A 288358-nucleotide genomic window follows, 5' to 3' on the forward strand; every position below is an offset into this window, starting at 1 on the left:
GCTTCTCGGGACTTCTACAGTGTTCTAAAGCTTCTTCCAGGGTCTTTCATATTTCACCAGTGTTGTATACATGTCTGATGGACGGTTATGTACTTGAAGACAGGTGTCTTGCCCTGTTCATGTGATGTAGCAAGTACAGGGGCACATTTATCACAAGTTAATACAAATGCCCGATAAACATATATAGATAGGGGAGTGTTTCCTCAAGAAATGCAAATCAAAGCAACAATACAATGTTATTTGCTTAGCTCCCAGAATGTTCAATAAGAGAATATTTTCTAACACTGTGTTTTACAGGATGGGGGGGCGGGGAGTACAAACAAGGACTCTAAGATTTGGATGGTTGGTGTAAAACTTAACACCATTTTGGACAGTTCTGTGGCAACAGCCACCGAAATGTGAAGTGTATCCTCATCTTCTAGACATTCGTCCTTCAGACATACCCACAAAGGGGAACAAGCAGAAGCTTACGAGAACCTGTATCACATTTTTGTTTATAATGGAGGCAAAAAAGAAAATGTACTTAATGTCTTTAAAAGGAAACTTTCGATTGTGTGATACGTTCACATATCAGAATATCATACATGTGAAGGAGTTGTAACTGCTTAAAAAAAAAAAAAGTTTATCTTTGTATATTGCAGCAGAAAGAAACCCACATGTTTGGAAATCCCTAAAATGTGATATAAGAAAACTGGGAGCAGTAGTCGCCTCTGGGAAGTGGGGAGATCAGGGACTGTAAAACTTTGCCTTTTCATCTTAAATTCACCACTATGTGAATGATTTCATCACCATCACATATTTTTTCATAATAATTATACAGAAGTATGTGGAATTCAATGAATGACATTATTTTTAAAAATCACTAAAATGTCTGGCTCCCTCAAGCTCCGTCCACTCTCCAGCTAAATTAAGGGGAGCAAATCATTCTCAGCTAGGGTGACCAGCTCCCTGTGCTTTGAGCACTGGAAGTCCCCAACCACAGGGAACTCCTCAGGTTCCAGGCAAAGCCAGACAGCCGGCCAGTCACCTTCTAAGGTGCTGATTTGCCTAATAGTCACCTGCTTTCCCCCCAAGATCCGGCTTCACCAAGGCTAATTCAGGTTCTTCTCTAGGCTCTTCCCCAAGTCAGGCCTGGCCCAATTAGGCGCTATCCAGTCAAGCGGCCTTTCCCAGTGGTGCCAGCAGGCTTTTCTGAAGCCAAGCATGGTGCCCCAGGCCTCGTTTGCATGCTGGGCTGATCTTGGTGCTCTGGGAACAACCCAGCAAGGTATGTCCTGGCCTAAGAACACATGCCATCCCCGGCTTTTCTCTGCTCTCTGTCACCTCGAATGGTATTAGGTGGATGGCCCCTTGAACGGTTTGAAGAAAAACAACCCCTGCCTAAACAGCGGGATCTGGACTCTCTTGTCTGGGGGAGAATGGTAAAGACATTGGATGTGGGCCTGTGCCTATGGGGAGGCTGAACAGGAATTCACTTCTCCTTAAAAGTGGCCACCAAATTCAGAGGAGAACGGGCTCGGTTTAGACTGGAGATCCTTGTCCAACCCCTCCAAGCCTTGCTGTCCTGCTGTCTGGCTCGTCCTTGTCGGCAACCAGAAAGCGCCTCACTCACACATCTGCTGCAGACCTGGCTTTTCTGGCGCAATCATGGCCCACACGTCATCCCATCCCCAACATCAGTCGGCATTCATGACAGACAATTGGCTCTTTGACAATCCACTGGAACTTCTAGCATTCCTGTGCCTCCAGGGGGGCACAGGAAGGGGATGGGAAGGCAAGGAAGGCAATTTTTAGGCTGTTCAAACATCCATTATACAGTCCCTCTCTTGTAATGGGCACCTCACAGGAAAGCAAAGCAACCAAAGCCAAGGGTGTAAACAGCTCCTACTTGCTCAAGGTTCTGCAGCATCTCTAAAAACTCTGGCTCCTGCAGGGTGGAAATGAAGTGTCCTGTGCATCCACGTTGTTCCTCCTGATTCCCATTCTTCTCTCATTGGAACAGGAATATTTACACGCCCCAGTGCAAAAATCGCACTTTACTTAAAAAGATGTGTCGGGCAGGCAGGCTGTCATGACTAGCAGCCACAGTTTACTAGGAATGCGGGCCTGTTGTTTTTATTAAAAGAGTTGTCAGGATGTGAAATTCACATGTCATTAACTGCTTCATTAAGACAGCAGCCCTGTGGGTCCTAGAATTGCAGCAGTTTGAAGACCATGCAAGTCAACGCTAGCCTTGCCCGCACTGGGAAGGCAGCCTCCGGTCCAGCAGGAGTATCTCCAGAAGGGCTCTTTTCTAGGAAACCTCTTTTGCTAACTCTGGAGCATAAATGTGTAAAACATATTCACTTAAAACTGATTGAAGTTAAAAGCATTACTTTGCAATGAGCTGTGCATCCTCCCATGCCATTCATCAAAATCCAGCCGTCACAGGCCGCAGTGTGGAGATGCTTAAGCATTTTCATATGCCAGAGCCTTTTTACTGGGAGAAAGAGCAAGACCATGAAACACACAGAAGGGAAAACATCCAACAATCTGTACACAGTCCGTGACACTGGCACTCCTCTAACAAAGGTTTTTCTGGTTTCAGTGGAGCCCAATCCTGCACGTTTGCCCAGCAGCCTTCAGCAGATCTTGAAACGCAAGATGAGGGCTCTGGTTTCCCTGTGAAATCACCCACTGGGTCTGTTTCCTCAAAATAAATGGGCCATATGGAACCAGCCCCAGACCAGGCTCAGATCAAACAGAGCAGGAACTCCAGACCTCTGTGGACCAGCCAGCACGGCCCATGTATAGACCACTGTTTTTCAAACTCAGCTCTGTCTGGTTCCTCAGATCGTTTCCAATTGGTTTTACAAATGGGGATTCCTCTGAACTGTTTGTTTAAAGAAAGCATTCTGGGACTCAAGTTTAAGTGGGAAACACTGTGACCAGACATTCTTAAATTTTCTGGACAACATTAGAACTTTCCTTACTGCTATTTTCCTTGGAACTCCGCTAGATAACAGAGCTCACACGTAAGAGATGACAATATTTATACTTGCTGGATCCATTTCCATTTTCACTCAAGTCTTCAATCTCCTAATCAAAAGGAGTTAAAGTTGAAGTTCTGATTCCATGCAGGGCTACTTGGCAGATGTTTTTGCCGGGAGAAAGGGGGCACGGCAGATGCCTGTCCAGTGCTTAAAATCAGACCACCTTAACAACTGGCTCAATAATAATTCTTAAGCTGTGGTGCCCAGACCAGGTACATCAGCATCACCCAGGAATCTGTTAGAAATGCAAATTCTCAGGCCCCACCCCTACCCACTGAATTGGAAATTCTGAGATTGGGGCCCAGTAATCTGGGTTTTAACTAGCACTCCTGGTGATCTGGATATGTGCAAAAGTCCGAGAACCACTGACCTAGACTAGCAATCTAGGTGGGAATATCTAAAACCAGAGCCTGAGATGGGGATTCTGATGAAAGTCAGACTAAAGACATGCTCTCAGGAGGAACTTATAAGAAGGAAGTGGAGTGAGATGAGGAAGAGAGAGAAGCCAGGAAAGCCAGTGGGCTCCAGAAGAAGTTGGCCCTTAGCTAGATTCACAGAAATAGGCTCTGGAACATGAACCACAGAGCAGAGTTAATGCCTCTCCTGGCAAGGGGCTGATCTGTTTTACCATTAGCTTAGTCACTGACAGTGGGGAAGAGGGTTGCTTCCCATTAGCTGAGAACAGTCCCCTAGAAAGGGGAAGCTGGCTGTCACTAGAAGCCAACAGTAGCAGTAGCAGTAGCCAGAGAATGGGTAGTCTGGGTGAGACACCAAGAGTCGTCTACTACTACCACCAATGTATACAATCAGCCTCAGAAATGGCCAAGCTCTACCACTTTCACTGTGGATCAGACAGAGAAGAACTTGGCCTCCTTACTCTCAGTAGCCAAGACCAGAGTGGGCCTGCAAATAGGAAGCAGGAAAGACCTTAGACTTGGTCCAGCCGTTAAGAGCCACCAGAAACTTCATTCACCTCAGTCAGCATGAGTAATACTAATGTTGAAATCAAGTTGGTCAGAACATGAAGGCAGGAGCCTCTAGGTTATATCACGGAATCACTGCTTCCATACAGAGTGGTTTTGAGGACCCCAAATAAGGCACTCTGGTATCCCTTGGGGTACGTATTCCTTCCATTGTTGTTCTGGTCTTGGAGAAGCTATAGATCACCATGCCTGTCGTCTGCAAGACAAGGTGTGGACAAGTTGCCCGGTCTGAATTACTGGTTGCTTTCCTTGGAATTAAAATCTTAGAGGCATTGACTATGGTCAGGGCATATTTATAGAAGTGACTGAATCTTGAAGCCAGCCTTTATCAGTTTCTGCTACCAAGGCCCCAAGAGGGTGTCTGTGAGTGGAATTATTCAGGATTCCTTTGGATCCTTCCAGCTCCATATTGTACCAATAAATTCTCTTTCACTTGAGTCAGAGTTGAATTTGTTTCTTGCAACCAAAGAACCCTGACATGGGTTCCTCAAATACTATGAGTTTGAAGGTCCATTAAAAAATATACATATATGGTTTCTATTCAGTTATTCAATCTTTTTATACCACTTTTGGCCACTTTGAATTTTTTCATTCCATCTCAGAACTCAGTGGTGTAAAACAGCCATTTTAATATCCTTATAGGTCTGTGGGTCAGGACACAGCAGGGATGGTTTGTCTCCACTCCAAAATGTCTGGGAGTTCAGCTCAGAAGACCTAAATGTCTGGGGTAGAGGGGCAAGGGTCACTCAAGAGTTGGAGGCTGGAATCATCCCAGAAGCATCTTCTCTGATATGTCAGGGGCCTGAACTTGGATGACTCAAAGGCTTCATTCATCAGAGATATTGACTTGATTACCTACACATGGCCTTTCCACATACCCTGGGCTTCCTTACAAAATGGCGGCCTCAGCATGGTTGAACTTGTTACAGAATAAGGACACCAAGGCAATCATCCCAGCCATCAAAATGGAAGCTGCCTTTTTTTTTTTTTTTTAAGATTTTATTTATTTATTTGACAGACAGAGATCCCAAGTAGGCAAAGAGGCAGGCAGAGAGAGAGAGAGGAGGAAGCAGGCTCCCCACTGAGCAGAGAGCCCGATGTGGGACTCGATCCCAAGACCCTGAGATCATGACCTGAGCCGAAGGCAGAGGCTCAACCCACTGAGCCACCCAGGTGCCCTGGAAGCTGCCTTTTATGACTGGGTCTCAGAAATTACACAACTTCAAATTTGAAGCATTCTACTAATTGTAAGTGAACTTTACGCTAGTCCACATTCAGGAGGATAAAATTTAGATCCTACCTCTTGATGGGACAGAATATACAAACTTGACATATCTTAAAACAGCATAAATAGATAAGGTACATAAAATCCATCAGTCCTAAGTATACAGCTGGGTAAAATTTTATAAATGTACCCACTCATCCAACACTACCAGAATATTCCTCAGCACCCAAGAGGTTTGCCTCATGTCCCTTCCCACAGCCCCTGTAAGGAGTAATCATTACTCTGACTTCTATGGCCATCAATTCTGCCTATATTTAACTTACATCTGAATCTTACAATATACTCCTGACTCTTTTTTTTTTTTTTTTAGCTCAGCATGTCTGTGAAATTCATCCATGTTGTATGTATCACTTATTCATTTTTACTACTGTGTAATTAATATTCCCCTATATGACTATACCACATTGTTTTGTTGGTGGACATGTCAACTGTTTCCAGTTTGGGGGCAGTTATGAATAAAGCCATTATCCTTGCATGCTTGAAGGCCCATTTTCACTAACAAAAAATGTTAACAAACTGCCTCTGTGTTCTAGTAGTTACTGATCTTGAAAGTACGTAATGCTAAAAGGTAACTTTTAAAAGCATTTCTACCATACTGTTTAAAAAGTATATACATGCATTTCAAGTAAGACCTGTGTCTGCGACTTTATTCATACTAATAACATATAGAGTCACATAGATTCACGGACCCCTTTGCAACAACCTATGCTCTCCACCCCTACCCCAAAGGGTATGTGGTTCTCAAATCAGGAACAACTGCCATAGGGGATTCACCTTTGGGATCTTTTAAGTAAGAAATGTGCTAAAATTTGAAAGCCCATCTTCACTGGGGTCACAAGCTCTCACTATCACACCAGAAAGCAGAGTTTGTACTCATCACCATTCTGGCAAGCGTTCTCACTCCCAGATGAATACAAGTTTCTACCCCAGTGGGTCCTCTAAGACCAAGCTCTTCCCTGCCCAACAGAATTGTACTTGGTGAAAATGGCAACTTGTGGAATTAGGATAATGAGACCGGCTTATTTTGAATGAAATTGGAATGTAACACATTTGAGCTGAAGTAAACTAAATTAGGAATAAATAAAATCCAACTCCATAGGAATCCATGTGGGAATTATTTTCTTAGAATGACTTTCCAGCTTTCAGAAAGATGACCACATCTTCCTCCCATGCTATCTTCTGTTGACATCAAATCCCACCAAACTACTGGGGTCGAAGTTGAGTCTTCTGGGCTGTTGACTCTCTCTCTCCGACATTTTCCCCCACCCTTCCATTTCCATTTCTGTCTTTCAGGCTTTCATCCTTAAATTGGGTTGTTTAGAAGGCACTCACCTTTCACCGAGGGACCAAAAAAAGCTGTAGGAACAATCCCTGGTCACATCTCCTCAGGTTTTGCTCCATCGTTGTGATAGTGGTCTGCAAAGGAGATCTCAGGAAAACTGTATACAATATTTTATGGGATGGCACACAAAGAATGCTAAAGAAGATAGATGATGTTGTATTGTATACTTTGATATTAACCTAAGAGCACCAGGAAGAACTTAATTGATTGATGATATGCCAAAGATCCATTTGAATTGTGCTAAGCTCATTCATTTTAGTTTTGCTGACAATTTAAACACCGTATTTGTTAGCATAAAGTCAGTCTCTGGGTAAATGTACTGTCAGCAGTGATATTGTACAGTCTTTTGAGGTGAGATGTGATGACTTCCATCAATAATTTTTGAAGTAAATAAATCTAAACTGAAAAAATTTTAAAGCCCTCCCCCTCGGCTCCTATCGAAACATGTAGATCACTGGTCCAGAGATCTCTTTCTCTTTAATCATGGGTGGCCAGTCAATGATACCATGGTCTCTGAGGGAACCATTACTCTGAATTTTTTTAAGTCTAGTGACTTCCTGGGGGCGGGGCGACAGGGCTTTAATCAAGGGGAAAAAATCTCTTGCTGACAATAAAATGCAGATAACTACCTCACTTTGACTCTTTTACATACAAGTCACAAATTATGATACAGTCTAGCCATAATTCATCACAATATGCACACTACAAATTTATAACTGGGACAAAGCTATGATTAACCTTCATTTACAAACAATGCCTGTGTTCCCCTCTGCCTGAATCACCTCAAGTCATTCTATTTTCTTTTCATGATTTAGCCCTTCATCTTCCAGAATACATTTATGTGATGTAAGTTCTGACAAGATGAGATTGCTGAAAATCTTCTTATTTTTCTTTTAAAGAACCTCCTGGATGATTATTATATTTGCTCATCAGAAAATGAAGTATGAGGACATTCTAATGTCTGCCACTATAAGGGACTCATACAAAAGATTGGGCTGTTCTCCAACTCCCTAACTGCCGCCTCCTCCTCCTCCTCCTCCTCCTCCTCCACTACCACCACCACCACACACACACACACACACACACACACACACACACACACACACCATCTCCCCACTGCCCTCAGGTTCAACCCACACAGATCATCCCTGGAAGAAAGATGCCAAAGCTCTTATTGACATTAGTTTGGCAGCTCTTGACCTAGAAGGACTATCCAGCAAGCACATTAACTCTGTTTACTAAAAGAATACTGATTCACCCATTTTTATGTCGTTAACCAGAGCTTGGACACTTTTCTATAGTGTGGAAGATGTGACTTGATATCCCTGAACATGAGATCGCAGCTCTGGGCTTAATTGCTGCAGCTTTCATGCTCATTCAGAATATCTAGTTCTGTTGATGATGAAGGTATTCAATTTGCTCAGCAACTGCACAAAGATACTTGATTATAAAAATCAAGGAAATTACCAAAAATAGTAAAATAGACCATCTTTGCCTTGTACCAGTGAGGTAGAGATTACCTGAGACAAGTTTGCACATTTCAAAGACTGATAGATCTTGATACTCCAAAGGTTTGTCCTTTCAGTGGGGTTATTTTAATACTTATTGTAATATAACTTTACAAGGCTTAGAAGAAGATTGTAAGAAAACTATATTAAGCAGAGAATATGAATACCTCTATCTTCTTCCTACGTATCAGCTCTACTCTGAAACTGGAGAGTTCCTTGGCATCTTGAAGTTTCAATCTTAATATGCATTTTTATGTCACATGAAATGTTTGGCCCAATGTTATATTCAAAATGAGCTCTCCTTCAGAAGTTCTTGACTGAGTGGAGGCTGGTTCTGATGCTTGTGATGCCAGATGGCATTTAGACCTTTCCTATTACTTGACCTCCTTTCTTGATCTCCTTTCCTAGTTATTTTCAAATTCTTCTTGATACACCCATAAGTAATATAGGTCACCAGCAATATTTTCAAGTGATTGGACACAAAATTTCAACAACTTAAAAGAAATTCTCATAAAAAAGCATTGATCAGTAACATCATAATGAAATCAAGAACATAAAACTATTTCCTAGATGAGTCCCATAAAACTATTTCATTTGCAAACCAGTCCCACTTTCTACCCCAGTGTTACTGCCCCATCAAAACCCAGGGAATCAGCTCAGAGCTCCCCTTGCTGAGGTACCACTGATCAGCCCAAGGCTGGAGTCTGACTTAAGGGAGTCAATTATATTTTCTCTCTCACTAAATTCTTTTTTCTATTTCTTTCTTTTCTTTTCTTTTCTTTTTAAGATTTTATTTATTTGACCGACAGAGATCACAGGTAGGCAGAGAGAGAGGAGGAAGCAGGCTCCCCGCCGAGCAGAGAGCCTGATGCAGGGCTCGATCCTAGGACCTGGAGATCATGACTTGAGCCAAAGACAGAGGCTTAAGCCACTGAGCCACCCAGGCGCCCCATCTTTTTTCTATTTCTATTGTTTAAAAATTGTGATGTTTTTATCACAGGAGCACCTGGATGGCTCAGTTGGTTCAACGTCCCACTCTTTGATTTCAGCTCAGGTCATGATCTTCCGGGGTGAAATCGAGCCCTGCATCGGGCTCCAAGCTCAGCGGGGAGTCTACTTAAGATTCTCCCTCTCTCCTTCCACTGCTCCCCTTGTTCTCATGCTCACTCTCTCTCTCAAATAAATAAATAATTCCTTTTAAAAATGTTATGTTAAAAATCTTTTTTTAATGTGCAATTCTATAAATGTTGACAAATGCACACAGCCTTATCACTACAACCACAATCAGTACACAGAACATTTTCCCCATGCTCTATAAATTTTGTAATGCTACCCTTTGTAGCCAAACAATGTCTTCACCCCAACCTCCTGGCAACCAGTCCTGTTTTTCATTCCTATAGCTTCACCTTTCTGAACATGCTGTAATAACTGAAATCATATACTACGTCACTTTTGACTCTGGCTTATTTTACTTAGCTTAATGCATTCAAGATGTACTCACCTTGCTGTATGCATCAGTAGTTCATTCCTTTTTATTACTAAGTAGTATTCCATTGTATGGATATACCATAATTTGTTCATGCATTCCCAGTTGAAGGACACTTGGGTTGCTTCCAGTTTGGGGAAATTATGAATAAAGCTGCTATAAACATTTTAGTGGAGGTTTGTTTTGTTTTTTAAATTTCACTTGGGTAATAAATATGTAGAATTTCTGCATCATATGGGAAGCATATATTTAACTTCATAAGAAACTGACCAACTGTTTTCCAAAGTAACTGTGTCTTCAAAACTTTCGTCCATGCTTTAATTGTTTGTTTTCTTACTACTGAGTTTTGGGAAGTGGTTGTATAGTCTGGATACAAGTCTTTGTTGGTTTGCATTTTGCAGATATTTTCTTCTGGTGTATGGCTTGTCTTTTCAATCTCTTAAGAGTATCTTTTTTAGAGCAAGTGTTTTTCATATTGATGGAAGTTCCAATTTATCATTTTCTTTTATGGATTGTGCTTCTGGCATCATACCTAAGAGATGTTTCCCTAAGCCAAGATCAAAAAGATTTTCTCCCTGTCGGCTCCACAATTTTGCCAAAGGCACCCTACCCCAACTGTTGTCACCTTGTGTAACACTCTCCACAATCCAAGGTACTTCTGGGTCATGTTTGCCATGGATAACCAAGGACTGCTCCAGAGAGAACAACCTTAGGACCCCTCCTTGGCCTGAGCATTCTGTACCACCATGATTATTTTTCTGTGGCTTCCCTTCTGATGGGTAGGAAGTAGCCAGCCTGGCCACCTTCTCCCACCCCCACAAAATGAGCCTCAGAAGGAGGAGGTGGGCCATAACCTCAATGTTGCTAACTTCACTTCTATAACTCATCCCAGGGCACAGTCTGATCCCTTCTCTGTCCTGTTTCTCCTTCCCTCTCCTTTCCCCTAAACCATGTAGGGCTGGAAAAGAGCCATGCTCTCATGTGGTCCTCCACTGAGCAACTCCCTTTGACCTTTACTTGCAGCAAAATCCTATTTTTGAAGGTCAAAAGCTCAGTATGTTCTTTTTTCTGTCTGCTTTTATGGCAGATGGCTAGGTGGATGCCTCCATGCAAGACCAAGGTCAAACAAAGAATCAAGAGAAACCACATCAAACTGTTGTAAACAATTATCACCCCACACCCTCCTTGACCCTTGCCCTTCCCCACACATTCATGAACAAACACAGTTTGAACAGACCCATCCATTCTTATGCCCAGCTAAAAGCCTATCGCAGCACAGACTTCCATCCAAAACCACAAATCCACTCCTACCAAGGCCTAGAAATTTTATGTCTTCATTGAAAGAACCATGAAAAGCAGACAAAGGGAGAATTATATTCCATGACACAAAAGAAAACCTCTTCCATCTCTTCATGGGCTGGTCTCTCAAGATTTGGCCACTCTCTCCTATCTCCCTTGTTCCTCAAATTATAGCCAATGCTATGTTGCTTCAGGGTTTTCCTCTCACTTTTACCCCCATCACTCTTCTCAATGTCAGACCTCCCCTCCTCCACCCCCACAGCTGTTTTGAAAGTGTTTAAAGGATAACTCTGAATGGTCTCTCTCTTGCAAATCCACACTGCCATTCTTGGCTCCTCCCCATCCTCTTCTCCCACTAAGACAATTAGCACATTTACCGCCAAGAGCCCAACACAGAAGTCTTCTTTAGACAGTTGAGGAAGGACAAGAAGCTCATGTGTTTACATGTTAAAATATCAGCCCACCTACACACTTGTAGACTCAGAAGCAAATACACATGTGGAAAATGCCTAAAGAAAATACATGGAGGGGTGCCTGGATGGCTCAGTGGGTTAAAGCCTCTGCTTTCAGCTCGGGTAATGATTTCAGGGTCCTGAGATTGAGCCCCACATCGGGCTCTGCTTGGCAGGGAGCCTGCTTCCCCCTTTCTCTCTGCCTGCCTCTGTCTACTTGTGATCTCTGTCAAATAAATAAAAATAAACAAAATCTTTAAATAAAAAAAAAAAGAAAATACACAGAGATATCGATTGTAGTCTTCTCTGGATGGCAGGATTATAGTTGATTATTTTCTTCTTCATACTTTCTGGAATTTTCATAAAATTCAGTTTTGTGTATTTATTCCTTTCCAACAAGAACAAAATCATCAAAATTAATATCTCTAAAACTTGGCTGAAGTCTTATTTCCTTCCACAAACCCTCATCTATTTAATTCCCCAACCAGGACCCCCAAAATTAATTTATTAAACATTCAACTACTATTTAATGAGTACTAGTTATATAGCAGTCTCTGGGCTACGTACATGGATACCATGCCCAACGAGTTCAATACATAGCATATTTTAAATATTTAAATATTTAGGGGGCACTTGGGCTCAGTCATTAAGCATCTGCCTTTGGCTCAGGTCATGATCCCACAGTCCTGGGATTGAGCCCCACCCTGGGCTCCCTACTCAACGGGAAGCCTGTTTCTCCCTCTGCCATTCCCCTGTTTGTGTTCCCTCTCTCACTGTCTGTCAAATAAATAAATAAAATCTTTAAAAATAATTAAATATAAAATAAAATATTTAGGAATCTTTACAGCCCAGGTAATAACTACTGTTGACCCTTGAGTAACACAGGTTTGAAATGCACATCTCTTCTCAGACACGGAGTTGTTCCCTTTTTTACAGTCTAGTATTGTCAATGTATCCTCTTCCTTTTAATTTTCTGAATATTCTTTCCTCGAGCTCAGTTATTGTAAGAATACAGCAAATAATACACATAAAATACAGACCCTGTGTTAATGCAGTGTTTATGTTACTGGTAAGACACGGGTCAATGGTAAGCCATGGCAGGGTGGGAGAGATGCCTCTAACTCCCCCATTGTTCGAGGATTAACTGTACACAGAAGGGACCCATCCAAGCTGCTATATCATGGCTAGAGGTCTCTTCTCTGCCTTTAGTTGCTGCTGCTGTGAGGAAAGCCTGAGGTATCTGAGGCAGAATGGCCATTCTGAGGTCATTCAACAAGTGGGACAGAAGTAGAAGAACTGGAACAATTGTCCCAGTGTGTTCCCACTGCACTTCAACCCCTGTTCCCACGGCCTGTTCTCACAATAGGTAGTGAAGACTGTATGGGGTGGCCATGATGACAAAAGGATAGTGATGGAGATGTAAGAAGCCTTCACATTGTGATGCCACCTTCCTTTATTCCCAGAGATACCTATGAGTAGATGTACAAACAGTCCTTATTCTAGCATAAAGTAGTCATCAATTAACTTGCATGGCTCTTCCCACCAAATCCCAATATTCCTAAGAGTGCTAAATATGCATTTTTCATTTATAAATAAATAAATTTATCAATAATGTATACTTAATATGCAAATACTTATTTACTAATATTCATATATTATAATTATTTATAAGTTACTATATTTAATAAACACAAATAACTTACTATATTTAATATAAATAATTTTTTCTAAAATTTATTTTATTATAAATAATACATAAATTCCTTTTTTAGGTATCTACCTTGCACAATGAGGCATTCAAACATTTGTTGAATAAATGAATGAACATTTAAGGTTAGGATTCCCCAACCGTGAAAAGGGAAACAGTTCTGCCCAGTGGGGTCCTCTGAGGAATAACCCAAAGGGTTCTGGAGAAAAATTTGCTGGGGCACTTGGATGTCTCAGTTTAAGCATCCAACTCTTGATTTCGGCTCAGGTCATAATTCCAGGATCCTGAGATGGAGCTCCGCATCAGGATCCATGCTCAGTGTGGAGTCTGCTTCTCCCTCTCATGTTGCTCCTTTTCCCACTCTCTCTCTCTCAAATAAATAAACAGATAAAATCTTAAAAAAAAAAAAAAAAAAAAACACTTACTAACATACAATATTCTGTTTGGTACTTGCTTGGGAATGAGAAATGGTGCTAAGATATATGGTCTATTAGAAGATCACAAGTACTGAGGAGAGAGAATCAGGGAAGAAGTCAGGGGAGCAGGAAAGTGACCTTTCAACTTCACTTCAGGCACGGTGGGAGCCAACTGCACAAAGGAGCTAACACAGCCCCACACTCCTGGCCTTGGTGCAAGAGCTCCCTATCTCTCCGTGTGCTCCCTGTCCTCAAAGTCCTGTACAGCCCAGGACAGCCATACCTCCAAGTGCTCTGAAATGTCTGTGTATGTTTCCTGCTTCCTGGAACCTTCCTCCTGGGCGGGGAGCACACCCATTAAAATGGATGAAAACTGCTGGATTTCATGATGAAAGCCCTTCCCACTAAGGTCCTGGCATTTCTCAGTGTGTACTTAAGAAGTATTCTTCAGAAAGTCTGCCTATTCTGGTTTCCAATTTGGATGGCTATGTTCCATCCATTAGAAGGCTAATGTTGCGATCAAGCTTGGATCACAACCTCCCTGAAATGAGTTGAAACCAGTCGATGGATCACTCTTATGAGCCACTTGGCACCCCTTCACACACATGGATTTTCATTCAGAGCACTTTGAAGTTTCAAAAGAAAATCAACATATTTTGTTTCTTAACAGGGGTGGGTGGGTGGGAGGCAGAAAGACCAGTCACATCTCTAAATCTAGTGCCACTTTACTGTCAAAGATCACCAAGTACAATTAAGCGGGCACTCCTTCATTGTTTTAATCAATATCTAATTCCCTAAAGGATTTGCAGCAGAAAAAAATATAACTACGAATAAAAACTAGATGGTAAGACACAGGAGGAAAGTGCCTCCTTGAAATTCTCTAACAGCTTGACTAATGGTTCCCGCCTTCTCTTCCTCTCTTTTGGACTCTCCTTTTGTCCTCTGTTCTTCTTCTTCATCCTAATTCCATGCCTGCATCCTTAAGACCCTGGAATCTTGGATTTATCTATTTATTTATTTATTCTGTATGGGCTCTGTATCACCTTTGTCCAAAATCTGTGTGGATCTTCCACACCACACAGCATGGAGAGTGTGAGTCTGGTCAATGTTATCATTTTTCCTCCCTATTCCTTTCCTCCCTATATACTGAGGAAGTGAGAAGTTTCTTTCTTCAATATTTACCTTTATACAGAAAGGAGATTTACATTTCTGGCTTTCCACAGGAAGGCCAAAACTAACTTTAGCTGTCTTCAGCTAAAATTGAACATAACCCTTAAACCCACACTTGAACGACAATACAAAAAAATCTCCTCTCTTCTCTAAAGAGACCTCTTTGCCCCAGGCCTCAAGAGGTGAAGTCTTGGGACACCTGGGTCGCTCAGTCTGTTAAGTGGCTGCTTTCAGCTCAGGTCATGATCTCGGAGTCCTGGGATGGAGATCCACATCAGGCTCCGTGCTCAGCAGGGAGCCTGCTTCTCCCTCTCTCTGCTGCTCTCCCGGCTTCTGTTCTCTCTGACAAATAAATAAAATCTTTAAAAAAAAGAGAGAGAGAGAGAGAGAAAGGTGAAGTTTTATTTCACTTTCCAATCTCCTTGAGGCCTCCCCAACCCCCAACAACTACATTCAACACCCCAAATGTGGAAAGTCACATGAAATTCTATCTCTTCGCTGCTCTATGACCATCGTACGCCTTTGAGTGCTACCTGTTTCCCAGACCCAAGTGCCAGGTACATCTTCCTCACACCTCAGACAGGCTGAGAGCAGCTCAGGCGCCGGAAACGTCTCCCTCCTACTTGTAACATCAAATCCCAATCCAGCTTTTACAGCTGTCTTTTGTCACCAGTCTTGTGCCATTTTCGACATCCCAACATCTACCCAGGGCTCTATGGGTCCAATGCTTAACCCCACAGTAAAGCTTGATCTTACCTCCATCTCTCTGGGAGCATCCTCCTCCGCTTGCCTATCCATCAGAACATCTCTGTTCTTCAAGGACCTCATTCTCATGAAGCTTTCTGAGGCAACCCCATCTCTAACTAGTTCTTATCTTCTGAATCCCTTGATGCTCATCACCTGTGTCACACGCCACCCTTGTTCATATTACGTCAATGTAGTCCTAGGCTCAAATCACAAATTATTAGAGATGCAAGCACGCACGTATTATATAGGTCCTTTAAGCCCAATTCAGAGTCCCTATTGGGCCTGCACAAGTGATACACTTGGAACTGACTCTGAGTCCACTGCCAGCTCCTACCGGGTCCAGATATTAATTAAAAACAATGCTTCTCAACACCTGAGACTCGTCCTATTGAAGGTGTATGAGATGAAATAGTTCACCAACCTGGCATTAAACAACACTAATTCACATAATAGGGATGTTATTTCATTTTCAATGGTCTCTCAATCCTTCCAAATTAATCAAAGAGAAATTTTTAGTTTGGTTCCAGAAAACCCTTCCCACTTTTCCAACCTCTCCCTTTTAAGAAAGAAAGAGGCCTCACACTCAGATCCTTTTTAGCCCTGAGAATCTAAAAAACCATGTGTTGTCTTCAGTTTTTGGATTAGGTCTCCTACCTAAGTTATGTGATAGCCTGTTTCCTTTTATAATACATTTATTCAAATTTTAAAAATCAATCAACTCCCCTTTCTTTTTTTTAAGTTAGCAAATTTTGGAAAGGTGAATCCACAGATGACTCAAGTATGGGAAACACTGCTCTAAGAGATACTCTGGCTAAAATTCTTTATCTCTAAACCCTGGTGATCACCTTTGGCCCAGAGCATCATCATCAGTGGCTCAAGGGTGGGCAGTTTAGTACCAGCTCTGGAGGGAATGGGGGAGCAGAAAGGAAATGGTCTGGGCAGTGAACCCGAAAAAGTGATCTGACCATCATCAGTATACAAGTCCTTCATCAACCCCCTCCAGTACCAAGGCAAGCTTTCCATGTGGTAGCTTCAGTGACTGCCCTCCTCTGACTTCCCTCCAAACACTACCCCAATTTCCCCCATGACACTCAGTAGCAGAAGGGGCAGGCCGTGATTCATTCCAGACCCAACAGCATCAGCCCCGAACCTCCTTTTTCCCAAACGTGACTCAACTTATCCAGTCTCCTTATTTCCATTTATCTTTGAGCTATCTAGAAGATGGACATGGCAGCCACGATCTGACACACTGAAGTATTAGCTGCAACTCAGGTGCATTCCTGGTCTGAGGAATTCCTGAGGAATTCAGACCAGGGACATCCCATCACACAGTAACAAGAATGTACTTAAGAAATAATTACACTGAAATTCCTTTGTTATCTATTAATAAATCTCCAGGCACGCTATCAGCATGGGGATAAACAAGGGAGCCCGCTCTTTCACTTCTCGCTCATTAAAAGAGATAAGATAAAACAAAAGATGCCCATTTGGGCAGAAGCAGGCTCCCGTGTTTGGGGTCAACGAAACCGTGCACTGGGCAAGTCCTGTTACCAATCAACCAGGATCTAGTAGAGATTAATGGCTGAAGTTAGAATTCCAAGAGATTGATTCCAACCAGAACTGGTAGGGGGAAAACATAACAGAAGCAGAGTGAAAGGCTATTCCAAATGTGAGGAATGGCATCCACAAGGGCGAAAGGTGAAATCCCGACGTTAATGAGGAGGATTATGGCCACAAGGCCAGGAAGGAAGCCATCTACCCTAAGTGCCTTCAGGTCAAGATTAGAGGAGCTGAGACAAAATACCATGAATCATTTAAACAACTGCAAAAGACAGTGATTATATAATGCATCTCTGATGATCTAATAAATACGTACAGATTTACCAAAATCAGTACAGACTAAATTCTTCAAACTGACCCCTTAGACTTTGCATTAGTGTAAGACTCCAGCTGGTCCCTAAGATGTTAGGGCCAGGAGATTCCATGGCTGTAATCCTGTCTGGTGTGGTCTCCGAAAGGCCTGGGTAACCCCAGTGACATGAGCAAACAACTAGGAGAGAAGTGGACTAACTAACCAACTACCATGACAGTTTTAATATTTTCAATAAAAACTGGGCACTCATGTCTTTAAGGAAAAAAAATAGTCACGGGGGCGCCTGGGTGGCTCAGTGGGTTAAGCCCCTGCCTTCGGCTAAGGTCATGATCTCAGGGTCCTGGGGTCGAGCCCCACATCCGGCTCTCTGCTCGGTGGGGAGCCTGCTTCCCTCTCTCTCTCTGCCTGCCTCTCTGCCTACTTGTGATCTCTCTCTCTGTCAAATAAATTTAATAAATAAAATCTTTTAAAAAAAATAGTCACATACCACATGTGAATATGTTACAGATATATCAAAAATCTAACTTATTTAAGGCAATGGAAACTTTTCTTCCTTACCCATAAGGCGGCATTACAGTAACTTCTAAATTCAGACTGACTGCACTCAGATATGACACGTATTAGGGAAGAAAGTACGTATTAAGAGTAATGAGTACAACGAAGAGGTAGATTGGCAGTTGCTCATCACGACTTACCAAGTACATCCCAAATCTTAAAATATGCCCTCTATTTTGAACGTCCTCTTTCATAAAGTCAGAATACTACACACCAGAATTCTAAACTCTCAAGATCCGATGTAGCAAATACGACCTAAATGAGGCTGTTCTCTATTTCCATAAAGTTTATAATAAAGAACTCTACAATCATATTGATGGCAATGACCGTGCCTCCGGGTAAAAGACAAAAAACATCCACGCGTAGCCGTGATTACGACCCACCAAGGCTGAGCCTTTGTCTTTTTTAATGTATTTTGCAGACCTATTTAACACAACGTTGATGCGCTCAGATTCCACGATCGCCAGTTTCACAGCTGGAGGTTACCTTGAAGACGCTGGTGGTGGCCCGGGAAAGCCAAGATCCAGTGAAGTTTGGGTTCACACCTCCCAGCCCGGTAGGCTATGTATTAACCAATACGTAGCATATATATATATATGTATATATATACATATATATATATATATAAATAATAACTTTGAACAAAGTCTTTAGCTTCCCTGAGCTTCCGTAGAAAACTGAACAGCTTAGCTGGGGCTGCCCCGCCAGGCTCTTACAAGGAGGGGAGATCGCCGGCGCCTAGCACAGCACGTGGGCACCACCTGCATCCGCGTCGCCCTCATCGGCGTCGCTCACGTCGCTCACGTCGCTCACGTCGCTCACGTCGCTCACGTCGCTCACGTCGCTCACGTCGCTCACGTCGCTCACGTCGCTCACGTCGCTCACGTCGCTCACGTCGCTCACGTCGCTCACGTCGCTCACGTCGCTCACGTCGGTGTTGCCCCACCCCCGACGTCGCCTACGGCAGCAACCTTGCGTACAACATTTGCATTTACGGCCGGAAGTGGGGGGGGGGGCGATTGGACCGACTTCGAACAACTAGTTAGTACGTGGGAGAATCAGGGCTTGGATCAGGTTTCTTGCGTTTTCATCTGACGCAGTGGCCACTTATCCACTGCTGCCCCTGAGGCGTCGTCTCGTTTTCTGAGATCACGTTTGCAAGATTCAGACGAACGGGCTAACCCTCCCAGCTTCTGCTCGCCGCCTTCTCGACTTCGCGGGGAAGCCACGGGAACCGCGTGTGATGGGAGATGAAATCACATTGGAACGGGGTCTTCAGAGAAATTCCTCTTGGGTTCCGTTCCTTTAATGGTGACACAGCTGAAGAGACTCCCGAGAAATTTCGGGCCTGGGAACACCTGCCCTCCCAGACACGCAGGGCGTGAACGTGGCTCCGAATCACACCCGTGGTCAGGGGGTCAGGCAGGGGCCGGGGCACCGGGCGCACAAGCCACTTTTGTTCCGGGTCCCTCAAAAAGCCAGCCAAGTGGCAAATGTGGACATCTGTGCGAGGCTGCGGCTGTCCTGTTTTTTCAGTCTAATCTGTCAAGATAACCATTTCCCCATTCTCTTAAACAAACACAGACTTCCTTGTTTAAACACTGTAACAGTTCTAACAGAACACACAGCTTTTAATCATTCTGTGCTAAGTACACTGGCAAGAGCCTGAGAAAAGAATCAAAACATCTTAAATGTAAACGGGCTGATTTTGCTGCTTTGCAAATCCCAGGAAACAGGAGAGAGAAACCTGAAGTTGCAGATAAAAGGAGAGAAGCCGAGGAGGAGAAGCAGGAGAAGCCAGAGCGAGTTGTTAAATGATAATGGAATTAGAAATGCAATCCTGAATCCACTTCAGCTTCTGAAGTAAAAAAAAAAAAAAGAAAAAGATATGGGGGCAGGTCTTAGTTTCTCTTCTGCAAAAAGCTTTAACTTCAGCAAATGTAAGGTCATGGCTCCAACTGTTTTGTATATACATGTATGAAGGCAACAGTGTACACTTGAGGAGGATGCTGTTGGGGGGGGGGTCTATTTAAAGGGGAGTAAGGTTGCCTCACCACCGACTCAGCTCCCTCTTGAAAGCCTGTTAGTCAAAAGCCCTGTTCATAGCACGGGGCCTGTTCTTCTCGCTGATGGGGTGTTCTAAGTCATTTCCTAATATTTGAGAACAGAAACGTGAAGGGTGAGGGGAGACCTTCATGGTGGACTGAACAAGAATATTGACAGTGCTCAAGTTTAGGATGTGCTTCATTTTCAGCCTCACTACTCCTCAGCATTTCCCTTGCAAAATATCCAGATTCACTCTGAAGTGAGAAGATAAAACTTGAAACAGAAGGCTGACTGGCTTCCATGAAAAAAAAAAGGGCAGCCAAATAACCCAACCCTCCATTGTCCAAGCTTACATGTGTGTGGTTCAGGGACAAGTGTGGAGATTTGGGGTCCCCGTTCTGGTTCAGTGACAATCTTATGACCTTAAACGAGTTAATAAATCCCTCGTTTCCTTAGGTGGTTTTTGTTGTTGTTGTTCTTTTGTTGTTGTTAACCTGTGAAATGGGGATAAAAATAGCTTATAGAGTACTTTAGAAGAGGAAAGGAGCTAGGTTTGCAGCGGTAAGTGCTTAATAAAGTTAGCAATTGTTAAGTCAAGTGTCCACTAATACCTGCCATAATTGGATAATGTTCTGACTGCCATAAAATTCAAGTTAATACAGCTCACACATAATATCTGGATTTCCAACTTTACAAAATGAGAAAATAATTTAACAGTGAAACACTAAGCATGTTTTAGAAACAGAATGTTCGGGACACTTGGGTGTCTCAGTTGGTTGGACGACTGCCTTTGGCTCAGGTCACGATCCCGGAGTCCCGGGATGGAGTCCCGCATCGGGCTCCCAGCTCCACGGGGAGTCTGCTTCTCTCTCTGACCTTCTCCTCGCTCATGCTCTCTCTCACTGTCTCTCTCTCAAATAAATAAATAAAATCTTAAAAAAGAAAGAAAGAAACAATGCACTGGCTATCGATACCATGGACAATTCCTTATGGTGAAAGCAGCCAACAGAAGCTGACTGACTGATGGTTATTTGACCATGATGGAAAAATCCCGAACTTGGGGAGCAACAGAGACCTGGGCTGAGGACACAAACAGATTAAGCCATCAGAGACAAAAGTTCTGGTTCTCCACCAGCCCTGATTGTGCCTAAGGAGGTTTTTTAAATCCTTCTGCATTTTGTCATGAATCCTTACAATACCCTAATTGAAATAACCTGAAATATATTGGTTACTTTTCAACCTGAAAGAGTCTTAACTGCATCATTTTATCTTTGATGATTCAGGAGGCACCTAAAGATCTCAAAACAATTGAGGGTCACGAGGATTCACATCAGTTCCCATATAGGAGTATAAATATCAGGTTACTTCCTCTTGGGGTTTCATTTCTGTATTCTGATAGCTGCTATTACATGGTGGATGACAATAATTAGGGCCTCTTAAGCTCAACCTCCATAGCTTAATTAAACAAATATGAACACTAAATGCAATGCTATAGACCTACTACATATAAGACACACTGCTAAATGTTATAAGCAACTAACAAGTGAGTAAGTTTTCCTGTCCTCAAAAATGTTAGACCTTCATGGGATTTCACAAGTTCATAAGTACTACAGGAGAGAATACGATAAATGCTGTAAGAGAAAAGAAAAAATTTAACCGTGATCCAGAAAACTCTGTAAGGTGTTCATTCATTTGGCTGGAGGAGGTAACCATTTCACCATGGACATGAATATCAAATCATCACATTGTACACTTCAAACATACACAATTTTTATTTGTTGATTATATCTCAAGAAAGCTGAAAAATGCAATTGAATAGGTAAGGTAAATCATTTGCTGAAATAAACTTTTTTAAACATTCCTTTATTTGGGGGTGGGGAGTTGGGCAGAAGGAGAGAATCTCAAGCTGACTCCCAACTGAGCACAGAGCCTGATCTGGCGCTTGATCCCACAGCTCTGAGATCATAACCTTTGCTGAAATCAAGAGTCAGATGCTTAACCAACCCCATCACCCAGGCTCCCCTCACTGAAATAAATTTTTAAGAACAGTAAAACAGCAGAAGTTTGACAATGGTTGAGCTGGAAGAAATAACAGACTCAGGAGGAGAAGGATTCCAGGAATTGGGGAAACACTGAGGGAGGGCAAGACTACAAACACCTTGAAATCCAAGTATGATTTTGATGGGATGCGGAAGCCATGATGGGAACACGAACGGGACAGAGTGTGAACAAGGACAGTGAAGATTATTTGGGGAACAGCAAGTATCACTGAGTGAATGATGTGGCGAGAACTCCTCATAAGAGAGAAACACAGAGGTAAGTTAGGGGCCTGGGAAGGAAGGCCTTGAAATGTCAGGATAAAGCATTCAGAATTTATTTTGTAAGTAATGCCGTCTAGAGAGGGTTTTGAGCAGGGAGCGATATAATCAGTCTGACACATGTTTCCACACCTGAATAACTTTCCTCTAAAAATATGACTTTATCAAAATATCTTTATGAATAAAATAGTGCATACCTATATAACATGAATAAGCAACAGAAATACAATAAAGACTAAGAATTTAAATGGTATAACATCTAGGCATAATGGAGTCTTCAGTTTACCTTATCAGACAGAGAGATGTTAATTTTCTCTCCTAATAATCACTTCAAGCTGATTCCTGCAACCAATATTCTTTTTCTTCACAGAGTATACAACAGACTGGTACTGTGTGTCAGGCTCTTTCCTGAGGCTGCAGCACGAGGCAGACGTACAGAATGTGAGCTGGTCTGCACAGAAACTGAAATTTTCATCCACAATTGCTGTAGTATGCATTGGCATGGCCCTCTTGGAGAGCAATTTGGCACGTATATCAAGAGCTATGGTATGTTCGTTTCCATTGACCTAGTCTACTCACTTCTGGGTCTCTAGTCTAAAAACATTTTTTAAAAAATAAAGAGAAAGTGGGATGGATTAATAGGATTATCATTGTGTTTCTTATACTTGTGAAAGAAAATAAAGAGACATTTAAATTTTTTTTAAAGTAGAAAGATTTCTTGGGGTGCCTGGGTGGCTCAGTCAGTTAAGTATCTGCCTATGGCTCAGGTCATGAGTCCAGGGTCCTGGGATTGATGCCCTGAGTCAGACTCGCTAATCAGTGGAGGGCCTGCTTCTCCCTCTCCCTCTGCCTCTTCCCGCAACTCAGGCACTCACATACTCTCTGTCTCCTTTGCTCTATCTAAAATAAATAAAATCTTAAAAATAAAAAGTAGGAAGAATTCTTAAATAAACAATAGACCATGTGCTTCAAGAACTATTATACAGCTGTTTTAAACCATAGTTATAAAGACTAGGTAGGAACATGCAACAATGTTTCTGGGTTTAAAAAAATAAAAATCAGACCTAAAACATACACCACAATGTCGAATAATGTAAAAACAAACAAACAAAAAAAACCCACACACAAAAACAAAAAAAAAGCAAAACAAAACACTTCCTATAAGAGAGACTGGACAATAGGTAATAATAACAGTAATAATAATAATAATAATAATACCAGTTGTGTTAGGATAAGCTTATGAAAGGAGATGTGTGTTATTTCTCTGTTTTGTCTTCCAAAATGCCCACATGTTGTTATAATTATCAAACAGTAAAAGAAGGAAAGGATTAAAAACAGAGCTCTAGGGGCACCTGGGTGGCTCAGCAGGTTAAGCCTCTGCCTTCGGCTTAAGGTCATGGTCTCAGGGTCCTGGGATTGAGCCACACGTCGGGCTCTCTGCTCAGCGGGGAGCCTGCTACTCAGCCCCCACCTGCCTCTCTGCCTACTTGTGATTTCTTTCTCTGTCAAATTAAAAAAAAAAAAAAAAAAAATCTTTAAAAAAGAAAAAAAAAAAAAAAACAGAGCTCTAAAAGGGCTCTAAAAGGAAGCTAGTGGTACCTTTAAGACAGCATGGGAAGAAAGAAGCAATTGGCCCTGAGTGGTTCCCTCCCTGACAGATCCTATGGGGGCTCTGAGTGCTGGCCTACGGCAGGGTTTCCAGAAGAACTTAAGTTTCTACAATGGCAGAAAACAAGAAATGGATTCCTTGATGAATTTGTCCTCTTGGGTTCCTGCATGAGGGAGCAGTAAGAAGGGAAGAGACAACGGGAAGACGGATGTATGACATTTCCCTGAGCTGTAGCTCTAACATACAGATCATCAAAGAACACCCTCCACCTTCTGGTCTTGAATGCTTATCGAGAGAACCGTTTCCTTCTTCTTCCTCCCTTGGGAATGAGAAAGGTGAGGTTCAGAAATAGAATATTGTGAATACAATCAGTGCTTACCAGCAGATATAAGCACCATCCATTAAGAAACAGAGCTATTTCTTTCTCTTTTTAAGCAAACCAGTAAAAATAAAATGGTTTTGATCACAACTGAGACCACAATAAAGACCTTCTCGAATGTCTTGTGAGTAGAATAGAATGTGTATTTAATTGTTAGTTACAAATAGTCCAATCATTGTCTCTATGTTTCTCAGAATAACCTAATCTGTAGAATAATTCACAATTCTACAATATGTATAGCAACGAAGAGAAGAGGAAAACAAAGCATTATCACATAAAATGTACCCAATTAAATTATGACTTCACAAGCATATAAATATTACTTAATAATTAAAGTGCTGCTTGGATTAAAACTGTTTTAAAACGAAGGACTGATTCAAAGGCAATTAGTACCATGAAATGAAAGTTTTGCTTTGGGGACTTTTATTATTTACAAGATAGCTTTATCATTAATGTAAATTAGACAACATTTAACTAGGTATCTACAATGCGTGTGGCAAAGAGCAGAAACCCCCATTTCTCTCTGAACCCATTTCTACATGGAACCTCTTCCCCTGGGAGGTGGCTGTTCAGATCTGGTCCCATGTACTGGAGTTATTTGCTGGCTGTACGAACCTCTTTGACCCTGCCCCTCCCGACCATTGTGAAGAAGATTCGCAGGAAGAATGCAGAATCCTGGCAGTATGGTCACACTTGGTTCCAAGAAGGAGGTGAAGGCTAAGAATGAATAAAATTAAGCAGACAACCATGTATGGCTCACTATTCTGCAAAGGCGGATTCCTCTGGCACAAATAGAAGAAAGACCCATGAATGAGATCATGTCAACTTCCTCTGCTTACATAGTCATGTCGCCCCCCTTTCCTTACAGAAAAACAAACCATGCATGCACCAGAGTTCAGGGCTGCATTGTAAAATGTTTCCAAAGTCCCCGTGAGAGCGCACTCACACAGGTCCAGGGGACTGACCCAGGCTGGCTTTTCCAGGCCTGGTCTAAGGGCCCTGCAAGGATTCAGCATCCACTTGCTGCATGTCCATGAAATCTGAACCTCTCCGTGCCCACGAGTCCACGAACCTCTGGAAACACATGTTAAATGAACGGGCTTGACTTTGGAAGGAGAACATTTTTTCAAGAATTTCAAGGTAGTGGTGTTGGGCTGGCTGTGGGCTTGGTGATAAATTTTTGAATGCTAAAGGGAAGTGATTCTGGTTTTTGGCAGAGCCGGGCTCATAGAGGACGAGACTTGGTGAAATCGTTTCACTGATGAACTCTAAGTCAGAAAGAGTTTTCTAAATTATATTTTAATCCACGGATTAGTTCACTCGATTTCTTTTATGATTTTCTTTTCTCGCTAAATTATTTTTGCTCTCCAGGAGTGATTCCAGTTAGGAAATATGACATCAATTCCCAGAGTAGGCATTAACTCATGGTAGAGGAAAGGCTCAAGATCATCATGTTTTATATACGAATGAGGTTCCTATAATCTAAATCTGAACATTACCCAATTGTTTTATGGGTATGTCGGCCTCTAAGTTACTGTACATTAAACAATGAGTAATATGTTGCTATGGAAATTCTATATTAAAATCAGATGTGTATCAATGTCTTCATTTTGATTTTTTTTTTTTTTTGGTAGCTGCATACGTGAATATTTTTAAAGTCACTATGGGGGAAAAACAATTGTAAAGATCCTCTAGCTGATGTCAGACTAGTAGCCATCCCAGCCAAAGCAGAAGGTAAAAGGGACTCCAATGATACTGGACCTCCTCAAAGTAATGTTTGCTTGAGGGCAGTGGTCTCTACAGACTGTAGTAGTATTCCTTACGATTTCAGAAACAAAGCTGTCTCATGCCAGATAATTTGGCAGTACAGTAGATGCTCTATTATCTGACCCCCAAATCTCCAAATCCCAGGCCAGCTGATCTTTTCTAGCCATAGGTCCTGTCCGCCCCCCACACAACTAGCTCCTATCATCACTGATGGGCTCCTCCTAGACGAGCTGTCTGAGCACCTCTGCTCCCCTCGGTTATACTGTCTACCTGCTAAGAGGAAGTTGTGTTTGCTTCTAACCCTGTCTATACAAACTGTGTGTCACTATGATCAGGCAATTTATATACTATTTAAAATAAACTGATAAAGGGTCCAGAAGAAAGATTTGTACTTTCTCTGAAAGAGTTTTTCAAGAAAATATCAAATCAGGAGTGGGTGAGAAAAATCATAAATGATTGGGGAGATGATGTAAATTCAGAAGAATTTTCTTTTCAGAATGATTCAAGAATTTCTTTAACTTCCTGGTCTGTTAGGAAAAAAAAAAAAAAAAAACCCAAAACCAAAGAAACCATGCAGTTGGGATGCTCATGCGAAAAAGGGTAAGGCAGAACATGAATCAGTGGCCCAGAACATGTTAAATTAATCCACATTGATATGCTTTAAGTTAAAAGAAAATGTTTAAGGTATGTGTCTGTCACTACTCATGATTTCCTCTTTTAATTGAAATTCTTTTTATTAACTCATAAGCTACTGATATATATTATACACACATATACACAGTATATAAATAAACTGTAGCAGATTTCTACCATACTATACAGATTTTCTACAATAGTATATAGATTTCTATTGTAGTATACAGATTTCTTCTGTAGTACGTAGATTAATATGGCGGTATGTAGAATACCCAGGTGTCAATGAAATAGAAAGGATGATCCAGGAAGCTATTTGAGTAAAAACAAGAAGGAAAAAGAATCTGAACTACGACAAGGAAGAAAGAGGTGTGTATCAGAGAAACTGCAAAGTGAAAGTAACAGATTCCTGAATATTTACAAGTCAACATGATTCCAAGGCTTGAGTGTGGGTGGTACGTAGCACCCTGGAAAGACACATGGAGTCCAGGAAAAGAAGCTAACCTAGTAGGAGGAAAGAATTTGGGTTTCTGATTTACTAAGTTTAGAACTGACAATGACAGCCAGGGGGAGATGCCCAAATACCATTGGAAGGTAATTGGGAGGTAAAAACAGATAACCAAGTCAAAAAGTGGGCAGAAAACATGCATAGACACTTCTCTAAAGAAGACATTCAAATGGCTGACCTTTAAAAAAATTTGAACATCATTGGCCATCAGGGAAACTCAAATCAAAAGCACATTGAGGGTCACCTGGGTGGCTCAGTGGGTTAAGCCTCTGCCTTCGGCTCAGGTCATGATCTCAGGGTCCTGGGATCAAGCCCCACATTGGGCTCCCTGCTCAGCAGGGAGGAGATAGACCCCACTATGCCTCAGTAGATAAGATGGTTGAGCCATTGAGATTCTTTAGGAGAATGAAATCCTGAACAGATCATATTGATGAGAGAAGGGAAGGCAGCATTACAGAAGACAGAACTGGCAGTAAAAAGTAAAAAAGACTGTAAGGGATCCAAGAAAGTAGGAGAGAGGCAAGCCAAGGGAACAAGAAAGAGTAAGTTGGACAATAAGGAAAGGACCTTCTTTCTTAAACATGGGAGTAAGGAAAAAGAGAGGGTAAAGACAAGAGGAAAACTCAAACTGTTGACCTCCACTAGCCTACATTTTCCTTCTCAAGTCTTCCGCAGTGTGGCCAAATCCATGCTCAGTGTTTAAGAGACTCTAACACCACGTACTTGTAATTATTAAGCATAGAGTTGGGGCCCAGAGTGGAGGCCCACCATGTAGGGGACACTCACCAAGGGAGAAACCGTTCACTGCATTCGGTGAAAGGAGCATTCTCCACAGAAAGAAAATACAACAAAAACCTTTCTTGTTGCTCTGTTTTCCAACCTGAATGAACAAGACCCAGACAATCACATCATCTGGGAGAATGAAGAAAAGACCGCATTCACAATTTCTAAAATTTTTCTTCATGTCTTCCAGTCACAACTGGGCAGAAAAGACACCCAAAGGCTTGCACTGAGGTATCACACAATCCCTCTGGGAGTCCCCTTTCCTGAGTAATTGCCCTGTCTACTTCTCACGGCATCGGCTTGAACTCTTCCGCACACAGATTTTCTATGGCTGGGGTTGGTATTTCTAAATGAGGCCCCATCGCTCTACTCAGGTTTGCTTCTCGTATAGCAAGACCTCGCACTGACAAGGATGACAATTCCCAGCTCTCCCTGTCAGAGAGCCTCACCCAGCCGACCTTCCCTTCCCTACCTGTTCACGGCCACTTAAAAAGGTGCCAGATTTACACAGGAAGCAGTTGAACTGGCTTTTTCATGTTAGAAAAACCCCGACAGATAAGGCATTCAGAAGTTAATGTGATAGGAATCAGCCTCTTCTGGGTTATTTCAAGTTTACGCTAGAGCGATTCAATTGTATCGAGTAAATGGTGTAAGTGGAAAGGGGCATTCTCTGTTCCCAGTGCTCACAACCTCCAGTCTTCAAGACTTCTTCAAGAGGCAGAAGGTAACTACCTTTTACTGTTCCGAGTGGGGTCCTCTCAGTGTCTCTCTGTCCCAATATATTCCTACAGTGAGGTTGCTCAAATCCCAGACAGCCCTATTTCATTCCTGCTGCTGAGGCCACAAGTCACCTTTAGGATGAAAATAATCCCAAGAAAGGAGATAATCAACTCCTTAGAAATTTGGTGTGAACAAGTTTGTCAGTCTATCTAGAACAATGAGGAACAGAAAGGCAAGGACAGCAAATAGTCTAGACTCTAGATAGGCCAAGGAGAACAGGCCTGGTCAGGAAGCTACCCCAGGCTAAGGAGCCTAAGCTGCCAGCCTGGTCCCCTGGAGTAAATACAGAAATAATTAACGCGGTTGCAAGTCAAGGATGGCTTCCATAACTTACTGTGAGACTCCGAAGCCTTACAGATCAGGCTCATTCCAGAACAAACATATCTAACAAGGTCATCTGAGTTGCAAACCACCGTTCGGCTCCAAGGATAAAATTCCAGTCCATTATTAATCTCCTCCTGGCCCAACCCCCAGGGACAGTCTCTGCTTTGGTTCACAAGGGGCTATGTTACAAAGCAAGAGCGATCAGAACACTAGTTGAGGGGCGCCTGGGTGGCTCAGTGGGTTAAGCCTCTGCCTTCGGATCAGGTCACAATCCCGGAGTCCTGGGATTGAGCCCCGCATCGGGCTCTCTGCTCAGCAGGGAGTCCGCTTCTCTTCCTCTCTCTCTCTCTCTCTGTCTGCCTCTCTGCCTACTTGTGATCTCAGTCTGTCAAATAAATAAATAAAATTTTTTAAAAAAGAATTTTATAAATAGATTTCATCTACGTCATGCACCTCTTACACTGAGATAGGAGAGAAAATGAAAAAGAGACAAATACGTGGACTGAGCAACGATTACGTACTTGGAAATTCATCCTCTTATTTTCTCTTTTATACCCATTTTGCTTTGTTGTCCCCACTTCATTGATGAGAGATCCGATACTTACCGAAGTTAAGTAACTTGTCCAGGGACATAAAACCAAATGGCACAGATTCAAGGTATAACCTACCAAATCTCATGCTTCTGCTACCACGCATGATGGCCTCATACTTTGACAGATTCCAGCAAATCACCCTGCATTCAACAGAGAAAGTCACATGAGTTTGAAATGTAGCTATAGGGACACCTGGGTGGCTCAGTTGGTTAAGCACCTGCCTTCGGCTCAGGTCGTGATCCCAGGGTCCTGGGATAGAATCCTGGCGTCAGGCTCCCTGCTCAGTGGGGAGCCTGCTTCTCTCCCTGCCTGCTGCTCCCCCTGCTTGTGCGCTCTCTCTCCCTCTCTGACAAATAAATAAATAAAGTCTTAAAAAAAAGAAAAGAAAAGAAAAGAAAAGAAATGTAGCTATAACCCTAAGAACATTCTCGGTCCAAGTACAACCTTTCCTAAATAATCTCTTATCAAATAAGGAAATTGTATGCCCATTCGATTCCTAAGAAGAATTTCAATTGAATTGTGGTAAATCATTAAAGCATTTTAAGTACCAAGTATGGAAATACAGTATTGTGTGTTTTATAACACATGTTAAAGCAAAGATTCAAAGGCAAAAATACAAAGGGATCCTTTAGAAAAGAATCTGATACTCTACATTATGCCCCATACGACTAATCTTGCATATCCAAATAGGATGTCTGAAAGAAATAATAGCTCTGGAATAGTTTAAATTCCTTCTCATGTCACGGTTGTACATCTTATTTTACTCTGGTGTTTAATTTAAATGTTTACTAAAGTCATAAATAGCTTCCCTTGAAATATGGTGACAGACTTGCTAGCAATTATATGAGAACACATATATTCTTAAATCATAATTCTCTGACACAGAGCAAACTAAGCAGGTCACCTCTTTCCTTTAAAATGAGCAAGAAAAAGAAAAGTAGCTTGTACCCCCACACGATTTGAAATTATTTCTAGGAAATCCATGGGGAAAAACTGATCTTCATGAAGCGAAGGATTTGGCTATTTGTTCCATGAGATTTGAGCACGCTTCTCCAAACATACGATTCTTCCTAGAAGAAGAATCAAGCGAAGACTGATTATGTATGAGCTACTTGAGGCTTTAACTGCTAAGCATAAGAAGGTTCTGACCTTGCATTAGTTCTTGGACCACATGCTGCTGCGGGACCTCGCCCTCCATGAGCTCCCTGGACAGTAATGGTGGCATCTGGACAAAACCACCTAAGGTGCCACACTGGGAGGTGTTCATCTCCACCTAGCCTCTTACTAAGCTCATTATGCTGAATTCTTAGATTAAGAAAGGGATAAAGCCCCAAATTCTTTGATTTTCTACTCTCTCCTCCAAAATTTAAGGAGCTGAAGTATTTACCATGCTAGACTATACCATCTATTAGCAACACTCATGATTACAGCTCAGGTCCACAGACTTCGCAGATATCTAGACCGGAGTTGAGAAGGGGAGCTTAGTTCCAAGAGCATTTTTAAGGATCCTTTTTAGTTAGTTTAGAGCCTTTTCTGCAAAGATAGGTTCCAGATGAATCCCAGAATCGGGAACATCGTGCCAAATACTTCAAAATTCTGAACACACTTCAAAGTAACTGCCGCTGTCCTCTAACCATTTTTGACTTAGTATCTTGGGAAATTCTTTTCCACGGATATATATCTGATTTTATAATAGACATCAATAGAGAAATGGGATTTGCTTTGCAGAAATTCACTTTATAGCCAAATTTGCTAGCGTGCCTCTATTTCATAAACTGAGAGATGAATTTATTTATGTTCATAGCTATCATCTCTAGAACCGCCAACCTCTCCAGGGCTTCCTTCATGCAGAATCTGACAGGAGAAAATTGAGTCAAAGGAGAACGTGGCTAATTCAACAAATACGACAGAACGTAGCGGGGAGAGCTCAAGGTAACATTTACAACCATGTCAGCGAACCCTTTCTTATGGAATGCCTCATTGCACTGCCTCTTGCTCTCAACCCCCTTCACCGGAGGTTTTTAAAAAAACAAAACAAAACAAAACAAAACCTACCTCAAAGTAGTGTCCTCACTGTGTTATTCCCATCCCTGTTTTACAGATTAGCAGGTAAAGGATCGGGGATGTTATCTGATTTCCCCAAGATCACAGAGTTAAGGTACATGACCCTCATCTCAAGACAGAGTGCTTTCATGCATTCGATCCCCAAACCATTTTTTTCACTACACCACACTCATCTGCTTGCTCCATCTGTCAGGGTGCTGACCATGCTTTCTCCTTTTGGCTCTATTTTCCTCTCTTCCTATTGGATTTCTTTTCTCCCTTCTTCCCCCGCCTGAAAAGAAACAGGTGAACGAATACGAAATTTTCAAAAATCGTAATGCCTCTTCCATAACTGTCTCTTAAACTCTCTGATGAGAAACAAGATGCCGACCAACCTTCATTTCAGGTCGGGGCAGTCTTTAAGCCAAACTGCAAAAGGAAGACTGTGTGTGGGGGTGGGGAGGCAAGGGAGCGAGGAGGAGGGGACCATCCAGGACCCAAGTGGAATCTTTAAGCAGGATTCAGGAATACCTCGCAAGAGGCAGGAAGGGGCTCCTGGAGCAGGAAAGTCATTTATTTGAGCTTCAGATTATTCACTTTCCCAACTAATCAATAATTGTTATAATTAAAATTGATAGCTGCAAATAACATGACGGAGGGCCGCTGCCAGAATACTGATTGTGTCTTTGGCTTGGAAAGATAGGCAGCAGCGTGGGACACTTACTTTCCAATTTGCTTTTAGCTGTGTGCAAATTGCTTTAGCTGTATCCAGCTGATTTAGACCTTGCCTAGAGGTGCACGAGATTAATTGGGAGCCACACATTCATTGCTTACAGAATGGACTCTGTAATTGGCGAAATTTGTTAGTGCCAGTTATAAAATAACTATATAGTTCTGCTTTTAGCTGTCCTCTCATTATTCTTGCTGTTGAGAGGGGAGGGGAAACAATTAGGACCCGGCGGACGATTAAGATGGGCGTTTTTACATAAGGACTAAAAGCAATGCATCTGCGGTCAATATTTTATGCAAGCAACCAGGAGAGTGAAGATGGTATTGATTTTTCTCAGAAGCTGAAAGAGTACTTGAGCGTCTTGCAGAATTTTTCCATCTTTGTTGTGACCGACCGTACCTTTGATAGGAGAACCCACGATGTCAGCACCATGAGCAGATTTTTCAAAACGATTCTTTGTTTTCTCTGCTAACTTCACAGAGTCAACGATGACAAGCACCCTTTCTTGTTGCCCAAATGAAAGAGTAAGAAGGATCCCGAGGCCACAGTTGGGTGCCCTTTGATTTGTCTGATTTCTTCCACTCCCTTCTTGGGGTCTCAGGGTATGGGGGAGGGGGCATCCACTGTGCCTCAAGGAAATATCCGATGAAGCTCGATGAACATGAAAGTCATTTTTGGCAGGAAAACCATTTTTTTTTTTTTCCAGGAGCAAAACCTTATAGACCAAGAAGAAAATACAAGCTACGGTACATGCTAGAAAAACAGACAGCTGTCTTCTTTGCTTTTAAAAAGCTCAACAGAGGGGCGCCTGAGAGGCTCAGTGGTTTAGGCCACTGCCTTTGGCTCAGGTCATGGTTTCAGGGTCCTGGGATCGAGTCCTGCATCGGGCTCTCTCCTTGGTGGGGAGCCTGCTTCCCTCTTGCTCTCTCTGCCTGCCTCTCTGCCTACTTGTGATCTTTCTCTGTCAAATAAATAAATAAAATCTTTTTAAAAATTTAAAAAAAAAAAAAAAAGCTCAACAGAGGGATGCCTGGGTGGCTCAGTCAGTTAAGCATCTGCCTTTGGTTCAGGTCAGAATCCCAGGGTCCTGGGTTCGAGTTCTGCATTTGGGCTCCTTGCTCAGTGGAAAGCCTGCTTCTCCCTCTCCCTCCATCTCTTCCTGTGCTTGTGCTCTCTCTCTGATAAATAAATAAAATCTTAAAAAAAAAAAAAAGCACAACAGACTTAAATATGCAAAATGGTCAATGATATTCATTACATGAATCTTGGTATATTGCCATGCGCAGCAACTTGTACAAAGGCTATTCCCAGACATTTCAGAAACAAAGTATAAATACGTATATACACAAGGAGGAGAGATGTCAGGAACAACTCTTTGTCACTCAAGTGACAAATTCCCAACTCAAACTCATTTCAGTTCACAAACAAATTGAAGAGTGGGGGAGGGGTGTTTCTTGCCTCAGACAGCTGAAAAAATCCGGAAGGAGGACCACTTTAGACACGCTTCTGGGCTCTGAAAGGTATCACGAAGTTCTGCTGCTATCGTTTTGCTCAACTTTATTTCCTGTAAAGTTCGCTTTGGGGAAAGCCCTCACCCCATGGAGGGTCCATCAGACCCAGAGTTAAAGTCTATCTGCTCAGCAACTTCCCTGTAGTTCCAGCAAATTCTCTGACAGAAATTTCGAGGGCCTGTAGTGAGTCACCAGCGCACCCCTGAGCCCCTCCCTGTGGCCAAGAGGGCAGAATATGCTGACCTACCACACAGGAGCCTGAGTACCCCCAGAGCAGGGGCGGGGGACCCTGCCTGCAGTCTCTGGACTGAGAGCCAAGGACAGAGTCCCCCATGGGACATGGGAAGACCATTAGAAAGCAAGGAAATGGATGCCACGCGGGAACAACAAAGGACCACAAGACGGACAAACAAAATGCTAGGAAACTATTGGTATTACTTAATAGTATTTCTTGAACCTCATTCATTTCTACCCTTGGAATCTAATTAAAACGAAAGGTCTTTTGTTCCAGAAGAATCCTTATGTAATCCTGTTCTGCAAAATGCTGCCATTTACTTCAGGACGGTTCATGGACCCGACCCCCAGAGCCTAGATGATACTGTGGAAAGGAAAAAAATCTTTTTTGCAGTATAGACGCGTTTAGAAGCATCTGCTTCTCCTAAGGGCAATGATTTTAGGTTTTCATTTTCTTTCTTTCTTTTTTTTCCCCAAGCAATTCCGTTGGTGAAGAATTCCCCTTATGTAGCTATTCTTTATCCCTGTTGTGGATGAGTAAACTCTGAAAACCCAAACTGTACCAAATGACTATTTTGTCCAAATGATAGATTGTCCAGGATCAGCCTTTCTATCGGGTGACTAACAGAGTGGCCACAAGAGTGATGTCTGCCCTTCTTTATCTGGCACAAGAGAATGAAAGTTCTGAGGTTAGGCAGTGTCTGTGATTCTAACTTAGTGTCTCAACATGAAGTTAAAGACTGCCAAGAATAGACCCTTTCTTTAATCTTACTTCATACAGGAAAAACGACACATAATAAGGCAAACTTTTTCATGGTTGGGATCAGGAAGAGAAACTGTTTGACATTACAGTGAACAATCAAAACAAAACATTTCATCAAGTCTTACCTCCAAAACATGAATTTGGATACTTAAATTCATTCTCATAATTTAAAAAAAAAAAAAAAAAGTTAACTGCACATCAGGGGACAGAAAAGACACTGTTAGAAAAAAAAAAAATGTAGTATTGCTCCAGAATCATATTCCCAGAAAGAGGTCTTGTCCTGTGATGAGAAACAATCTCAGAATTTGCTAGAAATACAGAAGGATGGAGAGAGAGAAAGGGTATGGGGGAGGAGCAGAACATCAGGTGTTGCTTTCAGATTTTGGAAAGGAGTTTAAATGAAAGCTTGGATGAAAGAAATGGCAAAATCACCACCATCGTAATGGTTAACATTTGCTGAATATTCTGTCTTGGAGGAAGAAGGGATTCTATGTCAAGACCAATAAATAATTCTTTTAACAATTTATCAACAAGTTCTGTAGCCAGGGAATAAGAACAAAGTTAATGGCAGAATGAGATAAGGCAACAGAAACCAGGAAAAAAAAAAAAAAAGCATTAACAAAGGTCAAGGTCAAAGGTATGACTTTCTTTTTTTTTTTTTAAGAGATGAAGAGAGAGAGGATGTGCAAACAGGTGCATGCGCAGGAGGGGCGTAGGGACACAGAAAGAGGGAGAAAGAGAATCTCAACCAGGATCCACCCACAACAAGGAGCCTGACACAGGGCTTGATCTCACGACCCTAACCTCATGACCTGAGGCAAAAGTCAACAGTCAGATGCTTTACTGACTGAGCCACAGAGGTGCTCCTATATGTATGAATTTCAAAATATCTCATATCAATTTCACACACACACAGAAATATCTAGAAAGACCTATACTAACCGGTGACACAGATTTGCTTTTTTTAGCTTGAGAAGACATATTAAGGGAGACTTTATTTCCTTTATTCTCCTGTTTGGCTTAAAATAATTCTTAAAACAATCATTTAGTTCTCTATGATTTGCGCAAAAAAAAAAAAAAAAGACAGAACTAAGACTGTTTAAAATATGAGAATAATATATGTTTCTGATGTAGACAAAGAGAATTTGGTTCAGGTTTTCACTTCTCTTCCTAGAAACTGGACTGAACAAACAGGACTATGAGTAAAACATTTGTGACAAACTTGGATACCAAGCACACTACAGACTTCTTATTGCTCACGCTGCCTGCCACAGCTGAGACCAAGCAGAGCCCCCAAAGGAGCTATTCTGGAATTAGCAGAGAACCGTCCAGGAAGGGGTGAAGGGAACTGGTGAGTAGCAACTGAAAGGGAGCCACAGCAAAGTAAAAGACTGCATAGAAGGTTGGCTCCGAGATGACTGAGACTTAACAGTGCTGAGATCACACCACGAAGCTCAGAGAGAATCAGGAAGTGGTGAGGGCAGAACCCAGAGATGCCACGTGGAAGCAAAATGTCTCTCAGGCAGCGAAGGAAAGACTCTTAAGTTACAAACCATAGAATTTCATCTTGCCCTACTTCCCACCCTTAACAACAGAGCCTCTAAGTAAATAGATGGTCCAGGAAAATCTAACCCAATCAATCATGCGAAGCATAATTGGCATGAGGCTGAAAAAAAATTAAAACATCAAAATTGAACAAGAGATTTTAAAAAACACTCAAAAACATTGCCATAGGGACGCTTGGGTGGCTCAGTCGGTTAAGCGTCCACCTTTGGCTCAGGTCATGACCTTGGGGTCCAGGGATGGAGCTTCACATGGGGCTCTCTGCTCAGCAGGGCATCTGCTTCTCCCTTTCCTGCTCCCCCTGCCTGTGCTCTCGCTCTGTCAAGTAAATAAATAAAACCTTTAAAAATATATATATATATAGGGGCACCTGGGTGGCTCAGTGGGTTAAGCCGCTGCCTTCGGCTCAGGTCATGATCTCAGGGTCCTGGGATCGAGTCCCGCATCGGGCTCTCTGCTCAGCAGGGAGCCTGCTTCCTCCTCTCTCTCTCTCTGCCTGCTTCTTTGCCTACTCGTGATCTCTCTCTGTCAAATAAATAAATAAAGTCTTAAAAATATATATATATATATATATATATATATATATATATATTGCCATAGGGTAGATGAAATCTGTAGTCACAAATTTTACCAGGATATGTTAAAGTTAATAATAAAACAATTATCTCCATAGAAGAAGTCTTAAAAAATAAAAATATAAGAACACAGAGCTGGGAAGACCAAACACTAAGCAGGATAAAATATATGTGGCAGAACTTGGGGAAGAAATACAAAAGAAAGAAATTAGGGAAATTAATTGTTTTTTTAATGAACAAGCCAAGGGGAAAACAGATACTACAAAAAAACCAAAAAGGAATATTAAAGCTAGAAATGAAATCAGCTAATAAAATGAGATAGATAGAAAGAAAAAAAAATTAAAAGAATTAGAAAAACAATAACAATTATAAAAGATAAAATGTATCTGATAGATACAAAGTGAAAGGTATCCCACATACCCACAACTGGAATCTTCAAGAAGGGAAAGTAAAGCAGAGCAAGTATTTTTAAATAACCAGTAAGAAAGCTTTCCTGAAATAAATGAAGACTTGTATCCACACATTCAAACGGCATATCGTGTATTAGGGAAAACAACCAACACTGAGATACGCTCTAATAAATCCATGGGAATTTTAAGATAAAAAATAATCCTCTGGATAGCTAGGCCAAAGAGCAAATCACGTACAATTCTTTTTAAGTACGGAAAATATTTTTCTATAACATGTTTTTAGAAGCCAATAAAATAAAAACTGAGGGGTGCCTGGGTGGCTCAGTGGGTTAAGCCGCTGCCTTCGGCTCAGGTCATGATCCCAGGGTCCTGGGATCGAGTCCTGCATCGGGCTCTCTGCTCAGCGGGGAGCCTGCTTCCTCCTCTCTCTGTGCCTGCCTCTCTGACTGCTTGTCATCTCTCTCTGTCAAATAAATAAATAAAATCTTTAAAAAAAAAAAAATAAATAAAAACTGAGAGGAGAAGATAGAGGTAGAAATTCAATGAGCACAGAAGAATGTTATTTAATATTGGCAAAATGAGGGGCAGAAGTGAAAACATAATTAGCACTACAAAAATGACAATAAAAAAGACAATAAAGTTGAAGCAAGGCGTATATTTATGGAGAAAGAAGAGAACATAAGCTAATTTTATCACTGATGATAGTATTTGAGGTTATTATGCCATATATACCCTTATATGAGGTAATTATATACTTTCTATACTACAGAAGAGTTGGAGAAAATGTTTACACAAAAATACAAAATACAGGTACAGAAATACAAACCTTCTCAAATGTCAAAAGAATTACAATGTTAAAATAAGCAAAAAGAAAACATAAAATAATATGACATTGCAGAAACAAACAAATCTTTCATAGCCAAAAATGAAAAGTGCTGAACTTGACTGTGAAAAGAAAGAGATTTTCAGATCAGATTTTATAGGGTAATTTATCTCTATTCTGCATAAAAGAGACACATCTAAAACAAATGATTCAGAAAGCTTGAAATCAAAGGATAGGCAAAGATTTCTCCGGGCATATGCAAAATTTTAAAAATGGAGGCTTGCCTCTAGTGACAAAGGAATACATATATATAAGTGTACGAGTATATGCTAAACATGCTTACAGCTCCTAGTCCTATTGGGTACTGCCTGTCCGAAGATGCTAAACAAGGGGGTAAAAAAAGGAAGACTGTTACTTTGGGCATTAACTAAGCTTAACTACTCACTATACCTCATTCTTGCTAAGCATCTAAACTACTACCTGTACCCTGACTCCAAGGTCTCCAAAGTGCCCTTTAAAAATGGCAGCCATTACTCAGAGGAGTCCACCACCCACTCCTCAACTCCCCTCACAACCAGTTTTTTAAAATGATGAAACTCTATTGTTTCAAAATGAAATTAACCTCTATCCAAAGAATTTTAGATAGACTTCTTCCCAATGCGTATATTCTATTTTTAGCTCCAAAATGTTGAGCACTGTTAAGAGGGTTACTGAATCTGTTTGTTTGTTTTTTTTTTAAGACTTATTCATTTATTTGGGGGCAGGGACTGGAGGAAGGAAGGGGCAGACAGAGAGGGAGAGAAACTCTCAAGCCAACTCCCCGCTGAGTGCAGAGTCACCTTATCTCACCCCCCAGAGATCATGACCTGAGCTAAAACCAAGAGTCCAGTGTTTAACCGACTGAGCCACCCAGGCACCCCCAAACTATTCTTTTTTTTTTTTTTTTTAAAGATTTTTATTTATTTATCTCATAGAGAGATCCCAAGTAGGCAGAGAGGCAGGCCAGAGAGAGGACAAAGCAGGCTCCCCACTGAGCAGAGAGCCTGATGCGGGGCTCGATCCCAGGACCCTGAGATCATGACGTGAGCAGAAGGCAGAGGCTTAACCCACTGAGCCACCCAGGCGCCCCCCAACCTATTCTTAATAAAGACCTTTATTTGTTTGCTACTCCATTTGAGTGCTTTCCTCATTAAGCGCGTAAGAGTATGCAAATGATGTTATGCTAAAATAAAATACCATACACAAATAGCCAAGGACAAACTTTGCATAATAAATTTCACGGCAGCTAACATCATGGTGAAAGATACTAGACCTGGCTAATAAACATTCTCCCTTAATGTAAGTATATATATATTAATTAAATAGAGATGAATTTCATAGAGATGGTGAAGCGATAGCAAGAGAAATAATAGAGATAAGCTAGACACACAGACAGATACCACGCTACATATTCATGGGGAGGGAAATGACAGTTCACTCAGAAACTGATTTATGTCCATCATTGTAAAAATCGAACAGTTCACAATGACATTCAAGAGAAAGCCCCTTCCTCCTCTAGGCTACTCCCTGATCCCCATTCATGACAGGTAACCACTGAAAACAACTTGAGAACCTGGCTTTCCGAGTGTCTATCCAAACGCAAATATAGAGCATAAACACACACGTACACACGGCAAGCCACACCTTGTAGCCACCATGTCCTATGCGTACATAAACATTTAACCTTCCAAGGTAGCATACTGTGGCTCTGCCTTGGCGAGACAATAGTCAAGGACATTTTAGTAGTTCTGGGCTGCTCCAAATGATGCAATGAACATTTTCATACAATTTTTGTGTAATTGAGAATAGGTGGTAGGCTACACTAAAAGGAAATGCCTATGTATGTTTATATATATTTTTAAGGTTTTATTTATTTAAAAGAGAGAAAGGGAGAGAGCAAGCATGAATAGGGGAGAAGCAGGCTCCCTACTGAGCAGGGAGCCCAATGCAGGGCTCTATCCCAGGATCCTGAGATCACGTCCTGAGCCGAAAGCAGATGCTTAACCAACTGAGCCACCCAGGTGCTCCTGTATGTTTATATTTTTGACAAACAGTGCCAAGTGTAGGAACTTTGAGCCACACTTTCAATCAACATTTACCCTTGGTTGTACTAAGAGGTGAAAAGAAATCAGTTGTCCTTTTCATATATTCTATGACCACCTTTTTATATTCTTATCTTTCACTGTGTTCCTTTTCTGTTCCTGGTACCCTTCATCTCTCTCTCTTTTTTAAAAAAGATTTTATTTATTTATTTGACAGAGATAGATCAAAAGTAGGCAGAGAGGCAGGCAGAGAGAGAGGGGGAAGCAGGCTCCCCACTGAGCAGAGAGCCCTATGTGGGGCTCAATCCCAGGACCCTGAGATCATGACCTCAGCCAAAGGCAGAGGCTTAACCCACTGAGCCACCCAGAGACTCCTCATGTCTCTTTTCTATGAGAGATGAGACCACTAAATGATCGAAACACATTTCTATCTCAGGACCTTTGCACTTGCTCTTCTCTCTGCCTGAGACAATATTCTTTTGGACATCTATATGACATGTTCCTCCAACTCCTTCAGCTGTCTGTTTCCTGAACCCCCTCTATAAAATGACATCATTTTCCAGCAACAATTCTCCAGTTCTCTCTTTTCTATGCTGGCTCAATGCTTGTAAAAAATAATGTCAGTATCCAAAATGGCCCTTTGCCTGCGGTAAATTTCGCAAATATTTCCCCCAGTTTCTTGTCCGTTATCTGACTTTTTTTTTTTTTTTTTTTAAAGATTTTATTTATTTATTTGTCAGAGAGAGCGAGCGAGAGCGAGCACAGGCAGACAGAGTGGAAAGCAGAGTCAGAGGGAGAAGCAGGCTCCCTGCGGAGCAAGGAGTCCGATGTGGGACTCGATCCCAGGACGCTGGGATCATGACCTGAGCCGAAGGCAGCCGCCCAACCAACTGAGCCACCCAGGCGTCCCCCGTTATCTGACTTTATTGATGAGGTCTCAAAAGCAACTTTAAATTCTTTCATTTAAATTCTTTAAATTCTTTAATGTGGTCAAATTATCCATCTTTTCCTCTGTGATTTCTGAATCCAATGCTATGTCCAGAATCATCACTCCCATCCCAGAAATAAAAACAGATCACCAGTGTTTTCTTCTACTGCTATGATACTTCCACTAAATGGTTGATTATAGAAGAATCAATTTCTCTGGCTTTTAAGGAGTTATGGAGTCATGTTAAATTCCAAGCTATTTGCTCCCATATGCCCAATCAGTATGTCAAAACATGTTTAAGATACACACATTTGCTGATCAAGCAATGTTTCACTAGAAATAAAGATAAAATCACTCATATGTTTTCATGCATTAATTTTGTTTTTCAGAAATATTAATAGTAGACTGTAGCCATTTCAGATGTTTTATAAAATATCTTTAAGAAACATAATCTGCAGCTTAAATAACATCAAATTGTTAGTTCTGTGTTACAGAGACATGAGAAAGGAATACCCCCAAATTCTTTCTCAATAAGACAGACTCTTAAAAAAGTAAAGTCAATGATATTCCACAAAGGCATTTTTAAATCATTTCTTTGGTAGAGCTTAAATGGATTTTTAAGGGTTATATATCCACTGAAATTGCTATATCTTTTTGCTTTATAAACAAACAGCACCAAACTTTTATCAAAGAAGTTAAATGCATTACTTCTTTGCCCCAATGAGCCCAAATCACAGAAATGGAATGATTAACATAATTCTGGACCATTTATAATTCATTCCAATGGGAATAAATATAGAAGCAATAACCAGAATAGGGCATCTTAGGGAGGCACGTCAAGCTTCTGGCAAGGATCGAATGATGGCCTAAGAACAGCAGTGCCTCTCAACCTTACTAAAGGTATAATGGTACCTTCCACCTTGCAAAATTCCCCCATTAACTTCCTTCCAGAGCTGGCTGCACCTGTTCCCGAGGCTGACTCCCATCCATTCCGTGCTCAGCCCTGCCTTCCACATCGTGAGGTGACTGCCTCCTCCTCCACATGGCTGTTTCCTCGCCACCAGGACAAGACTGAAACAGCTGGTAGGCAAATGAGTAAAATCAATAGCTCTTCCTCAGTCCGGAGAACCCACATTCTCAGCACCTTTTTATAAGTACGTCCCTCTGCAAAGAATCTCCTGACATCGGCTTCCATAATTGTTCCAACCTCCTGCCTTTCCTAAAATTGCCCATGCGGGTGATGAAATTTTTAGGCTCATCCAAATAGACTGCTCCTACTTCCCCTTCAGAGTAAAAATTAGGTCCTTACAATGGCTTGTAAGACTCTGCTTCCTTGCCACCATTCTCTATCCAATTCCTAGGTCTTGTGCAGTGTACACTGGTCACAGTGAGAATATCCAACTCGGCTACACAAGACAAAACAAGGGGGACTGATGCAAATCATTAGATGTGTCAAGCACAGATAATTAAATTATTTACCTGGGAGACAGGTGAAGACAGATAAAGCAAATAGAGCATATATGTGTGAACCTAGATAGAAGGGAAGTGGAAAAAGCAAGTAAATACTACATATTCATGACCACTAAATATAAACGAGACACACAAAGCACTGAATATTCATGATCTCCTAAATATAGATGAGGACTACTCACTGTTGACACTCACTCAAAGCCCCATCTGCCTCCTATCCCGGACAAAAACCTACGTACAACATAGCACTCAGGGGGTGTGCCCTTCCATGGACTGTGTCCTAGCCTAAATGTACTAGTCCACTCCATTTTTTCCCACTGGCTTCAAACTGTATGCTTGAGGTTACATTGCTTCAGTTAACTGTGTGATTTCCATATCTTTAGTCCATGAGCTTTCTGTGCCACAACTATGGGACAGGTTGCCTGGCTGGGTACATGGAGGCTCCTTTTGTAAGACTATGTCAACACATACTTTATCTGTCAGTGGACTCCTCATCTGTGCTCTAGCTACATTTCTCTTCCTCAACCTTAAATAGTGCAAACACATTCCTACCTCAGGACCTTTGCACTTGCTCTTCCCTTTGCCTAAAACACTATTCTTGCAGACATCTTTATGACATGTTCCCTCAACTCCTTCAGTTGTCTGTTTCCTGAACCCCCTCTATAAAATGAAATTATTTTCCAGTAACAATTTTCCAGTAACATTTTTCCAGTTCTCCAACATCAACTCAGAGAGGTGTCCTATGAGTCAATTCAATTCTGACACTGCCTTGTGTGAGCACAGACCCTACAGGTTAAGGATTTAGTCTCTTAAATGAAGACTGCCTCCCCTTCAGACACCAGCCACAAATGGGTTCCCAGGCTACCTGCACCCGTGCACAGCCAACAATAAATCAGGGGTTCCCACGACGCCCCTCAGTTTTGATAATTTGTTGGAACAACTCCTAGAACCTAGGAAAGCATACTTAGGATTATTGTTCTATCATCAGGATTAAGTTTTTATCAAAATTTCATTGTACAGTCATGCTTTTATAAGTCATTAGCCATTGGTGATTGAACTCCATCTCCAGGCCTTCTCTCTCTAAAAGTTCCAAGCCTCTCATCACGTGGTTACCTCCTCTGCAACCAGTCCCCAACCCAGGCCTTAGAGAGGCATGCCAAAAGTCACCTCATTACCATACATTTGGGTATGGCTGGAGAGGCCCCTTATGCATGACAAAACAGACTCCTATTACTTAGGTGAATCCAAGGGTATTGTTTGTTCGTTTTAAAGATTTAGAGTTGGGGAGGGGCAGAAAGAGAGGGAATCCTCAAGCAGACTCCCAGCTAAGCGCAGAGTCCCAGGCGGGATTTGATCTCACAACCCTGAGCGGAAATCAAGACTCAGATGTTAAACCAACTGAGCCACCCAGGTGCCCCAGCAATTCCAAGGGCTTCAGGAGCTTTAATTACATGTCTAGATTACCACAAAAATGGGAATTTCCTCTTCTGCATGTGAGGTGCTCCCTACCCTCTCGGCTCTATGTTGCCTGTCTCTATGTGGTTTGCTACCACCTGACCTGGTATATGTTTCCTAGCATGATTCTTTGGGGTCACCTTCTCCCAGGAGAAGGTAAACTCCATGAGGGCAGAGTAGGGTGTCTTTTCTTAGTGTTTCATCTCCAGCATCCCCAACAGCTTTTAGCCTAAAACCGGCACTCAATAATTACGTGAATGAGTGAGGGAATGTCATGTCAGGGTACAGGAGAAATGCCACCCACTCACCTCCACTCTTGGAGAAGCTGCCGTACTGAGCCTTCTAGGAGGGACAGTCCTGAGTTCTAGGATTTTGTCCCACCTCTCCCAAATCCGGCCAACCACATCAGGTTATGACAGGGACGGAAATCCATTACACCCAGCGTAGGAATCTGGAGTGTGAACTGAAAGGCTGAGGCTGTTAAATAATGCTGAGAAATGGGCCAGAGGGCAGTCCGTAAGCATCCCAAGCTGTATTTAATAACAGCAGCCCAGAAGCTATGAGGGTAGCACGAGTCTGTCCGTCAGCAGAAGTAGGAGAAAGGGACACTTGCATCAAAAGACTCAGGGGTAAGAGACCATGGGCCACTCCAGTGAGACTGAGGGGTTTTCTAGAAACCACCACTGTGACCTGCTAATTCCTTGCCTATCACTGGACACGAGGAGATTGACTCATAAGCTTTCAACAGACCCTCTCTGTAACTAAGCTGGTTTGAATGGGCTTCTGTTCCCGGCACTCAGCGCTCCTCGGACACAGGGCCTGGATGGCAGGGGTGCAGGGGTGGCCCAAGGAAGCTAAACTCGGAACGGAGATGCTAGGAATACTGCTGGTCAAGTCAGGCCACATGTTCAGAGAATCAGAGAAAGCCAGTGAGCGGAGAGAGAGCAAGCAAAGAGGCCACGATGAGAAGGAGAGGGGAGGGAGAGAAAAAGGAGGAAGATGAGGCTGCCAAGGTGCTTTTGCTTCCCCTTTGGAGCTTATCCGCACTTCCTGCCCTTGTTCCTGGAGGACCTCTCCGCCCTACACTGAATCCGCCATTTTGTTTACTTTAGTTTGAATACATTTCTGCTCTGGACAGTGGAAAAGCCCTCTTCTAAGCCAAGGCAGCATGAGGAAGCTGGCAGTACCCAGGTGAGCCTGCGGGGCATTCGGAAGACCCAGAGGACCCCAGAGTTGCCAACATGGAGGGGAGCAAGGCTAGAGACACTTGGCCTTCCAACAGAGTACTTCACTCCTATTATTAGGAAGTCCATCTTGGCTGATCTGGGGGGACGCTCCTTGGTCGTCTGTATGCTGTCAACCCACCTCAGCCTCCAGAGTCAGTCACGGCAATGTGCCTGGGCTCCCTGGACTGCGGGGAGGCTTCCAGAAGCTGCTCTGCCCCCAGCAAGAGGACTATCAAGATAGAAACCATGTTCAGGCTGCCCTCTGACAGGCACTGGAAAACCCCGGCCGTGTGCCATGTTTTTGGTGAGATTCCGCTCAACGACGACAACAGAATCCAAGCAAGGGGCAGCAATGAGTCACGAAGCTTCCTACCTCTGGGCCCGTCTGCCATTTACCGGTGGCCTGGGGACTGAGTTCACGGTGCCATCGGACAGAGGGCCTCCCGGAGCTGCCTGCTGGGGGCTTTTCCATGATGAATCCTGCTTCAGCCCCCAGACAGTCTGGTCACCAAACTGTTGCCATAAAATACACTGCGTGTCTCTGTGTATCCTGCCACTGAGGGGAGGGGAAAAGGTTGAGGGTGGCAGACGACCAGGTACCTGCAGATTTCTGAGGCTGAGCACATCCGGTCTAAAGCTTTCTGAGCTGGGGGCAGAGTCCCTGGGTTGAACAAAGACATCCGTCTTCCCAGTCAACTGTTAAGTCTGCAGGGCTCTGGTCCACCCAGCTCTGCAGACACAGGTGGCTGATCCACAGAGAGGAGAGCCGTGCCCTCTGTCTAGAAGGGCTGTGAGCACAAGGTTTGGGCATTGTGACCCGAGGTTTGGGCACTGTGACCCTAGGAAACCCGAGGTTTGGGCACTGTGACCCTAGGAAACCTGAGGCCCTTTTGGTGGGCAATTGGGAAATACTTCCTAAAAGGATTCTGTCTCCTGTCCTGTTCACCCACTTTCAAAATTCCTTCTTTGGAAGGAACTGAAGCCTCCCCGAATGTTCCCAGTCACTAGACCTGCTGCGTGGCACCCTGGGCCACCCCTCACCACCTCAGGGACCTCCTCATGGAACCACTGAGCTCGCCATCCAGCCCAGTAAACACCCTCTCCACATCAGAACCAGAACCCCGAGAGACTGAGAAAAGGGCAGGAAATTGGGGCCGTTCCTTTACCTTCTTCCTACCAACCTCTGTGATCTCTGAGAGGGCAGAGGAGGTCAAAGGTGGAGAGGATTAAGCCTTCCCCACCCAACCCCCCACCATTGGGACTACCTAGGAACTACCTACCTACTTTTCTTCTTCAGTGACAGCAAGGCTGCTTTGCAAGAACCACTCTAGGCTCTTTCTCAACTGAAAGCTTTTGATCATTCTGTCAATGACCACAAGCGGAAGCCTGGATTCTCTTTCCCTCAAGGAATCTTCCTTGTTTATGATAAGATTCTCCCTGCCTGTGGGCTAATTTGTTTTTTCTCTTGGTACACCAGTGCCTGACGAGTCCCCTTCCTAACACTCCAGTCCCCTTACCACAACCCCACCCCCCCCCGACCCCCAACGACCTCACAGTTGTACCTCTAATACAGTAAGGAATGGACCCGAGCTCCTCTTTTTCTCTTCAGAGTTTGGGCTACTTGCTTGGGGGAAATGGTAACAGGCTGTAAATTCTAGGGAGCTTCTGCAGGGGAAAAGAGCACATAACTCTGTGTGTGTGTGTGTGTGTGTGTGTGTGTGTGTGTGTGTTTTGTGTGTGTGTGTCTGTCTTTGTGCATACAGTAGAGACTGGTATCTTTCTTCCAGATACCTGCTTGGTAGGCTTATGAATAGAGTCCTGCTTGGTAGGCTTATGAATTCCTTTGTAATTTTTTTTGGAGGTTCAGTGTAGCCCATGACATGAGTGCTTCACTACACTAATTCTGCCCCATCACTGATTCTCTACAGGAGAACCAGGTAAAAGGTGAAGGTCTTGGGACGCCTGGGTGGCTCAGTTGGTTAAGCGTCTGCCTTCAGCTCAGGTCATGATCCCAGAGTCCTGGGATCGAGTCTCACATCGGGCTCCTTCCTCAGCAGGGAGCCTGCTTCTCTCTCTGCCTCTGCCTGCCTCTCTGCTTACTTGTGCTCGCTCTCTCTCTCTCTCTCGCTCTCTCTCTCTCCTTCTAACAAATAAATAAATAAATAAAATCTTTAAAAAAAAAATAAAAGGTGAAGGTCTCCCTGAGTTCTGCTTACGTGCCAAGAACTGCCTACTTCATACCCAGACCCCATCCTGGACACAGACAATAACCTCAAGAGAACCAGAGGACGTCAGGAGAATCTACCAAGTGCCACTGGGCTCAGACAACAAAACACTCATCTCCTTCAGCTTCCTCCCTAACGGAACCTTGGTTCTAAGCCATCAGGCACCTCTCCCATGCATGATCCGGGGGCGATTCTCACCCTTCTCAACCCAGGGACGTCACAGCCATCTCTTCCTCTCATCCGGGACGGTTCAGGAGTGAGCATGTGCCCTGACTGTGGTCAGGGAGACTTGAGTGGATGTCTGCCAGCTGTCTGGGAAAGACTTCTTCCCTCCTAAGACAGAGACACAGAGAGACGTGGATGCCTGTGGCCGGGGCCCGTGGAACTCCCATGGCCACTCACATGAAGGATACAGAGGAGGCTGAGCAAAGAGTGTTCTAGAGAAACAGGCCCACGGATGTGCAGGACTGCTCTGGAGCTCACTCCGCTTTCAGCCTCAGGCTATGGAACAGAATATATTTCCTAGGGGCTGAAGGTAGTTGGAGACAAGGTTTCCATTATGTGCGTTGGAAAACATCACGCCCTACCACCAACCCTGCTGGAGATGCCCTCCCTCTCCATGATCTCATTGAAAAGCCACCCCCCACCAGGCTGGGGATAATTGTACCTCTTTTCCCTGCCTGCTAATCATCGCCCTACAAATAAACCCTGGAAAATTCGGCATCTGATCTAGGAGGACGGGGTGGGTGATGGAGGGACCTTCCCTGGAGGGTGATGAGAAGACAGGACCGCCTTTCTCTTTCCAACCTGGTTCTCTGATGATTGCACGAGGCTCAGGAAGCCTTTGAGCCACAGCCTTCTGCCACCCCTTTTAGGAGGAATTTTTTAAGTAAATAGTATATCCTTCCCACAGCAAATGCTTTCTGGAACCAAGTCCTCTCAGAGGCCCAGAAAAATCTAGGCCAGGGGCACCTGGGTGACTCAGCCGCTTAAGTGCCTGCTTTCTGCTCAGGTTATGATCCCAGAGTCCTGGGACTGAGACCAGCCTTGGGCTCCCTGCTCAGCAGTGAGTCTGCTTCTCCCTTTCCCTTTGCTTCTCCTTCTGCTTGTGTTCTCTCTCTCTTACTCTCAAATAAATAAAATCTTAAGGGGAAAAAAAAAAAAAAAAAAGAAAAATCCAGGCCATTCTTTTTTTTTTTTTTTTTTTTTAAGGCTTCCCCTAAATTAACATAAAGAAGCCATTCTAATACAACTTTATAAAAGTTTGGGTATGGTTTAAACGTCTACATCTTGCCAATAAATGTTTCCCAGATCTCCCTCTGCACACAAAATGCCCTAGAAAAGGATCTGGTTACAGGAAATGAATTGAGAGTTGTGGTTTGAACGTCTTCCTTTGACAGTCTTCTTTATTTTTCCCCCTCAGTAGTAATGTGAGGCTTGAACTCCTAACCCCTGAGATCAAGGGCTACACGCCCCACCCACTGAGCCAGCCAGGTGCCCAGAGCTTGCTTCACTTTGTTTTTAACTTACCAGAATCCAGTTTTCCCCACCAGCCTCTGACACACGAGCATCCTTCCCACCAAACCTAACTCATGTTCTGGGTTTCTAGTTCCCAGCTGCATGTGGCAGATGACTAAAGGCGGCAAGGACCACCTTGACCACCAGGAAAAAAGGAAAACTTCCGGCAATGAGCTCCAGGCTCTCAGGATCCCAGGCCTGGGTGGCTACCCAGCTCCGGGAAAACCTGTACCAGGGTTTTGTCTCACAGAAGACTAGAGATGTGGGCTGGAGTTCTCTCATTTGCCCCTCTGAAAGTAACAGACTTTAGCAAAGAAAATGGGCTCGGTCTGGTTACTTCCTGAGTTTGGGATCCCTTCTCTGAAGCAGAAGAGCGTGGGGGTCATAAAGCTTGCCCTGGGACTGATAGCCGTGTGACCTCAAATCACTTTAGCTCTGGGCCTCAGTGTCCTCCGCCCGGCAACGGGAACCATAACTGGATTTTACAAGTATCAGGTGTCGAGGCTGGGAAGCCCTGCATTAAAGAGTGCTTTTGTTAAGAAAAAACCCAGATTCTGCACCAGAGGCCCTGCCCATCGTGGGCTTCGCTCCTCCAAGTAAACAACACTCGTGACTCATGCTTCTGCAGGAAGCAAGGAATGGATGACTGTGTTTGGTGACAAAAACAATAATAAATGGCTTTGCCTGTCTCGTCTCTTTTTCAGAGTCAGGGAGGGAATGAAATGACCAGTAATTATCACTTAAACTGCTGTTTTATCCCGTATCAATCAGAACTATTCATTCTGGGGGCTCTCAGACCCTCGGGCCGAAACCCCAGTAAATCAGGGTCAGTGCCAGTGGGAACAGATAAGGCCAGCTTTTAACTCTGTGAGTGTTCACGTTCACGGCCGGCGATGAACACCAGTGGCAAGTTCCCAAGAAGAAGCCAGCTGCGCTCCGTGTCCAGGAACCCACGGTTCTACGTGGGGCCTATTACCTTGTTTTTAATATTCTGCCTTCGATGGGACCACAGCTGTAAACAAGTCTTGGCTCCCATCTCTCTGTGAAGTTAATTTGCACTGTGTCAGCACTGCGGGCTCTTTGCATATGTTCAGGACAAGCTGATAGGAGCCGGCCTGGAATGAATAATGTTTAGGAAAATCAATAAACCCTATTATTAGTCACTAAGGGGACTGATTTTATGTCTATAAAAGTAAAACAATTAGAACCGTATTAATGGCAGATTCATCATAGTAATATAATGGAGCCAAGTAGGCTTGTCTTTTGGGAATCTTTAATTTACCATTTGGTCCTGACTATGTACTCAGCCAGAGAACCCGCACACATAATATAAACAAGCCCTGCCCTTTGGCAATTTCATGTTGTCATAAGCAAAGACAACACTCTAACAGTTCAGGCGAAGAAACAAAACTTCATTTAGTGATTAATGTAAACCAGTCATGAATAACGTTCCCGTAAAAGCTTGGGGGGCGGGGAGAGACCATTCATGTCGCACTGTGGGTCTGGTCATATATTTCTCTGCATTTCCCGGCACTCCTGTTTATTACAGCAGCAGAGCGAAGCACGGCTGGGTCCATCTGTTTAGACTAACCAGTCAGGCCCCTAACTAGTAGTGATCAAAAGGCTGGTGTGGCATAAGGACTCACCCAGTCATTCTGCAGTGGAAAGGCGAGACTGGCTTTCACAGAATTTTAACAAAATGCTTCTTGCTAAAAGCAGAAAAATCACCCCGGAATCCGTAGCTTCGGCATGCCGCCACGGGAACGCAGCGATTCAGCGGAAGACGGGAGCAGACCACCTTAGCCCTGCTCCGGCGTCTGGAACAACTGAATTGTTTGGTCCGTTCTAGAGCTACAGCAGCAGGGAGGCAATCAACAGACACACCTGACACCATATTTGGAACAGAGAAAATATACTTGCTGAAATGGCTTCAGCAAAGGTACATCGACTCGGCAAGGACACATTGAACTGAAAACATGCGGTAACTTTACGACGATGGTGAGAAATGTGAAATGTTCACACGTGGGGAAAAACCACCACCACCAAGGTCTTTAGAAACACTCACATGGATGAAATTCAAAAGACAATCGAAGCGAAAATATGGAGAAAAATAACCTTCTAGAGAAATCTATCAGGAACGCAGACAAACCTGCAAGGCTTTTCCGAAAGCAGAAGAAACACTTGGGAGTGTAGGAATCTCATCGGTTTGCAAGGCAAAGCCACCCCCAACCCCCCCCCCCCGCCCCGCCAGGAGGAGAGCTAACCACATTATATCAAGACAATGTCTGACAACAACAAGAACTTTGTAGACAAACACGGAGGAGGGCAACTGCCATTAGCAGATACAGGAGCTTACCACACCTACTAGAAAATGCAGTTGCTAGGAAGATAGGAATTTTAATCTACTATGTTCACGGCTATATCCCAGTCCCTGTACAGTGCCTAGGATAAAGCAGATGCTCAGTAAGTGTTTGTTGGAAGGGAGGGAGGATGGAAGGGAGGCAAAGACAGAGGCAGTTAATTCTCTATGTGGGATGGATAATACACTAGCAAAACAACTCAATGACAAGTCAAATAAATGGTTGACTTTCCTACTGCCCACATGTCCCGAGACGGATACCTTTACAGCATCATTCCCTATTAGAGAAACCCAGATGTACCAATTTGTACTGATGCGATGCTCCGAGTAAATTTGCACACGTCCACGGAATTAAATACACCACTGGGGTGTTACACCGGCGTCTCAACACAAGAAAACTCAGTATGCGTGTACTTTCTCTTTCAAAGTGAACGTTCGTAATATTAAGCAACCTTTCTTTGGAAACGAGAATCACTCCCAGCCATCGAGAAATAACACGAGACAGAAAAGAGGCCGTTATAAAAAAAAAAAAATTTTTAATTCTGATTGCCAAATTATTTAAGGCAGGTATAAAAAAGGAAAGCATTCAATATACATTTTACATAAAATAAACTAGATTACAGCATAAAACAAGTAACCAGGCAATGGCGTTAAAGTCTCTCTCTTCTAAAACTGGATAATTGTAAACATTAAAAAAAAAAAAAAAAAAAAAGGGACTGCAAGACTATTCAAGTAATAGAACAATCACAGATGTCTCTGGTACGCAGGCTATTGGGTTATTTGCCATTCAAGATTATCAAAAAAATGACATCTCATTATTCACAGATGCTCATTATTTCCCCATTTTAACCTTTACATTATATACAACACAGTTTTTGTGGTACTGGCAACCCCATGCCTTTCCATAAGTCTTTTTTTTTTTTTTTTTTTTCCCCACAACACACAAGTACAAACAGTGACTACAGGAGCATTTCACACTGATGTGTCTTTAACGGGAGCCACCGAATAGACATCTAAATTGTACCCAAGCGTCATCATCACAGCCAGCCTTTCTGAGGGCCTCACGGGGTATCGAGGAAGGATATGCAAGGTTCGGGCACACGGATACGGAACGTCCTTTATTTACAAGTGGAAAGGAAAAGAAAGTAAGCAGCCTTCTGCGGCCAACACTTTTCAACATGACAGATACACTTTTTTTATTTCTTTTTACTGAGTGGTTTGCGACTTGGCAGCAGACCCTGTGTGTGCGAGCCTGGTTACTGATACAAAAAAGTAAAGAATATATATATATATATATATGTATATATACATATATGTATACGTATATATATATAAAACAGAAGTTTAATTACAGCAACATTTGTTACTCTGTGATAAAATCTGTAATTTACAAAAATGAAATGACTGGTTTTTGCCTGCCATTAAAGGCATTTCAAATTAACACCATGGAACTGATGTTTGTATAAAACGCTCTCCCATGTGATCCAGTCACATGACAACGTACGTTTCCAATCTTGTTATTCTCTGCAAGAGAAAAGAAGACCTTAGCACGAGGTTCTTGCCACAAGTGACACCGAAAATACAAAAACCCCACAACTGACAGACTTATTTATCTCAATTCTACTCTGTTCACAGGATTCCCCTCTACAGAGAGGGAATGAACAGGAGGGTAAGGATACACACCACGGAAGAAGAAATTATTTTCCTTTCTCAAACAATGGGAGAAACGTAATTCAAAGTATCGAAGAACAAACATGACCTTTAGCATTATGAAAGTAAGTATCTCCCTTCATGACTTTGTTTTTTACACAGGCTAAAACAAAGGGAGTCATGGCCAATTATTCTAACAAAGCTGTGTGAGAGACTCTCAACTGTTAAAAAAAAACATCCATCTGTTGATTGCTAACCCATGTTACAACTAAAGAAAGGAGTGTCCTGGAAGGTAAGCTCACAGGGGAAGCACAGGGATGTAAAAACACATTACAATAATATAAAACACCGAGGAGCCAAGTTTTGGATCTAAAAAGCCTGTACTATATCCACTCCCCTACCCCCATTATGCTGTCTCTACTAGAAGGTGGATTCGAAATGCACAGGATATTTACCTTCTTTGTGCAGGAAACATTCCTGATGCAGATGCCTGGGCGGCCACCTGCTGAGAGGCAACGAGGGCAGCGGAGGTCAAGCCTGATGGGGAAAAAATGCAGGTTTTCTGTGACATTCGGAAAGATAAGAGCAGGTACAGGTCCCCAGGTGAAATACTACAGCCATCGGACCTTTCCTAAACATACACGACACGTTTCACGCAGCAAGGACGAGCCCAAGCCGCGTGGTCTAACCAAGTCTACCATTTATCCAAGAGTCCAGTTTTTTAATAGCTATTCCAAGACATTCCATCTCCCGGACTCTGCACGGAGCTAGATGGTTTGTGCGCATTCCTGAACGGGGGGACGCTCAGCAGAATTAATAGGCAGCGGGTCACAACACGAAGGAAAAGTCACAGTGAACAACAGCAGCAACACGCTAAGTGCTTCGAACACGATACTTTCACAGTAACTTGGGCCACACTTGAACATTTCCCCAGCGAAGGAACATAAGGCAGCACCCCGTCAGGAATTAGTCAGGAATTCACACGGAATCAGCGAATCAAACTTAGAAACAGCCTGCACTTCTACTCCGCAAGAAGAGAGACAGCGGTGGCGAGAACGGCATAGCCTCAGGTGGCATAAAGTTGCCTAGCGGGAAGCGATTTTTCATTCTACAGCAAAAACAAAAAACAAAAAACAAAAAAACAAACCCCAGAAAAATAAGAAAACAGAAGTGCCAACCTGGGGAAGAGTACTCTCCCTCTGTGTCCTTTCTTTCTTTCTTTTTTTTTTTTTTTTTTTTAATTTTATTTACTTATTTGACAGATGGAGAGCACAAGTAGGCAGAGAAACAGGCAGAGAGAGGACAGAGCAGGCCCCCTACTGAGCAGAGAGCCCGATGTGGGGCTCGATCCCAGGACCCTGAGATCATGACCTGGGCTGAAGGCAGAGGCTTAACCCACTGAGCCACCCAGGTGCCCCCTTTCTGTTTTTTCTTAACACCACTAGCTGACAGCAAGCAACACGAGATGAATAAACAAACAGAAACGAGTCTTGGCGCCTGCAGAGCACTTCCCACTTCGGGAGATAACATCACACGTGTTCTCTTGTGTTCACACAGCCAAAGAAGGGGTGATGTGGTCCGTGTTAGGGGCTAAAAGTGTCTCCCCCCGCTCAAATTCCTAGGTGGGCGCCCTCACCCCCAAAGTAACTATCTTAGGATAGGACCTAAACAATTAAGGTTAAATGAGGTCATAAGGATGGCACTGTAATCCACCAAGATCCGTGTCCTTATAGACGAGACCTCAGAGCTCTCAGCATGCGCTGTCACAGAGAAGAGGTCATACAGGTACAGAGCAAGATGGCAGCTTGCTTCAAGCCAGACACAGAGCACTCACCACCGAGCAACCGTGCTCGTACCCTGATCTCAGACCCCCCGCCTCCAGAACTATGGGAAGTTATGCCTGCTGTTGAAAGCCATGGAGGCTGCGACATTTCATCTTGGCCATTTGAGCTGAGACAGCAAGAACCTGGCCAGTGGATCTGTGGGCAGCAATGGGGCCTGGCACCCCTGCCCCCCGGGAGGTCACAGAGCTGAGACAAACGGCATAAGCTCAGCTAATAACACCGCAAATCAAAGGCTCTCTCTCGTCGATGCTATGGCTTCTTCAAAATGTTTCTCCATCTTGGGGGCGCCTGGGTGGCTCAGAGGGTTAAAGCCTCTGCCTTCGGCTCAGGTCATGATCTCAGGGTCCTGGGATCGAGTCCCGCATCGGGCTCTCTGCTCGGCAGGGAGCCTGCTTCCTTCCCTTCCTCTCTCTCTGCCTGGTCTCTGCCTACTTGTGATCTCTCGCTGTCAAATAAATAAATAAAATCTTAAAAAAAAAAAAAAAAAAAGTTTCTCCATCTTGAAAGTCACAGCCATAAATGGCTACAAACAGTCCCTGCATTAGAGGTGATTGAAAGTGGTCAACTGGGGGTGCCTGGGTGGCTCAGTGGGTTAAGCCTCTGCCTTTGGCTCAGGTCATGATCTCAGGGTCCTGGGATCGAGTCCCACATCGGGCTCTCTGCTCAGTGGGGAGCCTGCTTCCCCCCACCCCCACCTACTTGTGAACGCTGTCAAAATAAATAAATAAAATTAAAAAAAAAAAGAAAGAAAGAAAGAAAGAAAGTGTTAAACTGGATCGTGTTGCTCCTATTACTTCGGTGAGGCAGGAAAGCTATGGGAAAGATCTGAAGAAATCACTGCAATGTCACCAAAGCCTCTCGCCATCCCTTCCTTTTCTCCCCAGCAATTTCCCTCAAGGAGCTATCAGCTCTTCTGATTGTTATATTCAGGTGCCCCAGACCGTGGCCGCCACCCTCGGTCCATCAGATAACAGCAAGCCGCCGATACCATCAACCAGCAACAATTATCAAGTGGGAGCCATCTCCTATCTCAGCAGAACACAAAAGAGGGGGCCAATCACCTCTACTGTGTCACTAGGAAATAAGAATTAAGAAACTTACTTACTCCCTGGAGTTAATGTGAACCCAAAGCTCAATATATTTACTTTGTGATATGACAGATACTTTGGGCAACAGTTTTCCCGAGCAGAATGACCCACGCGCTTAACGACGGAGCTGCTGACCTTGGAAAGGGTCATATTGACCGGGGATTAGTGGGTAGCCCATGCCAACGTGGGTGTGGTGGTGCGTGTGCAAGTGCCGCTGGCCGAAGGGGGAGTGGCGGTCCCTCTCCCTCTCTGCCTCCCGCTCCCGCTCTGCGGTCGCCTTTTCCACGGGCTGCAACAGAAAAGAGAGATGGGCTCCTCTTAAGATTCTGAAAAGGAGTGCTAAAACCACCTCTGCCCCTTGAGCAGTATTTGTCAATGATTAAAAACAAATGCAGACATACTTAACATTCCTGATCAACGGGAAGACAATTTCAAAGGGTGTGCATGAGTTTCAGCGGGCATTAGGCCAACACTTTTAAAGAAATGCTCCCACCTAAGAGTAAACCAAAGGGATCAAGGTTTTCCTAAATGCTGGAAGTAAGAGGATTTTTTTTTTATGCCTGCTCATAACCTCAAGATTACAATCTACCCAATTTCTTCCCAGAAACAACTTTCGTACTTTGATCAAGGGGCGAAAAAAGTAGTTGTGGAGATTTACGTCAAGCTTTCTAATTATCCTTGTATTTTGTTTACACTGGGTAGGGAGAATCTATCTCGTAACTTTAAACTTTAAACATGCCCGTCTCTAGTTTAGTCCATTGAAAATACGCATCTCAACACTGTATGTCAGTACTGAGCACAGGCAATCGTTGCCCTATGCCTCTGGAAGCATTCCAGAATCCACCCATTTCTGAAGGCGCGGAGAGAAGCTCTCAGTTCCCCCAAATCATGATGAAGGACTCTCTCCTACACATTTCCACTTGCCAGAACTGAGCCCACTTAAAGTTCTTTGTTCTCACTGGGAAAAAAAAAATCTTTGCAGTAGAAGGAGGACCCAGAGAAAGAGACTCAGAAATCATCTTTTCTCACTTCCAGAGTCTCTGGTGGACACATCCACATCATAGATCCTACATTTTATCCCCAACTTCTCTTCTCTAGGCAAGAACTGCCATGTCCTTTGTCTCTCTTCACGACAGCCTCTAGAACGAGCAGATGCCCTTTTTCTTGGGGTGTGGAGAGGGGGTAGCAAGGGGGGAGCCATCTTTCACAAAGACACCTACTCTCAAGGCTTTGGGATGTTACAGGGACAGGACCAGGGGTCCAAGCCAAAACACAGCACATGCAGCCACCAGCATCGGATCAGGCATCCCAAATACTTTGCCCCCAAAGTTGGCTCCTACGAACGTCCACCTTCCCCTCACAGGCACCCTCCTGGTAGTCGAAGTAGTGCATTCTGCCACAGAAAAGCCCACCAGCACCACACACGCTCACTCTGGCCACTTTTCCCCCCTGTGCGAAAGCAGCTTACGTTTGAACATTCCACGCTTTATGTGTGAAGATAAAACAGCATCTTGAAATCACGGCTGGGCTCGAAAGCCATTTATATTTCAAGACCGTTTCCTAGCTTGTCCCCTTCTTCCCCCACCAAAGCACAGTACTTTTAAAGTGACAACAAAAGACGGCTTACAGCGGGAGACTTGCTGCGGTACTGGTTGGCGTGCTGCTGGAGCAAGTCCAGGGCTTTCGATTCCGTCGATGTTTTCGTGTTGATGCTAGGGCTGCTACTGACTTTCTCTGCCTCTTCTCTCCCTGACATCTTCCCATAAACGGGATAATGAAATCCCGGAGAGAGATAGGCCCCTGCAGATACACAACAAATGCCACATCAAGTTATGGGCTCCATCTTAAAAAAAAAAAAAAAAAAAAGGAAGGAAAAAACGTCATCTGGGTTACATGAATTTGGGATAAGAGTCAGAGAGCTTAAAATAGGGGTTGACATTAAGCACGGGCTACATCATCGTTAAACCGTGCGAAAGCCCTCCGATTTTCTTCTCCCAGTTAATTCATCCTGATGAACGGAGGTTATAAGCAGAATGGAGCTTATAGCCGTTTCATACATTTATGTGTCCGCTTAAGTGAAAGGAACAGTAACTATCATGATTATGACAGTAAGTGCTTAGAATATTTCCACAGGCAATAAAGTATGTGTCGGTCTAACAGCTCGAGCAGACCATCAGAGTCAACGCAAACGAGCGCTCAGGACGCCTGATATTTGATCTTAAAAACAAACAAGGAAACCAACCAAAAAACCAACCCCTGCCCCCCCACCAAACCCTCATATTAAGTTTCACCTTGGGGACTTGACGCAGCCTAAAAGTCAGCAAAACAAAGGTTACTGGCGAAGCGTCTCGTTTATCCTGAGTTTTTTAAACCGCTAAAATTTGCACGTAGCCTGTTCCCTCCAAGAGAGTGAGAACCCACAACACGTACCAGGGTAACTGTGCATTAGGACGGGAGAGACAGCCCGGTATGCAGGGTGGCTGGGGTCATACATCTGTGGGTAAGGATAAGCATGCAAGTACTGTATGTACGACTGATGCTGACTTATGGGCGAGGACACCGCCACTCGCGCTCCCCGAGAGTCCTTCCAGTTCACAGGCGTTTTTCCATCGTCGCTTTTCAGCTTGCTCTCCTCCAGGGACTGAGAATCAGGACGCTTGGCCTCTTTGGGCTCCTCTTTAATGCTCGTTAGTGATACGGGAAGGCTGGGCACAACCCCGTCCTTGGTGGGGGTCTTCCTGGGGCTATCCTCTTTCAATTTCTTGTCCCTATCAAGCTCTTCTGACTTTTGCTGATCCAGGTATTTGGGCTGGTATACGTAATGATGCCATGTCCTTGAATCTGGATCCTGATTTAAAAGAAAAAAAAAGAAAAGAAAAAGAAGAGGGAAAAAAAATTTAATTTCAATTTTGGAAGCAAAACCCATTAATCACCATGATAGCATTATTATTCTTACTTCTAATACTAAGTGAACACATGTCTGCCCTTGCCCTGCACAAGGAGCTTCAAGCCTCCCTCTCTGACGAAGTCATGACGTCTAAGATAGGCAGCATTATTGATCTCTTTCACACAAGACAAATTCAGAGCTTTTCAAGCTCCAGGAACACTGGGGTCACACTGTTGCCCAGGGTGGAGCTGGGCCACAAACTTAGGTCTGCGGGAATCCAGAGCTGGGCCCTTTGTGGGATCCTTCGACATTTAAAACAGCACACTCAGACATCATTTAATCAAAAACTCATTTTCCCTTTACTATCTCATGCAGGCAAAAAGAATTTAAAAAAAACTCCCAACTCGGGCTAGTTCGTAGTAAATTTAAATCATCTTCATATCAATTAACATCATTTAGTGGGGGAAACTTTTGGTTTCCTAACATATTTTTTTCACCTATAGCAGCTGAGGCTTAGTATACAGGCTCCCATCTCCTGTGCAGATATCTTACTCAAAACACAAAACTTCAAATTAATAGTATGCATTACGGTTTTTCTATTAGAAAACAAAGGCACCTCTAAACCCCTTCAAAACCGTATGGCTCTAATGTAGCCTTGTGAAGCCAGAACCTGGTTCAGGCCTCCAGAAGTGGGGAAGGGAGGACTGCAAAAGGCCTCTGTGACTTCCATCCCATTCAGGACAAAAACCCACTGGGAATTTAGGTCCCCAAAGAACAATCGGCCTTGGGCCTCAGTCTCAACTTCTAGAGTGAGTGAGCATGAAGACAGGGTTCTGTTGGTCTGATTCCCCAGGGACAAGAAGTGTGGGAGTGGAGAGGGGGACAGGACACTGGGAAACCCCAGAGTTAACTCTCAGAGGTCCACAGTGAGGATGCACATGCCATGACAGAAAGTGTCGGGATGTGTGTGATTTCGTGGTGGCTGGTTTTCAGGTGCCTACCCGTGGAACCTCAGACTGGCTGACTAGGGGTTCCCAGGAGGACTGCGGGAGGCCCACACACCCAGATACTCCCCATCCCTTCATCTCACAGGCTATGGACATTGAGCCCTGAGCCCTGCTTTGGGACAGGCATCTCGGACACCATGTGAAAGACATCTAGGCCCCAAGTGTTATGAAAGAGATGAGTGGGAAATGTGGATTGAAGGGGCCCAGGCTTAATATTCCTTGAAGGTGCCAGGAGAAATTTGGAAATATGACAGAGAACACTGTAGAGACCAGACTCAGGATCTCAGTGGCCATGTGGTAGTACTCCCTCACTCTGGACTCAGTAAGAAATCAGGGGACCTTGCACAGTGAGTGAACGGCAGGGAACACCAGTCTGCAAAGCGCTGGTCTGAAGTTCCTTCCACTACACAACACAAGGCAATTGTGGGCAACGCAACGCTTGCAAGGTAGGCAGTAACTCCCGAGGGAACCTTTTCAAGTATTTTTCAGGAGGAGAGGGACCAACCCTAATGAACCCTTGGCTTATTTCCTTTGAAGACGTCTAACCAGATCAAGCCCAGACACGTCCAAGTCTCAGACTCGCTCTCTCCCTGTGGGGGCCACGCTCCACAATCTTACTTGTTTAAATCTCGAGGTTGGGTCTACACCTGTCTGCTTCATAGAGTCCATGACAGATTTCATTTCTACAGCCTCCTTAATAAGCTGGTGGTTTTCCATCTGCTTAGCTTTGAAGCTGTCGGCCTGAAGGTGCTGCTGGTGACCGGGGAGAAGCTGTGATTTACCTGTCTCCTCAGTTTTATTAGGCACTGGCGGCCCTAGTTTAGAATGGGTTTTGTTAGGCTCCGGGGTAGAGGGAGCTTTTGAGATTGTGGCAGACGGCAGGATTTTCTGTTTACTGTCCTCCTTGCCCAGCTCTTTCAAGGGGAGCTCATTTTTCCTGTCGCAATCTCCTCGGCCAGCTTGGGCCATTTTCTGCTCTGCCAGCCTCTGGTCCTCATAGTACTTCTCGTACTGCTGCCTGTAGGCAGGGCTGGTGGCCATCAGGGACTTCTGGTCCATATAGAGCCCATAGGCATACTGGCCATAGTAAAGGGACTGCGCTAGGGCTGGGTGTCTCTGTGTGATCACCGACTGGTGCTGGGGCTGTAAGGGTGCTGAGGTATGGTCCATCTTCTTGGCGTCAAGCTGCTCTGCCTTGTCTTTCTTTTCTGCGTCCTCCTCGGACTCCTTCTTGATCTTCATGGCCTGCGCGCTCCCGCCGTTCCCAACGGCTGGGGCTCCAACCTGCCCGGGGTGCATGTAACTTGGAGAATAGTAAGGGTCATAGCCATGGTAGTAGGGAGAATGGGACTCTTTCATCTGAGATGATTGTGCTGTAGCCGAAGGATGCCCTTTGACAACACCCTCCTTACTGGAAATGATGTCTGATGGGGAACTGGCCTTGGACCGCATGCCCTCCGACCGGCTGTCGGAACCACCGTCGTCCGCAGCATCAGAAATGTCCGAATAGGCAGGGCTGCTGGTCTTGGCCGCCGACGTCTCTGCGCCGTTTTGGGTGAGCACGTGCAGTGGGGCCATGGGAGCCTGGCCGTTCACCAAAGTGCTGCATTCCATCCTCGAGGCACTGCCTATGGACGGGCTGGGGGCGTTGTCCGTGAAAGTGTAAACCTTATCCGCCTCCGCTTTGATGCTGGCCATCCGGCTCTCCTGAGACTCCGACAGTCCGTTGGCCAGCCCTTCACTCTTGCTGAGGTGGTCCTTTAAAAAATGCCCAGATAAATCTTTCCCCGCCCCTTTGGCATCCTCGAGTTTGCCCAGCTTGGCATCCAGCTTGGGGCTCCCCGACTCCTTCCCTTCTTTGTCCTTAAGCTTCCGCTTCTCCTTCTTCTTTTTGTCTTTGAGGGACACGAGAGCTGGGTTCACGGTGATGGGCTCCCCCATAATCGTGGGCTTTGGCTGAATGGGTTTCAACGGAGGGCTCTTTGGTGTGGCCTGCACGACAGTCGTGGTGAGGGAGGGCAGTCCGGGGATGGTCCCCGTGGTGGTGCTCGTAAAGGCTGCAGTGGGTATGGCGATGAGCTGTGGGGGCGCGGGCGCGGGTGCAGGGGCAGGGGCGATGGGCCGGGCAGTTTTAAGTTTGGAGAGATTTTTGTCCATTTTGCAGTTGTTGGCTTTCTTGCCCTTTTCCTTGTCTCCCGCAGTCTTCTTATCGATCAAGCCTTCCGCTTCCAGTTTGGGCATCTCCGTGGCCAAGCTGCCATCTGCCGCCGAGCAACTGTCCAGGGCGGCCGTCATATTGGAGATCACCGGGAGGTTGTTCAGCTCACTGTGAAGGCCCTTCTTTTTGCCAGAGTTCTTGCCCGCTTTAGAGCCAATGACAGAACCCGGACCGTTGCTCATCAGCTCTCTCTTTCCCTTGGGGGTGCCAGGGGGGTGCCCGGAGCCCGGTGAGGCGGGCGCCTTCACCTGCTCGTAAGCCGAGAGGCTCGCGCTGGGCTCACTGCACTCGAGCGCCACGTGACTCAAGGCCTCCTCGCAGTCCGAGATCTTGTCCTCGCTGTCGGGCTCGAACTCCAGCTTGTTCTCCGGGTCCAAGTGTGCATGAGCCTGGTGGTACCTCAGGCCGTTAATGTGCTTGTACTTTTTGTTGCAGTTGGGGTGGGGGCAGTCGATTAACACCGGAGACGAGCAGCCTTGGTCCAAAAAAGTAGTCTCTGGTTTCCCTTGAGGAGTGGTTGGAGTGCTTCTGGAATTCGTGCGGACACGCTTCCCGGGCTTGTTGTCCTCAGAGCTGGAATTCAGGTCCAGCTCCATTGGGGGCTTGTTTTTCCTTTTGTTGGTGGAGGAGGGGCTGGCTTTGATGTCCTCCGCGGCGCAATTTGGGGGTGTCCTTCGCCCGCTGGCATTGAGGCTGCCTCGTCTCCCCTTCCCATTGGCCCCCCCTCTGTTCTTGTTCTGCAACCCTCTGGACTCCGTGAAGCTGGCCTCCGAGCCCGGAGCCGCTGCGGCAGACCTGGCTCTCTTCCCTCGGCCCCGGCCCCCTCTCATCTCCAGGTCGCTGGTCGGGGACTCACAGAACCTAGGGAAGCAAGCAACAGAGGTCAAAATGAGCACTCCCAGAAGAGCCAGGTGAAAACACGAGGCACACAATGCAGGCAAGAGCAGCCAACAGCCCCCCAGCCCAAGGGCTGGGCCCAGAGAAGGAAAACACACCCTAGCCTTCCGCTGAGAATTTCACTCCCTGCAAAAGAACCAGCTAGGGAGGATGTATGTTCTTTAGAACACCAAAGAAAAACGACTGGGATATCTTGCTTCAAATCCAGTTCCAATTCCCATTTTAAGTAGAGAAGGAAACAAAGGAGAGAGGGAGCAGGGGGGCAGGGAGGAGAGCTCTCCGTGACTGAAAAGAAATCCCGCATCTGCATTTCACCGTGTGCAATCCTGAACTGCTCCCTTCTCTTTTGCCTGGTTTCAATTACGGGCAGACTTGTATGCATTATTAATCTATCTCTCGGGTTTCTTTGCAAAGAGAGGATGGGGGAAGGTGAGGGGAAGAGGAAGGAGGAGAGAAAACAGCCTGAAATAAAAGGCCCCGTGCATACCTGGGAGGGGCCCAGTCGTGCTTGGTGCAGTCCAGCAGGGTCCCTACGTAAGTTTTGTTCCTCCACGTGACATTGACCACTAGAACACCTGCAGGAACGGGCAATGAAGGAGGACCACGGTTAGCATGGATTCCTCTATTTCCAGATGATGATGATGATGGTGGTGATGATGAGGATTTTACCAGCAAAGTTCTATTCTCATCCGCTTTCAAAAGCTGTGGTTTGCATTCTTCCTCTTTCTAGTTTCAGTGACCTCAAGTGAAAACCCACAGGAAACTGTGTGTGTGTGTGTGTGTGCGTGCGCGCGCATGTGTGTGTGTATGTTTGTGTGTGTGTGTGTGTGATCATGCCCATGCGGTACAAAAGGGTAATACTGTGTGTGAGAGTGTAATCAAGATACTGCTGACAGAAGGAAATGGTTTTTGCCATGTCCTGCTGTAAAACACCAACACTCACCTCTTAATTTTTCTATTATTACACATAATTGCTTTCGTTTGGCAAGCGGCCAACAAAAACTAAGCACCAGTTACCAGTGCTTAAACCAGAAGGTGACTGAAAGGCATCGGCTTTGTTTCCAATTCAACAGTATAGAATCGTGGTGATTTTGTATTTAGAAAAAGATTATAGGGGTGCACAAAAATAGGTGCCGAGGGGGAGAGCAGGGGGGGCCACAGAGTCCAGAGAGCAGACAATCTGCTATGATTTCTCTCTTTCCTACTCCTCCCCTCTCTGGCTCTGTGAGACAAGCATCAGCCAGGGTATGGTATCTGTTTCACTGTTCGGTCTTGTTTCATATTAAGGACTCCGAAAATAGCCCTCTTAAGAAAATAAATGTGCACAATAGGTTTGCTCTTGGGGTTATCTTTAGAATCAACTTTAGAAAGCATTTGCCACAGAGGATTAGAAGAAAAATCTCAAAACCAACACACTTGTTTCCTGCAAGCCGTTCTGCTTTTCCCAACTGCTTTGCAGGCAGACAATTTAATTTAGCACTGCATCTGTGAATTACTAAACTTAAGTGCACTTAGTATACCAAATGTCACAGGAAAACAAAATAGAACATCCTCTTTATTTCTCTAGAGGACAAGCGCCGTATATATTTTTTTAATCACTCGTTAAAAACGTACAATAAAAGGGCCTAATCTTGAGACATACCTAAAATACTAGGGTAAATAAATGAAACGCTTAAGTGAGGCTTTGTTTTGTTTTCTGTACCTACAATCCATCCTATCTTGGAAGCACCAAGGGACAGTCCTCAAGGTCGGCTTCTAGTTGGTTTGCTCCCTCGCTCACTGCCATTTTGAATTGTATAGAAAGCCTGTATTGCACTCCTTTACAGTACGGGACAACTCACAAGGTAAGACTAATTTCCTTGGGAACATTTTCACAGCAGGTAAAAATATTTGAATGGTTGGAACTCAGTAGTGGGGAAGGAAGGATTTCTTTCAAAAGTCTCCGAAAGAGATTTAAAAAATGCTTTCCCATATGGTCTCTGTTGCTATTAGGTGACAGCTGAATTTACTCACTGTAGCGATGGGGGGAGGTGGGAGGGGGACAGGAATGAAGCAAAGCAAGCATTTCCTCAAATCACGGTTGATTCCATTCTAATTCCCTGGGGAAATTTTTTTTTTTTAAACCACTGAATATAAAAATTCATACTGAGATGAGAATCAATGGTAATTAGGCATTTGGTCAAAATTTGCACAAGACAGAACAATTGGAGGAAAGGATTCTTTATGAGCACATCCCTCCAGGAAAAGGGAGGCGGTGGGAGGGGAGGCGAAGGGGAAGACGGAGCTGGTTTTCTCATCATGTGCTCTCTGGGGCCCTGTGTGTGGTGTCAAAGACCTTTGCAGCTGCTTAAAATTCTTTAGCATGTCAGCTATATTTACAGTGCAGGAATATATCTGTATTGCCAGAAGGTTACCGCATTTTAGCTTTAGACGCACTAGGCTGAATCACTGCGTTCCAGAGTCCCTGATGTAGCACAAATGTATAATTAAAATTGCTTGAAAGGAAACATGAAAGAAACAACAAACCCTCCATTCTTGCAGTAATAAAATTAAAAACAGGAAAAGTCTGCACAGACACTTAACATTTGTCTGCAGTGAAAGGCTTTTGTTATTGCTTTTCCCCTAAGGGTTTCGCGTTTCCAGCAAACGCGGGCCGCGGATTGGCCGGCGCCTGCTGGGAACGCGCGCGTCTGATTGGCTGGGCCGAGGGCGGCCGCCCCGGAGCCGCGAGGCGGCGGCCGGGGATAAAGGCGCTGGGCGGAGGGCAGGGGCCGCGGCGGTGGCGCTCGGGGCGCGGAGCGAGCACGCCCGCCCGCGGCCCCCGGGACCCGGTCGGCGGTTCCCCAGCCGGGACCCGGGGGGCACCGTGGGGACCCCGAAGCGGCAGCCGAGGTGCTACCGTGGCCAGCTGCCGCCAAGGCTGAGCCCACACTGCGGCTTGCACAGCGTGAAACCATTCCCACGGCCGGAGGCTGTTTCTAGAAGCCACACCCGCACACCTCGTGGGGAAGCACTAGCGAGACTGCTAGGACCGTCGTTATTACCGGCCGGCCCTGGGGGTGGGGGACGGAGGGTGGGGAATCCCGGTCAAGCCCATTCTCCGCTTCAATAGGGCCTCCATGCGCCAGCCTGATTTTCCTGGAAGCCCTCGGTATCTGAAACGCTCAAAAACAAATGCTCTGCTCTCGGGGAGATTTTGAAGAGTCTCCATCAATCGGGGCTAATGAAAAACGTGTGCCTGTGTCTGTTTTTCTTTCTGCCACAGAGGAGGTCTCTCTGCCTAGCATTCACGTGCGAGGGTACACACGCACATGTTGACATGGCCAAACTGGAAAGAAGGCTTAAGGAATGCTTCTCGTATAAACTACAAAGTGTCCTGTTGCTTTGTAAGAAAGTCTGCGTGTAGACAACCCCGGCCCCACCTCCATTGTGAGGGGCCAAGTGGGAAGGTGGTGTTTCAGCTCTCAGACGTGCAAATGGTTTGTCGGTTTCTTGCTGAAGTCTCCAACAGCTTGCGTACGTTGGTAACCCATGGGCATGTAAAGTGGGACTCTTCTTTCGAAATAACCAAAATGAAAATTAGTCTTTTTCAAGTTCTACTTCGAATTTCATAAATCTGGGCACAGCTGTATTTCTCATTTATCTTACATACACTGGAAATAAATATACATGTATGCCAAACAGAGCTTTATTTCTTTTAATGCACATTTACTCTTCCAAATGCCTTGCCTGTGACCCAGGTGCTGGGGACACACTACAACCAGCCTCTTTCATCTTCACATTCTCCAGTATCCTTTGAGGTTTACTGTCCTCCTCTCCTACCCAGGACAATGGTCTTTGTCAAAGTTCTAATAATGCCTGCCCCTCAATGTTTTATATCTGAGAAAGATCTGAAGCTCACGGCCAATGAAGTAAGAATACAGCTAAAGACAGCAATGGATAGTTTGAGTGTGCTCACCGCACAGGGTTTTCATATTTTTTTAATGCTTTGTCTTGGATACTGATACAGAATCCAAGCTATGGCCCCATAAAGCATGTACTATCTACAGGACACTTAGAAGAACGTGCTCCGCCCTCTATAACCTAAGCCTGTGACCTCTGCAAGTCCAAAGAGCCCTGACGTCTCCTAAGAATTCCAGTCACAGGGTTCTAACTCTAATGTGCTCTTGTCAATACTTAGCAGTGAAGTGCTCCCAGAGAGATGATCAAGCCCGCAGACCATTTAGTGTGCATCTCCAGGGTATACATTAGGTACTTATTTGGTGCTATGGAATCAGCCACGGTCTAGCCAGACCTCCATCCAAACTCTGTTCTGCAAGAGCTTACAAACTTACCATAAAACCAACACAGGCACACCCTGTCACCCAGAAAGGGAAGGAGAGCTTAGGGGTGACCTATACCTAGAGAACAGTTCCCTTAACCCATCACATTAAAGTAGACCCTGGATAAGATGTTCCTAGGACTTACCCTGCCTACAGTCCCTGCTCAGAGGGTTGTCTTAGGCTACTAGGCTCCTAAAACAGTGATCCTAACTCTGGCCTCCTTGGATGGTTGCAACAAAGGGCGCCTAAGCTGAGGCAGCCAAACAGGGACTTATTTTGGGAAACGGAATTTGTCACAAGGAAAGGTGATAACATAAGTAGAAATCTCAAGGTCACAAGGTACTAGAGGCTGAGAGGTCGACAGTGGGCCAGACCTATACAAGGGCTAGGATATGAAGCCAATGGGCACAAGGCCCTCAGTACCAGTGTGTACGTGTCCCTTCTTCCTCCTCTTCATCAGTGACAAGGGCTCACCAAGCACCCAGGACTGCCCCATTATTCTCCAGCCATCCTGTTAAAAAGTCGTTCCTGGTTCTCAATTTAAATCTGTCTTTGACTCCCTTGCTCCCAGAGGGACATTCTGATAACCAGCAGGGAAAGTCTACCCACTGTCCCGTGGACAGCCGTTCATCCAGGCAAGGACAACAACCACTGCAACATTCTCACCTCCATGCAGCTCACTTTCTTTCCCCCCCCCTCCAGCCTAATGGAGTTTCTTCTGCAAGCACCATTTATATCACAGTTTTAATCCCTCTAAGACGTTCTAGTCCAAATCTCCAAGGAAAGCTCCTAATGAATCAGCACCAAAGAGGGACAAAGTCCAATGTTCCCTCTTCTCTGAATGTTCTCCACTCCCACACTGACAGTGCACGCCATGGAAACACAGCCGCCCCCTCCCGAGGCCCCCACAGCACTTCCCTTCACAGCCCTCTGACCAACGGACGCTCCCCAGAATCCAGGCTTGCCTCTGAGTCCCCAGCTAGACCCTTCTTAGCCTCCCGCCCAGGTCAATGCGCAGGTGTGTGGCTCACTTAGGTCTGTGACAGCCAAGTGAGAGACTGGACGTGCGCCACTTACAGGCCTGGCCCACACTATCCCCGGTGCATGTCCTTTTCACTTCCTCCTCTTTCTGGCTGGCTGGCATGGAGACAGCAGTGACCTTGAAGGCCACCGGCGGATGGCAGGGTCTCCTTCATCTGGGACCCCTGAATGACCAGGGAAACCCAACAAAGGAATCCCAAACTCACTCCATCAGGGAAGCAGCAGATCAATTCCTCCCATGTTTGAACACTGCGGAGACTGTCTTAACCTAATACCCTGTCCCTCCCATGCTGCTAGTCCTTAGAGACAGAGGATGCCTCTCCCTCAACCAGAAGACAGGAGCAGCGCCTACACCTGCCCCACCGGCGATCACAGGGCCCGGCGCGCACACAGAGCCAGCGCACTCGACCCCTGGGAACTCTGACACGGTGACAGAAGGGAATCTAGATCTGAAGCCTTCTTCTCACCATTCTTTTTCAATAAGCATAATCTCCCAGAGCGCAGAGATGACAGAAATTCTCTGTGGAGAGACTGTACTCCAAAGATGTGATAAATATGGTGTATGAATTACTGCTTCTTCTATTCGTGAAGATGTTTCCTCAAGAACTGGGCAATTGCCTGATTTCCCAGCGGATCTAACTCTGTTTGTATTACAGTTTAAAGAGTGTTCCAGAGTCTTTAAAGTGCCTCGTCTCTGGGACAGAAGTCTCTGCCAAGCGTTGCAAATGCTGAATTTGGAATCACGTCGGTCTTTTTTTTTTTTTTTCCCTTTCTTTTTTGGACTCCTATTCAGACTACCACATCTGGATGGACTTGGCGTGCACTCAAGCAGAAAACAGAAACCTCACTCTAATAACACCAAAATGTAACCCTGTTGTGCCACAACCCTTTTTTTTTTTTTTTGAAGTTTACACATTTCTTTCCTTTTATATATTTTTTCTAGTGGAATCATTTGTGACAATAAAAGGCCACAATATGCTGGTTTCATGCACCCAGGATGAAGTTCATACATTTAGAGTATCCTATTACTCTACATTTTTATACAATATGACCATTGTACAAGGTATGATTTATCATCACTCCTTCCTACTCCAACTCCCTCCCCTCCCACACCTTACTGTTGTGGTTTTGCTGTAACCAAGGCTAGGACTTGCTTAAAAAGGTTGAGCTTTGCATAGTACACTTATTCGATTTTCCTGGCTTTATAGCATCTAACCTTCGGAAAGATCTTTCTTCAAAGGACAAAGTTGGGTTTCTAACTCTTTGGGGCAAATGTTTCACTGACAACGAAGGCTGCCAATGAAATCCCCCACAGTCAGAATGCAGAGGGACTTGCCTATTTCCCTATGCCAAGTATCTCTGGAGCATGAGGATAAGAAACGTGTCATCGCATGACCAGAAAATGCAGTATTTTTTTTTTTTTTTTTTTTAAAGAGCTCTACTGCTGAGCTGAATGTTTGAAGAGTCACTTTAACCACATCCTGTAATCAAACCATCTGGAACACAGTGCTGCGATTAGTCACCCTGAACACTGGGCTTTATCTGAACAAATAGCGTACGGCAATGGAGCTTGGGAGATAGGGCAGCACTAACAAAGGGGAGTGTAATGAAACACTTTATGCCCTAGTGTGCCACCACCCCACTCATAAACCCCAGACACGCTCTGCTCTGGTGTTAATGTACTACTTTATGAAAGCACAGTGAGCTTAAAGATTAAAGGACTGACGGGCTAAAAATTGCTGGTTTGGATAGATGTTCCCTGTTGGCGGCTGGACGATGTTGGCACCGCTCTATCTACGTTAATTATAAGCTCTCAGACGACAATTCAGCATTTCTTTTAGGGTTCGCTGTTATTTTCAGGGCATCAGGAACAAGGTTCATTTATGGGAGGATCGTTAATGATTCTGGATTGGCCAGAAGTTCATCTGAACATCGAGATACTGCTTTTTGGTTCCTCCAAACCCTACCCATCAATCTCAAGAGAAAAAAAAAAAAAATCCACAAGAAATCCAAGCAAATGGACTAAGCCAACACCAGAGAGCAAAAGGCAATGGCAGAATGATGTTCTAATCTCCATTTTAAAAGACGGTATTCTTCCTGGACTGAGCTTATCTCTTTCAAAAGTACATTTGATCACTGGGATACTATCTATGGAAATCTTATTTAAAAAAAAAAAAAAAAACCTGAAAGGCTTTCTCCCCACCCCCAACTACCTTGAATAAGCTCTAAGGGGAGGGGGGGACCATAGCTAAAGAAACCTTGTTTCCCCATGGGCCTTATGGTTTAATACACAAAAGAACACACAGCTACTTCCATCACTGTCACCTCCCCCGCAGCCTTTGTTCTGAGGCCTGATGAGCTGTATTGATTTGGGAAAATCATTGAGCTTCTTGGAAAACTAGACTCTCGCTTATTCACTGCCATCTATTTCTTTCCCATGAAGACAGGTGGCCAATACGCAGTTGACTGGTCAGCTAAAAGAGGCTCTTGCTGCTTTTCTTCTCTTCGCTTCCCTAGTAACATTACCCTTTCCCACTTCTAGAAAACACAATGGCCTGTTAAAAAGTCTTGTGGGGAAGAAGAGGGAGCAGAAATCATCAGGCTTTTGTAAGGCACCTCCGGGAACACTCAGCGGCTGTCCCGGACATCTGTATGGGAGCCTGCTTGGCGTCTCTGGCTGGTGACAGGATTTTCACTGACCAAGCGTCACCCTAGTGGAAGCGTTCGTGAAAACTTCGATAGCCTAAGACACAACTTTCAAAAATCAGATCCAAACAGATCACGAGAACTTAATGTTAATTTCAGAAAGAGATGCTTTCCTTTAAAAAAAAAAAAAATCAGTACATAAGTTTCAGTAAGTTTCATCATTATAAGATCCTAAGTGTGTCATTACGGATATTTCAGGGAACAAAGAGCATAACGGGAAAAAAAAATCATGGGGAGATCTTGACAAAGCAACTTTAAACATGATGAGAACAAAAACCACTTGATTTTAAGTAAGGCAGACATATGCACGCTAAAGAAACATTATCCTTGATGGCTCAAGGCTACTTGTGAAACAAAGAGATAATGTAACCACCCATACCACAATACCGCTTAGGGGTCAGGAGGCCCCCCAACCTGGGGATAGACAGGACAAGTTTCAGGGAATGCAGAGCAGGGGGAACCAACCCCAAGCTTGCTCCGACAGGGCAGCAAGTGACATGCAGGGAGGCTGCATGCCTCCCCAAGGGGAGGCTCTCCATCCTGTGCTCTATCAAGGCTCAGCCATCACACAGGAAAATGAACTGATACGCTCAAGGAAAAGATAAAAGATGAAGGTGGGAAGCATAGTGAGGGGAGAAAGGTGTGGGGGGGGAACACAACACAAAGTCTTCTGAGACATTTGGAAGAATTTCAATGCACAGAGTGACCCTGTGTACAGACAAAGTCTATGCATGTAGGTACACACTCATATGAAGAGGTTTCATTTCTGGTCTTTGATCAAACTGTCCAGTAAGTAATGCCTTGAGGCTGGCTGACACAGACATATGCTAACAAACCACACTGATTTCTGGTGCAAAGTTCCAAGCCCGAATTTTTTCCTGCTCCTCTGCATTCATAGCTCTGTAAGTGGGTGAGTATCGATGAATGATTTCTAGTTCCTCAAACCCTCTCTTTTGTAATAAAGATTTTTTTTTTAAATTTATTTGACAGAGATCACAAGTAGGCAGAGAGGCAGGCAGAGAGACAGAAGGAAGCAGGCTCCCCACGGAGCAGAGAGCCCCATGTGGGGCTCGATCCCAGGACCCTGGGATCATGACCTGAGCTGAAGGCAGAGGCTTTAACCCACTGAGCCACCGGGGTGCCCCAAACCCTCTCTTTTTTGAAGGTACCAACTGGAATAGAAGGGTTTCTCATTCCCTCTCCTCCCTATCTTCATGGGGAAACCAGGGTTCAGTGCCAGCTATAGGAGAACAGACTCATCTTCCCCCCTCAGGTCTCCCAAGCTTTAATTATTAGCTCATTAGGAGATCACTTTTTTCCTTCCTTAATATAAAAGCACTCACAAGTTGGGGAAAGGTATCTAGTAAGTACTTACTGAAGCAGGCTTACTCTGAGCCACAATCATGATTTGGTTCTTACTCTGGGACCTCCCAGCATGTTCCTAACACACATCCATGTGTTATTTTAGGAGGCAGCGGCGTATAAGGGGCCCAGGCCCATAGCGCATAACCAGGATCCCCACCCCCCCGCCCCCCAGAACGGAAGGGACACAGCCTCAACACAACCTCACGTTCGGACCCGCCTGCCACGGAAGATGAGCAGCTGAGAGAAGGCAGGCCTTCGGTTTCCCGCACTCAGTATTACCCACAGCATCTTTTCCGCTTACAACCCCTCAGCCAGGATCTCTATGATGTCATCAGTCCAACTTCAAAAATAGGTAAGGAGAACAACAGGCGCAAAACCCCTGGCTCCAGGCCAAGGCACCTAGAAGAGAGCATTCTGAGGCCAAAGGCGGGAAGAAGGGTGTGAGATGCTATGAATTTGGAAAGCCGCTTCCGAGATACCTGCAACTCCCCCAGTTCCAGGTGCAGAGAGAAGTCTGTTTCTGGCTTCCCCTTCCTGCCAACCCAAGGAAGTGCAGGGGAGGGAGCAACAGGCAGGGCTGCTCACCCATCACTGGGATGAATGAAATTGCAAGATGCCAGGGGACATAAAACCTACGCATGAACTAACGCCTATACTTTGGGGAAGGGGAGCAGACTCAGGAAAAAAACAAAGAGGGAGGGATCTTCCTCCTCTCCTTACTCGCAAACCTCTTGCGCATCCATTGAGGTCGGTGATGAGCAGAGTTTCAGGTTTCAGTGCTAGTGAACTGCTCGTCAAAATACGGATAATCCCAGGACAGATTATAGGACTGCGTTTTCCAGTCATTTCTTACCCTCCCCGGGTCCTTGAGATACAGGGAGACAGTGAGAACCAATTGACAATTATGCTCACATCAAAAAGCTGCTACTGATGCGTGCATCTCACTGGGACCCAAGAGCCTGGCTTCATAGAAATTATGATGCTTTTTTGAAAGTCAGAGCGCTTATTTGCTTTCGTGCCAGCTCTGGGCCCTTTTCATCTCCAGCTCTCCCCGGCCCAGGAGAGCACACATTCCTACGGCTCTGCTGGCCACCAGCTGGGTCCCCCATAAATCATAAATCCTCTGAACAAGCCATTCTTTACAAAGACCAACAGCATTTACTGGAGATGATCACTCTGCTATTATTCCACTTGCTGAAATTTAAAATAGCAATTTACAACAGCAGCTGAAGACCGGGGAACTCTGTGTGTGTGTGTGTGTGTGTGTGTGTGTGTGTGTGTGTCCATCCCCAGCAAGGCTCTGCATGTCTAGGACACGCAGAGGCACACATTTTATGTGTCACCTGAAAGTCAGCAACTCTGCCAATCTAAAAAGGAAACAAGGGAGTGCCTCTCAGAGGAACCAGAGTCAGCACCCTCAAAATTAAAGGCAATGGGGCAAATGAGGTCCGTGTCGTTGGTAAATCTCCCTGTTCTTACCGGGAGGCAGCCGAGCCCTGCGGGCAGCGTGGGAGGGAGCTCCCACACTCCCATAGTGAGGCCACACCATGGTGGCTCGGGCTCAGAATGTAATAAGGAAAGCCGAAGGAATTAACTCCAATCAAGCTCAGCCTGCAGCCAATTTTACTCTGAAGACTGGGAGGAAGACGGAATGAGAGAGTTTGGTAATCCTACACAGCATCCCAAGCGCCCGAGAAGATGGTCTCGGGAGACAGACCCACCTGGCCCCCGGCACACTCTGCAGCTGGGGCTTCACCCTTAATGAAGCCTCTCTGCCCCTCAGTTTTCTCATCTATAAAACAGGGACAATACGGATGCCGGGTAAGGTATGGTTTCTATAAAGCATCAAACACAGGGGCGTGGGCATCCAAGAGTCGCTTGGCAAACGGACTCAGGCTTCCTCATCGTGAAACTCCCCTGGGACCCACATCACAGCTGGAAACAGAGGGAGACCCCAAGATACAAGGAGTTGCACACTGAGAAAATCAGCCGGCAGCTGGCCTCACTGTGCTTCTGGCAGGCAAAGCACCCTCAGACGGGGCCGCCGGGCAAATTATCCCGGATTCCCGGGGTCCGGGCTGTTGGACGCACGATCTCTTAAGCACATCTCATGAGCTGCAAATTCCAACAGGAGGGACTTAGGTTCTTCCTACGCCTGGCCCCAACTGCAACCCCCAGGAAGGTCTCCTTCCTGGCATACCCACTGTGGCAAGCCCATATCCCCACCTCCTCCTCCTCACCACTCTGGACATGCAGTTCTAAATCCCTGCGGGCTCCTCTAGGGATGTGGGGTTCGGGGACCGCACATCCGGTCCGCAGGAACAGGAACTGAATGCCTGGCATCTGTCACAGCAACAAAAGGCAAAATTAAAGGTCCCCGGGACCTTGCCGAGAGAGGAGCCCCTGCAGCAGGGCTCTGGGGACGCAGAGAGCATTAAAGGCAAACTCATCCTTCCAATTACCATCTGAACAGACTAGATGTCTCGACAATGGTCCGAGGCCCCCTCCCCCCCCCCCCCCGCCCCCTTCCCAAGTCCCTATCTTTTCAGCGAAGAAAAAAGCCCAGCAGAGTTACAAGTATTTCAATAATGTGCTTAGAGACCAGCTCTTTTCTGTAAACAAGCCTAATGAAGCGTGACTAATAGTGCTCTCTGCGAGCAGAGCAAGGGAAAAGGGCCTTTGTTAGCACTTACTGGAGCAAGTCATCGTTTTGCTGGAGCAGAACAAAACTTAGCTGGTTATTGATTGACCAGCCTCGCTTGGTGTCACCCCGTTGCTGCCCATTTCTGCATACTGTGTGTATAATACATGTGTTTATGTAGACGCAGAGATGTTCATTCACACACACACACACACACACACACACACACACACACACACGGTCACGTGCAGCCACCAAGCTAACTTGGGGTGACACTGCCCTGCAGAAGGGATCAAGTCTTCGAGGCTCTGCTCTCTGACACTCACGTCTCTTCCAGTCTTTGATAGCTCCTAACATTGCTCTCCCACCAGCGGTCCGTACTGGGAAGCTGAGTTTCAGGACCTGTGTATACCGACGCTCCCCATGGATGCTTACCGAAGTCACTATGATTTCATCTGACCTACGTATTACATTTGAAGGGTGATTCACTTTGGTTTTTAAATAAATGCCAAAGGGCTGGTGTTTCTTTCCCCTCGTTTTACTTCTCAATTCTGAAACTCCTGAAATCTGGCTCGGTGTGTCTACTAAATACGCCTTCCGGAATGGCTCTCGTCCTCTTCTGCAATGAGAGCGTGTCTGAAACGTGACTAACACTGCCAGCAGGGAGATCCGAAGCGGACCTGGACTTCTCCTCGGAACACACAGGAATTCGAGTCAAGATGTGGCCTTCCTTGGTGACTCGAAGCACAGAATTTCCGTATCAATTATTGACTGCACTCTGGCCTCATCTGAAACATTAGCCCTGCAGGCTAGTAAGTTCTGACCCCAGGTGGCACAACCACCCACTCCAAAGAGGCTGGAACATTAGTGCTTTGCACTGGGGACTGAGGCGTGAGAGCCCATCAATCAGGCTCCTGACAGCTTTCACAGCCTCTGAGCATTAGGCCCAAGTCAACCTCTGAGATGCCTATTGTTTGCACGAGCCTCTTCTTCTCTGGTCTGATGAAGTTAGGGTTAAGTCCAAGGCTTCGGGAGAGAGAAAGGCTATTGTTAGTAACTCAGTCTTTATTGACTCTGACCTGCAGGGCAGCCAGCGTGAAGTCTCCTCCAGAAAGTAATGCACTGTTAATTGGTGCTCATCATCACCGTGTGTTTTATACACCCCTTTCCAACGAGAGAAGACCTGACTAAACATTTCAGCATCTTTCCCAGGTTGCCTTGTAATTCTCTCAAGAGCTACACACACACACACACACACACACACACGACAAAACTCTGATTTGTACCCATCATGGTCCCTGGGTTGCTACATTGAATACCAATGTGAACACGGAATGCTGGGCTGGACAATGGGAACATTTGGGAGTTGGCAGACGGAAGATTAGTTTATTTATTTATTTATTTATTTTTTAAAGGCAAATATCTGTGGGGAAGAGTCCATGGGGCAGGAGAGCACCTGCTGGAGAGATGACGTAGAGATACCGTATTTCCTACTGAAATCCTATGCCTGAAATAACTAAAGAAATTCTTCCACTGAAACTGGTAGCTGGGCATGCTAGAGGCCAGCCACCCCCTGCGTGGCGAAGGCAGGGACCGTGCACAGTGGCCTGTGGGCTTCGTGTGAGGGATACAGCGCTCGGAAGGGTTGCAGAGTGACTGGGTCCAAAGGCTTTCTGGTTTCCTTTGAAAGAAACACCAAGCCATTCTCTCTTCTTACCCAAACAGGCCTCCCAGGAGAGAAAAGGCGGGGTGGGGTGGCCTGGCAGAGGTGAGTCATCAGAGCACCTCGTCTGCTTCTCCATGGGCCGGGGCAGCAGGTGACCGGACAGGACAGCCCCACAGCAAAGGACCCACAACACTTGTTGAAAGTACTGAACAAGTGTCTTTACAAAACTGAACTCTTGGAAGGAAAGATCACATGGTGACTTTTCGGAAGTCCTAGTTTGTGGTAACAAGGGGAAAAAAACACAAAAACCAAATGGCTTAGTTTCTCACTGAGCTTTCTTTGCTTAAGAAATTTCAACCATGGGAAGCCTAGGTGGCTCAGTGGGTTAAGCCTCTGCCTTCAGCTCAGGTCATGATCTCAGGGTCCTGGGATCAAGTCCCGCATCGGGCTCCCCACTCAGCAGGGAATCTGCTTCTCTCTCTGCCCCTCTCCCTGCTTGTACACACACACACTCTCTCTCTGACAAATAGATAAAATCTTTAAAAATAACAAATACATTTTTTAGCCACAAAATCCTAGCACATTTAGCCAAGAGACTGATTACGTTGTTTTATTTATTATATCCCCATATCTAAATTAGTACCTATAAATTAATACATACTTTCCCTAATGAGTGACTAGAAAGCCATTTTCCAATTAAACCCTGCTCCATTTGTGGGTTTGACGGTATACTAACTCCGAGATCTATGAATGTAATACTCGATCTGATCAGCTTTCTGAAAAGATGGTGGGCAAGAGAGCAAACCGTGCTTTCAGTCCTGATAAAGTGTCTCGCTGCAAAGGACTACATTTTCTGGTTTCCTTCAGTTCAACTCAACTTGAATAGTAAGGAAAATCAGAAATTCCTAATTCACTAGGAACACACCGCCAGAGCAGATTAAACTCATAAATGTCATGGGCTATCAAGGCCAAAAAAAAAAAGTTGAGTGGACTCTTCAGGACAAAAGTGAACGTGTAGCCTGGTCTTAGAGAAAAAGAACTTCCTTGGCTATTCCTACTTCGTACAGCCCAGAAATGAGTTCGGAAAGGACACAGAGAAAACCACCCAGTATTCAAGCCACTAAGAGCTGTACATAAAGACTTATCCTTATGAAGGGTAAGTCTCAAGTCAGTGAAGATGGAGAGAGTCAGAGAGCAGAGACAGGGAGGAAGGGCCGAAGGACAGAGAGAAGCAGACTCTGAGCAGGGAGCCTGATGCAGGGCTCGATCCTGAGACCCCCAGGATCATGACCGGAGCCGACTGAGCCTCCGGTTCCTGATGATTACTATTTTACTGATGAGCAAAGTAATTCCAAGATGGCTTAACCGGCGGACTTGGCCAGGGTTGGAAAGTCAGAGATGTGAACACAGGCAGTCTGACTTCTGATCCCATGCTCCAAAATGCATTGTGTAAGGTTACCTAAACCTAACTTTATAAGTAACACAATTTCATGAAAGCACCGTATGTGTGTGGATGTGGGCCCCTGGGGTACGCAAGGCTACCTAGGTGAAGACCAGTGGTGTGCTTGGAGTTACGTGCCATGGATGGGCACACACCTCTTCCTAGAACCATCTTCAGACACCTCATGTTGGAAGCTTGGAACAGACCATAGTTGAGAATATACACCACAAAACAGCAAACACTACCAATCAGGGTTCCTGAGTCCTCCAATCCAAAACTGGGTGTTCATTTACCAGCGCAGGGGCGCCTGGATGGCTCAATGGGTTAAGCCACTGCCTTCGGCTCAGGTTATGATCTCAGGGTCCTGAGATCGAGTCCCACATCGGGCTCCTTGCTTGGCAGAGAGCCTGCTTCTCCCTCTGCCTGCTCTGTCTGCCGCTCCCCCTGCTTGTACGCACTCCTTCTCTCTCTGACAAATACATAAATAAAATCTTAAAAAAAATTTTTTTTTTTTTTTTAACCAGCACACCAATGGCTACAGACCTTAATTTGTGGAAATGCTATTCTTCTTTCATAATGCGACATATCAGACAAAACAGGGGTCTGGGGATAGCAGGGAACCCGGAATCCCTTCCCTATCTATGTTTCACTCCTTAGAAAGGATCTGAAGTACGAAGCGGAGGGCTCATTCTAGAATTCACCACGGACTACAGTTCTGACTTACCATTTTTGCTGTCGTTTCGAGGGAGTCAAAATTCACAATCCCAGACCTCTCCCTTCCATTTAAGCACTCACACCTAACTGGTCACGTAGGTGTGGCTCTTCTGACACCCACTAAAATTCTTGGCTCCATCCCCTCCTCTTCATCCGGACCACTGTCCACACTCAGGCCTCGGTTACCTTTCCACCGCCACCACTCACCCCTCCCCCACCCTCACGACACCTCAAAGTGACGTTCAGCGTACCCTGCACACAACAGGTCACCTCAGGCTTCACGCTTTCCTACTACCTTCTGCAGGGAGAACCGGGCCTGCCTTTACGCACTGGCGTCTGAGGCCGGGGGCACAGAGCTCTGGGAAGCCCTGAAAATGCCTGACCGCTCCTGTGGGTATTTCTACTGTAGGACGTACGTGATGTTCAGGAAACTGAATTTTTATCTGCCAACTCTGGAGGAGACTCAGCACTGTCTCTCACTCAGAGTGCCCTGCAAAAAGCAGGTGCTCAATAAATGTCTTTCTTTCTTCTTTTTTAAAGGCAGATGAAATATCGAAATGAACAAAGTGTAAAAGAGTCCCTGCGTTATTATCATGACACAAATCCAAAGGCCGAAGTGAAATTGCGATGGTGACGATCTGTCCCCTGATTCTGATCCCTCCCAAGCGAAGGAGCCCATCTCCATCGATTCTTGCCATTTTCAAAATAACGGGTAATAATATGAATGCGAACCATTGGGTTTTGAGTTACCTTCTATTTTTTTATTGGAAATTTTTGTGAAGTAAGCACTCTTACGAGGTAAAGAAACCCGGAACCTTCCTCAAGGATTTCAAAAGCCATCCACTTTTATTGAACTATTATGAAAGCGACTGATGAGGTCCATTTGTCGCTCACCTGATGGCAGAAGCTCCAAACAGAGACCATAACCGCCCAGCCACGGTAGATGCGGACCACTGGCCTCTCCCACTGCTGCTTACAATTTAATGAACAGTCATAGCCCACAAATCTCCTCCCAATGGGCCACCAGGTGGGGATTCTCCCAGAGTCTGGGGCCCCAAAGACAGATCTGTCATGGCTTAAATAAATTTTACAGATGTACTAGATAAAGGCCATAAAGAAAACAGAGCTTTTATAAAACAAAGTTGACAGAGCAGAAAGCCATCTCTCCATAATGGGCGCGTCCATGTGTGTGTCCCACGCTGCGTGTGTGTCCCAAAGGGAGATAGACAACGAAGGTTAGCAAGCATGAAATGACAGTCTTTGCCTTTCAGGGGACGTCAATTTTATTTGCTGAGTGTAAATCTTCAAGCCATGGTTTTCCATCTGCATGTGTGATCACCAGAAATGGATTTCAAGGAGACAGAAAATTATTTCACTGATTACTCAGTAACGCAGATCCCATGTTACGCGTTCATGACAATAAATGGGGGAAAACCCTGGTGAGGTGCAAAGCAGTGTCTTCCCGTTGTGATCCTTGCTGGCGCGGATTATTCCGCCTGCCTTCTGGGGATGCACCATGTGGCTGGAAGCAGTGCTGGGACTGGGAACTAGTACTAACTAGAAGCTGGCATTACCAGAAGCGTGCACATGCGTCACTGGTCCTCAACACGTGGCCCGTGACTTTTTTTTTTTTTAAAGATTTTATTTATTCATTTGACACAGAGAGATCACAAGTAGGCAGAGAGGCAGGCAGAGAGAGAGGAGGAAGCAGGCTCCCCGCGGAGCAGAGAACCCGATGCGGGACTCGATCCCAGGACCCTGAGATCATGACCCGAGCCGAAGGCAGCGGCTTAACCCACTGAGCCACCCAGGCGCCCTGGCCCGTGACTTTTAATAGGGCCTCTCCGGTGCCGGACACAGAACTGTCTTTGCCACTGTGCTTTTCGGTATCTCATCTCTCCCCATAAAATAAATAGATTAGTTTACTTCAGGCTACTGGGCTCCTAATCCAGGGGAAAGACAGGAGAAGGACACTATTTCAACATGGTTGCCTTCACGATGTAGTCAAGAGGCACTTTTTTTTTTTCCTCCCAGAAGACTCGTAACTTGTTTTGACTTGTTTCTTCACAACTCAAATGATCCAAGTCTATATCGGAGAGCTGCATGCATCCTTTTTTTTTTTTTTAAGACATTACTTATTTTTTTGACAGAAAGAGAGAGCGCGAGAACAAGCAAGGGGAGCGGCAAAGGGAGAAGCAGGCTCCCTGATGAGCAGGGAGCCCAACATGGGACTCAATCCCAGGACCCTGGGATCATGACCTGAGCTGAAGGCAGATGCCTAACTGAATGAGCCACCCAGGCGCCCCGTGTCATATGCGTTTTAATCTGTACAACAAACTGCAATGCTTCATGTTTAATTCCAGTGAATTATGTTAGTCTAGTTTTACGTTAAGGCACTCGTTACAAAGAAACTTGGTAAATATGTGTAAGTCACAGTTTGCATGTAAATATTCCACAAAATAAAACAAAAGGACACATAAAAAATTTTTGAAATAGTCATGCTTTAAGAAAAACAAAAACAAAAACAGAAACAACTAGGCCATAGCAGCAACCGTGTAAACGCCGGCCATCCATACACGGGTAAATGTGGTTACAGATGCAGCGTAGTGTCCTCTGGAACAGGAGATTATAAAGATGCAAATTTCCACTCACTTATTATAAATTAGCAATTCAATTGAAAGCAAAAATGAAATGCCTGATCCCTGAATGCATGAGGTACAGAGGATCAATCCTTCAAAATAACTTCTACTTAAAATGCACTTATAACCGCAGTCATTACACGAAGGAAATAGAAGAAAGAAATCTACAAAGATGGGGCTGGGGGGCTAAGGAGGATGCAGTAAATATTTTTCACCGAGCATTTATATACGAAGCATGGTTCCCGATCACCTCTTCCTGTTGTTTACATTCTAGGTGACCCCAGAGGAAAGCTGCTTTGGACCAGCAGGGAAACTGGGCTCCCAGGAGGAGGAGGGTTTGTTCACTGCAGATCCCGAGACATGGCCACTGTCTGACCATGGCTCCCCTCTCCCCTCACATCGCCTTTGTTGGAAGGACCTGTAGTCCAGACACCTGCTAGCTTGATGTGGCTGTCAGAAAGCAGGACCATGACAGTGTTAATGTGCTGCGGAGGAATACCTACTAGGAGGACAGTCTGCCCGTCTTGTAAGGCTGGAATCCCAAATTACAAAGAACATACATGTTGGCGGGCTAACGAAGGGCATTCCTATCTTTGCCTCGAAGAAATACTGCAACGCTGGGAGTGGGTATGTGTGTCCACTGAGAAGTGCATGGAGTGCTGTGTGTTAGGCACTATTTCAAATGTCTTTCTAACACCCCAATGAGGAGGATACTCTATTCTCCTCATTTTACAAATGATGGGCTGATGCATAAAAGGCAGTGAGTTACATCCCAAGGTCACAAGGGCAGGAAGCTGTGACCCTATGGAGGAACCCAAGGGACCTGGCTCCAGTCTGTAACAATTACCCAGTGTCCCCATGTAGAAGCCACCAGAGCATACACAGCTGGCCCTCACTGCAAGGAATTCTCCTCTTGCACTAATCAGTGAGGGCGCCAAATTTAAATGACAAGGTGCACAACTGACACAATAAACTTCATCACATCATGTCCTGAGTTCCCTCCAAAACAAACAAATCATGTTATTTTCAAGCACAAAAGAACCTTGGCAATCACTTATGCAAAACTTCCCCTCTTCAGGAAGAAGTAACCAGGCCTGGAGATTAAATGGTGGATCCCAGGTCCCCTGACTAGGGAGAAGAGAGCCAAAAGTACAACTAGGTCTCTCCCTTTCTTCTCTTCCAGGGATCCTGGGGGCCCAGAGAGCAGCACCCAGCATAAGGTAGGTAGCAACTGGGACGGCCGTTGTGATGGGCTCTCAAGGCTTCTCCAGGGGGTAAGAGGTTCCTTTAAAGCTGAGGCCCTTGAGGGAGCCCTAGGGCCACTGCAGAATTTTGCTTCAGTGAGACTAACACACACCCAAGTGATAAAAAGTGGCTCTGGAGAAGCGGGGGGTGGGGGGGGGGGGGTGGGGGGGGGGGTGGTCAAGAAAAGGCTTCTTTGGTCTGGATAAGGAAGGAATCAGAGCTCCAAGCAATAGCCAAGGTCCTGTGGTAGGTAACACATGCACCAGGGACTCATCTTTTCATTTAATCAATCCTAAACTCCCTGGCCTAATTAGGAAGGCAGCTGAAGAGGAGTGTCTTAAATTTATGCCACAGAAAAGGATTAAAAAGAATCAGAAGACTCCTTGTTGCTGCAAAGGCCAGAGTGGTAAAACACAATCCACTTAGTGCCACATTTAGTGCACTGAGGAGGAGGACGAGAGAAGTCAGATAAAGCTCTACCCATTTGCCTTCAGTGAACCTGACCACAGGCTTCCTGGGATAGCACCGTGCTAAGGAGAGAAGTGCCAGAGACGTCTTCTGACTCCTACACGTTTCCCTGCCCCCTCCCCCACCACGGCCACCAACACCCACCGCCTGCCAGCGAACTGCCAATGGAGCACATCTCTGCGCGGTGGGAAGTCACAGGACAAAATGAGATCTAAACTCATACCGAGAGCCTCTCGTACTTGCTTCCTTCTATCACCAAGCTCAAGAAGTAGCTGCTGACTCAGCCTGGAAGGCAGGGGGCTGCCTCCCCAGGCGCTCGCTGTCTTCGCTTTGGAAGAGGAGGCGTTCTCAGAACGGCAGTGGGTCATCACAGTCCTCTGGCGGGGTGGACAGGGTCCACGGCCAAGGGGCCTGGCAGGAGGGAGTGGGTCATGAGCCATACTCAATCCCAATGCAGCATTACTGACAGCAAAAATCCACAGGCCTCGAGGCTCTGGCGTTCTCTACATGTTAAGAATCAGGGTGCCATTTTGGAAAATAGAGAGGTTTCCAGATGTGGGTTCCTGGCTGAACTACAGAGAAATCTGTGAATCTCTTCTCTCACTCAAACACACACACACACACACACACGCGTGCGCACGCACACAGAGAGGCACGCACACACTCCTAGATGATGGCACATATGGGTTTCAAACCCAGGCTTATCCAACGCTAATGTTTTCCCAAACTCCCTGGGTGATTAAAAAAAAAAAAAAAATCCTCTTGAGTGCTTATTAAAAATACCAATTCTGGGCGCCTGGGTGGCTCAGTGGGTTGGGCTGCTGCCTTCGGCTCAGGTCATGATCTCAGGGTCCTGGGATCGAGTCCCGCATCGGGCTCTCTGCTTAGCAGGGAGCCTGCTTCCTCCTCTCTCTCTCTCTGCCTGCCTCCCTGCCTACTTGTGATCTCTGTCTGTCAAACAGGTCAATAAAATAAAAAATAAATAAATAAAAAAACACGATTCTTAGCTCTCCTCCAAACATCTAAGGTGATTCTTAGAGCAACGAGGCTCCCAGACTTGAGAGGAAAATACGCACCACACAAAGTAAGATATACATAAAACTATGTGGCGTTTTTGAAGGACAGAAATGGGGGGGGGTTGGATTAATGACTTTCCTACATTCTGGGGGATGGGGCTGCACGTGGTGACAGGAATATTTGGCGACTCCTTTAGGAAAAGTCACCAAGGAGCCTGGAGTGACGCGGAGCACTTTTCATCTGCCTGAGCCCTTGGACAGTAGTATTAATACAACAGCTTAACTTGGTTTAAAGAAAGAATTATTCCACCACCCGCACTAATCTCTTCTGGCAAGAGGCAGGACTCTTGCCATGGCGACTCACAAAAGATGACGGAGCCTGGCAATCCTTTCTTCACAGAGGGGAATTGGGGCCTTTTCAACATATTAATATAACCTCACTTATTAAGATAAAGCGATGTGCTATATAGCACTGGAAATTCTCACACTGGAGGCCGCTATATATTTTCCTCGCCTTTTCTTTTTCTCCCTTCTTTTAACGGAATGGTTCTATAAATAAGAGTGTCCAATTTTACATCCCAGCCTAAAATATTAACATCTTGATATGCTACGTAATTGTGTGCTCTTTTACCAGAAGTCAAATAATTGGATGGGTCACTGGGCAAGATAAAATAAATTGTAGCTCAGAGCCAAGACTAACGGCGAGGCCAGCTTTTCCACTATTCTAGGCAGGATTCTCCCGCCAGGGACACGGGCATGGGTGAGGGCGGGTGTGTGCCTGAGGGTAATTTCTAACAGCACCTCATCACCTTACAGTAGAGATAGAGGTACCCTGTGCATTTCATGAGGTTTATCGAAGGCCTTTTAAAAGGGTAACAGAAAGAAAGACGGAAAGACAGAGAAGCCAAGAAGCCGGCCTTTTTCCACACTGCTCTACCATAAAACCCTCTTGTGAGGTCTGCAAAAATAACAATTCAGCAGAAAGCTGACAGCGGAGCAACCACTGAGTCAGCCCTTATAGGCCCTCTTCAAAAAGCTGCTTTCAGTGAATCAATTTTCAGTGTTGTTTTGGTTATTCTTCGAGAGAAAACTTCCTACCCCCTCGTCCTTCTCCTTTGGAAATTTGGTAAGCGTAGTTTCTGTACCCTGCTGAGACCTGATATGGAGAGCTGTATTCTACCTGCTATTAAGCTGCTGATAGCAGTGTTTCTGTTGCAATTTATGAGCAATGTCAGCTGAAGGCAGAGAGTATTGTACACACTATATTTTCCCAGCTGGAGATCTCCGTGAACGGAAAGCAAAAACATGAATACACATGCACTGTGGGCTTGAAGGAATAAAAAGGCAGGGGAAAAAGTCAGCAGGCTAAAATCAGGTGGGTGGTCTTGATTATAAACCAGTAGATAATAAAATATTCAAAGGAAGCTCTAAGTAAAAGGGCTTGTGGGGGTGGGGCGGGGTGGGGAGCGCACAGAATTCGTAATGGTCTTCCCAGGGACCCAATTCTATAGAGAAAGGACGGATCAGATGACCAGTCAAGAAACCACCCAGCAAAATTACCAAAGAGCCAAAAGACACTTTCTCTCCCTAGAAAACTCTACAGAGAAATACAACATAAAATATTAATAGGTACCTCATTAGATAAATTCGTTGATTTACTTCTTTCTCACCGAAATAAAATGCAGAATGGGTCTGTGTCTGTGGTTCCCAATCCCGGTGCACATCAGAAATATGGAAAGGTTTTTTATTTTTATTTATTTATTTTTAAAAAACCGTGCCATGCTCTGACCTCTAAATATTGTGATTCGGTTTCCTAGCACTTTTTTAAAAACAGGATTTTACTACTCTTCCTCCATGAAAATAGTAACTCGCTGAAGAATGAATCAAACTGAGCTCAATTATATCGGTAGGCTCTATTCACTGGGAAAATGGTCTCTAAGTACAGGAAAGGAAACATGTGTGCAAAACAGACAATAACAGAAAACCAAAGGACCATTCACTTATTTAAAATGCAGCATAGTTTATGATTTTTCCCAAGTAACACTGGAACAGATGCTCAATCTAGGAACTGACTGTCCTCCTAATCAGAATTGAGTGAGCACTTTTTTTATTCAGACCCTCGTCTCATAGTACCAACAATATAAAATAAAAATACTTGAGCCTGCTAAATTTACCAAGCCGGGAGCTAACCCAGGAGAAAAGTAATTACCATTTAAATAGCAACATGAAGTTCTTTGAAGGAACAGCCTTTTGATGTTAGCATCTCCAATGCTAAAAGGAAAAAAAAACAAAAAACAAAAATCTATCCCAGAGAAAACAAACACGTTTCCTAAAAGTTCTTTCATCAGAAAGAAGTGGGAACCCCAGTCGTATTATCATGGGCGTACATTCGTACCTGGTGACAGCAATAAGGTCCTACTAGCTTTCGGTGATTCTCTAAGAAGAAACTAAGAAAGGGTAAGTGTAATGAACCGCCTCCTCACACATGGGAGAAAAACAGAACACGAGAGAGTGGGCATATGCAACAAATAAATTTTTGGAGCCACCCTCCAGGGATGGGGACCTGACCACCACCCCAGGAAGTCACGAAAACCCCCACTGTGCTCCCCAGGCAACCTAAGCACACCTCGTTCACCCTTCCAAGCTCTTTCCAGCAGATTCGGCTGGAGGTTGGCCTCATTAAACTCCCAACTCTTAACTCACAGGAGGGGAGGGGACAGGGATCTTTTGCCTACAAATGATGGAAAACTCTCTCATAAATGACTAGAAACACCAGAGAGTACAATGTAGCAAATTATACTCAGCTGCTACTCTTCAGGATGGCAAGTGATGAACCAGTCGGTAGATTACACAGGTTGTACATTATTCAGACACTGCAAAACAGGCCTATTTATCCACAAAGCACAAGGCATGATCTTGTACTTTTAATCTCTTCCCGAGTGGCTCACACAACGCAAGGCGCATAATTGAGTCCAATCAGTACTGTCCAATAGGTCTTGTCTTTTCACTTTTGCTCATTTATCTATGTGTTTTTAATAGGACACTACATTTGAGCATCTCCACAAGACTAAAATCATGGAAATAAGAGTGAAATGCAAATCAGATTATAGGCTCAAATTTTAAAAGGCCTGGGTGCAGGGAAGGGGGGAAGGTTTCCGAGGACGAGAACACTTTTTTCCCACTGGTTTTGGCTTTTAATTACCTACGCTATCTCTTCACATTATAATAAACAGATGAGGCTCTGCCATACCCCCCATTATCAAATGTTTATCTCTGAACAGGCTTTGTATTTCAAGGATTTATGCAGCTTGTACTTTATTATCATTTAACTACAGAAAAAAAAAGCAATTATAACTGTCCCCTGAAATGTCATTAACTGATACATTTTGCTCCTTGTATATATTCTCCTAAATCTGAAAGGCTTTTGTTTTAACTCACTTCTTTGCTCAGAGGCAAGCCAAGCACATTATGAGAAAATTCACCCACAACAAATAACATAGGAAAAAGCAATACTGACGGGGCTCGGGCCAGGTCCCCCAAACGTGCACGATCCTAAAAATCACTGGAGGGGTATGTGGCACCCCAACATATTCCCCTGGAGATTCAGGAGTGGGGTCCAGGAATCTGCATTTTAGGAAGCATTCCAGGTAAGTTGTACCAACATGCAAAATGATGGAGGCCTTTCTGTGTGGGCTCTAGGTTTAAGCAGCACATAGTTGAGAGCAGTGGTTCAAAGACTGGGACAAATTAGCATCACAGGAGAAATCTTTTTAAAAATCCTGAGGCCAATCCTCCTTCAAAACTCCAACCACTGAGAGTGGGGCCCCAAGCATCAGTATGTCCTCACTTACCAGGGTGATTCCTGGAGGAAGCGATATTTGCTGTTTTTTTTTTTTTTTTAAAGATTTCATTTATTTATTTGACGGCCACAAGCAGGGGGAGCAGCAGGCAGAGGGAGAAGCAGGCTCCCCACTGCGCAGAAAGCCTGACGCAGGGCTTAATCCCGGGACTCTGGGATCTGGACCTGAGCCGAAGGCACCTTAGCCAACTGAGCCACCCAGGTGTCCAGACAGCCATGTCTGTAAACAAATCATCTCTTCAAGTGGTTCTCGACGCTCCCTGCTGATCAGAATAACCTCAAGAGTCACAGAGAAACTCACACACATAAAAACAATGCTAGACTCCATCCTAAACCAAACAAATTGGCGTATGTAGATGTGCAGCCTGAGCCATGGCATTTTCCCCAAGTTCCTAAGATGATTTTAACGTGCAGTCTGGATTGAGAAGAAAGGGTCTAGTAGATTCTGAGGTTAATACAAAGTATTTAAACAACTTAGGAAGCTTTTATCCAAACACCCTTTCCCTGCCTGGCACACGACTCTGTTTGTCCAATAGAATCACAAATCACAAAAAAAAATAGCCCCTCCTCTGAACGGTCAGATGATTAATAGGCCTCGATAAAAGAACATTACCAAGTATTAGCCGATGTAAAATTTACAAAACGGAATACCTACCAGGAGAGAGGAAAATAAAAATGTTTTTATTAAGTTTCCAGTGTGTGTCAGCTAGGTGCGCAGACATTCAAAAGTGTACAGATTCTGCATGTGCAATTACCGTGGGAGAGAAATAAAGTCTCCCGGAGCTTTCCAATCTGGCTGCCACTTTTATCTTCGAAGACTGTTGTTTTCCTACAGGGAAATTTCTGAAAGGTTTTCTTTCTTTTTCTTTTTTAAAAAGATTTTATTTATTTATTTATTTATTTGACAAGTAGAGATCACAAGTAGGCAGAGAGGCAGGCAGAGAGAGAGAGAGAGGAAAGCAGGCTCCCCACTGAGCAGAAAGCCTGATGCGGGGCTTGATCCCAGGACCCCGAGATCATGACCTGAGCTGAAGGCAGCGGCTTAACCCACTGAGCCACCCAGGCGCCCCCTGAAAGGCTTTCAAACCTAGTTCCCTTCAACCACCTTTGGGCCAGTCCACAGTCAGGAGCAGTTTACATAATGTCAGCAACACATCTTTCCCCCTGCTTAAAAAGCAATTTTATGTCTACTATTGTTTCCTACTTATTACATCCATAACCCCATTTCACAGGATCAGAAAAACAACAAAGCCTAAAGTCTGATGACTTACTTAGAAGACTCTAGCAGCCTACATATAAAGACTACAGCCATCTTTCACTTAGAAATATCCTTAATCTGGGGCGCCTAGGTGACTCATTCAGTTAAGCATCTGTCTTTGGCTCAGATCATGATCCCAGGGTCCTGGGATAGAGTCCTGCACTGGGCTCCCTGCTCAGCGGGGAGTCTGCTTCTCCCTCTCCCTCTGTCCCTCCTCCTGGCTCATGCTCTTGCTCTCTCTCAAATAAATAGATAAATCTTAAAAAAAAAAAAAAAAAAAAAGGAAATATCCTTAATCTAGTCATTATTATTAAAAAAAAACAAAACAAAACCCTTTCCTCAACCCATTTTTCCCCCTTTCTGTGCACTAGGCACTACAGACAGACTCTGGCCCCATATGACATATGGGATAAGACAGGTAACAGCCAGGTACCTGGGTGGCTCAGCCAGTTAAGCAATCATGGCTCAGGTCGTGATCCCAGGGTCCCAGGATTAAGTCCCGCATTGCGCTCCCTGCTCAGAGGGGAGTCTGCTTCTCCCTCTGCCTGCTGCTCCCCTACTTATGCTTACTCTCTTAATCAAAAAATATAAATAAAATCTTTAAAAAAGGGACGCCTGGGTGGCTCAGTTGGTTGGACGACTGCCTTCGGCTCAGGTCATGATCCTGGAGTCCCGGGATCGAGTCCCGCATCAGGCTCCCAGCTCCACGGGGAGTCTGCTTCTCCCTCTGACCTTCTCCTCGCTCATGCTCTCTCTCACTGTCTCTCTCTCAAATAAATAAATAAAATCTTTAAAAAAAAAAAAATCTTTAAAAAAAAATTAAAAAGGCGGGTAACAGCCAAGGAAACAACTATAATTTTAGGTACCAAGTCCTTGAAAAAATAAATTAATAAAGCAGTATAAGGGCTGGGGAAGGGAGTCTGGGTATGGGAGTCCAAGAATGTCCTCCTGGGAAGGTAAGCTCTGAGCCCAAACTGCAAAAACGTGAACATATGGGAGCTCTGGGAGAAGAGGGCTCTGGCACAGAGAGAAAAGCAATGCAAAGGCCGGGGGCAGCAAGACAAGGATACAGAAGACACGTTCGGTTCTACTTATTCAACACGCCTTCTCCCAGGAGACACGTTTAAAGACGGGTACTCCGCTCTGGAGAACCAAGTGTTGTTCTCGACTTCACATGAAGTCGAAGAGATGTCGTGCGAGGCTGCTGGGGAATGCCACAGGAGAAGCAACCAGAACACCTAGCAGCAAGCGCCAACAAGCAACACGCCATCGGCTCAGGGAGGAGAGGTGAAGGCAGCCCGTGGAGACAAAGAGGCACTTCTCACTTATCTTTTCAATCTTAAAATTCCATTTGACTCTTGAAGCTGTCCTTTTAACAAACATTAATGAATCGCATTTCGCAGCAGCCGGCACTTTTATCTGGACCCGGAGTAAGAACGGAGACACAAATCTATGGTTCCTTCGCATTGCTGGGTAAATACATGCCTTTCTTTGAAGTGGGTAATAAATGGTTACCTTACAATCAATTGATACCTGAAATATCTTGCGGCATGCCCTCTTGGCAAAATAAATCTTTAAAAAAAATATGCCAGCGTAGTGTTTAAAGTAGATTGGTTTGTTTAAACACTGCCTTAGATAGCAAGAGACCGGTTACAAGAATGTTCACAGGGACAGTGTTTGAAATTGCAAAGAGCTGGCTGCAATCCGAAAGTCCACGGGCGCAAGAATGGATAAATCATCACGGTATATTCAAACATTCCGACCCAGCAGTGGAAATGAACCAGAGCTCAGGGCTGAGGGAAAACACCGAGCCAAGAGAAGCACCCTATAGGACCCCGTTTATATGATGTTCAAACTATGCAAAATAAACGAGGTGCTGACGTAGAAACTCAGAGGGACACAGTAACACACAGAAACGAGAAACCCCACAAAACGCAAGTTAGTGGTTTCACAGAGAATGTTAGCAACAGAGTGGGAGAAAGGCAGGGGCACACAGGGGTTTTCAAAGGTCCTGAAATGGACATGTTCCATTTCTTCATGAAGGTGGTAGGAAATATGTGTTTGCTTTCACACTGTCCTTTCTACCATACACTCATCTGAAACAGCATTTTTGCACATGGGGTGTGTGTGTGTGTGTGTGTGTGTGTGTGTGTGTGTGTTCATCTTACATATATTTAACAAAACAAGTTTTTGGAATGGCCTCTGAGGAGGAACTGTGACCTTCTTCACTCAAATGCTGCTCTGGCTTCTTTCACATTTGTATACAAATGCCATTTTCGAAACAGAAGCTGAACACACTTTCTTCCGTGTGGTTCAGTATGTTGGGGACCACAGCCTGGACAAAAGAGAAGCGCCTGAAAAAAATGCAAGGCAGAGCGCAGGTGAAATCTGTTTTCGCTAAAGAGCTCGTGCTCTGCTCTTGCACTAACATGCAGTCTATGCGACACCGATTTGACGCACACCACACAGGGTCCATGGGACACCCTGCAGTAACATTTGCTTACAAGGGAGCATTCTACAGGAAACCAAGGATTCCTTTCCTCAGACCCATAGGCTAGAACTTCCAAACGAGGGGGGAGGTAGAGGGGAAACTAGTACAGATCCGTGAAAATCACAATTCATGGAAGAGTGGCAGGCAGCCAACCCAACTAGCCCAGGTCTGCTCCCCCATCTGCTTGGCCTGTTAACTGTCGGAAAATACAAGCAAATCACTTCTTCTGCAACTAATTCTCAACGGGGCTCCCAAAAACCAGACTCCATGATGCAACTTTAATAAGACAGAACAGCTTATTATGATCAATAAAGCAAAGCCTTCCAGCAGTTGCAGAACCAAAAGCTAGCTCACATACCTCTTCAATGGACATGGAGCGTGAACCCCATCCTTCTCCACCCCCACCACCCACCCGCACTGTGGAAGGCCCCAGGGCCAGGAAACGCTCGGATACCAGGAATCAGCTCTGTCCTCATTCCCTCTACAGATGAGCCCAAAGGCGTTCTCATCGTGCTAGACTTTATTAGCCCCAATATATGGTAATTAATTTACTGCAGGCTCTTTATTCATAAATGGATCAAATAAAGCCTTACATGGCTTTTGGCAGCCACCCCTTACTAAACTGCGGTGACTAGAAGTTTGTTCAAATGCTGCACAGAAGTCAGCCCCTTCAGCTTGTAAAGTTCAATTAGAGAGTTCTTAGCCTATTGTGTGCCTTAAAGCTTCAAAGAAGGCATTCTTCATGCATTCGCCATTGCCAAAAAGGAGAAAAGCTGGCAAAGAGGCAATTCCTAGAGTGTTGATTCAGGCATTACCAAGAAATTTTAAAACTCCAGCACTCAGTACCCAAAGGCCTCCGCTTGGGGACAAAAATCTCAGTGAACTGTAAAAGACGAAAATTAATCTGATTAACCGTGGAAATCTACATAATAATGCAAGTTCTGACCCAGAGCACACAAACAACCACCTACTCGAGTTTCTTTTTCTATATTCCCCCTACAAGTGGCCACTGGCAAGTTCCCATTAATGTGGCCTCAACAGATGGGGGCTTAACCAGAGTCCAGAAAGGACTTCTAGGACCGCCATCCCGCCACAGTGGGCCGCCATCTTGGTTCCCGCGGTCCTGTCCCGAACTGGTGGGCAGACCCAGGGCTAGGGCCTGCTACAGGTGTGAATCCGACATTTGGGGAGGCTCCGACTTAGGTGCCAAGTGCATTTTCTGTGTATGCAGTCTGCCTCAGGGAGGGCTTTGCCAAGAGAGCAGACGAGAACTTTCGCTCTGATGCTCCCCTTCCCGGCATGGTTGAGTGACTGGACTCCAGGTCACCTTCCCACAGGAAGTTCTGTGGTTGCCCTCAGCTATGAGATGGGGTTGGTGTGTTTTCCCAAGAGCATGCCATTAAGGCAGAAAAAGTCCCCGGCCACCAATCTCCACACCTGTCCACGAAAGAAGAATCTTGGTGCTCCCAGGTTCTGCAAACCTCCAGCTTCTCCCACTGCGGGGCAGGAGACTCGGAGGAAAGAGCAGGGAAACAATTCCACGGTGAGCGACCGCCGGGGAGGCCGAGGCTCTAAATCTCCTCGAGGCTGACAACAAATTAGCAGCTTTGCCTGCATCAAGCCAGCCATCTGAGAGAGGCTTCTTTTCACTCTGGTGCTACAAACTGCTCCTCACAGATAACACTTTTAAGGATATAAAAACGTTTCCTTCAGCTCACTGCCTGTCACCTATTGACTCGTCTGAGAGAACGGCACAAAACCCACACCCGCTCCCTCTGAGCGCCAACATGGGCTTGAGCCACACGGGGAGAGGGAATGAAGGAGCGCGGCTGGCTTCCAAAGTCATGCCTGACCTGACCACCTTCCTCCTCACCAAGCATTCATTTACTAGTTCATTCAGACAACCCTGAGGGGCTGGTGGCTGCCCAGGTGCTGGGTACCAGGGACACGTGCGTGAACTGGACAAATAAGAATGCCTTCTATGATAGCAATGTGATATTTGCAATCATCTTTCATAGCCGTTCCCCTCAACAAGGACCCTATATTATGCGAAAGTGTGGGGGCTGGGGTGCCTGGGTGACTTGACTCAGTCAGTTAAGCGTCTGCCTTCAGCTCAGGTCATGATCCCAGGGTCCTGGGACTCAGTCCCACCTCCGGCTTCCTGCTCAGCAAGGAGCCTGCTTCTCCCTCTCCCTCTGCCCCTGCCCCTGCTAGTGCTCTCGCTCTCTCTCGATAAAAAAATAAAATCTGGGTGGCTTAGTGGTTTAAGCGTCTGCCTTCAGCTCAGGTCATGATCCCAGAGTTCTGGGATCAAGCCCCGCATCGGGCTCTCTGCTCAGCAGGGAGCCTGCTTCCTCCTCTCTCTCGGCCTGCCTCTCTTGCCTACTTGTGATCTGTCTGTCAAATAAATAAATAAATAAAATCTTTACAAAAAAAAAAATGAAATAAAATCTCTATAAAAAATAAAAGTAAAGTAGGGGCACTAAATGAATAAAGCCCCTTCTCGGCTGAGGAGAGAAACTTGAGAACACAAGTAATGGAAGGTGCTTCGGGTAAGTGAGCAGAGTGTTTCCAGATACAGCCTGTCCCTGGGGCCTGGGTCCACCACAGAAGTCCACCAAGAAAGGGACCTTGGTTTTTATGAGGTGTCTTCAGTGAACCTGTCTTTTGTCGGAGGAACAGTTTAGGAGACCTCTCTCAACTCGGTGTCTTAGAGGTGGAAGTGTTAAAGTTTTGGTCAACAAACAAGGGAATGAGACGTTTGCTAAACCATCTCAAGGAATCTGTGGCAGAGCAGTTTGGAGAACAAGTTGTGTTGCTATATACAGATAAAAAGAGCAGAAATCAAGCCTGAAGTCATGATCTGGCCAGGACTGATGAGGGCAGCAGGCAGGGATGGCATTGGGAGACTCTATTTCAAAAAGCTACTACATTGTTTTGTTTAGATCACCAAAAGCAGTTTAAAAAGGCAATTTGTTGTTTCATTTATATGCCTCTGTTTTAAGTTCCCAAACATATAGTCTATCTGGAAACGGAGCCTAACTAAAGCCACACTGGGGGGTAGGGGCGTGGGCAAGTAATAAAATGAAGGACTTGTTCTCTCTTTAGAAGTTAAGAGATCATAGGACTCCTGGGTGGCTCAGTTGGTTGGGCGGCTGCCTTCGGCTCAGGTCACGATCCGGGAGTCCCGGGATCCAGTCTCATGTGGGGCTCCCATCTCCACGGGGAGTCTGCTTCTTCCTCTGACCTTCTCACCTCTCATGCTCTCTCTCACTGTCTCTCTCTCTCAAATAAAGAAAATCCTTTAAAAAATTTAAAAAAAAAAAAAAAAAGGAAGTTAAGCAATCACTATGATGGCACATTCTAAGTTGACTAAAACTATCTCAATTTCAGGTCATGAAATAAATGGTGGCTACCAAGAAAACTCAACAAAGGAACTTAAGGTTCTTTCAGAGTTTTCTTATCCGTATAATGCGGATAATACTATAGTTACGGAACAAACAAACCAACAGAAACAGTAAGGTTCAGTTCTTACACAATGCCGAGTAAAATCTTCACCCTCTTTCCCAAAATTGACACCTAAAAAGTTGGTAACCAGGAAATCAGAGAAGGCTTTTCTGGAGAAACTGATCAAAGCCTGGAAACCCCCAGCTGGGAGATCCCCTAGACAGACAATCCACTCAGATCTTCCTATACCATCAAAACACCCTCCCAACACATGTGGGACTTCAAACCAACTTCTGAGCCCACCATCCCCAAGCACACAGTCAAGGATCATGAGGTGCTTGAGGAAAATCTCCAACAGGAAAGACTGAGGACAAAGGAGGACAAAAACACAAAGGAACTTGGAAATGAGGCTGGCCGATGGAAGGAAGGAAGGAAGGAGAGAAGGAAGAAGGAAGGTCGATCCTCATGTAACTGAGACACTGCATTCATGAAACTAGAACAGGAAGCTTTTAATCCCTGTAACAACAAAAATGAAAAATGTATGACAGCAGATGCTTTTTTCCAATGAAAATATTTAAAGATACAGAATGATAGAACTCCCCAAATTAGAAAATATGTTAAAAACTATGTCAGGGTGCCTGGGTGGCTCAGCTGGTTAAGCGACAGCCTTCGGCTTAGGTCTGAGTTCTGGAGTCCGGGATTGAGTCCCACATCAGGCTCCCAGCTCCATGGAGAGTCTGATTCTCCCTCTGACCTTCTCCCCTCTCATGCCCTCTCTCACTCTCTCTCTCAAATAAATAAATAAAATATTTACAAAAACAAACAAACAAAAAACACAAAACACTGTATGTCAGAGACTGAAAAAGGAGAGAAAAGATCAGAGAAGTAAGGGGTGCCTGGGTGCCTCAGTCAGTTAAGTCCGTTTCTTGATTTCAGCTCCAGTTCTGATTTCAGAGTTGTAGGATCTCGGGCTCCAGGCTCACTGGGGAGTCTGCTTGAGATTCTCTCTCTCTCTCTCTCTCTGCCCCTCCACCCACTCTAATAAATAAAATCTTTACCAAAAAAAAAAAAAAAAAAGAGGAAGTAGAACTGATACAAAAGGTTCAACATCTAACTAAAAGCAGCTCCAGAGAGAACATGGAAATGGAAATTGCATCCCCACCCAAGAAAGACATCTACAAAATTTCTAACACGATACAGCCTGAGTTTCTAACGAGAGGACCAAGAGAGATTAAAAAAAGACTCATGCCAAAGGATGTTACTGAGATGTATCAGAATGCTGGGGACAAAGAAGAGATGAAGGCTTGGTGGGGAGGGGGACACCCAACACACTCATGGTCTCAAATAGGGATGGTATTGAACTTCTCAAGGACAACACTGGGGAGAGCTCAGAGCAGTGGAACAAAGCCTTCAAGTATGACAGAAAATTACTGTCACCCATTCCTCACCTAGCCCCTTCATGTGTCCAGTTATGAGGGGTAAAGAAAAACCTACGCAAACATCCAGGATTTCAAAACGTTTACTCCCCGTGGACCCTTTTTTAGAAAGCTACTTGAAGACAGGCTTCACCAAAATGAAAGAAACAAGGGTGATGCATTCATCAATGTAGCAAACAGGATATCCAACCTAAGAATGGAATCTTCAGGATGGTGTACAGAGAGCTCAGTTTTTGTAACTCTTTCAGGAGCCTCTGCCTAACCCCTAAAATACCAGATTGGAGCAGATGGGAAGACTCTGAGAGACTAGTCCAAAAGATACAATGTATAGAATGCTGGGTGTGTTTCAACAAAATGAGAAGCAATTTATAATTCTTGCATGACGGTTCATGGTGAATTAGTGAGGGGTGCACAGAACACTAAGCAAATCAAAAAGAAGGCAACTAATAACTCCAGGGAGAAAGTCAGGTGAGAAAAGAAATGCGATCATAGTACACAGCTGTGCTGCGCATACATATATATATATATATATATATATATATATATATGTATTTTTTTTTAACATTACTGTGACTATATATAGTTGCAGTAATGTAAACACTGAATACTGACCTGAGGAAAAACTACTTTCGATAGGCAGCCTCCAAGAGGGTCCCAAATAATTCCTGCTTCTTGATATTGACACACTTAAAAGACATGCTCCCCTCCTTGAGCCCGGGCTGAACTTAAGGAGTTCTAACGAACAGACTAGGTGGCAAAAACAATGGGTTTTCTCTCTCATAGGAAGTTATACAAACATGTGGGTTCAGAGTCCCTTGGATCTTGCTGGGGAGGTAATGTACTATGTTATGAGAAGCCCAGTGGAGAAGTTCCTCTGATTCCTGACCCACAAACTGCGGGATAATCCGTGTTTGCCACTCTGAGGTACTCTGCTTTAGAGTTACTTGCTACACAGCAATGGGTAACTCGAAACTATATTGAGAGGATGGGCCGCAGTCAAATACAGTTCTGTTGGGGGAGGGGAGTATGCACTGAATCACCGCCTTCCACCTTTAAAAAGCCTGAAACTTACAAAATTACATCACGGAATAGCTACAGAAAGATGTGTTTCAAAATACAAAGAAAATACCAGCTACAAAAGTTTGAAGTACTTAGTGGCCTCTGGCAAGCAGGACTGGGTGAAAGGAAAGATGGGGTTTTTCTTGTGGTTACAGCCCTAGAAGAACTCTGGCTTTTTAGACCATAAAAGACATGTGTAAACTGAATAAAAGAGAAAAATTATACCACATTCAATGTTCACGCTCATGCAACCAGTAAAATTTCTATTTTGCACCCATCTTTTGGACACTATAAGAATTCTTTTTTTTTTTTTTAATTTTTAAAGATTTTCTTTTTACATAATATCGCCACCCAATGTGGGGCTCGAACTTAAAAACCCAAGATCAGGAGTCTCATCCTCCACCAGCAGAGCCAGTCAGGCACCCTGGGACACAAGGTGTAGATAGAGTAACACAGAAGGAGGTGGCGCTCGTGCAGGCATTTTAGGGCAGGGGTTTGAAATGGTACGTTTTAGGAATCTTTTCAGATAATGTCTTCCATGTGCTCCTTCTTTCGTGGAATGTTCCAGAGCGTAAAATAAAGGTCAGCCTACTCAGACCAGACTCCCCTTTACCTACACAATGGCTAATAGTTCAATATAAATGATTTCTGTAAATAAAGCGTTCCAGAAATAGATCCACTTTGGGACACTCATGGGATGGCTACCTGCTGTTCAGCAGGACTTGGTACGAACCCAGAGGGTGACTTAAGCGTAACGCCATCGAGGCTGACTGTTGGCTTGGAATTTTTCTCAGAAAATTCTCTACGTCTGAAATGATTCTGGCAAGAACATTCTATGGGATTCACACCCCCTTGTGCCCCAAAACTCAGGTATCATTAAGGAATTAGGTATTCTAAACCCTCCCATTTTACAGATGAGGAAAGTGAGGCCCAGAGTCCTTTCCTGGTGGGCAAGGGACAGTATCGGCAAAAGCTGAGGGCAGCCGTAGGAACACTCTCACAGAACCTCATCATCGGTCACCATACGTACATGTATTTTTAAGACACATGGGGTTGGTGGGAAGCAGGAGGGATCAACATTAGGCAACAGGCCACCTTTGTCCGTTTTCCTTTCAACTGGCCTCCCTCTTCCCTGGAGACCAATCTGCTCTCGTATCCACAAAGTTGGAGCAATCACATCATTTTGTCTTCGTTTGGTTTTGGTCCTGCTTTAGCCACTGGTCTTCTCTCAGTTTTGCTAGCAGCAGTTACAACTGCAGTACTGAGGACACTGGACGGATCTGCAAGTCTGTCCAGAGGGTTTTTTTGGGGGGTGGGGGAGTGTGTGTGTGTGTGTGTGTGTGTGTGTGTGTGTGTGTGTTTAATCTGCTAAATGGATAGATTTAGACCACTGCAGCCAAAAAGATAAAGAATTTTTAATCCAAAAATTATAGGTGCTCCTTGCTGTATGGACTCATGCCCTTCCAGAAGATCTGAATCAACACAGGATTTTGTATGAAATAACTGAATGCTCCCGTTGCCAGCTTCTCATGGGAGATGACCAAGGCATGTAGCTTTTCGTGTGCTTTCTTAAGTCAAGTGCTATCACTCAAGAGGCTTTTCACTAATCAAGGAACCATCATGTGCGCAGAAAGCTTCAGCTGCCTCCAAGCAATTTTAATGTTCTGGGTTCTAATCAAGCATATACTGCTTACCTACTTACCTACTGGCCTAGCATTTCTACTACTCTCAGTGTCATTTTTCAGTAATTACCAGGATGAAATAAATAGGGCAATGACACCAAACACTGACCCATACAAGCCAACGCTGTTGAGAATTTGCAGTTAGAACACTAACTTAGACTCCCTGACAATCCCCTAACACTCCCTTGTAAACACGGGATGACTTTTCCTACTTTCCAAAACAGAGAACAATTTACCCCGAGCAAAAGCCTGGATCTACAGATCAGGAGTGGTTGGGCGGGAGTCAGGCAGGATCGGGGGAATGCAGGGGAGCTTATCAGTGAGTCAGAACCCAGACTCGAAGCGATATGGGTTAGCTGCCAGGCCTGAATTATTCTCCAGAAGAGGAACCCAGTGTGGTCCAGCCCACCTTCTTCTGAAACCTTGACGTAAGCCTTTCATGGCTCACTAGATCCTTCTCAAGGCATCACTGAAGCTACTGGAACTCTGTGGTCCTTGATTCTCCTTCAGACCCTGCCTTGATTTCCACTCGAGTCATAAATTCCCCACACTTTATTTTCCTCCCTTTGACAAAATGAAGATACGGACACTAACCACGGCCTCCGATACTTAATAGTAACACTCAACAAGTCATGCTTGGTTGAAATTCCACACTTGGAAATGAGCTACTGCAAGAAACTGCAGTCTCAGGAGGACTGGTTGGACAGATGATATTTATTTCAAGATGTTTAATTCAAAAGTCAGATATAAAGGGAGATGTCCTGGGGCACCTGGGTGGCTCAGTGGGTTAAGCCGCTGCCTTCGGCTCAGGTCATGATCTCAGGGTCCTGGGATCGAGTCCCGCATCGGGCTCTCTGCTCAGCAGGGAGCCTGCTTCCTCCTCTCTCTCTCTCTGCCTGCCTCTATGCCTACTTGTGATCTCTCTCTCTCTGTCAAATAAATAAATAAATAAATCTTTAAAAAAAAAAAAAAGGGAGATGTCCTAGAGGCCATGTGCTTTGGATTCTCTAGTAAGTGACATAGGACTTTGTGGTCAGCGCTCTCCTTCTCAATCACTCAAGATGAATGTTCAGTCAATACAACAGTAAGTACTGGGGTGCCTGGGTGGCTCAGTGGATTAAGCCTCTGCCTTTGGCTCAGGTCATGATCCCAAGTTCCTGGGATCGAGTCCCGCATCAGGCTCTCTGCTCAAGCAGGGAGCCTGCTTCCCCCTCTCTCTCTACCTGCCTCTCTGCCTACTTGTGATCTCTGTCTGTCAAATAAATAAATAAAATTAAAAACAAACAAACAAACAAAAAAACAAACAACAGTAAGTACCTCACTGCATTCTGCTTCTTTGAAAGTTGACCCTCCTGGGGTCATCTGTTGCATTATCACCTTAGACCTTACCCTCTTTTCTTTTTAGAACTCCTCAGGAATGTGAGACAGCCTTCTGGTCACCCTACTGAGTAGAGATTTTACAGAAGAGAAAAGCTCTTCCTTATGGAAGACGGTCATCATTCCAGGCTATGGTCTTCCTAACTTGTATACAGTTGGGTATTAAGACTCACTGGACTCAAAGCCCCTCGCAGGGCCAGACGACTGCAGCCAGCCCGGTTTCAGGCTCAGAGCACAAAGCCAACGCCTCCAACCCAATTTACGGTTCTTCTGTGCTTCCAGTACATTTGGGTAAGAAATCACGTTAGAGGTGTCCGCTCGAGGTGCTGGTCAGAAGCAGCTCACCGCTGGGACTGGCTTGGCTTCTCGTATTCTGAAAAGCTACAACGTATTCTCCAGAAGCCGAGGAATGTGGTGGAAAGCAGTCTTGGTTGGTTCTCTCTCAACAAATCGGCCTTTGCTGCTCCTCAAGTGAAGTAAGACACGTTCAATGTTCTCAGTCAGCTCTTTCAACGTGACTTACTTCGAAAGTTGTCTGTCAACATGAGTATCAAGAAGACAGCAACATGACAACACAGACAGTGTGCAGATGTCCAAGTGAGTCCGTGAAGAGCTGGCGGGAGCCCAACGGTCCACAGAGCCAGAGGAACATGTGGCATTGCCTCTGACGGATGGGAAGGGCTTGGCTATTTCTTCTCTTGTGATGAAATATGCAGTCAAAAACAGCATTTTGGGTACTTTTGTAAAAATATTTGGTGAATATTAAATTTAAAAGACATCTCACTCTATAAGCCGAATTAAGTTCCCACATCGCAGTCAAAACCTCAAACTGACAAGCAAATGTTTATTTGCCTTTTAGCATATTTTTTAAATAATTGGTTATATTCTCTCTCACACACACACACATACACACAGAGAGAGAGAGAGACTTAAAAACTAGGAAAGGCTGATCATGGGAGGTACACACCAGAAATCCAGAAAGGACACACAACCATTTTATTCAGGCCGCCTGTGCCTCGACTTCTCCGCGAGAGTCACAGGGCTCATGATGGGAGTCTTGAACATAAAGCAAAGATGCTAATCAGATGGCGTTGGCAGAGCCCTGTAGAGCTCCCCAAGCAGAAGTGCTCTGCTGTTCAGACACACCCAATGTGTCATGTGTCGTGTAAAGAAAGCAGCCGGACTTCTAACGTCCAAGGAATGAAAATACTACCCGACATACCCAAGTCAGAAGGCTTCCTGTGAAACGGAGGCCAAGTAGGGTGTGGGATGCTTATAACCATCCCATTTCCTATGCAGATGCAAGCAGTTACCAAATGGGCGGAGAGGGGCTTGCCTAACTCCCATCGCTTTGAATCCTGCCCTTCTCAGGTCTTGGCTGCATACTCTGCCACTTGCCCATGAGCCTCATTCCTGCAACCTTCTTTGCTGAGAATGCTTTTTGCAACCTCTGATAGGACGTCCCCATAGCATAGCTTCCTTTCCTTTCGCCAGAAGACTATTAGCCAGTCTTATTTGAGGACAGAAGGGCTGAGGAAGGGTACATGTGAGAATACTGTAGTAGATACCATTTTTTTAAGATGACCTGGAAAATTCCTGCTGCTGTAGCTACACAGGGCAGCAGCCGAGGGAAGAGGCTAGGGGAAAAGGGAAATGAATGTTGGAAGCGGGGGCGGGAGAGATGGTGGACAAGTCAGGGCTAAGTAGTGCCGGCTTGAGTAAGTCGAGTGACAAATGATGTATTATCAACAAATCACAAGGTGCAAAGTTTTCCTGTAAAGATCCCTCCTTACTCCATCCACCCTTATTCCAAAGGAGCAGAACCCTAAAGAAGATGTCTGCAAAGACAGAAACAGGAGTGGCTGAGATGGCTTCCAGTTCAGAATGGATATTTGACAGACCAATTTTTGCCCCTGCGTGTTTCAATGTCTCCGAGGAGGTCTTTTTAAAATTCTTTCCCTTGGGGGGGCAGAGGGAGGGGCGCAGAAAATGTAAAACATCCAGACACAAGCAGAAGTGATATGTGAACCTCTGTTTTACCCAGAGCAATGCCCTCCCAGGACAGGGCGCTGGCCGCACACTGGCCAGGGCCCCTCGGCAGCACACCTGCTGTTCCTGGCTGGTCCACTGTGATTTTTACACAAGGGGGAAGACGGTTGCATTCCCTCTCCCATCTACGGTAGGACCCTGGATGTGGGCATTGGAGGCTGTGCTTATGACTTATAACTCCATCCTCTGGTCATGAAAATGTCAGTGAGGCCAAAGTTGTCGGGAAGGTTGAGAGAGAAAAGCGTTTTTCAACCAGGGCAATGGGAACTGGTACAGTTTACCAGGACTGCCTTTTGGGAAAGCAGTGAAGCCATCAAACGTTGAAAATGTTTGTGTCCTTTGACTGGGTGATTGTTTCTTGAAACCTGATCCTAGAAGAGTAACTGCAAATTCATAAAACAGAACAAATACTTCAGCAAAAAGACAGACTCTGTAGTATGATATTATTGAAGAAGCTGAAGGCAGTGTAAATATCCAGACTTAGAGGAATTTGAATCAAATTTTGTGTCCATTTCATAAAATGCTTTGTATCAGCAGAAAACACATCTTAGAAAATGTTTCAACATCAGAAACGTTTATGGGGGCTCAGTGGGTTAAGCGTCTGCCTTCGGCTCAGGTCATGATCCCAGGGTCCTAGCATCAAGCCCTACATATGGCTCCCTGCTCAGTGGGGAACCTGCTTCTCCCTCTCCCACTCCCCCTGCTTGTGTTCCCTCTCTCACTGTCTCTCTCTGTCAAATAAATAAATAAAATCTAAAAAATAATGTTTATGCTTTAATGTTATAATTAAAAGGGAAAGCAGTATTTATCTACCAAATGATCCCAACTTGTTTAAAAAAAAAAAAAAAGTGTATTTAAAAAGCAAAAAAAGGGCACCTGGGTGGCTCAGCTGGTTGAGCGACTGCCTTCAGCTCAGGTCATGATCCCAGAGTCCCAGGATCAAGTCCCACATGAGGCTCCAGCTCCACAGGGAGTCTGCTTCCCCCTCTGACCTTCTCCCCTCTCATGCGCTCGCTCTCTCTCTCTCTCTCAAATAAATAAATAAATAAATAAATAAATAATTAAAAAAAGCAGAAAGGGGGGGTAAACCAACAAATTATAGCAGATGCCTGAATAGTGAGATTACAGATTTTTTTTTTTTTCTTCTACCTTTTGGGTGTTTTCCACTCTGTGGATATCCTCAAATGGCCTTCTATAATCAGAAAATTAAAACCATACTGAGGATATGAATGGCAGAAGGGAAAAAAGCAAACCAAATTATTTTGTTTCCCCCCTTTTTTGGAGACTGGTCTAGGAAGAGCAAGGTTGCGAGGTGAATTTTAATATGCTGTAATCAGATTTTATAATGGCTCCCCCCCCCACCCGTACACACACACACACACACACACAAAAATCAGTGAAAAAGTAGATTTCTGGAGCAATATTGTCCAGATTGTCTAGGCCAAACTTAATTCAAAAGTAACATATTCTTGACTAGAAAGCTATACTACACACACTGAAACAGGTATCAAGACCATATCACTTTGTTCCGCAAATGTATTCAACATTCAACAAATATGTATGGCATACTGACTCTGTGCCAGGCGCTGGGGATCCAACAGTGAACAAAACAGATGGGATCTGTGGACTAAAGAAGCTTCCAGCTTAGTGGGGCAGAAAGGGATGGTGTGTATACATCAACCCAGCTGAAACGGATTCAGTTACTCCTGCCAAAATCAGATGCGAGCACTATAAAGAATTTCCTATCATTCTGTGCTTAAAAATAAAATAAAATAAAAACTCCGATTACTGTGTCATATGGGACTGACTGCCTCCTTCCAAAGCACGCTTTGGGAGATACATGGGAGCTTGCTAGAGCGGAACTCCCAGGACAAGGTGGGACGCACAAAGGGTTCTGCACGTCCAAGGAGGTAGGTGTGCGGTCTTGCAGAGGTAAATCCCTTTCTAAGTCTCTCCTTCGTTAAAAGTATGGACAAAACCGGTTTACTCTGGACTGTGTTCTAAGGATTAAAGGAAATCATTACCTGGCAAGCATGTCCAGCACAATGAATGCCTGGTACAAACACTCAACAAATCCACCCTTTCTCTCATCCATAAAACACACATAAAATCAAGGAAGAATCAAAGACAAGGATGCATTTAGTCAATGAAATGGGGATTGCGCTAAGGAAGCAGTAGTGACTACTAAGGGCGCCAGGGTTTCCTTTGGATCATAAAAATGTTCTCAAATTAATGGTGGCGACGGTTGGAGGACTCTTCATACATTAAAAAAATACCCACTGATGGGGCGCCTGGGTGGCTCAGTTGGTTGGACGACTGCCTTCGGCTCAGGTCACGATCCCGGAGTCCCGGGATCGAGTCCCGCATCGGGCTCCCAGCTCCACGGGGAGTCTGCTTCTCCCTCTGAGCTTCTCCTCGCTCATGCTCTCTCTCACTGTCTCTCTCTCTCAAATAAATAAATAAAATCTTAAAAAAAAAAAAAAACCACTGAAATATACACTTTAAATGGGTGGACTGGGGACGCTTGGGTGGCTCAGTGGGTTAAGCCTCTGCCTTTAGCTCAGATCATGATCTCAGGGTCCTGCGATTGAGCCCCGCATTGGGCTCTCTGCTCAGCAGGGAGCCTGCTTCCCCTTCTCCCTCTGCCTGCTTCTCTGCCTATTTGTGATCTCTCTCTCTCTCTCTCTCTCTCTCAAATAAATAAATAAATAAATAAATGGGTGGGCTGTATGCTGTGTGAATTGTATCTCAAGAAAGCTGCTATAAGGGCGCCTGGGTGGCTCAGTGGGTTAAGCCGCTGCCTTCGGCTCAGGTCATGATTTCGGGGTCCTGGGATCAAGTCCCGCATCGGGCTCTCTGCTCAGCAGGGAGCCTGTTTCCCTCTCTCTCTCTCTCTGCCTGCCTCTTCATCTACTTGTGATTTCTCTCTGTCAAAATAAATACATAAAAAAAAAATCTAAAAAAAAAAAGAAAGCTGCTATAAAAATTCTATTTAACAAGTCAAAGAAATACTTTTAATCAATATGCCCAGGTAGGCCAAAAGCTATTTCTTTCAACAATGAGAATACTCCATTTCATAATTAGAATATATATCTTCATTTCAAGGTCACTGTAATATTAAGACACTTTCAAGATTTTTTTTTAACCAACTTCTATATAGGGAAAAGACAAGCAAGGGAGGACACTACTATCCACACACATCTTGTAAGACAACTTCTTAGATCTTTTATTATACTCCAGTCTGAAGAAAAGTTTAGTTTGACATGCCTCACATTCTGTATTCACAGAGAAGTTCAGCTACAGTATTGACCAACCCAAAGGGTTAACAAGAAAAGGCCTTTACACAGGGAGTTTAATGAAGCTGACTGCTTCATTCCCTAACACCCAAGGTCACCACCAAAATACACACACAAATGACACAAAAGAAAAATGTTTGGTCTAAAAACATGAAGCTGAACCCTACCTAAGAGCAGCTTATTTATTTCACCGTGACTAGCAGTGATGTGATTATGGTATCACTTTCCAGCAAAACACACCATCACTCATCCATATGCAAACGGTGGCCCCATCAGAAAAGCCTACAGCTGGTAGCTGCAGGAGGAAAGCAAACCCAGCAAGGCAGCCCAGACTAGCCCGCCCTTGGTCCCTTCCTTAGACCTCCCCTTCATTCACAGATCTTTACGGACAACACACTATGAACACCTGAAACTGGTAACGTGAGTTTCTATAATCTTAAAAAACCAAATACTTTGATATGTTTTATAATTATGTATAACATGTATCTTTAAACCAAGTTTATTTTACTTAAAAAAAAGAAAGAAAGAAAAACCTTTACCATTGTACCCAGAATAATGAGAGGTAACCAAGATGGCATGTGGTCCAGCAAATATACAAATATGGTTTTCTACTTGGGTTGACTTCTGCATGTAAAAATAGGTGGTTCTTGGGACGCCTGGGTGGCTCAGTGGGTTAAAGCCTCTGCCTTCTGCCGGGGGCATGATCCCAGGGTCCTGGGATCGAGCCCCACGCCGGGTTCTCTGCTCAGCAGGGAACTTGCTTCCTCCACTTTCTCTGCCTGCCTCTCTGCCTACTTGTGATCTCTGTGAAATAAATAGAATATTTTTTTTAAAAAATAGGTGGTTCTTGTACGCTTTGGAAGGCCCATCCTTCGAGCTGCTCTGCCACCAGTGGTAATGAATCTCAACTCTTCACGGCCAACCACCACTGTAAGAATGCCTGGGGTGGGAGTGGGGGGTCAAGTTTATGGCCAAGACACCAAATGGCACTAACCAGCAGTTCTTCTGGCTTTCTGAATCCCTTTGAGTTCATGGTGAAGATCAAGGCCCGATGCTCTTTCTTACCAGCACACTGATTAACTGACTGTGTGCACCTGCCAATCCCCATACCAGGAGCTGATTTACCTCCACTTAGCCCATTCCTGATAGGAGGGAGCATGCTCCCTAGCAGTCTTCAAGTCCCCTCCCCCCACCCCCACCACGGCTGAGTTAACAATCATCACTGGCATGGCGGGTAATGAAATGCAGAAGCGAAAGTGGACATCTTACTCGCCTTATGAGTCAAAGCTGAATTTATAAAATCACTGGGAAATACCTCAGTAAGTAAGAACATTTCACTTAGTTAAAAAAAAAAAAAAAGTATGGCACCTATTCCACACTCAGACACCAAAAACACAAAGTGAGCCTGGATTTCGTATGTAATCTCTTCTCAAATCAAAACTCAAAATGAAAGTTCTATCTCCAGTAATAAGTTCGGCAAGTCAACACCACAGCACAGGAGTAACGACAACGTATGTCAGCCCTGTCGTCAGTTTATAGAGGATCGTTTGCCTCTTAATGAATGAACCTGAAACCCCCGATACTGCACGCTGAAACACTGTCCTCTCTATGACTCTGGAGACACAGGAGAAGCAGAAGCACTGACGAGCATCTCCGGTGGTTTAAAGAGAGTCATTTACTTCCCCCGATTAATTACCTTTAAAACATTAATTCCCAAGATCACTGTTCTTGGAAAACACATAGAACCTCAGATGAAGAACCTCATACAAAGAACCATTCTGCCTCTTACACCAGGTGGCACGTCTTCTCTAAAACACCACACTTACGTTCAGAAGCTGCCATTTGCATTTTCACCGTCCCCTCTCAAAGCTAATAGGAAGGCTGCCAAGTCTTAACTTTAATACTCTGGATTTCTGAACTATTTCAAAAATAATTCAGCAGAGAGAAGCCTGGGTGGCTAGGTCAGTTAAGTGGCTGCCTTCAGCTCAAGTCATGATCCCGGGGTCCTGGGCTCAAGCCCTGCATTGGGCTCCATTTCTCCCTCTCCCTCTGCCCCTGCTCCTGTGCACACGCTCTCTCTTTCTCTGTCAAATAAATAAATAAAATCTTTCTTTAAAAAAAAAAAAAAAATCAGCAGACACCACGGGGAAAGGAAATGAAGCTACCACTTCTGGCTCACTGAAGGGACAGACAGTAAGGTCCACCCCACCATATTAACAAGTCAGAAGAGTGGTACCGATTAGTTGTTCATTAAGTCCCAGACACCCTGTCAAGTCCAAGTTCAAAATCAAACGCTGGACCCTCTTTCTTTCTGGGATGGTGTTTCAACGACACTCACCTGCCACACTATAGCTTTTAGGCAAACACTATCCAGGGAGGTAAATAGGGCAGGGGTGTCTGTCCATTTTATACCCAAGAAAATGAGGTAACAACACATGGACTTCCTTAAAGGGAAAAGGTCGAGCAGCTTGCAGGGGTTAGGACATCCCCTCTTTCCCCCGAGACTGTGTTTCTCAATCTTGTTTGCACATCAGAATCCCCTAGGGAGCTCTGGAAAAAAACACCAACACCAGGTCACCCAACCAGCCCAAACTGCCATCCCTGACCAAGGAAATGCCCGGAAGTGGTGCCTCGACATGTTTTTAAAAATCTCCGGGTGACTCAAAGGCACAGAGCTGAGAACCTCAGTGTTGTAACCTTACATGTTTGAAAGGCCAAAGTAAATTAGAGTTATAACAACAAAGTGTGTTCTCGGATAGAGCCCCCCCCCCCAAAAAGGCGGGGGGTGAGCCCAGTTAGAAATATGCTTTAGTAAAAATCCAAAGGAAAACACGTTCATAAGAGCGAAAAAGCCAAGTTCAGTATGTATGTATTTACACGCTCTGCGTACACACCATGTTTCTTCCAGTTTGGTCTCCCCTACCCTCACCCTCCCCAAAAGAGCCAATTTCCAAACAAATAACTATACAAAGGCATGTGCATCCCAAACATCAGGAATGAAATGCCCAGGAAATTCTTTCCAACATCTGAGAGCAATTCTGCACGAGACGTCACTGCTCCCATGCACTCACCTTCAAGAAGAGAGATCAGAGCCGAGTAACTAAACATCCAAATGCAGTTAATAGTTTTTCTCTCCTCTGGAGCACGCTCTGAAACCCACTAATTATTTCCAGAGGGAACTTCTCTCACCACACGTTACTCCTGAGGACACTCTGGTCCTCAGGCAACCAGGACTCCACATCCTGGCAGCAACACTAAAAGCAAAGCCTGTGACTCAAAGAACCCTCCTCAAATGAGGAATTCCAAGCACAAGAAGCAATTAGTATTTAGTGGGGATTTCATATTGTTGTCTTGCTGGTGCACATTATCCTTCAAAACAGATCTTGAGAACACTCCATATTCCCTCCAAAGACGGCAGATAGGAGCTCCAGAAATTTCTAGGATCTCAATACACACACACACACACACACACACACACAGGATCTCAATACACACACACACCCCTCCCCCTATGAATGCACCTAACAAATTAGGTGTGTGAAAACCACTCCGGGGTATAAAAATCACCTCAAATGAAAACACCAGGGAAGAGTTTTTGTTTTTTGTTTTTTTTTTTTCAACTCCATCTCCAGGAGGTTAATCAGAGGCAACCGGCACTTTCCGAAGTGCCTGACTTAAAGCTTGTCGTTAATGCGACCCCACAGCAGTAAACGATTGTGGCTTCCCGTCCCCTCCCGTTCTTCCCAAACCCATCCCTTTTAGCTCTGCCAACTAACTGGCTCCAAATGCGTTTGTTCTGTTTCTCTCTTTGTTTTTCCCCAAAGGGAAAAATTAATGGTCAAGTGGATTTAATTTTTAAATTGGTACAAGAGCTTTAAACACACTGTACAGGGGGGCAGAGGGGGGTTGCAAATGGAGCACTCTTAAGAAGGGTTGCACATTAAACACACATTTTACGACCCGCGTCTTTACCAAGTCGGGTTCTCGAGTTCTGTGGAGGTCGGGAGTTGAGTTTATTCAGCAAGAATAACTGTGTTAAGGAGCTCTGGCTCCTTCTTGTCACCACAGTCGACATCCACACGTCCCAAATCCTGGAAAATGTGAGACAGTAACAAGAAGGCTAGAGCTGCAGAAGGTTCCAGTCCTGGGTCTGCAGAGCCCGGAAAGCTGTCAGTGTGCAACAAGAGGGGGGAGGGGCACACCCACAGGATGGGGGGACCGCAGCACACGGACTCAGGAGGCGGACCACTCAGAGAACACTGTGCAACTCGTGAGACTGTACGTGCACCGCGACCAAACAGAAGGAAGAAAAGAATGTCACAGTAATCTTGACAATAGCATAGAGCTCTTTAACGGTTTGCCCAGAGTTCCTACAGTTTCTGAATACAACATTTGTTTCCCCTAAGTAAACCCATCTTTTATTAGAAGCTCAGGTTCAAGTCAAAACCAAGCCAACGTCCAAGCGAAGTGAAAAATAACCCAAGACTTACAGGCGTTCCAGAAAGGCTGTAGCTAATTTTACAGCATCTGCCACCCAGTGAGGTCATGCTGCAGGAACATGGTCCTGTTCCACACAGGACTAAGTAAAGTCAAGACGCGCAATAAACCGACAGTCACTAAGTCGCAGCTGGGACAGAAGTGCAAGGCGCTACTTCACCCTAACAAGCACGTGGATTCAAGTGCCAGAAAATCTTTCTTTCGAGTCAATGGAAGATCAACCTTGGCCTTTCCAAATCTTTTTCTGTGTCCAAATCATCAGTACCCAAGCTAATGAACTACGACCTTATTAATGTCTTGATGCTGTCTCTTTCTATACTTTTCTCCCCCAAGATACCAGCCGGGACACCCTCAGCCCCCGCTTCCGCTCTTGGGAAAGTCTGAGAAGGCCAAGTATGTACACAACCCAAGGGGAAGCAGGAGGACAGAAGCTGGCTGCCCACAGGGGACCTACCCTGTGCCCTGGAGGGCGTCTCAATGGACAAGCAAGAGATGAAAATGTGAACTCTAGCTCCTCTTCCCCCAACTCCCCCCAATCTGGCTGCAGAGCTCTACTAAAAGTACAAAGAGGACACACCCCCTCCACCCCCCCACCCCAAACACCAGACATTTCTAAAGCCGAAAACAAACGTGAACTATCACTTTTGGTTGCGCACACAAGAGAGCTCTTCCCATCTGCCGCTTTTATTCACTTTTCCGGGTTCCTTCATCGTAAAGACTTTTCCTTACCGATGCTATCTACGAAATTCTGTAACCAAACACAAAATAGATCCTTTAACAGCGTATCTGACACAAGACGCAGAATTCCAAGACTCTCCTAAGGTTTTTTGCTTTTCTACCTGGAGACAGTGTGTGCTGCTTTCCACCTTCTGACAATTACGCTGGGACAACCTGTCATCTGATTTTCATTCTTTTTTATATATTTTACTTTCTTTCCTAGGAGTTGCAACCCTCAACTTTTCCCCTTGATGCAGAGGGACCTAAACAATGATTCTGAGTCTCGTTACCCTCCTCCCTGTCCCTACTCCTCTCAGACCAACGGGTCATGATACAGACACCTGTCCTCTCCCTTATCCTTGACCAACCTAGCTTAGAGGGAAGAAGGGGTTGTTCACTCTCCTTTGCTCGCCTGGGGCTTGTTTCTTCCTCATTTTTCTCTATTCCTCTCATTCCCCAGGGGAGCAATGCAGTGCTGTCCTTGGTATTTCGTTTTTCATTGCTTAAGGGCCTCTAAGGTCAATGACATCTGAAACACACCAGACCAGGGGATCACGTGCTATGAGATGTGTCCAGTCAGGGTTCGATCCATGGTAGGTATGGTAGAGGCCACACTTATACATTTCTAAGAGCAGTGATAGGTTAATCCTAATCCCCTGGTCTCATGACTACTGGATTCCCCTTGCCAGTTGGCCCGGGGAGCTAAGGGGCAGGGAAGGTGCCATGTCTCCAGTCACAGAAGAGAAATGACTGGCTCAGCTGGGGCTTAAAAGCCTCTGAGCCTGGGCTTTGTGAGCTCAGACCACCAACCAGCCACAGCCACATCACGGGCACGGCTCTCGCTAAACACAAGAACCCGAGCTCAATTCAGCAGGTCAATTTAAGCCTTAATACCCCACGTCAAGATAAACGAAACCACCGTGTCCAGACAGACTGGTTGGCACCAAAGAAGAAAGTGAACTTGAGATCCATCTGTCTCCCTAATTTCCACAATCCCTCTTGGGGCAAAGGGGAACCCTCATCCTGCTTCCCAGTCTCCCTGTGCTAGCGCCTAAAGTACAGATCCCTTTCACGGACCTCTCATTCACCTTGAACACAAGAGCCTCCGTGCTTATTTCGACAGCCATCTCCAGACAGCATGAAAACCCCTCTTCCCACCTCGCCGCCTACCACCAGACCACGTCCCCTCACCGGTGGGCATAAACACAGAACGTCATGGGGAAGAGGGCACAGGGAAATAGAGAAAAGTAAAGTGTATTTACCTTCTTCTGTTTCATGCCACACGATCCCTTCCAAATTCACACTGGTCCCAGGTTCACAGGGCCCCAGACACTCGGGCTCTGTCACTACTCCAACTTCACACGTATTGACACCCACGGAACGAGTCCGAACCAAAAGCTGCTCGACCGGTGCTGCAATATTGGGTGAAGATGGGGGAAAGTAGGAGGGCAGAATCTGAGGCGTGAGGCTGCTGGAAATCGGTGGTGGCGGCGCTGGCACTGTAAACAGGGGGTCAACCTGAAAGACAGACAGGCTTACTGCAGTGGTGCTGTATTCTCGGAGCTGTTTGCAATGCAATCTGTTTACATCACTTCTAGAATACATCACCGTTCCAAATTCCATTTGCAATTATAATACGCTTTGAGGGTTTGCATGGTGCCAAAAGACACAGTCAAAGGGAAATGAGCATCTGATTTCTTTTTTTCCCACATGCCGAACAAGGTCAGCATTGGGGCTCTCGCTTCCAGAAGGAGAGGCAGGACTTCAATGTCCTGATGTCACCGATGGACAACCGGTCAGCCTCGGTCAGGGTGCGAGATATACGCTCTGCAAAATTCAGGCTCCTTCCCTCCTGTAATAAAATCGTACTTCCAAAACTGCAGTGTTTTCCAAAAGAGGAACTCCAATAAACACCGCAGATGCATCATTTGGACAGTTAAGCACAGGAGATGGACTGAAATTGTTTTCAAAGTACTTTATAAACCATAATGAATTAAATCACTACGAAAATACATTAACTTACTCTGCTGAATATATAAAATACATAAACTTGATTATACACACTCAAACACATAAACTGGATATTATTAGCATGTATTAAGCATCAACTCCTAATTAAGTTTTCTACTGCAAAGTTTAACAAAATTCATACAAATGGGGAAATAAATGTGTGCCCAACATCAAAAGAACTGGAGTTTCTCCAATGCACCCATCCGTCAGTGGCTCGGCTTGGAGAGATCCCTGATGAATCTGACCAAGACCCAGGATCCCTCCCTCTAAATCCCAGGAAACAGACAAGACAGCCAATGTAAGAGCTTACATTGTAAGAGCAACGGTATCTCCTTTGCACCCCTATCTTAGAGAACAGGCAAGGAGATCGTCCCCACAAAACGTCCAGGACCCCGGCCGTAATGAAACCAAAGGCTGTGCACATACCAAATAGGTCAATCACCAGACACCCCACTCATTCATCAGACCCATTTTAACCACTGTTAGGACTGTTAAGAGAATTAGTTAGGGCCCTGCTCAAACAGGTGGTCAAAGGCAGATAAGCCCAATGTAAAGCCCATCTGCACCGGGACTCCACATTCCTCATGCCCTCGTGTGACACCGCCCACCTATAAGGGATGACTCCTTGCACACACGATCAGTCGAGCTAACGAGTCATATGTGTAAAAAAGGGCACACAGAAGGTTTTTCCGGCAAAACGCCATCTTAGTCTGCGGTTCCTATGTTCCCAATTAACCTTTGTGAGAAATCAACACTTGGCTACAAATGTACTAGAACATAGTCTTTGTTGTTTAAATACACACACACACACACACACACACCGCGCATGCATTTCAAGATAAATTATATGAGGAAGTGTGCTCCTAGTTCAACAGCTGAAGCAGTCATCTGTGTGGGCTCCTTGTTCATATGATAGTAGGAACTATTTCTACAGTTTGCCTCTCACTGAAATGATAAACTGACGTTCACTTGCCTGACTGATCCAAGTCGTGAGAGAACAGCCCTCCACCCATCTGCATGGGGAAGAAACTTAATTTCCTGCTCTCAGAGCTGCCATAAAACTTTAGCTCCATGCTTTGTATTGTTCTGCGTTCTTGATCACAGACCCCAAGAAAGAAAGCACGTAGCAGCCCCGAGACCCCAGGTCTGGTGATTTACGCTTTCACATAAATGCAGCTTAATGCGGATCAGAGTTCCTACTGATAGTTTCTATTTTAAGACTGAGCTGACAGATGAAGAGAGGGGTACTGAGGGAGGAAATTCAAGTGAGGGGTTAAAAAAAAAAAACCCAATGCTACATTGTAATCTTTTCAGCTAAAAGATTGTGTGAGATAAGAACTGCTTTCCAGGGATGCCTGAGTGGCTCAGTGGGCTAAGCCACTGCTTTCGGCTCAGGTCATGATCCCGGGGTCCTGGGATGGGGTCCTGGGATGGAGTCCTGCATCAGGCTCCTTGCTCAGTGCGGAGCCTGCTTCCCTTTCTGCATCTGCCTGCCTCTCTGCTTGCTTGTGCATGCTCACTCGCTCTCTGACAAATAAATAAATAAAATCTTAAAAAAAGAACCACTTACCAGAATTTAAAGGGGGGGGGGGCGGGGCTGAGGGAAATGATAAACTGGCTCCTTGTAAGTTTTTTTCTTTCACATTTGCCAACAACTTCTTAATTTGTATAGTTAGCTGTAAACTGACAATGATTGGTTGCTACATATATAAACTGAAAAGACAAAACGGAACAATATTCTCGAAATACCCTTTACATCCCTTGATCAAAAGCCTACATTAATTCCAAGAAAACGAACATGGCTTCAATTAGATATACAAGAAAAGGGGATGAAATAAAAGGAAGTAAGGCATACAAGAGGGCATTAATTCCCCAAAATGGGACACTGGGATACAACGAGGCAAAGCCTATAACACCAAGTTATAAGGACAGGGTGTTGGACACTAGGATTTTGGCCCCTACTCTGACACTAATTAGCTTGCCCCTTTGGGGAGGCACTTAAGTTCTGCTGAACACCGTTTTCCTCAACTGGAAAATGTAATCTCCAGCCTTCTACTGATGGCAACTCCTATCACAACAGGATTTCTGGACAAAATCTCTATTTCGATGTAAACTCCAACTACGAATATTCACACACACACACACACACACACACACCTCTACTATTTGGGATATTTAAGAGAAGTCAAACATCAAATTTCTAAAGAATCTAGAAGGCTTGAGGGGAGAGGCCACGGTATGCGGGGCCTCTCAGCGAGTGAACTGTGTTTATTTCCATCCACACAATCCAAAATGCAATGGTAAGAGCCTGGCTGACAGCATTTACAGAGGGGACCTTGGAGCCCTGTCCCCACATGTTTCAAAATGAGAAACTAAGCTTTATAGGGTTTGACCAGAAAATATGAACTCATCATAAGCAATTCCATGCGATAATAGGCTAAAACTGTTAAACTTCATAGGAAGACTCAACAGGTAATACAGTGAAGACCTTCAACTCCTTGACTCACACAGTCAGCTTCTCGGTTTTTCTACAACACTGGCTTCCTCAAGAGAAATCACAGCTGCCATTCCTATAGGTAGGTACCAGAGCCTCACTACCAGTGAGAGAAGAAAGGGGAACTCTTCTCCCTTGGGATTGCAGAATGTGGAGTGAAGAACAAAGACCACCCTTCCGGTCTATTAGAAGCTCCACTTCCCCAGAAGTCACCAACCACAGAGGAGGATGGGGAATTACTGCGGCCCCAGGCATGGTTTCTATCTGGTAGGTATGCTGCTTCCTAAAACATGGCAGGTTTTTGCCAACAAAAAAAATGAGGTAAGAGACTGAATGTCTACTATCTCTTAAAATAATAATTAGATAATATGCTAGGCTGGGCCCACACATCTGGTGGCATCAACCTACAGGGCTGAGTTTCCCTTCGGCCTGGCGGTGACCTGCCCAGCTCCAGGAAGCTGACTCTGCATTTCCAGATTTCCCCCAAGACAATCACACAACGTTCTATACCTCAAAGACCACCCAGCCCAACCTCCGCCTGTTAGAGAGAAACATAGCCCGTATTTGCACAAACGCAAGAAGCTATCTCCGGGGGTAGCCCAAGTGGGTAGAAAGCAGCAGCATCCTAGAAGCAGAAACGGGACAGCAGGAGTTCAAATACACACACTGGGAGACAAAAGAGGTAGAAGGGAGCAAATTCAGTGTCACTAGCTCTTTCTGCCAGCGAATGTCCCCCTACAGGTTTCAGTTCTCTTATCGGGTCTAACACAAAGCCACACGCACCATATGCAAAGCAGGGACCTGGAGGGATTTTCAGTAGTGTTTTTACCTCATACAAAAGATCAACTCCACTGCACCCTGAGTTCCAGGTCACTGATCCATAGACAGAACCGTACCTTCTTCAACCAATGAGGCTCGCGGGGGGCAGAGGGCGGCAACAGTCCCTAGGAGGACTCCCTCCAAGTGGCACACACTTTTACTTGGCCATGGTGGATCTCGGGTTTTAATCCTGACCTGGCTGGTACTTGCTGTGGGGGCCCCCTGAGCAAGTTACTTGGTTACTCTGAGGCTCAATGTCTGGACCTAAGCACGGGTCCACGTGAGTTATCCTAAGATAACTCACGCCAAGTGATGGCTCAGCAAAGTGCTTAGCTCAGTAAATGCTGGCTGTGAGGAAGGAAAGGAGAGGGGGAAAAAATAAATAAGTCCCTGGTCTGATATTACAGTTCTCTAACCCTGCCTCAACCTTACAAAGCTCCTTTTTATATCCTACTATATTTAACATAAATCTATAATCCCCTCCAAATGCATGGTTAAGTGCAGTTAAAGTGTGTTCAAAGTATAAGAAAAGGGGCTTAACCCTGAGCAGCTCAGCCCAGGGAAATTCTCCTTTCATGCAGGGGCTTCATCTGCCCCTCAACTCACCCCCCCTTCCCCCCGCAATTTTATAGCACGTCCTGATGAGTCCGACACATCTACAAAATCTCCTCCTAATCTCTAGTTGCACCCCCTTTTTCACGCAACTCCCCCCAAAGCCACCTCTGAGTTGCCCCAACTTGAGCACGTATCCCCCCAATAAACAGTAATTACACACCTGCTGTGTGCCAGGCACTGGGTACCCTGCTAGCACACCAGAAGTAGGTCAAAGCCAAGCAGGTCCCTGTTCTCCTGGACATCCTACCTCATCAAGCAAGACTGGGGCACTCCTCAAACATTTCTACAAATGCAGCCAAATTGTCCAAAGGGGCTGACCACAGGGCCTGAGTTCAAAACACAGCATGCAGTGCCAGACACTGGGGTACGGGGCGCCAGTCCTCAAAACTGGAATCCCAGTGTAGTCTACCTTCAGCTACACGACCTGGGGACAAGTGCCCTGACCTGTCTGGGACTCCATGTCTTCATCTGTAAAATGGAAATAATGAAATCAGACAAACAACCCGAGCTCAGCTCCTGGGACAGAGCAGCACTCAACCCATAAAAGCTGTTGCCATTGTCAATATGTCACTGTGGTTACAAATACACAGGACACCTTGACGAAAAAGACATCAGTAGGTGGTTTGGCCCTTCAAGACCAAATACCAAGATCTGCTGCATCTAAAGGCAATTCATGGGAGACAATTACGAATACCTGGGGGGGGAGGGGGCGGTGGTGGTAAGCGGAGAATGCTAAAATAGTACTCATCAGATATTCCATGTTAAAAAAAAAAATTAGTGGGGAATCATCAGTCTAATACTACTAACATCTAGAATACAAGATTGTAATAGAGAACCAGCCAGTCTGAGCACCGGTTCCTTTGTCAAAGCTCTTTTCTGTCATCTTGATGGGACACTGATGTAACCTATTACAGCCCCAAAAAAAGAAAAGCAGGAAAGCAGCCATCTCCAGTTGGGGCGGGGATGGGGGGGGACCCATAAGTCTAACAGCTGGTGGTGGCAGCCTGTCAAACCGAGGAAAGTTAATGTCAAGAACAGACGCGCGGCAGTCTCTCACTGTTATTTTTGCATGATTATTCCCAGGTGTTGGTGCACGCTGAGCAGTAGCCTGGCTATTTATCACTCGAGAGAGCCTAAGAGCATGGGAGTGGGGGAGGAGAGGGGTAGAGAGAGGTGGGGAAGAAAAGGTTATTTACACAGATAGCGGCACTTAGTGTATGTAATCAGAGGGGGTTGGGGGGAAAAGTCTGCAGAGAGACTCTGGCAATATTTTCTCAGTTCACCTTATTTCAAGGGCTTCCTGAGGGCTGATGAGCAAGGAAGGCTCCAGAGCTGACAGGGCGGGTAGCAGCCTCTTTGCTTCCCTCCAACACTGACTCTGTCAGCCCTGGATGGGATCCAGGACAGGAAAACGACAGCCAAAGGGGCAGGGTCGACAGGGCAGGGGTTGGGGGGTGGGGGAAGACACCCTGGTGGGCACCTGACTGCACCGCTCAGATCCAGCAAAGAGACAGGCAGGTGATGTGCAGGCAGAGGGAAAAGGGCCAGCCAGGGCCAGAGATGGACCAGCGTCAAGGGAAGATGGCCCTCCCACACCCTGGGACCAGTCCACACACCCCGAGGGGAGCTTGCCCTGGGGTTTCCTCCAACCAGTGCAATGATCTTCACACTCATCCGACTATTAACCCCCGCCCCCCAATCCTGGATTCTCAGATCAACAACCACCAGAGTGGCCACCGTGTTTTATTTTGCTCAGAAAATATTTTTACGTTCTTGCGAGCACTCAGGGGCACAATGACTTAATGCTCACGACGTTCTCTCCATATCATGGTATTTGGCTGTTTTTACGATATCGCCCACAGACACCTCTTTCATGTAAAACAAGTTAGACAGAAAGACTGCACTTCATGTATGGGGAAATCACAGCTCTTTGACGGTGACCACTGCCACAGTCCGTCCCCTTGCATTTTCACCGCCCTTGGTGCCTGACATCACGGCTGCTTTGTTAGCAAAGCGAGGGAAACTTACAAAACCATTTGCTTTCCGCACGGATCTGGTCTCCAAAGTGAAGTGTCAAGGTTCAACTCCTATCCCTGACACAGAAACCTGAAGAGATGTACATTGGTCACTCCCAATACTGGCTTTCCTGAATGTGGCAGAGACTTTTCCTTTTGGAGCCAAGATAGAAGCAAGTTCTCCCTTACACCTTGTTTCTTAAGCATCGTGGGTGAGTTCTTGGTTAAGGGTCTGCTGGGTACAAGGCATCAGATACTCTCCATCTCCTTGATGGCTCGACATCCCCATTTTATGGAGGTGATCAGTGAAGATCTCAGAGGATAGACAATTTACTCAAGGCCAAACCTCTCTGATTTCAAAGTTCATGTAAAACTATGAAAAGGGACAGCCACTGTTTAGCTCCTATCACATAAGAGGGACATAATACTGTAGGTTCTCTCAGTCCATCTTCGCATGACTGTGAAGACAAGTATTTCCAGAATGAAGAAAAGGAAATCGGGAAAGTCAGTGACTATAAAAGGTCACTGGGCGTGGTGGCCAGGCCCACACTTGAACCCACAGTAGGGTAAGAAGAAAAGCAAACTCTTCCAAACAACACAAGATGGGAAAAGGCTTTCCTCTTAAGGTAATTTCGGACCCTCCTCTGTATATTGGAAGCCACACGCCTGATTCACCTTTCAATGAAGCACGTTGTTCGGAACACTGCTTCTCGGGGCATCTAGGCAAATCACGGCAATCCCTCCCAGAAAACTAGTCGGAAAGCTCAGGTTTGGTGGTGTTATTATTTGAAATCATCCAATTCTAAATGCTACAACCACATAACAATGGTTGGGAATTACACCATGGCTTTCACGTTCTCATTTCCAGGTGTGAAGACCAGAGGCTGCCCTAAATAAAAGGCCCCAAGGAGGACACTGGGTGACTCGGTAGTTAAGTGTCTGCCTTCGGCTCAGGTCATGATCCCGGAGTCCTGGGATCAAGTCCCGCATCCAGCTCCCAGCTCAGCGGGAAGCCTGCTTTTCCCTCTCCCACTCTCCCTGCTAGTGTTGCTTCTCTCGCTGTGCCTCTATCAAATAAATAAATCAAATCTTTTATAAATAAATAAATAAAAGGCTCCACGGTTCACCTGCTAAAGTGCTTTTCAAAGACTCAGCCATGGACCCGGTAGGGTCTGACTGGGGGGATGGACCACGGCTCTGGCCCCCAGCCGCTTCCATTTCCGACTATGCCAAAATCACAGAATGCCAAGCCCACAGTGTCTCTCTATGGTGGGGCCCAGGTGGTGGGGGGAGGGGATAGCAAGCAGCACCAGGAGGAGAAGACTGGGAGGGTGTCACTCCAGAAGTGGCCCCTCTGAGCAGATTGCAAAGCAGAGACACCTAAAGGCCAGCAACATATATAAAACTGCCTTTACACAAGAGCAAGTATCTTTAACTTCATCCTGTAGACATGACAGCTTTCCAAGCCAAACAGAAGGTACCGTAGTACGCAAAGATAGAGTATAATTAAACTACTTGAGTCAGTGTCTGAAATTTGTTTTTGTTTTGAAGCCAGATAGAATTCTCTGCCAGAAGGCCCTCAACTGTGTAGAGCTCCAGGACTGTGGTGCCGGGGGGGGGGGGGGGGGGGGGGGCAGGGGACACAAGGACTCCGTCCTGGGACAAACAGACTCCACCAGACCAGGTCAACTGTCACACACTTAACTTCCTCTGTGTTCTCTGGAAAAAAACCTGTCCAACTGCTGAGCCACAAATTCTTCTGCTTAAAAGTGCCACAGACACTTCCCCCTGCTCAGAGGGCAGGCTGTGCTTACAGAATGGCACGAAGGTGCTGACGCCTCGTCCGTCTCGGTTCTCTGGTTGTCTCCCATCCTGCTCACTTTCAGAGTTACTAAGACCACAAAAATAAGCCGCAAACAAAGGAGACCATCATGAAAGTGCTAAGAAAAAAAGAGAACATCTATTTTCTTTTGTTAATTCTTTGCACGAGTTCCTTGACTTTGTAAAAAGCTGCATGACTGAAAATTTCCATACAAATCCCACGTACGCCAATTAGACCTGGCTCCCAATCCCCTGTGAGTGAAAAAAGCAGTTCAGTGATAAAACTCCGGATTTTTAACTCTGGATTTGGCTTAGCAGGGGGACACCTACAGTACTAAACCAATCAATTTCCAAACAGCTGGATAAGGACTATCTTAGTACATGCACGGATCAGCCTGCCAGTGCCCGTCTTTGCATGACTCTAATTTCTCCTTGAAACTGGGTTGAAATTAGGGAAAGGTCACAGGCCTTTCATCCTACTTTTCTTTTTTTTAAGATTTATTTATTTATTTATTTGAGAGAAAAGAGAGAGAAACAACGTGAGTATGAAAGGCAGAGGGAGAGGGAGAAAGAATCTCAAGCAGACTCCTCACAGAGCAGAGTCCACATGGGGCTCGATCTCACAACCCTGAGATCATGACCTGACCTGAAACCAAGAGTCAGACCCTTAATCGACTGAGCTACCCAGGCGTCCCGCCTTTCATCCTGCTTGACACAGACATAATTTAAAGGGAAAAAGGTTTTAAAAAAAAGGAAAGAAAGGCCTATTTGGAGGGAAAAAACACCTTATTCGTCTTTTCTTTTTTTTTTTTTTTTTAAAGATTTTATTTATTTATTTGACAGAGAGAGATCACAAGTAGGCAGAGAGGCAGGCAGAGAGAGAGGGGGAAGCAGGCTCTCTGCTGAGCAGAGAGTCCAATGCGGGGCTCGATCCCAGGACCCTGAGATCATGACCTGAGCTGAAGGCAGAGGCTTTAACCCACTGAGTCACCCAGGCGCCCCCCTTATTTGTCTTTTTAATAGCAATTCTTTTCTTTGCCTTGTGTTAGGGAATCTCACCTGCCTAGCAGAGTGTTTTCAATGAAAATTCTAGACATTTGAATTATAAATGCAACGTGCTCATCATAACAAACTCAGTAAGAAAGTGCCTGAGTCACACTGCAGAGGTGAGATGAAAGACAGTGCCTCAGCATGGGTCAAAACCCTGCTTCTCCAAAGCATGGCACGTCAGCCACAGAAGGTGACAATTTTGACTCACTGCCCAGGACACCGCCCCAGTACCATTCACTCTCCTCCCTGCAAAATCAAAAACTGCTCACTTATATTCTTTTCTTTTTTCTTAAAGATTTTATTTATTATTTGACAAAGAGGGAGTGAGAGCATGAGCCAGGCGGGGGTTGGGGGGGGAGGGAGAGAGGGAGAAAGAAGCAGGCTCCCAGGCTCCCCACTGACCAGGGAGCACGATGGATGGGGGACTTCATCCCAGACCCTCAGAACCATGACCTGAGCAGAAAGCGGACATTTAATGGACTGAGCCAAGCAGGTGACCTACTCACGTAAATTCTTTATCACATACCTAAGACGCACAGCATGAACCTCTTGACTCCCTTTCCTCCATTATCTCCCAAATGCTGATCCAAAATAATGATCGACTTCAATAAATGAAAGATTTGAGATTTTAATTTCATACTGAATCAAAATAAAGGACTCAGGAAAGCTTTCCATGCTCTATCAGAGAGATGGAATGGTGAGAGACAGAAAGAATCACCTTCATCTACGCTCCCACTCTCAAGGACCTCCGAGACATTCATATTCATTCCATGGGCTCTCCAGGGAACGCCACCATGGCCTCTCCCAAGTTCTGTACCCAAACTACAACTTTTGAAAGATTCTTGTCACAAATCCTTACACAAAAAGAGCTGCTCCTAGACCGGAATTCTGTTTTCCCTCCTGAGAACAAAGATTCTAGAAGTCAACAGGTCACTCTCTAGGAACACTCTTTCTTCTAACAGTTTCTTATGCATGCTTCCAGAAATGTTAACCACATAAAAACCCAGGGGGTGGGGGAGGGGGGAATCACTTTTTATTTTATAGCCTGAGGCATGAATTTTAACATGAACGGGTACAATGTTCATAAATTTCTTTAAAAAACCAAGCTTTTAATAAAAAGATGTTTAGGATAAAAGTAAGCAAATGCCAGTGCAGAAGGGAGAGAGCATATGATTAAGGCTATTATTTCAAGTCCTTGTGCAGAGGTCCTGAGATCAACAAGACAAGGGTAGTATAAGGTCTTCATTTTGTGACAAGAGGACCATGTACTGACTGTACACTAAGCCCATGTAAGCTGCTGCTTACTAAACCCACCTCCTTCTCAGGGAAGTCATTTCTTCATGCGACAAATTTTTACCAGGGAACTATAATGCAACCAGCATGGCTGCAGGAGCCCTGGAGGGGCACCGAGGCCATGGGGGAGACCAGCAGCCAGTGGGCAGGGCTGAGGTGGCACACTGGGGCAGCCCCGCAGGACGGGGTAGAGCATGTGGAAGATGGATCTGAAGAAGGGCAGGGTGGAGCCTGGGGGACAGGAGATAGGGACAGAGCTGGGCCACTCTAGACACGACCATCAGCAAAGGGGTTTGAAGCACAGGGGGTCAGAAAGACAAGAGTCCAAAAGGGAAAAGCAGGGAGCTCATGATAACCCTCCATCAGGCTCAGAATTTGGGGGGGTTCCACGAAATTGGAAGCCAGTTCCAAGGCTGTAAATTAGGGGAGTGGGAGGCTCAGACCGTTCCTCTGATAAAGAGCACATGGGACAATGTGCAGGAACAGAGGAGAGGGGAAGCTGGAGGAAGAAGGGCAGTTAGGAAGCCATGACAGTAGTCCAGGGAAGAGGTGATGGCCGCTGTGGGGAGGGGAGGACAGGACAGGCAGCGCCCCCCCATGGTGGGAGCAGAGCGCTAATAAGATCAGAGGAGTGGGGAGGTTTGGTGTCCAACACCAGGGAGCAGTCAAGAGAAATCCATGCCCACCCCTGAGGAGGTGGCCCCGGCGCTACCCCGCCCCTCCCAGAAGAGCAAGACTGACAGCTTTTTAAAGCCTCCTAATTCTTAACAGATTCCTTAATTTCAACACCAACTGGCCTCCACATAGTACGGCCCCACTGCCTCATTGGAACCTTCTGTTTCAATCCAGCTGAAGAAACTGAAAATTAAACAAAGGGAAGTAGGGAAATTCAGCAGGGGTAGGTTCTCGGGCACTGTCACTTGTCATCAACCGCTAACCCATCAGGAAGAGAGGCCCTTGCAGGTGGATACTACTTTACAACCCGAGAACGAAGAAAGGCTTTCCTTCTGCCCTAGCAACAGCCCAGCCAATCAGAAGGCACGACTCAGCCAATGAGAAGGCACCATGCTTCTAGCTCCCAGCGTACTCCAATGGACTCTTTGTTTACAACAGCCCTCCCACTCCCCACTATCTTCCATATAACCTTCTCCAGACTCGCCTGTGGGTTTTGCTGTAGTTCGCTTGTCCTAGATGGCAATTCGCTGCTATTCCCAAATAATCGCATCTTTTGCTGGTAAAATAACTGGCAGTTTTAGTTTTAAGGTTAAGAAAATAATGATTCAACCCCATGGCTGCAGCCACCTCTTTTCCATTAGACAATTCCTGACCTTTGAGAACTCAGACTCCACCCCCAAATTCCATCTCCCTCCATCTTTCCACGTCCCCGGCAGCCAAGAAGATGATGAGACCTTCACTTCAGGGGGCTTTATTACAAAACCAATGTACGTCCTGAATATACTTTTTCAAAGTGCCCTCACCTGATCCTGCGGCTCCCTGATGCCTTGAAGTATCCAAGGAACCTCCCCTTGAGAATTATTGCCCTTCCCAAGACAGAAACTCTCTTCCAATTCTCGGTGCCTTATTAAAAATATGTTCCCTCATTTCCTATGTTCCCATCCTGCAGCTACAAATCCTGTTTTCTCCAATGCAAACACATCTTCCCTTCTTGAAGCAAGGAACCTGTGCCATCAGTCCACTGTCTATACAATGGTCAGCAAATGAAGTCCCGAGGGTCAAACACCACCCGCTAATCCATTTTAGTATTTCCTCTTTAGAGTCAAAAAGGAAAAAGGGCTAATGGGGGGGCAGGAGGCAGGGTCACACTATCTTAGCATTTGTACTTCCAGAATACTTAATCTTACCTGTGTCTTATTTCAGAACAAATTTTAGATGACTATAAGAAACTACTAAGACCAATTTTAGGGTAGGAGCACCTGGGTGGCTTAGTGGATTAAAGCCTCTGCCTTCAGCTCAAGTCATGATCCCAGGGTCCTGGGATCAAGCCCTGCATCGGGCTCTTTGTTCAGCAGGGACCCTGCTTCCTCCTCTCTCTCTGCCTGCTTCTCTGCCTACTTGTGATCTCTGTCAAATAAATAAATAAAATCTTAAAAAAAAAAAAAAAAGACCGATTTTAGGGTCAATGACCCAAACTCATATCTATCAAATGATACCTGCTCTAAATCTTGGTCATATAAAATCTTAAGATGATCATGTCCAAAATAAATGAATAACCACAACTTTTAAGGTAGACACTATAATCTGTCCAAGATTTCTTAACCAATGAATAGAACATTTTATATAATGGTAGCTTCCCCTGCCCCACAAAAGAGCAGAAAACAGTGGACAGACTCCATATACTAATCTCAAATCCTGTGGGCAACTGAGCCTCTCATATTTATGTTAAAATGTATATTTCTATTATACTCTCCCTTAATATTACCACATTTCCAGTTAGTCGATAAACACCTGCAGACAGTGTTAGCAGGAGACCAAGCTAAATTTAAATCAAGTTAATTTGAGTCATGATTTAAATTATCAGTCAAGAAGAACTGGTATCTTTTTAAAATTAAAGAATGCATACTTATTTTTGCCATAATCGTAATATACTTCATAAAACTCACAAATATAAATAAACAAATATAAGAAATATTATTTAAAGATGGCAAAAAAAACCTTTAAAATACTCCAATTATCTTTACTACCACCACACAGCCCTTACATATGAGTACATATTTTATACAACCAAAACCATATTCAATCTTTCAACAGATTTTTTTTTCCTATTTTACAGCTGTATCAGGAACTCCAATACAGCTGCTTTATGTATCAAAACTCAATGAAGAACCCATTTACATCACTAAGACACTATCTTCTCCAAGTTAATCATGAATATTTTTCCACAGTGTGTTAAAATCAAACAACCATAACCCAAACAAACTTATATTTACATCGCTTTCTTTAATAAAAAAGGGAGGGTAGGGGTAATTTCCCTCAACTACAAATCAGTTTAAGATAAGAAGCCTAGTTAAGCATCTTTATTTTTCAGTGCTAATCAATAAACAGTATTCTCTGATGACACTGCTTATTTTAATTACAGGCCTAAAATTTACTAGGGCCAAGGAGTGCTCAGGTCAAAGCCACTCCCAGGCATTGAAGGCTTAAATGTGGCACCTAGAACTGAGTACACAGGTAGAAACAAAATTGGAGAAAACAGTTTCATCTACATACAAATGCCAAATATGAAAGACACATCTGTCAAGCATTTACCTAAAATTTTAAGTATCTTTAATAATAACTCTGAAGAACTTGGAGATCTTATCAAACTTCTCTTCTGTTCTGTTCTGTTTTTTTTTGTTTGGGTGAGCTATGGGTAATGTATTTCAGGGAGCTCTGGTGTTAAGTGCACTCTCTTGCATTCTCACTGTTCTAGAGCTCTAGTAGCTCTTTAAACTGTGAACAACTTACTAAAAAAACCCTTACTCCCAATCTCTGTCACATTATTTTATTCTGAGTAAGAGTTAGACATTTTGATGAAATATTTAACTTTCACCACACCTTAAGCCAGTACAGACAGCTCTTAAATGCAACAGGCCTTTAAACTCTGTAAACAGAATTCTGTTTGTTAAGATCAAATAATTATGACAGCACTACTGCTTTGAAGTCTAATATCTGGTCTAAAAAAAATAATAAGTGAAGATGAATTCACTAATGTTAGCAAAAAGAGTCTGAGGGGCTCTGGAGTAACACAGCCCAAGGGTCTGTAGAAGTACAGAAGGAGAAGAGCAAAACAAGTTTGGCCCATTACTTAGTTGCTTTTTCTTTTAAGTTTTATAGATAAAGAAAGTTGTCTCAAAGACACATGAGTCTATGGTAGGATCAGGGCCAAGGTTCCTCTGAGGTTCCCAGTCAAAGCCCACCATGGGCAATGTGCAACCCGGTTGCATTCTGCAGTGCCCAGACCTCTGGGCAGATGGGGGGCTCTGGGTGTGTCTGTGCCAAGCCAAGTAGCTCCACCTGGACAGCGAAGCAGAGCAACAGAATGATTTCTGTGGCTGTTACCTCTTCCTCTCATAACACCTCCTCGCTTTCTCCTGCTTTCTCCAAACAGCAGAGTCCTATGTGGACGCCCAGGTTCAGTACATAATATGATTCAACAGTGAGGACAATCTAGATTGTCACAATTCTAGATGGCCCTACCCCAGCCATGTCACCCTCTGAGGAGGAGCCCACATTCTGAGAACTGCCTCCCCCGGGGGGCATCTTTCTCTTCTGCCAGAGAGACATGGCCCCAAGAGGCCAAAAAGGGACCCTGCCACCCCTACCTGTGCACCTTCCCAGGGAGAGCAGGTTATCTTTCTCTGCCTATCATTCTCCACGTGCCTTGTTGGAGGAACAAAAAAGTCTCTTTCACATGCATAAGGAAGTCTAATATTTTGTCAAACAGGAATGAAAAATAAACCTAATCTAAGCTGTCATAGAATCATGAAATGCCTCTGGCAGTTCTATCAAAGTATGTAGACATGTACAGACTCTTTGAAGAAATGAAACTGCAGTTTATCAAGTGTGATTTATAAGCAACACTGATGTAGCTGGGAGATAACACTGCTGTCTAATCATTAGTAGTCAGACAACAGCCATGTGAACACATCAATTATGGGCCACTGCCAAAAGCCCTTGAGATCTTGGAGATTAACAGCCAATCCTCTGTTTTACAAGCTCACATCAAAAAGAATATTAATAAGAGGAGGGGCAATGTGAAAGCTTGTCAGAGTAATTCAGCCACTAACACAAGGCATTTTCCCCCCTCTTCTCTCTGTTGAATTGGCCCAAGGAGGAAGCTGGCATCAGCTACAAAGTGCGACGCTGCCAATTTCTTGGAAAATGTTTTTCACTAACATATGGGAACTTGTAAGGGTCTGCAAAACTGCTATTTGGTGAAGAAAGACAGGCAAGCCTTCTCCGTGTCCCTTTTTTCATGCTGAAATGAAACGAGTAGAATCATTATCGACTCATTCCTAAATTAATATGCATGGCAGAAACACCCACAAGCTTTTCCTCTGCCCTCAAAATCAAAGAATGTTGGGAAACCTCGAGTTTGCAATACTGCCACCCTCCACCAAAATCTAATTCACTACCAGAAACAACCAGTATCAACCTGCACATTTCTGAGTTCCTTCAAATGAACACAGTTCTTCCCCAAGTAGGACAAAAATTAAAATGTGCAGCCTCCAATTTTGAGGACTTAAATGTCTTCTAACTATCTCAAGAAGACAGATACAAATCCCACCGAAACTTCTGCAATTAGCATCAAACCGGCTCTCCCAACGCAGACACCGAAAGCATTTGCAAAAATGTATGCCACAGGCATAGCGCTTATTACTGTTATATCAGTATTTAACATATGCACCAGTGAGGCTGGCTGTATTTTTGTAAATGATCAGATTAAACCAAACAGCTGGCAACTCACAGTTTAGTGGGGTTCCAGCAGGCTCCCTAATATATGAACATAAGCCACACTACAAAATGCATGGCCTGGGTCTCCCTTGCCACAACGAAATCGGTTTGCTGTTTTTATTTGTAGAACAGTCTGCATTCACGGAGCGTTTTCCTAATATTTCAATTGTCGTTCATCATTTCAAAATCAGCATGGCGTAGTGGGAAACACATTAGGGGAGGAAAAAGAAGCATGGGGTTTCTGTTGCTTCTCGGTAGTCAAGCTGTTTGGCCCCTAACTAAGTCATTTAATTCAAGGACTTGCTGACAAGCAACTGTTAAATCAAAGACTCTTTACCTGGGGTTCGAACACTTGGTAGAGTCTGAGACACCACGCAATTACAGAAGCAAAGGTCTGTGTTTACACACACTGGTGCACTTGCTGTTTCCTTCCCCCAGCAGAGAGAGCACATAGGTGCTCAATAAAACTGTAACCGAAAATAGACTTAAGAAGCACTGAGCTAGTGTCTGTAAAGTCAGGGTCAAGAACAGCGCTTCCCTTTTCATAATACACACACTCTGCACATGTCTGCTCAAGTTGACCAGTCATCAGCCTGGCTTCCTCACCTCCTAAACCAGAGCACTAACAAGCTGTCTAACAACCTTTAAGACCATCATGAAAACCAACAGGAAATGACTTTAGAAGTACTTAAACATCATTTAAGGGATTACTGAACTCAACAAACATTCCCGGGGCACCCAGATGCTAGTGGCTGTCCAAAGATAATTATTGATTGTATTTTTTTGATATTAGAAAGGATAGAGTCTTCTGAGTAAATAATTTATCTGGGGAGCTTACTTACTTGGGGGAAGGGGTCTCAAAAGGAGATAGACTATCCCGAGGTTTTGCTGATGGCTATACTAGAAACTCACTCCAAGGGCACCTGGCTGGCTCAGAGGGTTAGTCATCTGCCTTTGGCTCAGGTCATGACCTGAGCCAGGGGTCCTGGGATGGAGCAGTCCCACCATCCCCCACCCTGGCATTGGGCTGCCTCATCGGCGGGGAGTCTGCTTCTCCCTCTCTCTCTGCTACTCCCTGCTTGTGCTCACTCTCTCTCAAATAAACAAATTTTTTAAAAACAAATTTTTAAAAAACAAAGAAAGAAACTCACTCCAAAAAATGCTGAGTTCTCACTAATGGGCATCATCATCGCCATCTTATAATTATAAGATTTCTTGTCTCACCCCTTTGCCAGCAAGAGCGCTCTTGCCATCAGAAAAGCACACGACTCAGTGGGCACCAGAAAAAGAACCACAGACGCACCCTGGCCAAGGAACACAGCAACATCAGAACTCATTCAGGTGAAAAACACTCTCACAATAAACATGGGTAGTTTCAATCTATTAAATTATATGGGCTAGTGGGGTTTTTTGAAAAATATCTTTTAATAACATGTTGAGTTTACATGGCCAACTTCAAGGTGAAAACCAAACCACTGTTCCACTTAACAAGTTATGACTATTAATGACCCATCATTGTAATCAATGATTACACACCAGAACTGTCCAAACGGGCCATGATCCAAGTTCTTATACAAATTTCACCAAAGGTAAAGGGGCCAAATTCATCCCTGAGCTCCTAAGATCTTATTATGCTCCAAACTCCTGGGCTGGCCTTCTTGTTGTTGTTGTTCCCCAAATTAGATTGTTAACTTGTTTAAATTTTCCCATGGTCACACCTAAACTTTTAGCTATAACTGGCACTTCTCTCTAACTTGAATAATGACTTTTTTTTCCCCTAAGAGTAGCCTTCCATTGTAGCCCCGAGGGTTTTATGGGTGACAAAAAAAAAAAAAAAAAAAAAAAAAAAATCGTTGAAAGTTAGCCAGCCAACAGGATACCACTGCAATCTGTTCTTCTGACACAGCATAACCCTTAGAGGTCCACAGACATGCTCGACCAGATCCAGAAAACCAGGTGCAATACAACCAACTTTGCAGATGGCGGTGCATTAAAGAATTAAAAATGCCACATGAACGTGAGATTCGAAAAGATCCAGATAACTCCCAGCAAGGGCTTTTGCCTACGATCTCTCCTTGGAAGAAAGACAAAAGGTATGGGCCCACTGGAGCCAGCCCCCAGGTCCTCCTATGTCTGCAACCCTACCAAAAGCAGACCCCGTTGAGCCAACATTAACGAAGCACTCCCTACAACCAGGCACAGGGCTCCGTGCTGCAGAGATCTAGAAAGTAAGATGCCATCCATCCGCTCACAGGTCTCAGGTGGGCAAGGGAAATGTACACACATACACAACAGTGACAGACTGAGCGAGACTCAAGTCAGAGACACGCACAGTTGTCTGGTCCAATAGCTAGGAGTGGGGGACATGATGATTCTCTTTGGAACTGGAAGGACACTCAGAAGACTACGGAATCCAAGAAGCTAAGGCCCAGGGATATATACAGGGACATTTACCCAGGATCCTAAAAATCAAAGCCAACGCATCAAGTGGGACCCAGTCTCACAACTCCCGTTCCACAGCTTCTCCCCTTGGATCCGGACCGAAGCAGAAATGGGAGCCCCGCTGCAGAGAACACCCTTCCCGAAGGTCACCACCAGCAGGATTTCCTGGCTCTGCTCTGCTGACCAAGAGGGCAAGAAAGCAAACTCTGGCAGTTTTCTGAAGCTCAGCTGACCAGAAGAGATGACCCCCACAGATCAGACCTACAGCAGGAGTATCACGGCAGGCTTTATACACTCCCCAAACATTTCCTCCGGCCTGCGGGGCAATTATCTAAATGCTACTAAACCAAAAGGGCTAACTAAGCAAAACCAGGGTTTGTCTTTACTGCTAAAGCACACCGGGGAGGATATTTACCTGGCTGTGAATATTCCTAGGGCTGGTGCTGAAAATCCTTTGTCCCTTCTCCTCCACCTCCCCTCTGACCAAGTACACTAATTAACCACCTGCAAAACACTTAGTGACATTGTATTTAAAGCAATAGTGTGGGGATTTTTTAAATAAAGAACTATAAAAGAAAGGGGAAAAAAAACCAGAAACGGGAGATTCTAACAACCATTCTTAACATTTGCTTTTTGGGGCTGGGGAAGCACCCTCCAATAAGCTATCTGCAGCTTTTTCTAAATGCACACAAAGAACCCCCCTGTAGAGCTGAAGAGTCAGAACAGCCATACGGGACCTAGAACTGCAGGTTTGGGAACAGGAAAAAAATTAAGCATTTTTTGGGTGATTCAGATGCAGAGCTCTGATTAAGAAACAGTGATTTAAATTAAAGGTATAAGGATTCTAGATATTTGATCAAATACTATTTATCTCTTACAATAGAGGATTAATAAACAATATTTATTATAAAAGTCATATGATCCCAAAAGCCAGTAAGATAAAAGTCATGCTCACAGGGCGCCTGGGTGGCTCAGTTAAGCGTCTGCCTTTGGCTCAGGTCATGATTCCAAGGTCCTGGGGCTGAGTCCCAAATAGAGCTCCCTGCTCAGTGGGGAGCCTGCTTCTCCCTATTCCTCTGCCCCTCACCCCAGCTCATGCTCGTGCTCTCTCAAATAAATAAAACCTTAAAAAAAAGAAAAACCATGCTCAACTTCCAGTTGAAGACTACAAAGATAGTCAACTACCTCCAGAGCAGTTATCAGAAAAAATTTTAATAGTCTCAAAGAAAAAAAAGGTCTTCTCAGGACACCTGGGTGGCTCAGTTGGTTAAGCAGCTGCCTTCGGCTCAGGTCATGATCCCAGCGTCCTGGGATCGAGTCCCACATCGGGCTCCTTGCTCAGCAGGAAGCCTGCTTCTCCCTCTGCCTCTGCCTGCCACTCTGTCTGCCTGTGCTCACTCTCTCTTCAGAGAGAGAGGTCTTCTCATACTGGTACAAAATCCAGAAGCCACAAAAGGAAATGAATAACCTGACAATTCAAGACAGTTACACAGAGGGAAAAGAAAGGGCGGGGGGGGGACAACACTAACTAACATAAACAGAATCAAAAGGCAAATGAAGAGATGGGGGAACAAATCTGCAAGCACAAGAGAAAATTCGCAAAACGTAAAAAAAAAAAAGGTATATTTATACATACATTTAATTAACATACACTGAAATACTTTAATAAAAATGTATATTTATATTTATACATACATTTAACTAATATACAATGAAATACTTTAAATTAATTTAAAAAACAGCCAACTCCCTAGGAAATTGAGTCAGAGATTATACACTGTCAATATATAGGAAAACAAAGCGATACAATGACTTGTAAACATGAAAAGGAGAAATTAAAATTAAATTAACGTAACGGGTTGCCATCAGACTACCACAAATGAAAGCCAAATAATTATAATTCACCATATTTGTTAACTTGTAGAAATACAGACACTTCACATCCTGCTTCACATGCTGGTAGGAACACAACTCCAGCCATCAAGTTAGAAGACAAACTTTGAAATATATTTGTATTAAGATGTCTACTAGAGCATTCTGAAAAATGTAACTGAAAAAGACTGTCAACACCCACAGGCTATTAGTAGAGAATCAGCTAAATTATGGAATTAAAGTTGGATGGCTCAGTGGGTTGGGCCTCTGCCTTCCACTCAGGTCATGATCTCAGGGTCCTGGGATCGAGCCCCAAGTCAGGCTCTGTGCTCAGCGGGAAGCCTGCTTCCCCACCCCCGCTGCCTGCCTCTCTGCCTACTTGTGATCTCTGCCAAACAAAAAAATAAGATCTTAAAAAAAAACCAAAAAGGTGGAAAATGAACACAGGATATCCAAGATATCCTTAGTTATACAAAAAGAGCAAGGTGCAGATCCATTTCTTAAATGTGCTTGGAATCTGTATAAGGAGACAAGAAATATAAATATATATGTTTGAACATATGGAGACTATTTCAGGAATGACACACAAAACTGTTCAAAGTAGTTGGCTCTGCAGAGCAGGTCTGCGGGGAAAGGGAGTAAAACCTACTTTCCATTATATAATATTATTTTAGTACAGCTTAAACTTTTATAGATTCAGGTACTGCTTTCTTAATTTAAAAAATAAAAAAAGTCAACTAAAAGACATTTGAAGGGGCGGCGTCTGGGTGGCTCAGTGGTTAAGCCTCTGCCTTCTGCTTGGGTCATGATCTCAGGGTCCTGGGACCAAGCCCTGCATTTGGGCTCTCTGCTCAGTGGGGAGCCTGCTTCCTACTCTCTCAGCCTGCCTCTCTGCCTACTTGTGATCTCTGTCACATAAATAAATAAAATCTTTAAATAAATAAATAGATAGACAGATAGATAAATAAATAAATAAAAGACATTTGAATAGGTGAGCCTGAGTGGCTCAGTGGGTTAAGGCCCCTGCCTTTGGCTTGGGTCATGGTCCCAGGGTCCTGGGATCGAGCCCCGCATCAAGCTCTCTGCTTGGCGGGGAGCCTGCTTCCCCCCCCTCTCTGCCTGCCTCTCTGCCTATTTGTGATCTCTGTCAGGTGAATAAGTAAAATCTTTAACAACAACAAAAAAAAGACATTTGAATAAATTTAACTAGTGTCTCAAGGCTCTAGACCAGTCTCCCAAATCAGAGGCACATTAAATACCCAGCAGGGATACAAGAGGTATCCACTGGAGGGCAAGAAAAAAACATGAGGATTTTTATTTATGTACTTACCCCATCATTTTGGAATTTTATTGTTTGTAATTTTAGTAATGATTGACTATATTAGTACAGTGACACATGGAGGGGAGACTCTGTATGTAGGGGGGGGTATATGGGTGTACACACCCAACAGGAGACACCTAGAAAACATTCATTCTGAGGAAAGTTTAGTGGCTGCTTTTTAATGAGGAAGGCACCATTCTGTCCACTTTCTGAAAAAGCAACAACAAAAAACCAACTTAGTATTCATCATCTTGCCTGAGGAACAGAGGCATAAATCAAGCTTAGTGTAGCTTCCCAAATCCTGAGAACTTTCCAGAACACCCATGACAGTGCAACCCCTCCCCCGCACGGTGTTCAAAAAGCCTCACCCCTCATCCTCTGAGTCTTACTTGGTTCCTCAGGGCTCCCTGGAGCCTGGCCTCAGACTCCTTCTGGAACTTCATCAACAAGCAGGTAGGTTCCTCTTAGCCTCATTCAGCTCCAACCATGCTTGGAATCTCCTAGAACCACACAGACACACACACACACACACACACACACACACACACACACACTCTCCTCCAGGGCTTGTGAACAGTTTTCTTGCCTAAAAGTTCTCTCCCCAGGGGGTCAAATGGCTCCTCCTCACTGTCTACCAGGTCTCTACTCAAACACAAAAAAACAAAAACTCTCCTTTCCCACCATCCCTCTCCACCACCTCCTCCCTCTCAATTCCTTCCTGAAGCACCTAACACCTCCGGAAATACATGTATTTGTCCAGAATTAACTAGAATAGAAGCTTCATGAAAGCAGGAACTTTGCTTGTTCAATACTCTATCTCCAGGGCCCAGACTGGGTTCGGCATACAAACAACAGGCAGAAAGTGTTTGCTGAGTGAAGGAATGAATGAAGGAAAGAATGAAAGAATAAACAAATCTGCATGGACACTTCCGCCCTTCCTAACATTTCTACCATCAGAACACAAAACGGACAAAGCTGCCAGATTATTGGAGGAAGCAGGACATGAAAATTCACTAATTCAGCTGTTGTCCACGACCCCTGCATTTAAAAGAATTTCTTAAGAGAGCAACCATATCCTGTACAAATGATAAAAATGCAACCTAATTTTCACACCACGAAAACCAAATGCCCTTGCACCACTGTCCGTATTTTCTGACTTCTGTCCTTTTGGAGTGGAAGACGCGTCCAGGCTCCGAGAGGCCACAGAAGCACCCAGGAACCAGATCTCCCCTACTGCCATCCCACCCCGATTCCAGGGCACCCGGTGCCCGCTCTCTCCAGGAGATCAGCTCTCCTAGTTCCCTGTGTCATCTCCATCAGCACGCAAACAAGCTATTTAACAGCTATTTAATATTTAACATTTAAATATTCCCTGACCCCATGCTGTCCCTTACAGAAAAGTGTGCTCTACTCACTTTTTCTGTGTTCTATTTCTTCACCTCATACCCAAAATCCCAGCCCTCTGATCAAACTTAGATTTCCTCCATGACCACCCCCACCTCTCACCCAGGACCACTTGGATTAAAGATCACCAACGACAGTCATCTTTCCAAAGGCAGCCCTCACTTCCGAGTCTCATCTTAACCTGACTGCTTGGCTGTCTCTGACACATGGGAGTACATCCTTCTTGCTAGAAAGTCTTCACTGGCTCTCAGGAAGCACCAGACTGGATGGTTCTCTTCCTCCTCAATGGATGCACTGCTAGGCCCTGCTGATGCTCCGTGGCTCGGCCCTGGCCTCATCCTTCCCAGCTGGACTAGCAAGGTGACCTCTTCCAGGCCATGCCTCCAGCACTGGCCAGCCCATTGTGTATCATCACTTGAAAGCCATGCGGGTACATCCAACGTGTGTCCCAACTCTTGACCCCGCCCACTCCGCAAATTCTAGATGTTAGCCTTAAGTGTCATCCTTTCACACTCACGTCTGAGTCTTTCCTCAATACCTTCAACAACAGGAGCGCTTCTCATCACCTCCATGACCAGGTCTATGCCCTCCTGTCTCTCCAGGACCTCTGAAAAAAGCCTTGCAGTGGAATCCCCCATTTCTCTTCTCCACACCACAGTCAAACTAAGTTTTCAGCAACAACCAAGTCATGTGTCTTTCCCTTGCTCAAAATCCTCATCATATTCAAACGAAAATCCTAACTCTTCGCCACGACCTACAAAGTCCTGCCTGATCTGGCCTGCACCCAACTCCCAATCCAGTCTGGGCACGGTGTGCCTGGAACACGCTCCGTGTGTTATTATCCAGGTGGTTTTCAGAGCACACGCAGTCAGCCAAGAGCGAGATCAGGAAGCACATCCAGAAAAAAAATGAAAGAAAGAAAAGTGCAAACATCCAATCACTGGGAGGAGAGGCCTTGGTTCCCCTCAAGTCATCATCAGGTGCTCAGTCTGTTCCTTCTCTTCCACCTCGAGTTTGTACTTGACATAGCATTCTACCCGGTTCATCTCCTAAATACACGGTGCCCATCATCAAAGTCAAAGACCATAAAGAAATGTCAACAGAAGAGGTTCTCTGTAAGAAAGCAAATCTCCTCCTTGCTTTTTCCAGTGAATCTCTTCTCCGCGGTGTCCTACAGGATTTCAATGGTAAGGATACATAACTGTGTGTTTCCAAGTCAAAGCTTCAGAGAAAATAAGTACTGCTCACTGCCTGAACAAACCTAGGAGGACCTCTTCTGTGGCAAATCGAGAGGAGCTGAGAGATACACTGGTGAGTTTATGTCTCATTACCTTTCTGACCTGCATCCCAAGAACTCCAGTATCCTTGACCATGTACAGCTGCCCTCACAGATGTCTTCAAGTTACGCACATTATTTCTGTTCCTCAAATCAAATTCATCATATACATTAGAAAGACACATACTAAGAAAATACAGCTTATAAAAAACTGTGTATCTATAAAATATATTAATATAGAAAATAGAAATACATGACATTTATCTTACTCTCAGGTCTATGACTTGCTCCATAACTTAACAGCAGTATCAATCTTCCTATGCCTATCAGGTCCCTATTGCAAACACCCTCCTTACACGACTTATAAAACTCCCCCTAAAAATATCCATTGTGAAATCAAGGGTGGGGAGGCGTGGATCCAGGTCAGACCCTGTTTCAACTTCATCACTTACACCTTGCTGTCAGCTCCACACATACTAAGAAACATCTACAGATGAGGCTCTGTCCAAAACCAGCTTTGGGGACAGAAAGATGACTGTCCGAAAGGCATCAAGCGATGGACACCAGGAAAGCTCTCCTGACTCTCCTCCTACCAGATAGTCCCTACAGAATTTCATCTCTTGGGCCTTCAAAAAGTCCACTCACAATGAGGGAGTGGCACCATCTGAAAATCACCTGAAGGGTCATTCCAATGGATTGCTAGCGGAGGGCAAAACTATTGATAAATGGAGAAAAATCAGGCTCTAAGTAAATACGTAGATAGGAGAAGATAAAAGCATAGTTGTATTTTTTTTTTTTTAAGATTTTATTTGACAGAGAGAGAGAACATGAGCTGGGGGTGGGCATAAAGAGTAGAGGGAGCAAGAGAAGCAGTCTCCCCCCTGAGCAGAGAGCCCAGTGTGGGGCTTGATCCCAGGACTCTGGGATCCTAACCTGAGCCAATGGCAGATACTTAACACAGAGGAGCCACCCAGGCACCCCAAAAAGAAGGATATTTTTAGAAGGAGCTTTGCCATGGCATCAAGGCAAAGACCACTTCGGCTCTGGGCCGGCCGACCTTTTGATCTTGTTCTCCATGCCACCGATGATAAGAGCCTCCAAGATCTACACTCACTCCTCCGTGGGATACACCTTCTCTTGGCCTCTATTTTGTAGCCATTCCAAAATCAAAATCACTGACCCCATACAGATGGTCTTCTGCTTATCTTCCTCACCGTGAAAGACAACCTCGTGCTCATTAAACACTTTGGGCTCAATCATTAAAGGTTAAAACAAAAGATAATATGCTAACTGTAACACATATAAATTTGCCTCATTTCTCCACGTTTTCTGAATATTTTGAAATCCTAGTTTATCTATAAATATGTGGGCAAATGTCCATTCCTGTGACAGAAATGTGTCCAACTGCTTGCCTTTGAGGCCACCATCCATAAACCCTAGGCATTCCACTGGAACAAAGGAGAACTTAGCAGCAGCCCAATGGTCTAAACTTATCTCCGTGATATGTTTATTCTTCTCGCCTCTCTCTCTCCTTACAAGGCCAGGTAATATAAATAAGTTCTCCATGGAGCCCCAGCAACCTACCAACTTCAAATCTACTTTACTGACCCAAGAGGAAAGGGCCAACTTCCATCCTTTAAGCTCAGATCTGAAGCAACCAGAAAGAAGGTCTTGAGACGCTTTTCCACTCCAATTCTTGGACTTACTCAGTCATGGCAACCAACAGTGAAGGACAAATGGATGCAGACAAGGAGACCCATCTTTCCACAGCACTGGGCTACCTCTGTGAGGGAGTTCATGAGGGCAGTCTGGAAGAGCAGGCAAGCCCAGGCCTCAGGGAGCACCTCAGCGAGGAGACACCCGCCAGGCGAGAGCACCATTTCCCTCAGGTTTCGTGAGGTTAACTGCCAACGCTCTTTAACCAAGAATCGAGGGTTACAGGGAAGCCACATCTTCTCCACACACTTAAGAGGAAACCTATTTTGAGGCCAGGAAAGGCCAAACATAGACATATGAACAAACACCTGACACAGAACATCCTACGCCATTAAACGTTAGAAACCCCTTCCCGATCCTCTCTGTGCATACCGACCACTATACTAAATCCTTCAAGCTTGTCTTAGACTGTAGGCCCGTAGGTATGCATGTATGTTTAAAAATCTAAAATACACCAATATGCTTTATTTAGTGAGTCCCAGTCACTCTTCATTCTTTTTTGTTGTTCGGTTGTTGTTTCCTGCGCTCCCCCAAAGGGTACTTTGAAATCTTTCCAGTTTTTACAATTAAACCTAACCATCTGGACTAAAATCTTCACATTCACTAAATTAGTCACAGATTTTGTGGGTAAGCTGAGAAAGTAAATGCTGCGCTCAGTGCTAGGATTTAAACCACATCTACCACAGCAAAACAGTTTGCAATAATCTCTCCAATTATGCACGCACATTCAGGCTCAAATAGCACGGAGGCAACCACACCTCATTGCACAGAATATTCGCACAGTCAGGATTACCCCTCAGCTCACGAAGTGAGTTACAACACGTCCAAAATGCAAGTCTCTAAAAACCTGTCAGAGTTTATTTTACAGACAAAAGGTACAACAGGGCCCATTTCTCCGCCACCTCTGAATTCCCTCCTGCTACCAGCGGGTGCGGACAAGCTGCTCACCCAACTCAGGGATCCTCTGAAAAGATCTGGAGAGCTAAAGAGGAGAACACCACCAAAAATAGGACCTGAAGACTCTGGGCATTTTCTGGATTTTTTTTTTCTAAGAATGAAAATCTTTGAACCTCTTCAGGTTTCACTGAAAGTGTCAGATAAAATCTCGACGGGTTTAAGATTCCAGGTACTTAGAGGCACCTGGGTGGCTCAGTGGGTTAAGCCTCTATCTTCGGCTCAGGTCATGATCTCAGGGTCCTGGGATCAAGCCCTGCATCGGGCTCTCTGCTCAGCGGAGGGCCTGCCTTCCCCCTCTCTCTCTGCCTACCTCTCTGCCTACCTGTGATCTCTGTCAAATAAATAAATAAAATCTTAAATTTAAAAAAAAAGAGATTCCAGGGATCTGGAATATTTTTTGGGATCCAAAAAATACAAGGAATTTCGGGTTGTCATTCCATCCCTGGTAAAGAGCCGTAGGTCTGACAGAACCCCCCCAGTCCATCTCACCCTGCACGGACCTGACTGCTGGAAGGAACTCTGCAGACATCCTAGCTCCAGGAAAGTGGAAAATACCTTACACGGAAAGAAGGTACATGAATTTAGAGTGGGCTTCTGGAGTCCTATGCTAGCCTTTCAAGGGAGACTTGAAGTGAGCTTTTAATATGAGTTGAGACAGAAAGGACTAGACTTAGGCAGCAAAATCAATTTCAGAGCATCTTAGAGTCTTAAAAAGGTTAGCATTCTTCCTTTCACATTGCAATGGGCAACAAAAGCATCCCCTTCCAGAGTACCCAGAACACGTCAGCAAGCAGGAAGCAGAAAAGAGACAAGGGGAACTCTGACTACCAGGCAGGAAGCTGAGCACCGCACCCGGTTCTTTCTGTTCCTTATGTCTATGTTAATGTGAGCTGAACTCCCTGAAATACCCAGGATGTTCAGGTGGCTTTTAAAACCCTCACAAAGCATTCCCATGGGCTAGGCCCTGACAATTTGGTTAAAGTCTTTCTTTCCAGGAGGGATTAAAGCTATAAAGAGACTTCAAGTGTGCAAATCCTCTAGGCTGATGGTAACAGGAGCGATTTTTTTTTTTAATCTTTGCACTTTTGGTTTGGTTTGCTAAGTAAACTCGGGTTGAACACATATTAACAGTCAAACAACACCCAAAGAAATCAAATTCAAGTGAGTGAGTGTGGGGATTTACCGCTTTAGTAAAACGTAATTTTTTATTTTTGCATGATGGCTTAAAAAACATCTTTTACACAAATGTTATCCATTGGGTGACTAGCACCACAGTGCTAACTTTCATCATTTCAAAGTTTAAAGTTTTAAAAATTGTGCCGGATGCTCACAGAAGTAAAATCCAGGCTCGCTAGTATAGAAAATATTAATAGAAAACCATCCGGAATGAACAACAGCACAATGAGGTCACCAGCTTGACAAGACTGAAACCACTTTGACCTTTTACCCTCTTTTCCTCCTGCTGCTCACCACCCCCCAAAGGAGAAAGATTTGTAAAATGAAACCATCAGCCATGATTTTGACTCAAAAATCAAGCCTTTTTTAAACTGACCATGACCAGATGCCTGGGTGGCTCGGTTGGTTCAACTTCTGCCTTCGGCTCAGGTTATGATCCCAGAGTCATGGGATCAAGTCCCGCATCAGGCTTCCCTGCTCAGAGGAGAGTCTGCTTCTACCTCTCCGTCTCCCAGCTCTCGCTCTCACTCTCTATCTCAAATAAATAAAAATCTTTAAAAAATAAAAATTCTTTTTTAAAAAGTGATCATGATACCAAAATAGTAGGACCAGAACTTATTAAGGAGAAAAATGAAACAAAACAAACCTCAAGAGTACATGAAGCCAATTTGGTGTGTTTAAAGTTCAATTTTTCATATATGCTTCGAATAACAAATAACTTTCATGACGTTCCAGAAGGAAAGCAGTTCTTCATGGCCAAACAGAACACAAAGACATCATGTAGCAACAATACTTGTAAGTATCCTGTTTACACACAAAAGAGCACTTCGAGATAAAAGGGTTTCACTCCCAAGAAAATGAATGCAAAAATAAAAACAGTGAACTAAGGAGCTGAGCATTCAAAATGATACTTTTAGAAAATAACACTTTACTAGTATTTCCTTAAGCCTATTATTCATAAAAGGATTAGGAGAACAATCTGCAACCATGATGGGAACTAACGCTATGATTTCTGGTCTTCTACTGTTGAATATCATCTAGTCCTAGAAACGGAATGAGACATTCTGAAATTCTGGCGCCAGGCAAACAGCGTGTCCCCCCAAAATTCCTTTACCACTTCACTGCCATTGCTGGAGAGTTCCCCTCTACTGAGTACCAAGGCCACTAACTAAAGAAATAGTGAGGAATTTCTGTTGCCGGTCCCAATTATTCAAGAGAATGCATTGTCTAGGGCTGTTTTCACAAAGGCTTTCCAATCACCACCTGCTTTCCCACATACCTTTCTTTCCACTTTACACTCCCTGTCTCCTCCACCACCACCAAGACCACCACCATTCTCCCCTCATCGGAACAAACAGGGAAATTCACCAAGAGCCATTGTCCCTCTCTCTCGGTTGGAAGAGCCTTAAGATTTTAATTTTAGCTTCTGAACAAGACAGCAAAGAAATAACCCGCCTCTCCCTGCCTCCCCTCTCTCTATAGCTGAAAAGTACACTTGGCCAGGCAGTTCTCCCCATTCAACAATTCATTCTTCTTTTGAGAAAAACAGGAGTAAAAACAGCTGAGCAGGATCACAATACAGAACACTGGGCATTCAAGCCCTATACCTTACAGCCTCATTCTTCTACCTCCTGGTCCACAGGATTTGGTGACCTAATAAATCTTAATCTGTAAACAAATGGTTTGCTCTACAATTAAACCATTCATTCCTTTTCTTTTTTCTTTTTTTTTTTAACTGTTTGGCGGCTACCCAATCCAGAGACTTTTAGGTTCCTCCATTATTTAGTGCTCCCAATGGTTAAAAGGCAATAAGCTCATTTGGAGTTTATAAACCTATGCACTATCAACAAAAGCATGTAATGCTTCCAAGATGCACAGTGGCCTCTCTCTATATGCACAATGGGGAGCTGTGTGTAGTCTCCCCCAAAGCAAAAATGCCCAGCCCCAATTAAGCGCCCTGGGGGCCTTCAAAGCATTTATGCTAAGTTGCAAATACAGCAAGATCCACTTGAACTCCAACTGTCTTGTGTGCTTTTCCTCCCAAGGTAGGGAAAAAGCCGGGGCAGACTGACCTCATTAATGGGTAATTAGTGAACCCCGGGACTTGAGGGGCTAGCACAATTGTGCCTATTGTGAGCATTTCACTATGGGTCCACTAATTTCTTTTCTTTTCTTTTTTTAACCCAGGAGGTTTCTACAGCCTGAAAGGCCCACTTTTTAAATTTTTAAGCATTTCAATCTGGCTATGTTTTCTAATACCAGTCAGAGAGAAGAAAGAAAAGAAGCAATACAAAGAGCGATCCTACTTCTTTTGTGCAATTCTGCCACAGCTAAAAGTTTTCAAATAAAATAAGTTACGTATACTCCATATATAGTAAATATTAAAATAAATTTTGTTCCAAAGTGAAATTAATGCCCCACCACCTGATTACCGAGACTGAAAAGAGTATGTACCCAAATGATATGATAAATTAATTCACGGCTTCTATGATCATATTTGATGATGGCATTGGGGGGAGAAAACCTGATTTGCATGTGACGGTGTTATTTAAAACTAACACAAAGTAATGTGATCAACATAACCACTTTCCCATCAATAAAATTATTCACACTTCAAAAATCATTATTATCCTTGACATCAATCTGCCAAGACGCCAAGGACTGTAAAATACACCCGTCTACCCTGCTTAAGAGTACCAGCTTTCTGTAAATACGAAGCCAGAGACCCACTGCCTTGGTCCAAATTCGCTGGAAGATGCGAAAATAGTTTGTAAGGCAAGTAATAAATAAAGGTAAACTTGACCTCCCAGCAACCAAGATCTAAACACCTCTAATATTTACATATAATCAGGTGAGTCAACATCTTTCTTTAAAAAAAAAAAAAAAAAAAACCACTGAAAAGAAGTAAATGGTCTTAAAAGTAATGATCTTCCTCCCTCACAAACTTCCAGGGTAACTGTTACCGCCACAGTGACATCATCAATGCCGGCCCTGTACTTGCTAAGCCAATTAATCAATCACCTAATTCGTTTATCTGGCGTTCTGAGCTTTTGAATATCGAATGAAAGCAAGTCAGAGGTGTCTAACAAGTCTTTAGTGTTTTGGCCAAATAGACTTAAGCTACATTTAGAAGTGAATTTGTGCCTGTGTTGTATTAAGACACCACACCAGGACCCCCTCCCACTACACTTTGGCCAACAACTCTTGTTTTGTTTATTTTAGAAAGGCTACAAAATTTATCTGCATAACAAACATATGTAATACATTTGGAGAAATCTTGAAAAGATGGAAAAGGCTTATTAAAAGGTGGGGAGACCCCACCATAGTAGTTGTGCTTTTTCTTTTTTTTTTTTTCTTTCTTTTTTATATAAACCCAATACAGGGGGCTTGAGGGAGGGGAGCATGCAAATCCTGGAAGCCATTCCAAACAGTTGGAAACTCTCCCTCTTCGAGTAAATCCAAGGGCTCAAAAAATAAATATTCAAGAGCATTAATTTGTTTCTAGATGTGTGCGTGCAAGTAAAACAGCAGTCATAATGTGGAAATTTCAGTCACATTTTGCAACTAATTGGAAGCAGATTAGAATTCCGCCTCGGGGGAACGTTGTCAAACTAGAAGCTGGAGCAAATGAAGAAAGAGGTGAGGGCGTCGCGAAGAGCTGACAGATTTACAACGCTCAGGGCTATAAACGGGTGCCGGGCGGGAAGGAGGGCGCGCCTCCGGCGGCGCGTCCCCGCCACACACACCCCCCAGCGGGAGCGCGCGAACGGCCACGCCCCCGGGCCCGGGCGCTCCCATCTGCCGCAGCCCAGAACAATAAAGCGGCCTTCCGAGCAAGGCAGCGGTCGGATCCGATAGAAAACCTGCAGCCTGATAAACTGGAGCATGCAGAAGTCCGCGGGAGAGAAGGTTTCTTTCTTTTAAAGGTGGGGGGGGTGGGGTGGCGGGGGGAGAGAAATCAAACAGCTGCTCGCTTTCGACTTCAGTGTCTGGCATCTGCTGCGGCATCATGGAAAGGCTGGTGAAGGATTTGGGCAAGGAATGTAAATGGAGACAAGTGGCCAAATGGAGTCTGATGCGGAAAAGCTCGATGGCTGTTTTAAAATCATGTTGTTCCCTTTGGGGGAACTGAAGCAAACAATATTACTTAGCTCAGATTCCACCTTCAAAGGGGTGTGAAGGTTTGGGAATGTGAATCGCTTTCCAATCAGTTACTGTGGATGGAAAACAGCAAAAAGCGGGGGAAGCCCTCCATCTGTCAAAGGGCTGGGCTCCCTGGCCAGAGATCTTCACGGAAAAGTGAAAATGAAGTACTTTCTTATACAGTTCACTTACTTTAAATATATATAAATATATATATTTATATATTTTACATATACACATATATGCATATTTTATATTATATATACACATATATACATATTTTATATATTATATATACACACCATCACCACTACTTACTACTTCTAAACTGGCTCACGGGACAGTTTCTATTTGTTGTGCCTATTTTCTCCTTGGTTGCAAAGATTCGGTTCTAATTTCATTTCCATCACAAAAGAATTGGCAAGGAACGCAAACACAGAAAACAGAACTGAAGGGCTGCTGTGCGAGTCCTAAGCCTATAATAAAGCACAGATTTGATAGCATTATCCATGTACTGTGGTGAACCACACACAAATAAACAGTTCTCCATGAAGAATGAAAACCCAAGGCTTCAAGCCTTCCAATTCAAACATTATTGTTGCTTTTAACATGAGCCATCCATAAAAATCAGCCAAGGAGGTGACAGGAAATCCAAAAGTCATCTGGTCTGGCTTGGTGCACTTTGCAAAACAAAAGTGAGGAGATGCTTTCCAACTCATCCTGATGATGTCCTACAAGAGGAATGGGTCAAACTGTAAAAACTAGGGAGAGAAATCAATGGTATTTTTAGGCCAAGTTGAATTCCAACCCATGGTGGGTGTAGGAACCCAAAAAAGTACAACCCTCCAGAAAGGGGAAAGCTTGCTGACCTAACTAGGAATGACTCAGACATGACCTTTGAACCTTCCGTGACTAAAGGCAAAAGAAAAGACAAAACGTTGTACCTAAAGGAAGCAGAGGGCCAGATGTGCTTTTTCCTAAGAAACCAAACCAGTTTTCTTTATCAAAAGGACGAACTGTGACTTCTAGAAGTTTATGAAAGTGTGACCAACTGGAACTTCGTCGTCTGTTGCTAATTGAAGCATATAAAAGAGTCCATTTCTTAGAACATTCTACAAACACTTTTTTTTTTTTTTAATTCACTGCCACATGACAAAAACCAGAATCTAGTTGACTAGTGGAAGATCAGTGCAACCAAAGACCATGCTATTATTTCAAACTGTCAGGGGAAGGCAGTAAAATTGCTACCAGGTCTCCTTAAGTTACCCTTCAATAAAAAGAAGCCATCAGGGAAATAAGAGGAAAAGAAAACACATCAAAACCTTAAAAGTCCCTTTAAGTAAAATTATACGTCTGTGGCACTATGCCATCTGCTTTCTGGTTAACGTAATAAGCCAATTCCACCACCGAAATATCTGCCTTCTAAAATCATTATATACAACACAAAATACAATCAATACGTTTTGAAACGGTAAAAGCCACATTCATAAGGCATTATTGGAAGAGGCCTACATGTGCCCTTCAGGCACATTCTTCTTACTGTGCTAGCGGACCCTGAGGATTCCCAGGAGGCAAAAAAGCTCAGTGGTTGAGCTAGAAGAATAATCAGAGGAGGATGGTAGGGATGAAAAAAGGAGAACGCCTCTGAAAAATCAGCAGTCCTACTTATCCATCCGTTCAAACTCTTATTTGTTCTAACCAACACACCCCTCCCTTTGAGTTCTCTCTTACAGCTCTAATGCGAATTTTTAAAATCTTCATTTAGCTTCATTGTGGGGGTGCAAAGGGGGAGGTCTTCTGAATACCAAATGCCATCCAGGTCTTTCCAAGGTCCACTGTCCTATCAAAACATATTTGCTTTGTGATCATTTCAGCTTTTCAGGTGAAACCCATCATCTCCTTTAATACGTGACCAAAGGTATCTAACCAAACGGTAGCACATATGCAGAATTCAGCAAGTGCGGTAATGGGCCAATCCCACCCTCTTGAAGATCCTTTGAGTTCTCAAAAAACAAAAACAAAACAAACAAAAAAAAAAACACACACATTACAAACAGCCCAACTGCTGGTCAACAGACTATGAACAGTTTAACAACCTTCCCATTCAGTTGCAAAAGCTTTGTTCCGAATGCCAAAAACCTTTAGTTTAAATTAAAAAGAACTTGCAACAGACAGCAAGGAGGCACTTAGGGAAACTTCAGTGGGGAGAGAGAATTGAGCACAGGAGGAGTCTGGGCACTGGGGGCCCCATTTACCCTGCTGCTGAGTGGAACATAAAAATCAATGGTAATACTTCTTTTAAAAGAAATAAAGCCCATACCAACTAGAAAGTACTAGTCGACTCCCAACCCAACATCTATTTATGCAATTATAACATAACATATATAACACAAATAAAAGACAACAGACCCCAAATGGAGTCACTTATGCCAAGCCCCACATCAGCAAAAAAAAACACTTCACGCATCATCTAAGTGCAATTTTAGCCTCTTCCAGGAATGTAATCTTTAACTAGGCGATCTGGGATTACCTGATCAGCCCAAGTGAGAAAATCTGTCTGAGACCCCTTCCCTTAGGAAGGGAACACTGCCTGAAACAAAGCCTAATAAACTTCCTCTTCCTGCAACCTGTCTGCCTTGAAAAACCTTTCCTTCCCTATGGCTCTCCAGAGCTCCTTTCTATTTTCTAGACAGCATGCTGCCTGATGCACAAATCCTTCAATAAAGCCAATTTGATTTTTAAAGTTACTCAGTGGAGATTTGCTGGTTCACGGATCGGTGGCAGTGGCAGTACCAGAAGGAGACTACTAAGGGTACTGGGGATGGGGAAGCAGAAAGGCAGGCACGTCCTCTGAGAAAACTTTTTTGAGCTGTCTTTTTCACCACTGCCAGGGGGAAGACTGTGAATGAGTTCCTGTCGGTTCTGAGGTTCACTCTCTTGGCATAGAGCTTTTGACCTAACTAAGTTTCCAAAGCTCCTCATTTGACTGGAATCCCTCCCCAAAATCTTTTCCCAGTGCTCCCAGATTCCACACTGGGTAATGCTACTACTGGTCATTAGACTTGGGTCCAACTTTAAAAAAAACCTGGGGAACATTCATTCTGAGGAAAGTAACGGTTGGTTTTTTAATGAGGAAGGTACCATTTAGTCCACTCTCGGTGGGACTGGACAGGGTCAGATTTAACCCAGACTTGGCTTGGCTTAAGCTATCCTGGGTCCAGTGTGAGGCCTTGGGCAAATAAAATTTTGTTTTAGGTAAAGGCTACATTGTTCATGGGAATCTTGAGAGACAAACAAAACAACAACAACAAAAAACACAGAAAAAATACAAAAAGCCACAGAACTGATGGGATGGGTCAAACACTGACCAGCTGATACAGCACTCACCTCCTAACCCAGAGACTTCCATGTTATGGTAAGTTGATGGAAGAGGGTAAGATCGACATTAGTTCACCTGCCAACCTCCAGAAAATTTCCATGCAACAAGGTACAATGTAAACCACCACCAAGATACCCAACCAAGTGATACATCCCTCCTCTTAGGTATTAGTTTGGCTCTAAGACAGCCAAAGACTGGGGGGGGGGGGGGGGGGGGGGGTGTGTCTTAAAACCCAAAGAGTTAAATGTACCACCGTCTGGCATACCTACTTATTTGGTGTCCAAACACTATGGCCCCCAGAAGTTATAGATCAATTAAAAAAATAATAATAATAATGGGAAAAACCTTACTGAGCTTGTTTCTGTCCTAAGCACTTGGCTAGGTTAACTATAAAGTTTGGAGGCTCCAAAATATGGCAAGACGCAAATGTGGGTTTACTCTCCATTTGTACCTAGGGTCCTACCAAACTGTTGCCCACCCTCACGGGAATTACAATGACCATTACTGGAATGCTCCCATTGACATGATCATCGAAGAAGTGGGCTTAAGAAGCAAGCGTTCCCAAAATCAAACAAACAGAATGGGTTATCTAGTTTAAGCCTCTAAAGTCCTCAAAATTCCAAAACAGCTACATTGAAACATTCATTGCAGTGAGTCAATGAAAAATTCAAAGTACAAAACTACCTAAAACAAGAACCTGAAGCCAGACACAACTCCCACCGCTCTCCGTCACCCTTTGACTACTCAATCTATTGATCCTTTTTCTAAAGCCACTTTTCACTCTGAAAAGACTAGTAAATAGTTTTAAAATAAGACCACCCAAGGCTCCAGGTGACCCTCTTCAGGTATCTTTCACTCCTTGGCGAAAGGCCAAACTAAGGGCCATAGTTTCAAAATGTCCTAAACCCAAGGGGACAGCCTCAAAAGTTTCCGCAGACAGATGATCTTCTAAGACTAAAGGATTAATAAAAAGGCAGGAAACAGAATGAGGTCATGACAAGAGGTGAACACTTTGAGAAGACTGTGGAACATGACAGTAAACCAAATCTACCAAACTGTCTTACAGACAATCCTTTATCTACTCTTGGGGGACACCACAGGGTGCCCTCCCAGAGTTGAGGAGACTCAGGAATTTTCTGGTAGTCTGCTGTGTTTTCCCTTTAAAAGCCAAGGGGAAACCAACATTAAAATTAATGCAAAGCTGTGCCAAATTGTGGTGCATACTTTCACCCAACTAGAAGCCTACAGATGGGATCCTGGGAAAACTAACAAAAGCCAGCTAAGGAAGAAAATTGTTACCAGAGTCAGCTCTCCCAAATCTCTGTAGCACCCAGTAGAGAGAGAAGAATCAAATATCTTTTGCACCCTCTTTGGGGACCCCTCCTGTGTCCACGCGCTTGTTGAAGATTGTCAAAAATCTTTAGTGTTTGTCCCAGGTGAAAAATGACAAAATATTTTATAGGATTTTTTTAAATAGATGACCAAATTGGACGTTACTATTCACAGCACAACAGGATGTTTTTAGGCCTTCCCCCTCAAAGTAAAATAAAATTGTACCGAGAGGGAAAAAGAAGAGCCTTCAAAAGTCGTTGTGGAAGCATTCCTAAAATTCTCAAAAAATATAAAAACCCCAACTCTTCTTTCAAGTTCATGTGATCTAAAATAATCTTTTGTAACAACTACATTGACGTTGTTGGTTTAATTAACATAGGCATGTCTTTAGAACTATCAGCATTGAATATAATGCAGCCAGATGTACAACTTTTCTTCTACCTGGGTTTACTAATCAGCTAAGTTCATGTTATCTCTGTTGTATTTGTCAACCAGAAAAATGACTTGGGATGCTGACTGCCTTTGTCTAGTATCTAATGAAATTTTCATAGGTAATTACACTAAGTGTGAAGGACAAATGACTCAAATAGAGGAAAAGGAGATAGTTTTCTCTGTCGACTTCTCAGCAACCTGTCTCCAAATCTTTTTAGCTAAATTAAATGATAAAGCAAGTCAAGGCCACTGAAGAACTATCTAAATCATCTCCAAACAAAACCAAACACGGATACATTGGTCAAAATCGGTTTATCTACTCTGGGTTCCTTTTACAGAGGCACTATGGATATTTGGGTCCAATGGTAAACTTGTAATGTGCCACACTGCATTTACTATGAGGAAACATTTACTTCTAGAAATTCTGATAAGTATTTATAAACTCTCCAAGCCACAGAATGCTACTATAACAGACACTGCACAACTGTTTACTTCTTAACTTTCAGGAGAAGGGGAAGTGTTGAAGGGTTAAAAATTCTAATGTATGGGGGCGCCTGGGTGGCTCAGAGGGTCGAGGCCTCTGCCTTCGGTTCGGGTCGTGATCTCAGGGTCCTGGGATCGAGCCCCGCATCGGGCTCTCTGCTCAGTGGGGGGCCTGCTTCCTCCTCTCTCTCTGTGCCTGACTCTCTGCCTATGTATGATCTCTGTCTGTCAAATAAATAAATAAATAATCTTTTAAAAAAAAATTCTAATGTATGTAACTGAAATGACTAGAAACAATAAGGGACACATCTCCTATCCAAAGAAAAGTAGGATGTGGTTTAAAAAAAAAAAGGGGGGGTATGAAGAATGGAGATACATTTTGTTGAGAGAAAAGTGCTTTTGTCCTAAAGCAAAGGTGGCTATATCAGGATGAAAAAGAAAAAACAGATGACAAACTCTGAATGGAAAAAAAGAAAGTTTCTGAAATAAAAATTAAAAATTGAGGGAGAAGATTTTTATGCATGACCAAGCTTAGTAAGATTAAAATTTGTTATAAGGGTTTTACAAATGGGCTTTAATATCCACAGTATATTTATACAGAACTGAACCTTAATATTCTTTCATCTGCTGAGTTTTCTTGGATTACTGGACTCTAAGATATTGTACAACTTTTAAACTTTCTATATTTGTCTGTGAAGTCTTTATTTTACTCATTTTTTTTTTAAAGAGTGTGAGCTCTATGCCCAAAATGAGGCTTGAACTCAAGACCCTGAGATCAAGAGTCACATATTCTACTAACTGAGCCAGCAAGGCACCCCTGCCTGGAACTCTTTATCTGACCCTTTGGTTAAATAGATGTTTAACCATATTGTTTCACAGTGACCTAAAATCTTAACTGACCAAGTATTTTAAAACCTTTGATATTTCTGACAAACTTCCCAAAACTAAATCCTAAATGAAGTCTTTTTGACTAAAAACTAACTTTGAGATTTTTCAGAGAGTCCCTGAAACATCTGAAAAGATTTGTTTTCTCTGCTTGTAGAAAGGGAGATGTGAAACTAAGTAGGCTTATTTGTTATGCTGAATTACACGGGAAGCATTGTCAAAAAATAATACTAACACTCCTTTTTTTCCCCCTTCCTCCCTCCTCAAAACCAGGACTTCTTTATATTGTTATTTGTATAGGTATATAAGTGTTCCAGAAAGTGTATAAAATTCCTAAAGCCCAATATTACAGGATAATTGTCATCATAATTGCAGGTATCATCTTAAAACATGTGTGACAGAAATAACCAAATTTCCTTTTCAATTCCCTTCTAATGAACTCTCATCTGATCTTTAACAATGGACATCTTTTTAATAAGTCTTTTCACTTTCAGATAGTTACTGTTTCACCCAGATGTTTTCACAAACGTGTTCCTGCAAAAGTACATCATCTTCAAGGCTTCAAAACAAGGACTCTGGCAAACATAGGTTTCTCATAACTTTAAGATCATGATAATGAACCAGTTAAGAATTTTCAGAACTAATGGAAAATGTGGATTCAAGCAGAACAAAAATTAGTAACATGGGAATGAATTAACTAAGGAGGATGATTATATTTTTATGACTTCTTACGTGAAGTACCACTTTAATGTTGTTTTTTCCAGATTTAGGGAAACTTTTTCCCTTAAGCTCTTTATGACCTACAATAATTTGGTAAAGTATACCTTCATGAACAAAGATGAAACATTTACTTTTTTCCTCTGATGTCTTCAGAATGTGGAAACTCTTGAGTATTCTTTTTATGGCAAAATAGTTATTCACATAAGTTCAATGAGAATCCATTCTCTTTGTAACAGGACACAACTGGGAACACTGGTAATATTGCCAAGACTTTTACTGGAACTTTGTATTTGAGAGACATGTGCATAGACTCAGGATCCGTGTGTGTTTTTAAAAACTGAGGTTGACTTTATGGAGCAAATAAAGACCCTTGGAAAAACTGGCATGGTACTTTGCTTACAGGGTTCCAGTAAAGCCGGCTTAAAAAGAGCATTTTTGATCAATCACTATTCTTCCTGCACTTATGCAAATAATCAGGCCAAGCTTAAAGCAAACAAATTACTTTTACTGTGACTCTTTTGAGTATAAAATGGAAATAACTGTAGAGAGAAAAAAATGTTGCATTTATCTTTATATTAGATTTATCTCTATATTAGATTCTAATCATATTAATTGCCGCCGAGATTTTGTTATTTACCTGTAAAGGACTGGGCGCTGAATTCTTCTGGTTTCTTAAACTATCTGGCTATAACTCCAACTAATGTTTCCAGTTTTCTCCCAGCCCTACTGAATTCGAATCACGAAGAACAAAGACTGCCCATCGGTTTATCTGGGAGGATGTGCCAGGTTTCTTTCACTATCTGGATGGCACCAAACCTCGGAGACTTGAACCTCGGTTACACAATGTATCTCATAGCTGAAGAAGTCTCCATCTGACAGTTCCTTAACTCCAGGTGGAAACCTCAAAATCAAACTGACTAGGAAGACAAAGAGCCAACAATGAGGTTCACTGTTTCTTTGCAAAATGTCTGACCAAGACTTCATACTTTAAACCTAAAACTTTCTTCTTGTCTTTCCATCCTTGATTCTGGTACTGGCCTGAAAAGATAAAACACCATCATCCATATCTCCCAGGTCAATGCAAAGGAGGATAACCCACCTCCAAACACAGCTGGACTTGCCACTATGCTCCTGTCTCAGTTTCCCTCAAACAAACTCAGCCCCCCCTCCCATTTCATCTGACACCCTAACCATAAGAGTCCGTTTCCACGTCTCTGGTTAATACCCAAAAATCAGGGAACTCTGCAATCTAGTTGGGTGCAAAGACACCAGATCAAGAGTGACCAAGAAGTCTAGAACTCCTGGCACCTGGGTGGCTCAGTGGGTTAAGCCTCTGCCTTCAGCTCAGGTCATGATCTCAGGGTCCTGGAATGGAGACCCGCATGGGGCTCTGCTCAGCAGGGAGCCTGCTTTCCCCTGTCTCTCTGCCTACTTGTGACCTCTCTCTCTGCGTCAAATAAATAAATAAATAAATAAATAAATAAAATCTTTAAAAAAAAAAAAAAAAAGTAGGTACATTTCACTGGAAAAAACAAAAAAGAGTAACCATGTGTATGGTCCAGAAACTTTTTATTTTATTGGCCTCCATGGCTATACCAGCACACCTTCATGATTAAAATTAGTTCCCTTTGGCAGGTCTCAATTTCTGGGGTTAGGAATAAACATGAGGCTATGACCAGGAATCCATCCTGAATTCTTGAAAATATTACAAAACCCACTGCTAATGCAGAAGCTGTCTCCAGAACATCCTAGACTCTCTGACCAAAGTCATTCTTGATAAGAGGACAGCCCTTGTGTATCTTTTAGCCAACAAGGAGGGGTCTGCACTCTAACCAACACCACCAGCCACACCTGGATTCACGTTTCTTGGGATGTTACTGACAATCACTGAGCAAGCCACTGAACTTATAAGAGTGACTCCTTCAGCGGAGTCTTACTCTGACTGACTTGACTTTGATTGGTCTGGGTGCTGGGAGCGTGGCTTCCAAGTACACTCCTGGCACTGGGCACTATGGTACTTATAACCATCACAGTCCTCTCCCTGGCACGCTGTATTCTCTCAGAACCTTTAAAGGTATGTTCCCAACTGCGAACCCCCAAGCAAATGAGCTCCCTAAGACTGGAACGCCAGAAAAGGAAGGATGAAAATGACCAACTAAACACTGGTGAGCCTGAGGTCATCACCTGTGAATCCCACCCAAAGGGAACAAGAACTGGGAGAACTTCACGCCTTAAAGTTTGACCATATCTCCCGGTTCAGCTAGGTCTGATCAAAGGTGGGGGGAACTGTTACAAAAAGAAACAACAGGTTCAAAATGGAGTCACTTGTGCTAAGCCCCACGTCAGCAAACCAAGACTTCAATCTAACTGCAGTTTCAGCCTCCCCCAGGAATATGGGCTTTTACCCATTATTACGGGATTACCTGGTCAGCACAGAAAGAAACCCAGTAGGTCCCACCTGGCCCCCTTAGGAAGGCGCTCTGCTAATAAATTTCCTTCTCCAGGCCCCTTTCTACCTTTCAAAACCTTTCCTCTTTCCTACAGCTCCTCAGAGCTCCTTTCTGCTTGCAAGATGAGCTACTGATCCATTCATGAATCCGTGATTGAAGCCAATCTGATCTACTAATTTACTCAGCTGAATGTCCCCATTTAATAATCATTCACACACCTATGAAACAGGAGTTACCGGGCACCAACGTGATCCGTGTATTAGCCTCCAATGACAACCTACGTCATTCCGAAGGCAAAGAATTCCCCTGTTCTCCTCTCCCAAACTCTTACCTTAGCTGTACAGATTAAGAGAGTATTATTTATTGGGCAACAATCCTAGGGAAGATGGGTGATTTCCACTGCGATACTGCTAGAGACTGCTCAGTGTTTCCTTAGTTTCTGGCTTCCATGTTCTACAAGAATGCTCTACAAGTAACTTAAGGAATAAACTGTTTAGTATTCAAGCAAAACCCTTGATGTTCGGATCACTGGCAAGTTCAGAGTGCTGGCAATCAAAACTATGTTGTGCTACAGTAATTACTATGAAAAACTTTCAGCGCTTAATATTAAAGAATAGAATAACATGATCCTTTCCACCTCTTCTACACCTCTAGAGTGTGTTCAACATGGCAATTATCTCCGTTCAAGAAGCAGAGTTTAAAATGCACTGCAACTCAATTATACCCATGACTTTTTAAACATACACTTCAAAAGGCAGATTTCATCACATTCGAATCGCTGAACAAAATCTTCTCCCCAACCTATAAAAAACAGGATTTTTATCCCTCTCCCACAAGACCCCTTCACGCACAAAGACAATTTCTTTTGAGCTCCTGGACCCACTTCATTTCTTTATTTTTTATTTATTTACTTATTTATTTTTGCTTCATTAAAACAGAAGGAGGACGGAGCCACAGTGAAAGACAGAGATCCCATCAGATAAAGCCAATTCCAAGGGCCGTCCTCCCAGAGGTCCTGGGACGCCCAGCCTAGAACTGCCACCATTTTTAAAAAACCAGACCGCACACTTGTTAACAAAGAACACGTTACTTTGCGACTTTTAAAAATGCAAAGGAACTAGGAGGGGTAGATTTATGATTTAAGTGCTTGTGGCTAAAATAGCTTTCCAATTATCAAGGGCCTCTTAGGAAGAGCAAGAACGCATTATGTGTTAATGACCACAACCAGGGGTCCCTTCTTGACTCTTTTGTCAGAACCCGAACAGACCTTCCCTGCAGCTTCACCATTAACATGTCTGTTTCCTGTCAGCCCACTCCACGATAATGTCATTTATCTCGGGGAGGCATAAGCCCAGTCATTAGCTTCTATAAAAGACCTCAAACAAAGGCCGGATACCGTTTCACCCAGGGCTCTCACTAAGCCCAGAACCAAGCTTCATGTCTAAAAGTCAAGGACTCCAAAGTTATCATCGTGAAAAGAATATTTTCCTCATTAGCAACCATCCCAGATACAGCTCTGGAGGAGAGCAAGGGCTCTGCAGAGTCAACACCAGTCCAAAGTGCTATCACACACAATTAGATTACCCGATAAACGCTGACCAGAGTTAGCCTGGGAGAGCCTTTGCCCCTCCTGCCTCCAGGGGGAAAATTGACAGAATAATTCAGGTACTGACTAAACAGTGCGATCTTTGAAGAGCTGACCCCTCGTTGTGATTGCCTGCAGGAACCGAATAACCATTATAAAGGGCTCCATGGCTGGGCTTCTGGAAATCTTTTAAAGAAAAGTGGAACTGGTTAAAATAAATGTAGGAACATGTGTTTTCACAGTGTTGCTCGTATTACTGCAATTTCAAGTTTCTATGAAGTACCAGGTGAACTTTTTTAAATTAAAAAAACACACACGCACAGACACAGTCAAAATTGGAGCAAATCTCAGCCATTCAATCCTTGTTTTTCAAGCTGAAAACGAAGAACAGATGGTACTTTCCATGTTGTTTGAATCTGGTTATTGAACACCTCTGTGGTTAGGGAGATTTCTGCTTAGCACGTTCGGCATACATTTCATTTACTAACTATAAAATGCTGCTTAGGAAAAATAAGTCTTTATAACACTCTAATTAAAACCATCTTGCCGCCAAGCAATTTCACTTGAAGAGATTCTTAACCTGGTGACATGTGGACAATGACTCTGCACCCCATGCCCCCCTTTTTTTTCTCCCAGACTATTTGCAAAGTTATTAAAAGTTGCTAAACATTACTCCTCTCCTTTTAGCATGATCTTGATCTGTAGAGGTTTTTTTTTTTTTTTTTTTTCATCTCTCCACCATGCCAGCTCCGTTTCAAATAATTCGTTCAAGACTCAGGGATATGCTTGGCCACACAAAGGCTCCCAAGTTGCTTGGGTTCTCACAGAAAACTTGCTCAGGGAAGGACTGCCTCTGCATCTACCTCAAAAAAGCCCTGTCACCCTCCCAGGCCGCTCAGAGAAATCTGAGGAGCGGGACCAACGCTGACTGGGAGCCCAGCCTTAGTTACCAACGTTTTTAACTGCGAAATCCCTTATGTGTAGCTTTCCAGACAGTTTGCTGTCCAACAACAATGGACTTTGTTCTTTAATTATAGCAAGTGACCTTTTTGCCCTTTTATTTCACAGCAGATAAACTGTACTATCTAAGCAGAATTTGTAGGGGACACCAGATGTGGGGGACTGGGGAGGGAGAGGCAGGCATACGGTCCCCAAAACTCATTAATCAAAATATGTTCCTAAACTGCTCACACTCACTTAGAAAATGTGCCAGAATTCCCTAGTGAAGTGTAAAAGGCTTCTCCAAGAGAGTAAAATAAAATGAATGATACCCTTATAGACAGGTCCATTTGTAGACACCACCTTTAGGCTGTTAAGGACCGGCGTAATGAAAGCAATATGATATCAGGAAAGTAATTCTCCTTCCTGAATATGCACTGAGCAGCCAGAACCCTGAGACACGACTGTAAGCTCTCCTGTGCCTTTCATGTCTATTTAAGTATTAGGTGTTTTTAAGAATTCTCCTATGTCGTTCAGAATTTTCCGGCAATCAAATAAAACCATGTACCCTATTTAGCCCGGCCGAGTGCCTGTGTCTGATAAGTCAAAACTCTAAGACGCTAAGGAGAGCCTCTGTAGAGGTTCTTAGGCTTTAAAAGAAAGGAGGGGGAAGCTGGAGAAGCAGGTTTTAACAACCCAAAGCCAACCCGTCAAATCTACTTATTCAGACATGTCACTGGTGGCTTAACCACAAAATGGGCTATAGAAATATAGCTCAAACATCTCAGAATTATGGCATGTTTTGATTTCGTTCACGTATTAAGGGAGTGGCGACTTTTACAACATACTTGTGGTTTCCACATAAAGGAGTAGAACACTCATTGATTTAATTAGGTTTCATAAGGTCCAATTTATCATGTTTTACATGACTTTGTGTAGTGTAGAAACAGAATAAACATACCAAAAATAGACATTTAAGCATGCTGTGAAAATTAACCGGTGACAGCAAGTCTTGTGAATCTCCTGTGAAACCTTTCAAGGGGGGAAGGGGGGTGGAGGAGACAGAGGAAAAGCTCCGGCACATCAAACCCCCTCCTTGAGTTTTCACGTTTGGCCCCTCGTGAGCCGCACCTGATTGCTGAAAATTAATCATCTTCACTTGTGAGACCCTGACTCGTCACCGGCCCAAGAACATCAAGCAAGGCGGAAATTAAAACATTCAACAAAACGTCAGAAAACCTTTCTCTGAAGATGCCTCAGTGTGGAAATAGGTAAAGCGCGCCCTCCTCATACCTCCTGAAAGGGTAGCCTCCTCTCGTTGGAAAGCAGTCCCTAAACTGAGCTCTTGTTTTCCCAGCCACGAGCTAGTGGAATTAAGAGTGACACCCCCCCACCACCCGGGGTGGCATGTGGGGGGGCAAGGGAGTGCCATCTCCCCGTGGCCAGGAGGCAAGCCTTCTAAAGAGAAGTTAAGAGGTGAAGTGAGGGGAGGTGAGGTGAGGTGGGGGGGTGGGGAGCCTAAGGATCAGCATTCCTGAGCCAACACCCCCCTCCCCCTGCTAGACAGAGAATGGCCAGCGCTGCAGGATTCAAGCCCCTCGGAGCCATCCCCGAAGGGCCCCTGTGCCAACACCAGCGGCCACGGTTGGCGGAGGGCGGTGGGCTGTGTCCTCAACGCGCCGCGCTTTCTCCTCCCCGCCCCCCCTCTCCCCTCCTCCACCCCGGCCCGGCCCCATCGCGACTTGTTTGCTCTTCGTTTATGCAATGCGTATCATCCCATTTATCCTGCTCTGACTGAAGATGAGTCGCACGTAGATGAATAATTTAATTCCTCCATTCTTTCTCCAGTTTCCTCTGTGACTGGAAAGTGAAGAACACAAAAACTGGAGAACCGACACCGTGCTCTAATCTCAGTTGCCATGACAGCAGCCTTTGAGATACTGAAATGTTCCGATTGCCAGCTAAACAAAATTGTTGAATGTGAACATTTGGCTGGAAGATTAAAAGGCTAAGGGGAATGCAAAAGGGCAGTACCTCCCACATTCCAGGCAGCCGTGAATCCAATCAAATGCCTCTGACTCCTTAACCACAGCCATTGTGAGCACTGGATTAGGGCAATTCATCTAGATAGTTAGAGCAGATTAGAAGTGCAATTTGAAGACTATTGGCAACAAAAGTAAATGCCCTACTGTACTAAGTAAGATTTCTGAACGCCTTTTAGCAGAAAATCATGCGCAACTCCACAATGTAATGTTGAGAAGCGAAACCTGGGATTTTTAAAAATGCATTTGGGTTCATTGGTGTAAAAAGCTGTAGGAGCCAAGGTAGAGGAATAAAAGAAGTGTCCGGAGGCTGTCGGTGATTTGGGCATCATTCGCACCTTAATAGACTTTCCACAGCTTCTAAAACCAGAAAATCAGAACCTCTGCCTGTGCTCCCCCTTTAATCTTGAACCCACGGCCACAAAGATGGAGAGGTCTGAAGAGAGAGCAGTGGATAACTGGCCACAGAAATAATCAGCCAAACACATCTGACAGTTCTGTGGACATTGGGAAAAAATCGAATTATTTAATAATATGCTTATTTAATAAGCATATTTCCAACCAACCATGCCAGAAACTACAGGATATGAGTTTTGCTTCTGCGAGGCAGGACCCGCAGATTTAATCTAAAGGTTGATTTCATATAAACATACTCACACCCCCAGCTCACTTCCAAACTGCCCAGTGGACAGAGCCCCTTCCGTCCTGGGACGCTATTCAACGCATGACCGTCAGCAGACCAGTAAGTCACAGGCCTCCAGCACCAAGCGGCACATCCTCCACCTTCTTCCCCCCAAGGAGGGGGCAGTTTTTCAAAAGGCAGTCTCTAACTAGACCTTAAGACAAGGACGAGAGATGGCAGAAAGGGTCCACATGGCTTATATCGAGGATCCCCCATTACTCAAATGGCACACTAAATTCCCATCCCCTCTGGCCCTTGCCCCATTCTCAGGAACACCAATCCGCCCAGTCTGTTTTACTTTTCTTACCAACCTTTTCACTCCCTAGGCAAGCTAGAAATCCAAGGGATAACGCTCTGAAATCTCCAGCTAAGAACTGGGCAAAGGAACCAGCGTAGAGTCCTAGAAACCACCAAAACCGTTCCAGTCTTTCCACACAGTTAAGAAAGCAATGACCCCAGGACGCCAAGGCTGGGGTTTCAATTCAGGACCTGTAAGGGGAACCCATCCAAGGAGGATACCCTTTGACAGAACCATTTTGGAGAAAGTCTGGGGAAAAGAAACAGGTGGAGGGGAGAGTGTAAATGAGAACCCTCGACATAGCCTCTTCCAGGGAGGGAACGTGAACCCTGCACGTAAGGACACATTCATTACCAGAAATACCAGGGCGGGCACATGAAAACCTAAGACAGCTCTCCTTAGGCGAGAAACCAGGACCTGAGTCAAGCCGGTAGAAGAGCAGGTCTGCTATTAAAAGCACACCACCGCCGGCTGACTGGCCAGGAGCCCTGGTGCAGGGCAAAAGGCACTTGGAACACCCAGGCCCTCCCACCTGGGGAACCAAACACTCAGCACCGCCCGCGGCGGTGGCGGCGGTGGCGGCGGCGGCGGCGGCGGCAGAAGCAGCAAGAGCTGAAACACTGCACCCGAGTCAGCCCCCCCACTCCAAATGTCCACGGAAAGGAGGCACACAACAGAAACCTCACAAAGAACCAGGAAGCACGAAGAAGTGGGAGGCACACAGAGGCGCGCGCACACACACACACACACACACACACCCCGCGCCCGACACACACCCACACAAATGCACACAAAGAGGAAAGTGGGAATTCGAGGAAGGCGACTTGATCCTACCTTCTCGGTTTTCAGTTTCTTGATTCGCCTGTGGCTCTCCTCCTCCTCCTCTTCCTTCTTTACCAACACAGAGTTTCCCATGAGCCCTGAATCCGGGGCACTTTTGCTAACTTCCCCAGCAGCCGCGACGCTGCCACTCCCAGCGCCCCCGCAGTGGAAGGGGCTGGCGCCACCTCCATTGCTCTTGGCCCCAAAGCCATAGAGGTGCCCCCCGGAAGGGGCCTGGCTGCCACAGCCATTCTGGTGGCCCTGAAGCAGGTCGTGCTTGTCCTTCCTGGATTTCCCCGCATCCTTATCCCGCTTGGCGCCTCGGCTGCTCTGGCTTTTACCTGGCTTCTCCTCTTTGCTTTTCCCGCAGGAGGCCGCCCCCGCGGGGGCAGCGGAGGGGCCGGTGCCCGCACTACTGCCGTTGGGGTTGCCGCCGCCGCCGCCGCCGCCGCTCACACTTTGACCCAGCGCTGAATTCATGCCAGTTGCCTCTCCAGGGCGCCCTTGGACTTCCTGCCTCTTGCCAGTACCGCTGATCTCGGGAATCCCATACAAGGCAGCAGAAGGCAGAGATTTATTACCATCCTTAGAAGTTTTACTCCTTTTCACTTTTGATTTGCTGGTCTCTTTGTGTGAATTCCCCTGGGGAGCGGAGGGCTGAACAGAAGCAAATTTTAGGCCATCAGCTAAGGCTGCGGTAGCACCGGCCCCACCGGAGGCCAGACCTCCACAATCCTTGGAGTTGCTGCTGCTGGTGGTGTTGGTGGAATTATTCATCTCAAATTTCTGTCTGTCCTTCTCCAAATCAGCGTCCAAATCAATGATTAGATTTCCAACCCCGATTTCCCAATCATCACCACTGTCATAAGTATCAACCGTATTTGGATCCACACCTTTTCCTGCAGCAGAAATGTTCACTGACATCCTGAAGATGGGCTCTCTAGAATAAAAATCCGATGAACTTTCCTTTGGAGATGAGGGGACATTCGTTTAGCTCCGCTGGGCTTTCTCTTAAAAAAAAAAAAAAAAAAAAAAATCTTCTAATCTTCCTCTTCTTTTTCCTGCCCCAGGAATGTGTCCAGAGATTTTACACCCTTCAGTCCAGGTCCACCTTTTCCTGTGAAGGGGGGAAAAGTCGAATATTTCTTGTCTGGGTGTTACCAGAATAAAAAACGATTAACACTGGGGAGTCAGTAAGGGGCACAGGGAAGGATGGACAGGAAGGTGGTTCATATATTGTCTCCACAGTCGGGTTTAAAGGAAAATAACCAAACCCAAAAAACTTACCCACGACAGTAAGAATCTTAACAGTAGCTTAAAAAAAAAAAAATCCCTTTATCAACAACATAAGGATAAGCACTTTTTTAAAGGCATTAAGATATCTTAAAGATCTGTGTCAAGTCCAGGAAGGTTTAAAAAAAAAAAAAGTTTAGGATTTTTTTTCCATACATGTGTTATCTCAACCCTAGAAACACAGCCTAAACACTCAAGACAAGAGAGAGGAACACAGCTTTAAACATCCCCAAACATGTCCTAGATCTTGCAGTTTCAAAGACCAGACCTTGGAAGTTCTCTGAGGCTAGTTTCAGAATGATGTTTCTAAATTATCCGTATTTCTAATTTGATTACTTCTTTTTACAAATCGTCTGGGCAATCTGTTTTTTGTTCCCAGTAAGGAACAGGAAAAACAATGAATAACTACCCCCCTCCCATAAACACATACCCTCTCTCCCCCAACAGTTTATACAATTTTATTTTTGAAATACACACACACACGTCTTTACGAGCATTTCTCTTAGACAGTGCTAAATAAAAGGCTGAGTACCTGCCTTCTGAGGGAAAAAAAAAAATCACATATAAACAATTCTACCGTATTCCTAGGTCACAGACTTGCTCAATCTGTTAAATATGGTGCCACTGACTGTACGGGGAAACTGATTAAGACATGCACTTTAAGTAGTCTGCGCCAAGGTGGCCTCAATGACCGCAAATGAGTGTGTGTTTGACAAAGATCAGTTAAAACGGTTTTTAAAGGGATCAGCCCCTTTTAACAGTTGATTGTCGAGAAAAATAAATAAATATACATACACACACACACACACACACACAGACATTGCTTACCTTTAATCCTTTATCATTTTTTAATTAGGCCAGCAAATCAAAATGCCTTTCCCACTCCACTCGGCAAACAAGCCTGTGCCTCATTTTACTTAAACACCAAATGATCAAGAAGGAAGAAACCAAATAACACATCTCAGCCAGAATAATCACTCGATAACATTATTCCACCTCCCCACCCCCCTTTTGGCAAACGGATCAGGAGTCCTTTTCTCCTTAAAAAAATGTGTCACTGTACAGCTGGAAGATAATGTTTCACATTCACAACAGAAGTACCAAAGGTTTTTTTTCCTCTTAACAAGCATCGAGAATAATAGGTTTAAAAAAAAAAAAAAGAAAAGAAAAAGAAAGAGAGAGAGCTTAGAGAAAAAAGTTTTCCCAACTTCTCATTCCGCCTTCAGTTCCAGACTTCAGAGTCACCGTGATCAGTAAGTAATGATCCCATGTAGCAAACCTACAGGCGTCCGCTAGTAACAAGACAGAATGTGCTAACATCGGGATAAATTAGTGAAAGGGAAGAAAGAATAAGAAGAAACGACTGAAAATCTGGGCTGGATTCCGCCTGTTAGTCGGGAAGTGGCATTTTTCCGCCCGTCCTGACAGATTTGATTTCTTGAACTAACTTAAGAGGAAAGGAGGGGGGAAGACGAGGGGAAGGGGGAGGAGGGGAGAGGACGGGAGAGGAGGGGGGGAGGAGGGGGGAAGAGGGAGGTGGAAAGGGGGAGGAAGAAAGGGTAGGATGAGAAGCCCAGCAAGAGGAGAAAAAGAAAGGTGTGGAGGGGGAGGGGAGCAGATGATTCAGGGAGCTGATAAACCAGTTATAACAGCATTCGCTCGGGGCTGGGGGCGGTGGGCGGTGGGCGGTGGGGTGAGGAAAATAACGGCGTTTAAAATTGGTTCAGTCTTCGAAACCCAAAGGATGTGATGTTTTCCTGTTTTATGTTGTTTTAAGAAAAAGGAACCGAGTTCCTAGTATAGTCCCTGGGGGGGGGGGGGTGGAGAGGGAGGAGAATCCGCTGTCTCTCAAGCCAATCAGTCATGTGGTAATTCGATAATTAGAGTAAAAAAAAAAAATATTTTTTTTTAAGGCGACCTTTTTCAGGACAGTTTTTCCCATTGATAGTCGCAGCAAACGGTGCGTCTCCCTTTTATTTATTTTTCTCTCCTCCTCCTCTCTCGCCCACCCCCTCCTGTGTTTAGTCAGATGGCCCCGGAGCTTGGCTTAGTATTTTTAATTAGCTGGCGTTTGGAAGCTAAAAGCAGTAATGAATTGTTGATGGATTGGAAGTGGAGAGTCGCTTTGCTGGAAATGTCGGGGCTGGGAGAGGGGGATGGGCGAGTTAGCAACAACCAACCATCTAAAAGGAGCGATTTTGTTACAGTGCAAGCCTTTCACATCACGTGAGGATCAAGGGCTCAATTGGTTGTCGTGAGAACAAAAATGGTGACAAGCGTATCAAGAAAATACTGATCTGGTCTTTAAAAAAAAGCTGAAGGTCTCTCCCCTCCCCCTGCATACACTCCCCCCCCCCGCGCCGCCGCCGCCGCCTCCCCGCGCCCCCACCCCCCTGCAGTGGGCGCAGCTACAAGTTATGAATGTGAAACATTTCTCGCAGATCTAGGCTCTCGGAAGTTCGAAGGAGTGAAATGTAATGAGCACAAGAGCAAAGCAGATGTTTTAAAGAAACACCTTATAAACCTTTCCTCAACTTATCTCCAATTTGTCGGCTTTCCCGAGGGGCCAGGGATGGGGACGCCCAGAAGAGGGGGGAGGGCACCTCCAAGCTACTTGGGTTTTAGGGACCCCCTTCTTGTCTTAAACAAAGAAAAACATTTTGCTAGCTCCCAAACCAGGTCCTGTAATAAACACACCATTGTTACTCTATTTGTGGGTTTGTTTGGGTTGGGTGGGGCTCCCCCCCCCCTTAGTGGTGTTTTTGCTGCTTGCTTTTTTCAGGAGGTGGAAAATGGTAATTATAACCATTACATGTAATGGGTGACTATTCCCTTGTTTAATATTAAATTATTGGGCACTAGGATGTGGCAAGAGACAGAAATCGGCTTGTTCTGCCCTTGCCCCCGTTTTCCTGGCTCGGTTTGGAAGAGGGTCTTGCCCAGCTAGGCTAGGAGAGGGAGGGGGCGAGGTGAGCTAGGGAATGGACACTACAGATCAGTATATGTAACTGTGTCACTTTTATTCTCCTTGGGTTACAGCCCAAAAGGTAATTTACTCTAAGTTACCCCGAGTGCCCAGTCAAGCTTAATTTGTGTGAAGAAGTTACAAATGCTTCACCCTCCACTGAATAAAACTCTCCCTTCTTGGGCTGTTTTCTCAATGCAAAAGCCAAACCCTGTAACTAGTTCCTCATTTCAATGCATAAAACTCGCACATTCCCCTGCATGAAGTCCCCGCTAAGTGCTATATAGAGACACACCACGCAACCGTACTTACGGTCTGTATTGGATCGAGTTGACCTTTTCCTTCTAACTGCATTGAATGTGTTTGGTTGCAGCCGCTTTATTTTGGAAATTATAATCTCTTCAACAAATTTATTATTAAAGAAGATGGACCATCAAATGTCACAGACCGTCCTGTGTATTTTTTATAAAAGCAAAAATTAAAATTAAAAAGAAAAGAAAAGAAAAGAAAAATCCCCCTGGTGCACACACACCACAAGCTTGTTCTGCAACACTGAAATCAGGACTGAAACACAACACACACACAGGGGGAGTGGAGCAAAAGGAGCTCTCAGCCTCTATACCTGAAAGGGACTTTTCTTTGTTCCCATTGCCCTTTCGCATCAGGCCAATCAGAGAGCAGCTTTTATGAAACTGGGCTCTCTCATTGGCTAGCTGCTTTCTCTTGGCTACTGTAGGGGGTTGAGATATACACACGTATAAAACACACACTGAGAGCGGGTGGGGGTGCGGTGGGGGGTGGTTGTGGAGACAAAGCGTTTTATTTTCCAACCAGATTGGGGTTGAGGAACCTCCTGCAGTAACGAAGGGGAAAAAAAAAATGGTGCGCCCGTTTCAATGACTACATCATTCACATAAAACACTTATTTATTAAAACAAATCTCAAACAGGCTGCGAGGAAAGGATGTCGGTAAATACAAGTTTGATTGTGTTATCTTGGGGGAAATAATGTATGTGATCGCTCGGTGGCAGAGGGAAGCCAAATGAGCCACTAGCGCGGAGCGAGGAGAAAAGGAGAGGCTGGCTGTGTGGAAATGACTGAGAGCGTTTTTTTGCTGGCTTCCCTTCCTTGTTGCAAGGACTCGGCAGCGCGAACTCCCAAGACCGATTTTCTGTACTGCGGCTTCTGGCTTTCAACCCTCCCCCCACCACTTTGCCCTTCTTCCAATTTTTTTTCCTCCCCCAGTCGTCTCTCTTTTTACTCGCTGATTAAATAAGAAAAATCGATCTGGGGGTAAAGGCGGTGGTGGGGAAACAAGTAACCCTTTTGTTTCCAGTCTTCTGGTCTACAGGCACTCAAGTGTGAAGGCTAGCAACCATTTAACCACCACTACGGGAACGGTTCTTCCCTGGAATTTGGAACAAATCTTTTCCACCTGGTCCGAGGCTGCACCCAAAAAAATATAAAAAATAAAAGAAGGTCCCAGCCAACCATATTGAACACCCCGGGCCAGCCTCATTTTTTACAAAATCGATTTGTGGGAGATAAATATACTAGAAAGAGTAACCCGTTAAACAGTCCCCCAGTGTGCAATTTTAAACAGAAAGATTGTCAGAGTTCCCCTCCCCCCCAATCTTTAACCCTATCTTGGGGAAAGGGAGGTGCAAAGTCCTCTGACTGCCACACTGCTCAATCCACCAGGAATACAGAAATATTTTAGAGTTCATTATAGGGCAGATTCCAAAAACCAAGTTAATGGGACTCTGAGGTCACAGAATAGGAGAGGTTGTATAACCTAAGTTCAGTATTGTACTGTAACAGCAAATATACTTAATGTGTATACATATATAAAGGCTTTAAAGTACCTTTATTTTTAATTTTTCACTGTTACTTGCCATTCCTTTTAGGAGCTATGATGTTGAGATTTTAAAGTTAAAGTGGGATCTGAGTTTCATTGGAAGCATTATGATCCCAAGCATTAAAGAGCCAACACTACTGTAATTTCCACATGACAAGTGTAATGCGGGAATGTGTCTTCACTGAATCGAATGGACATACAAAGTGGATTAGTGCTAGCAAAAGACAGCTTATGATGTAAATGTTCAGGGATGACTTTGTGGGCCAATAAAAATATTTATGTCACATGTTTTAAGTAATGTCTATTGACTCATGTTTGAGCTTTCAGTATGTTTAGTTCTTAAAAAAAAAACAAAACAAAAAACCTCCAATTAGTTGTTTCACTGGCCACGATGAACTAAATTTGATGCTGCCAACAGTAACAAACAGCAGTTCCCACCCTTTCCTGAGGTCTATAAACCAGAGGAATGAAATCTAGAATAGTCCTTGTCTCTCCCTAAATACATCTGCATGTAAATCAACGCTGTACATCAACAAATGAAGGAGTCAATTAACCACCTGATATCCACACATGCTCCATTTTAACTTTGATATTTGTATTGTATTTTTGAGTGTACAGATTTTGGAATTTTTTTTTTAATGTCCCCTTGATAATAACACAGCACCATAAGGTGATTTTAAAAAAACAAACAAACAAACAAAAAAAACCCACTTTTCTTCTTTTGGAAGAGTGGTTCCTCACACCTCCAGATCACTCTTGGGCGCCTCAGGGTCCCCAGGGTATCTACTCCATTTCAGCCTCTGGAACACCATGGCTACCCCATATATTACATCACCCTGGAAAAATCGATCACAGTTCTGATAACAACTGGATTTCAAAAAGCTTAGAAAATGAGATCTGAAGTTGGTGAAGTTGGAAAGGGTAAAAGCACTCCTCCAGCACACTCCCTTGGTAAAAAGCAAATCACATGGCATAGATTTGAGTATGACTAAAACCAAGGCTCAGGCTTCCTAATACTCAAACAATCTGATATAACCCTAACATTAACCCCTAACACTAAATCTTAAACCTTTTTTTTTTTGCTAAGGAAGCCCCACTGGCCATAGAGGCTTAGGCCAAACTCAGTCAACATATTTAACCAAAGCATTTTCCTCCCATTCCAACAGAGCCACACTCCATTGGCACCCCACCCCCATCGCCTGCCCTCCGCATTCTTCCCGAAGATTTGAATCAGCCGGAGTTGTTCTGCTCGCTTTGCGTGTGTTTGTTTTGTTTTGTTTGACAAAGGGGGCCATCAAGAGACATCAGAGGGCTATCAGCTAATTGATGAGGGAAACTAAGATAATTAACTACCAGCTTGAGAAAATCAGAGCTACACCCCTCACGAAATTGGGAAGTTCTTGATTCTGGAGGAGAAAAATGTATTTTTTTTCTCTTCTGGGACAACAGGAACATGCTCGTCTCCCTTCTAATATCCCATGCACAAACTCGGTAATACCAGTTCACTATCGGATAATATGTGCACTTTGTAATGTTACATTTGAGGGCCTGTCTCCTCAGAGATGCGGTAGAGGAGAGGAGCAAGCTGGAAAAGAGTCTAGAAGGAATGGAGCGGATGGAAGCAAGTGAGAGCATAGTGCAAAAGGGGCTGTTAAAGCGTGTTATCCTCCAGTCACCACCACCAACCAGCCCTGCCCTGGACCTTCTGCACTGATCACAGGTGATCAGGAGGTCCTGGCACAGAACTTTCCCACCTTTTTAAGGGCAAAAGAGCCCAAGGCTGAGGAGGCCTGGGGCTTCAAAGGAGTAACAGAGAAAAAACAAAGTCGTCTGTCTTTGGTACCTGTTTCCTCTGAACAGCAGGATATGATCAGGGGGATCAGAAAAAAATTCTGGAGCTGTTGTTTACTCGGAAGGGAGTACGTACCTGGGCCCTGCTTTTCTAAACCCCTGCCAACCGTGACATGTACTCAGGGCCAGGTGGAAAACGTGGAAAGCAAAGTTATTAAAAAATAAATAAATAAAACCTACCTGGAAATGGGCTTAATTTATGGGAAAGGGAACTTAATTTAGGCATAATGAGAAACTCTGTGACTGCCCAAAAGCTTGTGGAAAAAGATTCTTATCTGTTTGAGGCTGTTTATGAACAGACCTGCCTCTAGGTAGTGGGCAGGTGACCTGCCCTGGTTTCTAGGGAATGTGGAGTTGGTGATTTAAACACCTACACAAACACTAGAAGGTCTTCACTCTTTTTACCTCTGGGTAACATCTTAGCTTCCCACTTGCAAAAGGTCTTTTAGAGAAAACCCTTTGTCTGCCTTTTTAGAAATGCTTACTGAATCCAACTCAAGATTCTGTGGAGTATTTTTAACAATATCTGTCTCTAGACAACTGTCACCAAAAAGCAATGAGCGGTATTCTTGGTTAAATAGTTCACATTTTTGCGATATCCTGAAATACTGCCAGACCAAAATAAAGTGACAAGACGCAAATGTCAATTGAAGAGAGAGCACCTGTACACAGAAACACTTCCGGTCCCTTCTAGGGGACAAGGGACAGGGTGGGATGGGTGGGTTGGTGGGATTTATAGGAAAGACACTGATGGTGTTCACCCTGCCCTAGAAGACTTGGAGACATTCTGATACACATTTCGCGAATCGGGACATTTGCACATATTGTGTAACTTTTCAGGTCACTTCTATACACTATCATCTCACCTTCAATTTCAAGTCCTGAGAGTATAATATAACAAAGGGACCGCAGGCTGAAGGGAAAGGGCTGAATGGCTGTCTTCACATTTTGGTGAAACACTGAAATGAAGTAAAGTGAAATTTCCATGCTCTGATTTCAGACTACCCTGAAATTTAATAGTAAAGAAACAGAAGATTAAAGAAGATGCTTCCTTCTAACTGTATGTATATTTTCCCTGTTCCTTCTTCTCCCAATATTCCAACTTTAAAAAAAAGAAAAAGAAAAAAAAAACAGCAAATCTTGTCCCTTTTATGCCCTGCAGTTCTAGAGAAACCAGCAAATATGGCAAAAACAGTGCATTCTTCTAAGGAAAACATTTGTACACTGCTCACATTGAGAGAACGGCAATGTAGGTCAGTGTTAAGTGTCTGAAATCTTACCTCCGCTTGGCGTAGGCCTTTGCGGCATGGGGCACACTATTCTATCTGAACCCGCGCCCAAGCAAGGTCTGCGAATCGGTTAGCAAAGGACCGGCAATTTACATCGCATGTAATGAAACCATTTCTGGAAAGGGATTTTTCTTTTATGCCAGGGGAGACCGGGCACATAAAGGAGATCAAAACACAAGCTACAGTTTTTTAAAACTACTTATTGGAGATTGCTGTTGCTGGTTTTATTACAATATGTATTTTACAGATTTAGGTAATAGCCCTGATTTTTCAAATCGACCTCTGTTTAGACACGTTTCACTTTGGGCTGTTTCTTGTCTGCAAAATTACAGTCATTTGCACGTTATTACAGTGAGTAGGAGACAGATTGTATTTAGCGTTGGGTGGGGGAAGGGTTATTATGGGAAGTGTTCTGCTACGGTCAGCACATAATTTCAGCCTGAAGAAAATTGCTTCTGAATGGCTGGTCTGTTAGCTAGCCAAGGAATGGTCACTAGGAGAGGCTGAAAAATACTTCTGCTTAATCTGCATTACAGAATTATTCTCATTTCCAGAAAGATGGTCTGTGGAAAGAATGATGGTTAAACTAAATTTTAAACCTCGTAGGTGAAATGTTGTCACTGCTCAGTTTGAAGGGAAAACAACAACTCCAACAAAAGACAATACCACCAAGCCGGAAAGGGCGCAAAGGGAGCGAGGCACAGCCGGCCCGTTCCACTCCATCTTTTCTCCTTGCTTCACTTTCTCGGCTCCCCAATCTGCGATTTTAAAAAAAATCTCTAAGACCTAATGACAGTGGGTTTTTAACATAAAAATTTCCCGATACAGCTTCTTCTTGGAAACAGTGACAGAGTCCCCCTTAACTGTGAACGTTTTGGCGCTGGAATGTAAAGATTTCTCCAGACTTTACAAACTACATTCCATTTGTGCCTCTTTCACAGAGCTGAGAGATGCATAAAGAGGTTTATCAGAAATAGTAACCCCTGTCTGATTTTAATTTAAATCAAATCCTTACGCATCTCCTAAAAAGTCTTTAATATCTTTGGTTAGAAAAATCAGGAGACTAAAGTTGATTCCAAAGAAAAATCAAAGAGTACCATTATATGCGGCTCCTTTGGCTGCTGAGTATCACTTTTGTTGTGAACAACTGTGCCTCTTTTGTTTTCAAAACAAGCTTCCCTAAAGGATGAATCACTACAATCGTTTGGAGACTATGCAATAAACAACAGAAAGCCAGATACCCATCCTCACAGCTCGGCGGCGTCTCTAGTCCACCAGCCAATCATCATTAGGGAAATGTGTTTCTCAGCCTCCTGATTGGCTGACTCCTGGGCCAGGATGTTCAGGTTTCTACAGCTCGAACGTAGGCTGCATGCCAGCCCGCTCTGTGGACCACCTTCTTCCAAAAATATTTTAATCACTTACTCTTTTCCCTGCTTTTCCTTCTTTCTTCCCCACCCCCCGGCCCCCGCTCTTTTCCCTTTTTTTCCGCCCTCTCGGTGTCTTCTTTTTTTAAGATTCTTCACATCATCCACGGAAACACCTTTTATTTAACACCTTTAAAAGGTAGTGATCATACTGAAGAACTGCTAGGAATAGAATTTAAGGCATGAGGACATTCATTCTAATCATAGGTTAATGTTTGCTGTTTCTTTGGGTTCTTATGCCGTTTCCTTGGATTTTAGAGGAATCCCACAAAACTTAAAAGAACACATTGTTCGAGCGTATTCTTTAATTTGTATATTCTTATCATTATCTGAATTTTCTCTGAGATCTGTAAAATTTGAAACATTACATTAAAACACTGTTTTTGTTTTGTTTTGTTTTTTACATTAAAACACTGTTAAATGAATACTGAGAAGTAGTCATGTCAGACCATTTTTAGGAGCAAAGGAGACAATGTATATTTCTTCATAGTTAGGTCATTATCTATAATTTTAAAGGGCTTTAAAGTTTTTCATTGTTATCCCCAAAGACCCACAAATGTCTTAAGGATGCACAATTCTTTCAAACTTAAGAGAGGTTTGTAATTCAAAGAACTGAATAATAATGGGCAATATATGCGTGACTTACCATGGTCCAGAAATGCCTCTTAATTTTTCATACATATTAATTCACTTAATCTATGTTCGTAGCAGTGCCATAAGGTTAGTATTATTATCATCAGATAAGATGACAGGCAAAAAAGATAAGCAGATTTTTCAGGTATCACCAGCAAATATTGGTGGAGCCATGACTGAATGTAGAAAGCCTAATCTGAATCTAAACACTTAGATACTGTTCTTCACCGCCACCAAAACATGGCTTCCACCCATTTTGTTGAGCATGGAAACATTAGCTGGTGGCCCATGACTTCTCTTCCTACAAGAACAGTGAATTTAAAGAAAAATTCGAAGAAAAGCCACCATGGTCATTTTTCTACCGGGGATCAATATTATGCCAAGGAGCAGAATGGCACCCAGGACTCAGCATTTTTTTTTTTTTAAATAAGAGTTTCTTGTTATTACTCAACTGAAAAGTTTTAAACATAAAAAAAAAAACTTTACCATAATGGGTGGCAGAATAAGGTTTAAAAATGGTGTAAGAGGGACGCCTGGGTGGCTCAGTTGGTTAAGCGGATGCCTTCAGCTCAGGTCATGATCCCAGCGTCCTGGGAACGAGTCCCACATCGGGCTCCTTGCTCAGCGGGGAGCCTGCTTCTCCCTCTGCCTCTGCCTGCCATTCTGTCTGCCTGTGCTCGCTCTCTCTCCCTCTCTCTCTGATAAATAAATAAAATCTTTTAAAAAAAATAAAAATAAAAATGGTGTAAGACTGGTCATTACTGACTAGTGGTATATAACCTGAGATCATATTATTTTTTTAATGTAATATATGCATATATTTGGCCATTTCTACACTAAAAATTAAAAGGAAAAGAAGTTATTCAGAAACAGTTTATCTCTTGGCTTTGGAACATTTTTGGCATTAATCCAGTAAAGTAAAATTGTCTCAAATAACATTGCTGAGTATACAAACAAACAGCAGATCATACTTGCTTCCTGCCATTTGCTTCCTCAGGTTTTTGTTTATTTGTTTGCTTGTTTTAGGTCCAATTCACTGGCTGGACCATCTATGGAGAAGATCTGTCATGTTCTATTTATATATGCACTTAGGAGACTCGGTTCAACACTTTATAACTTTCTTAAACTGCATTTCAATCAAGAAGGAAAAAAAAATCAATCCCATATAGAAATATATTCAACAGAAATTAAGGAATGAACGTTCAGTATTTCACTACAGGCATATTACACAATGGAAGAAAGAAAAAATTGGTAATTTTGATTTCTACAATGCTTCCCATCTTACTGAAAGAAACAGAATTGTAAAAATGAAACTGACAGTTTAGTCATAGAATTTAACTCTTGAGATAAAATAGCAACATACAGTGAAAGAGTAAATAGTATAAGCAATACTGAACAGAATTAGACTAAATGAAGAGAAAAAACTGTTTAATCTTTTCACAAAGAGGACTATGACACTGAGATTAAAAAGAGCATTGAAGAAGATGAAATCATGGTAACAGTTCCTATTCTTAGCAAATAGGATATAATTCTGTGAAATAATGAGATTATAACACAAGGAGTCACTGATAAAACTGTTACAGAAGAAAATGGATAAATCATTACATATAATGAGATTTAACCATCACTGTGAGAGAAATGATACGTAATTAGAAAAAGGAATAGAATATAAAAAGAAAGCAACCTTTCTATCCATGGTTCCACATTACCAAAAGCCTAATGATAAAGAAAGTATTTCTGGGTCTATTAATAAATTACAGACACAATTATCATTAATTATAATAACAATCGACCTCTCAAATCCAAACATGCGTCCTATCAACCTTCCATTCTGTCTAACAAACACCTGTACAGCACCTTTTTCTCACTCTGTGAAAGGCACTATGCTATGCATGTTACAAATATAAACTTATTTCCTGTGATGAAGTTTGAGATACTCATTCAAAAAAAAAAAAACAAAAAACCTCTATTGTGTTGTGCAGGCTCACAGAAGTTACAAAAAGGAGTAAGACATCATCTCTGCTCTTAACAATGCTTCAAATTTTATGGCTGAGACAAGACACTTGCCCAACTCCAAAGAGGATTTTCTATGAAAATTACAAATGTAGGCTTTGGGGAAGAAGAAAAGCTAACTTGACCTAAGGGACCAGTATAGGTGCCTGGGAAGGAATTGGCCAAATCATTATGCCACATCAGGATGGAGATAGAGGAAGATCACGCCAAACGGACGAACACGATGAACATAGTGTAGAGGCAAAAAAGAATAGGAGAGCCATGGTGGTCCAGCTTCACCAGATCTGTAGACACGGCTATTCTGAACCTGCACAAAGGTGTTTTGGTGAGGGAACAACGGAAGCTGACATCCAACTCATGCTCTGTTCAACCCACTATATGCCCCGGCTCTGTGTTGTACCAGCCTAAGAAAGGGCAGCCTTTTATAAAGTATAAAAGGTACTCTCAGTCGGACGGGGTTGGAAGCGTTCTTTTATCCTCTATGAAGAAGAGTGAATTTATCACAAAGCAATGGATGGCCTAACTCTAGTAAGACTATGGAAAAACGATGACTCTCTTATAAATTCACTGACAGTCATACAGATATGAAGGACTGGTCGTCTGAAAAGGTCCGGGAGGGAGTGAATGAATTATATCACCTTGGCCTGGCTAAGGTCTTGGAAAGGGCAATGTTCAAAGATGTTTTTTAGACTAATGAACTTAGAATGAACTACTTTATTTTTGCATATAGACGACTGGAGACAATTGGGAATGACTGGGAAATGATGTCCCAGAAATGTAGGGGACGAAAAAGGCGAACAAGCAGCTCAAGGTCTAGTCAGATCATATTTCAGCCCACAGGTATACTCTGTGGACAAATAAGAATGATAAACATGGCATAAGCCAGCTCTGAATTTAGAAACAGCTTAGAGAGTACAAAGTCTATAAGAATACTCTACAGCCACATTAAATAAATGAACCAGAGCAGGGAGGGGACTTTATGAAGGAAAGACTGTTGAAAGATAGGTCTTTATGAATGAAAACATGTCAACTAAAGCACAAGTTATGTCAACAAAAAGAACATAAGGTCAAAAATGGAATCTCTGGGGAACACCAACATCTAAATTTGGAGACAAAAATACAACTGCTTGGATGATGAATGAGTATGAACAGGCAGAGAGATTAAAACGACCCCCCCCCACACACAGATCCAACTAGGTAAGGGATACCTCTGAGAAGAGTATGACCAATAATTCCAAAGGCATCAGGGAAATCCAGTAAGTTTAACACAGAAAGTGTCCACTGCCTTGTACTGGGGGGAGGACTTCATGATCTCAGAAGCAGCCATGTAAGTATGTCGATAGCAAAAAAACCAAACCTGAACCCTCAGGACTGAAACGGAGGGGACAAATGGAGAGATGGAAAGAAGCCTACTCTCTTCAGGAGCTTCTGTTGGAAACGAATAGAGGAGAGTTTGAAGAATGAGTCCAGGGGGAGACTTTCGGTATTGTTGTTTTGTAATTTTCCAGTATGAAACAGCCTTTGACCTCCATCTTGAGAGAAAAAAAGTCAGTAGAGAGAATCACTGAAGTTTTAGACGTGCATTGATGGTCCTAGCTGAGGAAGGAGAGGAAGGGCAGGAGACAACTCAGTTTTGTCTAAGGCGAGACAATTTAGCCACGACCATCTGAGCAAGGATTTCAAGCACAGGAAATCTCAAACTGGGGGACAGAACGGAGACCTTGGGAGCTGCTTCAACAAAATGGCTACCCTCATGCACCGGGAACATAAGGACATCGGTCAAGCCCAGAACAGTCCCAGCAGGCTATGGAACTGAAAAAGCTAATGTGAATAGACACTGAGATAATTAGAATTTTTTTTTTTTAAATTTGGACACCTAAGCTCTTAATAATTCAGTATATCCAGTAACTTTCTGGGAAGCTGATGAGTTAAGGGGAAAAGAAACTTCACTTGGGATATTATAACAGATTTGTCTTGTCAAAGTATAAAAAATTGAACATGTATTGTCCTAAATTAGTCTCTCCATTTTTAACACGGTTTCGCTGACAAAAATAAGAAGGAACTTTAGGGCTTTACTTTACACTCCCAACTTTATATCCTACCATCTAAAGGGGAAGGCTTCTGTACATCACTGGACAGCTACAGGCAAATCAAAAGTGAGGTCGGTCATTGATCCACATTTGAGATACTTTCCTCACTGCAAAGTGAAGCTGCTCACATTAAAACCTCACCAGTTTATTTTATATTGCTTTTTTATTCTTCTACTTAAATATCATTTATTAAGCACCAACTATATTCCATACAATGTGCTAGACTTGATACAAAAAAAAGGCAAAACAAAATACTTTATGGGTTAATTCCTGAAAAGGACCCATTTAAAAAAAATTATTTTCAAATATATATAAAAAAATATATTTTTGATATTCAAAAAATATATTTTTTTAAGTTGGATGGTCTCTTAGGAATGAATGTAACTCTGCAAAGTATGAAGCTCTGCTCCAGAAATAGGAAATGAATGGAAATAGGAAATGGATGTGAATGAGTGGACCCCGGTATCCCTTAGTGGAAGGAGAGGTCACTATCAGAAAACAGGGCACAGGAGGTCTAGTTCCAGAACTGAGCTTGTCAAAACTTCAAGTAACACCAGGTCACAAACACAAACAATACAAAACAAAACGTGAGGCTGTTTCAAGAAGAAAATAAACAAAGCTACCTCCAACTTTAGCTTGCATCTCAGAAAATGTACTTAAATTCGGTATAACAGAGGCACCTGGGTGGCTCAGTTGGTTGGGTGGTAGACTCTCAATTTCTTTCTTTCTTTCTTTCTTTTTTTTTTAAAGATTTTATTTATTTATCAGAGAGAGAGAGGGGGAGAGAGCGAGCACAGGCAGACAGAGTGGCAGGCAGAGGCAGAGGGAGAAGCAGGCTTCCTGCTGAGCAAGGAGCCCGATGTGGGACTCGATCCCAGGACACTGGGATCATGACCTGAGCCGAAGGCAGCTGCTTAACCAACTGAGCCACCCAGGTGTCCCTAGACTCTCAATTTCAGCTCAGGTCATGATCTCAGGGTCTTAAGAGAAGCCCCATGTTGGGCTCTGTGCTCAGGAGGGAGTCTGCTTGAAGATTCTCTCCCTCTGCCCCCTCCCCCCATGGGCATGTGCCCTCTCTCTCTCTCAAATAAATACATAAATATTTAAAAATATATAAATTCAAGGGGCGCTTCGGTGGCTCCGTTGGTTAAGCATCTGCTTTAGGCTCAGGTCATGATCCCAGGGTCCTCAGATTGAGCCCCATGTCCAGCTAACTGCTCAGTGGGGAGCCTGCTTCTCCCTCTCCCACTCCCGCTGCTTGTGTTCCCTCTCTCGCTGTGTCTCTCTCTGTCAAATAAATAAAATCTTTAAATAAATAAATGAATAAATAAATAAATTCAAGATAATAGTTCAGAAAGAGCAAAGTTCCTACAATGATAAAATATAATTTTGAGGCCAATAAAATTACGGTTATATAAATATTCTAAAAAATTGTCCTTTTAGAAAGATGATTATACAAATATTCTAAAAATCTTTCAAGATTTTAGAAACATTCCAAGATACTCTAAAGGAAAAAAAAAATAATTGGAAATGGTATATCACTCTCAAGAAGAATCAGAAAAAATGTATGGGAGTCATGAAATATTATCATCTGGAAAAATACGATACAAAGGAAAAAATGTACAAAATGGATATGCACATAGTATCTGATAATAGGACTAAAACCATTAAATGAATTAGCCATGGAAATAAGGGATACCTAGGATTTTTCATATCTTTAAATATATTTCACTTCTATTTTTTCATTTGAAAACTTTGGCTTGTGATGATTCTGATTTTTTTTTTTTAAAGATTTTATTTATTTATTTGACAGAGAGAGATCACGAGTAGGCAGAGAGGCAGGCAGAGAGAGAGGAGGAACCAGGCTCCCTGCTGAGCAGAGAGCCAGATGCAACTCGGTCCCAGGCCCCTGGGATCATGACCTGAGCCGAAGGCAGAGGCCTAACCTACTGAGCCACCCAAGCGCCCCCTGATTATTATTTTTTTTAAACTTCATTTAGCTATAATTTATGTGCCATAAGGTTTACCATTTTAAGCATATAATTCTATTAATTTTAGTATATTTACAGAATTTTGCAACCATCACATCTAATTTTAGAATATTCCCATCACCTTAAAAAGAAACCTTATGCCTATTTATAGACACTAATGGTCTTTTTCTTTCTCTCTCTCTTTTTTTTTTTAAGATTTTTCATTTATTGGGACGCCTGGATGGCTCAGTTGGTTGAGCAGCTACCTTCGGCTCAGGTCATGATCCCAGCGTTCTGGGATCGAGTTCCACATCGGGCTCCTTGCTCGACGGAGAGCCTGCTTCTCCCTCTGACTCCATCTGCCAGTGCTCGCTCTCTCTCTCTCTCTCTCTCTCTCTGACAAATAAATAAAATATTTTTTAAAAAAAGATTTTTCATTTATTTATTTGAGAAATAAATAAAATATTTTTTTAAAAAAGATTTTTCATTTATTTATTTGAGAGAGAGAGAGAGAGAAGGAGGGTGGGTAGGGGCAGAGGGAAAGAGAGAAGCAGACCTCCTGCTAAGCAGGGAGCCCAATGTGGAACTCAATCTCAAGACTCTGGAATCATGACTTAAGCCAAAAGCAGACACTCAACCAGCTAAGCCACCCAGGCGCCCCCACTAATGGGATTTTTAATAACAATTTTAGAAACAACATTTAATGATTTGGTACTCTACAAAATGGTATTCACATAAAAGTCATGATTGGAAAATGAGTTTGATATTAAAACCTATGACCCTTACCATCTAAAACATTCAACTTCTGGAAGCATCTGGATAATCCTTTATAGAACTTGAGAGAAGTTCAAGGCACAATAAAGTAAAATCCTGATGTAGAGCTCATAATAATTATGACAGTCATCTTATTTTTTATTTATTAATTTTTTTTAAGGCTCTGAATTCCTCCCTTCTGCCCACTTTGTAAAAGTGGATCTGAGCCCTTGAAATATTTTTCCTTGCCAGTTGCACGATGTTAAGCCTTGCTAGTAGAAGGCACTAGAAAGACACCACAGAAGAAAAGGGTTTTGCATCCCGGTTCTAGCATATCCACTTGGCAGGCTCCCGTGGCAGGACTGGCTTCCCCAGCACCACGGTCCTATAAGGTAAGGCTCTCCTTCTCAGGCGCACAGTGACCAGCAGCTTCCGTGGCACCCCCACAGCCAGTCTGGTAGCTAAATGCCTCTTATGAAACAACTTCCTGTGTAGAGCTTTCTCCAACCACCTAGGGGGTGGGTTTCCTGAAAGGTCTGCTGGCCTGTCTTCACAATGATTTCTTTGCCATCCAATGACCCAAGGCCATGTTGTCTCCAAAAAGGTCTGGATCTCAGCTCCAGAGAACTCTTCTTTGGGTCCTGTATCTCAGCACTGAGGATAGTGGCTAGACTATATATATATAGTATTATTTCTGATATGATATGCATATTGCATTTGGAATTCTCCTAACTTCTTAGTAGCCATTCCCTTATTACTTAGTAAGTAAGTTATACTTACTACAATCCCCTGTTATACTTAATGATCACTTATATTAAACTTTCCCTGTTCAAATTACTATTTGGTTTCTCTCTCTCATTAGATGCAAACTGATAAAAGCATAACAGAGAGCCTAACATCCACTGACTATGCACCAATAAGTATGTCTAATATGGTTCAAGAAGAGAATCTACACTAATTTCCAAAGGGGTAAAAAACAAACAGAAATCACAATGCTGAATTGGGGCAGACCAAACACTGGACCAGAACTCAAAGGACCTGAGAATCCTGGTATCTTCAGCCACTGTTCTAATTATCTAAAGCCATGGAGCAAGCGATATCCAAACATAGTGGCTTAAAATAACCACCGATTTTATGTATTTCATCATTTTGGAGATGAGCGATAAGGGCAGGTCTCGACGATAAATCTTGTGCTCCATGTGGCGTCAGTGAGGTTTACCGGTGGTGCTCAGCTGGAGTGTGGGCTGCTCGAGAGGTCCAAGACAGCTTGACTCACATTTCCGACACCCTGAGGCAGTGCCTAGAAGACTGAGCTCACCTGGGACTGCCAACCTTGGTGCCTACATATGGCCATTCCCGCCTGGTCATTTCAGGATAGTTATGTCCCTTACTTGGCACCTTAAAGATCCAAGAGTAACTGTCCTAGTGTAAGAAGTGAGAGCTGGCTGGTGTTTTATGAGCCAGCCTTGAAAGGTACATAGGTCACTTGTCTGGTGACGGGCCATCTTGGTTTGTCTGCTTTGGAGGACTTTCCTGGGACACCTGCAGTGCCGAAACCAAGTGCCTGGAAACCCAGAACGTTTGATCACCCTAGTGCCATGCTGTATCAGTCATGGGGTCACAGAGCACCCAGATCTCAGGAGGAGACATAGACCCCTGAGGAGGTCTATGGGAGAAGGTCAAAGAATCTGAAACTGTTTTCAAAAATACCCAGCCAGGGCCTCCTGGGTGGCTCAATCGGTTAAGTGTCCAACTCTTGATTTTGGCCCACATCATGATCTGGGGGGTTGTGAGTTGGGGATCTAGGCTGGGCATGAACCTGCTTACGATTCTCTCTCTCTGTCCCTCCACTACACCCTCTCTCTCCCCCTCTCCAAAAAGAAGGAAAGAAAGAGAGAAAGAAAGAAAGAAAAGAAAAATATCCAGCCAGTTAATCTCTCTGACTCAATTTCCTTATTTCAAAGACATAAGAGATTTGGAGAAAGCAGCTTCTTTTTTTAAGTTGGTTTCTATTTTATTTTATTTTTATTTTATTTTAAGATTTTATGTACTTATTTGACAGAGAGAGTGAGAGCACAGGCAGGAGGAGCAGCAGGGAGAGGGAGAAACAGGATCCTACTGAGTGGAGAGCCCAACATAGGGCTCAATCCCAGGACCCTGGGACCATAACCAGTACCCAACTGACTGAGCACCCAGGCATCCCATGAGAAAGCAGCTTCTAAACTTTGATCCATCTCTAAACTTTGAATCTATCCATGGGAAACAGAAAAGGCATCAAAAACTCTGCTTGGGGTTCATGAACTCAGTGTTGGTACATGGAGGTTGCATATAGATGACTATATTCAAGGAGAACCTCACATCACTTTTTCTTCTGGTTCATTTATTAAATTTCAGTCTGTGAAGCTGTGCGTCATTTTTTAATGACTCTTGTTCAACAAACCTGAAACTCTTTTTTTTTTTTTAAGATTTTATTTATTTATTTGACAGACAGAGATCACAAGTAGGCAGAGAGGCAGGCAGAGAGAGGAGGAAGCAGGCTCCCCACTGAGCAGAGAGTCCGACACGGGGCTCGATCCCAGGACCCTGAGATCATGACCCGAGCCGAAGGCAGAGGCTTTAACCCACTGAGCCACCCAGGCGCCCCAAACCTGAAACTCTTTAACTAGCGACTTTTTTTTTTTTAAATGTGTGTATTTCCATCTTTATTTTGAACTTCCTTCATGCAAAGAAATATGCCTCAAAATGTCACACTTCTTATATCCTTGGTTCCTTTTTTTTTAAAACTAGCAACTTTTATTTGTCTACATTTCTGGGAATTTTTCTTGACTTCCATCCTTCCTTCCCTCTTTCCTTCTTTTCTTTCTTTGTACTTATTTTTTTTAATTTTATTTTAAAGTAATCTCTGCACTCAACATGGGGCTCAAATTCACAAGCTCGAGTTCAAGAGCCACATGCTCTATTGACCGAGTCAGCCAGGTGTCCTCTCCACCCCCTTTTTTTAAAGTTTTCTTTAAGTAATCTCTCAATCCAACATGGAGCTCAAACTCATTACCCCAAGATCAAGCACCTCCTGCTCTTTCCACTGAGCCAGCCATCCCTTATCTCTGCTCTACCCATCTGGTGGGCTTGTTGAATAAATGTTAAAACTTCTGGTTATATCTTCTGTGTTTCATAACTACTTTCTCTCATACTTCCCATGTTTCCGTCTGGATTAGTCAGCTAGGGCCACCATCAGAAAATACCACAGACCGGGTGGCTTAACAACAGAAACTTACTTTCTCACAGTTGTGGAGACTAGAAGCCCAAGACCAAGGCCTCTCTCCTTGGCCTGCAGATGGCTGCCTTCTTGCTGTGTCCCCGGATGGCTTTTTCTCCATGGGAATGTATCCCTGGTTTTCTGTTTGTGTGTCCAAATTTCCTCTTGTTAGGAAGACACCAGTCAGTTTTCATTAGAGCCCACTTACATGACCTAATTTAACTTTAATTACCTCACAAAAGGTCCTTCCTCAGAAGAGAGTCACATTCTGAGGTAGTGGGGGTTAGAGTTAAGCATGAATTCTGGAGGGGGCACAGATGGAGCCTATCACACTGTTGTTTTGCCCAGTGTTCTGACAGAAACCCTGAGCTCAATTTTCCTCCTTATTAATTGGATCATAGCACATTCATTCAGCTATTTCTCCTATTGAGGATTTTAATTTCAATAAACATCATTCTTATTTCCAAAAACCCTTAAGTTTCTTCTTTGGATCTTCCTATTCTTTCGCGGATGCAACATTCTCTTGAATCTTCCACAATAGATTTTTTTTCCTAATATAATAACATGATTCTATTCTTCAAGAACTTTCCCTCGGGACTGAGTTCTGCTTCCTGAATTCGGAGCCTTTTTTTTTTTTTAAATTTATTTATTTATTGGACAGAGATAGATCACAGGTAGGTAGAGAGGCTGGCAGAGAGAGAGAGAGAGAGAGAAGCAGGCTCCCCGCCGAGCAGAGAGCCCGATGTGGGACTCGATCCCAGGACCCTGAGATCATGACCTGAGCCGAAGGCAGCGGCTTAACCCACTGAGCCACCCAGGCGCCCCTCGGAGTCTTTGTTTTAAAAGTGTTTTTCTTCATGTGTTTGATGATATCTTGCCATTGGAGTGTACTCCTGGCTTGTCTTCTGGGTTGGGACCTCCTCTTGACATCTGTACGTTACCAGGGGTCCTGCCTCCAGTGGGCACCTATAAGAATGCCCACTTCAGGGACCTCTTCCTCAAAGGTTTTTTTTTTTTAATTTTATTTATTTATTTATTTGACAGAGATCACAAATAAGCAGAAAGGCAGGCAGAGAGAGAGAGAGAGCAGAAAGCCTGACTCGGGGCTCGATCCCAGGACCCCAAGATCATGACCTGAGCCGAAGGCAGAGGCTTTAACCCACTGAGCCACCCAGGTGCCCGTCCTCCTCAAAGGATTTATCCTAATAGCAAAGTTACATAAAAGGAAAGGAGGGCAACTGAATGCAGAATGTACTTCCCACCTCGGTAGACACACAGGGCTCCTCTCCAGCATGAATTCCTTGCTAGAAAATTTCACCATCCTTTTCTTGCCCTGTTTCAAAAGCAGTTGCGGTAATAATCTCAAAGCAGGAAGCCATTGTTTTCTACTGTCCAGTTAATGGGGCAAAGGGGCAAGGAGGTGGATCCTACTTGTGCAATTTTCTCAAATGTGGGTCTTCGGGGGCCCTAAGGATTGTGCTGGACCCCCATGGGTGCTCGTGCATGTTAGGTCACTGTCGGGATTGAGGCTACACCCTCAACAAGCGGACAGCTTTAGTGGCTTTCTTCTATCCATGTTTTTTTCTACTGGTGTTTATCTTCCAGGAATTTCTAAAATCTGTGTTCTCTCCTGGTAACTTGTCATTTTGTAGCACTCTTAAAGGTGATTTTCTGTCATTTCAGGGGAGTTTTGGGTGTAAGGTGGAAAATACCATCTTAATATCGTCCCTGTTCAGTTTTAAATGGAAGAAATAAAAATAATCATGCTCTTTTTTTTTTTTTTAAGATTATTTATTTATTTATTTGACAGATAGAGATCACAAGTAAACGGAGAGGCAGGCAGAGAGAGAGAGGAGGAAACAGGCCTCCCGCCAAGCAGAGAGCCCGATGCGGGGCTTGATCCCAGGACCCCGGGATCATGACCTGAGCCAAAGGCAGAGGCCTTAACCCACTGAACCACCCAGGTGCCCCAATCATGCATTTCTTAAAAGGTTTCTTTTTAAAGGATAAAATACCTATGAATATAAAGCAAAAAGGCATATGCTTTCAATACTTTAATACGTACCTTTGCATACCTTTTCTCCATGCACTTATACATATATACAGAATATGTAGAGGGTTTTTCTTGTTAAAACTGGAATTGCACTCTCACACTCTACCATTACTTTTCTACTTTTTTTAAAAAAAAAATTTTATTTACTTAAGTTATCTCTACACCAAACATGGGGCTCAAACTCATGACCGTGAGATCCAAAGTTGCATGCTCTTCCTACTGAGCCAGCAGGGCACCCCCAATGACTTTCTCACTTAAAAATAAATGATAAGCATTTTCCCAGGTCAGTAGGTATAAAAAGCCTCATTCTTTTTATGGCTGCAAAATATCTTTAGCATGAAAATACTGTCATTTATTACGTCAATGCTCCAACTGATGGATGCCATGGACTGAAGATTTATGTCCCTTCAGAAACTCCTGTGTCAAAATCCCAGCATCTAATGTGATGGTATTTGGAGACAGGACTTTTGGAAGGTTCTTAGGTCAGGAGGGTGGAGCCCTCATGAATGGGATGAATGTCCTTGGAGGACAAACCCCAGAGAGCGAGCTTGCCCACCCTACCCTGTGAGGACGCAGTGGGAAGACAGCTATCAGCGAGGAAGGACTTCATGAAGACATGGGCTCTCACCAGATGCTGAATCACGTGAGCACCTTTATCTTGGGCCTACCTCCAGAGCTGTGGGAAATGATTTCTCTTGTTATAAAGCCCCTCAGTCTATTTTGTGATAGCAGCCTGAACAGAATAAGAACAGATAGGTCGTTTCCAGAGAGCTTATGGTTTGATTTCAAACTCTCAAAGAGGGAGCAAGGTATTACAGGAAACGAGAGTGCCATGTAACATTTTCTATCACTATAGAAAATATTCTTGGGGTGCCCGGGTGGCTCAGTGGGTTAAGCCTCTGCCTTCGGTTCAGGTCATGATCTCAGGGTCCTGGAATGGAGACCTGCATGGGGCTCTCTGCTCAGCAGGGAGCCTGCTTTCCCCTCTCTCTGCCTACTTGTGATCCCTCTCTGTCAAATAACTAAATAAAATCTTAAAAAAAAAAAAAGAAAGAAAAGAAAAGAAAATATTCTTAAGCCACCATTAAATATGGAAAATGGAAAAGCCATTTAGTTGTCTCTCTTTTGCTTGGGATTAAAATTATTATTAGATAGAAAATACTAAGTTACAGTGGCCATGGCTTAGCATGAAAGCAAACATCTCATCAAATATTTGCTTTACACGGGTCATTTGAAGTTCTATCAACTCTGAACACATTGCCTTAAACTGTTGGAATCCCAAAATCGTGGTGCTACTGTTCTCATTGTTCCTCTTCATCCCAGATCAGTTTACTTCTGTGAGATGTTTTGTCCTAATATTTATTTAAGTGTTCTCTGGGTGTCATTCTACTCAAAACTTTAGCCAGAGGATTTCACTGAACCCATAACACCCAGAAAATTATTACTCCCATTTTAAAACTGGACAGACGCTGTTCAAATACCAGTTTTATTCTTTGTTAGCAGCATTGCTCTGTGCAAATAACATAACTTCTTTGAGCCTTGGTATCCTTGTAAAGAAAATAAGGAACAGGCTGTAGCATTCGATAATTAACAAACATTTATCAGTTTCTTACTATGTGCCAGGAAGGCTCTCAGGCACTGAGTAGAAAAGATATTTGGAGGATTAAATGAAATCATGCATGTAACATGATATTTGGCACAAAACTAGGAATTTAAATGGTAGCTACTATTAGGGTAGGAAGAGAGACACCAAGTTTAAATTTGAATCCAAGTCTACATGAGGCCTAAGCCCCTCTGCCCCACCCTTTTTAAAACGACTCCACAACCAACAACATGAGATTGTACCTCTAATTCACTGTTTCTTTCACTGATTTCTGCAATCCAAATCCTGTAATTCTTCCAAGGTTAAAAAAGTAAACCAAGGCGCCCCTGACTGATGCAGTCGGTAGAATGTGCAATTCTTGATCTCAGGGTTGTTGAGTTTGAGCCCCGTGTTGGGGCTCAAAATAAAATCTTAAAATACTTAAAAAATAAAATCTTGGGACGCCTGATTGGCTCAGTTGGTTGGACGACTGCCTTCGGCTCAGGTCATGATCCTGGAGTCCCGGGGATCGAGTCCCGCATCGGACTCCCAGCTCCATGGGGAGTCTGCTTCTCTCTCTGACCTTCTCCTCGTTCATGCTCTCTCTCACTGTCTCTCTCTCAAGTAAATAAATAAAATCTTTTTAAAAAAAATAAATAAAATCTTAAAAAAAAATTTGGGGGGGTGGGCATCTGGGTGGCTCAGTGGGTTAAAGCCTCTGCCTTCAGTTTGGGCATGATCCCAGCGTCCTGTGTTGGAGCCCTGCATCGGGCTCTCTGCTCGGTGGGGAGCCTGCTTCCTCCCCCACCCCTGCCTGCCTCTCTGCCTCCTTGTGATCTCTGTCTCTCAAAGAAATACATAAAATCTTTACCAAAAAAAAAATTTTTTTTTAAAGTAAACTGACACCCACCCAGGGTTTCAACTCACAGAGGTATGCTTTATTTTAACTTATTTTTTTCCTTCTCCGATTTCATTATTTCCTTGCCCTATGTTCTACATCATCTTGTTTTCCAAAGGCTGTCATCCATTTTTTTCTCCAGTGCCTCCTTGAGGGTACCTCATCTTTCCAGACTTCATGTGGACAGACAGTACTTTCTACTTCTTTCATGGTTCTTTCATGGGGCTTAGTCTGTGACTAGACATGTAGTAGACTTAGCAGTACACAAATGGAACCTGATTTTACAAAATTTGCAAATCAAAAGAAATGGAAGGACAACTGCGGTACCTCACAGGGTGGAGGCGGTGGAAGAGGAAAGCAGTAGAAGCTGGTAAGGGGCAACATCTGAACATACTAATGCTTGGGGTGCCTGGGTGGCTCAGTCAGTTAAGCAACTCGGTTTCAGCTTCAGATCATAATCACAGGGTCCTGGGATTGAGCCCTGCATCAGGCTCTGCACTCAGTGGGGAGTCGGCTTGAGATTCTCTATCCCACTCTGCCCCTCCCCCAACTCAAGCGCACACTCTCTCAAAAATAAATAAATCTTTAAATAAATAAATAAATAAAAATGAACACATTGAGGTTTTGTGAAGCTGAAAGAGATCCATACCAATGCCCCTGACGTTACAGTAATGAAACCAGAAAGGTGAATGCAAGTCTGTGAGAGTCAACGTCTGACCTACCCGCCAGTTCATTAAGGGTTGTAAACAGAAACAACCTCACGGTCCAAATGGTAAGCTTTTCTCACTGCTTCCCAAAATCAGCAATGCTATTCCTTCTTCACTAGAATCCTCGAGTTCACTTGTTATTTTTAGTTGATTACTCAATGATTTCTACACCAGGATCCATACCGGAAGAGGCAAGAAGGCAATAAAGCCAAGCATGGCCAGAATTTTTATCTCAAGCAGCCTACGACATCTAAAATCAAAAAGCAGAACTAACTGTATATCAGCTTTTCACATGTATATAAGTGTAGGCATATACTTTTCTATTTTTAGGCAATAATTCCTTGACTAATTCGACTCCCCCCCCCCCAAAAAAAGCAGTGTGGTTCATGGTAGGAGAGATCTTTTACAGCAGAAGAGGATTTGGGGATTTGCTATTAGTGGAATGAGTAAGCTGGCTGAGAATGGGGGCAGGCATCATGGAAAGAGTTAGAATCCTGGATTCAGAGTTAGAATCCTGAGTTCTTGTCCTAGATGTCACTAATCAACTGTGGCGCCTAGGGCAAGCCACTTCAGTTTTTTTTTGCTGTGCCCTAGTTTTTCGTGTTATAAATTGGGACAATAAGGTGTGCTCTACTTACCTCATTAGTTTGTGGGGAGGGTCAGGGGAGTTAATGTGTATGAATGTACTTCTAAAAGATAAAGCCATCTGTCAATGCAATGCATTTTCATTTAAAATGTTGACTATCAAATAAACCTGTGGATGGATAATATTCCATTCTGACTACCATGGGTCATACAAACAGGTAAAATACATCTGTTAATATTACATAACGAAACTATATTTCTAGTATGAAGCTCATTTGCAGTATGAACTGACAAGCAGTTTTATACGTATAAACTTAAGACCATGTTAGAAACAGATACCCTAGAGACTGATGGCTCTAGGAGATGCTAAGATAAAGATGTAACAACAAAGAGGCATCTAGATCAGTTAGTTTAACACTCGCTGGAGTAATAATAGCGAGGCTGAGTGTTTTGCTATGGCAGAAAGGATTTGAAAATTTAACCCGAACATGTATGCAGGTAAATGCTATGTAATTAGAATCAAATATTTTTAGCTGGAAAAGATCTTAGAGAATATTCTAATCCAACTCCCTTAATCTCGCAGCTGAAGTCGTGGAGACTGAGCTTGCGTGTGTTTTTGTTCAAGACCACACAGCGGAGAAAGTGGCAAGATTATTCTAATACTCTGGTTACTCAGAGTTATCTCTGAAACCATTTTCCAAGTCCTAAGTGAGAGATTGGCTCCACGCAGGAGCAGATTAAGAATCTGGGATTTCAGAAATGGGTAAAACGGATATTGCCAGTGTGACTGATCTAAGAGAGTACGTAAAGTTCATGGACATCCGTGAGTAAAGGCAGATTTGTTGAATGATTCATTCCAGTACAGAAGCGAAAGTGAGTGAAACAAATTCCAGAGGGAAAACAGGCTATCAGAAGAGAGACCCTGGGCTGGAGACCACGTAGACACAAGGAATAGATTCCCCAAGTTAAGGCTGGCTACCCAAAATGCACTTGGGAATACTAACAATAAGAGAATAATGATAACGCTATTGGCACTATACCATTACTACAGCTACTACTGCTACTTATAGCTAGCTTTTCTGCTTTTTTAAAAAAGATTTTATTTATTTATTTGAGAGAAGAGCAGAGAGAGAAAGCGTGAGTGCAGAAGTTGGGGTGAAGGGGCAGAGGGAGAAGGAGAAGCAGGCTCCTCGCCAAGAAGGGAGCTGATTATGGGTTTTGATTCTGGGACCTCAGAATCATGATCTCAGCCGCAGGCAAATGTTTAATGGACAGAGTCACCCAGGCACCCTTAAGCTTGCTTTCTTTCTCTTTCTTTTTTAAAACCCAATTCTCTTTTTAGAATCTCACACATATACACAAAATTGAGAAAGGAAGCATCATCCCATTTTGGGGAAGAAGAAACGAAGGCAGAGGGGTGGAGCTCGAGTGTGGCCTGCATAAGTCCAAAATCCGCCTACTACCACAGTGGTCCATGACCTCCAAAAAAGGACAGTGAGAGAACATGAGTTGAGTTTAGCAATATCAGTCCTTGACCCATAAATCATCTGGTAGGGCTACAGTGTATGACTTCCACAAATTATCAATGAATCTGAATGCGATAAACTTTCCACATCCCACATCAAAACTTTAGCTCAAAATTCTAATTTCACATTAGCATCCTGCACTGATGCAGTGTTATGCCTATGTCTATGATTTTTCGTTTTGGCGTAGACACGATAAAGTAGATATAAAGTGCAGGTAGACACTGGCTCACAATTAATCCTAGTGGATTGAGGTCTACACCAAACAGCAATCAAAATAATCGGGTCATTTCTACAGTATTAAATATTTAGTAGGATTATAGAACCAGAAATGTATCGATTGTTGATAGGTCTTTGTATGAGAAGCTGTTTCCGGGCATCTATCATATTACCCACGTTTATTCATTCCTTCATTCTTTCAGTACATCTTTACTGAGCATCTACTGTGTGCCAAGCTCTGTTACAGGCAGCAGGTGTATCTGTTACATAAAGCCACATACCTAGTGAAGCCGAGAAATAATAAGAAAGGAAAATGTAAATACACATGATCATTTCAGGTAGTAAGAATATATATATATTTTTAAAGATTTTATTTTGAAGTAATCTCTATACTCACTGTGGGGCTAGAACCTACAACCTTCAGGTCAAGAGTCACATGTTCTACCGAATGAGCCAGCCAGGCACCCTTCGGATAATAAGTAATATTATAAAGAAAATTATAGGAGAGAACAGGATGTCCCCTACCCCTTCTTTAGCAATCCACAAAGATTCCCTTTCTAAACATAGACAATGAATTGACTTTAAAATCGGCACCAGGAACACGCTTGTATTACAGGGAATATTAACTAAGCACTGCCCATTTGAAAGAGAACCAGCCCCAGGTAAAATCATGTCTTGGTTCTGTGTGACCACAGGATGCATGGGGTAGGGCTTGGTCGGGCATTTTCTCCTCTATCATTGGCCATTTGCTGCAGCCTCTTTGGGGCAACACAATGTTGCAATTCCAATCCACTGTTAAAGACAGATGAGACACCTGACAGCCACAGGACTGGTTAGCTCCAAATGAAGGCACAGGACATACATTCCTTTGTCTTCTCATACCCATCAGACAAAATTAGGCTAAGCCACTAACAACGAACTGGCATTCTGTAGTCATCAAGAAACTCTCGATACTGGCCGGGTCATTTTCATAATGCTGTTGTTTCCTTTCTGTAAGGAACGAGGCTCCAGAAGGGAAATCATGCCAGGGGGAAACGTCATGATCCCAGGCCTCTAGGACGGAGTCCCACGTCTGACTCCCTGCTCATCAAGAAGCCTGCTTCTCCTTCTCCTCCCCACCCCTCCCCGGGCTTGGGCTCACCCTCTTTCTCTATCTCAAATAAGTCAATGAAATCTTTAATAAAGTAATTAATCAATAAAAGCGCACAGTGTGGGGCAGGAGGATTGGGATGGGGAAAGGGTATGAGGTAGGAATGGGCAAGAACGAGAAAGTCAGCAACAAGAGGGAGGGGAAGGGGAAGCGGATTCTTTCTTGGGACCTTGACCTTGTGCACCTGCATTTCTTACAAGGGAAGTCCCTGTATTAGGTCTACCCCAGCCTTCAGTGGAAGGTGCCTTGCTAAAAGCAATGCCAGCAAGCACAGTCCACTTTGAGGGACCTCACTGAGTTTCTTCTACCCAGGCCACAGAAGCTCCGTGAGGACAGCCGTCCCCGGTGTGTTTCTTCAGACGCAGCCCAAGGAATGGATTTTCCTTCCATCAGTCCAAAGCCCCTGTGGGACTCGGGCCCCATCAAATGCAGATTGACATCTATTTGTAGCCCAGCTAGAAAAGGCAGTTTCATTCTGAATTATTTAACATGGCAACATTTTGCACATATAAATCATGTCCAGCTTTATTAGATTAGGCCAATTGAAGAAATATATACACCTGCCTGTCCAGGAAAGCCCTTCATCTTGGGGGAGCGGACTCCCGGGGGGGACATCCCAGGAGGTAAATTGAATACTGAGTGGTTTATCTGGTGACGGGGCCTGCATTGGAAATGGAAATTCCTGCATGGACATGGCGTTTCACATCAAAAATGAGAACCTAGTTCATCTCTCTTGGTTACCGGGGTACTAATCACTCCAAAAATGGAGATTTACATGACTATGGCCATTCTCTGCCCTTGATGTCGGAGCTGGGCCCCCGTCAATGTGATAATGTCCCTAAAGCCCTTTGAGGTCCTCAGATGAAAGGCATTTTATAAACACAAGCTATCACTTGCATAAATCAGCCAAGTAGCTTGGCATTATTTCTCTCCGTCACTGGGCTTGCCTGAATGGCACAGGAGATAGCAAATGGCGAATGCTGAGAAGAAAGGACAGAGATTAATAGGGGACTGGCTGCTTTATAATCAGATAAGGCCTGATGATGTACAGTGGATAGGCCTGATTTTCTGTTACGAGGGGAAAAAAAAAATACACCCGGGGTTGTTCTCATTGTACTCGAAATCGCAGAGAAAAATCTCTTTCATAAAAACAGGCTGTATCTCAAATGATCTTCCTCATTTAAGTTCGGGGGGCGGGGGGGGGGGGATCACTTAGCGCTGCAGAAGGGGACCGCACTGAGAAAATGGGATTGGATTCCTTCTCTCGCCACACCCCCACCCCCACCCCCCCTTTCTTTAAACCTTGTTAAAGGGAGAAACTATGCATTTGAAAAGAAAAACAAGATGAGGAGACCCAGTGCCATTACTTTGGAGAGCTGAGAGGTGGAGAATGGAAAAGCTATTGGTCTCAGTTTTATGGCCACAATGGCCTTTTATGAGTGGGATTAGATACGGCCGCGAACTGGTGCGCCATTCCCTGGCGTCCCCACGACAATCTGGAAAAAGGACGATAAAAATCAGTTTGTCGTGAGGTTAAATCACCAAAGACTTCCTGAGATTGGCTTTTCAGATTGTTTTTTTTTTTCCTTTGGAAGGGAGATGAAAAAAGAAAGAAATATGGACTAAAAGCTGATGTTTTTCCCCCGTCCCTTCCCTGCTCCGCACCCCCCCCCCCAACCCCCTGCAAGATGTTGCATTCGGAAGACATGTCAGCCAGTTGAGGCATTAAAAAGATCAGTCTCTGGCTGGTGAATGAAAGACTCCTGCGCATGTGACTCACATACTAAATGGAAACCTGCCTTCAAAGCCTATTTTACTGCCTAATTATATATACACAAAATGTAGCTGTCTGTTTCAATCAAATCATAGGAAAAGGAATAAAACTCCTCTAAAGATGCAATTTTCATGGTTTGTCATAACCTTAGAAACACTGCTAATGCAAACGGAGGAAGTACAGCTGTATGGTCCAGATAAGGTTCCCGTAATTGTTTTTCTTTTAATTATTACTTTATAAAGACATTATACCTCCTACTCCGAAGAAGGAAAATTAGTGTCCTCGGTCTCTCCCCCGCACCGCCCCCCCACCCCGCCTCCCTTTTTTTTTTTTTTCTCTTCTCCCTTCCCATTTTCACACCAGGCTTGTTGATATGCATTTCAGATGTGGCTAGAAGCCAGTGTAGCTATGGAAATAATATTTAAGTCACCGCCGTAACTACAGGCTTTCAGAGGATTCCAGGGAGGAAGCCTTTTCCAAATTTATGTTTTGAATTGAGGAGAGCTTTCCAAAGCACAAAACAGAGTGCCAGGGACTGGGATAAAGTGCTTAGAACCAAACAACTGTTTGTACTCAGCTTGCATGGAAAGAGTTTCCATTTGTGAGAACGGATGTATTTCTTTTTGAAAATTATTAATTGTAGGAACATTTTCATTGTTGTCATCCTCACTGAAGAATGATGCCATAAAATACACAAAAGGCTTCCCCCCCAACATTTCATATGTACAGATCTTTCTCGTGCAATAACCCGAAACTGTAAAGTTTAATAAGCCATTACTAATTTACATATTTTCATAGATTCAAATCATTAAAATGCAATGATATTTTAATGGCTTAATATATATCTAATTGCAGATTAAAACTTTCAAACACTGGAGATGGCACCGAATGTACCACCAAGGGATTCCAAGTACCTAATTCAGAAAACGTTGGCAGCTACTAACATTTCTGAGGGAAACAGAGTTCATTACTGGATGAATAAATTGATTATCATGTAATGTACGTCTTTTTAAAAAGTCATCATTGGGGGGCGCCTGGGTGGCTCAGTGGGTTAAAGCCTCTGCCTTCGGCTCAGGTCGCTATCCCAGGGTCCTGGGATTGAGCCCCGCATCAGGTTCTCTGCTCAGTGGAGAGCCTGCTTCCTCCTTTCTCTCTGCCTGCCTCTCTGCCTACTTGTGATCTCTCTCTGTCAAATAAATAAATAAAATCTTAAAAAAAAAAAAAAGTCATCATTGTAAATACACCTACCACTCTTTTCGTTAATGTCTTCCCACCCACCCTAGAACTGTTAACTTGGAACCTGCTGTATTAATCCATACAATAAACAATATGATTAAGAATTCTATGACGATTAAACAGATATGATCATAAAGCTATTCTCAATGACTCTGAGAAATCCTGCAGCATGAGAAATATGTAGAAAATCAGGAACAGGCAAGAAGTGAATGAGGCTTAGGCTTTAGAAGCCATTGCCTATATCCTAAATTCCAATATGGGAGTTTCGAAGAGTTAAAAACAAATGTCCAGGGTGGCTCAGTTGGTTGAGCATCCCACTCTAGGTTGTGGCTCACATCATCACCTTGGGAGGTCGTGGCATTGAGCCCCATGTGGGGTTGTGCGCTTAGTGTGGAGTCTGCTTGTCCCTCTCCCTCTCCCCATCTTCCCACTCCCGCACACTCTGTCTCTCAAATATGTAAATGAAATCTTTAAAAACAAATGTCCATGAATCTTCACAGCAGCGCTATTGACAAATGTCCATCAACAGATGAATGGATAAACAGACTGGATGCGTGTGCGCACACACACACAGACACACATACACAGAGAAATATTACTCAGTCATAAAAGAACAAAGTGCTGATCCACGTTACAATGTGAATAAACCTCAAGGACATGCTAAGGGGAAGGAGCCAGACAGTGACTCCATTTACATAAAATAGACAGGTCAGTCCACAGACACAGAAAGCAAACAGGTGGTTGTCAGGGGCTGAAGGAGGAGAAACTGGGATGTAACCATTTAGTGGGTAAGGGGATTGGATTTGGAGTGATGACAATTTTTGGAACGAGCTGGACATGGTAGCTAAACAACATTTTGAATGTACTACATGCCACTGCATTATTTGCTTCAAAATTGTTAATTTTATGTTTTGTGCACTTCACCTCAATGAAAAAAAACTACAATTGCATTATTTACTCACTCCCTTGACTCATTCATTTATGGCCTCAGGGAGCATCTATTTACCATCGATTATGTGTCAGGTAATGTGGTAGGGCCTGGGGATGTCCCGTCGAATCAGCGAGGCAAGCCTCAGGGAGCTTGTGTTCGCTGAGGGGCAAAGAAAGCAAAGCGAGCCGACCACTGTTACCACGAGGGTTATCTGACCGGGTGTGCCCGGAGTCAGTGGTACAGGTGCTTTACCTGGAGGGCTTAGTGAAGGTCTTTCTAAGGGGATCATGTTTGAGTTCAGTCTTGAAAAACATGAATATATCAGGGGAAGCAAATCACGAGAGGAGAGAATAATACATACAAAGGCTTGAGTTTGTCATCTTACAGGGACAGAAATGTGTCCCACTGGTAACCAAAACGAGTTAGGGTAAATGCGCAAGGTAAAATCAAAGAAGCAATAGCGCAATAAGTCAATCGGAGAAAGACAATTATCATAGGATCTCTCTGATTTGAGGAAGTTGAGAGGCAACGTGGGGGGTTTGGGGGGTAGGAAAAGAATAAATGAAACAAGATGGGATCAGGAGGGAGACAAACCATAAGAGACTCTTAACCTCACAAAACAAACTGAGGGTTGCTGGGGGTAGGGGGGTTGGGAGAAGGGGGGTGGGGTTATGGACATTGGGGAGGGTATGTGCTATGGTGAGTGCTGTGACGTGTGTAAACCTGGCGATTCACTGACCTGTACCCCTGGGGCTAATAATACATTATATGTTAATAAAAAATAAAAAATTTAAATTAAGCAAAAAAATCAAAGAAGCAAGCAGGAGTCAATGTATGTAGGATCTTGTCGGTCATGTTCAGAAACTTAGATTTTACTCCAATCATGTTGAAAAGATATTGAAGAGGGGTAAGCAGAGAAGGGACCTGTATTTTTTCAAAAGATCATTATTCATGACCAATGAACCAATGGGAGGGGCGGGTTGGTATAGAGACAAGGGGACCGCCAGCAGGCCACTGTAGATCATGGTAGCCTGGGCCAGGCTGTGGGCAGAGGAGACTGAGAGAAACGAACAGAAGCAGGATCTACCTGGAAGGTAGAACTGTCCGTACAGATGCTGGACGAGGCGGGTAGATGGGTAGACAATAGGGAAGCTCAGGGATGACACCTGTTTGGCCTGGACAACTGGATGGATTCTGGTATCCCTTCCGGAGATGAGGACCGTAGTCTGTTTCTAAGGCTGCGGTCACAACCGATCACAAACGTAGCAGCTTCTAACCACACAAATTTATTATCTTACAGTTCTATAGGTCAGACATCTGACAGGAGTCTAGGGGGGCTAAAGTCAAGTGTGGGCGGCACGGTGCCCCTTTCGAGAGGCTGTAGGGGAAAATCTATTTCCTTGCCATTTCCAGCCTCTAAAGACCACCCACATTTCTTGGCTCACCTCATCCAATTTCTTCTGCATGTCATCTCTTTGAGCTTTTGTCTTATCATTTCATCTCCCTCTGTCCCTAGCTGGGAAACGTTCTTGACTTTTAAGGATTAAATTGGGCCCATGTGGATAGTCACATGGCTGTTATCTCTAGTTTTCTTTTCCACGGTCACAGGTCCTCTCTTCTGCTTTCTTCTTCCACTTTTAAGGACTGTTGTAATCACGTTGGGGCTCTCCAGATAATCCCAGATCATTTGACCGTCTCCAGGTCCTTAATCTGAATCACATCTGCAAATTTCCTTTTGCCACAGAAGATAATATATCCACAGATTCCAGGCATTAGTATGTGCACATCTTTTGTTTTTTTTTAAGATTGTATTTATTTACTTGAGAGAGAGAGAGAGAGAGAGATAGTGAGAGAGAGAGTACAAGCTAGGAGGAGAGAAAGAAGCAGGCTCCCCACTGATCAGGGAGCCCCACGCGGGGCTCCATCCCAGGACCCTGAGACCATGATCAGAGCCGAAGACAGACATTTATTTTTTTTTTAAGATTTTATTTATTTATTTGAGAGAGAGAGACAGTGAGAGAGAGCATGAGCGAGGAGAAGGTCAGAGGGAGAAGCAGACTCCCCATGGAGCTGGGAGCCCGATGCGGGACTCGATCCCCGGACTCCGGGATCATGACCTGAGCTAAAGGCAGTCGTCCAACCAACTGAGCCACCCAGGCATCCCCGAAGACAGACATTTAACCAACCGAGCCACCCAGGTGTCCTGTGTGTGCACATCTTTGAGAAGGCCAGACTTCTAGACAACTGAGAGAGGACAAGGTTTAAGATGATAAATAGAGATTTAACCCCGAGATGACTGAAAGATACCCAATGTGGATACTGGAACTCCATTTGCATTTATGTCTAAATTTCAGGAGAGAGGTCTTGGCTAATAGGTATACATGTGGAAATCATGGTCTGTAAAACCATGATACCAGGTACGCTCACCTAGAAAGAGAACGAGGAAGTCTAGAACCAAGCCCCAAAGCACTCTGGCATCAAGAATGGGGGGGGGGGCAGCAAAAGAAAATAAGAGGCAATCGGTGAATTCAAGGCAAAGCATAAAAGCATAGTTGGAAACCAAGAGAGGAAGAACATCATTTTAAGAAGACAGTCTTAGGGGGTGCCTGGGTGGCTCAGTGGGTTGGGCCTCTGCCTTCAGCTCGGGTCATGGTCTCGGTGTCGGGCTCTCTGCTCATCCGGGAGTCTGCTTCCCTTCCTCTCTCTCTGTCTGCCTCTCTGCCTACTTGTGATCTCTTTCTCTCTCTGTCAAATAAATAAATAAAAGAAAAAAAAAACCTTTATAAAAAAGAAATGTGTTAGAGAGATAGAAGTCCAAGAAATGACCTTTGAATTTGGCAATAAGAAAATCACTGGTGAACTTGCCAAAAGAGGTTTCCATGGTGTCCGAGTGAACATGAGGGGAGAAAATGGGAATCATGAGATTAGATCATGTTCTAAGGATGTCTGGCTCTGAAAGGCAAGAGGGAACTGATGCACCCTATCTGAAGGAGTTTGTAAAATCAAAGTGGAGCTATTGGTTTGTTTGCTTATTGTTTCAGTAGATGGGATATACTAGTGTGGTGGTTCTCAAAACAGGGTCCCCAGACCAGCAGCATCAGGTCAGCTGGGAACTTGTTAGAAATCCAAACGATGGGCTTCCACAGCAGACGGGGCTGGGACACAGCAATCTGTGGTTTATTGAGCCCTTCCGGTGATTCCGACACATTGTCAGTTTGGAGACCCAATACTGCAGTGGTGATGGCTATAATCTAAAGAAGAAGGAAGATCGGTGTTATATAAGAGGGAGGATGCTCGAAGTCTGCAGAAAGATAGCAGGGGTCCTGGTAGAAGGGGGGGACATCAGTTGAATTAGGGATGTTTCCAGGGAAACATCCTCTTTTTAAGAAATAAGATAAAAAAGGGGCACCTGGGTGGCTCAGTGTGTTAAGCCGCTGCTTTCGGCTCAGGTCATGATCTCAGGGTCCTGGGATCGAGTCCCGCATTGGGCTCTCTGCTCAGCAGGGAGCCTGCTTCCTCTTCTCTCTCTCTGCCGGCCTCTCTGCCTACTTGTGATCTCTCTCTGTCAAATAAATAAATAAAATCTTTAAAAAAAAAAAAAAAAAGAAGTAAGGCAAAAAAGATGGATCCAGTTGGAGGTAAGGCTGCAGATTAGTTAACAACAAGATGAAAAGAAGACATGACCTACTATTTTTTTATTAAAAAAAAAAAAATGGGATTGCCCCGATAGGCAGGTATAGCGTGGACTGCTATACATGCTTTATGCCCAAATTTTAGAAAGATATATGACAGATGGCCAAGGACATGCTCAGAAAGAGGAGAGGCATGGAAACTGGGGAACAGGAGAGCTGAATGGGGCTTTGGAGCTCAGAGGAGAATTTCTAATAGTGGAGTAGTGACAAGCCTCCATATTAGGGCTTCCCTGCCCAACACTTCACCATCTGCTTGGCTGAAGACATTGGAAGGGTGCTAATCAAATTTGAATTTGATATAAAACTGGGGAGGCAAGTACTGTATTTGATGACATAATACAGATTGAGAAAAATGTTGGCAAAGGAGAACGATGAGCCAGAAAGCGAAGATAAAAGTGAACAAGGACAACACTAATGTACTTGCGGTATTTTAAAGACTGCTTCTAGCAACAGTAAGACTAAGATTTAGATTGACATTAGTTTGTAGGAGAAAATCCTAGGAATTTTAATTACCTACACGTTCCAAATTGAGCCAAGAAATTCAGACTTAGCTTGCATTAATAAAAGTGAAGTAACCAGATCAAGGGACACGTCTACCCTTTGGTAATTGTCATTATCTAACCAGTGGGATTGGGTACAGTATCAAAGGACATGGAGGACGAGGGGATATCAAGTATCAACATATGAATGCATCAAGAAGTCTAGAACCCCTGGGGTGCCTGGGTGGCTCAGTGGGTTAGACCTCTGCCTTTGGCTCAGGTCATGATCTTAGGGTCCTGGGATCGAGCCTTGCATTGGACTCTCTGCTTGGCAGGGAACCTGATTCCCTTCCTCTCTTTCTGCCTGCCTCTCTGCCTACTTGTGATCTCTCTCTGTCAAATAAATAAATAAAATCTTAAAAAAAAAAAAGAAGTCTAGAACTCCTATTGTAGAAGGAATTCTGAAGTTACTTGAACTCCATTTATTCACAGAGCAAGTATTTCTTTTCTTTTTTTTTTTTTTTTTTTTGATGCGGGGCTCGATCCCATGACCTTGGGACCATGACCGAGCTGAAGGCAGAGGCTTTAACCCACTGAGCCACCCAGGCGCCCCACAAAGCAAGTATTTCTTGAGCCAGGCAAAGGTCTACATGATGGAGTAGAACAGTGGACAACGTCCTTATTCTGTCTCATGGTCCTTATATTCTAGTGGACAGATGAAAACAGATCAAAAACAAGAAACTAAATAAATAAAGTAGAACTTTTTTTTTTTTTTAAGATTTTATTTATTTGTTTTGAGAGAGAGCAAGCAGGAGGAGCAGAAGCAGAGGGAGAGAGAGATTCTAAAGCTACTTTTTTTTTTTTAAGATTTTATTTATTTGACAGTGATCACAAGTAGGCAGAGGGGTAGGCAGAGAGAGAGAGAGGAAGGGAAGCAGGCTCCCCGCCAAGCAGAGAGCCTGATGCAGGGCTCAATCCCAGGACCCTGGGATCATGATCTGAGCCAAAGGCAGAGGCTTAACCCACTGAGCCACCCAGGCACCCCAAGCAGAACATTTTAAATACAGAGCATTCCCTAAACAAATTCAGAGGACGTCATTCAATTTTTCCACAATGTATCAGTTAAGTCCCCACTGCTGGTTGAGACAAATACCAACCCACGTCTCTCAACTGAGCATTCAGAACAGTGCATGATGAGATCTGAATTTACCTTTTCCTACAGTCTGTCCATTTCTATGCCCTAGTGACCTAGCCAACCAAAAGGAGGGCATAAGTTCAGTTTTTACAATTCTGTTACATTCCATGCATTTGGCCCCATTTCATAGCAAGATGACTGCAACCATCTCCTTCTTCCCATTCTCATGGTTTTTGCACTGTGCTTTGATTTTCCTATTATCAAAAAGTAGAGTTTATTTCTCTCCCCATGGAATCTAGGTGTGGCTATGAAATTCACTTTGGCCAATGGGCCATTACAGAAGTCAGCAAGAATTTCAAAGTGTTTCCATGTGGGTTTTGTTTTTTTTTTTTTTTTTTTTTTGCTTGTGACTGCAACCCTGAGACTAAACCCAAGCTTAGTCTGGATGAACTGAAGCCAGCCTCCCGGAATGGTTATAGGGAGAACGGAGGTGCCCCGGACAGACCATCTTAGACCAGGTGGTTCCATTTAAGCCACTGTTCACTTTATCTTCATGGCTTACCCCAGAGGAGACTGAAAGAACCACCCAGCGGAGCCTAGACCCAACTGTTGACCCAGACAGTAAAAATAATAAAACAAATAGTCTCATGCCTACTAAATGTGGGGTTGTTTTGTTACACAGCAACAAAGAAGTAATTTCTAGGGGCGCCTTGGTGGCTCAGTAGGTTAAGCATCTGCCTTGGGCTCAGGTCATGATCCCGGGGCCCTGGGATGGAGCCCTGCTTTGTCGGGCTCCTGGCTCAGCAGGGAGATGCCTTCTCCCTCTCCCTCTGTCCCTCTCCACCCCTGTTCATCTGTACTCTCTCTCCTCAAATAAATAAATAAAATCTTTTTTTTTTTTTTTAAACAAATAATTGCTAGAAGGAGGTTCAGAGAGTTGTTTGTAACCTCACAGCAAGTCAAGTGTTGTTGGAGCTGGGATTCCAACCCAGGTGGGCTAACTGTACTGTTTACTTGCCAGGATGTACACTAATTCTCCAGGAGTGTCCTACAAGAGCCAGCAACAAGGTTAAGCGATTATTTGAGTGAAGAATGCAGGATTGCACACTTAGCAATGATCCAAACTTAGGGAAACTGTTCTCTTAGAACTGGATGTACGCACTGCAGTTTGCTTGTTAAATTAAGCAAGGTCATAAAATGTCCTTAACCAAAAAAATTAGGTTCGTCCTAGATTTTGAAAAAAAATTGTGACCCACTTTTTTTCTGCTTCTAGAAAACAAAATATCTTTGTCAGATGCCTTTTGCTATCCTTTTCTGTAGCCTCCAGACAATCCCATATGATTTGAGCTCCAAGAATTGAGGGACAAGGGCAACTCTCTACCCCAAATCCTATGGGACTGTCTAGAGGCACCCAGCCTGTGTGTGTGGCGGGGGGGGGGGGGGGGGGGGGGGGGGGGGGGGGGAGGGGGGAGTAACTAAAATGGTAGCACAGAGGGGCAAGAAGAACAGTGAGCTCTGTAATGACCAGCATTTTGAAAAATCAGAGTTTGTTGCATTTATTTTTAATAGGGATAAAAAAAGCAAACATGAAGGGATTTCAGAGGGCAGAAAAGGCAGACATAAACTCCATCTTTTGCCTAAAATTTCCGCTGGCCCTACAGGTTGTTGACAAAGGGTCATGGGAGTTATCAGCATTCAGGTCGGGGAGGGGGGGTGAGGAGGAGCCTAGATCCTTTCTGACAAGCCAAGGGCACTCTGCGTTGAGTGTGAGTGTAGGGAGCACTTAGTATGCACGGCACAGCGGGTGCTCGGACAAATGGGATCTGTGTGTGTGTGTCAAGTGTGCGGTGAGCTCTGGCTTGGGCGCAGGAGCCCTGAGTCGCCAGGTGAGACTTTCCCTCAGCAGGTTCCTAGAGGGTGATCCTGTGCCAAAGATCTATGTCCACTCAGCTAGCGTGAACTAGTTTCTGTATCAGCGCGCACACACACAGACACACACACACACAGACACATAGCCTAATTAATTAGAAGGATAAATCTATTATCCTGGAAAATCCAAAGTTATTTAAAAAACTAGAGAAAGGCTCATAGTTAGACCACACGCTGATGTGGAACATCTGGGACATTACAACGCAGAGAAATGGCAAAGGCATGGGTCCTGCGTCGCAGAGATCCAGGCTTGTGTCCTGGTTACACCACCACGTGATCCTACAACTCTGAGTCTCTGAAAGGAACGTAACTCTCAGGATTGAGAGCAGTCAGTAATGAAATGTCTGAGCAAGGCTTGGGCTATGGCCTGGTCCCTGGTGGGTCCAAAAGATATGTCAGGTCCTGAGTATGTTCCAGTGTAAAGAAAAACTACTCACTCCATATTTATGGGTTTATTTTTTTGAATAGCAGAAATTAAACACGCTTAGGGGAAAGCACATGTTTAGGCCGCAACATGGATGAGCCCTGAAAATGTTACGCTATGTGAAATCGGACACAGGAGGACAAATCCTGTGGGATTCCACTCACGTGAGGTACCCAGAGTAGGCAAATTCGCAGAGACAGAAAGTAGCATCTAGGTTTCAGGGGTGGGGGATGGGCCGCAGGAAGGAGGAGGGGACAGTTGATTTCAGCTCAGTTTCAGTTCAGGAGGATGAAGAATTTCTGGAGACGGATAGCGGCAATGGTTGCGCCTTATGAAGTACTTAAGGCCACTCAACGGTACGCTTCAGATGGTTAAAATGGTGCATTTATGTTGGGTTTATTCTGCCACACACCAATAAAGAAAAGAATTTCAAGCCTATCTGGATTAAGCATCGCATAAATGCTAAGTCTTCCGCGATGTGTCACTGAGGATATCAAAGACAAAAAGCCTCCCCATCGAGGAAGATAGTGTCAAGTCAGCTTGGGAGGCTAGCTTTGAATGTTAACTACTTCTTTTTAATATCCATTCTCTTTGTCATCATCCCCACAGCAGGTCGAATGAGAACTGATGGATCGGAAAGCAGCTGGCTTCACCTCTGCGCTCAGAGGTCAAGCTCTCAAAGAGGCTGAACTTCTGCGTTCTCTCCCTGACTCCGCCGGGATCCAGCCGACCCTTGCCGGAGTACACATCTGGAGAACATAAGCACCCGAGAGGCACAAAAGCTACATGCAGGGGAGGGCTAGCCTTGGTGACTGGGTCACGGTTCTTGCAATTCTGGCAAGAAATCCCCCTCGATAGGGCTTTAGCAAGAGAAAGGAATTTAGGGGCTTAGGCGATGGAGTGAGTCCTGGCTTCTTTGCAGGAGGCTGGACGCGGTGCCCCTGGGATGTCATGAAGGACCTGGGGGGCTCCCTCCCCCTCTTCTGTCCACCTCACTGCCGCCCTCCTCTTTAGGCTCTGCAAGATGGAACCCAACAGCTCCAGGCTCGCAGCTCCCAGGGGCCAAACCCCCAAAGCGGTGCCTGAACCTCACAGCCTCACACCATCTCATCCAGGAGACGATGGGCCTCTTTTGGTACATCTCAGGAAGAGAGGGACTTGTTTCTCCCAGAAGTCCAGCAAAAAATCGCTTTGCATCTTCTGATTGGGTCACGTGCTGAGGGACGTGGGGGTGCCAAGCGACTGAAGCCCACTTTGTGGCTGCCCCGGGGCTCCACTGTAGCCTGAATGTCAATGACTCTTTCTGGAAGTGTACAGAGCCCCTCATGCATGGCCAGTCATAACAGCAACCTGCAAATTCATCTCATCTTTTTGCGAAGAGTATCAAGTCCTTGAATGCAAGGATGATGCTACCATCTTAAATCCATTCACAGAATCCAACACGGTGTGGCTACTCAGTAAGGTCTTACTGAATGAATAAATTATTGTTTGAAGGTACAGAAAACTAGCAGGAATGCATAAACTTCTCAAGAATCGTGTTGCTCAATACTCCATATATTACTGATTATTCCAGTAACTTCTTGCTATTGGACGATAACCAAATCTTAAGTGTTCAATATTAAGTAAAGGTGAGGCCAAGCCTAGATGAATCCAATTTCAACCTTCTCATTTAATGAAAGGTGATTATTTTTGGATCTCCCATGGGTTGTATCTAGGCTGTTCAGAAAATGGTAGTCCTTGAAACGCAAAGCTCCCCGAGCAAAAACTAAGCCCTTACCTGAGCCTTGTCTCCATATTCAATGTGGGAAAGAAAGCCACCAACTCTGATGGCTTTTTTGGTGAGAGTAGTAGTTAGACTATAAACACTAACTTTGTGTGTACTTTTACGATTTAATTCCTCCTTTTTACGGGAATATAAAACGTATTTTTAAAAATAAATAAATCTTTAATGGAAGTGTATGATGGTGACATGGGAAGTAATGTGAATCTGCCATACACAATATAAGAAAATATTTAAATATGCATATTATGAACATTTAAGGCTACCCTGGTTCAAAATAATGTTAGCTTCTTACATGAAACATTATTCTCTAAATATGAGCCCACTAACGTCTTCAATACAGATTGCATTTTATATATATAAGCAACCAGGGGTAAAGTTTTTAATCTAATATTTATTCGTAAAGGGTCTGTCTCTTTTAGAAATTACTATTCTACGTGCCAAGGTCACTTTTCATTTAGAAAGAGAAAACCATAACAATTCTTCGGGGCTCTAAATTTTTTTTTTCTATATGCAGAAAGTATCACACAAATGATACAGTCTCCCATAATTCCTTCCCTAGTCTGTCCTCAATTTCTACTCTCTCCTGGGGACACACTCACATTTTTCTCTGTGTCTAAAATAACCACATATAAGTTAATGACCCCAAATCAGTGTAACCAGTTCTACCATCACTCATCAGTACCATATATCATGTCCAACATCCCAACAGAAATCACCATTATAATGGCCCTAGGATCTCAGGTGCCTTGGCGAATGGCATTCGTCATCTGCATTGGCTACCCAGCTAGACCCTTTGGCATCACTTTACCGTCCTTTTTCCCCATCAGCTACTCTTTGGCTTCCCTCCGGAACTCACATCTGGTTCCATAATATATTCCATGATCACACTGAAGCTGCAATCACTTTTCTGGATGACTGTGTTCTCCATCTCTTGGAAGACGGTGATTCCAGTTTCTTACCAACTTCCCCATCATCCAACCTTCCCTCATCCCACATTATAAGTTTCCGATACAATCTAATTATTCATATTTTCCTCCTTAAAATTCTTCATAGATTTCTCCTTGCTTTTAGACTCAAGTACATGGTCAGAGACTTTTGTAATCTGGCTGCAACTTACTGTACCATCTCACGGTCTGCTGTTCCCTTCAGTTATATGAACTCTCGGTTCTGAGCATCCAATCCCTGCGTAGGTCTTCATGCCTTTCCTCTGCCTGGAGCCTTTTGCTCACCTTTCTTCCCCTGTACAGCTAATTTCAGTCAAGTCTTTGCAGACTTCCCACCACCATTAATCATCCCCTTCTCAGTCCCCCCACAAAACTCTGTTCAGATCATGCACATCTGGTCCTGGTCTTCCTGGGTGCATGACGCGCTTCTTGGAGGAGGCAGGGGAGGGAGGAATGAATCTCATTCATCTTTGCACGGACAGTTCCTAGCTGGTGCCTGGTGGTTAGCATGGGCTAAAAAAATGTTTACTGAATGAGTCTTCATTTTGAATCCCCAGCAAGACTTAACTTTGACCTATAAACTGCCCAAAATAGGAAAAAGGAAACCTGCAAGTTCATAGTGGTTGTGGTTACCAAATGCTCTGAAAAACAGGCAAGCTGTAAAGACAAGCTCTACTTACAGCAGCACAGTCAGCCCATTTTGCTACAGTCGCTTCTCTGTCTCTTAAGAAATGTCTAATTTGAGATCCTTTTCCCGTGCTCCCCTTCCAAGGTTTAATGTACGTGATTAATCTTGACTTGCCTTAACACCGCTAGGAATGTGGCATTGACCTCAGCTGAACACCGGCAAAGTGATTAATGTTACATGAACTGGACGAGATTTTTTTTTTTTTTTTTTCCACTCTAGATCCTGAATAAACACATTCATGCAAGATTCGGTTGCAGACCTTTGCTCAATAGAAAATGTACCGTGATTTCAAAGGGTAATGTTTCAGATGCAATAAACAACGTTAAAGGAAACATGGCTCTTGTTAAAGAAAATGCTGTTTCAGGCTAAAGTCCCAGGGATCATAAAAGATATATGATGCACTAAACAAAATGAACCACAGGCAGGCAGGTCCGTTCGGTGACTAACCACTGATTGAATTTTCCAACACTCTTGGACTTTCTGAGAGATCAACTATTCACAAAAGGTCCATGTTAAATATAAGGCTGTCATTTCCTTTTTATGTTTCTAGTGAGGTCCAAGAACAGTAGACAGTCGCCCCCCCCAACTTCCCTGTTTCTTTTTTTTTTAATCCCCCTATTGGTTGTTTGTGTTTTTGAATTTTTTATGATGTGGGAAGACTGGCAAACACTTGCTATGATTGTCAAATGCCTTAAATCAAGAAGAGAAAATGCAATAAAACACAGTTTCCATGGTAACACATTGTAACCTAGTACCTCTGAATTATGAGCCAGCTTACATCTGTGATCCTTACTTGTTGACAGGCATAAATGGAGCCTAAAAGCATTAATTTTAGAGATAAAACTGGAATGTGGAGCTAAGTTATAATAATATTTAAATATTTCCAAGGTAGTGGGAGCAAATCAACACCGGTTAAGTCACTATTTAAATAATGTTAATAAACTAAGCATAAACACTTAAAAAATTTACAAGCCTTTCTCTAAAGATGGTATAACACATTTATATGAACTCTTGAGGCTGCCCAAGTGGTAACTGACATGTTTTCGGGGGTGGGAGGTGGTTTAAGAGAAATCCAATGTCAGCAATCCAATGGTATGATAGATAGACTTCCTGATGAAGAAACGTTTTCAATATGGAAATGACTGAAAAATCTTGGTAGCCTAGTTCCCAACACTAGCTTAGGACAGACAGACACAATGTTTCTGAATGTTCCTCTGGAGATGCAATTTCCTTTTCTTTTTTGATTATTAGAAGGATCTAACATGAAACATCAACTATCACATTAGAATGTTTTCATATACGCTTTTTGACACATTCACTCCCCTGCTCCCATGAAAAGCATTCACACTTCTGTCAGACATTTTAAGGCTTAAAAAAAGGGGGTGGGGGGATTGATTGTTTTGTGTATATGGCTGCCTCCAGCTGGCTTCAGTAGTTACCCATTAACCAATACGATCAACAATCAGACGACAACTTTTTTTTTCCAGGCTATTTGTAATACACCTATATAAATCTTTAGGACAATCAAGACTGATATGATACTATGTGATTTACTGTGATATGGTAATAAAGAAAGAGCGTATTTCCTCCACATTGAGACTTTATGTAAAAGTCTGCTTCCTTTCCCCGGTGACTTCTGAGTTCAGCCCTGCCAACATTCATAGGGATGGAGGGAAAAGCAAGGAAAAGACAGAAAGGTCTTCTTCCGCAAGGTTTGACATTTATCGCTTTGAATCTCCGGGCCCTAGAGTGGCCATTTTACCTGTTATCCCTTCTGGACAATGGGTATTAGACTCAGCAGCCTGAGAATGCTTCCTGAGATGGGCAGGTATAGGGAGCTTAGGACAGTATTTGGTGCATGGTAAGCCCTGTGTAAGCCCTAGCATCACCAAGGTCGCATTCACACTACTCCCTGGGGCCTAGCTTTGTGCTTTCCGCCTGTTAAACTGAGTAAGTCACCCCGTTCAGCAGGGTCTCACAAGAGTTTACAGTAACTATTTATGCTAGAATACACAGCAATTTCAGAAGTTCGACCACACTGCTGTAACTCATTGGCTCTGAACCTCTCTTAAGATTCCCCAAACCCCTGGTAAGACAGCTCAGAGAGTTATGTAGGAATGCTATGGCCCAGGGTCGCTAATTTGTAGGATTAAACCCTCGGGAACACCGTGGGGTTGCTGAACCCATGTAACACAGGCTGTGTTTAACCTATTGACCTGGGAAGGGTGTGGATTTAAGAATCCTTCGTACTTTCAAGCAGCAGCTCAGGAACAGGCCGCCGCTACTTCTATATTCCCAGCCCAGCTTTTAAAGAATATAACCATTTTAAAAGAAGGAAGAAAGCAATTTGCTTCCGTTGTAATTGCTCTAGACCCTGGGTTCTGTCAACCCGAGCAGTTAGTTTGTCCAAAAAACCGAAGATGTGGCCTCACGCGTATCCAGCTTCCACAGCTATACGACATTGCATTTTTTAAATCCTTAATTATTTTCTGTTCAGGCATCCCCCCAAAGGTATCCATCTTTTTAGTCTAATCTCTATTTTTTTAAAAAGATTTTATTATTTTTTAATTTGACACACAGAGAGAGAGATACAGAGTGGGAGAGGCAGAGGGAGAAGCCGACTCTCCTCCGAGCAGGGAGACCCATGCAGGGCTTGATCCCAGGACGCTGGGATCATGACCTGAGCTGAAAGCAGACGTTTAGCTGACTGAGCCACCCAGGCGCCCCTGATCTCTATTTAAAAAAAAAAAAAAAATCTTAGCCAGGGTCTTTGTCCTGTAGACACCGAAAATAAGGGCTGTCATATGACGCCCCACTCTCTTTTCACAGTACCCTAAAATCAGAGAAAGTGCCAAAGCACCACCCGACATCTGCGTCTATGCAAAGCCATCAGTCAATGTCCTGTCACTGGTTTAAAGGAAGGAGCTTCCCAGTTTAGGGTAAGAGTCTCCCTCTTTCTCTAGTTAACTCTTCTACCTATGTGCTGAGTTGGTTCCCTATTTTCTCTCCTTTGTACCCTGGTTCTATTCACTATTCCCACTTCTCTATTTTTTTAGGAGGTTTCTCTTTTCTGAATCTTCTTATGGTCTCATGTCCTCCAAACCCATTCTTCCTCCGGAGTCCCTACCTCAGTAAAAGCGCCTTCATTCCACTCAGAAATCTAGGGGTTATTGTCTTGGGTGCATTCTGTCCCATCACCGTCCCTAGTGCCCCTAGCCAGTCCGTCTTTGGCAAGTTCTCCTCCCTTCCTGGTCTCTCTGTCTCCTCTGTCGCTGCCCTAGTTTGGGCTCAGTGGGAAGGGAGTTCGTGGTTGAAAAATGGCCAGTGTAGTTGTTGAAAAAGGTGGCTCCGTGCTGCTTTTGTCCGTGTGTTAGTCTTCATTTAGGGTCTGTTTTGATAGTTTCGGGGAAATGAGTACATTTTGAATGTGGGGCTGGGGGTGCCCGGCTGGCTCAGTTGGAGGGTGGAGCTTGCAACCCTTGGCGTCAGGGTCATGAGTTCAAGCCCCACATTGGGCATAGCGATTACTTAAAAATAAAATCTTAATTAATTAAAAAAAAAAAAAAAGAATGTGGGGCTGGAGGGTGGCGAGAGATTCCTTCATTACCACATTCCCAGTTTCTGGGTTACTGCTTATACTCTGACCTTTGGAGAAACAGCCCTGGAAAAAATCTCTCCCTTTATAGGAACCACCGTTTCCTTCCTAACAGTTGTTCAGTGGATACCCAAGTCCCATTAAAGAAACAGTATTTTCTTTATGAGACGGTGATTATGTCATTGTTTCCTTGGCTCTCTGTGGGGGGGAGGGAGGGTGGTGACAAGCCCCCGGGTGTCATTTTTCAGCCTGGTAGATTTCGATACCAAACAAGCTTGACCACAGTGGGCTGGCAAAGAGAAGCGTTAGTAGCCAACTCAGTGACAGTGTTTCTGGGTGACCTAGAGCCGACCGACTTCAAATTGGCATGATGTTGCTTACTCTAGAGCTCTCCTCTAGTAGGAGATTTCCCAGAACAGGCACCTGGGTGGCTCAGTTAAGCGACCAGCTCTCGTTTTTGGCTCAGGTTATGATCTCAGGTTCTTGAGATCAAGTCCCTCGTCAGACTCCGTGCTCAGCACGGGGTCTGCTCCTGATTCTCTCTACCTCTCCCTATGTCTTTCCCCTTGCTTCCTTGCTCTCTTTCTCTCTCTAAAATAAATAAAATCTTAAAAAAAAAACCCTTTTTTCCCCAGGTAAACCAAAGCGAAAGAGTCCTTCCTCATTGTTATGACTACACTCTTTTCATTTTTTTAAAAAAAGATTTTATTTAATTTATATGTCAGAGAGCGAGCGAGCGCGCACAAACAGGGGGAACGGCAGGCAGAGGGAGAAGCAGACTCCCCGCTGAGCAGGGAACCCCATGGTGAACTTCATCCCAGGACCAACCCACTGAGCCACCCAGATGTCCCTGCACCCTTTTCATTTATGTCAGAATGTGTGTACTTGGTTTCTGTATTATCCCTATCAGCAAGGTGCTGATCCTCACGCTGTTTATTTTTCTAATAGGACATCACTTTTCTCTACCAGAAGTTTCTGGAAGCTTGCAGTAAAGGGAAATAAAAGTCAGGTTCGTTGGCTCATTTGCAAGGCCGAGGGATACCAGGAGTCCTGCAAACTCTCAGGGTTTGTTGGCTTCTTGCCTTTGATGTATCCTAAGCAATGTTGTGCTGTCCACTGAGGACCGGAGGGAGATCCCTGTGTAGGGATTTGACCATGTTCAAAAGAAAACCATGGGCCCCAAGCAGCATTACTTGGGTCCAGGCCCCAAGTCAGTATACCAAGACTTAATACCTAACTGAGCTGTGGTTTCAATCCCCAGGAATGTGACCTTTAGTCAGCCAACATGGGAGTTTCCTGGTCCGCGCTGGGAAATTTATTAATAGACCCCTCCCATTCCTCTTAGGAGGGCAATCTCGCCTAAAACAATGGATTCTTTGCTACTCATTTCCTTTTTTCCCACTCCCTCTCTACCTTTGGAAACCTTTTCTTTGAGGCAGCTCTTTGCAGCTCCCCTCTGTTCACAAGATGAGATGCCGCTTGAGTCACGAATTGATTAATGAAGCCAATTAGATCTTCAGGATTGACCCAGTGGAATTTTTGTTACTTAACGCCTAAAGACAGCACAGGCTAGGGCATCAGTTACCTCTACTCCTTCAGTTCAGCAGATATTTCTATCTATGTTCCTCTGATGGCTCCCTTACCAGCAACAGACACCCCGTTACTCTAATCATTAACTGGAGCATTTCTCTGAATCACAGCTTTTTAACTCTCTGAGGAATTTTTTTTTTTTTTAAAGGACAAGACCTCTGCATTGTTGATTATTCCCACCCCCCCCCGAAAACAGCTGATGCTTATTGACTGATGGTTGAATTAGATTGCCTTCAATTTATTAACCGACAAATATATACAAATAGCTAGAATAGGATGGCCAGTCAGTCTTTCTCTGGGGCGTCTGGGTGGCTCAGTTGTTAAGCGTCTGCCTTCGGTTCAGGCCATGATCCCGGGATCCTGGGATCAAGACCGGAGTTGAGCTCCCTGCTCGGCTGGCGGCCTGCTTCTCCCTCTCCCACTCCCTCTGCTTGTGTTCCTTCTCTCACTGTGTCTCTCTCTCTCTCTCTGTCAAATAAATAAATAAAGTCTTAAAAAAAAAAATCTATGCAGCTCAATGTGCAACATCCTAACCCAGCTTTGGAAAATGGCTCCACCATCACCATGGGGGCGGGGAGGGGGGTGGTGAAGAGAGAGGGAGAGAGCTGAAATTCAGATCCATCCAGATTAGGTGAGAAAGGAAGGGCTGCTTTGCTTTCTTGTCCTTGGGCTGCCTCCTTTCATCATTAGTAATTCTATCCCTCTCTTATCTGATCATGCCAGGACACATTATCTCACTAGCAAATGAATACACTGTGGAAAAACTCCCCCAATGCAAATGAACAGGAAAAACGTGCTGATACTGAAATTAAAGGAGCTCTTTTTTCCCCCCTCCCACTGCCTGTGGATGGAGAAGTTATGGATATTCTGAATTAATTCCACCTCTACTTATTCAAACTTTGTCAAGATAAACCTTTTATCTCATTGTTCTAAGGCTACAGGGAGGAGATCGTTTACATGACAGTAATTATGTTGCTATATTTAGTAGCATGCGCTGGGCCCATTTCTGGTAACTTCCCTTTATATGAAACATTGAATGGGCTTTTCAAAACTCCAAAGGTATGTGTAAGATACTATTTAAAACATGACAGCTAGAAAGCAGAGCAATTTGGGGAGATTTTTGTACACCTCATAGCTTTTGGGGAAGATCAAAAGAAGAATAATAGCTCTAAAGTTCCTTTTTAAACAATGTGTACTATTAGAAGGAAGCTTCTGTAAGTTTTATTGGCTCTTCTCCCCACAAGCAAGCGATCATTTTCATTTTTTAGATGTTGTGTCGAGCTACCAGAAGCTTTTTTTCTTTCCTTTCCTTTTTTTTTTTTTTTTAAATCTGACATTGATTTATTTTTCTTCATCCCTTAGGTTAAAACGATGAAGAAAAGGAAACTATTCCTTTGGTCCAAACAATTTATTTGAAACCATGACTTCAGAGAGGCCCAGGTAGTTCTTCCATTTGTTTCAAGTTGTTGGCTGGCTTTACCCTTTCTCACTTGTCTAAACACAGTGATTCCACTGCCCACAGAGAGCTGGATAGCCTGCTGCACTGTGTCATTTAGAGAAACCACGGGGCCATCCCTAGAGCTCCTGAAGGATTCAGTCGAGATAACAGTGCCTCACCTTTTGACTGGACCCGTTTAAGTTGTGAGGGTTACCAGTTTCCTCAAATTTTGCTTCCAGAATGGTTCCCGATTGTTCTCTTGGAAGCATATGAAGCTTTATTAACCAGAAGGTCTAGAGGGGCACCTGGGTGGCTCAGTGGGTTAAGCCTCTGCTTTCGGCTTGGGTCGTGATCTCAGGGTCCTGGGATCCAGCCCCGCATCGGGCTCTCTGCTCAGTGGGGAGCCTGCTTCCTCCTCTCTCTCTGCCTGCCTCTCTGCCTACTTGTGATCTCTGTCAAATAAATAGATAAAATCTTTAAGAAAAAGGTCTAGAATGCCCTGACCCTCCGCCATCTTTCCTCCCCCTGAGTGACCGATCTGTGGTGATTCTCCTCTTCTTCCTAGAGCTACCACTACGTTCTCCATGTTTCATTTTTTATTGGCTTTTCCCAGGTCATTTTTGTTGCTAAGCTAAGCCTGAACTGGCAACCTCACCAATTTCCCTTTCAGAACTATCTCCTTTATGTTACTGTGTTCTTAAAAATAGATGAAAATAGGGGGCACCTGGGTGGCTCAGTTGGTTAAGAAACTGCCTTTGGCTCAGGTCATGATCCTGGCATCACAGGATGGAGTCCTGCATTCGGCTCCCTGCCCAGTGGGGAGTCTGTGTCTCCCTCTGACCCTCCCCCTTCTCATGCTCTCTCTCATTTTCTCTCTCTCAAATAAATAAATTAAATCTTAAAAAAAATACATTAAAATGGAAAACTTCATTGAGGCTTTCAACTGATGATTTTCTGAATTTTTAATTTTTGGTGTGGGGAGAGAACTGGAGAAAAGAGGGGGGAAAACCCAAAGTATAAAAAGGCAGGGGAGCATTTCACGTATTTTATTTTATTTTTTTAAAGATTTTATTTATTTATTTGGTGGGGGAGAGAGAGTACGAGTGGGGTGAGGGACAGAAGGAGAAGCAGACTCTCCGCTGAGTGGGGAGCCCAGAGTGGGGCACGATTCCAGGACGTGACCTGAGCCGAAGGCAGCCGCATAATGAGTGAGCCACCGAGCACCCACATTTCATGTATTTTAATGGAATTAGAATATATGCTCTCTGGTAAGTTTGTCCAAGAGACGATCACGCTACGTGGCCAGTGGAGGTGGGCAGTGTGCAAAGCAGCAGAGCTCTGGAAATAAAGCGGCCTTCTACTCCTACTCTTCACGGGCGTGCGTCTGAAATGGGGTTTTTATGAACAGTGTGGCCCCACAGCTCTTTCGGGACCCGTCTCTGGCACGCCTCTGCACCAGCTGATTCCTCTTATTCCCTATTTCCATTCTTTTATTCCTCCCTCTTTTTATTTCTTTTCTTATTTTTTCCTTTTTTTTTAAAAAAATTTATTATTATTATTTTTTTTAACTTTCCTGTGCCTTCAGTGTGCACATGGGTCCTTAGCCCATGGTGAACTCAACTCGTAACCGTGTCATGACTCTTAAACCACATCAAGAAAAGTCACAAAAGGCTCCTCAAAGGATCAGAAAGAAATACGGCACCTATAAATAGTACGCACAACTGAGTTTCTAGGACTCCTCTAATCATAACTTCAGCCTCGAAAAACGGCGGGAGAGGCCCTCTAATTGTTCAGGGCCTTTATAAGAATCCCCAGGGCAGGCTGGAGGTGGAGATTCTGTTTTTGAAAGATTCTCAGGTGACTCCTGCTCACACCGAGGTCCCCACTGAGATCCCCCCCCAAGTACTCTGGGAGGAATCAGAAGTCACAATGAAATGCCATACTCCCCGCGACTAATTCCACTGTAGGAAGAAAACTGGCTTCCGTGGGAAGCTACACGTTGTCTGCGTACAGCACACCGTTCCTGTTACCTGATGCCCGCCTCTCACCATCTTGGAGCTGTTTCACAACTTCCCATGTTTTAGGTAACTGATAGACAGGCAGATGCTTTCCTGTCTGGTAGAGGTTCAAGGGATTTCCCTTCACTCCCCTCCGGGGGGGGGGGGGACCCAGTTTTGCCCCTATTTGCATACTCATTTCAATATTCCTGGTCTGTAAGTTTGTCTCTTCAGATTCTCTTCAACGGGTTAAAACATCTGTTGAGTCCCTCTTTGATTAATGAATAGAATCCCATCTTTACTTGTTTTTTACATCCGCAGAGGGTCATGATTGTGCCCTTCTTTGAAAAGGTTTTGAAACCGTTCTCCGGGCACCTGCCTGGCTCAGTCGGTGAAGCGACAGACTCAGAGTCCCAGCTCAGGTTTTGCCTCAGGGTCCTGAGTTCAAGCCCTGCACTGGGCTCCACACTGGCCATGGAACCTACTTGAAAAAAATAAAAACAAAAATAAAAGCAGCTCATTCTCCCCAGCACCCCGGTCCTGTTATCTCTTTCCTCATTCTTTGCTTACTTCTGCGGCTTCTCTCTATTTATAGGAAGGGTGGTCAGGATTACTGAATTCAGCATCTGATGGACACATATTTTTCATGGGCATGATGGGCCACAATATTTAGAGTTGGGATGACCCTGACAATCTGGGATGTATGGCTGCTCAACAATACTTCCCACAGAACGATACAGCTGGAGAAGGTCTTAGGTTCATCTAGTCCCCTCCATTACAGGAACTAAGCCCACCGAAGCCCGGAACCGCGGAGACTTTTTTTTAAGATTGCACAGATTCCAAGTAGTATCAGAATGGAATTTGAACGCCAGTGTGGCTAATTCCAGACTCCCATGCCATTTTTACTACAGTAAACCTACTCTTCCTCAAGTGGGAACGAAAACACAACCCTGAAAGTTAGTGTAAGAGTTCAGTGAAAGTCGACACCTAAAGGCACCGTACCACTGTGCCTCACCCATAGGGACCCTCCATGAGTGAAATACAGTGACAAAGCAAGTGGTGCCACTTCTGTGTCTTCCTGGCCAACTGGTCTCCATACCTCCTACAGACACTTCTCCTGTCACTTATTTTCCGACAGTGCTTAGGGATATAATAAACACTCAATAAAATGCCATCCAATAGAGGGGACTGTAGTAGAACTAAGAGATACGTGAAGGTCCCTGATTTGGAACAAAATCTCCTTTAACTGTCGAACCCGAAGAAGACACCAGGTTGTTTTTCATCACGAGTTGCGCTCCAATCCACCCGTGAACCGTAAATTCTAAAATAATCCAACCAGGTTCTGTAGTGAATAATCTATAATCTCGAGCAACAGCTGCAACTCAATATCCCCGACCTACTTTTTCTAGAACGTCGCTTTACTTTCCTATTCACACAGGGACTGTATTATCATCCACCCTGGCCACCTCTAGGAAATGAGGAGCTGCACTTACTTCGGTGACGGCTTCCTTCCTCAGTAGAACTTCCCACGTGGATCCTCAGTTCCCCCCCGGAAGACCACGCGGGGCAACATGAGCAAAGGCTTTTTCTAAGGCACAGATGCCCCAGAGCTCTTTAGACTGCGGGCTAACAATATTTTTATATACTCTGTTTCCACCCCCCCCCCCACCCCCCAGCTGTTTCCTTTGCTGCCTGAGCTGTTTGGCCACGTCTGAACTACGGCTGATGAAGCCTTTTCTGGCAGGTTGCCCGGGGAGCAGCTCTCCTGCAGATTCCGCCTCTCTCCAGGAGTTGCCTGCCTTCAGGATAATGGGCAGCATTGAAAGCTGCAAGGCGTTTGGTCGACAAGGTCAGAGTGCCTTTCATTCCTGCAATAATCAACCAGTGTAGCTCTTCCTCAGACCTGGAGAGAGAGAAGATAGAGGTCAAAAGAGCAATTACATTTCACATTGACTCCAGAAAAGGCTTGGATCACAAGACTGAAAAGGAAAACGGATTCTAGCCTCATTCTTATCCGTTCCCTTTCTGGTCATCTTTGTTATTAACGCTGGCCCGAAACCATAACAAGTTTTAGCTTGATGACGTGAAAAAAGCATTTTCTGCCCGCCGACGAGATCTTTCTTGGGAGACATTTAGCACTGTCAGCATATTGCAAAAGAATGCAAATGAGCGGCAGGATCTATAACCAGAGACAGTAAGCAAAGGCCATTAATTATGTTTTTAAAAAATGTTAACCCTAGCAGACTGTATAACAAGCAATTGTGCTAATTTCAATCTGTAATCAGTCCCTACATTAGCATAACTTTATTTATTTAGCATTAAGGCAACAATTGAGAGAATATAATTTAGTTGGAAATGTCAGTAATTTTCCAGTGCCAGATTGTTGTGACAAAGCTACCTCTGTTTGACCTTCCAGCTGCCAGGACTCATTACTTTAATTGCATTAATTGTACTGACCATCCTGGTGCTTAGTGTAGCGGCTGTTACTCTAACCACTGAGCAGATCAACCTGGCTGGATTCTCAGGGAAATTCAGGGCTGTTTCCTTCTAAATCTTCTTTGATTCTTCTCTGTGTCTCGGGAACCCAGATGATCCACAGGTTATGCATGCTGGCACTGAGATTAAGAATTTTGAGGAAAACCCTTGGAAGAAAAAAAAGTCTGTGTTTCCTAACCGGTCCTTAATGGCTCATTGCAGACTTGATTATAAAGGAACGCCCTCCAGTTTCCTAATGACTGAGATGTGCTTAAAAAATGCTTGTGGCGGTTTGATAGTAAACTAACAAGCCTTCATTTCCCATTTTGGAATGAGGCCTCTTTTTAAAAGTCCGTGGTCTTTGTTTTCACCCTGTTGAGTGAATACATAGTTTCTCCTGGGATTTGATGGGACCCAAGCTGAAATACACAGCTAGGTCCGAGTTCAAGACCTCAGGTCTTCTCAATCTAAAAAAACATATTTTTTTCCTGATGAGGAAAGCTCCACAGCACATTAAATAAATAATTTGCTACCAGGAACACTTCTGTTAGTTAAAATGACGAATTCTTGAAATACCCATTCTTATAGATAAAACGGTGGCATCAGAAAGTCAGAAGGCCTGCCTTTCATCTATTCATAACCCCAGCGAAAGCAGGTATCGGCTCCTCGTTTCTTCCAGATGATCATCTAATCTCTGGTTAAACACATCAGGCTATTTTTTTCAGAGAACTCTGATTACTTACTCCGTTCAACAGCTTGGATGGCTGAAACATTCTCTATGTAATGATACAAATTGATCTGTCTTGTTACAGCTTTGATTCACTAGGAAAGAATAGGCAGGGAATGACTGCTATGTTCCAGGTACTGTTGTAGATCCTCGACAAGCACTGATTCCCTTCACGCTCCCAACAGTGCTTTGCCGTATGTGTTGTGATGCTCCTGTCGTTGTTAAGCATACGAGGGAATGCAATTCATGGCAGAGCCTGGATTCGAATCCAGATGTTTGGGTCTGGAGCCCCTGACCCTGGACTCTAGACTGTCTCAGAATTAGATCAAATTCTTTCTCCATAGTGAAAGGGTCCACAGAATGGATAAAGCAGCTCTCCCGCTGTGTCCATGACCATGATCGTGGCTAGCTGTCTCTGGCTCCTCATGTGACACAGTTTCCATCCAGCGATGATTCTCCTGAAAGTGAGGCACCCAGATCCCAATAAAGACTTAACACTCACAGCTAAGTTTGACTTATCTGCAAGTTCTTAGCCCATATGTCATGTCCTGCGGGATGTTTTCTTGATCCCTGGTCTACCTTAGGAAGCCTTATGGTAAGCTCTGGTGGGACTGCAAGGCTTTGTTTATTAGCATGAACTCCCTGCTGTTCAACAATTAAGGAACCTGGATACCTAGTCTTTAATAGGGAAGGGAGACGTGGTGGGATTCTATTTCAACCGTTTTACCTTTCATTAGACAATCCCACACAAAGCGTGAAGAAATTGACAAAACTCTGGATTCTTTTAGGTTTGCGCTGCATATTCCAGATACATGGTCTCCTCAGGAACAGGTACGGCCCTGTCAGTTTTCCTTCCCCCGGTTCATCTACGGCTCCTTACGGCATGTGGAACCGTTGCGTGGCCTCTCAGGTAATAAACCCTTTGGACCTAGACTTTCTCTTCCTCATTGGCTTCTTCATATCCAGCTATTTTCCTGAACATCACCTGCGACTCTGGCCAACCTGGCTTCTCAGTGGGTCTTACACATACCCCAGCCTTCGGTCTCCACGGCCAGGCTCATGTGGTTGTGCTCTGCCTACATTCTCCACGCCCGTGTCTGCTTTCTGCTTCCATAAAAGATCCGTGAAATATTTTCCTTTTCAATGCTCACCTCAACAGCACCTCCACATCTTTTCTAGAGCCTTTGCAACGGGCTGTTCCATCAATTCTATCTTCCCAGCCTTTCTCCCCACCTCTGTTCTCTGCCCCTTGTACCTCCTCTTCATCACCTAGGGCCTGGGCCCTTGGAGGAGCAACCCAACATCTGGCTGGCTCACCTCCATGGTCCTGGGCACACTGCTGCATTCCCCTCTGGAAACTCATTCGGGGCTCGCCGCCCGTGTTTATCCCTGCCTGTTCTCATTCCTCAGGCACATCTGCCAGGCATCTTTACATTTGTAGTCTGCAGTCATCCTTCTGGCAGAGAAGATAGAGCAAAGAAAGAGCTGAATAATTCCATTTGTTCTTTGTCTTGTTGACAAACGTCGCAAAAGCAACAATGTGACTAACACTTCCTTGTTCTTCTTGCTCCTTACATATTGGTCAGAGTCATTTTTTTTTTTTTTATCATTCTTTTATTTCCCAGCCAAATTGAGGTTTTTTTTTTTTTTTTTTTTTTTTACTTTATTCTTTATGATACCATTCTTCCAGGTGTGTGCGGCTACATCACTTTTGTTCTTGGCTACAAGTTCTTTGATCTTTCACGCAGGCTTTCTAAAATCGGAGCTCAAAGGAGAGTTCTCTAAGCAACCATATTGATTTCTTTAGTTTCTCTCCCATATTTGGCTAATTTTTATTATACAGATAGAATTTCATTTTCTATTCTGTCTGGACCTATCTATACCTCTTGAAAACCCTCTGGCCATGAGACCAAACCTATATATATATTTTTACACTTGTTGAAATCTGCTTTTCCATAGTCTTCGATGCATGTCAGATACTGATTGGTATTCCTGTTTTTTGCTCATTTGAATTCCAAAATGATTTCATTACCTCCTGAGGTTTTCAGCATGTTGTTCTTTTTTATTTCTTTTTTATTTTATTTTATTTTTTTTAAAGATTTTATTTATTTATTTGACAGACAGAGATCACAAGTAGGCAGAGAGGCAAGCAGAGAGAGAGGAGGAAGCAGGCTCCCTGCTGAGCGGAGAGCCTGATATGAGGCTCAATCCCAGGACCCTGGGATCATGACCTGAGCCACAGGCAGAGGCTTTAACCCACTGAGCCACCCAGGCACCCCTCTTTTTTATTTTTTTAAGTAAGTTCCATACCCAGCATAGAGCTCAAAGTGGGGCTTGAACTCACTACCATGAGATCAAGAACTGAGCCCAAGTCAAGTGTTGGATGCTTAACGGACTGAGCCACCCAGGTACACCGGCACTTTTTTGTTCTAAACCTGCCCTTTCTTGAAGATCAGAATCAAGTTTAGAGAACTGTGCCTTCCACATCCAAGCTGACAATCTACGTCCTTTTATCTGCTGGGTTGAGGACCTCTGTTCTTAGAGAAGGGAGGGGCTCTGGACTCCCAAGTTGCCTAATATGATGGGTGGTCCTACCAAGCTTTGGCTCTTGTGCACTGGCACTGGCTATGAATGCTGATGGAGCAGGAGTGGTGGCAGCCTTGGGAGAGGTACCCGGCCTTCTTTACTGGAGGGAAGGTTACCAGGTCAACAGCTTGCCAAAGGCATTGACTGCCATTGCTCTTTGCCTGGAAGGGTTCCTATGCAGGTATGGAGTGGAGGGGTCATGTAGAGGTGGTAAGGGAACTACCATGGGAGAAATGGAAAATGAAGAAGCACAGAGGGGTTGGGGGGGGCAGTTAGTAAAATTCACTGAGATGTTCTTGTGTACCAGGCACTGTGGGAGGCAGTGCTATGTGCCAATTGCTTATTCCTCTCCAGGCCATGTTAATACATGTGGCAACAGTGCGTTAGCTAAGTTGCTTGACTTCTCTAAGCCACAGAGCCAGGGAACACAGAAGTCAAGAATTAAACTTAACGTTGACAATGAGAAGTTAATGAAACAACACCAAACCAGGAACTCGTATTTCATTACAATGTGGCCATCTCAGTTATACACACTACAAGAATAATGACCTTACAAGGATGCATACATGCAAGTCAAGGCCTAGTACAACCAACTTCAAGAGACTACCTATTCCATTGCACATTATTAATAATTTTTACGTACGCCACTAGAATTTTATCGTATCTTATTTCTGACACATAGAGCCGTTATTTCAATATTTTTGCCAGGCAGCGTTTTCCATTTGTTTGGTTCTGTTTTGTTTTAGTTTAAAATTCTATCGGTGACATTTCTTGGTCAGATGAAGAGAAAATGAAGCAACACCAAAGTGATAGGTCACATAATTTGTGACCCTAAAAGGAACTAGTCTTCTTGGTACATTACTGTCAGCTAAACATATAAATGTTCTTTGAAAAGTCTGCTTCTAGATGTTAATGGAGGTATTGATTTTCAACTCTGTCTTTTTTTTTTTTCTTTATAACATCTATTTACCATGCTACCTCCTCATCTCCATTCTGGGCTCTGCTCTCTTGAGTGTCAGTGTCAGAGCCAAGTGCCAAAGTCAAGGTGACTAAGCAGGTGTCAAGCCAGTTGCGGAGACAGAGAGAAGACTTAACTAATGGCCCTGGTCTTCCAAGTCAATGGACCCTGTCTCTCCTAATTTCATTATCAATTCACCACAGGAACCTGACAGAGTCAGTATGTTAAGTCAAATTCAAAGGCTCAAAAATGAGAAGAGGAAAAAAAAAATCCAATTTCAGAGTCGGGTAAAAACATCATAATTCAGAGAAAATCTTTATTATTGATTTATAGCTGCGCACTCTTGTCCAAAGGTTTCCTCTTTAAATTAAGAATGCTAATGATTTCCCATGCTGAAATTAATCCAAAAGCGGCACACGTTTTTAAAAAAGGCACTAATTGTTGTACTTCAACCAGGAAGTGCCAGTGCCTTGTCTGCTCCTTTCAGTGACTATGTGATGACGTGCCCCGGCCTTCTTGAGAATCACATGCTTCCTAGGGAGGCTTTCTTGTGTGTGCCAAGAGGCCATAAATTTGAGATGGAATATCCTGTTTGTTGAGGCTCCTGTGCATGAGACTAATTGCTCTCTGGTAAACAGATCTGTTTGGGACAAAAGTTCCTGCCTCAGTAGTCTGGAGACTTCATTGTTCTGGCAGCAGAGGAGACACTGTCCTCGAGTACAGATAAGTCAGGCAGCGTGGGGTCTGTGCAAGGCACCATGTCACTTCCAGAGGAAGCCCAAGACAGCCGGGAGAGCTCCACTGACTGAACACAGATTGAAAACCAGGAAAAGGGAAACAGTTATTGGTGGGGAATGGGAGGAAGCGATATTAAGAGGAAACGGACAAAGGCAGATAGAACCACGCGGCTACTGAAATGTGTATTTGCCCTGTGCAAATATATGTATTTTTGTAAAACGTGTTAAATTATTTTGAAAAGAATGTGGGGTTAAGTTACTTTATTAGGGAAAAAAACAAAAGACAACAACAGAGGTTCAGGAACTTTCTTAATGTTCCTTAAAAGACAAACGAAAGAGCAGCCTATATTCCTAGTTAATGATCTGCCTTTGTTTGGCAAATCAATTGAATCAAAATATTGACTCGAGTCCTTGGCAGCTACCTCAGAATTAGCCTTTAAGTTACTTTTACAATTTTGATTGGTATGTGCATTGAAGAGACTGATTGATCGATTGATTGATTCAGTTGTGGTTTCTTTCTTTTTTTTTTTTTTTTAGATTTTTTATTTGTTTATTTGACAGAGAGAGATCACAAGTAGGCAGAGAGGCAGGCAGAAAGAGAGAGAGGAGGAAGCAGGCTCCCTGCTGAGCAGAGAGCCCGATGCGGGACTCGATCTCAGGACCCTGAGATCATGACCTGAGCCAAAGGCAGAGGCTTTAACCCACTGAGCCACCCAGGCGCCCCTGGAATTACTATTAAATAATACAGTATAACTAATTTGCAGGATAGTTACAAGGATTAAATAGAGTAACATAAAAATTCAACATATATCTGAATCGCCGTAGAAATTCAACATGTTAATTCTCTGCTCCCTCCTTTGAATGAAAGGAAAAAAAAAATTCTTTCATTTTTAAAGTTGTGTAGAATCCTCAACAACAACTTTCATTTAATAAAAAATAAGTATTTTGCAAAACCTGATCTGTTCTTAAGAATGATCGTACGTGGGGACACCTGGGTGGCTTAGTTGATTAAGCAGCTGCCTTCTGCTCAGGTAATGATCCTAGCATCCTGGGGTTGAGTCCCGCAACAGGCTTCTTGCTCAGCGGGGAGTCTGCTTCTCCCTCTGCCTGCTACTCCCCCTGCTTGTGCTCTCTCTCTCTGACAAATAAATAAATAAATAAAATCTTAAAAAAAAAAAAAGAATTGTATCTGGCGTATTTAGACATTCAAGGCCTAGGTGGATGGATAGGAACAGAAAAAAAAATATGAAACAGAAAATTTGGCTTCCTTGTTGTCAGTAATTCATGGGGAAAGTAGCCTTAGGAAAATGGTGGTCTCCTTTCTTCTACCTTCTCTTATCAGTTCCTGGAACTAATCTGGATCTTTTGTCCTTTGTGGGTGAACATCCAGGCCCTAGATGCAGACAAGCTTAAAGGGAGCTGTGGGAAATTCAGCACCAATGGTTTCAATCAATGTTTCCCCAGACCCACTCACTCACTCTACTGCATACGCGTCACCGTAGATGGTATGCCTAGAGATCTGCCAGGCAATTTACATGCAGGTTAAAAAATATCGGCATACACCACCGGTGAGAGAGTGTGCTTGCTCTTTCCACAAGTGGTCTGGCCCATTCTTGTGAAAATGACCATTTGGAGATACTGAATTTCCTCTGTGGGTGTTTTCCCTTGGACCATAACTACCCACAGAAGAGGAACAAAGTATGTCCCTTTCCAAAACCAGTGTCTACTGTTTTAATGACTTCTAAATACATGTTTCTCCACCGAACTTCTGATCTCTTTCAATTGCTAGTGAGAAGGACTTTAAAATATCCAGTTAGTGATTCCTGCTTTTTTGGGTTGTTCAAAGAAGAGCAGTGCCTCAGATCAAGTTAGAAGAGACTCTGGAAAGAACACCCACAATGAGATCACCTCCCTCTGGTCTCTGTGTGGTACTGAGACACACGTGTCCGTGGGCCAGTGGGAACAGCACGGAGCTGATTCTGCCTACAAGCAATTCCTCTGCTTACTCTTTCAAAAGTAGCTGGACAGGTTTCCATGGAACTTCCCTGTTCTCTGCCTGCCAACAAAGCCCTCTGGTCATCTACATTTTTTTCATTTCAAGAAATGGGCTGTATTTGACATTTTGTGGTCTATGCAGAAACCAGAAAGGAAATGAGTCCAAGAATTGGAGTCAGGCCTGAGCACTGACCGAACAAAGCCGTATATACCCTCCCCTGTGTCTCTGGGGAAGTAAAAAAAAAAAAAAAAAAAGAGTTCTAAATGCTTTTGGCCTCTAGAGTATCCAAGGCAAAGCCTGGATATAGATGAAAAAATGAATATAGATGAATAGTTTTCAGCTCTGGATACACGTTATAAACACTGGAGACAGGGTACCTGGCTGGATAAGCCAGTTAAACATCTGCCTTTGGCTCAGGTCACGATCCTGGGGTCCTCAGTCAAGTCCCGCATTGGGCTGGCATGGGGCTCTCTGCTCAGCGGGGAGCCTCCTTCTCCTTCTGCCTGCCTCTCCCCCTGCTTGGGCTCTCTTTGTCAAATACAGAAATACAATTTTTTTTTTTTTTTAAGTCACAAAACAAAACCGTGGAGACATTTAAAAAAAAAAAAAAGAAAAGGTAAGAGATGTCTAGGAAGAAGAAGAGAATAATGTACAGATGACTCCCCCCCCCCCAAAAAAAAAGCTGACACCGTGCAAAAAAATTTACAGTGAAATAATGGTCTGTCCCACCCTGGCCTTCAGTTTCCCAGGCTCCAATTCCCTTTCATCTAGGATCAGAAAATATGTAGACGTCCAGCCATCATCTCATAGCTACTGAATCTGTATCTTTGGCAGGTGATCCCAAGGGATCCTACTGCTCAGTGAGGCTAAGAACCCCTGATCTGGACGAGGGGACCGAACTCCCAGGACCCCAAGACTGTATGATGCAGGGACTTAGGGACGGAGCACAGAGGACATAGTATGCACTTGTGGGGGGGGGCGATTTGTACTACGTGTTTAAGAGACAGTGTAATATAGTTAAAATGAAACAACACAACCATAACGCAAATGTACTACCTGGTACTTAAGAAAAATGTCGAGATCTGACTTCGCATTGGCGAAGATGTCATCTTCCTCCCCAGCCCCAGCTCCAGTAGGAAAAACTGACCCTCAGAGATTTGTAAATTTTACTTCTCAACTCTTTTGTAGTATAAAAGGCTGGTGGCCTACCCTGGACCCCTCTATACTTTCTTCTTCCCAGTAAATTCCAGGTTTAGTCAAGTATCTGAGCTGCCTGACACAGTCCAAATTCTTCAAGGGATGTTGACCACCCACCCCCGTCCTCCACGCCTGAGCGCAGGGAAGAGCCCCACCAGAAGAGGGACAAGTCCTTCCCTCTTCAGAAATGAGTATGTGACCCCAATCCAGTTAATATAAAGGGAAGACAGATTTTCTGGGAGGTGTGGCAACTGGGAAAAGCCTGGTTCCCTCTCCCACTAAACGGGACCATGCGCACAGCTATGGCTGGGCTGTGGCCGCCCCGTGGTTCACGCGCAGGGAGCCTGGGCGCTGAGCACACGCCCGCGTCTTGCTCAGAAGACTAAAATAACTGTGCCAATACTGTGCCCTCACTGCATCTGGACTTCCTGAGACAGGAACCAGTAAATCCACTGTTTCCACAATATTAAGCTGAGTTCTCTTGTCACCTGGATCTGATGTCTTCCCAAGCCGTCCAGCTTCTCGAAGGCTGGATCTCTCCCTGGAGGCTCCAAGTTGCTCCCTCCTCTCCAGGCGTGCTCCCTTGGAGGGAGGGGCATGGGCTTGATCTTTTTTTTCTGTCGCCTTCAGCTCTCTGGCCCCCAGACAACGGAGTGACTACTGATTGGCCATTTCTTCTCTGCTGACTCCTGCCCATCACAAATTAGTGTTGGGGAACATGGAAGGATATATATGTATACACACATATATATGTATATATAGACACACATACACACGTATGGCTCATTCTTGTTCACAGTAAGGGGATGCTTTACCCAGCGACAAGGGCAGAGGGAGCTTACATTCAGATGGCCCCCCCAACTTCAGAAATCTAGGGGTGCCTGTAAGAGATATTACCAATGTCCCCTCTACCTTTTACTAAGAAAAGGACCATCTGAATCTTAATGTTAAGTGAATAAGAAAAAGAATGTTTGTTTGTTTGTTTGTTTAAAGATTTATTTATTTATTTGTTTGTCAGAGAGAGAGAGAGAGAACGCTAGACACAAGCAGGGAGAGTAGGAGAGGGAGAAGCAGGCTTCCCTCAGAGCAGCAGACCCGATGCAGGGCTCAGTCCCAAGATGCTGGGATCATGACCTGAGGCAAAGGCAGACGCCTGAGCTACCCAGGCACCCCTGTTGTTTGTTTGTTTTTTAAGATTTTATTTATTTTTTTGAGGGAGAGACAGATATCATTAGCAGGGGGTTGGGGCAGAAGGAGAAGCAGGCTCCCCGCTGAGCAGAGAGCCCGATGAGGAACTGAATCCCAGGATCCTGAGATCATGACCTGAGCCGAAGGCAGATGCTTAACCGACTGAGCCACCCAGGCATCCAAGAAAAAGATTGTTTTATATGGAAGTGAAAGTTCTTTGTTCTTTATCTTGGGAAAGTGATTTTATAGGAACTCAGGGAAGAAGGGGAAAGAAGGAAGGAAATCTTTTTTTTTTTTTTTTTTAAACTCATCTTATGTCCCAGGGTGCTTTCATATATAACTTCAGTCATCTCTTATGACAGGCCTGCGAGGTAGGGTATTTTTATCTCCAGTTTACATGTGGGTCAAGTGAGGCTTACAGAAGTAATTCTCAGGACCACTTAAAGTGAATGTCAAAGCCACACCAAGGGCTGCAGGACTCCAAAGCCATATATTTCCTGTACCTTAAATATTTTTATCCTTTTATCTAACCCCCTGGAAAGGTTCTGGGACTTCTACAATCCCCTCAGATGGTCTCTGTGCTGAGCGAGTGGCCGGCGTCATGCGGCAGCCTTCTGGGGTCCTGATGTTTGGTCACCAGTCTCTGGGTAGTGGGTGCTCTTTGTCAGACCCCCTCAGAAGCCAGCAGGACGTCGGGCTGCTCCTTTCCCAGGTGACTGCAGTAAACTCAAGGTCACTGAATAAATGGCTGCTAATGAGGCCGTGCTCCTGTCACAGATTCCCTGACTTGATTCCTCTACAACACTTCTGCGGTCTGGTCTTGTCTGTGGTCACCGCATGGGAAATTATAGCCTGGCTATAGTCACCAACCTGGTCTTGTAAATGACTGCGGTTTATTGAATTATTCACAAATAGCTTCTACCCTGTGTCTAGGCTGCACATTTTCTGCCATCTCTGAAGTCGTCCGTCCCAGCCCTTGGCGAAAACTGCCACCGTGCCCGGAGCCGTCACATTCCAAGCATTCTCTGAACAGGTCAGGCTTCGAGGTTGAGGAATCACCTTGAGCAGAAGGGGGCTGCTTCTCTTCCAGGGGGATCCCTATCGTGACGTGAGAGCAGTGTAAGGAAATGGACGGAGAACAGAGGGAGGAAGATCGGGACAGGCTGAACGGAGACAACTGTTGATATGATTGTTACCAATTCTGTCCACAGGGACGTGGCTCTAGTTGAGCGATGTCAATATCAACTACGAAACTATAGCCATGAAACTATGACGAGACTCGGACACTTTGAGTCACGTTCCCTGCCATCACGTACAGTTGCTACACAGAGACTCCAACCTGGTCGGCACTAGACCCTCCACATGTGTTATCTCATGTCACCTCGACTTCGTTCTCAGGAGGTGGGTGCTGTCCTCTCATAGTTCTTCTGGAGGCCCCTAGTCCAAACTCAAAGTGTCGGCAGGTGTCATGGTCCCTTCAGAGGCTCTTAGGGAGGATCCTTCCCTGCCTCTTCCCGCTTCTCGTGGCTCCTGGTGTTCCTTGGCTGGCGACAGCATCTCTCCAGCCTCCCCCTCCATCTGCTTCCTTGTGTGTCTGTGTCCCTGGAAGGACACTCATTGCAGTTAGGAATCACCTCCCCCCCCCATCCAGTACAATCTCATCAGGATCCTCACCCTAATTCTAGCTGCAAAAAACGTATTTCCAAGTTAGACTGTATCCTGAGGTTCTGGATGGACGTGGGTTTCTGAGGGATGCGGCTCAAGCCACCAGAGCAGATCCAGAAATGGTGTGCTTAAGATCACATGACTCTGGGGGTCACATGACTCCGGGGGCTAAAGATCTAACTACAAACTACATTTTTTTTTAAAAGAGTTTATTTATTTATTTGACAGACAGAGATTACAAGTAGGCAGAGAGGCAGGCAGGGGGGGGGGGGAAGCAGGCTCCCCGCTGAGCAGAGAGCCCCATGCAGGATTCGATCCCAGGACCCTGAGATCATGACCTGAGCCGAAGGCAGCAGCTTAACCCACTGAACCACCCAGGCGCCCCAAACTACGTTTTTTTGATAGTAAGTCTTGTTTATAAGAACTTCAGAGACCAGCCTCGGGGGTTCCCAAAGCTCAGTGGCGGGCTTTGCACGGGGCCCTTGGGTTTGTAAGAGCAGGTAGAAAGGAAAGCTAGGACAAGACTGGATGACAAGGTGGCTCTGCCTGAGGTCACACACCTAATAGATGCAGTCATGTAGAAATGCTAAGAGCCATGTGAGCATTTTTGGTGGAACAGCTCGAGCAGAGCCATGTCTTAAAAAGCTCTGGCAGGAAGGGTTAATGCATTAAGAGCATGTCACGTGGGACGCCAGAGGGTAGGAAGATGGAATGAATGGCAAAGATGACAATGACGAGATACTGTGATGACAGCTTAATGATGGGACAATGTAAGAGAGAGGCTCCCAGGGGTTTACAGGCTTACGAAATACATATAAGAGCAGGAGATTTTAAGTGGGTTAATGAAAACGACATTCTTGGGCATTTAGAGGGAGCAAAATATCAATAACAATTAGAAAAGTACTTTTTAGGCTGTGCTTCCTTCGTTGAGATACGTCTGTAAGACTGGTCAAAATTTTGGTCATGCCCTGATCAGTATTACACCCCGATGACACAGACCTTCGTGGAAAATTCCGGCCATTCTGTTGGAAGTTTTCTGTCTTCTTTCCAAGTATTCCCCAAATCTCGGGAAGAAAAGGCATGGTTCAAATCTTAGGAGGTGAAGGGATCAAGGAAAGGTCTAGAGTGGGCGAAAGGGAGGGCATCCCACCAATCTAGCTAATGAAAAAGAAGGACCAGAAATCTGATAACATGAAAATCAGATTTACAATGGCGAATTAAGTCTAAAATTCAAAAGCAGTCTTTATACTTCTTAGGAAACATGTTTGTCTTTGACTTCCTTATAAACTTCCTTCTGCCTGAGAAGTCACAGCACTGACACTACACACTGGGCAAGCCCTACGTCGGGGGCTCCCCATTGCTAAGCAAGTTAGTGAAATCTAAGAAAAGGAATGTGCTGTGGTGTCGCCCCAATCAGAAAAAGAAGAGAACTCCTTGTTGAAGGTTTGCAACCCATCAAATTAGGTTCACCATCTTCCTTAGCTAGATTCCTTAGGTCATCTGGTAACCTACCTAAGAAGTCCCAAGGAAGTCCCAGACTGAACATGTAAGCCATAAGGACGCTTTCTCCAAAAGCCCTTTAGAGACCTCAGAACCGTCCGTCTTTCGTTAATACGCTTTTTTCGAGAGAGGAGTGTAAGGGCGTTGGGCACAAGTTTGCTTGCCTGGCGAAAAGGGAAAATGTGTTCTTTCTCAAGACTGTGTGTCACTGCAGCTATGGAGAGAGTGACTATGGCAGGCAGGTCTCTAAGCAGCAAAGCGAATGAGAATTTATTTTGTCCCTTCTGCATTTTGTATTACAGCCCAGCCGTTGGCCGGAGACTTGAGTCTTGAGACATTCTTTGTGTTTTGAGAACGGTGCTGAATTGTTTCCCTTGCAACCGATTTAACAACTGAAAAATGGAGGGTTTTTTTTTTTTTTCCTTCTCATTTTCAGACATAATCTTGGATGTTTAAAAGAAAGATAAACAAGGTGTCAGGAACACTTACAAAAGAACCCTAGCACAGAGAGGCAAAGGGAAGCAGGGAACAGCGGATGGATCCTGTCATGGACTTTGGCCCCGGCCGGAGTGGCCGGTCCCCGATGCTGAGTTCTGTCCTCTGGGGTGATTGAGGCTGTCCTCCTTCCCAATCGCCCCGACAAGGTAGAAGTGCAGAGGAAGCTCCCCTCCTCTTCTTCTCTGCCCCATGGGGTAAGTCATAAAGTCCTCGGTACCGAGTCCTGTACTTGCAGAGAGGTTGAGAGTCTGAGTGTGAGAGTCAGTGCTTAGCTTCCCAGATTACCCTGTTCCTGGGAGGCATTGTCCAAGCCTACCAGAATCGGTATGAATGCCCTGAATCCGCCTGCTCTCCGTACCCACAGATGCTTTCCCTTGGCACAGACAACGAGCATCTAGGCTGAAATGTCACCACTTAATAATTCAGACCATTCAGACTCTCCCTCCCTTCTGCTGGAAGTTGGTCCTTTGGCATCACTGCGGCTGTACTGACTTCCACGCTCTTGTGACATTATATTCAGGCTGGAAGCACTTTCATTTCCCAAGATGTACTAACTGTAGTTTTCATAAACTGGGCCATATGTTGGAATCTGTCCCTATACCTACAGTTAGTTCCATTTATGTATACAAATTGGCAAATGATTTCTTTCAAAGAAATTATGAATGGGGATTCTCTAACATTCCCCTGAATATTTTAACTGTGAAATCCCTATGTCTTTTATCATCTGTGCTATAGCACACCACACAGAATTGTATGAGACAATGCTTGTCTCTGACTGTAGATAACCTTCCTTTTTCTTTAAATCACATGACTCACATCTCTAAAATACGGGGAATCTGAGGGAGAGGTGTCTGGATAGACTTTGTTTTATCCTCTCAACTTTTGTGTGACTCTGAAATTATATTAACATGAAATGTTAAAAAAAAAAAATCGGAACCATACCCAAACTTGCTTGATACACTCTTTTCTTTTTTCTTTCTTTTTTTTCTTTTCTTTCTTTCTTTCTTTTTTTTTTTTTTTTTTGATACACTCTTTTCAGATAAGCTGTATCTTCTGTTTTATCTCCAAAATCAGTGACGGAAGTAAATCCAACCTTCTCTCTACAGAAAACATTGAGATGAAAGGTCCTACCCTACTACCTACAGAAACATAAAGTAGCAGCTATGTTTGTTGTGTAACTAACAAGGTCACAGGCTGTTCAGCGGCTGGAGCAAACTCGATTAAGACCGTGATAATCTTTTGAAAGATTGCAATTTATCTCCATTTGAAGGGCATTATCTTAGTTCTTCAGCTATCACAGGGAGCAAGGTTAACAAATATTCAGCGATGAATTTTTGAAAGCTGGAGTCAGATCTTGTTCTCCTCTTCTCTTCTAGAGGGCTGTCAAAAGGCAGTGGGAATAAAACTTGTCAAATTTGTACACAGACTTACTTAATGGCTGTTATCTGAGAAAGTGGTTTATGATTCATACAGTCACCACCTTTACTTAAGCAATTTCTCGTTTGCTTTAGATGGAAGACAATCTGTTCCCATTGCTCACGTGGGAGAGATTACCACAAAAGGCTCTTGTTTACTTGAAATAAGAAGCTATGAGACACAAAATCCACCCAGAGGGGATCTGCGCTTTCAAAATAGTCTCATACCTCTGCTAAGGGTCAGCATTCTTCACTTTCTTCTTAACTAAGCGGATTTGATTTACATGTGGGGTTTTGGGTCTATAAATAGTCTTGACTATTTCAAGGGGGGTTTGATACTCATTTTTTAAATAACCTTTTTTTTAAAAAAGATTGTATTTATTTATCTGACAGACAGAGATCCCAAGTAGGCAGAGAGGCAGACAGAGAGAGAGAGAGAGCAGGAAGCAGGCTCCCTGCTGAGCAGAGAGCCCGATGCGGGACTCAATCCCAGGACCCTGGGATCATGACCTGAGCCGAAGGCAGAGGATTAACCCACTGAGCCACCCAGGTGCCCCTTGATACTCATTTTTAAGGAGGAAGGAAGTGGAAGGACAGAGTGTGTCCTGTGTGCTAGGAGTTCTGCTTAGTAAACAAGTTACCCTCATTGAATTTTCCAGACAACCACGGAAGACACTCGTGTGTTACACCCTGTACAGATGAGCACCTCTGAGTGTGGAAAGATGAAGAAGCAGGCACCACCAGTTCACACAGTGAGTCACTGGGAAGTGAACTGGGAAAAGATTCGCCCCCAAAGTTGTATCTTTCCATTACTATCTGGGCCGGCAACTCTTTGTCAAAAGTTTTTGCATAATTTTTCCTGGTTATCTGCCCAAGTGACTGATTTTTTTTTTTTTCCACTTGATGTTGGGACCAGGTTTTTTGAGGTAGAGTAGGTCTGTGAGGTAGGTACACATGGGACAGACCTGGAAAATCTCAACAATATGTACTAACATACTTCTTTCTAGGGAGGGGAAAAGGGAATGGGCCAAGCGAAGGGGAGGAGATCCTAATAGACCATTCCCTGTGTCTCATACAGAAGAATCCCAGATCCTGCAGCTTTCTAATATAATTGTAGGAAACTTAACTTCTTGCCACTGTTACATGGAAGGCGCTGACCAGGGAACTGGGATAAAAGAGAAACACACGAGAGAAAACCAATTCAGCTTTCTGCAAAAACATCTTGCATGCCTGGGCTTTGTTTTTCCATTTTGGGGGCAGTTTTCAGTATTTCAGGTCCACAGAACTGTCCCCCATGATTAGATCAAATCCTCTCAGCATAGGAAAGACGCCAAGAACACCCCGCTTTATTGATAGCCTGGTTATAATTATAATAATGAAGCATGGCCCCATGGGTTTAAAAAAATAGAGCATATTTAGAGACTGACGTTGAACAAAGTTAATGCTTCTACCTGCAAAATATTAAATGCAAATCATATTTTTGCTACCTGTAAGATAACTACAGGATTAAAGATATTTGCATTCATAGTCACTACTTAAAGTAGTGTGATGATAGGAGTCACAGACCCCTGAATGCGTTTGTCAAAATTCATCACATGTACATCAGTGTATATAAAAGAATGATTTTTATTTTTATTTTTTTTAAAAGAATGATTTTTAAAATATAAACATCTTATCTCAATAAACCCAACTTAAAAAAATGTTACCATCTTCTCAGTAGATTCCTGTGAGTATATAACCTTATTTGAAGACTTTGCTAAAAGCTATGCCCAAGAATGTTATGCCCAGTCAGGGTCTGATTGTCTCCCCAGGGAGCGGTGCCTTGGATCAACTTAAAAGAGATTGTGGAAAGAACAACCACAATGAGATCACCTCCCCCGGGTCTCTGTGTGTCACTGAGACACACGTGTCCATGGGCCAGTGGGAACAGCACAGAGCTGATTCTACTGGGTTTCAGGATAGAAACCCAGTGCCTAGTGGAGTATCAGGCACATGGCTAGAGAATACTTGTACCTGTTGATGGGCACCATGAAGATTCCCTGCGGTCCACTAGAGCACACCCCCAGGTGACCCTGTTAGCTCTGTGTCATTCTTATACCAAAGCCACTCAAAATTGTAGCTCCTTTTCAGGGTCCTAAAGATCTCTACAGATACAGGTGGCACTGGCCATGTACTGGTTTGTTCCAGGGTGTGATCTAGATGGAATCTTCTGGGCATTTTAGATCCTTGTTCATCCAGACAGCTGTCACAGAGATGCTCTAGAAGCTCACCTCTTCGGTGGTAAAGAATGTGGACATACCTTTCACCAAACCTCAAAGCATTTATACCTTGAACGTAGCTTGGAAAAAACGAGGAGCAAAGCTGATTGACGTGGAAAAGCGTATTTGTTCTATCATTTAGTCCCTCTGCTTTGATAGTGATGGATAATTACTTTGGGGATTCATTTTGCTTTACTCGCAGAGAGAAAATTTGAGAGTTCATTATTGTTCACATTAAACTCAGGTCTCGAAACAAGAAAACCTTACAATCCTTACAATTTATACATATACAAAACATGGTATATGTATAAATCTCCTTGAGGAGAGAAGTATTTACAGCGACTTCTTCCTAGTTATAAATTTTATTATATGAAATTCATTTGAGGAAAGAGCTGCACTGAAGCAACAGAATATCACAAACATTGTGGATGTCTTTAGCTATTTATATTTCCAGTATGTAAATGTAACAATATTACAAGAAAATCCTTGCACGGTAAAAGAAATACATCTAGGTTAAGCTGTATCATATTTCTCCAGGAAACTGGCTGAATTCTGTTTTCACCAGTCAGTTAAAATGAAGATGTACAATTATGTGGGAATACCGCTTTCTTTTATGAAATTTAGCCAACCTTGGAAAGAATTTCATAAATGTTAACTACCCACCAAATTTCCAAAATCCTCCAAAGGCTTACCTCAATGACTTTGGCACTTTGTTCCTGGAACGTATGCCCTGCTCTTTATATATCACAGAGATACCTGGTCTGAGTTTTCTTTCTTTCTTCTTCTTTTTTTAAATACCAGCAGGATGATGGGGTTGGCCTGAACCAACTCATTCAGCAGTAATTCCTCCGCTGGGAGAAATCTGCAGACCCACCACAGAGGCCAAGAGCTTTCCAACTGGTGGAACCAATGGTTTCTAAGAACAGATTGTTCCGTTTTCAGGGATTTTGGTGAGCTGCCTATTAAACACAGTCATTCTTAAAACAGACCTTAAACAAATATATTCAAAATCAAAGGTAACACACCACAATATGATTGCTAATCATTTCCTACTACTTATCCTTCTGAGGTTGTTTACATCGATCATACCTGTGTAATGGAAATATAATGGCTACCATCTCTTCCCAACTCCAAGTTCAGTGACATTGGGTTGGTAGCCTGAAATTGCAAATTGCTGTAAACCAGCAAAGAACTCAGGGCTGCCTGCCCACTCCCTCCCCCAAACACCCATCCTCTCTTGCCCTCAGAAGTTGTTAAGCATTCACCAGCACATTTAACAGCTTCCTAGTTGAAGTTAATTGGACAACACAACAAAACAAAGAAGATGGAAGCCCCGTGACTGTAACTGTCCCTCCACGCACCGTGGATATTATCATTATACAACTCTACTTACGGAAATTATCTACCCATCCCTTCATTCATTCAATATTTACCTAGTGCTATTATGTACAAAGCACTGTGCTAAGCATCGTCGTAATTAGAGTAAACAGACACTACACAACTCAACGAAGAAATCTTGAGTAAGGAAAAGTACACGTGCTTTGGATTCAAAAAGGATCCAGAGTCTGAACCGGGCTACGCAGGGGTGCACCCACCTTCCCGGTGCTCCTAGGATTGTACTGGTTTTGGCAATAGAAATCCTGTACTATAGGAAACCCTTCTGCCCCCAGACAAAGCAAAAACAATTAGTCACGCTACAACTATGACACTTAATGATTTTCAACACTTGGACTGGTTACTTCGTGTCTGGGAACTTCTGTTTCCCCATATATGAAAGGAGGGAAAGAAAACTGCTTTTTCAGGGTTGATGTGAAGATCTGTGTTATAGGGGCACCCTACATATGAGAGCATACGGGCACTTAGGACAATGTCTTGCTTAGGCAGTGTGCTCAGTGAACGAGAGTGTTTATTATTCATAATAAAACGCACAATCAACTGGGTAAAGAACCTTGTAGGAGTTGAGACACAAATGTAAATTCTAATAGAAGGTTTTAGAAGATATGATAGAAGACGCAGCATTTGATTTTGATCCTTTAGAATAGAAATTGCCCTTAGCCCATTATATCTTGCCTTCTGATGCTGCTATATTGTTTTTCAGTACTTGACACCGCGATTTTCAGACCCTTGCTAGCCTGAGTTGGAAACCCAGGTTATGACTTTCTACTTCTGCTCTGACTGGCTCAGACCTGCCCTTCTTCCATGCCTCCAGCTAGGCAGAATGAAGCAGGTATGTAAATTCTGGTCTCTGAAAACCTTCAGTAAAATAATGTGTTTGACTTGCATCTTAGTGGGATCAAACTTACTGGGAAACAAGGAAACCAAGATACAATTTTCAGTGCAACTTGAAAGCTATGAAAAGTTCTTAAACATTAGGAGATGCTCAAAAAGGCTCAAACAATATTTCCACTTCATCTCAGTTGCTTCCCAAAGCCTGCAGAGCTGATGAAATACTCACAGGGGTCATTTAAAACCATAAATGGAACCTAAGAAAAACATCACTGTTGTTTAGAAACTTTTTGCATATGGACAGATAGAATTTTGAATAGACTTGTAGGTCAGGCACATAGGCAAACATCGACCTCACTGTTGAGGAAGTGCCTTCAGAAAAAGCTTTATATTGTTCATCTTCCTCTTCCTTCAGGGGAAATTACTCTTACTATTCTTATTTTGTGCTTTAGGACTACGTAATTTGAAAGCAGATGCTAAAAGATCACTTTTGGGGGGAGGGCGGGGGAATGTGAGAAGACGGAGTGGATCCTTGAAGGCATTTGCTGACCAGGTTACAGTTCCGGTGTCTTAGACCGGCTCAAGGAGGGCCCCCATTGATCCTGACCTTGTGGTTTCATGTCCTTTTTCAGTTTCCCCCTACACAGAATCAAAGCTACTCTGTGTGGTGAGAAGAAGTACAAGTAATAGTGTATGATTTCTGAACCTAGCTCATTAAAGATAAAATAGAGTATACCCAGTTAATTTCAAATTTCACATAATCAACCAAAAAGTTATTAGTATAAATACATACCAAATATTGCATGTGCCATATTCACACCAAAAAGTTATTTATTGCTTATTGGAAATTTAATTTAACTAGGTGTCCTATATTTTTATTTGCTAAATCTGGCAACTCTGTGAAGAGCATTTTGGCTTCCTCCTTCTTTCCTTGGATTGTTCCCCATGTTGTGTAGACAGATGCTCAAGCAGCCTTATGGAGAGGTGCACGTAAAGAAGAGCTGAGTTTGGGGTGCCTGGGTGGCTCAGTGGGTTAAAGCCTCTGCCTTCGGCTCTGGTCATGATCCCAGGGTCCTGGGATGGAGCCCCCCATAGGACTCTCTGCTTAGCAGGGAGCCTGCTTCCCCTTCTTTCTCTCTGTCTGCCTCTCTGCCTACTTGTGATCTCTGTCTGATAAATAAATAAAATCTTTAAAAAAAAAAAAAAAAGAAGAAGAGCTGAGGTGTTCAACCACTGGCTGGTAACAGAATTTGCCCCATGCTTCTCCTTTGTTTGGTTATGTTCTTAGTGGCTGCTGGAGACAGTGGATTCCATTAAAAGAGTCATGATGTTTTTTCCTTATTTTGTCCAAGTGCTCAATACAGCACAATGTCAGGCACTTGAGGGGTTTCAGCTTTGTTAAATGGTGTAAAACAGTACTCTGAGCCTCACTTTCGACACCCATAAAATGGGATATAAATGAAACCCACCAAATAGGTATATAACAGTCCCATGTACAGGTGCATCAAAAGAAATAAAATACTTAGGAATAAAGGAGGTAAAAGACTATACTCTGAAAACTAAGACATTGATGAAAGAAATTGAAGATGATACAAATAAATGGAAAGGTATACTGTGATCATGGGTTGGAAGAACTAATACTGTTAAAATGTCCATACTACTCAAGACAATCCACAGATTCAATGCCATTCCTACCAAAATACCACCAGCATTTTTCACAAAACTGGAACAAATAATCACAAAATTTGTATGGAACCACAAAAGACTCTGAATAGCTATTGCAATCTGAAGAAATAATAATAAAGCTGCAGGTATCAAGCTCCCAGGTTTCACACCATACTACAAAGCTACAGTGATTAAAACAGTATGGTACTGGCACAAAAACAAACACATAGTTAAATGGAACAGAATGGAAAGCCCACAAATAAACCCACAATTATATGGTCAATAAATCTATGACAAAAGAGGTAAAAGTATGCAATAGGAAAAAGTCTCTTCAATAAAGGGTGTTGGGAAAAATGGACAGCCACATGCAAAAGAATAAAACTAGATTACTTTCTTATACTATATACAAAAATAAACTCAAAATGAATTAAAGAGGGGCGCCTGGGTGGCTCAGTGGGTTGAGGCCTCTGCCTTTGGCGCAGGTCGTGATCCCGGGGTCCTGGGGTCGAGTCCCTCATCGGGCTCTCTGCTCAGCCTGCTCCCCACCCCCTGCCTCTCTGCCTACTTGTGATCTCTGCCTGTCAAATAAATGAATAAAATATTTTAAAAAATTTATTTAAAAAAATGAATTAAAGACCTAAATATAGGATGAGAAACCATTAAACTCCTAAAAGAAAACATAGGCAGTAAACCCTTGCACATCAATCTTAGCAAGAGTTTTGTAGATCTGTCTCCTTGGGCAAGGGCAGCAATGGAAAGATAAACAATTGTGATGACGTCAAACTAAAAAGCTTCCACAGTAAAGGAGACCACCAATAAAACACAAAGGCAATCTATTGAACGGCAGAAGGTATTACAAATGATATATCTGATAAGGGTCTAGTATCCAAAATACATAAAGAACTCATACAACTCAACACCAAAAAAGCAAACAATCTGATGAAAAAATGGACAGAGGACCTGAATAGACATTTTCCCAAAGAAGACATACAGATGGCCAACAGGCACACAAAAAGATGTTTAACATCACTCATCATCAGGGAAATGGAAATGATAAAGAGCTACCATTCATACCTGTCAGAGTGTCTAGTATCAAACAGAAACAACAAGCATTGGCAAAAATATGAAGGAAAGGGAGCCCTCATGCACTGTTGGTGGGAATATAAATGCGTGCAGCCACTACGGAAGCAGTATGGGGGTTCCTCAAAACATAAAATTTGAAATATCATACAATCCAGCAATTCCACTTCTGGATATTTATCTAAAGAAAACAAAAACACTAATTTGAAAATACATATGCACCCCTATGTTTAGTACAGCACTATTTACGATAGCTAAGATACACAAGTGTATTCACTCACACACATACCCACCCACACACACACGCGTGTGTACATAGAGTGGAATATTACGTAGCCATATAAAAGAATGATACTTTGCCATTTGCAACAACATGGAAAGATTCAGAGGGTATTACGCTATGTGAAATGAGTCAGATAAAGACAAGTACTATATCATTTGACTTATATGTGGAATCTGAAAAAAAATAACAAACACGGAAACCGGAAACAGGCTCATAAACAGAAAACAAATTGGTAGTTGCCAGAGGGGAGGGACCTGGGTGGGGGAAGGTGAAGTAGGGAAAGGGGATTTAGAGGTACAAACTTCTAGCTATAAAATACATGAGTCATGGGGATGTAAGCACAGTACAGGGAATAAAGTCAATATTACTGTAATAACCTTATATGGTGACACATAAAAACTACGTTTCACTGTGGCGATCATTTCGTAATACATATAAATATCAAATCATTATGTTCTACACTTGAAACTAATATAATATTATGTGTCAACTGTGCTTCAAAAATATGTATATTTAACACCCCCCCACCAGCCCCATATCTACCATCTTGCAAAGATGAAATGAATTAATAGACTTAGAAACGTGTCAGGCTCATGAGAAGGGCTGAACACACATGAGAAGAGTATTCCTTTATCTCAGTGATTAGCTTGCATTAGAATCACATGAAAGGCTGTTAAGATTGTGATTATCAGCACATCTTGTTTTATTTTGCTCTGCTTTATTGCACTTTGCAGATACTGCATTTTTTTCAAAATTGAAGTTCTTCTGGCGACCCTGCGTTGACCAAGTCTTTCCAGGTCATTTTTCCAATAGCATTTGTTCATCTCATGGCTCTGTGCCAGAGGAATTGCTTTGGTAATTCTCAAACTATATCGAACTTTCTCATTATTATTGCATTGTTATGGTGATCTGTGATCAGTGAACTTTGATGTTATAGTTGTGTCCTGGGGACCATGAACCACACCTGTATAAGACCATGAACTTGATGTATAAATGTTGAGTGTGTTCTGACTGCTCCATAGACTGGCCATTCCCCCATCTCTCTCCTTCTCCTTGGGCTTCGCCATTCCCTGGGACAAAACAGTATTGAAATTAGGCCAATTACTAACTCTAGAGTCCTTGAAATGTTCAAGTAAAAGCAAGAGTCATAGGTCTCTCACTTTAAAGAAAATTAGAAATGATTTCACTTAGTGATGAAGACATGTCAGAAGCCAAGATAGGCTGGAAGCTAGACTTCTTGTCCCAAACAGTCAGCCGGTTGAATGCAAAGGAAATGTTCTTGAAGGACATTAAAAGTGCCACTCTAGTGAACACATGAATGATAAGAAAGCAAAAGCGCCTTATTGCTGATATAAAAAAAAAAATGTTTAGTGGTCTGGGTAGATCAGACCAGACACAACATTCCCTTTAGCCAAAGCCTAATCCTGACTAAGGCCCCATCTCTGTTCAAATCTGTGAAGGCCGAGAGAGGTGAGAAGCCAGAGGAGAAAAGTCTGAAGCTAGCCAAGGTTGGTTCATGAGGTTTAAGGAAAGCAGTGATCTCTATAATGTAAAAGTACAGGTGAAGCAAATGTTGATATAGAAGTTACATCAAGTTATTCAGAAGATCCAACTAAAATAATTCACAGTGGTGGCTACACTAAAAAACAGATTGTCAGTGTAGACAAAACAGCCTTCTATTGGAAGAGGATGTCATCTAGGACTTTCAGAGCTAGACAGGAGAAATCCATATCTGGCTTCAAAGCTTCAGAGAGTCAACGCCCATTATCAAAGACTCTCTCTATAGGGGCTAATGCAGCTGGTGACTTTAAATTCATTAATGCTTAATTACCATTCTGAAAATCCTAGGGCCCTTAAAAATTGTGCAAAATCTACTTTGCCTGTGCTCTGTAAATGAAACAACAAATCCTAGATAACAGCACCTTTTTTTTTTTTAAAGATTTATTTATTTATTTGAAACAGAGGTTGGGCAGAGGGAGAGGAAGAGAGGGAACCTCAAGCAGACTGCCTACTGAGCACAAAGCTTGACCTGGGGCTCGATCTCACAACCTATTAGATCATGACCTGAGTGGAAATCAAGAGTTGGATGCTCAACCAACTGAGCCACTCAGGTCCCCACCATTCTCTTTTTAAAGATTTATTTAGCTAGCGCATCTTTTTACAGCATGGTTTACTGAATATTTGAAGCCAACTGTTGAGAACTGATGCCCAGAAAAAAGATTTCTTTTAAAATGTTACTGATCACATCAATTAGAGAAAAGAAAAAAAATATATATTATCATTTCAGTAGATGCAGAAAAAGCATTTGACAAAGTATAACACCCATTCATGATAAAAACCCTCAACAACATAGGTTTAGAGGGAATCACCTCAACATAAAAAAGGCCACATATGAAAAGCCCACTGCTAACTTCATGCTCAACAGGGAAAAACTGAGAGCTTTTCCTTAAGATCAGGAATGAGACAAAGATGTCCACTCTTACCAATTTTATTTCACACAGTACTAGAAGTATAGCCACAGCAATCAGACAAGAAAAAGGAATAAAAAGCATCCAAGTTAGTAAGGAAGAAGTAAAATTTTCACTATTTGTAGATGACCTGATACTATATATAGAAAACCATAAAGACTCCACCAAAAAACTACTGAAAGTTATAAATGAATTCAGTATGGTCCCAGTATACCAAATCAATATTCAGAGATCTGTTGCATTTGTAAACCTTAATAATGAAGTAGTGAAAAGAGAAATTAAGAAAACAGTCTAGGGGCGCCTGGGTGGCTCAGTGGGTTAAGCCGCTGCCTTCGGCTCAGGTCATGATCTCAGAGTCCTGGGATCGAGCCCTGCATCGGGCTCTCTGCTCAGCGGGGGGCCTGCTTCCTCCTCTCTCTCTGCCTTCCTCTCTGCCTGCTTGTGATCTCTGTCAAATAAATAAATAAAATCTTAAAAAAAAAAAAAGAAAACAGTCTATTCACAATTACACCAAAAATAACAAAATACCTAGGAATAATCGTAACCAAGGAGGTGAAAGACCCATATTCCAAAAACTATAGAACAATGATGAAAAAAATTGAAGGTGACAAAAATGGAACGGTATTCTATACTCTTGGATTGAAAGAATAAATATTGATAAAATTCCCATACTACCTAAAGCAATCTACATATATAATGCAAGCTGTATTAACATACCAACAGCATTTTCCACAGAACTGGAACAAATCATTCTAAAATTTTTATGGAACCAAAAAAGACCTCGCGTAGCCAAAGCAATCTTGAAAAAGAAGAATACAACTAAAAGTATCATAGTCCCAGATTTCAAAATATATTATAAAGCTCTATTAATCAAAATAGTATGGACGTGAAGCTTGTTTAAGAGTCTCTCCCTCTCTATAAATAAATAAATAAATAGATAAATAAAATCACTCCATAATCCAGTAATCACACTATTGGGTATTTACTCAACTGCAGCATTATTTACAATAGTGAAATTATGGAAGCAACCCAAGTGTCCATTAATAGACAAATGGATAAAGAAGAGGTGATGCAGGGGCACCTGGGTGGCTCAGTGGGTTAAAGCCTTTCTGCCTTCGGCTCAGGTCATGATCCCAGGGTCCTGGGATCGAGCCCCGCATCGGGCTTTCTGCTCGGCGGGGAGCCTGCTTCCCCCTCTTTCTCTCTGCCCGCTTGTGATCTCTGTCTATCCAATAAATTAAAAAGTAGAAGAAGAAGAAGAAGAAAAAGAAGAAGAAGAAGAAGAGGTGATACATACATACAATGGAATATTACTCAGCCCTAAAAAAGAACCAAATCTTGCCACTTATAAGAACATGAATGGATCTAGAGGGTGTAATGCTAAGTAAAGTAAGTAGGTAAGAGAAAGATGAACACCATATGGTTTTACTCATATGTGGAAGTTTAGAAACAAAATAAATGAACAAATGAAAAAAGACACAAACAAAAAACCTGACTCTTAAATATAAAGAGCAAACTGATGGTTACCAGAAGGGAGATGGGTGGGGCATGGGCGAAACAGGTGAAGGGGATTAAGGGTACACTTATCGTGCTGAATACTGAGGAATGTATAGAATTTCTGAATCACTGTGTTGTATGCCTGAAACTATTACAACACTGTACATTAATTATACTGAAATTTAAAAAAAAATGTTACTGCTCATTGACAGTGCACCTGGTTACCCAAGAGCTCTGATGGAGATGTACAATGAGATTAATGTTATGGATTCATGGGAAGAAACCAAAATATCAAATTTTGCAGAAATTTGAAAGAAGCTGATTGCAACCCTCATGCATGGCTTTGAGGGGTTCTAGAGTTCAGTGGAGGAAGTCACCGCAGATGTGGAAAGAACAAGAGAATGAAGAAGAACAAGAGAAAGAAAAGAGAACTAGAATTAAAGCAGATCCTAAACCGAAACTGAATTGTATAATCTTATGATAAAACTTGAGTTGATAACACATGGCTTCTTATGGATGAGCAGGGAAAGTGGTTTCTTTTGATGGATAGATTCAACTCCTGGTGAAGATGCTTTGAAGACTGTTGAAATGACAATAAAGGACTTGGAATATAACATAAATTTAGTTGATAAAGCACTGGTAGAATTTGAGAGGACTGAGTCCTGTTTTGAAAGAAGTTCTAGTGTGGGTAAAATGTTTCCAAACAACATTGCATGCTTCAGAGAAATCATTTATGAATGGAAGAGCCTACTGATTTTGCAAACCTCAATGTTGTCTTATGGTAACAGTACATTTTTGCTATTTTAAGCCACCCAGCCTTCAGCAACTACCACCCCAATCAGCTAGCAGCCATCAACATCGAGGCAAGACCCTCCATCAGCAAATAGATGATGACCTACAGAAAGCTTAGATGATGGTCTTGGCAGTTTTTAGCATCAAAGATTTTTTTTTTAAAGGTATGGCACTGTTTTTTAGACATCATGCTATTATACACTTAATATACTACAGTATACTGTGAACACAGCTTTTTTTTTTTTTTAAGATTTTATTTATTTTTTGACAGATAGAGATCACAAGTAGGCAGAGAGAGAGGAAGGGAAGCAGGCTCCCCGCTGAGCAGAGAGCCCAATGAGGGACTCGATCCCAGGACTCTGGGATCATGACCTGAGCCGAAGGCAAGAGGCTTTAACCCACTGAGCCACACAGGGACCCCAGTGGACACAGTTTTCATATGCCTTGGGAAACCAAAAGATTCACTTGACTTGCTTTATTGTGGTGGTCTGGAACTGAACTCACAGTATCTTTAAGATATGCCTGTAGTGAGCCCCATTTCCCTGAGTTTCTGATGCAGTAGGTATGGGTGTGGCCCGATCATGCTTATGTTTCTAATTTGAGACTGAGCCTCTGTTTGGGCTTAATGCTGTCAATGACTCTGACCATGCGGGGAAAGCGCCTTCTCACTTCTGCTTATAAATGATTTGTGTTGGCTGGGTATAGACCTCAGCCCAGGCACAGCTGTCAAGAGCGTGAAGTCTGATTTCTCTTAACATAAGTAGGCACATAAGTCTCTGATTTATTTCTGATTATAATCAATACTTCTAGACCAAGGGATGCTCTTAGCTAGCAGGAAGTCTAAAATAGCAGAAAGAAAGCAGCCTCTGTACTAAATGAGCTCTGCTCAACTACTACTCTTTTTGCTGGTTTCTGGATTCTGGTCACACTGTACTTGAAAGCTAAATCTATATATTCAGCAGAAGTCCACACTGTACTCCAATGTGGGGGGCAGGGATTTACAGGAAATAGTAAATTTTGCTGCAGTACATCAGAAGTAAACATTTTTTGTTCTCCTAATTGACAGAAGTTTAAAACATGTCCTCCCCCTCACCTCCATGGGTGTGTGTGCTGTCTCTCTCTAAAATAAAGAAATAAATCTTTAAAATAAAGATTAATAGGAGAAAAGTCATATGAACTTTATAAACATTTTTAATGAATGGTGGCTTCACAGAAAAGAAGTAAAAACCCAAAGAATTGGTTGGACCTGGTGGCTTATATATTATTTTAACAAAAAAGAACACAGTGTGGAGAAATGACTACACAAAGAAGGGGGAGATTCTGGACTGAGAGGCAGTAAATGTTGGAAAGTGACTAGCAAATGAATAGGAGCTAGAGTTCGTTCAGTAAAGTTTGTTATGTAGACTCCAGTTGTCTCCATTGATAAGAGAAAGTTTTCATTTAAACGCATTGTGAAGGGGCGCCTGGATGGCTCAGTTGGTTAAGCGACTGCCTTCGGCTCAGGTCATGATCCTGGAGTCCCGGGATCGAGTCTCGCATTGGGCTCCCTGCTTGGCAGGAAGTCTCTTTGTCCCACTGACCTTCTCTACTTAATGCTCTCTCTCTCTCTCAAATAAATAAAGAAAATCTTTTAAAAAAATGCATTGTGAATAACCATCTTTCAGTTATCAGTGTGGTAGAGCCTTTTCTGTTGTATATGACCAACACCTCAAAATCTTGTTAATTTCACCCTTGGTAACAGACACACTTATCGGTCAATTAATGAAACAGCATTTATGGAGCACTATCTCTGTGCCATTGAATGTGGACATACTGAGTATCCTATAGTGCCCACTAACTTCAATTACACTGGGCTTTAGCAAACACGTTTTATGACCCCTAGCTTTCACATTTTGTGTTTCTTGGCTTTGAATAGGTCAATCTAGGGGTGCCTGGGTGGCTCAGTTGGTTAAGTGTCTGCCTTTGGCTTGGGTCATGATCTCAGAGTCCCAGGATGGAGGCCCATATCAGGCTCCCAGCTCAGCAGGGAGTCTGCTTCTCCCCCTGCCCCTCCCCCTGCTCCTGTTCTATCTCTCCTCCTCTCTCTCACTCTCCCTCAAGTAAATAGATAAAACCTTTTTTTTTTAAAAAAGGTAAATCTAGTTTTTAATGTACCAAATAATGTAAACTTCCCTTCATTTCCACCGTTTCTTCAAGAAATGAGCATTACAAACGAAAATCTTTGTTCTTAGAAATTACTGTGGCAACAATGACAATCTTCTATGTAGGAAACCAAAAATGTATCTGATGAAAGTAAAGAAAAATCTAAATTATGATTTACTGCTTATGAAAATGATTTTGTTTATGAAATGAAGTTTAGTAATCTCCCACTGAATACAGTAATTTAAGCAAATTTTACATTAGGAATGAATCGTCATGGGACTTTTCTACTGTGACATTGTAAGATTTTAATGGCCATTTGTTTTAAAGCAAGTCTGCAAAGACTCGGTCAAGTGCCAGAGCTGTTTGTGATGACGAAGTGCTCAAAGTGAATTGCTTTGAAAGAAAACACTACTTTTTTTGTTTTTGAAACAAATTTGTGTAAGTACTAGACATATCCCAGAATCTGTAAATCATCTTCTCTGACTGTAAACTGAAAAAATCCAATTTTATTTCTTCTTGTTTGTGTCTTTCAGATCTTTGAAAACCTTCTACTTCTATTCTTTGTGGCAGCAAAGAGTTGTCACGCATTATCTTTGCTAGTGTAACATCTCTCCTTCACATGTCCTTATTATGCAAACAGGCAATGCTTTGTTGACTGGCTTATGCTTTTCTGTTCTTCAAAATTGGTCATGAAAATGTGATTTTAACTTCTGCGGGATCCACACTGATTTACAAATATAACCACTGTTAGAACTGTAATTGCCTGTATTTCAAGGACTGCTATTTATCGTCTGGTCACATAAAATCAATGAGAATACAAATTAATATTGTCCATTTTCACAAATGAATGAGATTGGCTGCCAATTTTCAAAGAGCAAAGCATGTGTCTTCATTTGATTGAACGATTCTACAGTTGTATTTACGGATTCAAAGCAAAGCATAGAACTGGGGGAAGGAGAGATTATTTCGCTTTGAGGGCCTTAATTTTGCTTCTGATTTGCTTGCTTTAATCATCTTCAACCTATAAACTTGGACCACCTCCAGGGCCAGATCCAGGCTAGGTAGGATTTGATGATTATATAGTTTGGAGGGCCCTCTTTAGGAAAACAGTCTGAAAGATATTTTACTTAAGCAAAATTTACAGAAATAGATCATCACATGAGCTCAATATCAAGGCTTCTCACCAAGCTAAGAAGGGATCCATTCCGTGATGCAAGTTCTAAGCCTAAAGATTAAGCTCTGTTACCATCACCGTAAATCACAGTCCATCTCTGGATTTACACGCCCATCCAAAACGGTACATGAAGCTGTGAAACTGCCCCCCCAATCAGAAGCACGGTGTGACTGATTCATCTATGGCTTATGGAAATCAATTTTATTACTTAGTCATGTTATGTAGGAAAAGCCCTGGGAAGAAAAGGAATATATCCATATTGACACATTGGGAAAAGATTTTTGCTTAGCACATGGCAGAGCTCTTTGTGGGAATGCCACATGGCCAATCTGCTTATACCAGGAGGACTGTCGGTACAATCTGTAGACTGCATGGTGACTGGCTATTATCAGGGTTATTAAAAAAAAAATTAAAAAGAAGTTAATGTTAGTTTTGTCATTTAAAAAAGTAGTCCAAGATCTTCAAACGTATTGTTTGTATTACACAGCAAACTATTTTGTTGCATTTGTGGATAGATAAGTAGGAAAACAAGGCAGTCTATTCTGCGGGCAAATATGTAGCAGAGAAAAACCAAGGCTACTATATCAGAGTTGGAGAAATCCTTAAATCCTGTGGGACTTGGAGACTTTGCAGAAGCAGTGGAACTTTTTTTTTTTTTTTTTTTTAATAGCAAGAGTAAGGATATGTTGTAAGCAGCAGAAACTATTCTAAATCAGATGGGAACATCAATTTTGGGTGCAACGAACAGAAGAGTTTTAGCAAAATAGCAGGTTCCTGGGAAGGAGACTCATGGATATCCATTTGAAAAGACAGATGAAGACCACATCACTATAAGAAAAGGCCTTGAAAGTCATACTAAAAATTTGAGTTTTAATGTTAATGGCCCTCAAAGCTTCATCTCTACACCAACAACTTCAGCCTTACCGCAGAACTGATTTTATATTTCTATATCTCTATATCTATATATATATTGTCAAGCCTCATCCCAGTCCTGCTGGATCTGAAACTCTGGGCTGAGGCCCAACAACCTGTTGAAACAAGCCTTCTCAGTGTTTCTGATGTCTGCTGGAGAACCAGTGCTCTAACTTACAGATTTCTGAAAGGAATGGAATGCTTATAAAGCAGTGTTTCTGAAAGATTAAGCTGGCAACTATGGGTTAGAAAGATTGGATAAAGAAGGGATTGAAGGAGGGAATGTCTATTTTCCAACATAATGTCTCAATCAGCAAAATACATATCAATTATGATACCTGCTGCTGAATTCCAAAGCTGTTCATCAAGTCTCTGGGATCTTCATTGTATAATGTATTACAGTGTATCACCATGTATCATAATACGTTACAATGTATTACATAGTACAATGTCTTAGATTGCCACAATGTACCTTAGTGAGCCTGCTTTAAGTTTTTCTAACAATCAGTTAAATGTTTTCATTTTATTATAGTGAACGCTAATTTAATGACTTGTAGCTAGTAACTAGTAGGAGGAACCTTCATCTTTGGCCCGAAGTACAATAAAAATTCAGCAGCCTTATAAATACACATTAGATAGATGGGGAGCCATTTTTATGGAATGAACCTGGGTGTTTTCAAGGGAGCTTTAAAAGAGACACTCCCTCCCAGACATAATAACTTCAAATAAATATGTGCGAACGTGTAGTACCACAGGTTATTTAGGAGAGAGGAAGAAGGTGGAGGGACAGGAGAAAAAGGAAAGACAGAATGGTTGTTCTGAGCAGTAAATGTAAGGCAGTGGAAGAGGTATAAAAAGGGAAGGACAAAAAGAAAGAAGAGAAAAGCAGCGGGAACATATAAAATAATGTGCCTTAAAAGTCCATCCAGGGGCACCTGGGTGGCTCCGTGGGTGAAGCTGCTGCCTTCGGCTCAGGTCATGATCTCAGGGTTCTGTGATCGAATCCCGCATCAGGCTCTCTGCTCAGCAGGGAGACTGCTTCTCTCTCTCTCTCTCTCTCTCACTGCCTGCCTCTCTGTCTACTTGTGATCTCTGTCTGTCAAATAAATAAATAAAATCTTAAAAAAAAAAAAAAAGTCCATCCAATCTGTCAGCGGCCAGGTCTCGGTGAATCAGCAGAGCAGGGAACCCGTGGGGCTCTAAGGGTTTGGTAATGAGCCTCACTCTTGACAGTGGCGCTGTAAAGATCTTTTGCTCCTGTGCCTCAGGGCAAAAAAAAAAAAAAAAAAAAAAAAAAACCCAAAACTGTAATGCTGGCGGACAGCTGCCCTTTACGTGTTTTCTTAAGTTTGAAATCTTGGCACTTCTTATATACTCATCCATAGAAAACCTGCTGTGTGAGAAACACGCAGAAAATGTACTTATGGAACCCCATGTGTGAAGCGATATTGTTTACATAAGGCTTACACAATTTGAGAATAACGCAATTTGACAGAAGAGACAGGTTGATAAAGTGTCTGCGGTATCTTTTTTTTTTTTTTTTTTTGCTTTAGAGTTGAATGGGTAGAACATAACCATGGGAAAGCCAAGAGCTGGCCCCGATTTCTGGCTCGGGTACTGACATCCTGTATGATTCAGGAGAAGAGACATGGCTTCCACCCCACGCTCATTATGGAGCAGGACCTGGGGGCAGAAGGGTGTGCGGGTTGGTACAGCGCTCTGGTATTCTCATTTTTCATCAGATTAGAAGGTGATTCGGTAGACGACGTCTGAGCCTCGTGTGCCATGGCCAGTCTCCCCACAGATCAGGCTGGAAACAGAGCTTTCCAGCAAGGCTGACCCTCCAATATTGTTCATGCTGGAACAGCACAGGGCAGCTGGTCAGGAGAGCCGGGGAAAGGCCTGGGAGAGTGTGATGAGTAAGACCTGGAAATTGGTCAGACCCTGGCAGAAGTATGATGTCAGGGCCTAGAGCCACAGAAGCCCAGAATCAGAACACATACGTGGGCTCCATGTCAAATCAAGGCAGTGGGATGAGCAAGGGAGGCGGTCAGGGCCCAGATGCAACCTAGGGAAGACCACGCCTCCCTGGTGTGTGTCCAGAGCTCACCGTATGCTAGGTGCGGATCTTAGCCCTTCGACGGCATTAAGTCATTAACCCTCACAAACCTTGTAAGGGCTGGTACTCTTGTAATACCCATTTTACAGAGGAAGGGACTGACACACAGAAAGTTAAGATGACATCACTGGGCAGCAGCTTGAAGGCTGGGCACCCAGGCAAGCTCTCCACACGCTTGAATTTCACAGGACTGGAAAAAATGGAGGTGGTCTTATGCACGTAGATTGGAAACAAAGGACCCGACATCTAGATTAATTTTCGGCTCTAGTCAAAGGCTTCCTTCCTCTAGGCTTCCTGGGAGGGTATTAACCGATCACAGAATGGAAAAGCTTACAGCAGAGCAATCTGGCCCCTCCTCACCCCAAGAAGCAGGTGCATGAATTTATTCTACTGTTCCCAGTCTATTGCAACATTGGCGTGCTCCCCCAGACCCCAGGACTCAGAGGATCAATGGTCCCTGGCAGGACAGGAGAATGGGCTCACTAGCATTACAAGACCGCAGCTTTAACACAAACTCTGCGTTTACTTACCAGAAAACAGAGGAGAAATTTGCAGTTATGTAACTCCTATGGACCAAAGAGTCACTGGAACTGGGTAATTCTACTCCTAGACATGGACCACAAACCGTGGGGAAGAGGGGAAGATGTTGACTGCACCGCTCAGAAGAAAACCTTCGCTCTCACACACACCACTCTGAGTGACATGGGACGGGAGGAAACCTCACTTGGAGAACATACTTGTTGAGATCCTCTTGGTTAAGCTGTGTTTAGGAAGAGCACATCCGTGGACCATGTTGAAAAATAACACCACAGTACACTGCCAATCCTCACAGCACTTAACAGCGATATTATAAGAAAATACATTTCTCTTTCCAGAAAGAATATGCCCTGCGAAGATTATGCCTTGGGCGCTCGTTTTTCTGTTGAACTGTTTCTTTTGAAAAAACATCAGTTGCTTTTCAAATGAATGTCTTGTTAGTTTCCCCTTCCCTCCAAGCGGGAGAAGAAATTTCAGAGCTTAGAAAGGAGACTTAAAAGAAAAAATTCCTCAAACTTTGGATCAGGCTCTGGAGCATCATGAATGATCAGGTAAACGCTGACGAGCTGAAGTCCCGAGTTGGTTAGAGCTATTAAATCATGGAATTATAGATGTGGAATCACATAATTAGAGGTTTTTATTTTACAGATGAGGAAACTAGACCTCAGATGACTCTCAAAAGCTCATGGAGCTGGGAGGTCACCAAGATGAGCCATTCTTTCTATTGTTTTCTCTTCTTGCTCTGCTACCCACTAAATCGAAAATTTTTTGCAAATACTTCTGGTGGGCTTTTTTTCCCTCACATGTGAAATAAACACTGGTATTCTATCTTACTGTTTAAAAATGCATGGGAAACTAAAGAACTAAAGGCAAGGACTTGAAGAGATATTTGTAGACCCATGTTCATAGCAGCATTGTTCACAATACCGCCAAGCTGAATGCAGCCCAATGGTCCAGAGATGGGTAAAGGATAAAAACCAAACAACCAAAAAACCAAAAACATGATATGTGCATATAATAGAATACTATTCAGCCTTAAGAAGGAAGAAAATCCTAATGCATGCTATGACAGGAATGTACTTTGAGGACATTCTGTTAGGTGAAATAAGCCAGTAAGAAAAGGAAAAATGCTATATGATTCCATTTACATGAGGTTCTTAGAGCACTCAGATTCATAGAGACAGAAAGTAGCATGGTGGGACGCCCAGGGGCTCAGTCAGTTAAGCATCTGCCTTTGGCTCAGGTCATGATCCCGGGGTCCTAGGATCGAGTCCCGGCATCAGGCTCCTTGCTCAGTGGGGAGCCTGCTTCTCCCTCTGCCTGCTGCTCCCCCTGCTTGTGCATTCTCTCTTTCTCTATCTCTGCCAAATAAATAAATAAAATCTTAAAAAAAAAAAAAAAAAAGGAGCATGGTGCTTCTAGGGGCTGGGGAGGAAGGGAGAATGGGAGGTTAATGATCAAAGGGTACAGAGCTGGAGCTGGGGAAGAAGGAAAAGTTCTGGAGATGGATAGCAGTCCTGGTCGCAAATCAAGGTGTTTGTACTAATGCCACTGAACTATATACACTTAGACGTGGTAAAGATGGTAAATTTTACACGCATGTTTCGCCACGACTCAAAAGAAATTCGAATAAAAGCAAAAAAATACATGGGAAAAGGTAGTTCTCTTTGTGAAAAGATAGACAAGGCCCTTATGACTGTGCCATTATTTCGTTCTTTAAAAAGCTATGCTCCTTCTAAGATGTCTTCACGAAAGGGATGCATTTACCCTATCAAAGTCCTCTACAAATAAAATGTGGATATGAACTCGGTCCACTTAAGTAGTTTACATGGTGGATTTATCAAATCTATTTGATAAAGGGGAAATGATTAGGAGTGTCTTTATTCCAGTGGACAAACAGCACGGAAGTTCAAGAGCACAAGGCACTGGGGTCTTCTTCCCAGAACAGCATGTGAGGGTTCTAAAGGCCCTGGTGCATTCTGGACAAACATGTCCAGCACAGAGATTCCAGGAATAACCTAGTATATCCTGAGGTGTTCCACTGGAAAATCCACAATTAGAAATTCTACAGAGAAAGCTAGAGGCATAGTTCTAATTTTCAGATCTATGCTCACCTGACAAGAAAACAATGCATTATTATACGCTGCTTTCATCTGGCAAAGTACAGCATGAAACCCACAGACTTAAGGATGTGACTCGCTTTTCTACAAAAAAATAAAGGCAGTATATAACTTACACTGAACATTTCAACCGTTATGTCAATTTATTTAAGAAACTGTATAATCTCAATCTAGACTTACTTCAGGTGGTTTTCGTAAATATTAGCGAATTATCATTTTTATTCTGAATGGGGGCATATGACAGGAGAACAAAGCACCGCTGTTATTCTCTTGAGTGGAGATTGTCTGATGATTCATAATAATTTTTAAAAAACCCACTTTCCTAAGCCACCTTATAAATTCATCTTTTCACCATATGCTAATACAGGGTTAAGCTCTACGGGTTCCCTTTTCAGGTGTTTAAAACTTATGACATATCTGAAAGGTGAATTTGGCATTAAACCAACATTTTCCTATTGTCAGCTCTGCAGAGTCAATATATCATAGTCCCAGAAGAGTAGGTTGTGTTCCTCTTTGTCTCTACCATCATTAACAAAACTGACAGCGAAGCGCTAATTCCGGAACTGTTCCTGGATTATTGATGTATAAAGCAGAAAGGACAGAGCCTGATTGTCAGATGTTGAGCCGGGTTTCCATTAATGATAATAAACATCTGCACAGTTTGACTCAGAAAGAAGGGCCCAACTGATCAGAACATTGGAGGTCAGGAAAAAAAAATAAGAATAACACAATTACAGTGACTTTTCAGAATCTTTCACCCTTAACATAAAAAGGAAGAATACTCAGAAGTGTTTTTTTAAATTTTTATTTTAGATTTTATCTATTGGAGAGAGAGAGAGAGCATGAGCAGGGACAGAGGCAGAGGGAGAAGCAGGCTACCTGCTGAGACGGACACCAGGCTCGATCCCAGGATTCTGGGATCATGACCTGAGCTGAAGGCAGATGCTTAACCAATGAAGCCACCTGGGCTCGTTGAAAACAGGAGCATATAAAGGTCCTTTAGGGACAAACAAAAAACGAAGAGAGGTTTGATATACCAAGAATTCCATTTTGGACTTTTCTTGCCATTTACTGAAAGAAAAACAACATTCCTCAGAATTGGTACATGGCTAAAGGCCACTTGGCTGTTTTCGAGGTTCATCTTCTCTGGGTCTGTGGATTCTTCCAAGCACACCTAGATCCCAGTTCTTTGCCCCAGTTCCAAAGTGAGACAAGCCAGTATCCCAGTGGTATGGGATACTTCCAAATAGGGCTGGATGACTACTATTGGTGGACTTGGACCTAGATTTTTCTTTTCTTTTTTTTTTTTAAAGATTTTATTTATTTATTCGACAGAGAGAAATCACAAGTAGTCGGAGAGGCAGGCAGAGAGAGAGAGAGAGAGAGGGAAGCAGGCTCCCTGCTGAGCAGAGAGCCCGATGCGGGACTCGATCCCAGGACCCCGAGATCATGACCTGAGCCGAAGGTAGCGGCTTAACCCACTGAGCCACCCAGGCGCCCCCTAGATTTTTCTTTAGAAGGCTTTTAGGATTTCTCCATTATGATCTTCCTACAACCCTCAGATTGCTAGAAGGTAACTCCCAATGCTAGTTATTCATCTAATTTCAGTGTCCCTACCTTCCTTCCTGATAGAACTCTGATTCTGTTTGGAGACAAAATCTGCCCTGCTGAAAACTTTCTCATCCCCTCTCTTCTTCCTCCCCTACTTCCTCACCATTGGTCTCTACCCGCACCCCTCCTCCCCCAAACACACACACACACACACACACACACACACACACACCACGCACACACACACTCCATAGCTAGAGGTGGCCACGGCATAATTTGGGTCACTAATGTGTAAGCGGAAATTGCTGCCTAGAGCGTCTAGGCAAACTCTGTAGAAAGGCAAGTGACCTAACCGCTGGCTGCCCTGTGCCTTTTCCTTCCTGCTTGAAACAGGACACGGAGTTGGAGTGGAGTAGCCTTCCCGGCATGCCCATGAGATGAGCTTACCCTGGGCGCACGCTGAGCAGAAATACGAAAAAGCCCGAATCCCGATTAGCTGCCCGGAGCATCAGCTCTGAACAGCTCCCTTCCGGACTCCTGGCTACGTGAGAACCAGAAAAACAATGAGAATCATACCCCAAATTTATTTAAGCTCTCTCTTTCCAGCTTCCTGTTACTTACAGACAAGTTTAGTTCCTATTCACGGGAATATTTCAGAGCAGAAAATTCAAAAGCAAAATACACTGGAGTCTTTAATGAATGGCATTTCCCTAGGCTAACTTGCTTAATTATGAGGATGTTTAGTTAATATACAAATTATGAAGCTTGAAATAATTGGCTCTGATCAGCGTCCTCATTATTATCATTAAAGAGATTTTTATTCAGAACTCATTTGCATGGGGAAGCTCGCTCAGCTATTTACCTGGTGAATGGTTTTCTATATTGGAAGCCTCTCTCAGGCTTGGAAATCATTGAGAAGAGTCTGCAGGCTCCCGGATGATTATAGCAAGGGGGGAGTTTTATAGCTGCATGACTCTCTTGGCGATGTCGCAGCATGTTGAAACTGTTTCCATGAAAGTTGTTGCAAATGATCTTTAACGAAGACTGGTTATTTGTGAGGTTTGATATGATTTAATATCTTTATATATTAAAGCAAATTCAAGCTTGTCACATCATTCTGTGGTTTGTAATAATGTCATTCACATCCCGATTCCCATCCGCTTCCTTGAGCGGGACAGAAAATGATGGTGTTCCAATTGATCAAGCTGGGAATTTCTTCTCACTCTGGGCATGCCCACGGGTGTTTCACATTGTGAATATTATCTGTTCTGTTTCTTGAAAGAGGGGGAAAAAAAAAAGTCGAGGGATGCTTTATACACAAAGAACAAAACTCTCTAATGAGTACCTTCCACAGTCATACCTAGGCAGCTGACAGCAGCTCTGTTCTAGTTCTTTCCAGTGGGCACGGCTGGGGGCAGGTTACTAACCCTTCAGGGACATATCATTATCCCAAGGGCGAGGGTTGAGAGCTTTTTATGTTTACCAGAAGTGGCATGAAATAAAAAGTTGAGAAATACAGCGGAAGAGCCTTCATACAATATGTCTTTCTTGGCTGACGTCCAGTCCAAAAAGTTGGCAGGGGTGGCCTGAATTTTCACTGAATTGAGAAATTTCATGGGCTGCTTTCGGGCCCAGTAGGGAGCAAGTACAATGACTGTCTTCCTGGCCTTTGGGCATGGCACCCCTTGTCCCTCTACCACCTCCTTACCCTTTTGCTGACTAGGCCGCTTATGTCAAAGCCATTTCCATTAGTCTGTGTGAACAATCTTGACCCATCCCTCTGCCATGTCAGTGCATCTTAGGCACCATATAAATCTGTGTTTCCTTCCCATAGGAACTGGGTGGGACTAGCTTCCACTACAAATAATGGTGCGCCCTCAAAAAGCAGGGACTTCAATAACATAAAAGTTCAAGTCTCTTTTAAGAAAAGCAAATCTGGGGGCGCCTGGGTGGCTCAGTGGGTTGAGGCCTCTGCCTTCGGCTCTGGTCGTGGTCCCAGAGTTCTGGGATCGAGCCCCGCGTCGAGCTCTCTGCTCGGCGGGGAGCCTGCTTCCTCCTCTCTCTCTGCCTGCCTCTCTGCCTACTTGTGATCTCTGTCTGTCAAATAAATAAATAAAATCTTTAAAAAAAAAAAAAAAGAAAAGAAAATCTGGAGGTGGTGAGTCAAAGGCTGATAGGGTTCCTTCTAGCTTCCTGCCCCACTTTTCCTAGGAGGGGTCTACCTTTTCACCCTCTGTACCACAGGATAAGGAAAGACAGGAGAGACGTGTACTCCCTGCCTTGCAAGGAAACTTTCTGTGAATACCATATACTATTTCGGGTTTGTATCATTGGCCAGAAGGTCCTCATGGGGTCACATTGAAGTACAAGGGAGGCTGAAAACCAGAGTCCAGTCTCTGAGCTCTTAGATGCACTCGGAAGGAGTCAGGACTGTGTCACTAAGTAAAGGGGTAAACTACTGGGAAGCTCTGGCGGGTGTTCCTGCTATTTGCAAACCACTATCATGGCGGGCACAGGCTCTGGAAATGCACTGATTTCAACAAAAGGACTGTAACCCCCATCCTGAAATGCTTTGTCTGCTTCCAGGGGATTTATAGAAGCCAGATGGTGGCCAGTGACTGGCCACAGGGGTTGAAGTTTTCTCTACTGCTTTTGTTTATCCTGCTTCGCTAGATGACAGGGCTGTCTTTATTCCCCACCCCCACTCCCGCCCCCAGGCCCCTTTCCATTTAGTGAAATTGCTTTGCAGATAAGATACACCTCTCGGTCCTGTCATGGTGGATACTTGATTGTTCCTGAAGACTATCAGGGTTTTCTTCAAGCGTAGACCCCTTTGTAGGGCACATGCTGGGAGCTCGATCATGACACGTATTAAAAAGCTGTGGCTTCTATCTGAAGAAGCAGAAGAAAGGACACGCCAATGAAAAGTAGTTAAAAGTTTCTAGAATCTTCTGATTGGATAACGAATGCCACCTTAGGGATTATCTGTGGCAATTATTGGGCAGAGGAGACACTTTCATTTCAGGGAGAGCGATATTATCCTGGTGCTGCTCCCCCAAAGTGTCAGAATTCAAGTGCTTCTCCATCTGTGACCCCACAGGGGCCCATCAGGGAGAAGCTATAATTGGCTCAGCCATCGGACTATTTCATTCCAGATTTCCCGAGTTCTCCTAAGAGCAGATTTTGGAATTTGAAATATTTATCAGATATAGTTCTATTCCTACACGGGAGAGGATTTCAAGAATAGGTTAAGGTAGGAAGGAGTGCTCATTCTGAGAATACTGGGGATACATATACCCATCAAGAAAAATGAAGAAAAAATTCTTTTTTGATTCATTCAACTATTGAGAGAATCCTAATAGTGTGACTTAACTTGTTCCAGACATTTTAGTTCAGGGGGACATTAGGAGAGGCTGCTATCTTAAAGGATTAGGAGTCTTTTTATTTTATTGTTAAGTCCACGAGAATGAAGGCACCACATTGTCACAAGAGTAGAGATATGTTTTAACAACTGCTCAACAATTCCCATATGGCTCTCTTTAATTCATCTCAATTTGGTTCACTGCAATAAATCAATGGAATTCAATTTAATTAAACACTTATCAGTTCTATGGAGGGGGTACAAAAAGAGACCATTTTTTTCTAGGAAGCACACATATATACATGTAAGAGAAACACCTAAGACAGGCTGTGTCTTAATGCTAAGAGGTTTGTAACAGGACATCATTTACTTGGATCATAGTATTAACTTCCAATTGGATTTATCCCCAAAAGGAAAGGAGGTCCTAAAAGACCATCAGGAAATGTCATCTGATGGAAGATATGGATTCATCACACTCCTTTGTAAAGGTGGAAAATCCAAGTAGATAATTATTTAGAAAGAAAAAAGTCAATACTCTATCAAAATTTTCTGCCTGCAGAATTTTATATATGAATTAATGTCCATGGTGGTTGTCAATGGGTTGGGGGATTTTAGTGCTTTTATTTTCTCTTTTACACTTTTCTGTATTGTTGGAGTTATTTATAATGAATGAAGGTGTATTATTTATCTATTATAAAACTGTAAATGCAGCAGATGACGTTTTTCATCATTGTTAAAGGAACCTGAGTATTAAATTAATGATGTCTTGGAAGTAGGTCACAACTACCACTTAATATTTTGCTTTGTTCATTTTTGTCCCCATTATTCTAACCAGGTCTCTAAAATAATTGAGAAAAGAAGTCCTATTAAAATAAATATAATGCAGGGTACCTGGGTGGCTCAGTTGGTTGAGCCTCTGACTATTGATTTCAGCTCAGGTCATGAGCTGGGGATCATGGAGTTGAGCCCTGTGTCGGGCTCCCCACTTGGTGCAGAGTCTGCATGGGACTCTCTCTCTTCCTCTGCCTCTGCCCCTCTGTTGCTGCTGCTGCTCTCTCTCTCAAATAAATAAATAAAAATCTATGGAGTAAGTATAAACAAATAAAATTTAGCTTCCACTATTAGATGAGAAAGAGGTGTATTTAGGGACTGTGGCTTCTGGGTAGAATGCCCATGAGTCACACCATGGTCTAATTGGTTAGTCACGGCTCCATAGCTCAGGGGTTAGAGCACTGGTCTTGTAATTGGCTAGTCATGACCACTGAACTTCTACAGCCTGGGTCTGATTCAGTGTTTGGGTTTCTAGCAAAGTGCTGGACACTTGGTGAATTTTTTTTTTTAAGATTTTATTTATTTATTTGACAGAGAGAGAGAGTTCACAAGTAGGTAGAGAGGCAGGCAGAGAGAGAGGGGGATGCAGGCTCCCTGTTGAGCAGAGAGCCCAATGTGGGGCTCGATCCCAGAACCCTGAGATCATGACCTAAGCTGAAAGCAGAAGCTTAGCCCACTGAGCCACCCAGGCACCCCCACTTGGTGAATTTTTGACAAACTTGACAAGTTTTGAGGTCTTATTCATGTTCATGGTAACTTGCAGCAGAAGGCGTGATTTAAGAAAACCTCTTTACGCTAAGGGTCAAACAGCAGGGAGGAAGGGTTATCAAAGCCCTACGGCAGAAAGATCCATCTAAGGCTTTGGATTGTTGATCATGCAGATTAAGAAAGTAAAGCAGCGCCAGCGCTCACTCACAGCCCAGTCATGGCTTTGCCACTCACTAAGTGATTCTCTCAGCTCAAATTATCTATAAAACAGGGCTTATGATATTTGTATCTACCTCCAGGAGGTGTTGCGGGAATTAGCTGAGATAATGTAGACGAAGAATTTTACAGAATGCCTACCACAAAGTAGGTGGTCAATGAATGTCAGCTAATAACAGTGGTGATGGTAATTATTTGTACAAGAGTATGAGAGGCCTCTTAAGGTCTCATTTGGTTTTAATCCCTCCTGCTGAGTCTACTGTAAATGTCTGCATGTAGTAGACCCCAAATGTATATGGTGAGTTGAGTGACATGGAAGGGAGGTGTTAATTGGATTGGCATTCTCTTGACGAGTGTTAGCTGGAACTTGGCTCTTGGGGGCTGAATGTCAAGGAGAGGCACTCCCTGAGAACAGAGGTAATTTAGGGCTGAATGCTAGTTACAATATGGTCTGTACCTGTCTTCCACCAGGTGAGATGTGTGCTCCATGAAGCTGGTTACATTTGTTTCCGAACCTGTTTTAGCAGGTTGTAATTGCTCCTGTAATTATAAAATCTAATTAAAATTTACATGAGCCAATGAAATATGAAGTTGGAAAGAAACTTGTTATTTCGATGGAAACTAAGTTGTATCTGTTGAAAATATTCAGTAAAGATAAGGTGGTTGAGCAGGTATGGTGGGGACAACTGTGAATACTGTGGGGAGGAGATCCTAGAAACCTAGAAGCGATTTGCATTTAGATTGCTTCATAAATGTGTCCAAGTTTCTCCTACACACAAAAATGCAAAGCGTTCTGGGTGTGATTTAATAAGAAACCCAGTGTTGAGGTCCCTGGTCTCAGTTCTATATACTGAAAAAAAAAAGAAAAAGAAAGGGCAAATAATGGGTGGCTCAGTCAGGTAAGTGTTCGACTCTGAATTTTGGCTCAGGTTGTGATCTCAGGGTGGTTCGACGGAGTCCGGGTCAGACTCTGCTCTGAGCACGGAGCCCCCTTGGAATTCTCCCTCTCTCCTTCTCCGTTGCCCTCCCCACATGCTTTCTCTCTTAGAAAAAAGAAAAAAGAAAAAAAAGCAAATGAGTATTAAAATGTTTGACCCGGAGGTACCTGGGTGGCTCAGTTGGTGAAGCATCTGACTTTGGCTCAGGGTATGATCTGAGGTCTTGTGGGGTCTTGGGCCTGAGCCCCTCCTTGGGCTCCCTGCTCAGCAGGAAGCCTGCTTGTCCCTCCGCCTCTGCTCCTCCCCACATTCGTGATCACACGCTCTCTCTCAAATAAATAAATAAAATCTTTTTTAAAAAGTTTGACATAAGTGTGCTCTGTGTGTGTGTGTGTGTGATTCCATTTTAACCAATATACTCCATAATACTGGTTCAATGATAGTACTTCCGAAGAATAATGTGTTAAGGAAAAGCATTCTAATTCATTACTGACATGGCTTTGTTAATTTTTATCATAAACAATGACAATATTTTTTTCCCTATAGTTTTATTTACTCGTCTATTTCCTATTCATTCATTCATCTGTATGTTGTTCAACAAAGACACAAACAGGGCAGAGCACTATGGTATGAGTTATGAACAGGTTGATATGTACAAACAAATGACCCGGAACTTTCTTTTTTTTAACAATACTAATTTAAAAAATTGTATTTACTTAGAAGCATTCAGAATGTCAACAAAACAGCTGCAACTTTCTTTTTTGCAATTACAGAGTGGTATTCAGTTAACAGAACAATTATTTCGTAGAAGCTGCATCAGAGACAACTGAAGATGAAAAACTACCATCCCCCTATATAACTCATTTGTGCTGTGCACCAACAAGAACCTGCTTTAAGTTTCCATGCCAATTTACAGCCCCCACACTGTACCAGGCAAGGTTAGTGGCTATTGAAAATACCACCAGGACAGGGCTATCTAAAGACACATTCGGTAGTGTGTTAACTATACAAAAAAAGACACTGTACAGTTTAAAAACAACTCTTACACAGCCTTACATTTCAATTTTTTTCTTTAAAAGGGGTGAGTTGTGTACAGGGGGGTTAAATGCTTTATAGACAAGGGAAAAAAATGGCGCTAGAACCAACTTCATCATCATCATCATCCTCTTCTTCATCTTCATCTTCCTCCTCCTCCTCCTCTTCCTTCTTTTTCTTGCTCTTTTCAGCCTTGACGACTCCCTTTTTGGCCGCATCAGGCTTTCCTTTAGCTCGGTATGCAGCAATATCCTTTTCATATTTTTCCTTCAGCTTAGCAGCCTTCTTTTCACAAGGCTGCTTGTCATCTGCAGCAGTGTTATTCCACATTTCTCCCAGTTTCTTTGCAACATCACCGATGGATAGGCCTGGATGTTCTCCTTTGATTTTTGGGCGATACTCAGAACAAAACAAGAAAAAGGCCAAAGGAGGCCTTTTGGGTGCATTGGGATCCTTGAACTTCTTTTTTGTTTTCCCCGTTAGGGAGAATATAAGTTTTCATTTTTCTTTCATAACGGGCCTTGTCAGCCTTTGCCATGTCTTCAAATTTTCCTTTCTCTTTAGCAGACATGGTCTTCCACCTTTCTGAGCCCTTCTTAGAAAACTCTGAGAAGCTGACTGAAGCATCTGGGTGCTGCTTCTTGTGCTCCTCTCGGCAAGTTTGCACAAAGCTTGCATATGATGACATTTTGCCTCTCGGCTTCTTAGGATCTCCTTTGCCCATGGTTAATCATTTTCCGCAGCGAGGCACAGAGTCTGGCTCTCACTTGCCCCGGCGCTGTCGCTATGGAGCTCAATGTACTGCAGTGGCTGTCGACCTGGAACTTTCTGATTTAGGTGGGTTTATAGTCTTCTACAGCAGTATTTATTTATTTATAGAGTACATAAGCCCATGCAAGTTGGAGGGGGGAGGGGCAGAGGGGGAAAATCTCAAAGCAGATCCACACTGAGCACGGCTTAATGTCATGATCCTGAGATCATGACCTGAGCTGAAACCGGGAGTTGGAGGCTGAACCAGCTGAGCCACCCAGGTGCCCCTAGAGCACCATTTCCCCACCCTGTCCCTTCAGTGGAGTTGCCTTAGAAGTTCTGAAAAACACTCGGACCTGCCTGGGCTCCTTCCCCATAGATTCTGATTCTGTATGTTTAGGGCTGGGTCTGCGCATCAGGCTTTCCAAAAGCTCTCCGGCAGTGTTAATTTTCAGGAGGATGGAGAACCACTGGCTAGAAAGAAAGGTGAGACGGGTGTAAAGGGAATGTGAGAAATAGAAACTTTCAGTAAGTACATGTACTGGTGGGGTCGTTATTTTGTGGTGGACCTCACAAGGGGACACCGAGGAACCCACTGCCATGACCACATCATCTGTGCCAGCCTCAGAGAGATGGAGGGTGGACATTTGCCCAGGTCCTCTAAAGAAACATGAATGAATTTGGATACAAGCCCAAATTACAACTGGGTCATCTGGGCTAGGGACTTTAGATATTCTCATGACCAAAAGATGTGTGTCTGTGATAAACAATGGCATTTTAAGCTTCACACCTGCTTGAGAGTAGACAATACTGAAGGCAATGGGAGTGTAGACTTTGCTGATTTGTGTTAAAACAGCTTTACTTCCCTCCTAACTGCTTTCTCTGAGTTTTTTTGTTTTGTTTTGTTTTTTAATTTGAGACAGAGAGAGTGAGTGAGCACAAGCAGGGAGGAAGGTCAGAGAGAGAGAAAGAGGGAGGGAGAAGCAGACTCTCTGTGGAACAGGGAGCCTGATGAGGGATTCAATCCCAGGACCCCAAGATCATCACTGGAGCCAAAGGCAGACGCTTAGCTGGCTGAGCCACCCAGGGGCCCCTGCAACTGATATGGGAGATATTTTCCATTGGATCTTATAAAAATATGCAGGACAATAATTATGAGATGTACTGAGACTATGCTTCACAGAAGCATGACTGTTTGCGTGCCTTGCACAGAGTGGAGGTCAACCTGTGCCGTGCACAGAGTGGAGGTCAACCTCTCCCTTCTTACCCGCTTCCTCTCCATCCTCCTCTGTAGACCCAGCTGTTTTGCACGCTGGGAACTCTTGCTCTGATGATTTTTTCATTCTTCTGTCCAACCACTTGTTTCACGTTCCTGAGTTGGAGACATCGGTGGTTCCAGAATACAACCTAAAGGCACACTGTTGTCAACAGCTCAGCCCACCGAGCTCTCTGCTGTGTCAGGATTTCCTACATGCTGTTCCCTCTCCTGGACTTTTCCGCATGGGGCTAGCGAGTGAGCACCCCATTTTCATGAATTTGCACACTGGTGGGGGAAAAATATAATAAATAAACCACAGACCTCCAGGCAGGGTGGAGGGGCTGGAAATTGACTTCAATCACCATGATTTAATCAATCGTTACTATGGAATGAAGCCTCCAGAGAAACTCCAAAATGACAGGGTTTGGGGAGCTTCTGGGTTGGTGGACACATGGAGGTTCAGGGAGAATGGTGTACTCGGAGAACATGGAAGCTCCTTGCCCTTTGTTCATACTTAGCCCTGCTTCTCTTGCTTCTGGCTATTCCGAATATCCTTTAATTCCTATATCCTTTAATAATAAGCCCATAACCCAGTGTCCAACAGATTTCTCTGAGTTCTGGGAACTGGCCTACCAAATTAATTGAACCCAAGGAGGGGATCGTTGGAACTTCTGATCTACACCCGCACTTGTCATTGGCATCTCAGAGCACTGAGTCCTTCCCTTCTGGGGTCAGCTGCGATCTCCATGTAGACAGTGTCGAGATGGGAGTGAATGACAGGACACCCAGCCGGTGTCTGAGAACTGTCTGGTGTGGGGGAAAACCCACGCATCAGAATTGGTGACCAGAATCATTGGCTGTTAATACAGAGACTATGAAAGCTTTGATTTGTGTGTGTGTGTGTGTGTGTGTGTGTGTGTGTGTTTTAACCTGAGGAGAACAAAATAAAATGTTGCTCACAGTGCCACTTCCCATCATTGCCTCAAAAATGTCCCAAGTTTCTCTTATAAATTTTTTATGTGGCCAAGCTATAAAATTTGAGAAATGAAACCGAGAACCCCTGCAACCGCTTGTTGATTGGTCTCACATGGTGTGTATTGCTGGGTCTCTGTGTGTTGCTAACCTCCATCAGCTATGTTTTCCTGAGGGCGGTTCAAGTCACAGTGCTGGTGATGTCACTCCCGCCACCTCTGCTGAGATCGGTGTGGTTCCAGTAAGTGATGCGTATGGTAGCAATTTGCATCATGCTGAGCTATCCGAAACTTCTCCAATGTGCACTTTTTACAGCAACTCAGATCCAAAGTACTGCACCCCCCATACTTATTTTAAACCTCTCTCGCTGAAGTCCGATTAACCGGAGGAAAGGGCGCACTTGCTAATTGAAAATTCCTGAGTGGTGTCGGCACCCCTTCTTTATTTGGAGAGGGGTTTGGTATGTTGGCTAACAAAGAAGAGAAAAATAAAAATAAAAACCGTCGCTGTTCACATCCCACTATATTCCCAAAGGTCCTCCTTCCTGACACCCTGAATATTTATCAGAATTATAATTCAGTTTGGGGCTCAGGCCTCTCTCTGTCATTCTTGGTCCTGAAAAATTTCCAATGGCTTTTCCAAAATGGCGCCTTACTGAATTTCAGGAGTATGAGTTTGCATGGTTTTCCCTTTGGAGACATGTCCCAGCGTCCGCATTTATAGACGGAAAGGCTTAACAAAGTGCTTGTTAACAAACTTCTGAGGAATGGTATAAACTATGTGGCTTGACCAAATATGGATGAAGCCGTGTCCATAACGGTCCATGTGAAATCAGACACACTGCTTCCTCCACTGTGTGGCCACGCTCAGTAGGAGCGTGAGAAACAGTCCATGGTAATCACGTTGGTGAAGGTGACAAAGACTTCAAGGGCGCTGGTCAGGATTCAAATCATTAACTGGAGTTGGATGAAATTTCAGAATGTTGACGACAAAAATTACTGAAATGGAATAAATGGAAGGCTCCCTGGTAATATTTGCCAGAAACAGAATATGCTGCCTTCTAGTTAATGATTTGAGTCCTGCCCAGCACCCCCGAGGTCATCGGCATTATCTTCATCATTGTGATGATCACTGAATTTCTCTCAGACTCACGCAGAGATCGGCGGGGTAGTAGGTGCTTTAGTGCCTTCTATGGCTTGATAGCCTGGCTTATTCGGAGCTTGTTAACGGTGTCATCTGGTTTTTAATTGGTCAGCTGTCAAAAACGTGGAGTACGCCGAATCATCTCCCTGAGCAAAATTGGTGCTTCTGAGCTTTAGACCCGAGTTTACAGTGGGAATAAGACAGAGGTGCGTCCTCCTGGGAAGCAGTGGGGCTGGGACCAGTCAAAAGCCTCCCTCAATCCACTTAGAGTTCTTCATGTCATCAGGGTGACTCGCTTGTCACTGTCCATATGGCGCCCGAGGCAAAGGGTTAGTGCCGCTGATGGTGACATAGCCTAGAGCAGCGGCTGAACCAATTACATGGGAGTCACATTATATTTGCAGTTTGTTTGGATGCATGGATGGAAGAGGCTGCAGGTCAACATCAGGTTTCTTGGTCAGACTTCGCAAATACAGAAATAGAAAATATGAGCACAGCGGTTCTTTAAATATCAGCTACTGGAATCTTCTGTGGATGCACCCTTGAATATGTCCTTCTGTTTCTCAGGTCCTTTCTCTGTGGAACTACTTCGTGGAATTATACTCCACACGAGCCTTACTTTCCTCTAGATGTACCGGGCTTCCTCGAGCATCATCGGGGCCAGAACAGAGAAAGAAGGAAGGATAAAGGGAATCCAGCAAAGCGATTTAAGGACGATGTTTAAAAAATGAACTCAAATAATGGGTAAAGGTAAAAGTGGGAAGAAAAAAAAAAAAAAAGGAAAGTGTACTGAAAGCAGCAATACGAAGAAAATTTAAAGAACAGAATGATAGCAACAAAGCCCACAGAAGGCCTTAAAATACGTAGAAAGGAAAAGGGAGAGATAGTATGTCAAAAGGCACAACAGTCTCCCAGATGCCCTAGCCTTTCCATTTCCAGCTTCCCAAGAGAACTGAAAACATGTCTACGCATACGTTCACAGCCGCATGATTCATAATAGCACAAACCTGGAATAACCCAAATAATTATCAGCCAACGAATGGGTAAACAAATTGTGGTATATCCATACAATGGAATAGTACTCAATGGTAAGATCGGGGAAGTACTCACATACACAACAACACGGATGAGTCTTGAAAACTGTTACACTCCACGAGAGAAGTTAGCCATACGTTGTGTTTGTTGTATCTGGTATATAATGTATTCATATGAAATGTCCAGAATAGCCAAATCCATCGAGACGGAATATAGGTTGGTCATTTAGAGCTGGGACCGAGCGGTAGTAGGGATTGACTGTTTATGGGTATGGGATTTCTTTTTGGGGTGATGAAAAAGTTCTGAAAGTAGACAGTGGTGATGATTATACAACCCTGAAAATAATAAAAAAACACTGAAATTTATCCTTGAAAATACCGATCTTTATGGTAGGTGAATTATATCTCAATGAAGCTGCTACTTAATAAAACCCCAGTGTATTCTTTCTCCTCAATTTTCCCAGGTCTTCTATAGGGATGGGCCCTGGCAGTGTGTCTAACCAGAGACAAGGGGGAAGGAAAAGTGGGGGGAAAGGCAGGTGGGGGCTTAGAAGGATGCAACAGAAGAAAGTTCAGTCATGCCTGTTAAACTGCAAGGAACAGAGACTGCACTTCCCAAGTTCCACTGGGAAAGGGACACACAGGAAGACCTCAAAAGAGCAGAGTCTTAGGCACAAAGCCAACTCTCGCAAGCAGCACTGCCATCATAACGTCTCAAAATGTTTCTACTTCTGTGTTTATGATCCATTTTTTTCCCGTCTGATATCTGCCTTTCTTGGCCTTCTGCTCACTCTAGCCTGTACGTGACTTTGACGTACAGTGGTTCTTCCCGATGTGAATCCGCCCCATGGCATCCTTCGTCCAGTCTCTGCCCTCTGCTTCTGGGGGTATATGATTCAGTCTTGTTTCCAGATTCGTACGTCGGATGAGAAGAAACCCCATCAGTTCACCTCAGGTTTGCAAGCCAAAACCTGGAACATGGGATCACATTAACTAGCCAGTCTATATAGATACTCCTTGGATATCATGGACTTATCTCAAAACAAAACAAAACAAAACAAAACAAAAAAACCAGCATTAGTTGGGAATAGAACAGTGGACTTATCTAATTCATAAAGGGCACAGTAGGTTGGAGGGAAGAGAGAGGGGAGGGGGGGCACTCTGCCAAAGGACACTGTGCAAGGACAGTGGAAATCATTCCCAGCACTACAGGGAGAGAAGAGGTCCATGGGAGGCTGGAATGGAAGCCTGTCAGTGTCCCGCCCAAGTGATAACCATTCTTAAGAAATGTAAAGGTTTTGCTCCATCCACCACTCAGAGGAACACAGTTATTAACCATGTTAGTGTATTAGCTTGGACCTAACCTCTGTATTTTTGCCAGAAGAAAACCCTAAAGAAGAGGCATTCCATTTCTTCCCTCATTTTCTGAAGTTTCAAAATCTTCCTATAAACGTTCCAATACTTGAAAGACAATAACTAAAAAGATTTTGGGATGGAATCCAAGTCACTAATATCCAATGTCTGCTAAATTTTTTTTTTCTATTCTGTGTCTTATCTCATGTATAATAGCTGGGATAACTCAATTATTGCATATAAAAACGACATACTTTGTAATTCCATGTCTAGGTATATGTATACCCCAAAGAATTGAAAGTAGAGGCTCGAACAGATACTCATGCACCAATGTTCACAGCAACATTATTCACAAGAGCCAAAAGGAGGAAACAACCCAAATGTCCACCAACAGATGAATGGCTAAACAAGATGGGGTATCTACAGATGAAAGAAGAAATGAAATTCTGATTTATGCTTTAATATGGACAAACTGTGATAATGTTATGCTAAGTGAAAGGAAGGCAGATAAGAAAGGACAATGATCCCACTTATACAAAGACTTGGAAAGACAGATTCACAGACAGAATGTAGAATAGAGACCACCAGGGGTTGGGGGTCTACCACAGATGGAAGGCTTATAAACAATGGAAATTTATTTCTTACCGTTCTCGAGGCTAGAAATCCAAGACCAAGGTGTGAGCATGGTCAAGGGAGGGCACTCTTCTCTTCTAGGGCAGAGATTTCTCCCTGTATCCTCACATGGTGAAAGGGTTAGGATGCTCTCTGGGGACACTTTCATAAGGGCACCAATCCTGTTCTTGAGGTCTCCACCCTCATGATCTCAGTATCTCCCAAAGGCCCCACCTCCTAATACCATCATACTGGGGATTAAGATGTCAACATACAAATTTTGAAGGAACACAACATTCAGATCTTAGCACTAGGGTGGTGGGAGCAGGGCATGGGGGATCATTTCATGGACAGACGGTTCCTGTTTAGGATGGTGGCCAAGTGCTGGAGGTGGACGGTGGTGATGGTCGCCAGAGATCATGAATACACTAATACCACTGAATTGTGTGTGTGAAAATGGTAATTTTACGTTACGCCTATTTTACCACAGAAAGAAAAAAAAAGAAGAAGAGGAAGAACAACAAAACTATATACTTTGCATGAGTGCTTCTTGATGAAAACAATTTCGTTTTTCGCGAAATCATTGGAAAGTTATCATTCTCACTAGATCCTCTTACAGAGATGCTGGGGTAGAAGTCAGGGACAAGGTGCCCCATCCCCACCAGTACTGGCTCTGTTGCCTAGCGAACGTGGTGGGGGGAGCTACACAGAGCCCTTCTTTTATACACACACAATAACCCCCTTCAGTCCGGTCCACAGATCAGGCCCCGCATGGAATCTTGGTCATTACCTTACTGTTAAAACATCAAAACTGCTGTACATAGTAACATCGTTCTTTTAGGGGGGGAAAAAATTACTTGTTCCATTTCTTCCTCGGTTTTCGTTTTTACATACCACCATGTTGGGGAGACTCAGATGAAGTTGTTCAAGATAAACATTGTGAGTTACGAAAACAAGGAGTCCCGCGAATCAGGCAGAAGGTGTGGGTTTCCTGTCTGCTCCCCCATCCCTGACTCCGTGCCATTACTTTCCTTTGAAAGATGTGGTTTTCTTGTAATAAAAATGAAATGTAACTCTCTTAGATATGGTTTCTGGCTCATAAGTAAAGAGGCTCTTTATGGACAAGAAATAGTAGTCGCTGGCTCGCTCGCAGGTTGGGAAGCTAGAGAACATTTTCTGCACAAGGGTTAGCAAATGACCCCCATCAGGGCTGACCCATCTGAGATTTCACACCTGAGCGGCGGCACATGGAACTCCTCTGAGCCCCAGCCCACCAGCCAGGAGCTCATGCTTCCGGGAGCGGTAGAGCCTCAATAACTTTAAACTGGCTGTTCCTTTTTCAGGATGGTAATTTTTATTAGCTTCTGGAGCTGTGCTGTTTGTGCTCTTACGGAAGCCTCTACCCTGCAGTGAGCTTTTTGGAACTTTGCACCATGTTCCCTTCCTCTCTCCTTCTTTCTCTGGCGTTCACTCCTCGTGCTCCCCTGTCCCCTCCACCCCGTCCAGAGCCAGATAACCCTTTCCAGCCGTGACAGTTTTAGAGTCACCGTACACCTCTCGCAAAGGAGGGCTGTCAGAGTTTTTGGATGAGAAAATCTACTGCAGGCTCCCACCGATGGAGGCCTTGATCGTGCTTAATTGGCAGCCGGAAGGACCTGGTCTCCTGGCGGAGTTAGAGGGAGGGCGAGCCCTGTGGGTTTCATTTGGGCAGAGATAAAACAGGTTTTTATTCAGTACTCATGGAGAGAGCGTAATTAACCTTTTAGAAGTTTAAGGATGATCAAATTGTTATTCATTTTGCAAATGAGAAGAGAGAGCTTCCCTTCCTGCCGATTTCAAGGTCACTGGATGATCTCTTTGAGGGAAAAGAGAGCAATACACACACACACACACACACACACACACACACACACACACAAGCATGCACGCTCCCCACCCCCAAACCCCCAGGCTGAGAAGGGTCACCATGAAAACACTCAGGAATGAAAAGGAACAAATGTTCTTTTCGTTCAAGCTCCACAGTAGAAGTCGGAGCCGATGTTTGCTGCGCATTCACACGGGCCTCTCGGATTAGAACAGCGTTACCCTTGTCGAAGAAAACAGACTCCGGCTGGTAACTCCTCTGCTCTGGTGCGGCCTGATGATGTATTTTTAGAGGATGGGGGAAGGGCTCTTTGAGGTCCAGGCGTGTTTTAAAGATGGTGTGCAGAACATCGCTACCACATGAGAACTCTGTGGTGTGAATAATGAACTCGAGGGCTTCAGGAATTTTTTTTAAAGAAAGGACGGAGCCAAGTCTATGCATGGAAGGAAATGGTTTTCACCGGGCATCATGCTTTAAAGATGACGATGCTAGTTAATATGAATGACCTTACTTTGCAGCTGTGTGCTTTGCCACGTCACAAATAACACTCTATTCACTTTGCTGCGGGAAAGAACACTCTGCAGCTAGGACCTTTCTTTAAAAAACAACAACAACAACAACAACAAAACAAACCCTCAAAACTGTGTGATAATTTCAAACATACAGAAAAATTGCAATGAGGTACAAAGAACAAATAACCGTACCAAGTCTACCCTTTAAGCAGATACACTAGTATTTAATACTTTTGCCTGGTTTGCTTTAATATTCTCTCCCCCCATATATTATACAGATAGTTTCCTTTCTCTTTATACACACACACACACACACACACACATACACACACAGAGGCAGTTATGTATCTACTATATCTGCTCTTTATATATTTACTCTGTTGCATAATGAGCACATGGGTTAAAGTCACCCATGATACATATATATGCGTATAATTATTATATGATTGATTTTCCTGAACCACTTGAGAGTAAGATGTAGACAGAGTGTCTCCTTACCCCTAAATATTTCATTGTGTATTTCCTAAGAAGAGGGATATTTACTCAGATAACAATGGCACAATGATCAAAATGAGGAAGTTGAACATTGATACAATACCATTATCTAATCTACACATCTTTATTCAAGTTTTCCTAATGGCCCCAGTGATGCCTTTATGGTAATTCCCCACCCCTTCCCCCCCGCCCTTCAGAATCCAGTATTGAGATCTTGCGTGTCACCTAGCTGTTATGACTCTTACTCTCCTGTAATCTGGAATGTGTCCTTAACCTTTCTTTGTCCTTTGTGATATTGTTTTGAAGAGCACAGCTCATTTATTTTGTTGAATATCTCTCAGTTTGGGTTTATCTGATGTTTCATTATAATTAGAATTTGGATATTCATTCAACCCTTTGGATTCATCCTAGATTTATGCATGCATATATATATATATATATATATATATATATATATATATATTTTTTTTTTTTTTTTTTCCAGGAACACAAGGTGGGTGGTAAGGGGTGTTGTGTACTTTTCACATGATGCCTTCGTCCTGCCGTTGGTGACATGCTAGAATGGGTAAGGCTGTGTTTGCCAGAGTTCTCCATTGTTAAACTGCTCTTTTCTCCTTTATAATTAATTAGGAAATTGTGGGGAGACTCTCTTTTTCTTTGTTGGCTTTGCTCTAAGGAAAACAAGCTGCTGAAGTGCTTCTCAGGTATCCGAAGAGGAGGCTAGATGAGATCTCTTAAATAGTTTAGAAAATACCCTGACTACACATAATTGGATTTTATTTTGTTTCACTCTGTGGTGTCCAGCCCTGCACAGAATCCATCAGGGTTCTTCCCCGTCTACCACCTTCTCTGAAACTCAAAAACCTATTTTCCCATGACAAAATAATCAAGAAACCACCCTCCTCCCCACACCAATTTTGTGAGGCAATGGGACAGGTATGCAAAGGAAATATTAAAGTGGGACAGGAATGAGAGCAGGATGGGAAAGCACATACATGAGAAGCGCATAATAAATGTTCCTTTACTAGGTCTTCCCACATAAATTAGACATGCACAAATCCTACTTAGGCCTTTCAACCCATACAGATCCCAAGTCATTTGTGTCTCTCCATCAAAGTTACTCCGACTTCCTTCTATTGTGGTGGAACAGTGGCATCTTCCAGCAGGAAACAGTGAAGCTGACACAAAGTTTATTATCGGTTTCCTCAAATTGTCTTAGTCATTGCTGAGAACATTTTGAAAAGTAAATAGTCTCATGGAGATGCTGGGAGATGACAAAAATAAAGTAAAGGCAGTTTCTACATTTTTGCTAAAGGAGGACACGCCTGGGTGGGTGATTTATGTTGTCTGTAGATCAATCTCAATGTTGAAGAGAAACAACTCCTTTGGGCACTGAGACCTAAGAGAATTTCTCCAGCAGGTCCTCATAAAAAGCACATTTTTAAAAAAAAATTATTTATTTATTTGAGAAAGAGAGAGAGAAAGAGAATGGTGCAGGGAGGGAAGGCAGAGGGGGAGGAGTGGGGTAAGGAGAGGGAGACTCTCCAGCCGAGTCTGTGCTGAGCTCAGATCCTGTCCCTGGCCTTCATCCCACAACCCTGAGATGATGGCCTGAGTTGAAACCGAGAGTTGGACGGCCAACCCACGGAGCCACGCAGGGGTCCCCAAACACACTTTATAATGAAGTAAAGAATGTTCCTGACAGTATCTTTATGGGAAGGTAGCAAATGAGTTACAGGATTGTTTCTTAGGAGACTCCCCTCCCTGCCACCCCACTGCCATGTGGCTGGTTGCCTAGGGACAAAGCACTATGGGTAAAAAGAAATCACAGAGCTAGTAACAGTGCTCTCTGTAGTCTAGTTTATTCCAAGGTTAACTTGCAGAGTATCTAAAGCAGTATTTCCAAATGTCCTTTTTTATCTGCCTCAGCCATGTCCTCGGCTCTGTCAGATGGGAATGATAAAGCTTTCTCGTTGATGCCAGTGAGGGTGGCATGACGTAAAGCATTGGGATCCACAAAAGACAAAGCCAGTAAATGATGCAGGGAGAAATCAACAAATGCAACATACTGGTTATTATTTTTGTCTTCCACGGGGAGGAAAATGGACTGGATGAGTAATCGAGGCGCCAAACTGAACATGTGCACGGTAATTTAGCTGGAGAAAATTTTAAGTGGTTTTACCACTCCATGACCTGTACCATTGGAAATGATAAACTGGCAAATGTCTGGTTCTGTGTCATTTATCTTTCTAGTAAACCAGGAAAGGCAGGATGTAAAATACGTCCTTAGGTGACTTCCCAAGTTTGCTATTTAGGGTGTTTGGCTATAACCGAGCTATGTTTCAGCGTGGGCGCTGGAAAAGCACACTGTTTCAGTGGTTCTCAAAGTGTGGGACTGGAACAGCCAGCATCAGCACTATCTGAGAACTTCTTAGCTATGCAAAATCTCAGCCCTATCCTAGATCTACTAAATCAGAAACCGGGGGTGGGCCCCAGGAATTCGTCTTCACAAGCCCTGCACATGATTCTGATGTTGGCGGAAGTTTGAGAATCACTGGTCTTGCGTCATAATTAAATAACAGGGCTAATCATATATTAAGGCCTCTCCCAGAATAGGACCCCCCCTTCAAAAAAAAAAAAATCCCATTTTCATATGGAAGGAGGCTTCTTTTTCCTTCACTGTGGAGAAGTAGGAGGCAAAGCATCCAGTTTATGGTCAGAGTGACTTTATTAAGGTGTATTATTAGGTCAAAGCTATGGCGAAGGGGGATCAGACTATATCCACCCCTAATTTATCCCAGTAGTAAGTACTGTGCCTCTCGACTCTGCCTTTAATATTGGCTTAGCCTAAAACTGGTTTCTATTCAGAGTTAAAGGCTGAGGGACAATTAGTGAGAACTATATGATTCTATGAAAATGGCCTAAGTGTGTGTATGTAATATATCTATATATTTTTTAAAATTTAAATTCAATTATTTAACATAGAGTATATTATTAGTTTCAGGGGTAGAGTTCAGTGGTTCATCCGCTGTATATAACACCCAGTGCTCGTTACATCACGTGCCCATCTTAACATCCATCACCCGGTTACCTCACCCCTCCACGCACGTCCCCTCCAGCAACCCTCACTTTGTTTCCTAGAGTTAAGAGACTTTTACGGTTTGTCTCCCTTCTGATTTCATCTTATTTTAGTTTTTCTTCCCTTCTCCTCTGGTCCTCTGTTTTGTTTCTTAAATTCCACATATGAGTGGAATATCGTAACTGTCTTTCTCTGACTGACTGACTTTGCTTACCATAATACCCTCTAGTTTCATCCACAGCCTTGCAAATGGCAGATTTCTTTCTTTTTTTTTTTAATTAGCCTTAGTCTATATTAAAACAGCAGTACTCAACCTTCCCTGGTTTGCTGCACAAGGCCAGACACGCTGAGATGTAGTGTGTGTGCTTATAGGAAATAAGGGAAATTAGGGTATGATCTGTATGGACTTCTGGTGTTCGAGCAGTAACTGCGATCCTTTCTCTTCCAATCCGCAAGACAGAATGAAGCATGGTCACGAGCGCATTTATATTATAGGGTAACTCCTGAATGTCATCTTTTTTTTTTTTTTTAAGATTTTATTTATTTATTTGACAGACAGAGATCACAAGTAGGCAGAGAGGCAGGAAGAGAGAGAAGGGGAAGCAGGCTCCCTGCTGAGCAGAGAGCCCGATGTGGGGCTCAATCCCAGGACTCTGGAATCATGACCTGAGCTGAAGGCAGAGGCTTTAACCCACTGAGCCACCCAGGCACCCCTCCTGAATGTCATCTCGTTCACATTTTTATTAATTGATTCCTTTGCAACCTCTGGTTCTTAATGAAGAGTAGCCAATTTCTAGTGGCACCCACATAACCAATCCCACTTTTTAGAACTCCACTAGTGCATTTAGGTAAACAGAAGATCTGAGCAGATCTTATTCCAGGTAATTTATTTTTTTAAAAATTTCTTTTCTTTTTTAAAAAAATTTCCAAGATGCTCAGTCTTGCCCTGTATCCTCAGGCTGCTAAGTACTGTGCATAATTCAGAGTTCCACACAGAGTTAAGGAAGGAAAATGAACACTTTTCCCCTTGTGCAGTGACTATGAGAATGCAAAACCACAAAGAAGAAGAAAAGAAAGAAAAAGTGGGGGTTGGGAGTGGGTAAGGAAGGGGTAGTATTTTCACATTTCATAATGACCAAATCATTCAGTCAACACGAGGAAGCTGGCTTCACCACTGCCCTGAGAACCCACATACCCCCTCAGTCAGACAGCCAGGTCACGAATAAAAACACGGGTGGTAGTGACCGCATATACGTGGGGGCCTCATTGGGTGCAGGCTTTAGAGACAGATCTTTAATCATAATCTCAGGCAACATGGGGGAAAAGTGAGGAACTCTAAATCTAATTGCCTTTCAGTTTAGGCTAAACGTTCAATAGTAAATTTTAGAAAAAAACAGATTACTTTTAGTTCTAAATTTGGCTCATTTAGTTAAATGTCATATCTATTTCAAAAAAGAAGAATGAATGGGTTGGTATCTTCAAACTTGCAGTAGGCTTTTAGGTTTTCCATTTTTAAAAACTTATTTAGTTTTTACAATATGAAAATTACAGAGAGAGTGACATTTAAACCTTTGCTTTTCATAGCATTTCACACTTGCACCATTTTAAAAGACAGCTATTAACATTTACAAAAATCTTTCAGAAACCAAATGTTCTAACATGCAGAATTCCAATTATACTGTGTAAGAGGGTTATCAACCATTCTTCTACAAGAATACTTTGAAGTGTCTGGTATTAAACCAAGAGCTAAAATGTCAGTTGCACATAGACAATAAATTGGGGTTTATAAAATCTTGTAAGATTTATTTAATATTACAATTTTGACCTTTAGGCTGTCCTCACCATAGCTTACTTAACTTTCTCTCTCTCTCCCTCTCTCCCTCTCTGCCTCTTATCCCTGGAATCTTGCTTGAATGTTAAACAAAGGTTGTGTTGCAAGTTATGTGAAGTTATGTGACTCATTCAAGCTCTGGGTGAATGCTTCCCACGCCTCCCCAGCTCCTCCTGTTTGGGGTATTGGAATCCTGAGAGGCAATGCCCATTTCTCCACGCAGCATACTAGTGGGGTTACCGCTGGAATGCTAACCCAGTTAGCAGAATCCTAACAGCGGAATGCTAACAGTGGACAGCCTGTTCCAGGAGCAGAAAGTCTGTCTGCCTCTAACAGGACTGACAATTGAAGACAAACCCGAGGACAGAAGGACTTCTCCCAGACTTCTCAACTATTCAGCCAGAGAGATAAAAGACGGTGGTATTTGCGGTACTGTGCTTACAATTTTGGGGTGAGGTACACTGGAATTTGCCAAAGAAGGGATCAGAAGAAATTTCGACCATTCCCATTGAGCTGAGGAAGAGTTAGGAAATTTCCTGTCAAGGATGGACTCCGGCCCACGGGCCATCCCTTTCACATCTCATGGGAGGCTCCTGCCAACAAATCATTCTCATTATTGGGCACTATTCCCAGAAACGTGACCAACGTGGAAGGGAGAGAGGAAACACTAGAACAGAGACGTGACTAGGCCGCCATCTTGTTCTTCCCTCACAATTGGCAGAGCTGAGAACGCTCCTTTCCCCCTGCATGTCAGAAAGGAGCTCGAGTCCCAGCTTTTAGGAATGCTTTTTTTTTTCAACCACTAAATGGGTCTCAAGAATATCAGCAAACACTGGCAGCATTTCTTTGGACCCAGACTTCATTCTAAGCACTTTACATATTCACGCCTCATAAGGACTCTAAGATTTACTGATGAGTAACCGAGACACAGGAGGTTGAAGCAATTTGCTCAGGGTCAAACAGCGCAGGGACGGTGGAGTCATAATTTGCACACGGGCAGTCTGCCTTAAGCCTTGCTTTATGGATGGCGAGGTTCTTTCGGAGAAACACCCCCTATTCAAGGTGGGTTGAAAAAAAACGACACCAGCCTATTAATGCTCTTACTTTTTTTTTTCCCCCCACAATCTGCGAAGTTACAAATGACCCGAGGTAAGGTCACATACTTGAGCTTTTATAGAATTCATTTTGTCACCTGCTTTTGAAAGCAGCTTTGTGCTGAAGCCAAGAGCAACAAGCAAAATCTAAGAGTGAGGAATTGCTTAAGTAAGTGGTTCTCGCCAGCCCACTGCCAAGTCAGAAGCCTGGGAGCAACTTGCCGCTGATGCGTTAATGACACTCCCCGTTTGCGGCAGATACGACTTTTTTCTATATTTTTGTTAAACAACATATTGTGACATATTGTGTGAGCACATTTCTGAATGTTAGCTTCTGAGATCTATCTCTGTAAAAAAAAAAAGATCAGTATTCATGAACCCGGAGAAGGGTATCTTGCACTGCTAGCCTACATTTTATGATTGTAGGACAAATCAAATTCCATTTCCGTGAAAGTGATTCAAAGACTTCTCACTTTCAGCTGATGGCCCACTTATTTTAAGCAATATTGCATATAGCAAAATTCTAATGTAACCATGGAACTGGGTCATTTCCTTGGAGTCCACTGAAAGGAATTTGGCGTGCAGCCATAAGGTTGGCACTATAAACACAATCCCCTACGTCCCTTCATACTGATTGCAATCTACTTAGGATCCTATTAGCTATGAGCAACTTTAACCCCTTCCAGCCTTCTCCTGGATCATCTGTGCACTTGGGACACTGGGCGACAAACACTTTACGTATGAATGAGCTGACTTTGTGTGAAGTAATTATTTGCCTGTTTCCATTCTTAAAAAACAAATTCCCCGGGGTGTGCCTGGCTGGCTCCGTCACCATGGCATGGGATTCTTGATCTCAGGGTCATGAGTTCAAGACCCATGCTGGGCATCAAGCTTACTTAATAAAAACAACCACAGGGGCGCCTGGGTGGTTCAATGGGTTAAGCATCTGCCTTCAGCTCAGATCATGATCTCAGGGTCCTGGGATCGAGTCCCGCATTGGGCTCCCTGCTCAGTGGGGAATCTGCTTCCCCCCTCTGCTCCTCCCCTCCCCCACTTGTGCACTCTCTCTCTCTCTCTCTCTCTCAAATAAACAAATAAAGTTTAAAACAACAATGAAAACCAAATATCTATTTTTTTTCTATAACCGCTGATAAAACAGAAGTAATGGCTGTCCTTTCTGTCACCTAACATGATGTTTTTTCTGCAATAAGCGAAAGTGCTATTTTCAGGAATAGGCCAAAAATAACGGGAAAAGAAAAGTGAGCTCACAGTGGGAACTCTTAGGGTCCTAATGGAAGGCAGAGATCGCACCAGGCCTTTGTTATTTTATTTGGACTTAACTTTCTAAACACTGGCCTTTGTGCTTGGCAAGTGGCCCTCTTTCAGGTGACTTCTATGATTCATTAGACATTTACCTCCAGTGCCAAACACAAACGCAGGATGACAGGAATAACCGTTGTTTATCTACACGTGGGGTTCGTTTCATGAAGCCTTTTACAAAGAAATGAAGGCTGTTAACATTTTTTTTTTGTACGAAAAGATTTAAATCTGAGTCTCAGATCTAAAGACGAACACAAGTTAGAGATTTGATTTGTTTCACTAATGACGAAACCGGTGAGCTGTTCAACAAGTTCAAGTTCAAGGTTTTTTTTTTTTTTTTTTTTTTTTTTTTTTTTTTTTTTTTGACGGTTCCATTTATAGATGAGAAACATGCAAAGGGCGGCCAAACTGGCCTCCTCATGGCAAGGAAGGAAGAAAGCCGGCGGAACCTCCACTAGGCAGGATTTATGTGTCTGTGGACAAGAATCACTGTGCATCATGATCGCCGTCTACCAAGTGCAGAGTTGCATGTAGCTTGAAGACAAAGACCAGAATCAGAGAATCAGGAAAAAGGGGATTGAAACAACGTACTTCGCATGGAAGCCCCATTCTCCCTTCGCTTAGCCTTCTGTCCCTTCTGGAAAACCAGCAAGGGAATCAGAAATGGACCTCTCTGCCTGCAGACCATCTGAGTAGTTCCAGATCTCTAGTTCAGTCCCTCATGACCGCATCACTTCTCACCTGCAGCGGTGCAAAGGCTTCCTCCTTGCTCTCTCTTCTTCCAGACTCATCTTCCTCCGGTTCGCGCTACATGCGGCTGCCAGTCTGATCTTCTTAGGGCCCTTCTGTGATTGTCACAATCCCCTTAAACGCTGTAAGTGGTTCCCTGCTGCCTGCAGATAATATCGGAAAGTTCTAACCTGGTCCCCCAGGATTTAACCCCGTATCCGTGAGGGTTCCTCGTGGCAAGTTACAGAGACTGACTCCGGTGGATTTCAGCAAAAAAAAAAAAAAAAAAAAAAAGCAATTTCTGAAAAAAGATATTGGGCAGCTCACAAAATTGCTGGGAGGGCTGGAGAACCAGGCTCAGAAACTGAGGCTCCCAGAGCTAATTGTCAAAATCATACCGAGGACACCATGGCTGCTGCCACCAAACCCGAGAAGAGGTGGTTCCCACTGCTGAGGTTGTTGCCCTGCGTATTCTGTCTTCCGTGGCAGCCATCACTCTACTGTTGCCCCAGATACAAAATTCTGTAAGTGTCACCAGTGATATTGTGGGGTTTTTTTTTTTTCCTGTCCCTGCTTTTTTACAAGCTCCCTATTCAAAAACCCAGGGGGTGAATGCCTCTGATCGGTGGACCTTAGGTCACATATCCATGCCCGACCCACAGGGGAGCTTGGGAAAGAGCAGTTGGCAGACGGGTCATCTTTAATGGCAGGTGGGATCTGCCTCATTCCGTGACTCAAAAACAGTGAATCCCGTGAGGAAACCGGAAATTCTTCCAAGGAGACGATGGGTGGTTCGGATGTTAGAGAAATGATAAATATTCCCGACGCGTTGGCTCTTGTCTTCCTGATCTACGGTCCTGCGACTCACACCCCTACGACCTACACTCCAACAAAACCCATCAACAGGTTGTCCAATTGCGGCTTCATTTAGTAAACATCTAATGATATCTGTGGGCCAAGCACTGTGCTGGGTAAAGCAAAGAGAGAAATAATGGATACACCAAGGAGGGTATAACTTATGCAGTAAAATCACATACAAATGAGGAGGCATATACAACCCAGTGCTGTGAGACAGACAAGATGCTTCAGGACTGTCCACGAAGGGTGCTTCTTCAGAATGGAAGAAATCATCTCCTTGTTCTAGTGGCTGTTTCTTCCCTCTCTCTAGGCGAGTCGGAACCAGTAGTGTGGCCCATGCCTTCGTGTCTCTTCTCAACGTCATGAAACCAAGCTGCTGACTCTTCTTCTTCTTTTTTTTTTTTTAAATTTTATATTTGCATTACTTTTATTTTAATTTTTAAAATTTATTTTCAGCGTAACGGTATTCATTGTTTTTGCACCACACCCAGTGCTCCATGCAATCCGTGCACTCTCGAATACCCACCACCTGGTTTCCCCCAACCCCCCCCCCCTCACCCGGCCCCTTCAAAACCCTCAGATCATTTTTCAGAGTCCATAGTCTCTCATGGTTCACTCTGCTGAGTCTTCTATACCTCCTAGCACTAGCGAGGTCCCGCTACTGGCAACCTTACTGGAATCCCCAGCTTGTCCCTCTTCCGTTAAGCCATCTCCAGGATTTGCCAGCAGCGCGCTCCTGCAGGATGGAAGGATCTCAGCCCTCCCCCTTTCTGGGGAGCCTGTGGAGGTGATTATTTCCCCACTTATCATCTCCTCCGCTCCCCATGCCTCCACTCTTCTCCTGCTCAGTTGTAGCTAAGCTTGATCCCAGAGGAGCTGCCCCTCGTCATCAGCCAGATCACCACGACTCCACTCGGCCAGCCTGCAAGGGAGCGCCGACCTGCCCCTGGCCTTTCAAGTTACTTGTGACGTTGCATCTTTCTGCTGGCTTCTCCGCACGTTGGTATGTTTGCCTACCTGTGGACACGTGGATGACTTTCAGCCATCCCAGTTAAGAGTCTTTACGCTCTTTTCACCCAGGGAGCTGCTATGATTTTAACTAATTCTTCTCGACGCGATAAAAAGTGGGGCGTGATATTTCGGTTCTTAGAGCATGGTTTTGGAACACCTAAACTATATATAGTGTCATGGACCAGCTTGGCAGTTGGATGCTGGCCTGGAAATACCAGCTTCCTGCTGACAGCCCTGTCTTCCTGCCTTTTTTTTTTTTTTTTTTTTTTTTTTTTTTGGTAACCACTCCTCAACTTTGCTATTAGTGAGAGATCCAAAAATACATGGGTGGGCTGCTTAAACTATGTTATCGCGAGATTCGCGCTGCATGGCACGCCGCAGTGCCCTCCCAACCTAGCCTTTTACGGCTACATCCCTTCTAGACTGTGGGTCTCCAGAGGGCAGGGTCTCGACTCATTTTGGTTAAGACTCCGCATCTCCATCACGCTGCCCTGAACTCCAGAAACAGATGTCAAATACATGAATAATTGAATAACTGGTCTCCTTCCTTAGTGAAGAAGTTGGCAGCCTATGTTTCACAGGATGGTCTGACCTACTTAACGTTTTCGAGCAACCTGCAGTGTCTCCGCAGTCCACAACCTGTAATTGCTCTGACTTACATCCAAGAGCCAGCGTGGAGGCCAGTTCCGGGCCCCGGCCCAGTGGTTTGTTGGCCGTATGGCTTTCGGAGCAGGTGAGGAGTGAAATGCCCTGGTGATGAGCAAAGGGACTGGAAAGAGCACCGTGTATTCTATTCTTTCCCTTATTTTGCTTTCATGAATTAGATGACCTGCTAGGATCAAGTTTAAAAAAAGGAAGTGCTTCAGAGCTACTAGTCCTTGAAACTCAGTTCCATTTGAATAGATCTTTATAAAGATGTCGTTTCTCTACTTTGCCAGCCACCTGAATATTAAATATTTAACGTCCTTCACATATTCATGCCCATAGAGCGCATCCATGTGCATGAGACGTCATCAGACCTCCGCCCGAACTATTCTGGAGATAGATAATAAGTTCTGTTGAGTCAGCCTTCATGCTATTAATGTGGGCATCTGGCCCTTCTTTCCCATCCCACTGCTGCCGTCCCCGCTGGACTTTATTAGATCTCATCTAGACCTCAAGGAGCCCTCCAGCTCATCACCCTGCCATCCACTCATTCTACCATTTATCTGATGCCTGAGTGTGGATGTCACTAAGTACATTCTGGGAGGCATAAAATTCTGTTTATCCGTCCATAGGCTCTGAGGCTCAGAAGTCCTTCCATAACGTCTACAGTATGAATGTAGTGCCCGTGAGACGTGCAGGGTCCCATCTGCACCACTGTCACCATCGTTGCACCAGTAGGACTTGAAAATGGCCCTGAATGGGGGCACCTGGGTGGCTCAGTGGGTTAAAGCCGCTGCCTTCAGCTCAGGTCATGATCCCAGGGTCCTGGGATGGAGCCCCACATCAGGTTCTCTGCTCAGCAGGGAACCTGCTTCCCCCCCTCTCCCTGCCTGCCTCTCTGCCTACTTGTGATCTCTGTCTGTCAAGTGAATAAATAAAATCTAAAAAAAAGAAAAGAAAAGAAAAGAAAATGACCCTGAATGATCCACACCTCCTGAGGTCCACAGTTATTCCAATAGGAGTAACAGTACTTCCACAATAGGAGGGCTGGGCTGTGTGACAAGCAGTAAGCAGGAGAAGGGAGGGCAGTCATTTCCAAGACCAGGATATGCAACTGTAGCTTTTGTTCTGGTCTTTCTCTCTCCCATACCCCCCTGGAGGGAAGCAGCGGCCATGGAGAGGCCCACGTGGAAATGAACTGAGACCTCTGGCTGACAGCCATGTGACTTTGGCAATGGAACTTCCAGCCCTAGACAAGCCTCAGGTAACTGTGACCCAGATTCACAGATACCTTAACTGTAGTCTCCTGGGAGAGCCTGATCGGGCCTGAGTCACCCAGCCAGACGACACCAGAATTTCTGAGCCACAGAAACTATGAAATAATAATTAGATTTGCCCGAAACTGCTAAATTTGGGAGTAATTCATCATGCAACAGAAGATGATGAATACAACAGTCCTGATGTTCTCTCCAGTATCCCTTTTGTCTTCTCCCTTACGTCCTCATGCATATTTTAAGTGCCAGCCAACGTGAACTGGTCTTCTTCCCCCAAACAGGACCAGAGGACAGAGACTTTTATGTCCACACATTTTCCATAAGAAGCCCCTTCCTCCAAAACACCCTTCTCCAGCCAACTCTCCTGGTCAATGTCCTTTCCTTTGTTAAGATCCAGCTCACGATCATCTCCTGGAAGTCTGTCTGGTGGTGTCTGTACGATGGACAGAACTCCCTCCGTCTGAAAGCTCAGAAATCACTTTTATTCCTCTCACATCATTTAGCTTTTGGTATCTTGTGTGTGTTCATCTGAATATGTTTTCCTTGCTGTGTGAGCTGATTTATCCAGAGTAGGGAAAGTCTAAGTATCTCTCACACGAGCAAGTTGAAACCTGAAAAACAAGCTCGTCTGGCAGGCTGGCTTCAGTCACGGTCACCTGAACGGCGTCTTTCTGCTTGTGCCGGTCACGTGACACATGTGCGTTCTGCCACAACGCCCAGGTTGGCTTTCTCGTCTGTTCTGGAGAGGCAGGTCTTTGGTAGATGAGGCTTAACCCTGTTTCCTGAACAAGAATGGTTTCCACTCTTCTTTGATTTCCGTAGATTACCCTACATGAACAGGACTTCTCAGGATTCCGCATGTCTGATCATTTCCGCAGACATCTTGAAAACAGAGGTTTGATACTGAGCTTGAGATTCCTGCTTTGGTTTTTTTCAAACTGTTTGGAAATATAAATAAATGTCCTCATGCGCCAACCATCATTACACCAACTTCCTTAAATTGTCTGTTATTAAGTAGGGTGCTAATGCCTGAAAGTGACGATACAAATAAGGAGATGAATTTGCTTTGCTGTTGGCCCTAGTACCATATTCTAGGTGAAAACAATCACACCCAAATCGTTGTCTCCCCTGCCTATGAAATTAAGCTACGTTTTTATTTTATGGCTCTGAGGGGACTGTGAAAACTATGAAAGCAAATGGGAAACTGGTTCAGGAAAAGGAAATGTAAAAGGAATATAGGTGGACGAGAGTGAAGAGGTTTCCGCTGTGTTTCTATATGACAGCCAAGGTTCAAAGGGCAACATGTAACAGGACTGCTCTTCTGTGGGAAATCTTGGGACCCAGGCTTTTTAGAGGAGTGTGTGAAAAATGACTCCAGGCAGCTCGAGGAATTAAGTTTGAGGGAATGGGTGAAGAATGGCTGGAAAAATCCTCCAATTAATACAATAGCTTTTCCAATTGGGGGCACCTGGGTGGCTGAGTCAGTTAAGCATCAGCCTTTGGCTCTGGTCATGATCTCGGGGTCCTGGGGTCAAGCCCCGCATCGGGCTCCTGGCTCAGTGGGGAGCCTCCTTCCCCTTCCCACCCCTGCCCCTTCTTCCCCCAGCTCATGATCATTATCTTTCTTTCAAAATAAATAAATAAAATCCTTAAAAACAAACAAACAAGCAAACAAAAATTTTCCAGTTGGTATGTCACGTCACAGAACTAACAGTCTTAAGCTTAAAAAAAAAATAAACAGGCTTCGGAGAATGAGAAGATAAGCTAGAGACCGGGAGAAAACCTTTGCAAAAGACATCTTCGATAAGCACTGTTATCCAAAACATATAGAGAACTCTTGAAACTCAAAAACAAGAAAATGAACAACCCAATGAAAAATGAGCAAAAGAGCTGAAGAAACACTTCGCCAGAGAGGACCTGCAGATGACAAATAAGCATATGGGGGGATGGTCAACATCCGATGTCATTAGGAAATTGCAAATTAAAACAATAACGGGAACCACCGCATACCTTTCAGAATGGCTAACATCCTAAATGCTGACACCATGAAATGCTGATGGGAATGCGGAGCAGCGGGAATGCTCATTCATTACTCGTGAGAAAGTGAAATGGTACAGCCACTTTAGAAGCTTGAACCTCGTCAGTTCGGGCTGCTATAACAAAATACCATAGACTAGGAGGCTTATAAACAACAGATATTTATTTACATCATGCAGTTCCCGCGTCCTGAAGTCCAAGGTCAGGGTACCAGTATGAACAGGTTCTGGTGAGAGCCCGCTTCTGGGCTTCCAACTGCCAACTTCTCATTGTAACATCACACGGCGAGAGAAGAGAGGGGAAGTACGCTCTCTCTTACGAGTTTCTTATAAGGCCACTAGTCTCATCCTTGGGCATTCCACCCCCCTGCCTTCATTTTATCCAGATGATCTCCCAACGCTCTCCCAATACTATCACACTGGGAAAGGGGGTAGGGGTAATATTTCCATATAAGAATTTGGGGAGGGTGCAAACATTCAGGCCACAACAGAGAGTCTGGCATTTCCTTACAAAATTAAACAGACCATTACCACACAATACAGTATGCTGATGGGATTCAGAAGACACTACCTCAAAATATGGCACTTTGGCACATTTGAAAAATGGCATGTGCAGGAAGGACCTTATGATGTTCCCCTGAAACAGGTGGAAAAAAAAAAAAACAACCCTCTTGTAAGGGATGTTCCACATACTGGGAGGAAAGGAGTATCCTTATTGTTGAAGATGGAGAGACACAGAGAGGAATCTAAATGAACAGGCCTTGGTTCACCACAGGCCCTAGTTTTTTTATTTATTTATTGAAAGAGAGCACAGGAAGGCAGAAGGGTAGACAGATGGAGAGGGAGAAGCAGGCTCCCTGCTGAGCAGAGAGCCCAACATCGGGCTCCATCCCAGGACCCTGGCACCATGATTTGAACCAAAGGCTGATGCTTAACTGACTGAGCAACCCAGGTACTTGTCTTAGTATGCTGAATTTTCAGGCCCAGCCAGGAACCCCAAGAGGGGTTCCTTCCTAGAGTACTCCTTGGTATTCTTCCCTCCTTAGCACTCCTTGGTATTTACCCAAATGAAGTGAAAATTTGTGTCTACACATAAACCGGCACATAGATGTTCATAGCAGCTATAGCCAAAATGGTCAAATCTTGGAAATAACCAAGACATCCCTCAGCAGATGAATGGATTAACAAACTGTGGTATATCCAGACATTACTGGAACGTTACCCAGTGCTCAAAAGGATATAAGCTATCAAGCCAAGAAAAGACAGGGAAGAAACCTACATGCATGTTATTAAGTGAAAGAAACCTATCTGAAAAGGCTACATACTGAAGGGTTCTCACTATATGACATTCTAGAAAAGTGAAACTCTGGACAGGAAAAGATCAGTGGTTGTCAGAGACGGGGTGCGGGGGGAGAGGGAGGGATGAATAGGCAGAGCACAGAGGACTTTTCAGGCAGTGAAACTATTATGATAGAATGGTAGATATATGTCAATACATTTGTCAAAACCCATAGAATGTACAAAACCAAAAAGGAAATGTAATGGAAACTATGAACTTCCAGTGCTAATGATGTGTCAATGTAGGTTAATCGACTGTAACAAATGTACCACTGTGGTTAAGGATATCAATAGTGGAGGAGGTTGTGTGTTGGGGGAGACAGGCAGTATATGGGAACACTGTACATTCCACTCTAAAAGTACTCCAAAAAATAAAGTCTGTTAAAATAAAAAGAGAGAGAGAGAGAGAGAGAAATAACACACCAGAAAATGGCATAAAGAACTGAACTTAAAATGAAGTTGAAAGATAACTGAACTTGAAAAAGTAAGCCAACTTACCCTCTGAACTGTGTATTAAATTTTTAATGTAATATTAAGCATTGAAACATAGTCTTAGGTGTTTTATTTTTTTTACATGGTGTGATTCTGTTACATAATTATTGTCTATCAAGTTGTATGACAAATAGATTTTTGTAAATACTCACTTTTTAGTACATTTGTAAAATACCACAATATTTTTAGAGAATTTTAAAATTTGCATTATTAAACATCCTCTAATATCTCATGTAATACTTGCATATATTCTCATAAAAGGTCAATAAGAGCAAAACACTAACTTATTAAAGGTAGTGACTCCTGTTGAGGGGAGGGAGAGTGAAGCTCTGTTATTTTGTTTTATACTTCTCATACTGCTTTAATTTTTTAAGAAATGGATTACGTTTGGAATTTATAAAACATGAATTACTGATATTTAAAGAATTTAAGTACTCTAACATGACTTGTTATTTTTGAGTCTGGTAGTAATGGAGTCCCTTTTGGACAGAATTTTAAGTGTGGTGTACTGATGTCGGGTTCTCATTAGTCACGTTAATCATGATGTAATTCGTGTTTATTTATTTATTTGAGAGAGACAGACAGAGAAAGCA

At 43.7% G+C, this 288358-nt stretch overlaps 1 protein-coding gene, 1 long non-coding RNA gene and 1 pseudogene across 5 annotated transcripts; 1 reads left to right on the plus strand and 2 right to left on the minus strand.

Moving 5' to 3' along the window:
- Nucleotides 1-52388: 52388 nt before the first annotated feature.
- Nucleotides 52389-166303, minus strand: ZNF608 (zinc finger protein 608). Of its 4 annotated transcripts, none has more exons than XM_032335497.1 (10): nucleotides 166031-166303; nucleotides 161473-162577; nucleotides 112796-113051; nucleotides 63589-63676; nucleotides 60605-63065; nucleotides 58523-58940; nucleotides 57720-57892; nucleotides 56228-56381; nucleotides 53616-53697; nucleotides 52389-53034 (listed from the first exon to the last, which is right to left on the minus strand). In XM_032335497.1, exons 2-10 carry the CDS (start codon nucleotides 162382-162384, stop codon nucleotides 53028-53030), a joined length of 4551 nt encoding a protein of 1516 aa, XP_032191388.1. In that variant the 5' UTR covers nucleotides 162385-162577; nucleotides 166031-166303; the 3' UTR covers nucleotides 52389-53027. The 4 variants fall into 4 exon arrangements, with proteins under 4 accessions (XP_032191388.1, XP_032191387.1, XP_032191390.1 ...); XM_032335496.1 differs by lacking the exon at nucleotides 166031-166303 and adding an exon at nucleotides 163582-164199; XM_032335499.1 differs by lacking the exon at nucleotides 161473-162577 and having other exon boundaries at nucleotides 166031-166302.
- A 95484-nt stretch (nucleotides 166304-261787) lies between these two features.
- LOC116586026 lies at nucleotides 261788-262797 on the minus strand (annotated as a pseudogene).
- A 28-nt stretch (nucleotides 262798-262825) lies between these two features.
- On the plus strand, nucleotides 262826-267653 carry LOC116586027. The gene is made up of 2 exons (XR_004283859.1): nucleotides 262826-262902; nucleotides 266756-267653. It is a non-coding gene; the product is annotated as an uncharacterized LOC116586027 (long non-coding RNA).
- Nucleotides 267654-288358: the final 20705 nt, after the last annotated feature.

The sequence above is a fragment of the Mustela erminea genome, chromosome 3, assembly GCF_009829155.1.
Source record: "Mustela erminea isolate mMusErm1 chromosome 3, mMusErm1.Pri, whole genome shotgun sequence".
Taxonomy (NCBI): domain Eukaryota; kingdom Metazoa; phylum Chordata; class Mammalia; order Carnivora; family Mustelidae; genus Mustela; species Mustela erminea.

Excerpts from the sequence above, each read along its gene's own strand:
- ZNF608 (XM_032335497.1), bottom strand. The coding sequence starts at position 162,384 with ATGTCAGTGAACATTTCTGCTGCAGGAAAAGGTGTGGATCCAAATACG. Across the intron at positions 56,382-57,719 it reads ACCGCAGCAAGTCTCCCGCT|CCCGTGGAAAAGGCGACCGC; the intron begins GTAAGCCGTCTT and ends TTTCTGTTGCAG. Across the intron at positions 53,698-56,227 it reads TCAATATGACCCTTTCCAAG|GCTTGACCTCCGCTGCCCTC; the intron begins GTCAGCAGCTCC and ends TTTCCCCATCAG.